The 257,654-nt window shown below is 40.6% G+C and overlaps 3 protein-coding genes and 1 long non-coding RNA gene across 5 annotated transcripts; 2 read left to right on the forward strand and 2 right to left on the reverse strand.

Annotated features, from left to right (window-relative positions):
* Positions 1–133,489: 133,489 nt before the first annotated feature.
* On the forward strand, positions 133,490–140,739 carry LOC308385749. Its single transcript, XR_013969624.1, has 3 exons — positions 133,490–133,550; positions 140,336–140,391; positions 140,636–140,739. It is a non-coding gene; the product is annotated as an uncharacterized lncRNA (long non-coding RNA).
* Positions 140,740–147,358: 6,619 nt separating this feature from the next.
* On the reverse strand, positions 147,359–243,559 carry LOC308385558 (uncharacterized protein). Its single transcript, XM_080864548.1, has 2 exons — positions 241,511–243,559; positions 147,359–147,617 (listed from the first exon to the last, which is right to left on the reverse strand). The coding sequence occupies exons 1-2, from the start codon at positions 243,419–243,421 to the stop codon at positions 147,570–147,572; spliced, it is 1,959 nt and encodes a 652-aa protein (XP_080720674.1). The 5' UTR covers positions 243,422–243,559; the 3' UTR covers positions 147,359–147,569.
* LOC308385862 (uncharacterized protein) lies at positions 159,403–167,081 on the forward strand. 2 transcript variants are annotated; one of them, XM_080865059.1, is made up of 5 exons: positions 159,403–159,551; positions 161,027–161,095; positions 161,198–161,246; positions 166,382–166,474; positions 166,746–167,081. In XM_080865059.1, the coding sequence occupies exons 1-5, from the start codon at positions 159,412–159,414 to the stop codon at positions 167,055–167,057; spliced, it is 663 nt and encodes a 220-aa protein (XP_080721185.1). In that variant the 5' UTR covers positions 159,403–159,411; the 3' UTR covers positions 167,058–167,081. The 2 variants fall into 2 exon arrangements, with proteins under 2 accessions (XP_080721185.1, XP_080721184.1); XM_080865058.1 differs by lacking the exons at positions 166,382–166,474; positions 166,746–167,081 and adding exons at positions 164,225–165,250; positions 165,410–165,589.
* LOC308386059 (G2/M phase-specific E3 ubiquitin-protein ligase-like) lies at positions 206,592–210,604 on the reverse strand. Its single transcript, XM_080865331.1, has 8 exons — positions 210,463–210,604; positions 209,992–210,127; positions 208,981–209,519; positions 208,126–208,442; positions 207,824–208,005; positions 207,544–207,716; positions 207,038–207,252; positions 206,592–206,903 (listed from the first exon to the last, which is right to left on the reverse strand). Exons 2-8 carry the CDS (start codon positions 210,112–210,114, stop codon positions 206,647–206,649), a joined length of 1,806 nt encoding a protein of 601 aa, XP_080721457.1. The 5' UTR covers positions 210,115–210,127; positions 210,463–210,604; the 3' UTR covers positions 206,592–206,646.
* Positions 243,560–257,654: the final 14,095 nt, after the last annotated feature.

A 257,654-nucleotide genomic window follows, 5' to 3' on the forward strand; every position in this document is an offset into this window, starting at 1 on the left:
CATTAACCAAATCACACAATTTTTGTTCTGTGCCTTTAAGTGATTTTTATAACAGTTACACTCACACAGTCACCTCTAATGGATGCACCTGGACTGCAGGAGGCAGTGACTGAACAGCCAATCCTTCCATTAGTAGATGACCTGCTAAACTTCCTGAACCAAATGAAATACAAGTTCTTTCTAGATATGGCGATCCATTTATTGGCCGCAGATTCGGGTCGTCCAGTGATTCTGCAATGTTTTGCTACTTTAGTATACTATTGTACACAGCAAAGTGCTGTTATATAAGTGCCACACAATTCATTCTCATAACATAGTGCACAATATGTTTTGTTCTTAGTTGTTAGACGGTTCCCTAAGAAGATTTATTTTACGTAAAATGTCACAGAAGAATATTTACTAATTTATTTCTTTATCAGTTGTTGGTGTTGTGTTGGATTTTTTTCTCCCATATAGTGATTCTGAAGTGAGTGTTTATACTGTTATAGTGAAAAGTTGAATTTAGAAAATCTAGTTGATTAAATTCTGTACTGTACATTTCATTTATGCACTGTATGTTTAGATGCCCTATGAAGATAATCAAGAACATTTATCATGGTTTCATAATTGTCATAAACGTTTTACCTAATATATATATATATATATATATATATATATATATATATATATATATATATATATATATATATATATATATACATATTCAATTCTATAATTTTTTTATTTTATTTTATATATACAACATTCGTTTGACTGGGAGGGTCCTTCATATTTTAAATTGCATTTTCAGAGTACCTCACCAAGAAAGTTAATTATTACAAGGTTATAGAACAACTATAAAAAAGATGAAAGCAGCAAAAATAAAGCAAATGATATAACACACAATAAAGATATTACCAAGTCCAGCTAAAGGCCAGAAACGATTTCCTTAGCTGCAGAACTTACATACAAAGCCAAAGAAGATCTTTTTAATAAATATCCTCAGATAATATCTACAATCACTGGAGATTAGTTGAGTTATCCCTCAGAAAAATGTTATGAAATCAGGTATTACTCATCCAGCTTTGTACGTTATTTTATCCTGTGCTGATTTTGATCATTGATACAATTATTCATTAATGTTAAATGTTTTTATAATTAGCAGTGATAAGAGATTGCTGATGTTTAAACTCAGTGCTGTTTTTAATGGATCATCTGTAAGAGGTCACAGGGCAAAATCCTTCACGGTAATTCACTGTAAAAAGCTTGGTACGTTTTTTAGACTTATTTTTTAGAGGTTTGTCTGACCACGTCATTCTGATGTGACAGCAGACCAAAACAAATAAACAGATACAGGTATGTTAAGTACAGCTCGCGGTTCAGTACCTTGTGGCACCGCCTTTACCAGCAGTAATTAATATTTGTTCTGTTTGACATTATCAGTCCGTCACATCTTTGTGGAGGTATTTTGGCTCATTCTTCTTAACAGTATTGCCTCAGTTTATTCAGGTTTGCAGGTAATCATTAGGTTGAGGTCTGGCCTTTGACTAGCCCATTTTCCTTTTATTCCCAGTCTCTTGTAGATTTGCTCCGGTGCTTTGGATCATTGTCCTGTTGCATGACCCAATTACAGCCAGCCTTTGGCTATTGGACAGATGGCCTCACATTTGGCTTTAGAAATCTTTGGTGTACAAAATAATTCACATTTAACTCAGTGACTGCAAGATGTCCAGGCTCTTTGGCTCCAAAACACACTCAAATCCTCACCTCTCCACCACTGTGCTTTGCAGTTGTTATGAGGTGTTTGTGCTATGCTGTGTTTGGTTTTTGCCAATACTAGCATTGTGTATCAGGGCCAGACATCTCCGTTTTGATCTTGTCTGAAAAAAGAACATTGTATTAGATCGCTCGTGGCTTGCTGGAACTTTGCAAATCTAAGGCATGCTCCCATGGTTTTCTTAGAGTGAAGAAGTTTTCTTCTGGCAACCTTTCCAAACATGCCATACTTTTTCACTCTTCGATCTCTGTAGAGCTGCTGTGTCTTTTAGTTTAGTTTCTCTAAACATCGCACAGTCTGCTCTTAAGTTGAATTTGCTGAAATGTCCAATCCTGGGAAGATTGTGGCTTTCTGTTAAGACAGACCTAAATGCTACAGATCTGCAAACTGGCCACACATCAGCTTTTATAAAGGTGGTTACGCTAGCTGCATTTGATTGCTTAGTTTTCACAGCATGCTCTGCAATCCTGTAAAAACTATGTCACATAATTGTATCTGTAAAATTAGACGTACTAACAGAATCATTTTATTCATCTAAGCTCAGATTCATCTGTAAAATTGAAAACACTCTGTTTCCAAGCTTTATTGTGGTTCTTCTAAATGTAGTGTAAAGATTCTGTTGGCAGTGTAGTATATGGGGAAGCCTGATTAGCCGCACATCAACATACAGGTTGTTTGTTGCTTTGGCTAAAATGTTTCTACTCCCATCTGCTTTGCTGGTGTGTTTACTCACTGTGTGCGAGACAATACATTAGTATACACCTGTTGAGACTGCATGCTACACAGATTATAATTCACATTTGTTTACTGTCAGAAAAAAAGCTCATAACAGGTGGTCTATTAAAGCAACACAGTGTGCTAACATCATCATTACAAAACTGAACTCACTGGATTTAACATGAATTCGAGGTCCCCCACTTTCAGACTCCATTAGTCTTTATCAAACCTCATCATGGAAACGTTGGTGTTTGGTGTGGACGTTAACTACACAGCTCCAACACCCTATGTGCTGATTAAGCACTCGAATATCTACTGTTACTCTTACATTAATTTGATTTTGTCTCATGTGAGGTCTGAAATGACACCAAAATAATGATGAAGAGCTACAGCTACTAACAGGGCTACTGTGTTTGGATATTAAATGTAAAAATAATAATAATTGAGGCAGGTATGTCGATTTTTCTAAAGGTTTGAGTGTCTTAAAGGAAAGTGTGAATGGAAAAGATTACAAGCAATTCTGTAACCATTTATTGTGTTAGAAACATAAAACATACAAACCATGCCTTTATTAATAAGGCACAAAACACTGTTATATATTAAACTGGTTTTTGATTTCAAATAGATAAACATTTTGTAATTTTGTTTTGTTTTTAATACATCCACCACCTAAGTATATTATTAGAGTGCAATTTGCAAAAAGGTTTGTAAAAAAAAATTCTGTTAAGTAGCCTCAATATACTGACGGCACTTTTATCACTGTGCGCTGTGATGTACAGCACCTCTTGATCTATGTTTTGCTGACTCAAAGGCTACTTAAATCAGTACAGAAGCAGAGTGAGGAAGAATTATGTGTAAGAATAGAAAATGTATACAAAGTACACAGTATCAACCTACTACACGCTAAGCTCTGATTTCTTAATGAAACAAAAATGTGCAAAAATCAATGACACTTATTTATTAAAAAAAAAATACATTAATGGTATAAAAATAATGATTTGTTTTGTGTGGGTTGTGTGGCGTTTTTGAGGAAATGAAGGTCCGGACATGAAATAAACATCTTGTGTCTGGGATGCATCGCCGGTTCTATTTCAAATAGTTTGAACCGTCAGAAAATTGCTTCTTTTTTTAAGTTGTGAGTGAGTATACAGCAGCAAAGTCAATGCAGTGGTCGGCTGTACTCCACCACTCTCCCCAGTGTGAAGCAACAACTAGTTACCACTCACGGATTCTGCTGTCTGTCATGCCAAAGTCATCTAAGCAGGGCAAGCACACAATGTTATCTGATTTCCAGCTATGGCTGAGAAGTTCGCTGTATCACCGAGTGAACAGAGAAGAAACTCGACATCTGCTTTTTGGGGGCAAAGTTTCTAATGCAGCTCACAGTTAGTTCACTTGATAAGAGTTTCAGAACAAAGTTCAAGTTTCAATACATTTGATGTTTAGTTTAATAAAAGCAACAAAGTAGAGTATAATGTGGAGTAAGCTCTGATAAATGATAGTGGGTTATAGTTTGCTGCTGTCTTTTTGGCTGCCTATTTTCTTGAGCTTTTTAAGTCATTGTTTAGGAAATTACTTAATTTAAATTTAATTAAAACAAGGGAAAAAAAGTTCCACTCATTCCATTTTCAGTTCATAGCGTGACAGTTCATTAACTGTGCTGTAAAACTCCTCCAGGAAAATCATTTGCAACCATGTAATAGAAAATATATTTCATAAAATAAGATCTAAGAAATTCTTTCCAGATAAAAATCTGGGAGCCCTGCTGTGAGAACAGGGAAGCCTCTTCCAAACGGTCATGTGGAAATCTGCATTTGTAACCCTCTGCTTTGATATAGAATATTTGATCAAATTTATTGTTGGGTTATGAGCAAACTAATCATAGCACCACACTAAATTCAAAGGGTTTAACACAAAGCACACGATCTTAGTAATCTCTTTCAGTCCTTGTGTTTCCCTTTACATGGTTTTGCATCAACCGCTTGCTGGTGTGTCTGTGGATATATACAGCGTGGGCCATTTATATGGATTCACCGTAATAACATGGGAATGGTTGGTGATATTAAAGTCCTGTTTGTGGCACATTAGTATATGTGAGGGGGCAAACTCCTCAAGATGGGTGGTGACCATGGTGGCCATTTAGAAGTCGGCCATCTTGGATACAACTTTTGTTTTTTCAATAGGAAGAGGACCATGTGACACATCAAACTTATTGGTAATGTCACAAGAAAAACAATGGTGGTCTTGCAATCTCAGTTGGGATACTATCAGTCCGATCTAAAGTAAAGTCCAGGTTCACGCTGAGGCCAGTGTCTATCAATTCCTGGGGACTGAAAGTGATCAGTGCATTGCAGGACGAGGGAGTGAAAAGGCATAAAAAAAACCCCCAACAACACAAAAATTTGCACAGTAGTTGGGAGCATTGTGCCCTTGCATATATTCGTAGGACTTTAAAAAGTCCTGCACGCAAGAATTGAAACAGAATAAAATACGCAGACACAATACCACAACAATTAAAGCAATAAATAAAGCATTTCACAGGCTGTAATTTTGTATCCTCTGGGTAGTAAAGGGGACTCGGATGAATGACCCTATTCTGCATAAAATCCACTGTACTTTATTATACTTTATTATCTGAAGGACTTTTTTCTTTCACTTTCAGCAGTGTAGACAGTATACCATTTTCTTGTGGCTTGACGTTGAACTGCTGTGTAGATATTCATCATTAACATGAAAAATCAACAACTTTAAAAAGAAGAGGTGTCACCTCTGCTATAGCAGTCCTCAGTGCATCTCCTCTGTCAAGAAACGCCATCTGCACTGCCAGTACAATAGCCATTAGGCAGTGAAACCACAGTTTAGCTGGTTCCCTGCCAGGATCCATTTTGCAGCCTGAGCACACTCCACAAGGCTCACTGAGTGCAACAGAGTGCATCAAAAAATAATTAAACACTTTTTCCAGGGTGATGATGCAAGCAGTAATTAATTGCCTTTGCATTCAGCAATGTTCATTAATGTGACTGCCACAATAATAATGCTGTCTACCAAACTGTCTCATCTCTCGTGATCTTGCCTCCCAAGGTTTCATGGTAATAATATCTGATTGTGGAGAACTGTGAGCATACCAATAAGACCCAAAAGCTCCCAGTAACCTTTTGACACCATGCATTGAGTGAAACAGCAGCAGAATTAGTTGTAAATCAAGACGCTACAACTGTGCTAATTTATGTCTCAGTCTGTGTGTAATCTGACTTGTTCGTTCTTGAAGCAGTCTCTAAATCTGTGTTAAGAATCAGTGTGTATGTGCTCATATATGGAGGGGGGGCTGTAAATTAGGTGGTAGAGCAAGTCACCTACTAAGAAGCCTAGTGGTTCAATTCCTGTCTGCTCCAGTCTGCATGCCAAATATCTTTGGTAAAAATACTAACCCCAAGTTCCTCTGCGATGCATCCATCAGAGTATGAATGTGTGTGAATGTTAGACAGAAAGCACCTTTCCCCCGACTAGACGCACACAACCTTTATTGTGAAGCCCTTATAATGCTCTTTAAACACCACACAGGTCAATGACAAAGACAACACCAGACGCCAGATGAGTTTGAATAGGACATGTCTCTTCCTAATGAGGTTTTAATCACTTTTACCTAATGTGGTACAATTTTTCTGATATTTGCAATGTAGTAAAATGCATAAAAAACAACGGTTCTTCATTTAAACATTAGGTTAGATAGAAAGTGTTTGTGTGAATGTATGCTTTAAGTGCTCAGACAGAGTACAAAAGCACTATATAACAACCATCCATTTGCTACATAAAAAATTGAATAAAGATTATGGTTTTGTCATTTTACAACCCAGCAGCTCACCATTCTGATGACGTCCACAATTTAACATTCAAACTAAAGCAGCTTCCTCCAGATAATCCATTATGAACTTGAACTTGCATGGACAACAGTCCCTTAATACAGTGCATTGGTGAAGTGACTATCCTCAACTGTATAGGCTCAGTCCCAACTCTTTCATGGCATGTATGGCAGTATTGTGGTCTAGACAACCCAAAATGTGACATCCCCATATGTGGACGCCAGGTCCTAGGAGGTTAAGGTCATGCTGGGTAATACATTAAGTGCATTTTGTCAATGATGGCCATTTGAAGTTTTACATTTATCCAGGGTAGGCTCACTCAATAAGTTAATAGCATGAAAGCATGAAAGAAGCACCTATGCACCATCACATTACACATTCATTTGTGATGGCCAGATCTGAAGCCTCAAGAAGAGCTTTTGCACAAGACCGAGTGGAAGATCTGACTCTGAAATCAAATAATTCTTCATGATTCTTCATGCTAGCCAGTTAGCAGGTCATTGTGATAACAAACTCATCTGTGGGTCAACCTGTGTAAATCAGTTATATGTTGTTTTCTTTCTACACACACATCAGCAGCGATGCAGCAGTTGCTAGCACTGCTGTGATGTCAACAGTTTTACTTTTGTATGTTTTCCAATAGTTTCTGACCTAACCACAAACTGTGGTCAAGAGTTTACATGATTCAAATTCCCCAGAGTGGCACTTTCTCTGCCAGCCTCCTTCTCTATGCCTCACTCTCATTGTGCAATTTAACATTTGTTGAGAAGCTTTTACTGCACTTACAGTGTCATCATATGTTATCGTCAACGCCATCAATATTCTTTGCTCCTCTCTAAATGCAAGCTGCATGTGTGAGGACATTCATGTTATGCTGAAAGCAGAGAATGAGGAACCTGGTGAATCCAGAGGACAGCGGTGTGCAGTCCAGAGTCTGACACTGAGGTGAAGTCAATTTGCTTTTTTTAAATCTACATAAGGTCCTATTGCCACTTATTATCATGGTCAGTGGGAGTGTCCGGGGTGTTTGCCATCTGTGGCTGTCGATATCCTGTCCACCCTTTTTGGGTGGAGCCTCCTACACCTCACCTGGGCCTTGTGTACATGGAATCAGCAGCAGGGCAGTCTGCCATGCCTTGCCAGTCCATTGTGTGCCATCTACCGGTTAACTAGGCCACTCTTTCATGTAACTAAACTAATTGCCTTTTCCTTGAGTAACCCTTTTCTCCCTGTGTGCAGAGGCTGAAGTTTCCATAAACGGAACCATCAGGAGTGAACTTAGTTTCCTCAGCCCTGGTGATCCTACCTGGTTGCCTGCCCTCCGGCCTGCCACTACACCTCACATTCGCTGGCTGTGAGCTGACTCCCACGGACCACCCTCCTCAGGACTCTCTAAAACTGGACCTGCAAGGTAAGGACAGCAAAACTCACCAGCAGACTCCCTTCAGTCAGCTCCTACCACGTGACAATAACAGTTTCTCCATCTCCTTGCAGACCCTCCCTTGTTCCTTCGTTCCTTGTCGCCACACTCCTCTCCTCAAATCCAGTGCCAGTCGCCGTCTTGTCACATCAGTTATTTCCTTCCCTAACCCTCCTTCCTTCCGTGTGTGTTTAGTTTCCCAGTTGAATAAAATCTCTGTAAATAGTTCACCGATGAGTTTGCGTTTGAGTCCATCCCTTGGGCAAAGCTGCCAGGTTTATGACACTTATTGTTTACTTAAATAAGTAAATGAATCAATTCAGTTAGTTTTTATTCTTGGATCTATGATACAACGATTAATTCAGACCTGGTCTTGCACCACACATAAAAGAATGATTCAAAATTGTTTCCTCACAGTGAAAGCATTGGTACCAGACTGGTACTTGATACCGTCTAAGTCCATTGGGGCGATTGTGGCTCAAGAGTTGGGAGTTCGTCTTGTAATCGGAAGGTTGCCGGTTCGAGCCCCAGCTCAGACAGTCTCGGTCGTTGTGTCCTTGGGCACGACACTTCACCCGTTGCCTACTGGTGGTGGTCAGAGGGCCCGGTGGCGCCAGTGTCCGGCACCTCTGTCAGTGCGCCCCAGGGTGGCTGTGGCTACAATGTAGCTGCCGTCACCAGTGTGTGAATGTGTGAATGACTGAATGTAGTGTAAAGCACTTTGGGGTCCATAGGGACTAAGTAAAGCGCTATACAAAGCGCTATACAAATACAGGTCATTTACCCTTGCTGTTGTATCCTAACTTTAAAAAACATTCTACCTAAAAGTTGAACTCGAGTGTTCAGGATGAAAGCCATACACATCTGTCTGCTGGTCAGATGTGGCAAAGGTACAGGCTTTCATTACTTAAACAGTAGTATTAAAATGAGAAAGAATAAAGTTGTTCTTTGTAAGAACATGTGTTACATTTGATGTAACCTAACTCTGACCAGTCACTGTGTTTTATTTCAGGTTTATCAAATGTCACTGATAATCTCTCTTCTCCCTCCTGTCCAGTCGTTCTAAAAGTGAAGTTATCTCTTTTGTCTCCTTGGGAAATAAAGCAGCAACACATTGTGTGATAAACTGCACTTGCCTAATAACTGTGTGTGTTTGCTGATATTTTTTAAGACATTTGACAGTTGCATTTTAAAATTACCTGACAATTAAAAAGTCAATTCTTTTCTTTTCTTTTTTTTCTGTTGAGGTAGCTAGATGCTGAAGTTCTCTGAGAACAACTGGAAATCTGCATCACAAATGCTGTACAGTTTGAAATAGTAGTAGTAATAGTAAGTATATTTGTGTGCATAAACAATATGTTTGGCCTTTTTCATCACTTTGTAAAGCCCAGTGATGGATACACAATAAGTACAATGATGAAGCATTTGTACTTTGTCAGTATGTTGAGTTCTAACACCTCGTGTTGATGATAGAATATGTTTCCCCAAACATATAACTAAAAAAGCAGTTTATCTTCTTTAGAATTTCATTTTTAGGACTCAGTGTATTAAGGTGGGAATATGTTTACCTTTGGTGCTTATTTTGTGCTTCATTATGCTAATCTTTTTTCAAGCGGGATCATTCTCACTCCTTATCATCATCAACCTTACACTTACAACCAAAGTGTAACATTCTTCCTGAAACAGCATGATGAGAGAGCAATGACGCAGCTTCAGTATTTAAGGGGTCTATGACAAGGTCAGAGTAAACAGCAAAAGCAATGTTACAGCCACCGAGGAACAAGGGATTTGACTTGTGATTGGCTTTAGTCATCGTGTGAAACCTTAAACTGTAAAACTGTAATTCCCCATGTTGTTTTCACACCTGCGTTTGCTGTTATTTTGTTGGCTGCTCGAGGCAGGGGGAAATCCGTTTGAGATGAAAATCCCTCATGGCAGCAGCGCCAGGTCACACCGTTCAATCAAACTGAAAACCACAAAACACCCTTTCAACATGTAATCAAAGCGTATGTTAACTTTTTCAGACAGAGAAGATGTATTTTCATGTACCATGAGTAAAAAGAATCACAAATTTAACACTTGTATGTGTTCATTAAACCTTTGCTTAACCAGGAAGTTAAAACTTGTTTTTCAAGGAACACTTGGTAGTTTCATACACCAGACTCTGCATAACTGTCATTAGTCTGGTACCAACATGTAGGTTAAAAGGATACCTTTCATATAGTATAATTAATTTTGATAGGTATTAATATCACATTAGTTCAATTTTTCAATTCAATTTTATTTATACAGCGCCAAATCACAACAACAGTCACCTCAAGGTGCTTTATATTGTACAGTAGATCGTACAATAATACATACAGAGAAAAACCCAACAATCATATGACCCCCTATGAGCAAGCACTTTGGCGACAGTGGGAAGGAAAAACTCCCTTTTAACAGGAAGAAACCTCCGGCAGAACCAGGCTCAGGGAGGGGCGGGGCCATCTGCTGCGACCGGTTGGGCGCCTGCTTAGTGGGCTGCCCACTGCTTCACTGAGTGAATGGGTCAAATGCAGAGAAAAACAAGTAATTTCCCCATGGGGATCAATAAAGTATCCATTATTATTATTATTATTATTATTATATGATTCAATGCAGAGAGGTCTGTTAATACATACTGAGTGAGAAAGGTGACTGGAAAGGAAAAACTCAATGCATCATGGGAATCCCCGGCAGCCTACGTCTATTGCAGCATAACTAAGGGAGGATTCAGGGTCACCTGGTCCAGCCCTAACTATATGCTTTAGCAAAAAGGAAAGTTTTAAGCCTAATCTTGAAAGTAGAGATAGTGTCTGTCTCCTGAATCCAAACTGGAAGCTGGTTCCACAGAAGAGGGGCCTGAAAACTGAAGGCTCTGCCTCCCATTCTACTTTTAAATACTCTAGGAACAACAAGTAGGCCTGCAGAGCGAGAGCGAAGTGCTCTAATAGGGTGATATGGTACTACAAGGTCATTAAGATAAGATGGGGCCTGATTATTTAAGACCTTGTATGTGAGGAGCAGGATTTTGAATTCAATTCTGGATTTAACAGGAAGCCAGTGAAGGGAAGCCAAAACAGGAGAAATGGTCATACGACCACTGAAATCCTATCTGAAATGTTTTTTTTCAAACCTTTTCAGTCTTAGTATGAGCAAATAATAATTTGATGGTTTGTTTGTATTTTACTCTAAATTACTGGCATGAAATCTGTGCAATTCTACAGTTGAAACTGGGATACTGCATCCCATGATGTAGTAAATAATTAGTTTTGACACACCCAAATGTCCTTGAATGTCAGCCATTTTCATCACACTGTAGTTTTTAGTTAAGTGTTGTGTTGTGCATATAATGGAATTAACAGTAACGCTGATATTGAAAGATGAAATACAAAAAAAATCTTTAAAACAAACATATGAATTGTAGGGTCTTCCTTACAATATAAAGCACTTTGAGATGTCTGCTGTTGTAATTTGGCGCTGTATAATTAAAATTGAATTGAATTGAATTAAGGGGCTCAGAATAGAGCCGCTGCTCCTCCACATCAAAAGGAGCCAGTTGAGGTTGCTCGGGCATCTGACTTGGATGCCTCCTGGGTGAGGCGTTCCAGGCATGTCCCACCGGGAGGAGGCCCCGGGGCAGACCCAGGACACGCTGGAGAGATTATATCTCTCAGCTGGCCTGGGAACGCCTTGGTATTCCCCCGGACAAGATGGAGGAGGAGGCTGGGGAGAGGGAGGTCTGGGCTTCTCTGCTTAGGCTGCTGCCCCCGTGATCCGGCCCCGGATAAGAGGAAGAAGATGGATGGAAGAATTTGAATTGAATTGAATATAAAAGTAAAGTTAGTTAGTTAGATTCACTCATTATTTAATTTATTCTCTCTTTGGTTTCATTCAAAATCATCAACAAGGGTCAACATCAGCTCATTTGAGCACTTTCTGGCTGATTTAGGTAAGGGGAATACTGATAACCATTTTTTTTTTATTTAGTTTTACGTTTGAGCCAGAAATTATTATTAAGATAATAATTATAGACAATAATTAAGCTTTGCTCTAAAGTCTATCAAAGCTTTCTCAACTTTAACTCAAACACTTTTTTGTTCTTTCTTTTTTTTTGTTAGAGACATAAAATAAGATGCCAGTCTTGGTAGCCTGGGATCAGTCCGCCAGGGCCTCCGCTCCTGGCCGCCACCCAGCACACAATGCACCTGACCCCTACCGTGCCTCCTGCGGGTGGTGGGCCTGCGGGAGGATGGGCCCATGTCCCCTTTTCGGGCTGTGCCAGACGCTCACCCTCGGACACCCTCCCCAAGCCTGGCTCCAGGGCGGGGCCCCGGTAACCCTATCCTGGGCAGGGTAAACTGTTCCCTCACTGAGAACCTTCACAGACATGTTCCCTCAATGTTTTCCTCATAAGGGTCTTCTGAATCGCTCTTTGTCTAGTCCCTCACCCAGGACCAATTTGCCATGGGAGACCCTACAGGGGGCTAAAGCTCCCGGTCAACATAGCCCCTGGGATCCCTGGGACACACAAACCCCTCCATCACGATAAGGTAGTGATTCTCGGAGAGGTATACCCTATACAACCATCGCAAGAGCTTGGTTCACATTGCCAGCAATAAGTCGGACTCGCTCTCGGTGGGTGATGGGCTCCGCCAGGGCTGCCCTTTGTCACCAATTCTGTTCATAATTTTTATGGACAGGATTTCTAGGCGCAGCCAAGTGGCGGAGGGCTTTCAATTCGGTGGCCTCAGAATCTTTTCTCTGCTTTTCGCGGATGATGTGGTTCTGTTGGCTTCATCGGGTGAGGGCCTCCAGCTTGCACTGGAACAGTTCGCAGCCGAGTGTGAAGCAGCGGGAATGAGGATTACCACCTCCAAATCTGAGGCCATGGTTCTCAGCCGGAAAAGGGTGGAGTGCCCACTCCGGGTCGGGGATGAGTTCCTGCCCCAAGTGGAGGAGTTCAAGTATCTCGGGGTCTTGTTCGCGAGTGATGGGAGAAGGGAGCCGGAGATTGATAGACAGACTGGTGCTGCGACTGGCCGCAGCACCAGTCCGTCGTGGTGAAGAGAGAGCTGAGTGTAAAAGCGAAGCTCTCAATTTACGTCCCTACCCTCACCTATGGCCACGAGCTGTGGGTAGTGACCGAAAGAACGAGATCGCGGATACAAGCGGCAGAAATTAGCTTCCTCCGAAGGGTGGCTGGCCTCTCCCTTAGAGATAGGGTGAGAAGTTCAGCTATCCAGGAGGGGCTCAGAGTAGAGCAGCTGCTGCTCCACATCAAAGGGAGCCAGTTGAGGTGGTTCGGGCATCTGACAAGGATGCCTCCTGGGCGCCTCCTGGGTGAGGTGTTCCGGGCATGTCCCACCGGGAGGAGGCCCCGGGGCAGACCCAGGACACGCTGGAGAGATTATATCTCTCGGCTGGCCTGGGAACGCCTTGGTATTCCTCCGGATAAGCTGGAGGAGGTGGCTGGGGAGAGGGAGGTTTGGGCTTCTCTGCTTAGGCTGCTGCCCCCGCGACCCGGCCCCAGATAAAGCGGATGAAGATTGATGGACATAAAAGTAATCTTATAAGATTACTGAGTGCACACAATATGCAGTTTTTAATTGATGATTTCATTTTCTAAAGGGAAAAAAAACATCCAAACCAACATTGTGAAAAAGTAATTACAAAAAGTCATAAGAAAGAAAGTGGGCAAAAATGGCATCCATGGGAATCCAAGGCAGAAAACCACTGTTGACCAAAAACAATACTCAGATGTGTGTCCTCTTGTATCCGGAGTAACATCGTTTTATAAAAAGAACATTTTACCAAGAGTCAAACATGGTGCTGGCATGGAGCTAAACAACTTATCTGTCTGTGAAGGTTCTCAGTCATCCAGGTCATCGTAGTCAAAGGAGCTTGCAAAGAAAAGCGTCTGGACTTCTTTAAGTTGCTTGAAGACCCACGCCCAGTTTCCCACCTTGGCTCAGGCGATTAGAGGATCATCAGGGGGTCCTTTTGTCCCTCTGTGGGGGGTCACTCCCACTAGGTTTATATCTGGGACTCTCCACCATTTGACCTTAGAACTGAAGAAGCTTCTCGGATGAGAGGTGAAACGTCTTCAAGCAACTTAAAGAAGTCCAGACGCTTTTCTTTGCAAGCTCCTTTGACTAAACAACTTATCATAACTGATGGAACGATGACAAACGAATCTCCCTCTGAATGACTAAAGAAATGAAATGATGAAAACTGGATTTTTTTATTTAACTCAGATATTGTTATCTAATATTAAATTAAAGGATGATGATGATGTGAAACATGTAATTGTGACAAATATGCAAAAATGTGAAGTGGGCAAATCCTATTTGACAAAACTGCAATACAAGCCTTTAGATTGGATATTTTCATTTTCCACTGGAAAAAAAAAATGCCTACGACTCATTTTTAATATAAATTACAGCAGCTTTATGTTGTCCTCCTTGTAGCTGCTTCATTTTGAACTGTGTTTCACAGATACCCAGACTACAATTTGACATTCAGGTTTTGATTTAAAGTCTTCCACTTTACCACCTTCACTGCTGGATTAGCGAACTCGTCTTTAACTGAGCAACTCCACACCTGTCATTCTACCCAGTAACACCACTGACTCACAGCAGTGAGTCGACTGAGACAGATTAAAAGTTCCAGGCATTAACATGTACTGTGAATGAATACTGTAGTGCCAGAACATGTTTGTGGAAAATTAAAAAAAACACATTTAAATTTTTATTTACATTTCTTGTACTAAAAATTGCTTTTGCTAGTGTGAGATAGCTTGGCCAAAGTGGCTAAAAAAGGGCAGGAGACGGATGCTGTCCAGTGTAGCAAGTGATGTATTTACCATCTTGTGACCAAAAATATTTACAAAAATAAAAAAAATACATAACTGAACTTAAACCAACAAAAATACTCAGGTACACTGACTCAGTCCTCTCCTCTTGAGTTCTTCTGCTTGAATACTCAAGCTATCCAAACAATATAGGAGGATATTATTATTATTTCATCCAGAGGAGATAAGATAAACATTACCACTCTCATAATCTTATGATGCTAATCTTTACTAGCAATAAAACACACTAAGGTGTAGCCAGTACATGTTGCATCAATAAATATCTCTTAAACAAATTCAATCCTAAAATTGTGACATCCAAACTAAACAAGAAGCTATAAATACAGGAAGTGAGCCAGCGCGTCCTCTTTTTGCTGCTGAAACACACTAAAGTCAGGTGAGTTTAAACCCAGTAAACTAGATAACCTCCCAGTTGGAATAAATAAAATTTTAACTTAACAAACTTGATTTAAACCAAGATGTTCTATTACGTAATCTGTAAAAGTGCAAAACATAAACTCGGGATAGTAAATGTTTGCAAACTGCAGAATAAAGATATGGTTAAATCAAAACAAGAATGTTAACTAATAATAGCAAGCTTCAACTCTGGGCAAATGGAGTTCTCACCCACTTTGTCACAGCTAGTCTCTGAAACATGAGGTTTGAGTTCATCGCTGATGATGAGTTAGAGCTCTCAGAGTTTAACATCCTTCTGCTCTGGATTTCACTCTTTTTTTGCTCAGATTACTTCTCCACATTCTGCAACCTCTGTTCAGTCCAGCTTTGTTTCTCCTGCTGCTCTGCTCTGTGTAAACAATCGTGTTGCTAGGCAGCCTCTTTCCCTTTAAATGGAATTTTTGCCTATTTTGAATACCCAAACTGAAATTGTATAAGACAAAAACTGGAAGGCAAAAATGCATGTGAGAGACATGATTTGTAAAAAGCGCCATCTTCTACTTTCTAAAAGCTTTCTTGTTTATCATGTGGCTAAATGGCAACATAATCATAGGACTACAAGAAGTGCCTCACTACCAAGGGTAGGGTAAGATGGCAGCCTTAACCCAATTTCCCTCGGGATGAATAAAGTATGATCAATCAATCAATCAATCAATCAATCAATCAATCAATCAATGTGCAATTGTAAATATAATTAGTAGAGCTGTCCATGTTTGTGACTGGCCATATCCAGAGTATTTTAAAGATACTTCATAGTAAAGACCCCAGTGCATATCCTATGAAAACATCTCTCACAGATTTCTGATAAATCTTCTGCCTTGACCTATCAGTACTAACAAAAACAGTTTTCATATATAAACTAACTGAATCCTTACTATGTGCTGTGCTTGTTTAACTTGACTAACTACTCCTGCTATCCTATCTGTCCCTGTCAGAAATAATTGTTTTCCTAGTTTTCATCATCATCATCTGTGCAGTGCAAAGGTGGGCTAATATTCTAACCAATAGAAGCAGACTGTTAGCCTCAAATTTAGCCTGTATGTGTTCATAACTGTTCTCACATTACATGCTGTCTAAGGAAAATGTCGAGATTCTCTTTTCCGTATTCTTCTTCAATGTGAAGCGCATCCTTAAATCTCATTTATGTGTTTGTTCATCTTTCAAGTCTTCCTTGTAAAAGAGTTTCTTTCGTATTTAGCTAAGAATGGCGGTTCTTGCATAAGTTACAGAAAAGAGTCTTTGTATTCTAGTTCAAGTGACAGTCGCAGACATTGCCATTAAAGGACTGCCTGTTTACAGCCCTATTTTTAAGCTATCTTTCCCTTTCTTCAAGTAATGCTGCTGAACAACTGCAGTCTGAAGTAACAGTGTATGGCCTCATGGAGTGAGGATGATCATGAAAAGGTTGGGCAATCAGCCAGAACTACAAGGGACGAGCTTTGCAGTGATCTGAAGGCAGTTGGGACCACAGTGACCAAGAACACCACTGGTAACACACTATGACACGATGATTGAAATCTTGCAGCATCCCAAAGGTCCCCTGCTCAAGAGAAGGGGGGCTATCAATAAGCCATTTATAAGAAAGAGAAAAGGACTGAAAAGGCCGAGCTCTGCCAAATTACACATTAACTGGACTGAAAGTCACTGGCAAGCAGTCTTATGGATTGAGCAGTCTACATTTGACATTTCTTTTCAAGCTTTCATCCATATCTACGATCAGAAGAAAGGTACAAGAGCGAGTTTTTACAACCATCTATAAACATGGTGTAGGCTCTGTCATGATTTCTGGCTGCATTTCTGACAGCTGTGTTGGGGATCTTCTGAAAACTGAAGCAAAAATACGACCAGCTTTTTATCCACCATGGAGTATCATCTGGAAAGCATCTGATTGGTAGTGGCTGGGCTTATTTTTTCACCATGACAGTGATCCTTTTCCTTCTTTGTTTTCTTTTATTCTTAGTAGACAAAATCATTAATGTGAGAAATAATATTTCTTCACCAGCACTGATCAGGAAAAGTGCTGGTTACTTTAGAAGCTTTTGCAGTTATTTATCTGAGAAGGCCAAATGTGTTAATTACATGAAAATTTAATGAGAGCCACCCTTTGCTCTCTCGACATTTACCCGCATCTCTGTTCAAACATGACTTTCAGTCTGTTGGTCGCTATAATAGACTCCTTAGTAGTCTCTGGTCAAGTCACTGCTTAGTTTAAGAATGCTGTCATCCACCCAAAGAAAAAAGCTTGACCCTTCTCTTCTTAGCAGCTATCTCCATCTCAGAATTATTGTTTTTTGCCAAAATTGTAGCAAAGATTGTGGCTAAACAGTTCCATGCTGTCTTGGACAAATACAGCGTTCTTCATAAATTTAAATCTGGCTTTCATAGAGCACAGGAAGCAGCTCTTCTCAGAGTCTCCAGCGACATTTTGATGCAAAGTGATGCAGAAGAATGTTTTGTTCTGCTGACCTTTGTTGAACCATACCTCTGTTTTTGACACTGTTGACCATCGCATTATGCTCAGTAGGCTGAAATGTTTGGTGGGTGTATCTGGGTCTGCTTTGAAGTGGTTCACATCATATTTATCTGAACAATCCTTTTCTGTGGCTGCTTCCAAGTGTAGGTCCTCTTCCGCTTCTCTTTTCATGGTGCTCCCTTTACAGCAACACTTTGAACCCACTTAAATACATTTGCTATCACTGCTATGCAAATGATTTTCAGTTAATGCTAATATCAAATCTCTGGTTTGCTCTTGTTTTTAATCACTTAAGAAAAACTGCCAAGTTCATTTTCATTGAGTCACAGCAAAGATTTCAGTTTTCCAAATAGTTGCATGTCACACTGTTACTGCGACCCAGCTGCAGTTACTCTTGATTGTAGTTCTGACTTTTAGAGCTCTTTGGGGACACGCACCAGCATACATCAGTCAACGTTTACATGCATGCATCCTGAGTTCAAGTCCCTGAGTTCATTTGGGCAGAGCCTGCTGGCTGTGCATCACACAAAGCTGAAAACTACAGGAGGCGGAGCTTTTGCAGACTGTGGAACTCGCTCCCTCTGCGCTAAAGATCTGTTGTAGCTGAAAACTCGTCTTTTTAGACTTACGTTTGGTTAACTATTGTTTTTATAATCAGTCATTTTGTTGTGAAGGACTTTAATGTTCATCTGGAAACGTACTACAGAAATAACATTTTACTTATTTTCTTTCATTGCAAATGTAGTCTCAGTTTAACAGACAAACTGTAATGGGAAAATCAGTATTGTTTTCAAATTGTGTGATGTGATGGTGTCAGATGGTGAAACCACCAACCACATTTGTTCAGCACACGCCACAAAAACTACTCTTGCTCTTACCATCACAGTTTGGCTCACTGTGTGGGGTGAGGAGGTGGACCCAAGTGCAGACACGCAAAGAGACAAAACTTGATGTAACAAAAACGAGGCATTTATCAAGGCTGGCAAAAATAAAACAAACACAGGGCAAGGGCAAAAGTTGAACCTAAACTCGGTGAACCAAGGTTAAACATTAAAAAAAAAAACATGGAACATGAACAAGAACATAGAACAAAGAACTCTGAGATGAAGTCATGGCATGGCGTGGAAACAAGGCAGGATAACAGACGTTTGGACTAGGAGTGAATGAAAACACACAGACTAAATACACACAGGAGGTGATCAGGGGAAGTGGAAACACATGGGGAAACAGCTGATTAGAATGAACATAATGACACCACAGGGGAAGTGAAATTGACCACAATGAACATGGGACACCAGACCTCTTCAAAATAAAACAAACATAACAGGACGCAGACATGGCAACGTGAGCCTGACACTTAGAACATGCAGACATGAAACACATGAAGAGTGAGGGAGATGTAACTTTCTAGGACCTGGCGTCCACATATGTGGACATCACATTTTGGGTGGTCTAGACCAAAATACAAAATTTTGTTCTACAAGGGCCTGATATCCACTTACGAGGATGTTATACTGCCACTGTTCTATCAAAATTTAAAATGAATGTCCTCATATGTGGCTCTCATTTTTCTCAAAAACAAAAATCAAGTAAAATAAAATAATCAGGTAATTCTTTGTTTTTACATTCATCAGGTCCCAATCAGCCCAGACAGAAAGATAAATTAAAAGTGCATGCCATGAAAGAGTCCAGGTCCTAGGAGGTTAAACACAGGGGGTGAAGACACAAGTGGACCAATGAACTATGACGGTAACTATGGGCAGAAATCTGTGCCATCAGAAACTGAATTTGAATAAGTTAAATTTGAATTTGAATTGCTCAATCTGAATTGTAACTTGAATAAATGCTTTTGAAAACCGAATTTGAATTAGTCTAATTTGAAATTGAATTTATGGTTTGAAAATGATCATCACTAAATTGAAATTGAATTTTATATTTTGAAAATGAATTGATTTGCTTTGAAACTGCATTTTATCCTTTAAAAATTCAGCTCTCGAATAATTTCAGTTTCACTTCTCACCATTCAGTTTCAGTTCTACAATTCAATTTCAGTTCCAAAATTCAGTTTTTTGGAACTTACATCCGGTTCCGGTTCAAGCGCAGATTAATAGAACTACGTTTTACTAGCGGACTGAAAGTGTTACCGACGGGAATCTACAGCGTCTTGAGCTGAATTAAGACTTCAGAAGTCATTCGTCATGTCGAATGACCAGCGGATAAACTCTCAGGTTGGTAATAAATGTACTACATGTATAAGAACAAGCGTCATGTTAACAAATGATAGCCGTACGGTAACTTTTATGCTTATTGTAGCTGCTAGCTAAAAACGCTAATTTAGCGTAGTTTGCCCTGAATTCAGCTTTGACAAACAAATATGATCGACTGTTTCTAGTAGAATTCCAAAGCTGTCATCTTGGACCCTCTCAGAGTACCCCCTCTGTATGCTTGCAGAGACCCCTACAGTAGGGAAACATGCAAAACGGTGTCCAAACCTTTGTGTTTTAGCTTTATTTATGTCTTACACAGCATCCCAACTCTTTAGCTAACTTAATAACTTTAGCTAAAGTGAATAGTTAGTCTAATTCATTAGTGCAGCATTACTGGATCACCTCTGTTTGAAGTGATATAATATGATATACAACTATCACTGAAACAGCAAACTTTGTAAATAAGCAAACAACACTTCTCATTCTCTAAACGTTTGGCCACAGCTGTAGATTACACTATCAGTGCTTGTTCACTCTTAACAATAATTACATTTCTAAATTTACTTTGTGCATTTACAGGTAAACAATATCTAATATTTTATCTAAATGACTGCTTTGTCTTTGAAAAGGGTGAAGAGCCTGAGGCCGGTGACAGTCCAGTTCTACTCTAAGTACATCCTTACAGTGGCTCACAGGACAAGGCCACATTCCTGTCCTGCCAGAAGAAAAGAGAAGCTTCAGAGTCTTCATGCAGTTCAACCACACCTGTCATATTCATGCATGCCTGCATGCGCTAGTACCTCTTGCCACAAGTTCACAGAATCCTTTGCGGTTTTACCCCTGAATGACGTCACATTTTTGGTGGGTCGGTCTCTAGTCAAAATGCCCGGGCCGATTTTTTGTCCCAGTCCAGCCCTGTCTACGTGTTTAATACAGGGACTTCCACAGCCTTTTCAACAGCGCTGCGGACCGCGGGGTGGGGGGCAGTGTTTTGAAAATGACAGTCTTCATTACAAAGCTTTCTTTGTTATGAATTAGCATACATGTTTTTATTGAACATTTGAAGAACCAGGAAAAAAAACAAACTCTTGTAGAGGACATAAAGTCAGAGATAGAAAAGACAAGGAGCAGGTGCATCTAGTACAGGTAGAGCTGCTGCAAAAACCCACAGAGCCCAGCAGCCAGCGTAACAAATTCTGGATCCTTTGCTTTTAGTTAGCAGTTAGCATTAGCAGCACGTCCTGCGTCCGATGTGAAAGGACTTTTATGCTGCGCACTGTGACTCACAGCAATGGTCCTGGGTCAGCCCTGACTTTGTGTTAAACTAATCCTAAAGTAATAACGGTATTTCTAACCACTGATATACCAAAACTTTTTCCTTTCAACAGCTACTGAAAGTTAGGGGACCTAGCTGCTATCGGATATTTATATAGCGATCCTCCAGCTTCAAACTGTATCACCCTTCAAGGACCTGCAGTTCAAAAAAGCACCCCTCCGACAGCCAAACCATCTGTTCTCTGATTGGATTGTTACATTTGTGATTGACATGACATTGACCAATCAGATGAAAGGAAGAAAAATAGGGTCAAAATCCGTACTTGTAACTTGCAGGGTTTTTTTTTTCTAAGTCCACACACAAATCTTTTTTACGCACACACAAATTCTTTTTATACATACAAATCTTTTTTACGCACACACAAATCTTTTTTACAAGTACAAAATATTTATGACCACATTTTGAGCCCATAAGAGTGCCCCACACTCTGTGGGGCCAGAGTGTCGATGGTGTCGTCCAGAGTGCCGATGGTGTCTGAGACGCAGCGGAGTGGAGGTGTAAGTACCTGGCTTAACACAGGACATATTAGCTGCATTTAACCTTCAGTTGCTCTTTATATAGTTAGGTAGGAGTCAGACCATGTTTCTTTTTAGCTGAAAAACATTACACCAGGTGTTTCAATATTTCTATCTTTCATCAGATGTTCGTGTGGTTTGGGTTTTTGCCTTTTGGTTAAAAGTACACTGAGAGAGGACTTTTTGTTAGCGATCTTAATAGAATTATTTTCATATTAATGTAATTTTTCATCTAATGGAATACAATCTATTTCTGTATGATTGTCAGTCCAAAGAGGGAGAGAGAAAGAGGAGAACGTGAGGAGAAAGTACAAGGTCAGGAAGAACCAGGTAAGCAAACAGACAGGGAGCAGTGACAGGCACAACAGAAACTGTTAAACTGACAAAGAGGAAAAACCTGATTTTACTCACAATCTGGAAGTTGTGTTCTCTCTATATTAAAGCTGCTAAACAGAATCTGCTAAACAAACTGGGTTGAAACATTTTGACCCTCTTTAACAACATCCCAACATAACATTATCATTGATTGGGGAGATTAAAATTCATGATATATTTTTCTGTGGTTCAGCCACAACTCTACTAAAACCTCAGCCGGTAATAGGTAGGCCAATTTTTGGACCGTCCAGTTGTCTGTATGACTGCTGCAGTACCTACATCACATTTGCGCACTATCAGAAAGAGCCAAACAGCCCTGGTGGAGTGAGGAGCTGTAAAGAGAAGCAGATGCTCTGTTTCTAAAAATGTTTTAAGCTTGTTTCAAAGATTCTGTACAGCAGCTTTAAATGTTTTCCAAAAGCACACAGACACTTCTCAGTGTTTCTCACACTTTTTTTTTTTTTAAATTAGTATCTGCATTAAAGATTTTTTCATACATTGTATACATTCTACCACAGGCAAAGGTGCCTCCATTTTTATAGTTTTTATTAATATTTTGTAATAATTTATTCTGTTTTGGGAGTATTTTTTATGTATCTGCATTATATTATACACACACATTAAAAGTGAATCTCTGTCCAAAAAATGCACTCAGTTTACTTCTTACTCACTATGAGCATCGTTCATTATTCTCACGCTGTAATTAAGGTTAGCATATGTATTTTTTTTATTCCAGCATTTTTTGCAGCATTTAAATAACCTTTATCAGATTTGATGGTTTTGTTACAGACAAAAGTGTTTTGCTTTTCTTTCACAAATGTGGGATTAAATTGTGTTAAAATGTACAAAACAGTGATGTCATGTTTTGTGACGAGGACCCAGGCACAGAGAGACGTGATGAATTTAAGAATCTTATGATTTAATAAAGAAATTTGCAGAGTTGCACAGAGATGGTAAAATTATGATGATAATGGAGACGAAGACAACAGACGATGAGGACAGGGAGGTACAGGGGTTTAAATGCACCAAAGTGACAGTCAGAGAGAACTCGGGACAACATTTAAGGATGCAGGGACTGACAGAGACAGGTTTATCTGGCCTGGCTGGGCAGCTCTCTGGGTGCTCAGCACCCGAAAAGCTCTGAGCCTAGAATCGCCCCTGATTAAAACTCAGAACAGTGACACTTACTGCTCCTGACTGGGAAACACCCCAAACCAATTTCTACATTGTCCCACGCTGGTCATCGGGTCCAGTACTCACCACCACTGTTCTTTTCCCTCTTCACTTTTCACTCCAGAAATAATACCTAATAATTGAATTTCAATGACATGAGATCATGAGAACACTGGTGTCAGATTTCTCTGTAATAACTTGCACGGTACGTTCTGCATCCACAATGTACCAACACCACTGGCCCTAAAACAGCCGCAGAACATAATGCTAACACCGTGCTTGACAGTTGGTACCTGTTCTTGTGTTTAAAGCCTCACCTTTACTCCTTAAAACATACACTTGTTATTGTTAACAGATGACTCAAACTTTGTGTAATTTAACCAGAATTTTTTCCTGCAGAAACATCTGGTTTTTACATGTGGGCAGCTGAGAATTTCAGTCAAATTATGCACCAAGTTCTTGAATTCTGAAGTCATTAAAGATGCATGCTGCAAAATCTTTTCATCTTGCAAAAGGAACAGTTCAAAGAAATCATTAAAAGTCCAAAATTATCAGGACATCCATGCCCATGATGAGTTTATGTAAACTTCTGAACACAAAGGTATCACTTCAGTAATTAGACAAGACTTTGAGTTTGTGTAACGTTCTTTTACACAAATCTCCAGTCCTGTCTAAGCTGGAACCCCCCTCACACACACACACACATCTAACATCTTTTTATTCTTCATCTTAGCTAATTCATTTATTTAGTCTTTGCAGTATACTGCATTTTACATTTATTTACCAGTCAGACTGTGGTTGTGTAAGCTTCTCCAAGTAGCAAAAGAGAGCAACTTAACCTGATGTTAGCCTTCTGTAAGCACAATAAAAGCTTCCTAAACAGTTAATTAGTTGGGCTGAACAGATGCTCATCAAAAACTCTTTATGGGTCTGATAGCAGGGAAGCCAGTGTATTTGGAAGAGTGGCTTGTGTATTAAATATAAAGGCTCTCTGTTCTGCCCGGAAGCAATTTCACTATCGTTGCTTGAAGCATGGCCCTGAAAGAGACAACGATGCTCTTTTTTATTTGTATTGAAATTTCTTCCTTTTTGTGGTACCCATAGCAAAGTTTTAACCAAAATTGACTTGTTTGAGACAAACCCCAGGACACAGTTGTTTTTAGAGTTGCACATTAATGACCGTGGAGGCTTGTTTAAATGAATGCAGGTTTGCAGAAAGCAACTGCTCGAGACATCTTTCACACCACTGACCTTTGACAAATGAGATATTTGTGTGAGCTCAGTACATTGTGAAAACTCTCTCTTCAAGTCGGTGATCTTATCAGATGTGATTGAAGCAAACACTATCAGCGATGAGGGGAACCTGTTAGCCTCTCTCTGGCAATAGTGCAGAGCCAGTCACACATCAATGAAAACATCTCATCAAACATTTATGCTATCAGCACCACAGCAAATCCATTTGAATGCGCTGAGCCCCAGGTATAATTACAACCCATGATGATAAATAATCTCCTCAGCAAAGTTAGAGGGACAAATTTAGGCATTATGTTTCTCCCAGCCAATGAAAATGATGAGATAATTAATAGCAGCATGAAAATTGTGACACAATTGCATAGTTAATACTAATTACCTGTCTCACTGTGGTAAATTTCAGCAAGCCCGCTATATTTTTTGTTAGTTTTGGGTTGTAAGCTCAAGGCTTTTGGCTTGGTGTGTGTTTAATGAAATAATATGAAACAGCATGTAGAAGAAAACAACAACATTTATTAGCCAAATGTTTTTTGGGGCCCACGGGGGAGAAAAACTGTCTTATTGGGCTTATCTGAAGAAGTTCAGTCTGAGATAGAACTAGTTACACTGAAAAATAAAACAAAATAGTACACTGGCAGTATTAAGCAAAATCAGCTTTTGTCTATATATTTTCTGCATTCAGTCATAGTCCATCCATCCACTGTATGATTAATCAGGCCAACACTGGTTAAGTAAATAAGAGGAATGAAATAAAATAATGAATCCAGACAAAAAAAGAAGAGGTTTCACCATATACGAGAAAGAACTTAGTGAATATTTCAAAAAGACAAAATTCATGAAGCCAAAAATGTAACCTTACCCTTTTCAATGTAAACTCTAAAAATGACCACAGCCGTTTGTTGACTTCTGTACATGCAGCATGTTCACAACGATTTTAACCTGTGACCTGATATAGGAGACAGATGCTTGCAGCAGAAGACGAGTCTCATGATTCAGTGCTACTATATTTATACATGTATGTATATCTGTACTGATCTAACTCTGACAAGTCCAACTGTTTAAATACCTCTAAAGGCAAAGGAAAAACTGCAGTCCAACTGGTGCTGCATTGCATTATAAAAAGCACAGAAAACAATCTTTCTGCCACATTTTCATGCGTCTGTTCCTGGGTTTTGAACTTGGCTTTTACCCAAACAAACGTTCCATCACATTTAACTCTACCAGTGTAAGAGAGGAGATCTTAATTCACCATTATACAGTTCAGCCTGACTTTTATTCCTCCCAGTTTTAGAAGCCATTAAGCACGTGTCCATGTTCCAGCACAGTGTTAACAAAGTTCCATTTCTCTTCTTTCTGGCCAGCACACTAATGGGGTAGAGAATAAAATTCTTGTGATAGACAGACAAATACAAGGCTGGACCTCTGTGAGTCCAGAGGGTGACAGGCAGTCCTCCTGAATCATTAACCCAGTTTGTTGTGAAGACCTGCTGCCACTGTGAGCTTGTGTTTTTGGCAAGCTGTGTTATCAGTAGTGATGGGGAGACTGATTGCAGCTACACAAGGGGGAGGAAATTTCCACAGCCCATCTATCACAGCTTCAGATAAACAGATGGAAGACTGTCGTTTGTACAGGATAAGCACACAGCCTCCCCTGCTGTCCATTAAAGACAAGGATTCAGCAGATGAGGCAAAAAGTTAAAGATGCACTCCAAGCAAGATTCGCTTTAATGTTAAAAAAATAATAACTTAATCATCCAAAATAAAAGAACTACACGACCTATAACAATCATCGCAATGTCATTGATTAATTTTCCATTCCAGTACAGACTTAATAAACAGTATTTTCATCGTCAGGGAGATTGGTGTCCATGGGGACAGACTAGGTAAAATAAGGGCTCCTCCATTAAGGTTTAAACTTACGTATGATAGCAGGACTCTCCTGTATCTTATTATATATTTAATCCACCTTCCCAACAAAAGAGAAAAAAAGGATAAAATGATGCAACCATGTATCAAGCAGTGGTAAGAAGTTCATTTTAGTGATGGCCCTTACCTCAACTTTGCAGCCTTTGATCTCTTGTCACTAATCTGACTAGAGCTGCACCAATTTTTGAATTCATTAATTCATTTTTAAAAAGAGAGGAATGGATTCATATCATTGCTCTGATCTAAGCCCAGCAACAGGGATCTACAGAGCAAGCAGCCAAGGTTGCTAGCTACGAACTAACACGAAAGGTTCAACACAGAAACACATTTTTGTTAAATATAAATAGCTCTCAGTCGATTTGTTAGCTAATGCCTGCGCTGACCAGCCAGCTCTGGTATCCACCACCATAACCTAACACAATTAACAAGTGTATTTAACAAGTACTGTATAATATTTAAATGTATTCAAAGATAACTAATTAGTTAATAACTAATAACTAAAAAGTTTTATTAGTTTATGGTCTTGGTTTTTTTAAGATATGCAGTATGAGTTGCTGAACAACCTTTGCCATAGGGATGCGCCTTTCAAGTTACTGACAAATTTAAAAAATTGCAGTCGCAGCAAACGAGAAACAAAAATAGACAATTTGGAAACAGAAGAAAAATATCTGCTAATTACCTCCAGTGAGAAGCAGTTTAATCACAAAAAGATTAAAGGTTAATAATTAAACTACTACAACTATGTTACATGTCAAGTCAACACAGGCCTTCTGCCTGACCATCTCCAGTTTGCATAAGAATTTTATGGTCAAAAGTTTGGACATGTTAAGAGCTGCTGTGAAATCCTGGCATTATTTTCAGATCATATTATTAACATCACAAAGAACTAATCTATTGCTAATTTAGTCCAGCTGTCATCATGTACAGTAATAAGCTCCTAATCAGGACTTAATAAGATAAAAGGTTTATTTTTTTAATTTTGAAGTTTTTAAGTTGGATGAGCTTAGTTTGAACTTTGAACTTTTTTTTTTCTTTTGGTGACCAGAGTGCCCATGAGCGTCTGCACAATCGCTGTGCTCAGTCATCGGTAAAATTGTTGTTTTACGGCTAAATCCCACAAGTGACACCCTATAATCATTTGTATGACTCTAACGTGTCTTTCACAAATTATTTCTACTCAGTTAGTTTCACTTTAGTGAAACAAGCTAGTGCACATCATTTTCATCCGTCCAGTGTAAGACTAAGAAAGAGATGACAAAACTAAACATCAGATGAAAGAAAAACTGTTCATGTTGTGATTACAGTGGAGCCCAGAGGCTTTACAGAGAACACACAGAGAATCCACACAGGCACTCAGAAAACATCCAAACTCAACAAGACCTGATGGTGGATATGAACACAGAACAATCTTGGTTCTATACTGACATGTTCTAGCGACGCCAGATCTGTGACGTGCTGCGTTATCCTGCTAGAAGCAGTGATCAGAAGATGGGTACACACACCAGTAACAATACTCAGGTAGGCTGTGTTGTTTAAATGATGCACAACTGATACAAAGCAGGCTGAGAAATATTCCTCACACAATTAAACCACCATCATCACCACTGGCCTCTGAACAATATATTTTCTGATTTTCTGACTTTTCTATGAAAATCCTAAAGATGGTTTTGTTGGATATTTCCAGTAAATCAGCAGTTTCTGAAGTACAGCACAGCCTGTCCGGCACCAGCAACCACGCCACTTTCAAAATCACCTTGAACTTAAGCAGGTCAGGTGTATGTCTTGAATATGAATCACATTTTGCTTATGATTATGGTCTGCTTGATATGAATTTTTATGATTAAAATCCAAGATGATGCAAACACAAACACTGTAGTGTCCTAAATTTCTATTCTTTTAAATGCCTATCAAAGGAAAATATCAACAACAGCCCTGGCCTGAAGAGTTCATGGGCTCCGTCGCTCATTTCACGTCATACAGAATTAAACATTCAGCCCATTTTATACATTTTGGTCCTTTTATGTGTCAGGAAGATTCCACAAAAATAATTAAATGTAATTTCCACACAATCTCACCACTGGTTATGCATTTATTAAATGAGGACATTCTGTTGACCTTCATCAGTTACCCACCAAAGGTAAATGTATTGGCGGTAAACAAGACAGCGTGCATGTTCAAGTGTGAACTGGGTGTCAGAAAGATGCTGCGTGCAGTTTCACTGTAAAAGCCAGGCCTCGCTCACCACGACCCAAGATGGCACAAACATGAATAACATGTTAACGCCTTTGTGGCTCTGTAACAAGTGATGTCCTCCGTTTGGTATGATAACAATTACTATGGTCACTTAAAAATAAATATGGTGTTTTCAGCCATCTGCTCAAGTGAATGATTATCTACACATGTCAATAAGAGGCTTCTTATTTCTTAATGCCAGATAAAATAAATCATTTAAAGTGAAAATTGCACCACAAAAGCATCGTTCTCTTCTTCAGTGTGATCACCACACACCCACACACACTGACACACTGCCTAACATATTCTCAGCAACTGTATCTGGAACTGATTGTTACAGTGGCTATGATAATTATGCCCTGCAAGACTAAAGATTGGGACCTTACTTTCTGATTGAATGCTGGCAAAACTAGAGGGAGGACAGCCTAACAAGATAGCACAATAATAAGCACAGTGCTGACTTTAAAACAACTGGCCCTGAAACTTCAACATGCAGTGCTGATGAGTGCATACTGTATGTGTGTGTGTGTGTGTTCTCTGTGTGGGCAAGCAGGGATGATTCATGACAACAGTCAGTGACTCACCTTACAGCTGAGGACAATGACAGAATGTTGCAGTGAAAAAATAACAACCTACCCAGCTGTAAATTACATATAGATATTTCAGTCTGTTAATTTCTTCACGCTACAATTACTGTAAGTGACTTTCTTGTCTGAATTATCTGTGGCCTTTCCGTCCCTTTGCCATGCTCCCTGTTTCATTAATGCTGAGGCTTTAACTTTGGAACTTGAAGATTTATTTTAAGAATTTGTTTCCACAAGAGAGAAAACGAATCAGCTATGAAAAGGCACCACTTAGCATTCTGGAAGGATCCAGCTTCATCCTGCAAGTCAATCTATCATTAAATCACCAGCAGCACCATCTCTGCTCCACGCAATGTGAGGACATCAATAAGCCATCTCAAGCAGCATTGGATCAGGCTGGAGAATTGATTATTGTTATCTTAATGGCAAAATGCCATTGCCATTAAAAGGCTGTATCTTATGGAATGGAAGTTGTTTTCAATTTAAGTAGGACAGGTGTATGTTTCCAGTATTGTACTATGTGTAAGCTATGTGCTAGGACGCCTTTATGTTTAGTCTGTTGTCTGATTGGACTACCTTTAAGTCCCCCCAAATTTCAGTCACAGGTGTCACCCTTTGGAACGGAGAAAAATTACTGGCACATTGAAAATCCTGCAAATGATTTTAGTGGTCAAACTGGAAGAGATGCAGGTCAAACAGACCCACCTTTCTCTCAGGTATCATTCCCAAAGAGCCTCAGAAAGAGTGTCTGAAAAAAAAACTGCACACATGCCATCATATCCCATCGCAAAATGCATTACAAAAAGAAAATCATATTTTGCCTGTCATACTTTGTTTTTGATGCGAATTTGTCATTATCTGCTAAATGAAATCCAAGTTGTTGCGTTGACACAGACACATTTCGGGATTTCCGGGAGCAGCCTAGAAATAGCACCTTTGAAGGGATTAGGGAAATTGAAAATGTAACTTTAGGATGGTAGCTTCTTTAGCTCTGTTTTTGGTCTCTACCAGCTTGTAAAAAATATCAGACTTCAACTGTTTAATATTCTACAAAGGGATTTTTGCTGCAGAGCAAGTAACATTTCTTGTGTATTTTGTGTATTTGTGTGTACAATACAAGAAAAACAGATACAAAGAACTGGTTATGTCTTTAATTCATTGCAAACTGTTCAAGTTTACTTTTCTTGTCAGGGCGAGGTGCTCAGTTCGAAATAGAAATCAATTTAAACCGCAGTAGAGCAAACAGTAGCTGAAGAGTTGTGCATCCCTGATCAGCCAATCATTGTGTGGAGAGCTTCTAAATACACCTGTAGCATTAAGACTGACCGTTAGTCTGCAGTCACACTGGCACTGCTGCCATCCCACACATTCAACTGCTTTTTCAGGTCTATCCTCATTTAAATTTCTTTTATATTAAAAGTATGCATGAAGAAAGACCATTTCTTCCTGTGATTCATGTAAATTTGTGGGGGTGTAAGGTGAAGAATAAAGCCTGAGGTTGAGCTGCCTGTCTTATTACACACCTTGGTTTTAACTGAGCTATATATTACAATCCTCAGCAATGAATAAAAGTGGTTCTGAATAGAGCTATACATCTCTCCAGGCTCTCAAATATCACTGCCTAATTTCAACAGAATAAGTCTGTCATATTTTAATTGGGCCAAAATAATTACGTTCCAATTTTATGCTGCTGTAACATTTGCAGATCTGGGCCCATTAAACCCTGCACTACTTCATTACTGCAAGGTGAAACCTTGAACAATTAATGGCTTTAGCCTGTGCCGAGGTGCAACCATAAAGCATTTTTTTCTGCTTAATGTAATCATAAAATGTGTCAAAAATCTGTTCTGTGCTTTATTAGGCCGTGAAGAGGGATTTCTGAGTACATTCAATTATGTTGGGACACACCACCAAATGTCATCTAGTGCTCCACAAAAACCACAGCTTCGTATTAATGCTTCACTGAGTCTCTTCCACCGATCGTGATAATACGGCGACGGATGACACAAGCGGTGAATTATGAGGACGTCGGAGTAGCAGGTGTGTGTGTGTCCATGCTGAGCAGCTACTCAGAGAATCTCTGTGTGTTTCACTCTGATGATCCCTAATGAGAAGTAAATGAAGCACTTGTAATGTTGCATGAAGGAGCGAACACCTTGTAAGTGCAGGTATGATTTAAACATGAACACAAAACAAAACATAATTATGTGAGGTGTGCACACAATGAATAAATGTTTAATCTTAAAAAATAAGCAACTGTTGCTTAAACTTGACCGTTTTCTCTGTTTTTTCTTTTTCTTACATATAAAAATATAATAATTGAGAGTGAAGAATGATTTTAATTAACACTATAATGCACTTAGGACAACATATTTCAACACACTGGAGTAAAAACAAAACCAAAAAACCCAAGTTTATGAGAAGATTGGCATGAAATGTACTAAATAAGGAAGAAAGGATAAAAAATGAGTGCAAGAACAAAGTTAATAACATGCAGTAGTGGTATACAAAAACATTAGGGAGTGGGGGAGAAGTGCTGTGTGCACTTGGAATAAAAATGCACTATAACAATAAAGTTTTACTTGTTTGTTTGCACCTGCTCTTTTTGTTTGTTTTTGTTTTTTTGCAGTGATGGCTGAGGGTAACTTTCCAAACTGGAAGGAAAGCCTTACGTGCAAATAAAAGTAAACTCTTGCTGTCATTAAGAAATAGCAATTCATTAATGAATGCTTTAACGAACCAATTGCTTTGGTTCAAAGCAAAATGAGGACAATATAACAGACAGTGGTAAAAACATAACAGCACTGCTTACAACATCTGGAAAATAAAAACTGTCAGTGTCGATTTTTGGAATGAAGGATTGTGGACAATACCATGACGTTTCCGCCCTGTTGGTTTGCTTAGATCCTGTGTTTGACTATACAAATGAATTGTACTCGGGATCTAGGATAATGTTTTACAGTGGGAGAACGATCTCTGTTCATTAGTGTGACTAAACCTTCCCTGTCTGGGCACAGCTGCTCACATAAAAGCACTAAATGTGTGTTGGTGGAGAAAGATGTTAAAAAAACATAATATGGTTCTTTTTCCGACTTTCTATCATTTACACCAATGATAAGGTAACTTTTTACGTTAAAGGTACGAGAATGATCATTCTTAACTTTGTGACTGTGCATAAAAAGGCATTAATTAGTTTATGTTCAACCCCATTAACTATCAGGATTGTAGATCAGGAAGATTTAATCATCATTAATAGTGAGTTATTAGTCATATTCATGTTGTTCATAGTCAATCTGCTGTTCATGAGACCATCATTTTTTATGCCGTTAAAGAGTATTTATTCCAGCTTTCTACAAATCCATCGTCAGGTCATTTATCCTGTCCTGATCTGTCAGCTGTTAACTAAATACTAATATTTAAGGATACAATTGACTTACTCAAGAGGCTTAAAAGTTCAAAAAAAGACAGTAATTTTAGAAAAAAGCAGTGGTACATTTCTTTATTTAATATGCACATTAAAGGATATATCTTGTTCAAAATGACTCCAAGATTCCTCACAGTGTTACTGGAGGCCAAGATCATCCCGTCTATAGTAAGTATCTGGTTAGACACCATGCTTGTAAGATTTCTGGGTACAATAACCTCCGTTTCATCTGAATGTTTCATCTGAATTTAGAAGTAGCTTAACTAATTGGTGTGTGTCATCTGGCTTCATTGATAGATAATACTGGGTATCATCTGTATAGCTCACTCAAGCTTTGTTGACATAATAGGAATGTTGGTCTGTAATTAGCTAAGATGGCTGGGCCAGCTGACAGTTTTTAACAGTGCTTAAATCCCACCATTTTAACAGCCTGTAGACCGTTTACAGCGGTAATGCAGTTTGAAGTAACCTATTTGTGAGGTGTTACTATACATGATTAGTTATACATGGTTTCAAGTTACCAATGTTGAGTAAAAACTATGTAAAAAGCTCCTTTTCCAGCCTGCCTGTCTTTCACTTATATGCACAAATGTCATTGCCCACTCGCATATTTTAGATTTAGTTATTGATGAAAGTCTGCCACAGCCTGAGAAATAATGCATACTGTCTCTGCAGGATGATCACATTTAATTCTACAAACCTTTTAGTATTCCTGCTTAATTGTGTGAATGAAAACAAAAAGCAATATGTGCGCTTGAAAATCATACATCCTTTTCCTCCTCACGTACTTTTTACAACCAAAGCTGGTCATTGAGGCCAATTACAATTATTCATGCTCTCATACTCCTCTCTTCAAGGCTGTGTTAGGTATTAGCGATGGTCCCAAATCCACGTCTGATGACCATAAAACAGAAATAATCTTATTTGTAAAACACATGTTTACTCCACATCAGCTCAGCATGACTGGGGCGCCTCGTGGCTGAATTCCATACTTTTGTTTCCTTCTGTTTCCTTGAAGACCACACCAGTGTTTTAGCTTTTCAAATCAGACTAATTTTAGAGTAGTGTTGTGTATTGTAGAATTTGTTATGAATTCAGTGTGTGGTATAGCTATGGTATTATTATCTAAAACTTTTACTTACTTAATAAAATTGGCTGCTTGGCAGCATTACCTCATCCTCACAAAGAACTCAGACTGAATAACGCACCCTAAGCTAAAAGCTTCCCCAATCATTAATGACTGGTGATATATTTAAAATTTATTATTAGAAAGAAAAACTAACACTTTAAAATAACTGTTTCCCACAGCTACACTGTTCCAAAAAATAGTAATGTCAAAGTATCTTACTGTATATTTTACAGTTTTGTACTGTCTTTCTAGAATATCATTAAATTTACATAAGTAGACTGTGATCCTACATGCCAAAGGTAAAATAACATAACATCACTGTAAATATAGTAAAACACAATTTACTTGTTTTTTAAATATATGTTTTTGTACATGTGCATATTTAGATTGTAAAAATACATCCAGAAATGTATCATCATTTCACAAATATTTGTCTGTTATGTGAGAGAATGATCTGTTAAATTCAAATGTAATACTATGGAAAAATATATAAAATGATTGAAAATTAATGAGAATAATCAATAATTAAAGGAGTATTTGAATTAGAATTTTGCTGAAAATTTCATGTCACCTAGGTCTGATTCAATAATTCAGAGGTAACAAGTGAAAATATAATTAATAGGAATAAAAACTAAAAAAAACAATATATTGTGGCATGTTGGGGGAACAGCTAGTTCTCTCCCATCATGCCTTGGGACACGTGCTGCTGTTTAGATGTTCTTGTTTTATTGTTTATGGTTACGTTACTTTTAACTGTTATCTTGAATGTTGTGTTTACGCCGTGGTGCAGAGTCAGTTGTTGTTTGGTAGAGAGAGTGCTGTACCATGAGTGACTGCTGTTGTGCTGTTGTTGAACATTGAGGCACATTATAGCACCAGAAAGTGTTTTAATAAAGAGCTCCCCCTACCAGCTTGGGGTTGAATAACAAGCTCAATCTCTGTCTGTGAGCTTCTTTGTTTAGATTTCTCTGCATGTCACAATGTAAAACATTGCACGGACACGCTCTGCTAATGTTATATGTTTTGAAAAAGAAATGTAGAGGTAGGAATTGCAAGTAATGTAAATAACATGACGCTAAGCATCGGCCAATGAATGTGAACTAACAACCACAAGGTCGCGGGTAACGCTGCGACTGTAGGAAAAACCCTAATATGAAGGTATTTTACTGCATTTTACAGTAATGTTCTGTTCTTCTAGAATATCATTAAAGTTACATAAATAGACTTTGACTTCACATTTTGAATGTAAATTAACGTTACATCACTGTAATGTAATACAACATAATTTTCATGATTATTAAATGTATCTGTCTGTACATATGCATATTTAGATTAAAATACATTCACAAATGTATCATGATTTCACAAATATCTGTCCGTTATTTGAAAGATTGAACTGTTGAATTCAAATGTAATGCTATGGAAAAATATATAACATGATTCCTATAAGCTTGTGTTACATCACATAAGTATTATTATCATTGCTAGTTAGGGCGATCGTGGCTCAAGAGTTGGCAGTTCGCCTTGTGATCAGAAGGTTGCCGGTTCGAGCCCCGGCTCGGACACTCTCGGTATTGTGTCCGTGGTCAAGACTCTTCACCTACTGGCGATAGCCAGAGGGGCCGATGGTGCGAAATGACAGCCTTGCTTCTGTCAGTCTGTCCCAGGGCATGCAATCCATTATTATTTAAACCAACTGTTAACTGTATATTGCTGTACATTTACGTATTATGATTCATATTCATATTGTTTGATCACGTTTAAATGTTCCTAATTTAATGTCTAAAAGCACTTGGAAAAGGCGAGATCCCATGTCAAATTAGCGCAACTAATTGTATTTTCATTACTGGAAATAACCGTATTTTTATGCGGGAGTTATTTTCTGTAATTATACGGTCATATTTTGGCGCCCCAGCTGCCGGAATATCACAGTTTTTTCAAGATGCTTTTTCTAACAGTGTACAACAGAACATGTTTCTTGTAAATAGATTTTTTGTCGTATATTTAGCAGCAAACAAACGAGACTTGGGATTATGTGTCACGGACCCGGTTCCGGGGACTTGGGGTCCGTGAGCAGTGTGGACCTTTAGTATTACTATTGCTGTTGTCATTAGTATTATTAGTACACTCAACAAAAATATAAACGCAACACCTTTGTTACTGCTCCCATTCCCCATGGGATGGACGTAGAGACCTAAAATTCATTCCAGATACACAATATAACCATCCCTCCCAAACAGTGGTCACAAATCAGTCCAAATGTGTGGTAGTGGGCACATCTGCCATATTGAGATAATCCATCCCACCTCACAGGTGTGCCACATCAGGATGCTGATCTGACATCATGAGTAGTGCACAGGTGTACCTCAGACTGCCCACAACAAAAGGCCACCCTGGAATGTGCAGTTTTTTGCGCTATTGGGGGTCTGGGGACCCAGAACCGGTCAGTATCTGGTGTGACCACCATTTGCCTCATGCAGTACAACACATCGTCGCATGGAGTCTATCAGATTGTCAATTGTGGCCTGTGGAATGTTGGTCCACTCCACTTCAATGGCTGTGCGAGGTTGTTGGATATTCGTGGGAACTGGTACACGCTGTCGTATACGCCGGTCAAGCACATCCCGAACATGCTCAATGGGTGACATGTCCGGTGAGTATGCTGGCCATGCAAGAACTGGGACATTCTCAGCTGCCATCTGCCCTGAACAATGTGAACCATGATTCATCCGTGAAGCGCACACCTCTCCAACGTGCCAGACGCCATCGAATGTGAGCATTTGCCCACACAAGTCTGTTACGGCGACGAGCTGGAGTCAGGTCAAGACCCCGATGAGGACGACGGGCATGCAGTTGAGCGTCCCTGAGACGGTTTCTGACAGTTTGTGCAGAAATTGTTTGGTTGTGCAAACCAATTGTTCCAGCAGCTGTCTGGGTGGCTGGTCTCAGACGATCTTGGAGGTGAACCTGCTGGATGTGGAGGTCCTGCTGGTGTGGTTACACGAGGTCTGCGGTTGTGAGGCCGGTTGGATGTGCTGCCATATTCTCTGAAACGCCTGTGGAGACGGCTTATGGTTGAGAAATGAACATTCAATGCACGGGCGACATTCCTGCTGTCAGCATGCCAATTGCACGCTCCCTCATTGCTTGTGGCATCTGTGGCATTTTGCTGTGGGACAAAACTGCACATTCCAGGGTGGCCTTTTGTTGTGGGCAGTCTGAGGTACACCTGTGCACTACTCATGATGTCAGATCAGCATCCTGATGTGGCACACCTGTGAGGTGGGATGGATTATCTCTATATAGCAGATGTGCCCACTACCACACATTTGGACTGATTTGTGACCACTGTTTGGGAGGGATGGTTATATTGTGTATCTGGAATGAATTTTAGGTCTCTACATCCATCCCATGGGGAATGGGAGCAGTAACAAAGGTGTTGCGTTTATATTTTTGTTGAGTGTATTATTGTTATTGTATGTTTGCTGCACTGTGCTCTTGTGTTCCATGTTGGTGTGTGTACGTGTGGGTGTCTGCGGGTGTGGCTGAAGGATGAAGGACAGCCACCTGCAGGCCTGATGGGCGTGGCCCTGCCGGCTGCCGGTCACGCCTAAGTTCTCACACACCTGCTTCTGATCGGGCTCGTCGGGGGAGCTACTTAACAGTGCGATGGAGCTTCCTCCGGCGCAGGATCGTTGAGTTAGACTCCATGTCAGTGTCGCAAGTACTGTTAAGTGTATGCCTGCTGGAGTTGGTGCCATAACGGCTGCGTCTGTTGTTTTTTCCTCAGGAGAGCGGAACACGGGACTGCATGACACATGGGGTGTGCGTGGGCACAGGAGCAGAGAGCACGGAATACCAGCACTTGGGAGAAGGCACAACACAGGAGCACTCTGGAGTGTACATTTACCCCCACTGTAAATAAATGCACTGTTCATTGCACTAAGTCCAGCGTTTGGGTCCTTTCTCCAACATCCCCCACGGCTTGCCCTGGCAAACCGTGACATTATGTCTTTTAAATTCTTGATCTTTGCGAGCTATCTCAGTTTCACAGTGAGCTGCAATTCTGGTATAGGAGGAGAAAGACACACAAACCATTTATCCGCAACACCAAACCTTCCATTTTGCTCATTTCCAGTTCCAGAATTCTTTTGTTTGATTCCACTGGGTTAGCTTTGCACGAGTCAGTTCAAAATAATCCGCCTTTTTCTCATACCCCAGTCCTCTGTCTAAAACCAGCTGTTTTAGCTTCTTTCTTTGTTCTTCTGATTGGCTGCCCCTGGAAATGGGGCTGTGTTTTTGGCATTCAGGAATTACTCACTCTGTGCAACCCATAAGACATATGCCCTCTGTAGTCTGAAGGTCACACTCAAACCTTTCCTTTTTGATAGGGTTGGGGTTTATAGTGAGGGCTGGCTCAGATGACCCGAGACCATCCCTTAGTTATGCTGCTGAGACACACTCACCTCTTTTCACTCTCCATGTGTTTATTGTCATTACATCGTCGCCTTCTCTCTCCTTTAGTTTGTGTTAAGTCCTGCTTTTTTTAGTTTCTATTTCCTCTCACCCCAACTGGTCATGGTATGTTGGGGGTTGTTCTGCTGGTGGTTTCTTCCTCTTTAAAGGGAGTTTTTTCTTCTTACCACTGCAAAATGTTTGCTCATTAATGGCTTGGTTGATTGAGAGGGCTTTCTATAGGATTTCACCTTACAATATAAAGTGAACTGAGGCAGCTCTTCTTCTAATTTTACACTATATCACTAAACCTGAATTTAATTGAATTGGATCTCATTTGAAACTTTGGTCAGCTGTGTAAATGACAGGCATGTTTTGGGCCCAGTTCCAGATCCAAATCTGGGTACTGAGTGTAATGTATTTCTAACAGAATAACTAGATATGAGTCTGAATTTCTGAAATGTCTCACAGAAACCATGTGGTGATTGGGGTGGATGTTGAAAGTACGCCAATGGACACTCAGTCAGAATCGTTATAAGCTGTTTCATCCCAAAAATGGAATTTCCCATTTCCTTTATATGTCCAAGTCATACAAAATATGCAGTGTGAAGAAAATACAAATTTTGAATTTGAATTAGTATTTGAACTGCTAATGTGCTTGGATTTTGATTCAGTGTCATTCGGAGTTTAAAGACTAAACTATGATGAGGTAAGGTTATTTGACTCGTATTAAAAACTGCTAAAATGGTGTAAACAAATTAAACTAACCAAACGAGTTAATGAGAATTGTATAGACTACAGGGGAATATTCAATTGGTGTTTCTAAATAATTTTATATTTTAATGTAGGAATATGCTGCACCTTTATATATTTGTGAAAGACTTTGGCTGAGAAAAGAAATTTTACATATAGGGAACATAAACTATAAGCATACAGTGTATTAATAATGTTTTGTAAAGCTTTGTGTGCTTGTGGACGTTTCCATTTTTGTCTATTCAAAAAAGGTTTCAAGAAAGTCAACAAAGTTTTGCCAGTCCTAGAAACAACCATAAACATTTAAAAGTAAATAAGTGATGTGGTTACTATTATATAATAGTAACCACTTCACTTTATAATAGACTAAACTCCTAAGACTAAACTCTTAGGAGGCAAGAAACACAGACTCAAAGATTTTTTACATGCACATGGGCGATGCCCCGACACGGTCCGATCTGTTCTTGCACTAACGTGTGCACAACAGATGTGACACAGAGAGAATCGCGCGGGGCTGTCCGTACATCCTTTATTTATGCTCAAACACTTTCACAACTGGTAGGTGTGGCATGTACAGAACTCAATAACAATTCCTTAAAAGGAGAGACCGTTAGCTTATCTGCTGAAACAGTAAAAAGGTGTTTAACATATTCTGCAGTTGTACAACTCATAAGCTCTTCTTCCTTTAAATGAAGCTACAAATAAACATAACACAAAACTCAAAATCTTCCAACACAAGCTCTATCGAGATGTCAAAAAAACGACTATTCTTACTTATTTTTATGAGCCTGATAGAAAGTAAACAGAGACAACACAGCCTGGAAGGACCACTTTGCTAACTGCATTAGGGTTCTACATATGGGACTACTAAGCCACCGGAGCATGCGTTCTGCATTTCTTTATTTCATTAGTCAGGTCAAGAAACTGCAAGAACACAATGAATTTATATGGTGAAGGTACCCACAGATTTACCTGTAGCTCAGTGTTATACAGTACTGTCCATTTATTCTGATGCTGGGCCACAGGTTATAATGAGCGCATAACTGGATGGATGGCTCAGAGCAGTGAGTGTGGTATCAAAGCTTTGGCTCTGCATATCGCTCTTCGTTACGTTTTGACCCTGAATATTGGGAACATATTTCTACAAATCCGCAACAATTATTTCCCCTCATTAATAAAATTCATTATTGGTATTTTGATGAAAAGGGCAAAATTAAACTGAGCATCAGACGAATAGAAAATGCGTCTTGCTTTCCAGGCAGCCAGGTTCTTCTTTACGCTGAGCTGCTGGATTTGAGTGTTTCTGGTTTTTCGTCACATTTCTGCACAGAGCTCAGTACGCAGTGAAAAGGTTATGTATCATTTGTTTTCTCAGCAGTGCTCTCACAGACACACTGATGGCTTTTTGTTTGTTTCTTATTCCCTGGTATCAGATCTGTTATGAACAAAACTGAAAAATTAGCATGTATTTCAGTAATTCATGTAATTCGTGTTAAATCTTGTAACATTGATTTTAATAAATACCTGCAGCCTCACACAGCCTGCTAAAATAGTAACAAAGAACAAGGCACTCATTTAACTCTGTGACATTAACGCATGGATAGGTCAGGATCAGGAAATGTTTGTCTTCTCCTACACATCATCGGCTGCACACAGATTTCAAGTTTATATGTTGGATAGTTTGTAGTAATGCAGCTCTCTGGTTTCTCCACCTGAGCTGTCAGATTTATTCACACCACACATTTACCCACACATTGTCCCTAGAACAGTTCTTCTTCATCTGCCTCTCTTTGGGCCTAATTCACACCAAATGCTTTTGTGCAAATATGTCTGGAAACATATAAAAGTTTAATGCTCAATTTTGTCATTCATATATATTTGATAGTACTCTACAAACAAATCTGGAACTGCCTCAGACCACCCTTATGAACACACGATGACGGCTAGGCTGTCCTAGAAAATTTAAACACTATTTTAAACTGACAGCTGAGACATGATGCACTTTAATTTATTATTGCTTGGATGCTTTTATTGAAATCATGTGTCTCACATTCAGTTTAAGTGCAAAGAATCCGTTCGGTGCCATTTTTCATTGGCTTCTGGCATAATACGTATTCTCCCCCAGTCTACAAAATCTCATGGTTTGTAATGTGGATGTAACAGAGAGAGGACCTGACCATTATCCTGTCCATGACATGTCTTTGCTGAAGCAGCTGGGTATATGTTGTCTGGTAATGAACATGTTTTTGATTGCTGTCACGTTGACCTTATGTGATGTTGCTAATTAAGACTTGAGAAAAACTTTTACCCTTGGAGCTCACCATTTGGCCTTGTTATTGAACTCCATCATACCAGCTACACCTGGTGCTGCAGCTCGTTTAGCTTCAAGAGTTTTGGTACCTGTGGAATTCCTTACATTTTTCATGGTCTTGCATCTCCTGATGGGTTTGTCACCTTCACTGTTTTTCCATATTTCACATCTGTCTATTCAGCAAAATCTGAATTAGTAATAAAATTAGTAATACAAAAGTAATACAAGACTCTAGTGCCCTCATCAGGATGAATCACATTTGACCTATCTTCAAATAAAAATTGAGAAAGTAGTTTACTATAGTCCAAACTGACTTCAAAAACCCCAGTGTGGAAGAGAGAAAAGGAACCAAACAACTGCTCATTCTGGCCTGATTGGCCCCCAGCCGACCACCTCACCCACCCACCCTTTCCCTGATCTCACCCATCACTCCCACTGCTGGACACTTTATAGCCAGCCATAAACAATAAGCAGAGAACCTGTCATTGTGCCCACCAATGCAGCAGCAGCCGTCTCAGGGGGTCATCTAATTAATGCAGAGGATTATTGCCGGGCCTCTGGGCCGAGGCTAGGCCCCGCTGTCTCTGAATAGGGTCATTATGGGAGGCAATGAACGGGGTGAGCAATGAGTTTTGGGCCGACTTGGCAAGGGGCTGTCTCAAATGTCAAAGCCACAATGTAATCATCACTTTGTTCGAGGCACTGGGGATGCACTTTATTTGTTTTTGCAGAACTAGTAGTGTGGAAACTGCAAAGATGGAGTCAAGAATTGACTCATCTGCAAGGATAAGGAAGGGTTAGTTACTGACTGTAGCAAAAGGTGTTACTGTTTAACAGCCTCCTGTTGATACAGTGGCTGTTATGGCTCAGGCAAAAGTTTGATCTTGAGATTCATACATAAACTACCTAAAGATATAGTGACTGAGAATTGCTACATCCAGCCAGGTCCCTGCTGGTGAGAGTTTCCCCTCCTCGTGAGCATGTGCACTTTCCACTATCAACATGCTCTTTCATTCAACTGAAATGTCACCAAGATGTGGCACAACAAGTTTGACACATAATTTCAAACTGTTTTGACAGTGTTTCACCCACATTTTTTTTATCTAATCCACACACACACACACACACACACACACACACACACACACACACACACACACACACACACACACACACATTAGAGAACATGTGTAATTTGTCTGATATGTCTCATACAGCAACAGATATAACCTTCATTTACTGTCTGCTGGGCTACTACTTGGTCAGACATCACTTTAATTTATGATTATGACCTATTTTTTCCATCAGACAGAGTTCAAGTGTAAAAATAGTTTATGTCAGAAGAATTGGTTCCAAGTATTTTATGAAGTTGGCCCTTCTAGCAACAATGTAGCACGCAATTTAAGATGCTTTTTCAGTACAGTTAATACTCATTGGTCTAAGGCAGGCTCCTGCCTGTACACGGGAGCCTGAACGCATGAAGCCAATTTACTTTGTGTAAATTTGCTGGACAATCAACAACATCATTCTCACATTGATGTAATCAGATCATTATACAAACTTAGTTCCAGGAAACTGGCATGCACATTGTGGATAGACTCTGTGGGTCTTTGAGGGTAAACTCTAGGGAGACCAGAGTGCGAGGCAACCTGCTGCTGCTCTGCTTTCACTGCTCTTAGATCAGTTACTAGCCGTACTTCATGTGGTCACACAGCTAGCATTAGCAGGTAAACAAGTTTCAATGATTGAGCACTGTAACATGAGTTTCCTCTTGCTAACCACCTTGGCCAACATGTGTGATGTAGAGTATGACAAACGTGTTAATAACTGCTAACATTAACAAAGAACACTATGACAACAATTAAGAAAGCATCTCTGACCATGTCCGTTTTACTGAAACATCAAGTTGAGTTAACCATGTCACACAAAATCATCAGATTTTTAAAATACAAATTTTCCTTTCAGAGATATGTGGCCCTCAGAGGACAGTCACAACAAACGTGATTTATAGAATGAGAACAGAAAACAAATATAAAGAAATAATATAAAAATAAATATTCAAATCTATTCATATTTACTGTTTTAACTACATTCATACACACACACACATGCACACCGATGTATATATATATCATACATGCCAACCCTCCTGATTTTTCCAGGAGAATCCTGAATTTCAGTGCCCCTCCCGAAAATCTCCCAGAGCCACCATTTTCCCGAATTTCTCCCAATTTTCCACCCAGACAGCAAAACTAAGTAGCGGCAGCTACTTGGTTTTAATATTACTCTTATTACTCTTCCTGGGTCGAAAAATAAACTTTTGACTTTTCAGGCGAGAATGTAGCTGTGTAAACTTCAAATATCTGAGCCGGCGTGAACAGCAAACTCCCAGCACATCGTGTTCAACTCCCGCGGTCTTTCGCTACTTAGATTAATATTTTAATTTCACTCCAACGAGAGAGCTTGTGACGTAGTTCTGAAGGCTGGACCGTCCAGTTTCACGGTCGCTCACTTCTGGCCTACCAGACTTTCTGAGGACCCGGCCCACACTGCGAAGGCCGGGTCCTCAGGTGGATGCAGCCTCTGAATTTGGTAAATGTAGGTGTTACGATTCGGTGTTGTCAGTGTTTTGTTTTAGGCGTGACTGTTATGTGTTTCCTGTTTTACTTTGAAGGTCTCTGTCTTATCTCAGTGTGTTCAGTTTACGCTTCCTTGTCTCGTCAGTTCTGATTTGCCCCAGCTGTGTTTCCCTCCTGTTGTCCATTCCCTGATTGCTCCCTCTATGTATTTAAGCCCTGTGTTTCAGTTTGTCAGTGTGGTGATCTTTCCCCCTGGTTGTAAATAGTTTGGTGCTTTGATGTAAATAGTTGTCGATACGGTCGTTTTGGGATTTTTGTGGAGACCCGTATTAGTCTTTTTTGTTGGTTCGCCCTCCTTAAGAGCAGTAAGCGTGGGGGCATTTTTTCCTTACTTTATGTTTCCTGTGTTGCACGCCGGTTGCCTAGGCCGGGGTGTAACATAGGTTTGCTATAACTGCTGTTAACTCTGCAAAAAAAAACCCTGAAGCAATCTCTTATAATTTAAATGAAAGAAAGTAAGTCCAGTTACACATGGACAAGTTTTGTGTATTTCTTATTGTACTGATAAAAAGAAATGTGATGTCAAGTATTCATATTCCTGAGTTTGTAGAAATTCCTGAGGAAGACAAGTTATTCAGCGTCTATTCTAAACAGTGCCATATGTGATACTTAACTAGAAGCACTAATGACGCTCAGTTTGAAATGTTTGTTATTAACGCATGACATGCCACCATATGTGCACAGCAAACAAACAAAAATTACGACTGCATCAGCGAATGTTATGAAACACCATGACTTCACATATGAATCAGCTGTTTAAAGGGCTGCAGAATGTCAAACATGGTTTGGTGAATCTTTCAGTCATACTGAATGCTTAGTTGACAGCAGTTGTGTTCCTCCTCTAAGCTCACTTGTTTTCAGGCACTGCCTTTGTCTGCTTAACCTTCCTCTTGTGCTAGCTTTCTGTTACTATCTCTTATGCTAATGTGTCGATTTGACCCGTGTCTTAAATCGGCCAAAAGAATACCATCAAAACAGTAATTCATCATTCAGTTTGATTGTAACCTATTGGTGAACTTGTTGGGCTTCCTGATCCATGAATTGTGGTTTTAATATTTTTCTTGTGGCCCACCGGGCCTTTCTCTTTACACTATACACCTCTCGTTTGCAGTCTAAATAAATGGTAAACTAAACCTCAAGAGAATTCTATAAAAAAAAAAATAAAAAGTAGTTTTGTTATTTCACTATTCTCACATCACTAAAATACATTTGTCTTATTCATTTTTATATTAATAATATTAACTATAGTAATGTCTGTGGTGTTACTGGTCAATTCGGACTAGGGGTGGGTTTGAAAAAACGATTTTCCGATCACCCGACAGCGCGTAAGCAGACAAGCTGAAAGCTGACACCTCACAGATTCTGAAACTGCAGGTTTCGTCACTCTCTGACCAAAATTCACTGAACCAGCAGCCAAAGGACATTTATTTATTTATTTGTTTGTTTGTTTTTTTAAATGACCTCACGCAAGAAAGCCGAATGTCTGCTGTTTAATAGCAAAGAAATGTAAACATTTTAAAATGATGCCAGATTTCAAAGTGTTCAGCTGTGTCTGTAATCAAACCTCTGTAACTCTGCTTCCCTTCAGCAGCATCAGGTAATGTTTATATGCTGATTCATTGTTTTCTTCTGTTTTTGTTCTACTGCAGAATATTTTTAAGGCGGTTATCTGCTATAAAAGCCAGGCCCAGAAAATCACGTTTTTCTGTGTTTTATCCTCACTTACTTTGACACAAAGACATCTGCTGTGATGCTCACACCTCTGATGAAGTCTCACAAGTGTCAGCTTTGTTTTTATACATGGATATAAAAATATGGAAATGTACTGATAAATCGTCAGAATTAATCATATTTCTGACTGAGTCAAAACTGAATCGAATCAAATCAGTTATAGAAATCAGGCCGGAACCCTAATTTTGATCCATTCACATTTACTTCAAGAAAAGGGTCAAAAAATAATTTTTCACAACATTTTGTTTTGGACAATATTAAAAAATCAGCGGTGGTGTTTTTAACAACAGATTTTGAAGAAAGTGGAGCCCTGTCCTTTACCTGCAAAGTTTAAGGGGGCAGCTCCGATTTTGAGAACGTGAACAGATTTGCCAAATGTCGCTCTAGAATCTCTAAAATCTGAGGATTCCCGAGTCCAGTTAAACTGCAGTTCATAGTGTCAGTATCAGGCATGTAAAAGTGAGCAGAACTGTAGAGATGAACATGTTTTCCACTGAGTGCTGTTAACTTTAAGTGCACCACCAAACTGAGTCATCCATTTTTAGCTTCCATCATATTATCACTGTTTTAATGAGCAGCACATGTTTTGTCAGGGGAAAAAACCTAGCATATTAGTCTGACAGTGTAGTAACAAGTGAAGGAATCAACATATTTGGACTCATAAGTAATTTTGGTCATGCAACGTTACATCCCTGTATACGTATTAAAAACAGCATTGCCAAAGTGAAGCCAAAATATTTTCTCCTTCTCAACATTTTCAAGATCAGACCAGCTGGGAGTTTGAATCCCTCATGCATGTCCTGGGTCAGCCCCGAAATCATCCAGTCATCCCTAAAATGCCTTCAAATGGAGACAGATGGGGCACATTTTATAGGACTCCTGACTGCTGCCAGACCAGTGTGAGAGAACAAAAGTCAGCTGAAGACCAGGATATTTATATATTCAGCCTGACTTTTAAAAAAAATATAAATCATCCTCTACCAGAGGACCCGAGCTTGAGGGTCCTGCACAATATCTTTGCTGTTCCTGTGTTCTTCTGGACGGAGATCTCAGATGTTGTTCCTGGAGCCACTTGCCTAGCTTGGGGGTCACTGCACCGAGAGAACCGATTACCACTGGGACAGATATTGCCTTCACCCTCCGCATCTTCTCGAGTTCTTTTCTCAGCCCTTGGTATTTCTTCTACATCTATCACGACCACTGCTTTCCTCCACTTGTCGCTACGACTGTATCCAGTTGGTTAGCCATCCCCAGTTTGTCTGTCTGCATCTTGAAGTCCCACAGGATTGTTAGAACCACTATACAGTATTTCCTTCCTTTCCTTACAATAAAAAAATGAAAAAAAAGACAAAAAAAAATAAAGATAACTTAGATTACTTGATACTGGTGGTGCAAAACATATTCTAAAAAACTTAAACTGGATTTAAGTGCTTATTTCTTAAATGTAGCTTTACTGATATAGTTAAATGTATGGCAGCACAGCTGCATGGTGTAAATTATGTTTTATGCATGTTGCATGTCCACTTTAAACACACCACACAGACAGCTCATGAGATTTCTTTCCATAATGTTATAATGTGGCACAGTTGTTTTTTCTGATTTTGTTTATTATTCGAGTTTTTGGATTTTGTGAATATTTAGAGCGTTTCTGTTTTATTTTCATGCTTTTAGTGTTTGAATTTCTGGCACATGTTTTTCAGTCTTCCCAAGTGTTTCCATTAGTGTGAAGTTGCTCTGTGTAGGTATGAGTCTAACCTTTGTATTTGTCAGTTACTTTCTGTGTTATTTCGGTAGTTATGCATGTCTGCATTAAGTTTCCCTAGCTGTGTTGCATTCCTTTATTTGCCCCGTGTGTAAAACTAGCTTCAGTTAAACATTCAATGACATTACAATCACTCGATCTACAGATACCAATAAGCAAAGCTGAAGTTAAAAGTATTATAAATAGTCAAATCCAAAGCATATGACGGGAGTGCTGTAATATCACCAACAGGAAGGCATTTATAAACCATTCAAAAGTATTTTGGTCACAGGAAAAAAGAGTGGATAGAAACTGGAAAGATGAAATGACAATCACTCACATTAGGTTATAGGACACAGAGGTTTTAATAAAACCCTAAAGTTAATAGGCAAATACCAACTGGACAGTGTGGACACTCCAATAAACTGGAACCTGTTCAGCATGAATTGTTCGAATGCTGGCCCAAAGTCTAGGAAAGCACGGCATTAATAACCATTTTTTAAGGAGCTGAAGATAAATTTTACATTACATTAAACTTGCTTTAAAAAATGTGCTGTCGTGGTCAACTGTTAAAATTTGTAAGTATGAAGTTAATAAAAAGAATCCTGCTCCACACTCCTGTGGGTGGCAGTAATACACCCTTAAGCTGGTTTGCCAAGTGCGATTAAATCAAGGGGAAGAAGAAGAGCTTCAGTTTTCCTTTTGTTCCTCGCCATTCCTTTGTGATTCTCTCTCGCAGAATGTGTTTTCACTTGCTTTTTGGTAAATGGACTGATTCTTATATGGCACTTTTCTATTCTCCCACAGCGCTCCAAGAGTTAACATGCCTTATACACTCATTCAGCACCCATTTCTAAGTGTTTTTAATCTAACATTCACCCACATAGATGGTTATTCATGACTCATTCAGTGTATATAAAGTTCTCTCTCTCTTTTTTGCACAGTCGAGGAGCGTATCCGGTCACATTTCACTGAGTGTTGTATAACTATGCATGTGGCAAATAAAGAATCTTGAATCTAGAACCTTGTGATGCTAAACTGCAGGTTTACATTCACTGCTGTGTTGTAGAGGGTGATTTGTTCCTCAGATATCCTCCAGATAAACTTCTGGTCTGCAGGGTCCCAAAAATAGAAATTTAAAATGTCATGATTTTGTAATTAATTGAAAAATACAAGTTAATTACTTTAAAGTGTAAAAAGAACTGTGTTCCTTATTCAGTTTGATTCCATTTATTTATTTCCCTTTTAAAATTGCATTTTCACATCCATTTTGAAAAATGAATTTAATTCTGAATTCACACACATTAAAATACCAGATGATTATTTAGAATTATTCTGTTTAGACATTAGATTAACTTGTAAATGAATTCATTAAAACATCATTTTATTATACAGTTAATTACTAATTCGTCAAATGTTTTACTACTTCTCATCCTGCTTCTGAGACCTTGCGGCTCCTCCATAGACGGCCTTCTGGAACCAGAAAAGTGAGTGAATCTCATGAAATGCAAATTGCCAGATTGGTGTTGACTATCTTAGGACTGACATGAGATGAATATTATGTAAATACTGTTCCCCTCTTTCACTCTGCCTGGTGTCATGGAGGACAGGCATGAGTAATGTAAACAGCGTTAGCAGATGCTAGGTGCTAGACGGCCAGCGAGATGGAGTGACACATTCAAGATTTCATATTTACCAGAGAAAAATGAGTTTCCATCCCCTCCAATGTTGGACCACATTGGCATTGTGTGTGGGTGGGTTTGTGTGTTTGGCAGGAATAGGGATTCACTGCTAGTCAAAACTGTGTTGCTTCCAATTTTTGTTATATTCATGCAATAAAATTGCATCAGAATCGAGTTCAGGTAGCGAGAGCTAGTGCGATGCACAATTACACCCAAATTCAGTACGATAGACATATAAATAAATGTTTAAATAAAAAGCAGTGGACAAGAAGGCCTTCAAGAGTGCAAACCTCTGCCAAGGCAGCTCACACTCTGAGCAATATTTACTGCTAAGGGAGTTTAGTTTATTTTCATATAAACATTATGCGGGAGTAGATAATGGATAATAGGTATTGATTTTTAATAACTGCTCATGCATAACTCAACCTTATATTATATTATAATAGAGTATATTTCTACGTAGCTCATTTTCTTCCTGTTGATAAAACAGAGAGTAAAGATAACACACGTGGGTGTCAGTATAAACGAAAGGCAGATGAGAGACACAGAGTGAGATCAAATGGTCAAGAAATCATACATATACAAACACGACAGTGTACATCACTGTCACAACAGTGTTTGTTTTCATTCAAAGGCTTTATGGCTTTTCCTATAATACCTGTTGGGCCGGTCTCTAGTCAGAATGCCCGGGCCGATTATTTGTCCCAGTCCTGGTTTCTGGAGATCCCTGGCAGACTTCTCACCCATCCACAATCAAGCTCCGTACTTTAACTCAGTCTACACTACTGCTCCTTGCTAGATTGTTAAACTACTCATATAGTAGTGTAGCTAAGGCCATTTTTATCCAGTTCATTAACCTGTTGTCTTAATGTAGCTCAAGCTTGCATTCATTTTCTCGTCTCTTCCTTTACCCAGAGAACCCTCCGAAATTCTGTCTGCCTATTCTAATCTACTTTTGCCCGCATTTAATCTGGTGACTGGAAGAGTCACCAGACCTTTATTCCCTCTGTTCAGTCATCATGCACCCTGATGAAAGGAGCAGAGACTGTCTACTTCCTGGCTTGTCCACATGTGAAAACCGGCTCAAAGCACTCTGGAGACCTTAATCCTGGACTCTCAGCTCACAGCTTTTAAGCCTAATCAGAAAACAGCTCGTCTGACTAAGTTCTAACTCTCTGACCAGTTTCTAATGAATACTCATTAGCTTTCAATACCTGCAGCAAATATACCACTCAGACGTATGTACAGTTTGCTTACCTCATGCTTGGCCTCTGGGTGTAAATATAAACTACCATCTGAACGTACAAAGCCAGTGCTTTCTCTTTACATCTTTCTAACATTTGCTCATTTAAACCACTGAACTAATCTATGTTTTCAGCATTTTAGTTAATTCAGATATTCCTGACCAGTGATGGCAATAACAGCGTTAAAAGTAACTTTTTTTAGTAATTACTAATCTAACGAATTACTATTTTAACGCGTTACCGTTACTAACAAAAAAAGCTTCTTTTTTTCTTTTCATGAGAGCATGAGGGTGGGAATGGATGTTTGTGTCTGTGTGTGCCTGTATGTCTGTGTCTATATGTCAGGTTGGGTGTCAGGCGCCACCTCTCTGGGGACATCTCAGGCCCTCCAAGGTTTGGAGGCCTATCTCCCCCCACCACCACTTCCCCTGCCAGTGGCGGACTCCCTCAGACATCGGTGCGTTGGTGGTTCTTTGTGTCCGGGGATGGGCGTCCAGGTACACACCGGCTCACTCCTTGGCGGCGGCTTATCGGGGCCTGGAGCCTGGGGCTCACTCGGGCCACTTCGGAGGTGGGGTGCCCCCGGCCTCTCGGCCTGGGGCTCGGTCACTCAGGCACGGCTGGCTGCCGGCGGAGCTCACGGGCGCGTCACTGCAACTCCCCCTGGCTTCTGCTCCGCGGCTGCTGAGTGAGCCCTCATCTGGGACTCTCCTCAGCTCTTTCTGGGACAGTGGCGCAGCTGCCCCTCTGTTGGTCTTCCTTGGTCTCTTGTGTTCTGGGGGCCTCTGGATGTCTGGAGTTTTGATCTCCTCCATACCTGCTTCATGCCCTGGAGGACGGGGCTGTGGCCCCCCCACACCCTCTAGCAGATCATTACATGAAGGAACCTTTTAAAAACAAGCGCATCCATGCTCACAGGTGTACACACGGGTGATCACACCCACAAACTACACCCTTTTTGGCTCCTACCTCAAAGCACACTGTGTTCTGTTGATCTTATGTGCTGCACAATAATGTTTAACATTTAGTATTTACTGTCATATTCCCATATATCATTGTGATGTTGTTTATTCTATTACTCTTGTTCTCTTCTGCTTGTTTTCTTTTTTCTTTCTCAGCAGGTGATCCAGGTGATTGATATATGCATTTTTTTTTCTCTGCCCGTTCTGTTGGTTTTTGTCTTTTGCCCTTCTCCCCCGTCCCTCTTCTCAGCTGTTTCTCTTTCCCTCTTTCTTTCTCCCCTTCTTTCCCCCAGTCAAGTCTGTCCCGTATTCAGTAAGTGAAAATAAAATAAACAATAAAAGGTGAATCAAATGGACCATTACGGCAAGGCTGGGATGGTCAATTTGGTAAAGTAAATCCGTTGGGCATCTTTCTTTGCCTTTAGACAACAATTCTGATGGCAAAAGAGCCAAACGGGACAGGCAAAAAAAAAAAAAAAAAAAAAACCTAAAAAAAATAGCAGACTGCAGTGTAACGTCTCGAGGTGGAAAACAGGACGAGGGATACACCTCCTGCTTTCAGACCTGCAGGTATCAGGGTAGTGATGTTCTCCTACTCTTATAGTGGACAAAAAATATTATATATTATATATTTTTTGAGTGGCACAAATAATTTGTGTGGCATCTTATTTGATGCAGAACAGCTGATTGTTCTGTAAATAGTTTGAAATGGTTCTAAAAAAATCCACTGTAGCTGCATTTTTAGGGAAATAGCTGGAAATAACTGACATTTTTTAAAACATATGCACAGGTTTTGCAAACACCAGTTTATATTTGCATTTCAAGTTATGAAAATGATTTGTTAAACATGTTTTGTGATTGTTACAGTAAAATATCTAACTTTTTTTCTACTCTCATGTTGTTTTTTCTGATTATAGATTTTGTGTTAATATAGGTCGTCAAAATGAAAAAATAAGGTCAATAGTTAAATGTAGAGGTAAAATCAATAGTAGTCAAAAACGGCCAATTATACCCAGCACCCCAGAGGGTTAAGCAATAGTAATTAGTTACTTTTATAGTATTGTAACTCAGTTACTAACTCAATTACTTTTTGAAGAAGTAACTAGTAACTATAACTAATTACTTTTTCAAGTGACTTGCCCAACGCTGTTCCTGACGCAGGCTATGCTGCCATGTTCATTAGGTTTTTTTACAGCTTAACCACTGCAAAACAATCACAATTTTTCCTTTTGATTTAGTGCTTAGTTTTCCAGCTTTCTAGGCTTTCTAGTGAACTATTTCCAACTCTTAGTTTTCCCTTTTTTTGTCCTAATCTTCTAATCATATGCTGTATTCCTGTAACATGTATAAATCATGTTTGAGTGAGCCGCTTAGTGAGATTTTGAGTGAACACCAGTCTTCCAAAATACTCTCGTATAAACAGGTATAATCTTCACAGGGGTATAAACCCTAATTCTTCTTTTCCTTGTCTGCATATACTTTAAAATGCTTAGATGTTGATTTCAGATGTGGCCAAAAAGTCAAATAATAAGGTACAAGTTCTGCATATGAGCCAAATATTTAGGCTTCAGACTTTTCTCAGTGCTCCAACACACCAACAAGTCGTTTTATTTCTCTTTTTTCTTTTTAAAGTTTCATGTCAAGTTGACATTAGCTCTGACATGGTTTTCTTTCAGCGTAGTACACCCATACCCGATAATTGAAACTACAAACTTGAAGCATCTAAAATGTATAAATGCAGGTTTTTAGACTGAACTGGTCAAGGACTTTCTTGCTCTTATAGACTCTTTTAACCTTACTCAGTGGGTCAGTAAACCAACCCATATTAAAGGCCACACGCTTGATTTGGTACTATCCTACGGTTTGGACATTTGCATTACGGACATTTATAATCCTGGGATATCGGACCATTTCCCGGTTTTGTTTAATGTCAATGTGTGCAATATGGAGCTGAAACGTGAGGGTCCTGTGCAAAATATACGCATGATTAACTCAGAGACTATTGCTCAGTTTTCTATGGCTCTGACCAACACTGCCTTCTGCGAAATTAACTGGGATACAGCTACACCGGTTAATGATCTCGCTAACTCCTTCATCGCCACCTGTATTTCTATTTTAGACACTGTAGCTCCCTTAAAGACCAAACGCCTTAAACCATTCCGTCAACCGTGGATGAATGACTATACTCGTACCCTCCGACGTGAATGCCGCCAAGCGGAGAGGAGATGGAAGAAAGACAAACTCCAGATCTCCTTTGACATTCTCCACAATTGTCTGAAGAAATATCAGAAGGCTGTTAAAACTGCAAAAGCCTCCTTCCTTTCGGAGATCATTGCGACTAATAGTCATAAGCCGCAGGTCCTTTTTGGCATTTTTAATTCGTTAATAAATCCACTCTCCACTCAGACCGAGACCTTTATGTGAAAAATTCTTAAACTATTTTTCAGATAAAACTATAGCACTAAGATCCACATATCTACCCATTGAGGACACATCTTTAACATCCGAACCCTCGTCGGTACTAGAACAGTTTGAATTTGTTTCCTTTCCGACCCTTAAGGAAATAATAGCTCAAACGAAAAATTCCAATTCCCGTCATGATGTGCTCCCTTCTCGCATTATCAAAAACGCCCTGAATATTGTAGGACCCTGGATTTTACTTATAATGAATTCATCACTACTATCAGGCTGCGTCCCTGCCGTGTTCAAACATGCAGTTATCCAACCTGTAATCAAGAAAAGTAATCTTGATCCTAATGTCCTCTCAAACTATAGGCCGGTATCGAAACTCCCTTTTATGGCTAAAGTCTTAGAGAAAATTGTTCTCAAGCAATTGCAATCTTTCTTAGAGGCAAATGGAATCAATGAAAAATTCCAATCTGGTTTTAAACCTCACCACAGTACCGAGACAGCTTTACTGAGAGTTTTTAACGATCTCCTCGTAACTGTTGATACAGGGCGCCCTGTGGTTTTAGTTCTTTTAGACTTGTCCTCTGCTTTTGATACGGTCGACCATGATATTCTCCTTTCAAGACTTGAACATGTAGTTGGCCTTAAAGGCAAAGTACTCTCATGGTTTAAATCATACCTATCCGAGCGGTTTTTCTCTGTCTCTATGGGAAATCACTCCTCTTCCCCCGCACCCCTTCGTTGCGGTGTTCCCCAGGGGTCTGTGTTAAGTCCCACGTTGTTCTCTCTCTATCTGTTACCCCTGGGAAAAATCTTTAGAAATCACAATATCTCTTTTCACTGCTATGCGGATGATATCCAAATCTATTTCCCTTTGGATTTGGATCTTCAATCCCCGCTATTGCCGTTGCTTAATTGCCTGTGCGACGTCAGAGACTGGCTACTGCATAATTTGCTCACCCTCAATGAAAACAAAACAGAAATTATCGTCTTTGGTAGCCACATGCCGTTGAAACAGCTTTCAGAGACTTTAGGTTCCTATGCCAGCCACTTATCGCCCACTGTCAGAAATCTCGGAGTAATGCTGGACAGCTCCCTCAAATTAGATAAGCAAGTGGCTGCAGTGGTAAAAACCAGCTTCTACCAACTACGCCAAATTTCGAAGGCAATGCCTTACCTACGACATAAAGATCTTGAAAGGCTCATTCATGCTTTTATAACCTCTAGACTGGACTACTGTAATTCTCTTTACTTAGGCCTCCAACTCTCTCTTATTCAACGCCTACAATTAGTCCAGAATGCCGCAGCACGCCTTTTAAGCGGCGCTAGAAGACAGGATCATATTACTCCCATTCTAGCTGACCTCCACTGGCTTCCTGTCAAATACCGTATTGTTTTTAAAATTCTTTTATATACTTTTAAAATCTTAAATAACTTGGCACCCAGTTATTTGATTGACCTTCTTAATCTATATATCCCTACAAGGGCACTCAGATCCTCTAATCAGGGGCTTCTAATGCAACCAATGTCTCGATTAAAGACGAAGGGGGATCGGGCCTTTGCTTTTGCTGCACCAAAACTCTGGAACAGCCTACCGGTTGATGTCCGTGTGTCGGAAACTATCCAATCTTTTAAATCTCGGTTAAAAACCCATCTATTTAAGCTCGCTTTTCAAACTACTTAGCTTAATTTTCCCTGATTCATGCCTGTTCTTATATTATTATTTTATAATTTTATTCTTTGTTAACTGTTTTCTCCTGTTGTAATTGCAAGTATGGTTCGTTTGTGAAGCACTTTGTTGTACTTGTGACTTTTAAATGTGCTATAGAAATAAAATTGAAATTGAAATTGAAATTGAACACTGACACACACTGGACAGAAGAAGCCGAGTTAGAAGGTTTATTGAAAATGAGCCTAAAGGGTGAATGGTAAAATCCCAGAGCCAATGAATGGCTGGAGGTTGCTACTGAAAACCTGATGGAGTCTAGGCTGGTAAATCCCTTGATGCAAAAGATGGCTTGAGCTTGCACTTAACAGGAATAGTTCTGAAAAACAATGAGAATCTGAAGTACAGGGAAGGTTATGTATGTTAGTGACCAGTAATTAAGCTTTTGCTTGTTGTCTCATTGTGAGGCAGAAGGAAAATAAGCATGCACTGTAGGGATTATGACAATTTAAGCCTAAACATTAACAAAAAACTCTTACAGCCATTTCAGGTAACCCAGCTTGGAAATAAGCAGTGTGTATTGACACACAGTTATTTGACAACTGGACTGGGAAAAGACGAAAAACAATAAATGTGACGTTATCTTTGCTTCTTGAAGTAAAGATTTCCCCATCTCACTTCAGAACATTTCATACATCTGTCAACAGGACCGGCAAAAGAAAAATATATATAAATATAATATAAAAAATTAAAATGATGTAGGTTTCGGTACATATGGAACATTTGTTGCTCCTGGTGAATGTGCTTTCTACACTCATATGCTAAATCAGAGGTTTAGTCTGGAGTTTGGAGTATATAGTTTATACAAAAATACAGACGTCAACAGAAACAATATGTTCTGACTTTAGTCTTCTAAGAAAGTTCCAAAATCGCACCTAAATTGTACCGGGATGAATATTTTCCATAGCTGTTTAAATAGATTCCACGGTATGTTTGGCGATTCCCCTTCAGTTCATGCAAATTTCTTCTGCAGTCAATGAAATCCAAAGTATTGATATGCTAACTGATGTCAAGAGTGACAATGTGTATACTAAACAGCTTGAATATTTCCCAGACAATATTGCTCCTGTCAACATAACCGCGTTTACACCTGCTGTTGAAATGAGCCAGTGTCTGGACAGCATAACTTGCATGTTAAATACAAACTCCAAGTTCACACAGGTTTTACGGACAGAGGAACAGAGGAATATACAGTATTCACTATATGGTTCTTGTTTTCAATATACACTTAACTGAGTTTATTTAAATACTGAAATTACCAGTATTTAGTTCACAGAGCTTGTTAGTATTGCACTTTAATGCACGGCAGAGCATTAAAGTGCAGTTAAAGGTTTGGAGAGAACTATTGGTAAGGTTATCACATCCCTTCTCCCGATCTGTGAATGTAAGGTCTTAAGTTTGATCAAAGTGGCCTTAAAAGGCTCTTAAAAAGTCTTAAATTTGGCTTCCTTAAACCTGCAGATACCCTACAACCAGCACTTTACATTTTCACTCTTGTGAACTGAGTTCTATTCTCTATGCAGGTAATAACTTTGGAAAGTGGGCCCAGAGTGGGCTGGCAGGTTTTGCAGGAAAGTCTTGCAGCAGGCTTCAAAGAGGATATCACCCCAATAGAGTACCTCACTCTTAGAGTGCTGGTTTACTTGTGGTTCCTTAAAAGTAGAATGGGAGACAGCACCTTCAGATTCCAGGTGCCTCTTCTCTGAAACTAGCTCCCAATTTGGATTCAGAAGACAAACACTATTTCTACTTTTAAGATTAGGCTTACAACAGTTAGGCCAGGATCAGATAACCCCGAATCCTCCCTTAGTCAAGATGCAATAGGTCCAAGCTGGTGGGGGCTTCCCATACTGCAGTGTTTTCACGTATATGTAAAAAAGTAGTTTTATTTAATTTTATTGTTTTTTGTAAAAACAAAATAATAGAAGTAAAGTTACAGAAAAGCAAACCTTACCTTTACACATCATGCTGACACTTACACAAAACGGGAAAGTGTGCTGCATCAGTTAGTTTTGGTGGGGGAAGAATGATCAATGATCGATGGTATAAATTCACACTATGAAGCATCAGCTCCAGATACATAAACGTTTCCTCTGTAAAAATGTCAAGTAAACATGTTACCATTGCAGGTCTAATGATATCTTCACTATATTTGCCAATGTAGGCCATTTGACTTGATTGTGAAAATGTCATCGGTGAAGGTAGATTCATCATTACTACACCAGGAAACATTATCTTTCTGGGAACAAGTTTTTCACTGAAATCGGGAAGCATGTTAACTCTCACTAAAAATGCAGTTTTTCCAGGAAGAAACCTTATCACAGGACCGAGAGCAGCATCATGGGAAGAAACTGGATGTGAACACTAACCAAAAACTGAATAAAGACGTCATGTTTCAGAAAGAACTCAGCAGACGATGAAGAAACATTCCTTAACTTTATTTGTATACAGCTGTGACCTGATTTGTGATGTAGGCTTGGTCTTTGCCTCAGTCCGTGTCTGAGGTTTTGGTTACACCGAAGCTGCGTGCCTTTCTGTTTTTGAGACTGTCAGAACTGTTCTTGACCTGAGTCAAAAAACACTTAAACTGTGTGACGAAGCAACACATTATGCTACTTTAACGAATCCCCTCATCCAGGGGTGCCAAAAGTGGGACATCCAGCTATTAAGTTTATTGCTGGAAACTGCATTTTCATATGCAGCCAGGTATGTTTGGATAGCTCTTCTTTCACCCTTAATTACTGAAATCACCATTAAAAAAACTGCAATTTCTATTTGTCTTTATCTAGTATTAAATTTGATTATTACAAATATGTATTGCTATGTTGTTCACTTTCAGTTTTCAGTATAGTTGTACCAAAGAAATTTGCCAACTATGTGGTAGTGAACTTCAGAGAAATATGAATGTAAACATGTGTCAACATCTGTGATGTAAACTCACTTCAGTTGTCGAAACCCCACCGAGTCATGTACCCAGGCTCCCCCAAACATCAACCACAACACAACTACGTCACAGGACTACGACTGCTTTCTTATATCACCCATCACATCTAAAGATGCATTTTTCCCCAAACACCCCCACTGTCACTCACACACACTGTGGGAGACCTGATTTGCCTTGATGCGGTGACGCCTCACTCAGTAGTAGAACACAAAGATTTCCATGAGCTATGTTTGTCCTCACTACAGGGTACATCTCATTTACATAATTCCTGCAAAAGTGTGGCAACGAAGGTCAGAGAGAGAAATGGGATAGCCTCAGTGTGCGCATCAGACATCATTACAAAGAGGTCTTGTTATTGGGAGTTACTGACCAATGGCAATAACCTGACAGCAATTTAGGCAAGGTGAAGTAAACCACAGACAATCTCTCTCAGCATGGAGGTGATTAATACTGAAACTCCTGCAGATTGTCTGGCAGATGTGTCCCCAGACAGATTACATATCAACATATTATATATTACACAGTACAATGGGGGGTTGAGGGAATAGCGTTCTTGAAAAGTAATTCCTGTCTGGCTCCATCAGTGCAGACAAACATCAAAACCCTGACACTGTGGCCCACGTTGTTCTGTTGACCCAGTGTTTCTGTGTTTCTGGACATTATTCTGTTTATTTTGAATACTCTATGTGATTCCTAGGTTCATGGTTATTTTTACATCATGTATAAAGAATGTTTCGGTGAGCCTTCAGAGTTTTTCCTCCCTCGATCTCTAGTCTTCTCCAGTGTTTAGTCCGCCTTTTCTTCATGTTGCTAATCTCTTGTTGTTGTATTTGGTGTCCCCATCTCCCCATATTTGTTTCCCCCGGTCCCTGTGTTAAGTCTGTGTGTTTATTATACTTCCTGTTTTATTTTGACAGTCTCTTGTTCTGTGTACAGAGTGTTCATTTAGTCTTTATCAGTTCCAGCTGCGTTTCATCTGTTGCCCCTTCTCTTGTTATCCTGCGTTTATGTCCTCAGTCTCCCTCTGCCTGTTGTTGAGTCGTCCCCAGTATGTGTGGCACTTTTGTGCCACATTTCCCTTGTAAATTCCAAGTTGTTATCTCCAACTAGCTTGTTTTTAGTTCCCAGTTCCTAGTTTTTGTAGGCTGTCTGTCTCCTTGTGTTGGTCCTATGATGGACTGGAGATCTATCCAGAGTGTCCTGTGATGTTAATGGTGACGTGGTTGAGAAAATAGACTTAGTAATGCAAAGTGATAGTCTACAAAGGGTTGAGTTGTATAAACAAGAATAGGAACAGCACTTTTCATCATATCACATTGAGACTATTTTCACTCCAGGAAATGGTGATTCGTATTGTACATTTGGAGCTCTTACCACTCACCCAAAGCCCTATTTTAGGATTAAAAGCTACTCTCACTATTTACTAAAGACACACAGTGTCAGTTTGTTGTGGACACAGGCATATTTGCAGCTGGTGTTTATATATATGTAGATTCTTCCTTTCGGAGTCAAACATTTTGGGAGGGGAGGGTATAATTGAATCAGACAAATATGATTTACTAAAGTTTGCAGCTTGCAATTTACTTCAAATTTGGTGGAATTTAAACAGAAAAACAGATCTTACTTTGCGCATGACAGAGTTCTGATGTTGCTACTAGGAGTGTTCATATAGCCCTTTGAAAGAAGATGGGGAGAAGTTGTCAGAATGAATGCATAATGGGCATGGGTGGATGCTCAGAGCTGTCAGCATGGTGCCTAAGCTTTGGCTCTGTCCTGTAACTCCACTGAGTCTTCATCCTGCATGTTTAGAGATGAGCTCCAGTTATTTCTGCTTCTCAATAATATTGGTATTTTGATGAAACAGAGCAGAACTTCACTGAATATGCACTGAACTCCCTCTCTCCGGAGCACCAGAGAGACGGAGAAGAACAGCAATCTAAGACGCTATTAAAACAAATTGAAATGTGTGTCAAAATGTAGCAATTAATGACACACAGATAGACCTGAAGTGTACTAGACCCATATCTGAATATTATAATATGTAATATTGACTCCAGCTTTCTCGACAAGTCCGCACACCACTCCCAGCACTTTCTAACAGAAGAGTTTGCTTATATACCAAAAACACTGGCTCTTCTTCAGCTTTCTCTCTGATCTGAATTCGAGAGAGAAGCACATCTGGAAATCACCGTCATCAGGTCAGCTTATTTTTAACGCTCTAATTTGCACCTCTTTTGGTAGAACTCTGGGCATTATTGAAATGAAGCGGTTTCTTTCTCTTACTGTATTGTCTGTTCAACTTTGACTCAGTGCACTTTTGCAATCATGATTTTATCCTCATTTGATCTGTTTAGTAAATCAAGCACTTAGGCCACAGAGCCTGTAACACCAGAAAGAAAATTAAGCTACTGGAGTTTTGTTTTGTTTTTTCATAGCCATACCATTTAACTTCAGATGGATGTTTGATAGCTCCCAGAACGTAAAGCAAAAATATACGATTGCAATTATTTGTTACAGTGCATTCACTGACCCACAGGAAACACAGCTAAGTAAGGTAGTTGCAGGACCTGGAGCTCTAATCCCAACCGTTTATGTTGGAGAAAAGCCAAAAAAACGTGTTTTTTATACATGTCAGTTAGAATGATTTATTTTTGTCCCCTCATTTCCAAGACTTTGGAGAAGAAAATAAATAAAGAAATACTCTGAAAGCATCGGGTGGAGGTCATTACCAGTGATGACTCCCATCCTGTTATCATTTTTTAATTGGTTTCATATAAAGTATTCATTAACAGCTTTTTGCACTTATGATTAAATTTTTATTTATTGATCATTTTGACATTTGACTTTTTTTTCTACGCTTTTAAAACTGTTTACAAACATGTGAATTTAATAACTTTATTAATAACTTTATTATACACTGTTCATCTTGCCTTGTTTGTAGTTTTAGGCTTAAGAAAAGAAGCCAGTGGGAATGTGTGTGTATTATATATTAGTTAAAAAAGCATCAGTATAGCTCAAACAGAGCTGATATGTTTGTCTTTTGCTTGAGGTAAACTAGCCTTCAGCTCACAGGAAGTGAATGCCATGATACCAGAGAACTAGTGCACTGATCTAATAGAGCAACAACCCAGCTTCACAAGACCCAGGAGGACTCCAATGTCCTTGCCATGTCTGGAAGCCAACACCAAGCAGACGTCAACACTCCTCATGCGTCATTGCAGAAACACTCACCGACTGCTTCGAGCCCACAGACTCAGGGGCTCAGTCACACACTTAGCTTCATGGTGAATGTCTCCTAAAGATACTGCAAATATTTTAGGATGAGAAATGTACTATGTCTGAGGATTTAGCTCTTCTATCCTATTTGATTCCTCCTGCAAGTCTCTTTGGAATAACCTGCAGGAGGATGAGCCATCAGGAGCTTCAGCGTAAATATATAAATTTACTGAAGCTTATGTTTAATGAAGCTTCCATGTGGACTTTGCTGATCCCTCTGGATGTTGGGGGGAAACCACAAGCTCCCCTCTCATTATCATCAGAAGCAGATTTGTTGACAGGAGTTTAATCATGTCAGCTTGCATCAACATCTTAAGGTTATTTAAAAAAGAAGCCTCATGCAAAAGAGGTGGTGGTCATTGTAACTCATTATACCATAAAGTAATGTACAGTATAATCTGTTTAAAGGTATTCAAACATGGTTTATGCCTTAGGTCTGTCAAGATGGAAATGCACTGAGGCAAGCTCAGAGATGCAATAGTAAGCCAAATCCAAAATTACACTGATTCACCCGAGGGGGGAAACTGCAATTACAGGTCAAAAAGGGGGCATGTCTCGGTTGAGTGCAACATGTTTACTGCTGCTGTGTTTGGAGAAAGCCTGTGGCATTTATAGGTTTTCTAGAGGGGTGTCATGTGAAGAGAAATTCAGGCCAGACACAATCAGATAAGAGAAACTTGGGTTTTTTTTCTCTATCAAACTGAGAAGGTGAAGCAGAAAAAGAGAAACTGAGTGGATCATATACTCCAAGTAATCAAATTTTTATGACAGCTGGTGATGACAACAGAAAGACTTGTGAGACCATTGATGGGGCTGAGTGGGTTTTCATTACAGCAAAGAAAAGAAGTGTTCCTTTTTTCTTGTGTTTTGTCTGTCTGGATTTTTTTATATACAAAACCATTGTGAAAATCATGATTTTTGTAAGATTCTGCAGAGCAAACAGTAACCAAAGTCATCCCATGGAAAACAACCTTAAAGAGGTCGGCTGGAAAAACCCTAGGAATGTGCATTTTGTACAATGTTCACATTTGCATGACTACATTCGTGATTGCTGTACAGATTGGTTTGTGTTTGGTGTTACTCTATGAAACTGCAGCACACAGTTTCTGTGTAGGAAAGAAATGAAATAGAATTAAATTACAATTTATGGCACAAGGGGGCATTATCTACTTAATGAGATCGCTCGTCGTGGTTAGCAACACAAAGTTCAAGTGCCAACTGCTGCAGTTCCTGTGGCCACTTGAGTTTGGCTCTAAATGCATGTCAGTCTCCACAGACTCCCATGTTGAAATGTCAAATCTAAAAGAATTAATGAGTCTATTTACAGCCTGCTTATAACTATGAAAGGGTGCGTTGCTCCACAGGTGTGGATGCTTCACCCCTTGATAACTGTTTTTGTTTTTTTCTTTCCTGCTCTTTCATTTGGATACTGTAATAGATACTAAAACTTAGCAGCATGGTTGCAACGGAAACAGCTTTATCTGCTAGGCCTCACCCTCGCTAATTTCCCATATGGAAAAGGAATAAGATAAGATGTGGCCTTCTTCATATAGTGAATCATATAAGGCTTATATGATTTACTCATGAAAGTGGCCCCTTTCCCATTACTTTCATATATTGTTTTAGGAAGTATCCAAAACATACAAGTTTCATTTATATTTTTTTCTTATCATTTTTCAAGGGATCTTATATCTGTTTTCACTCTCGAGTGCTTTTCGTACAAGTTTCACACAAGACAGATACAAACTTTATAAGTTTTATAAATATCTTTTCCATATGGGATGAGACACTAAAGTGGACATTTTTCACCATGTTTATGGTATTAGTGCCTTTCCAAAAAAGTTTAATGGAACTATTGGCCTGTATTGATGTACAATCCATCTAACTTGTGCTTAAATTTTGGCGACTGAAAATGCAGTAGGTAATTTTATTTGTTAATTAGCAATAATTAACAGGTATTGTATATGTGAGTCGCACCAGTACACCATTTGGTTGAAGCTCATAAATCAAGCTTGCTAAACTTATTTGATAACTTAATTCCATTTCTACGTCACAACACCCTGTGGTCTAAATATTTGCTTGTAGGTTAAAAAAAAAGAAATAAAAACATTTGACATTTAAGTTTTTTATTGATTTTGCAACATATACTTAAACCTGTATAAGAGGGAAAAAAGCAAAACAAAACAAAACAAAAACAAACAACGAAAAAAAACCCACCCACTTTTCTTTCTAAAAGAAAGAAAAGAGAAACTAACTAACAATGGGTTCCAAGAGAAGAAACACAGACATGGGCAAATAAAATTGACGGTTAAGTAACATTTGGAACAGTGGTCACAGTTAATAGTCCTTCAAATTACGATAATATGGTCATGATTTCCTGTTTGCTTCAAATAGCTCCAAAAGTAGTCCCAATGTTCATCTTTGACTTCTGTATCATGTTTACGTTTATTCAGCATGGACTCATAGGAAGCAGTCTCTGCCATTGCTCCGATCCAGTCTTTCAGTTCAGGACGTACTGTAGTCTTCCAGTGCCTAAGGATAATCCTCCATGCAGTTACCAGTCCAACCATAACAACCGTGAAAATATTATTATGAATTCTTGGAATATGAGAACGGTCTCCTAACAAGCACAATTCAGGAGTTAAGGGCACTTCTGATCCTGAACAACCTTTTAAGAATGTGATGACTTCCTTCCAAAAAGGAGCTATAAGGGAACATTCCCAAAAACGATGTAGGAAAGTCCCCGCCTCAATTTTACATTTCCAACAGAGATAGTCAGGCATAAGCTTCATACGGTGTAATCTTGTTGGAGTATGATAATATCTATGCAGAATTTTATATTGTATGCATTTGCTCCTCGCCTCCTTAACATAAATCCCATTTCCCGCCAAAATGCCCATCCATTTTTCGTTTGGAATTGGTGCATTTAAGTTTTAATGTTCAAACATTTGCCACTTCTATTATCATTTACCAACCTATAAAAACACGATGCTGTGTGTTGCTCCTGTGGCATATTTATAAAATTTAGAACTAGATTTTCATGTCCCCTTCTGAACTTCGACGTCACACAATGTCTAATTTGCAAATATCTCCAGAAATTTTCCTTCACTTCCAATTTGTATGTTTGAACAAGGTCTCTATAGGACATAAATTCCCCATCTTTAAATAAGTCGCTAATAACATTTATGCCATGAGACTGCCACAATATCCAAAACACAATTTTTTTCCCTATACGAATAGCTGGATTGTTCCAAAGAGATGAGTAAAACTGCACATGAGGTGATATTTTAAGAATTCTATGTATATTGAGCCAAACCCGTCTAGAATGAAACAAAATTGGGTTCGTTGAAGTGCAGCTTTGAGACAACATACCTTTTGGATCAAAAGGAGTATAAATCTCAGACTCTATACTTAGCCATTCCTGTCCGGCTTTATTTTTGCCCAGTAATTAATCAATTTTGCCATCTCGAATGAGACTGAATATAATCTTGGATCGGGTAAACTTAAACCACCCTTCTCTCTAGGAGCATATAATTTACTTAGCTTGATTCTTGCCCTTTTCCCATCCCACAGAAACTGCTTAATTAAGTCTTCATACTGTTTAAAGAAACCGGGAGGTATCGCAATTGGTAACATCATTTCTACATAGTTAAATTGGGGAGCTATAATCATTTTTACAATATTTATTTTGCCCCACAATGAGATTTTTAATTTGTCCCATTTTTCTATATCTGTTTTTATTTTTAGAAGGACTGGGTCAAAATTAAGTTGGGGTAGGTCCTCCATATCTTGGTTTAGCCTAATCCCAAGATACTTCATCCCTCTAGGTACCCATTTAAAATTGAATTTTTCTACCATGTACGGATAGCATAGTGGTGATAGTGGCATTACTTCAGACTTTCCCCAGTTAATAGTATAACCTGACACCTCAGAGAATGCCTTTATGGTGTCCATTAAATGCGGCACTGATAAAAGTGGGTCTGTTATAATGGCAAGAGTATCATCAGCATAGAGGAGGAGTTTGTGTTCCTGCTGCCCACCTATGACGCCTTTAATCTCCTTGTTTGATCTGATACTCACTGCCAATGTTTCTGTAAACATTAAGAACAAAAGGGGGCTTAAAGAAAGAGAAAAAGAAAGCTCTATTCAACTTTGTCAAAAGCCTTCTCCGCATCTAAGGAGAAAGCTGCTATTGGAGTATCTTTAGACTGGCTCAGCCACATCAAATGGAGTAGCTTTCGAATGTTGACTCTTCACCTTGGTTTAAATGCTTCTCCTGTAGAAATACTACGTCTGCTTGTGTTGTTTTTAAATAAGACCATATTTTACGTCTTTTAGCAGGACTACCACATCCATTTATATTCCATGTCATTATTCTAAGAAACTTTCCTGTCATTTTGCGAGAAAATTAGCAATAATTTGGAACCAGTGCTCCTGCATTTTAGAGTGATCATTCTCCCTTCCCAACTGACTAACCCCAGAAATTGCCACCAGCCAAAACCCCTGAACAGAGAAAACATTTTTATCAACTTGAAATGGGAAAAAACAAAACAAACAAAACAAAACAAAAAAACTTGCAGTTTGCTGCAACGCAGCGTAAAAAACAGACAACAAAAAACAAAACCTTTGAATATAAATAATCCCAGTTACAAAAGCGCAAACATTTAGGCTTCAGATGATTTTCATGTTGTTTGTTTGCTAATGTACACCTGAGAAACTTTTCCCATTATATGCTTGCAGAGAACATTTCGTATATACACACAGTAATTGTTTCAGGTTAATTGGTGCAATAATAATTCTGTCAGATTTGTCACTTTTCAGCACAATTCTCCACTATACTAATATTCCCTTAGCCTAATGCTAACCTAGAATAGTCTTCAATCAAATGAAAACATATGTGCAAATAGTATATGTATAGTATACTTAACAATGATTATCTGCTCTTTTCAAGAGGGAGAAACACTGAGTCTCAGCTCTAAGATGCATTTTATGTCCAGTTACATTTTTGAATTCAGTTTTATTTACATAGCGCCAAATCACAACAACAGACACTTCAAGGCACTTTAAACTGTAAGGTAATCACAATAATAAAGAGAAACCCCAACATTTAAACAATGCCCTATGAGGAAGCCCTTGGTAACAGTGGAAAGGAAAAACTCCCTTTTAACAAGAAGAAATAACTTGCAGAACCAGGCTCAGGGAGGGCGACCCATCAGCTGCAAGCGGTTGGGGGTGAGGGAAGGAAGACGAGACAAAAGACATACAGTGGAAGAGAGGCAAAGATTAATAATGGCTAACGATTACATTCAGAGTGGTGTGTAAGCACATAGTAAGTGAAAAATCATTTAAATGCTCTTGGTGAGCCCTTAAATGAAGTGTTCAGACCCAGTCTTTCTTGTCTCAAAGCAGTGCCAAGAAACACCCACAGGTATTAAAAGAAAAAGGAGACAGTCATAAATGCATGTAGGTACAACAGTTAAGGAAAAACTGATAGAAGAGCAGGGAAAGGAAAATGAATTTGCAAAGGGAGTCAATCAAGCAATGGGAAAACCAGACAAAAAGAGACAATTCTTACATCTCAGAAGTGTAATTTTCTCATTTTGGGCTTTGAAATGTAAGAGTTCAAATCCTGCTGCTAAACCAGTCTGTGCTCAATGCACAGACTGTGAGGCAAAGGTGTGTTTGCCATATTTAGATTTAAGACTTTCGTGCATCTTAAAAGTTCATTTGAGTTTATGAAGATCATTTTGTGTACATACTCAGAAATTAGAATAAGTTAATTACTGTGATGTTAACTTTGTTCTTAAATAATCTGAAAATGATTCTGATGAAAAAATAATCTTCTACATTTACAATTAAATTAAATTAAATTAATTATACATGTATAATTAAAATATAAATGTCTATTAATAAAGGTAGGAGTGTCAAACATAAGGCCCGAGGGGCAGAATCAGCCTAATAAAGACATAAATATTACCCGTTTCCTGTTTCGTCATTTCCCTGTTTAACTATTATGAAATATTATCGGTCAGCAGGGCTGATGCTTGTGGCATGACATCTGTTTACACTGAGGAATAGAAATCAATTAATAAGGACCACAGATTTCTGACAGTTAGAAATTTAACCCAGTAATATTTCTTTCCTAAAATGGTGAACAGTCTTTAAAAACTGATCCATGTATGTCTTCTATTTTCAGAATTTTCTGAACTTTATATTAACACAGAAATGTTCATAGGATTATGCAGCCAAACTTCATCATGTCCTTTGAAAGCTCACAATCACATTTAACCAGAAAATAACTACTACACCTTTTCTCTGTGGTAGATTTGATTTCTGTGAAAAAGCACACATTTATTTCAAGTGTTCGGCACAATCAAGCAGCAACTAATTCATTTCTATGTCGAAGCCAGAGTTGTCACACTCTCTCACTTTTTCAAAACACAGGCAAGGAGAAGTGCAATTTAATTAACTACAACTAAAAAGAGGAAGAAGGGAAAATAGACACTTTTACTTTCCTGCTCTTGGTTGAATGATAAATGCCTTTTATCATCACTGTCGTGTAAAACATGAGATGTAGGTCAGGCTTGGTGAAGGGTAAAGAAGGCCCAAGGACATTCTGAAGTTGGCACTGGGAACAAAATCAGACCCTCTTGAGAACTGTCAGAAACATTGAACCTCTTGTGTCACCACACACACACACACACACACAAACTCTAGAAGAAGGCATAACTGCAATCTGTCATGCTTTTAGCAGAAAATAAGACTCATGCAAAAGCTGACCTGAGGACTTTGGTTTCTAAAGAACCTTTTGAAAAGAGCAGATAACACCTGAGGGAGGTAGACGGAGAAAAGGAGAGACACTTTATTAATGTATATACAAGATGAGAAAAGAATGGTTTTATAGAATGTAGGTGCCAAGACAGGATAGGATGGGATGGTATGTTTGAAGGCAGAACCATTCAGATCCAGGGACTGCTGGCTTTGCAACATCCATCGACAAGGTCTTGATTCCTGGAGGTTGAACCTAAGATTAGACCAAGTTGGAGTTTTGCTTCAGAAAAAAAATTAAATTTTATATGAGTCGATTCCTTTGAAACATAGTCATAGAATTTCATTAAATTTATCCCTTAGAGGTCATTATCAGTTACGACCACAACCCAAGCATAACCAGAATGTGTAATTTTGGTCTTTTTAAAAAAATGTTCTCTCAACAGTACAAAAAAATGTCAGGGTCCACTGTGTGCCAGCCAGGAAACTCAAAAACAGCTTTTTTGCTGAGTACTTATGAGGAGCAAATATTTGAAAACTCAAGAGTCTTCTAGGAAAACACTACGAAGAAGGACACAACCTTGAGGGAGAAAATGACAAAGAGCAGAGGGAGATGCAGGAATAAAGATGATGAGGTGATGACAAAAACAACTACAACAAAAAAAGAGTCCATCTAATTGACACAAAATCAGCAAAATCTTTTTATTTCTACTTTAAAAAATGTACTTTTAACGTGTCTCCAAAACCAAACGGTGTCATGTAATGCTGATGCAGGCAGGATGCAGACCCAAATGTAGGACTCACAAGACACAGAGGGATGAACTTTATTATAATGAGACAAAACTCAAATACCAGAAATAAGAAAACTTAGCGTAAAACTGATAACTGGGAACCTACAAACTAACACCAAAATGCTGGGAACTAGACTAGAAGCTAAATGGGACAATGCAACAACACAGGGCTGAAATACACAAGGGAGAAACACGGGAAGTAGAAACAAATGGGGAACACAGCTGGGAGAGATCAAACATCAGGAGATGGGGAGGAAGCAAAACTGAACACATTAAACACTAGACAAGGGACTATCAAAATAAAACAGGAAGCATGAGATACAGACTAAGATGCGGACTTGCGAGGCCAGGAAACACAACTGACTAGGAAGACTAGACATGAAACGTATGGACGTACAAATGTGGGGAAAAGCACAGTAACAGAAACCTACCCATATGAAAAAGATATATATAAACCTTATAAAGTTTGTATCTGTCTTGCGTGAAACTTGTATGAAAAGCATACAAGAGTGAAAGCAGATATAAATGAAACTTGTATGTTTTGGATACTTACTAATATAATATATGAAAGTAATGAGAAAGTGGCCACTTTCATGAGTAAATCATATAAGCCTTCTATGATTCACTATATGAAGAAGGCCAGATTTTATGCAATTCTATATGCAAGTTTTTTCTATTTCTTTTCCACATGGGTAAAGACTAGAAACTAGAACTAGAATAACACTAAATCAAAGAATATAAATTAATCAAAAAATACAAAACACTGGGTCACACACCCAGGACCATGACAAATGTCTAGAATTAGGGTTTGGGCCTAGTGCTGGAGTCATCACCAATGACGATTTCAACCATAGATGGTTAACAGATAGAGATCAGTTTGTTGCAGTGTAACATTCTTTGAACAATGTCCTTATTCACACAGTTTAGCTATGCTACCCGAGAGTAACATAGTCGTGCAGGTGGTGCAGGTTTTGCCTCAGGTCTGCATTTGTGGTTTGTGTTTTCTGAGTAAAGTGGCTGGTAGTGTTAGCAAACAAGTCTGTGACTTTCATTCAAACTAAGACTACAGCAATATGCTAACACCCAAAATGATCATTTGGAGGTTTTTGCCAACATATTGGAAATACACACCTTTCCCTTGGGACAGGGGGTTTTCAGTGGGACGCTGGCTGGTTTGTAGGCTTGTGTGTCTGGGGCTTTAGAAATAATTTTCCCACCGACTGCCATCAACCTCCAACAACCACTCACAACCGTTTGGGGAAAACTCATTCTTCCCTCATGTCCAGCGGTTGCCCGATTACCCTGGAACTGTAGGACCTGGTCTCGTATTCACTTGACACGACATATCATCATGACTGTCATATTTTCAAAATCATGAACAAGTTAATGTCATGTGCTTAGTGATCATTGTGGTCTTGAGCCACTTGTAATTTAATATTTTTATTTGTGCTTTCCTAGGGAAACGGGAATAGCTAAATAGCTGTAGCAGTTTATTGAATCATGTAAACATAAAAATTGTTGTGCAAACTAAAGTTTGTAAAAGTCACTATTTGGTTGGTATTTGGTAAATGGCCTGTATTTGTATTGCGCTTTACTTAGTCCCTAAAGACCTCAAAGCGCTTTACACTACATACATACACCCATTCACACACTCATTCACACACTGGTATGAACACTTTTATTGTTTAATACAGCAGGAAGTCTCTTAGACCGTTTTTTTTTTTTTTTTTGTGATTTCTTTAAATAGCCTCTACAAAGAGTTCTCCGCCATTCTTGAAAGGAATTTTCAAAGCTCTTCCTTGGATGTTTTCTGTCGTTTGTTCATAAAAAAAGAAAAATAGTTGCTCCCTTAAATTGCTGCCATCTTTGTTTGGGTGCACAAGGAAATGCTTTACTTAAGCATGAGAGAATCTTTCTTGAAGAAGATGGCTTTAATAAGCAATTAGTACCTAAGTGCCTTACTGTGTTGCCAGTACCATTTAATTTAGAAGAAATCAGTGCTGAACTTCCAAAAGTAAAAAAGCAACCTGAGCAAGTCTAACATTAGAACAATGAAATGAAAGGCATCAAGTATCAGTGGCATAGTGACAGCCATGCTATATCGATTACCAAGAGTTTCCAGCTATACAAACTTCCTATAAAATATATCACATCAGAAAAGTTAAGATCAGCTGCTTTCACATCGTAGCACATTTGTCACTGGGTTTACTTGCTATAGATAAAGAGCATTTTAAATGCCCTGCACAGCATTCTGGATTGACAGCGCAGTTAATTAATCTGTTGCTGGTTGAAAGCCAGCTGTTTTGTTATGTGGACCAGTACCATAGCACTGCTGGAGCTTGTTAAAGTGCTTAAAAATTTATGAAATTGCTAACATGATGATTTAATGTGAAATGTATTTTCAAACTTTGTTAGAAATATCAGGGCGTTTACACCCTACCCAGGAGGCTGTAACACATAAAGAAGAGAGTAGAGTGAATATGAACTATTGTCTTTGAATGCAGAATTTAGAAAACCTTTTGTCAGTGTTTTGGCTGCAGTTATACTGAAACAGACGTGACCTTTGGACAAGGTTGTGTGTAAAGGATGAAAATGTTGTTTTCATAGTTCAATGTTGCCTTTCTTGAGTGAAGATACAGCATAATCACTGGTTGTCCACAGAAATAAAAATGTGAACCATCAATATTTCAGTGCAGTAATTAATTATCTATACCCACACAGCCTGTAAGTTAGCAGGACTCTGGTGCCTCTGTCAGCTGGAGGACACACTGTGAACAGGTGGTCAGTGTTTGACAAGGGTAATGCATATTAATAAGAAAGCCAGTCAATTTAGAGCAGTTAGCTCAACCGGGCTTCACAGGTTCAGAATTAAAAATGTACTTTGTATTTTATTTATGACTCTGCAAATAATGACAAACATCGGCACAATTTAAGAACTATTAAGAAAATTTAATAGTAGTAAAGTAGTTCTGATGAAACAAATACCATAAAATACCCTGTACATATTATTTTTTAATGACATTTTTAGATGCGTTATTGAAAAGTTTCTATAGTGGAGATTTGAAGCTTGTGTGTAACTTAACATGGATTGCATTTTTTTTTTCATTGTGAACAGCTTGTATGTATTTACAGCAAAGTCTCATTTTCCTTGGAAGGTACAAGCAACACCTATCACACTATGCAGGATGAAAAAGACAACAGCTTCCAGTAGAATGGAAGTTCAACAGAGGTCAGTTAAGAAGATGCTGCTTCAGTAATTGTAGACTTAAACTGTACACTGAAATTAGATTACTGAAATGGGACTGAATGACATCAGTTTGACGATTGCTCTTGCTATACAAGAGCTTAGAGCTCTCTGAATGAGGGCCAAATAAACCCAGGAGAAAGAATAGTTCAAATTCAGTTTTTTTAATGCATTTTTACACTGCTTCAAGTAGACGATAATACCTGAAAATAATTTTCAATCACAAATAATGTTATTGATTTTACTGTTACAAAAAAAAAAAGAAAAAAGAAAAAAACTTGTAAAAATGTGTCTTTTTCTTGTCATGTTTGAATGATCTCAGTGAATTTGACTCCTCGGCTGTAAAAGAGTTCTGGGTGATTATAGACACTCGGCAGAGTGACGGATGGGCGGGGATGAATGCGATAACTCCAGGGTCAACTCTGAAAATCTCATGAATATGATAACTCAAGAAGCAAGTCATCTAGGATTTTGAAAGCGATAACATAGATTCAGCTGCTGTGAAATCACACCAGTTTGAATCCCAGTGACGTAGAACTCAAGGTCAATGTCAGAGGTCAGGTTTCCTGCAGATGTTCGGAATGCGATAACTTGAGAACAAAGCGATGTAGGATTTTGAAATTGATACCGCAGGTGTACCCACTAGGAGGGTGGATACACGATAAGTAACACACTTTTGTGTAGCTTTACAAGGTAAAAAATTTAACAAATGCAATGTGAATTATGAATACTGGAATACCCAGTTCTTGAGTTTGGGCTCAGCTAAGCATGACTTCTAAATTTCCAAATCCATGCCATTACAAAGCCTGCATGAAATTATTCCTCAAGAAGCAGTCAGGAGTGCAGTGTAAATAGCAGAGAGAGGGCTAAGGACAGAAAGAGAGAGGGAGAGAGGCTGACACACAGTTTTCAAGGACATTCCTGAACAATTAACTTGCGGTTTTAGCTATCTACCCCATTAGTCTTGGGGGTTTGGAAACAGCCATTGATTTTGGATGTCAGCCACTCTCATTTTATGGAAATTGCACTAAATGGCAGGGAAACAAAAACAAATTGAATTTTCTGTGCTGTTACTTGTAATGTGAAATTAGATATGTGGCCATGTGTGACTGAACAAGCCAGCCACAGAGACAGCAAGAGCAATGGGACAGTATGCAGCAGGCTGCATGCCATATACATTTTGTTAAGTGCTACGGCAAAAGGGAAAGAGCTACCTTGCACATACACAGGTGCTGGTATGAAACAGTTATATTTCTTTATCGCTATTGGATCAAAGTTGATATAGTTGTTGTGCTGTAAGGATGACACTCTATACCCTTAGGATTCAAACATTTTAGGTTAAAAAGTTGTGTGTTCACTGTCTTACCTCAGAAAAAATTCATTAAGGGTATTATGACATCAAGCTTCTGAATTCTACCCAACATATCTACAGCTATCCAGGTGAAGAAGCTTTGGCGGTTAATCAGAGGTCTAAATCATCATGACGATCCTAACCATATCTCCAAACACTATCCCTGATTTTATCCTGGAGAAAAATAACAATGACTAATGGACTTTTTTGATGTGTGCCTGTTAAAGTGATTGTTTTGCATGTCTGCCGGTTGCCAAAACTTAAGAGAACATTTAAAAACGATTAATAAAGAGCAATTAGAGGCAGCAAGTTAAAAGTGAACATCCACCAGGTTGCCAGTGACCTGTACATGTTTAGATGTAGAGTAAGATTCACATCAACTATTTTATATACAGTTTTCATACAGTTGCCACACACATGGTACATCCTATTAGGATTTTTGTAACTGAAGGCCAACCATATCAAATTCAAATTCAAATTTTATTTGTCACACACACACACAACCATACACAGTATGACATGGGAGTGAAATGCTTGTAGCTGTACAATGCCCGACCATTAAATGACAGAAGAAAAGTTTTACAATATTTACAATTTACAGTTTACTACAAAATTTACAAATTAACTTAGGAATTTACAGTAAAGAATGTGCAAATAGCAGAAGAGATTATAAAGATAAGGATTATAAATTATAGGAATTATAGGATTGTGTGGTGGTGCGTGTGGTGACGTGTGTGAGAGTCCAGTCTTATAGTGACGTGTTTGGGAGAGTCCAGTCCTACACCTGGTTCAGGCCCCGAATAGCCTGGGGGAAGAAGCTCCTCCTCATTCTCTCTGTTTTGGCCTTAAGGGAGCGGAAGCGCTTCCCAGACCTCAACAGTGAGAAGAGTCCATTGTTGGGATGGGAGAGGTCCATCATAATCTTCCTAGCTTTGGTTTTGCACCGCTTGGTGTAGATGGACAGCAGGTCAGGGAGCTCTGATTGAATGATGCGTTCTGCCGAGCGCACCACCCTTTGCAGATCTCGTCTGTCCTGCTTGGTGCTGTTCCCAAACCAGGTGCAGATGTTTGCCGTCAGGACGCTCTCGATAGTGCAGGAGTAGAAGTTCTTGAGCACCTTCAGTGGCAGATGAAAGTCTCTAAGTCTTCTGAGGAAGAAGAGACGCTGACGGGCTTTCTTAACCAGGGTGTTGATGTGACAGGACCATGACAGGTCCTGAGCGATGTGGACACCCAGGTATCGGAAACTGTCCACTCTCTCCACTGGCGTGCCACTGATGATGAGGGGTTTGTAATTCCTCGCCTGCTTTGTAGTGAAGTCCACGATCAGCTCCTTAGTCTTGCTGATGTTTAGGAGGAGGTTATTCTCCTGGCACCAGGTCTCCAGGTTCCTAATCTCCTCCAGGTAGGCCGTCTCGATGTTGTCGGAGATCAGGCCCATATATATGAGAGTGCAAAAATGTGTTTGTTTAGCATGTGGCTAAAAGCAAATCTCAACCTTACCCTTCACTTAAGTAGTTAAGCTGAGCAATTTATATGGTATGAAAGGCATATGCAGTGGTAATCTTGTGCACTTCTAGCCATTAATGTGTCTGTATCATTAAGACTTTTGCTTTGCTTGAAAGTCATAAATGGAAGCTACTACACAGCAAAATCTCCAGTGTTAAATTAACACTGGAGAGTGTTATATGTTTAAAAGTAACCTAGTCAGTTTTGAAGATTAACAATGGCTAACACTGAGCAGTGCTGATTTTCTAACACTGGAATATTTCTAACATTTTGAGTTATTTTCCAGTATAGACAATCTCCAGTGTTAATTTAACACTGGAGATTTTGCTGTGTAGGTCTGACCAGGAAACACTGCCGTCATGCCTTCAAGCTGACACATTTATATCACACCATCAGTTTAAAGGGAAAATGCATTTCTAAAAATGCATAAACACTATCATAGGGTACAGCCGACCTCTGTAGTAGTCCCAGCGCACAACAGCAGGTGTTGCATTCTGCCACAGACACACAGAAAGGCACAGCCAGAGACTCACAACGTGAAAACATCGTTGTGGCTGTTAAATGCAGTCTTTAAAAAAATACACTGGTAATACAGTGTCTGAGGTTGATAAATTAAAGTTGTGGGAAATGTATATTTTAGATCTACATATTCAAGCACAAAGAAAATAAATGAACTTTGCCAAGAAGAGGAAGTTCTTTATGGTGGCTCTTGGTGATCAAACACACTGCAACCTGAGAAAACACCAGCAAATTGAAAAACACAATTACAGTTATTTTGGAGAAACAATAATATGACAGAACAGCTGTGGAAGCGACAGAAACCAAAACAGGTGAAGGACTGCACTGAGACATGCTTTTTCATTGATGGTGAGAGGGAGTGTGTTCTAATTACTTCATTCTTATAATATTGTAGATATGTTTGCCGCTGGTTGTTTGCCGCGGCTGTTTAGTCCTGTTATTGTCTCCACTAAATCACTTCTGTTGGGTTTTGTGTCCTTTTTGGTTTGTGCACTGTCTGTTATTCATCTCTCAACCATAAGTTAGGCCATAAAATAGTCGGATGAGGAAGATTTGTTACTATGTTACAAATAACAGAAAAATGTGAATGCAAATTTTATTGAGATCAGCAACTGATGTTTACATGTGGTTTATAAGACAAGGCACTTTCATCAAAGAACAAATGACACAAATTTGTTAGTGCTACGTGAAATGTGATTAGTTCTCATTTTTCATACACTAATAACATCTATCAGCTGTCAACCAATCTCTAACATGAGGAGTATTGCACTATAATTCTGAAAGCCATCTTTAAGTAAAAGATCCATGACCTTGAGGTATTTTACCAGATGTGGTAAAAGGCATCAGAGCTTTATAATTATATAAAAGAGGATTAAGAGGTCACTCTTCTTTTATTCTTTTTGGAAAATTCCTCTAGGAATTTTCTGTGCGGCCGTTTTTGTCTTTTGGTAAGGTACAAAGAGGGCAGATGATTGGAAATGACATTAGACCTGAGTATAGTTGTTAAGCCTACAGCCAGCTAACACCAAAAGTTATTGGTAATGATGATTATTTTTGTCTTCTCTGTGTTGGTATTGTTGCGGGAACTACTATGTGTGATGCATTACAAAGGAATCACATTCAAAAAAATTACATTATTGTAAATAACTGAAGTTATTTCTTTACTTGCACATGCTTTCATTCTCTGATTAATGGGAAGATAGAATACTTTCCATGCACAACAGTTATGTGAGCCTAATTTATGTAGGAAATACGACACCAATACCAGAAAGATGCAGAAATTCTGAGTGGAGATAAACACTGGCTTTGAATTTATTGTGCAAAAGGACAGTGACAATGAAGTTCAAACTCGACCCTTTCCTGAAACATCCCCTGTCCACTGAAACACAATTATCTATTGCTGTGAACATGACAAACTTTCAAAGCCTGATAAGGTAGTATGACATAAAGAGCTTCAAACTCAGGCATTTTCAAGACAGACTTTACCAAACAGCGAAAATTTGATTTTTAATAAACAGGTAGCAAAAGCAAAGCTCAACAGTACAGGGACTGAGAATTTATAGAATTGTTTCTTCAGGAAATTTTCTGTGAAGTGCATCTCGGCCTGTCCTCCTCTTTAGGTTGGGGATTTATACTGACGAGTTGTCATGTAGGCTTAGTGTTATGTTAACAATGTGTGTGTATCTGACATTATAAGTAGAGATGGACCAATCCGATATTACGTATGGTATCGGTTCGATAAGGACGTAAATTACTGGATCGGATATTGGAGAGAAATAAAAAATGTAATCCGATCCATTAAATATCAAAAAAGCACCTCACAAAACTTGCAACACGGCGTAACTCGGCTCATAACCGTAGCAGGTCGGAGCAGTTTGCTCACCTGATAGAGCGGCTGTGTGTATTTGTAGCCTCACTACCAAACCATCATTTCATCGCTGAAGTGATCCCAGAGAGAAGTAAAGCAAGTGTGTAAGTTCATCTCTGAATGTTTGTAAAGCATTCCCACGTTAAGTTTAACAACCGATATATGGAGCGCCTGCCTCTCCCTCCCTTCCTGCTGCTGCTTCAATCATGAAACTGATCAATGATCAGCTGATCGGCTTTTCTGTCGTGAGTCCGTCTCTCTTCTTTGTTTTTGTCTCACTTTGCACCAGAAAGAGGAAACCAGCGGCTGAACAACAGCAGCACGGTTAAGCTTGATCAGCTGTTGTTAGAATTTATTTATTATTACTTTCTACTCGAGGATCTTTTTCTACAGCTGACGGCTGTAACTGTGCAGGGGCGGATCTAGCAAAGTTTAGCCAGGGGGGCCGATAGGGCGATACTTTTCTTTCTTATTCTCATTTAAAATGTCTAGCTTTTAATAAATAATTATCTGAATCTTACACCCAAAGTTTTAATCTGGTGTAAAATATATAGAAGTTCATTACTGCATATAGTAACTGTTAAGTCTAATATACCCTAGTAAGCTATACTACTTTTTCCTTTGGGAAGATACCATCTGTGCAGTCTGCAGTTCTGTTGAAGAAAGATGTTGAATCTATTTTATTATTCTTGAAAAATTATTTATTTCTGTGCATTTTTTTTCCACACTGCATCAAATTAAAGTTGATTACGTCGATTAAGCATCATGAGGTGGAGGGTAGGGGGTGGTTCCCTATTTTTTTTTTTTGCTGGGAGTTTGCAACCCTATTAGTTAGGTTGCTTAATATTTCTGCTAAGTACTCTTTAAAATACCAGAATAGGGAGGATTGAGCAGGTTTAACTTTATTAGATTGATCAGTGTTGCTGAACTATGAAATATTTTGGGTGCAGTGTATTTTTTACATACAGTTATAACAGAATAGCTTTAGTGTTGTTGTTTATTTACACTTGAGTTTGAACTTATACAAAATGCAGCAATATATAAAAAAAACAGTTTTATTGATTAAAAAACACTATATCGGATTCATATCGGTATCGGCAGAAATCCAAATTTATGATATCGGTATCGGACATAAAAAAGTGGTATCGTGCCATCTCTAATTATAAGTAATGCATTACAATAAGAATGATATTTGACACATGTTATACATATGGGGCCATGAAATAATGTTGGGAAATGTGTGTTACTGTCACGGTCCGGGGCAGCGGCCGTGTGGAAAGTGGAAGGAGGACCCAAAACGCAGCACTTATTCAGATGTGAGGGTGATTTATTGTTAATAACAAACACAAAGTGGAGATGGCAAACAGAACTAAGGACGAAACTAAACTGGGATAAACTACACAGAGGAGTGGCAAACCTGAACATGAAGGGAGAACAGCAGGGAGAACACGCAGAGGATTACACCAGGTAGGAACACAGACGACGCGACGAGGAGCAGAGGAAAACACACACTATAAGTACACAGAGAGACACTGGGAAATCACACACAGGTGGGAGACACAGCTGGACCTGGTTAACCTGACGAGACAGGGGGACACTAACACCAGGGACCAATAGAGGGAGCACCAACCCAAAACCCAGTATCTAAAATCCCAAAACACAAACCATCCCAAAACAGCCATGAATAATAATGAAAGTAATAACAATAAAGAACACAAACACAAAGTCACCGAGTCATGGTCGCAGGACCATGACAGTTGACATGTTACATCATTATGGAGCAGTTTTGCTAAACAGGTTAACAACTCTATAGTCTATTAAATTTAATGTAGACCAGTGTTTTTCAACCACTGGGCATAGGTGGGCCGTGAGAAATGATCAGGTGTGCCATGGAAGATTATATGGTTCCATCTGATTAGTACGCTAAGTGATTGGTGTGAGTAACAGGCAGAACAATTACATTCTCTTCCACTAGATGCAACTGGCCTCCACTAATTAAATGGTTTGCCAACTGCCAGTAAAATAGAAGAAGACGAAGAAAAAATTACGTAATAGTCATGCCGTGAGACGACGCAGCATGTAATAGCAATAGATAAATATTTGAAAAGAGAGTCAGTCTGACCTGGGTCCTGGAGAAAATTCTCACCCAGATGAAGGCCCTAGCATGAGCAGTGGTCAGAAGAAAGCAAAAAATGTATACTGGGGACAAACTGAGCCAATTCCACTATACCTGATGCACAGGGATAAATTATTAACATGCTTTTTGTGACATTTTTCTTTGGTGGGGTGCCGTGTGATTTTTCTAATGTGAAATATGTGCTGTGGCTCCAAAAGGTTGGGAAACACTGAACTACAGAATAGTGACTCAATACACATGGTCACCTCTAGCCATGCTGCTGAGGCATTTTCTCAGCTCCTGAAGCCGTAACTGCAACTCACGAACACACTGCTTTGAGTGCTCAGATAGAGTGCAAAAGCAATATAAAAGAACTAGACCATTTACCATTTACCTCAAATAAACCAAGAGCAACTGGTTTATAGTAATAGTGCAAAAATCTATAGTTTCACAGAAGTTTATAATCATCTTACCTAAAGACATATTCAGTCCTCTGACACTGTTCTCAAAGTCAGTTGAAAGAAATGTTGCTGTTCTAGTGACAATGCACAAAGGTCAGCTACATCATCCTCTGCTGCTGCTGCAGTGTTGTACACCTGAGTGTGTTACAATGTAACAATATAACATAATCACTGTGTATCACATGCAGTGTTGGGCAGAGATGGGAAGTAACGCGTCACTTTAATCTGATTACTTTTTTCAAGTAATGAGTAAAGTAAGGGATTACTATTGCAAAACCGGTAATTAGATTACCGTTACTTTCCCGTAGGAACGCTGCGTTACTGCGTTACTAAATCCGTGATTTATTTGCGAAAATGTCTCATGACAGTGACGTAAGCGAGTGCGACGTTCGTGACAACAGCTGTGTGCAGATCAACAATGGATCACATATCGAGAGCGGGAGAGAGTATGAGCGTGCAGCGTTTAAAGCTGACCTTACTTTAAGTTTGATTCCATAAAAAGTAACAAAAACATTAGTGTCCGTTGTGCGTGGGAAGAAAACTTCTTTTTACAGCGAAAAAAAAACACTTAAACTTCCAAGCAAGCACCGAGTAGCTACCACGTGATGAGAAACTCACAGAGAAACTCGCGGATTCTTCCACTGACCGCTGCGGCACACCTGCACCAGGGTAAACCTCCGCCTGCCCCACTCCTGCTTTACTGGTGAAAATAGAGCAACAGGACCGCTAGTCTTTGACTTTATTTATTTTCTGCTGTGTTTTACTTGCATCTATTTGAAAGACTGAGTGTAAACACAAAAAATATTTTATTTTATGTGCTGGAATGTGCAGAAAATAGGTTTAAGTTTTAAACTAATTTCTTCCAGTCAGAGAATGTTGCATATAATTAAATTTTTGCTTGATGCATAAAGTTAAAAGATTAAAACTGATAAAACAAGTTTAAAAAAGCGACTTTTCCATTTGATTACATTTTGTATGATGGATTATGCAGAAAAAGTAGAATTGGGCTGAAAGATCTATCGCTTTATCACCTAGAGGAACTATCGAGAGCATCCTGAGCGGCTGCATCACTGTCTGGTTTGGGAACTGTGCCATATCAGACCGCAAGACCCTACAGTGGATAGTGGGAACAGCAGAGAAGATCATTGGGGTCTCTCTCCCCTCTGTTGAGGACAGCTACACCACACGATGCATTCGCAAAGCCACCAGCATTGTGGCTGATCGGACACACCCCTCTCACACACTCTTCACACTCCTGCCATCTGGAAAAAGGTACCGAAGCATTCGGGCACACACATCCAGACTGTGCAACAGCTTTTTTCCACAAGCAATCCGTCTCCTCAGCAAAAAGGAACTGACTGATAAACACGCACACACACACTAACATTATCACTCAGCTTAACTCAACTACCTCAAAACATTGAGACTGGACTGACTAATCAACACAAGCGCAAACACGCTGACCTACACCACCAAACCATCGTACACACCAACCTGTAAATGCTCTTTTGCACAATATTATTACTGGACTTTTTGCACTAACTTCTGCACTTCCTAATTTTTGCTGCTACACTAAGGAATGTTTACTGTTCCTCCACTACCTCAACTCATCATCACAAAGCCTTATTATTATGTTACATTGTGTTTTTTTTTTTTGTCACACTGTCACTTGCTGCTCTTGTTTGCACAATTGCATGTGCACTTTGTTGTCTGCTGTCTGATAACAAAAAAAGTCATCCTTAGATAGTTAGATAGTTTTTTGCTAATTTATGTTGTAATTTATGTTAGGTCAGTCTGTCTTGTCTCTGCTAGCCAGCTAACTAGGCCTCTTAGTTAGCTAGTTTAGAGTTTTTCTGTTAAATTATGTTGTAAATTTATGTTGCATGTAGCACCTTGGTTCCTGGAGGAACGTTGTTTCGCCTCACTGTGTACTGTTAAACTTTATATGGTTGAAGTGACAATAAAGCCAACTTGACTTGACTTGACTATTCAGGTTGTAAATCGTGTTTTTAAAAAGTAAATAAGTAATGAATTACTTTTGAAAATAAGTAATCAGTAACGTAACGGGATTACTTTTTGGGGGAAGTAATCAGTAATTAGTTACTGATTACTTTTTTCAAGTAACTAGACTCCGACGTGCTTTAGAAGATGAAACTGGTAAAAAAGTTGATATCCGCAAGGTGCAGAATTTTTTATCCGAGCAGGACGCCTATACTCTACACAAGCCGGCGCGAGTAAGATTTAAGAGAAATAGAGTGTTTGTGACCAAACCCCTGAAGCAGCTTCAGGCCGACCTGTGCGACATGAGACACCTGTCTGAATACAACGACGGATTCAATTATTTATTAACCGTCATAGACGTATTTTCAAAAAAGGCTTACGCCCGCCCCCTGAAAGAGAAGACGGGTTCGGAAGTGACTGAAGCTTTCGAATCTGTGTCGAGAGAGAGTGAAATACCGGAAAATTTACAGACCGATGCGGGAAAAGAGTTTTTCAACAAGAGTTTTCAAGCTCTGATGAAAAATCACAGCATCTCCCATTTTGCTACCGCCAGTGACCTAAAGGCCTCGGTGGTGGAGAGATTTAACCGCACCCTGAAAACGAGGATGTGGAGATATTTCACCGCGCACAATACCAGACGCTATCTGGAGGTGTTGCCCGACCTGTTAGAAGGATATAACCGCAGTTATCACAGCAGCATTAAAATGGCACCTGCCGAGGTGCGCCCCGAGAACGCGGATCAGGTGTTTCGCAACTTGTATGGAAAGACACCCGCCCGTCCTAAAATAAAGTTGAAATTTAAGAGGGGGGATCTGGTGAGAATATCCAAATTGAGAGGAGTATTTGATAAAAAATACGAACAGAGTTTCACGGACGAAATCTTTACTGTGATCCGGGTCCTTCACCGATCGCCACCCGTGTATAAGCTAGAAGATTATGACGGCGAGCCTATCGAAGGGTCGTTTTATGAGCCCGAGCTGCAGAAAGTGAAACTGACCGAGGACAAAGCGTTTCATGTGGAGAAGATTTTAAAGCGGCGCACAGTCAGAGGGGAAAAACAGGTTTTTGTCAAGTGGAAAAACTGGCCGGATAAATTCAACAGCTGGGTGAAAGCCTCGGAAGTGGTAGGCGTATAAAAAAAGAGACCCCTCGCATCATTCGGCTCATTTTTTAAAATTCATCATGGAGTCCGAAGGGTTTTACGTGACCCTGCCTTCCAACGCCAGCAAGGACTTATTTAAAGATAACACCAGCGGCTGCTACACGGTGGATCTGGCCAAACCCCTCGAGCTGACCGGAGAATGGAGCGTGGGCTTATGCGAATTCATTTATCCGCGCACATGGTACAATCTACCACCGGACGCCTCCTACTTGGAGCTGATGCGGACGACGGAGGAAGATCAGCCCCTGGTGATTTTAAAATTCGGCAGGGGAGGTCATTACGGATGCGTTAAAGATCTATTGGATCACCTGGTGCCGGCGATCCAAAAGTACGACCCCTCCTTCGAGGCCTCTTTCAACAACATCACCAAACGTCTGGATGTCAAAGGAGACGGGAGCCATAAAATAAAGGTCTTCCCTCCTCTGGCTTACATGCTGGGATTGAAAACGAACGAGTGGTGGACTCTGTCGAAGCGCTCTACTCCGTATCCGTGCGATATGAACGCGGGCGTATATAACCTGTTTCTCTACACCGACATCGTTCAGTACCAGCCGGTCGGTGACAGTTACTCACCGTTGCTCAGCGTCCTTAACGTGAAAGGCGATTACGGAGACGTGATCAGCATCAGACATAATACGGTCCATTACTTGCGCGTATCTAAAAAATACATTAAAACCATACGCGTAGAAATTAAAACGGACCGCGACAGATTCGTGGATTTTGTTTACGGGAAAACGATAGTCAAGCTGCACTTTAAACCGGCTTGAGAATGGCGGCGCGTCTCCCACAGGACCCCCACCGTTTTGTGAGGTATTATGAGGGGCAGGTGGGAGGTTCCCTTCCGGGTTTTTACGGAGCGCCCGTGATGTACGGCAGAGGGATAGGATCCATCTTCTCCAGACTGTTTCGTTTCGTGTCTCCTCTCTTCAAATCCGGGTTCGCCGTAGCTAAACCTCACCTGAAAACGGCCGCAACCAATATCGCTACAGACGCTGTGAAAAGAGTGATGGGTAAGCTGACCGAGCCTCGCCAGGAGGGGGCGGGGGGTATGATGGTCCTCTCCCGCAGGAAGAGGAAACGCCCTCTGGGCGAGTGGATTAAAAATAAAAGCGCCGGAGTAAAAAGTAAATCAGTCAAGACCAGCGACGGGAAGAGAAGGAAGCCCCAGAGGAGCTCGGACATATTTTAGAAGAAAATAAATAAATAAAAAATGTCTCTCTTACACAAGAAATCTGCCGAATGCACCCTTGCCGAACTGGATCTATTTTCGGCTCCCATGACCCAGCTATCCATAGAGGATAAAAAATATCAAGAATGTCAGCCCCTCTCTGCTTTGAACGACAACTCACCCATTGAATTTTTCATCCCCGGAGACGGGGAAAAGTATCTCGATCTGAACGACACCATGCTCCATCTGAGAGTGAAAATTACGGAAAAGGACGGGAGCAACATCCCACCCGATGCAGGGGTAGCCCTCATCAATTATCCTCTCAACACAATTTTCAGTCAGTGCGACGTTATTCTGGGGGATCGATTGATTTCGCAGTCCAGCGCCACCCATCCTTACAGAGCCATGATCGAGACGCTGCTCAACTTTTCAGAAGACACTCTAAAGAGTCAATTCAGCGCCGGTCTGTTTTACAAAGACACGGCCGGAGACATGGATTCTATAGTTATAAGCAACGGGCCGAACAAAGGGATAAAACAGAGAGCCGTTTTCACGGCCGAGTCGCGAGAAGTGGACCTGCTGGGTCCCCTCCACGCTGATATTTTCTTCTGCGAGAGGCTCCTGCTGAACTCTGTGGATTTGAGAATTAAATTGATACGCAACAGCGACGCCTTCAGTCTGATGGGAACTCGGGATTCGCAGTTTGCCCTGAAAATAACTTCGGCCTCTCTGTTTGTTAAAAAGGTCACGGTCTCGCCGGCCGTCAGGCTGGGGCACGCCGCGGCCCTGATGAAAGGAAACGCTCTCTATCCTCTTTCGCGCGTTTCTGTGAAAACCTACTCCATCCCTGAAAATTCCAGGATCTGCAACCAAGAGAATCTCTTTCTGGGAGCCATGCCCAAATACGTGGTCCTGGGCATGGTTCATCACGACGCCTTCACCGGGAGGAGGGATCTGTCGCCTTTCAACTTTAGACACAACGATGTGGAGTATCTGGCGTTGTGTCAGGACGGCAGGCAGGTGCCCGCCAAAGCTTTCCAGCCACAGTTTGACCGCGGAAATTCGGTCAGGGAGTTTTATCACATGTTTTCCGCCACGGGGAGACACCTCAAAGATTTACCTCTGAGCATCGACCGCTGGGAATTTAACGAGGGGTACGCCCTGTTTGCCTTTAATCTGGAACCCAGCGAGGATGCTGACGCCCTGTCTCCCGTCTCCAACGGGAATTTGAGGCTGGAGATGAGATTCAGAGTTCCTCTGCCTCAGACCACCACTCTCATAGTGTACGCCTGCTACGACTCCATTTTGGAGATTGACTCTAAAAGACAGGTGCTGGTGGATTATTACTAAAAAATATACATGGATAACCTTCAGCTGGAGCACATTCTACATCGCGCCTTGGGAGACGTTTTCTGCGGGGTTTGGGCCTCGGACCAGCTGGCCTTTTTGAGGCGCGACTTTAAACCCCCCGCCTACTTTATAGTAAACACTCACCCCTCGCACTTGAGGGGAGAACACTGGCTGGCTCTGACTCTGGAAAGGGACGGTTCCTCCACTTTTTTTGACTCTTACGGATCCCCTCCCGACTTTGCTCACTATCCCTCGGTCATCTCAGAGTTTCTGGAAGGCCGCTCTGACAAAATACTCTATCACGATCGTCAACTTCAGCACCCTATGTCTGTCGTTTGCGGGCAACATTGCATTTTTTATCTATGTCACAAGGCTCAGGGGTTATCCGTCGGTAAAATACTTTCTCTGTACTATAACGATGTGTTTAAAAATGATGACATGGTGTCTGACTTTCTGAAAGGACGCTGCCCCGCTCGCTCTCGCAGAGGTCATCACGGGGCGTGCTCCTTACAAAAGTTTAAAGATGCGTGTATCGAATAAAGAAACGTAAACAAAAAAAAAGTTTGTTGCAGCGTTTTTTATTTCATTTGTAAAAAACAAAAAACATTTGATTTTACATAGAGGTCCAGGTCGGGGAAAGCGTTATTTTGACCCGAGAAGGTTTTCTCCCCCTTCGCGCAGGTGTCTGTCCTCCCTCCTCCTCCTCCTCCACAGATTTAAGACGCGCATACTGGTCGCGAGCTCTACGGTTATGTATTGAGGATGAGGGAATGTTTGTTTCGACCAAAGTAGTTAAAAACGCGTTCCATCCTTTCGGTCGCGTTTGGTTTTTACTTTTAAAAGAGAGGGAGAGGTTTTTAAATAGATCGATCATGTGCGAACCCCGCACCGCATCCCCCTTGTAAACAAATTCACCCCTCTTTGTCCATCCTCCTCCACCCTCAGCTAATTTCTGCATAATGTAGCGGGCGTTTTTGCGATCTCGAGGGGGTAAGGATTTTAATACTTCTTCCATCATTTCATCATCCTCCTCTCTGGGCCGCTGCACCTGCACTTGTTGCTGCTGCACCTGCTGCTGCTGCGCCTCCTCGGGCGGGAGGTGGAAAGTCACCCTACTCTCCTCGTCCCGGCCCTGTTTAGAGAGTGTGAGATATCTCCGCAGCAGAGACTCGTATCTTTTGATTTTTTCATACGAATTTAGTCGCGGATCCTCCAGTATGGCTTTCATCTTTTCGTCCAAATCGTCTTTGGCAGTTTCTCTGACGGTAGGCTCGGTGGGTCGGGTCAGTTTTTTCAACTCGTGAGAGGGAACGAGAATCATTTTTTTAAACATCTCAGCGTTTTTGAAATATTCCTCCCAGCAGGTTCCCCAGAATGGGTACGGCTGCGGACAGCAGAGGGAAAAGAAACCCGCCCGTTTGTTTCTTTAAAACTCGTTTTCTTGTCTGCCAGCAGCCTGATGATCTTTTTCTGGCGTTTCAGTTTTTGGTATTGAGAAGCGGAAAGAGGTATGTTTCCCTTTAAAAGATTTAAAGCTATCTCGCACAGCGCCTGGAGGAAATCCGGGGAGCTGTGAGCGAGAATGTCTTTGCGTTTCTGCGGCGACGCGTGGTACAGAGCTTGCAGTAAGACTGCGTTTCTTTTTATACGCTGAGACATGGCTACTTGGGTTTAGGCAGGTAAATGACGGGGTACTGCCCCGGAAGCAGACCGGCGCGCACTCTGTAGCGTTCTGGGCACGAGGGAGTGAGATCGAGGATTAAATACCCGTGGGGCTCCTCGGTGGCGTCTTTGAAACTGTCGGAGAAAAATGTTTTTTGCGAAGGGAAAATCTGACGGGCCAAAATCTCAATCTGCAGCTTGTCTCTGGGGTTTTTAAACAACACCATATAATTGGAGTTTAAGCTGATGGTGCGGCTGTATTTACCCTGATGGAAAACATTCTGGGTCAGCATCATGACCGAGACGTTTTTATGGTGGCGGTATTGAGTGAAAATTTTAACCACTTCCTGGTGATCCGAGGCCTGAAAGATGACGTCATCCAGCACCACCAGAATGTCTCGGAAATCTTCGAAAGAATCAGGCAGCCCCTCGACAAATTTAATGTTTTTATTGGTCTTTGAAAGCTCCTCGTACATGGGTTGAAAAGAAGTATAAATCCACACAATATTCGCGGGCACAGTATCCATGACGCGTTCACAGTTTTCCAAAACACACTTTACAAAATGAGTTTTCCCACACCCGCTAGGACCCACAACGAGACAGGAAAAAGGCACTTTCAGTCTGTGATCAAAATCAATTTCCTCCATTTTTTTTTTTTTTTTTTTTTTAGAAGAAAACTAAAACAAAAACACTAGTACCCGAAAGGCAGAGTTGTGCCGTCTGGAAAGAGACGTCTCTTGTCGTAAACCACGCGAAACTTTTTCTGAAATGTTCTGTTTTTGAGCACAAAGCCTCTCTTATCCCTCTGAATCCCGTTCTGAGGGGTCTCGAGCTCCGCCTCTTTCATACCAGAAAGGTAACTTTCCACCAACCCGCTCATACTGTCGAAATTGACACGTTCGCAACATTCTCTCGTCTGCGTTATTCCTTTCATTTTTACCACCAGTTTCTTTTTGTTTCTGGTCCGGTAGGCGTAACTCTTTGGACCCGCGGAGACAAATTCCTGGATGGTGTCCCCGTCTAATTCGTCCGTGAGATCCCCTAGATAGTTGCCCAGCTCTAAAGGTTCCTCCCCCTCTTTCACTACGTAGATCAGAGAGTCGGTGTCGGTGTACAGAACGCTGCGCTGCAATTTTTCTAAATACTCGTAGAGTTTTAGACGGGCGTAGGCTGTGGTGAAAGCGGCGATGAAAACGTTATTGGTCGCGCCGGGAGGTATCACGCACCGCTCGTTATAGCTCCACTGAATTAAAGCCACTTCCTGTTTTTTGGTCTTTAAAAAAGAGACGTGTTTAAAGTCGTACTGTCCTGAAAAGACGTAGTTAAAAAACTGACTCGGCTTTCTGACCAGAGTGGTCTGAGTCAGGTTGGTTCTCTGAGCAAACTTTCCCCAGAAACTGTTGAGACACAATTTCGAAACTTGTCTTTTGGCCGGATTCACCTCTATTTTTGACGGGTCTAAACGTATGCCCTGATGCCTGTGGTACTCTTCCACGTATTTGTTCCTCTCATTCTCGTCGCGAGCTTCCGGAGGATAACCGGAGGCTTCCTGTTTGCCTTTGAGAAAAGTGTTAATATAACCGGCGAAAATATCGCTGCTGCGGCTATCAAAGTGCCAGACCTCTGTGATTTTAGCCACTCTGTAACCTAATTCTAAGGCTTTGTTAAACTCGACGGTGACCCAGACCCCGGTGAGAGCTCTGGCCTCGTCGTTGTGAAGGCACGGACCGCTTTGTTGATTAGTCTCGGCGCAGGTGCGACAGAGGGAGAATATTAATTTACCTCCGGGGGTTTTGTGCGGGTAAACGGTGGCTCTGATCAGCCCGAAATAACTGCGAGGGTCTGCAAAATTCTCTCTGATGATTTGGGGGTGATGCAGAGGGTAAGCGCGCTTGGCGTTGACGTAAGGGTACAGGGATGTGACGTCTACGTAATACACATTTTCTCCTGGCGAGGCGCTGTAACGCAGCCTCAAGGCCGAAGTGCGGCCTCCGTAAAGTCCCGAGCGAGGAGACAGAGGTTCCGGGGCTTCGTAGCTCCGCATAAAATTTTTAACCTCCTCGTTCGATTTTTTCATCTTGTTCCATTCGTGCTCCCACAGAGTGACCGTGCGGACTCTGTAAACGTTTCTCAGCTCCCGGAGCCTCGCCTCGGCAGAGGCGTGCAGGTCCCCGTAAGGAGCGCGGGTCAAAGGGAAGATTTCCTCAGGCCTGTAGCATTTTGGACAGCCGTGATAAAAGCATCCCAGAAATTCCCACACCCGCTTTTCCCCGTTAATCAGCGCGTATCCGTCGACAAAGTACGGGCCTATTTTTTTCTCCCCACCGGTTGTGAGAGCGTGTTGAACGGGAATTTTCTGAGAGCGAGCTACCCACTCCAGCCACTGAATGGACGCGTGCGAATAGGCTTTGAACCTGCGCCCGTAGTTGTCGGGCGAGGGAATGGCCAGACTGTTTTCGGGTAGGAAATTGGTGAGAAACACTTTCATGCAGGCTGAAGCTATAGTGACGCAGCTGAAAGGGTCTACTTTAGTTTCGCCTATAAACCCGTCTCTGACCTTTACGCACGCCTCCCTCAGGATATTAATGTTGTTTCGGCAGTAATACAGGGACTCTTTTTCAAAGTTAAACACTCCCCGGGAGGCCTCGCAGTGCCAACGCAAAAACTCCGCCCGTTCGGAGAGTGACATGCGCTCCACCCCGTAATCTGAAGGAGGAGGGTACGGACCCAAGTATTTTAATCGGTCCCGCGAGCTGAATTTGTGAGGAAAAAATCCCTTGGATTTGTCCTCGAAGCCTAAAGCTTTGGGCATAGCGCTGAGACGCATGGTGAGAAAAGAAAGCGAGTCTATGAATTTGAGAAGGAAATCGGATTCTGTGAAACATATAATTTTACTGCCTTGCATGATGAGAGAGGGCGTCATCCCCTCCCCCACCAGGTGATTTAGAATTAAATAGCTGTCAAACCCTTTCGCGTTGTGCGCAACGAACGTGGTCTCTCTATAGAGATACAGAAGATACAGAAGGAAAAGATATATCTTTTCCTTCTGTATCTTTGGAGAAACTTTTCAACACAGTCTACACCGTAAGCGTGCCACTCTTCTCCTTCTAGAGATTTTGTGCACACTAGGTAAGGGACGTGCGCCCCCTCCCTGTCTGGGAAGGTTTCAAAGTCATAAAAGATTATGGAAGCGTTATCAGAGTTTTCATGTTTCAAAGGTTGGATGTAACACAGGTGTTGATCGTTGTCGGGAGGAAGCTCCGCGCGACAGATTTTACATCTGGCGGCTGTGCACCTGTGCTTTTCGCGACGGGAGAGGAGTTTGCAGTCCGGACATTTATACAATTGTTGACAAACGCTGAGGCCTGAACCGGAGTGAATTCTAGGTTGTTTGTGCTTTAAATAACACGCGCGTGTGCGACATGATCTGTTACAATCCGTACAGATTACAGAGTCCAGAAAGTGAGAGGGGCATGCGGGGTCAAAACAGAGGTTGCAGCGGTTTTGACAAAAGTGTTCCTCTCTTTTATAATACCCGCGGTGACACTCCTCGCAAATGTACTGGATTCCTAAAAATGTTTTTAGATTTTTTATCCCGTAATAGTGATGCTGGAATAAGAATAAGTACAGCGGGTGAGGCGTGTTCGGGTAGTCTGTTTCGATTAATGAAAGAGTTCTGTCCTCGGGCGGGCGGTAAAACGCGACGATTTTACGATTTAGTATTTGTTCGAATTTACCTATGTCGGTGAGAGTTACCTGAGTGCGATCGCTCAACCCCGCTAAACGCTGCAGCTCTCTGCTGCGTTCCAGGGCCTGTTTATCTGTGAAATGAGGTTGAGTGAGGTGAATCAGGTTGATGGCAAAACACAGATTATCGTTTTTGTTTTTTACCACGTACAGACAGCGACGCTTTTTGACTAGAATTTCATCATCTAACGTTTTGCGAATCTTTTTACGCGGGTCATTACTGCCACCGCCTCTAGGATTTCTAATTACTTGCACGACAATTTCTAGGGGAGAGCCTGTGACGATCGCTCCGTTTGATTGTATCAGCCTGGCTAGCAGGTCCTCAAAAACCGGTACAATGTTTTCAACGCTTTCGTCGACGTTAAAAACAGAGTGATTTCGCGCGTGCTCGCTGATGATCTCCAGTTGAACCCGGTCGTTACGACTAACTTCCGGTCTGACCCTATCCGCTAGATCTACAAAATTATCCCTGACGTCGAGGTAAAATTGAGCGAGGTCGCTCGCTTCATCCGGAGAGGGAATGTTAAATACTCGCCTTATTTCGAAATTATTAAATTGTTCGCGGCGAGTCACCGCATCGTTCTGTACCCGAGATCCTCCTCCTTGTTGATGCTCCGCAGACCGGTCCTCCTCCCTGGGCTGCTGATGATGCTGCTCCACCTGCACCTGCTGCACCTGCTCCTCCCCCTGCTGCTGGTCGTAGAGCTGAAGAGCATTTTCTATCGGCTGCAGAGGGTCAAAGTTCAGTAGACCGGCAAGCCGTTCGTTTTCAATGTTTTGAAGGAGGACCTGCAATGCGTTTTCTAAAGGTTGTAGTGGATCGTTCGGTGGTGGGGCTATATTGTTTTCTATCGGTGGGGCTAAATGTTCATCGTTTCTGTTTAATTCTGCCACGGCTTCCAACAAAGCCTCAGGAATGCTGCGTTCTTCCGACATGATTTTCTTTATTTCTTAATTCACAGACTTTTACATGCGTATGCTTTTACTTTACAGGTCCTTGTGTCTGTATATCGATGCATATGTGCGAACTGTTATGGCGTACATGAAAGCGAGGTCTTCAAGGATTCTCTTCTTATGAAGCAGCCGTCGAGCTGTAAGAAAAGACGGACAGAATGTATTTTTAAACCTTACATTTTTTTTTTTTTTTTTTATAGAGCGGAGAAGTTTAATAGGATCGATTCATCCCCCCGTCAATTACCTCTCAGTCTCCTGAGAGGAGGAGCTCTCAGTCTCCTGAGAGGAGGAGCTCTGGACGGTTCCTCCTCCGCCTGATTTTCTTCCGCCTGATTTTCTGTATCGGTCTCTGTCGGGGAAATAAAACAGAAGAGATTTAAGAAAACAATCTCCTCCTTCCTATTTTTTGAGAATGAAAAAACTTTTTATTTACCTCGCTCCTCCGCCTGATTGTCTTCCGCCCGATTGTCTGTAGCGGGGGATTGGTTAGGTATATCCGCAATCTCGGCTGTCGAGAAATAAAACAGAAGAGATTTAAGAAAACAATCTCCTCCTTCCTATTTTTTTGAGAATGAAAAAACTTTTTATTTACCTCGCTCCTCCGCGCGATTGTCTGTAGCCGGGGTTTGTATAGGTATAGCCGCAGTCTCGGCTGTCGAGAAATAAAACAAAAAGAGAAAGATTTAATAAATAAATAAATAAAAACTTTCTAGCACGCTTTATACCACTCCAAGTCGGGAGGGGCGGTATAGCACACTCGGATTACTCCGTCACATCCTGTTATTTATCGAAATGACGGATATTGCATCATATTGTTTACCTTTTGGTTTAAAAGGTATTTTCCTGCAGTTCTCCGGGTATGCGTTGACGAAAATAACGTCGTCTTCTTCTTTTCGCTGCGGCGGCGGGGTCTGTATATTCTCGATTACCTCTGTCGAGAAATAAAGCAAAACTTTTTAAAAATCTGCTCCGGGTCGGGAGGGGCGGTATAGCACACTCGGATTACTCCGTCACATCCTGTTATTCAACAAAATGGCGGATAATGCATCATATTGTTTACCTTTGGTTTTAAAACTTTTTTCTCCGCGGTTCTCCCGGTATGCGGAGACGAAAATAGCGCCGTCTTCTCGTTCTTCTTTTCGACGCGGCGGCAGCGGAGGTTCTGCGGGGATTATGGCGTCTAATTCGCCGCGGAAAACGGCCGGATTTTTGCTGCTACTCTCTGCACTATCGATAGCCTCTGTAAGTAACAGAGTTTGGTTAAATCAAGTCTATCTAAACTTATTTAAAAAATGGTATATACTTATTTAATCGTACCGTAGTCCACTTGCGTGAAATCATTGATGTAGAAATCTAAAAGAAAGTAATCAAATTATTGACATCTCTGTTGATATATAATTTAAAGTCGTAAAGAAAAAAAACTTACCGGGGTGAGGTACGAACAGTTCTGGCGAGATGGCCCTGGCGCTCTGATCGGCGGCGTTGTTTGAACGGAATGCTGACATAATATTCACGGATTCTTCCTCGCGATTGGTAGAACTGTCACAGTAGGGGCTGAGCAGATATCGACTCCCCTCCCGTTTCTTCTCTCATTTTATCCTAGTCTAGCGAAGCATCTGTTTTTCGCATCTTTCTCTTGACAATACCGATAGTTAGAGAGGGTTGTTTTTTTTTTTTTGGTTTTTTTTTGATTGCCTTCTTGCGAACGCCGTCTGTTTTCCACATTCTGCAACGGTAAAATATGACTTTGAGACGGGTATTTGTTTTACCAAATGGGCAACAGTTGTCTGACCTTGTTCTTGCTGTTGACAAAACTCGCCTCATGGTTGACTCTTTCCCACAGAGGGGGGTGCTTTAATAAACTTATTCGAAAATGAGCTTTTTTTTCCGCTAAGGCTTATTTTAGGGGAGGAGATGTACGAAATTATTTACCGGGTTACAAGCAATGATAATATCGGCTGTTGACTCCTCAGCGGATCAGCATTTTCTATCTATTGAGAAAACCCATTGTAAAAGTAATGAAGGAAAAAAACTCTTCCGCCGTCTCACTCCTCCTTGACCCGCAGTGTGTGTGTGTGTGTGTGTGTGTGTGTGTGTGTGTGTGTGTGTGTGTGTGTGTGAAACAAGATCGCCTGTCGCGGCAATTATGGTTTGTTTTTCAGTCTCTCAAAAGGAAAAGTAGTATTCACTAAGGGATATTTATTCATTTTTTACACATATAGGGTAGGCAGCCTGTAGGTTACAAGCGGATAGAAAGTTCTTCTTTTCATCACAAGCTATGGTGTATCTTAAAGGTTTTTTACAGCGTCTGTATTATAGGAAAATAAAATACTATTGAAATCTCTACAGGAAGTCACTCTTTATTTCCATTACAAACGCCGGTGCAGCTTAAGAAAGTAAAATTACACCCGCTATTGTAAAAAAAACAGAGAAAATTGTCATAATATTGAAACAGAATTCAGACTATGAGTTTGCGGAAAACTAGCTGCCGCTCTGTCTCTCTATACAGCACAGAATCAGCTGCTGCATCACCGCTGTGCTTCAGGAACCATACCCCTCCCCTCATGTTTATGGAACATGACGCATCAGGTCTGAAAATGACTAGACACTTCCGGAGTATTTCCGGTAGGGTCATAAGGTCCGGATCGAGGCCTTCCTTAGTAAATATGTTGTATTTGAATATGTCATATTCAAAGCCTTCTTCTTTGGGAGAGCAGATCTCATCGGACACAGGAACGCTGCTGGGCTGCAGAATGAAAGGTTCCATCTTGTGTGTCTGTGACTTAGAAATTGTGACGGACTCCTCCTCTCTGCTTTTTATTCTCCTCCCCTGCTGCAGTCCCTCCCTCTAAAAACTTTTTTTTCCCAACAACAGATGGCGCGCTTCCGGAGGTTTCCCCCCTCCCTTCTCAGGATGCAATTCGACACGCTTAGCGACAGATGGCGCGCTTCTGGAGGTTTCCCCCTCCCTTCTCAGGATGCAATTCGACACGCTTAGCGACAGATGGCGCGCTTCCGGGGTTCACCCCCCCCTTCTCCGGATGCAATTCGTCACGCTCATTACACACTTCCGGGGGGGAGGGGGGAGGTCAAAAGGTCGTGATTAGGGCCATCAATCACTTCGGATTAAATTTTGTCATAAGCTGTATGGGAGTATCTCTCTTACCACCTTCAAGGCCCTTACCAAGTCTTTGTAAAGCACCCAGAGTTTTGATTAAAATCGAACTGCTGGAGTAGAAAAAGAACAAAAAACATGTTATGTCAGTATGAAATCTTTTTGCTCCAGTTTGTTTTCTTTAACAATGAGTAAGCACAGGTGATAGTTCAATCTAACACAACGTCACAGCAGTTAAAAGCTGCACTCAGACTTACAGTGTGGGTGTGGAAGCAGAAGATGCGTGGGCCTGGATGTAATATTTACATGAGGCTGTCTTGCCAGACAAAGAATCCAAGCTGGTGATGTCAGTACTTGCCCAAGGGCCTTCAGTCCCTCCTCAGACATCCAGGCCCTGACTGGCTGCGGGGAGCTCTGCTACTCGCTGGCCCAATTCTGTCTCTCCATCGTTCTTTTCTCCTCTCGCCTGCCAGAATCTGCTTTGTACAAATGAATATGCATCACTCCTAACAGGGTTACACACATACACACACACAGATATGCACACAGAACAATGCAGGCTTGAAATACAATAAAATACAGAAAAAGTAAAACCAATAAATCAATATCCAATACAAATTCAAGTAATAGTCACAGTTTAATTGCTGATAAGACTGCAAATGTGTCAATTTTGTAATGTAGGCTTTTTAAAAATTGTCGTATTTAAATATATTTATTTTTAAAAAATGACATAATAGAAAGTTGTTGTTTTCTTAAAGTGCTGATGCTGCAACAAATACTTTGTATAAAATGATGTCCATACATATACTGTCTACATGTAAACAAATACACCCTAGAACAGGCAGCTTATAGTAGATAAACTAAATGTAAAAATAAAGCTTACACAGATCATGTGCCAGATTAGAATGAAATATAGGTATCATCATTAAAACAAGAGAAAAGCTAGTTCACTTTAGCTTTGGATCAAGCTTCACTTTGATAAAGGGTGACAATCTGCTGTATAATCATGTGTGTTTGTATTCACTCATACAAATATTTACCTGATAAGTGTGAACAACTATTAATCTCTTGCACCATGCATTTAAGTACAACCAGCACCACATGGGGTTAAAAACAAGGATAAGCATTAAATTAGGTTAATATGAAAAATCATACATATAGACTCAAATATATATAATCCTACTAATATTTAGTCAAATGTTGCAGCAGATGAACCAGCTGCTTTTGACACTCATCAACAAATTTCTGATATAGTACTGGCTGGATATTTGAACAACTTTCTTTGCAGAATTGGTAGAGTACATTTGGCACTGACCTGGTATTTAAACATAGTCCACACATTTTGAACAGGGTTGAGTTTGGGGTTTGAGGAAGACCATTTCATAAGATTAATGCTAGCCTGCTTTATCCATTCCAAAACCAGTTCTGATGTACACTACCAGTCAAAAGTTTGGACATACCTTCTCATTCAATGTTTTTTGTTTTTGTTTTTGTTTTTGTTTTTTTTACAAGCAGGCGGTATTTGCATCTGTATTTGTATTTCTTGAGGGGGGAAGTATTTGTATTTGTATTCAAATAAAATTCTAAATAGGAGTAAAAATCCAGTTTTTTGCGTTACACTCCTAATTAATGTTATAGTGTAAGTATTCTTTAATTATATCCATTATAGTAAGTATGGATATGCAATTTTAGTTGATGTTTTTTCATAAATCCAGCAATGAACATGTAACAAGGAACGTCATTGAAAAGAAAATAACATAACAGCCATTGCCTCATACATGGTTAAACCAACAACTAATAAAATACCATTGGAAACATTATGAACCCCACCCTACCTTCTTGGAGGACGCTGAAAAGACAACGAAACTGACTTGCAGGGGCAGAACATGGTTGTGATGATAAATTGGTGCTGGTGGGGGGGAGTCGACAGACAGTACTAGGAGAGGATAGTTTAAGTGCATGTGATTATGCATAACAGATGTTGACAGATGTTTGATATATCTGCCTCTGCTGATTTGACATTCCATATCACTTTGGTTTCATCTGCAGCAATAACTGTAAAATGCTTGCACACAGAAATTGAGCAAGGTTTTTGGCTGGTGGAGGACCAAGAGGTGGCTCAGCAGCAGCAACACTCCTTTCCATTTGGTTGCCCAAATCCATGTGGGGAGTTTCAGTTAAGTTAATGAGTGACAGGAAGCTATGCTAAGGTTAACTAGCCTATAGTCTACATCTTGCTGTCTGCAAAAGACAAAGTAACTTAAATGTACCATATAACTCCCGCAAGTGCATACAATTCGACACAACTATGCAAGCATTGTTTTAACCTTTTAAACTGAACCTCAATGTTACTCTGTCAACAGCCTATTGTCTAAATTACCAAGCTAACAGAGCTGCGTAAAGAGAGCGAACATGAGAGCATGCGCATGCAGACATCAGTAATGTAGTGCAAATGAATAATCTCCCGATCTTCACGAAAGTTATAAACTGCCTCCAGAACCCAGTTAAGGTACAAAAAAATCTATTCAACAAAAATAGTGATGCAGTTCAGACTTTTTTCGCTCAGCCGAGCCTCTTTGTTGCTGTGTGAAACAGCAACAAAGAGGCTCGGTGGTGTCAGTAACCTCTTTCACATGTCACTCACTCATCCGGTCATGCACGGCGGTCTGATAAGGAAACTCAGCTTTTTGATATAAAGTTTTTCTTGTTCCAGAATACAAATATTTTTAAAGTATTTGCTCGAAATAGGTATTTGTAAAGAATACGTTATTTGTGCCTTTCCGAATACCATATTTGGGTTCGGCTCCACCCCTAGTAGATACAAACTGAAAACATCAAATATATGAAGTGAAATTATATATATATATATATATATATATATATATATATATATATATATATATATATATATATATATATATATATATATATATATATATATATATATTAGATTAGAGATTAGATTAGATAGAACTTTATTAATCCCTCGGGTGGGTTCCTCTGGGAAATTCGATTTCCAAAAAAGCACAGCACCGACAGAAGTTACAGAGTTACAGAATATTATATATATATACACACACACACACACACACACACACACACACATATATATAAATACAGAGACAATATAAATAAAATATACAAAGGGGATAAATAGAATAAATAGGAATAAAAATAAAAATACAAGTGAATTGCACATTTCAAGTATTGAGGTCTATTGCACTGTTGACTATTTACAAAAGTATTGCACAAAAGGTATTGTACAGTGAGGTGAAGAGGCACTACAGCTTAGTTGTTCCCCCCTCCTTTGTCCTCCTGTTTCCCCTCCCTCTCCCCTCCAGAGAGGAGTTAAACAGTCTGATGGCGTGTGGGACAAAGGAGTTTTTAAGTCTGTTAGTTCTTGTCTTTGGGAGAAGCAACCTGTCACTGAACAGACTCTTCTGGTTGTTAATGGCCGTGTGCAGAGGATGCCTGGCATTGTCCATAATGTCCATCAGTTTCTTTAATGTCCTTTTCTCTGCCACTGTCACCAGAGTGTCCAGCTTCATGCCGACCACAGAGCTAGCCCTCCTGATCAGTTTCTCCAGCCTGGATGAGTCCTTCTTTGCTGTGCTGCTCCCCCAGCACACCACAGCATAGAAAAGTACTCCAGCAACCACCGACTGGTAAAACATCCTCAGGAGCTTCCTGCAGATGTTAAAAGACCTCAGCCTCCTGAGGAAGTACAGTCGGCTTTGGGCTTTTTATACAGGTGCTCTGTGTTGCATGACCAGTCCATATATATATATATATATATATATATATATATATATATATATATATATATATAGATGGAATTATGTAGCAAAGAAAAAATTGATAAATACCTCAAAACATATCTTTTTAGATTCCTCAAAGCAGTCGCCCTTTGCTTTGTTGACAGTGCTGCAAACCCTTGATTTACTCTGAATGAGCTTCATGATGTAGTCACCTGAAATGGTTTTCACTTCACAGGTGTTCCTTGTCAGGGTTCATTTGTGGAATTCCTACCTTCTTAATGGGGTTGGGACCATCAGTTGTGTTGTGCAGAAGTCAGGTTGGTACACAGCTGACGGCCCTATTTGACAGCTGTTAGAATTCATATTATTGAAATCAAAATGGAAAAGAACCAAACAAAAGAGATTTGTCTGGGTCAAGAAACACAAGGAATGAACATTAGACCAGTGGAAATCTGTGTTTTTGGTCTGATGAGTCCAAATTTGAGATCTTTGGTTCCACCAAAGTAGCGGTTTTCTACTCAGCCGGATTACTCACAGTGCTCTAAACAACATGCCACATTCACCGCATCACACGCTTTCTCTAAACTGAGTGCTTCCTAACTACACTGTCTAAGGAGCTTGGAAAGAAAAGCGTCTGAACACATTAACGTTGTGGATAAAAACATCAAGTTCACCAGGGAAGACACAAAGGATAACTGTTTGCCTTTCCTGGACTGTGCTGTGCGCATTGAAGAGAATGGAAACCTCAACATTGAAGTTTACCGGAAGCCCACACACACGGACCAGTACCTCCTCTTTGACTCCCATCACCCTCTGGAACACAAACTTGGGGTAATCAGGACCCTACAACACCAGGCAGAGAATGTTTCCGAAGGGAAAAAGAAGGAACACACACATGTAAAGGAAGCTCTTAAAAATGCGGTTATCCTAATTGGGCTTTCATCGAGTTCAATTCAATTCAATTTTATTTATATAGTGCCAAATCACAACAACAGTCGCCTCAAGGCGCTTTATATTGTACAGTAGATCGTACAATAATAGATACAAAGAAAAACCCAACAATCATATGACCCCCTATGAGCAAGCACTTTGGCGACAGTGGGAAGGAAAAACTCCCTTTTAACAGGAAGAAACCTCTGGCAGAACCAGGCTAAGGGAAGGGCGGGGCCATCTGCTGCGACCGGTTGGGGTGAGAGAAGGAAGACAGGATAAAGACATGCTGTGGAAGAGAGACAGAGGTTAATAACAGATATGATTCAATGCAGAGAGGTCTATTAACACATAGTGAGTGAGAAAGGTGACTGGAAAGGAAAAACTCAATGCATCATGGGAATCCCCCGGCAGCCTACGTCTATTGCAGCATAACTAAGGGAGGATTCAGGGTCACCTGGTCCAGCCCTAACTATATGCTTTAGCAAAAAGGAAAGTTTTAAGCCTAATCTTGAAAGTAGAGATAGTGTCTGTCTCCTGAATCCAAACTGGAAGCTGGTTCCACAGAAGAGGGGCCTGAAAACTGAAGGCTCTCCCTCCCATTCTACTTTTAAATACTCTAGGAACAACAAGTAGGCCTGCAGAGCGAGAGCGAAGTGCTCTAATAGGGTGATATGGTACTACAAGGTCATTAAGATAAGATGGGGCCTGATTATTTAAGACCTTGTATGTGAGGAGCAAGATTTTGAATTCTGGATTTAACAGGAAGCCAATGAAGGGAAGCCAATACAGGAGAAATCTGCTCTCTCTTGCTAGTCCCTGTCAGGACTCTTGCTGCAGCATTTTGGATTAACTGAAGGCTTTTCGGGGAGTTTTTGGACATCCTGATAATAATGAACTGCAGTCGTCCAGCCTGGAAGTATTAAATGCATGAACTAGTTTTTCAGCGTCACTCTGAGACAGGATATTTCTAATTTCAGCCTGGCTACAGTGCTGAAGAGAAACCTGGGGTTGTTCTTATTTTCTTCAATCAGTGATGAATAGTAAGATGTTCTGGCTTTGCAGAGGGCTTTCTTATAAAGCAACAAACTATTTCTCCAGGCTAAATGATGATCTTCTAAATTTGTGGCACGCCATTTCCTCTCCAGGTTACGAGTCATCTGCTTTAGGCTACGTGTTTGAGAATTATACCACGGAGTCAGGTACTTCTGATTTGAGGCCTGAGTTTTCACCGGAGCTACAGTATCCAGAGTCGTACGTAGTGAGGAGGTGAAATTATTAACAAGATAATCGACCTCAGATAGCTGCTCTGCTCTGTGTTGGTACAGGGCATTGAAGATGATAACAGTGGGTGGGTTATATTCTTAAACTTAGTTACAGCGCTTTCAGAAAGACTTCTACTGTGATAAAGTCTACTCTCCACCGCTGTGTAATCAATTATTGTAAATGTAAATGTTATCAGGAAATAATCAGACAGGAGAGGGTTTTCAGGAAACACTGTTAAATGTTCAGTTTCTATGCCATATGTTAAAACAAGATCTAGAGTGTGATTAAAGTGGTGGGTGGGTTCTTTTACATTTCGAGAGAAGCCAATTGAGTCTAATAAGAGATTAAATGCCATGTTGAGGCTGTCGTTTTTAGCATCTACATGAATGTTAAAATCACCCACAATAATTATTTTATCTGAGCTGGGAACTAAATCAGATAAAATATCTGAGAAATCAGACAGAAACTCAGTGTAAGGCCCAGGTGGACTGTTTTCTGAGTTTCACAGCTGGGGTGGACAAGGCTAAGCATCAGGCTTTCAAATGAATTAAAAGTCTGTCTTGGTCTTTTGTTGATTAATAGGCTGGTGTGAAAAATTGCTGCCACACCGCCCCCTTGGCCTGTGCTTCGAAATTTCTGGTAGTTAGAATGACTCGGGGGTGTTGATTCATTTAAACTAACATAATCATCCTGTTGTAACCAGATTTCTGTAAGGCAGAGTAAATCAATTTGTTGATCAATTATTAAGTCATGTACTAACAGGGACTTGGAGGAGAGAGACCTAATACTGTATTTAATAATCCACATTTCACTGTTTTACTCTTTGGTTCAGATGTGAATACTGTATTGTTCTTTCTTTGTGATTTTTTATGTTTAAGTTGTTTATTGCTGGTTTTTATTTTGTTTTTTGTCTGTTTGGGAGCTGACACAGTCTCAATGGAAATGGGACTTTGGGGGGGGGTAGCAGGAGGAGAGAATCTGCAGAGCGGTGTGTAAGACTGCAACTCTGCTTCCTGGTCCCAACTCTGAATAGCTACATATCAAGTCAGCAAAGATGCACATAAAAGAGGATCAGACACCAGCTAGCGAGGGCTGCTATTGGGCTCCCAGGGAGCAGTGTATAGGGACGGTACGTTGCTCAGGGGAAGCAAACCCCTGACCTTCCGATCACGGGGCCAACACCTTACCTACTGAGCTATCCCTGAAAGACAAATGCAACAACATTGTCATTCCCTATGTAGCTGGTGTATCAGAGAATGTCTTCACCAAGCACGGCATCCCAGTTTACTTCAGACCCAGCAACAAACTCTGACAAAAACGAGTTCATCCCAAAGACAAAACTCCTAAACACAAACTTAACAATGTAGTGTATGCTGTACAGTGTAGCGAGGAATGCCCAGACCTCTACATTGGAGAGACCAAACAGCCACTTCACAAACGTATGGCACAACATAGAAGAGCCACCTCCACGGGACAAGGCTCACCAGTCCATCTGCATCTGAAGGACAAAAGTCAATCTTTTGAGGATGCCAATGTTCACATTTTGGACAGAGAAGACAGATGGTTTGAAAGAGGAGTGAAAGAAGCCATTTACGTCCACTGTGAGCGACCATCTTTGAACAGAGGCGGTCGTTTACGACATCTATAATCCAGTTTTGAGATCCCTTCCCAGACGGATTAATTTACATCCTGGACCATCTGACCTCAGGAAATCACATGATAGGGTGGGGCGAGGTTTCACTATGAGCTCACTCAAAACCTTGGCTGACTAGAAGGCTGATTGTGACCCACACCCATTTTCACACCTTGCCTCATGTGATTAGGTAGAGGATCATTGGGTGGTCCTTTTATCCCTCTCGGGGGGATACTCCCACAGGGCTTAAATCTGGGACCCTCTACCATTTGACCCTAGAACTGAAGAAGTTTCTCAGATGAGAGGTGAAACATCTTCAAGCAACTTAGAGATTGAATGAGAACCTTCACAGTCATATTCCTAACTAGGGATGGGTATCGTTTAGGTTTTATCCGATACCGGTGCCAAATCGGTACTTTTGAAACGGTGCCGGTGCTCAAACTGTGCTCAAACCGGTGCTTAAAGACTGGAGAACACAAAATTGGTCCAAAAACCTCTCATGTTCAGCTGGTTTTTTGTAAAAAGATAACAATGTTAGCCTTTTCTGCAGCTATGGGGCATATATGGTATCACTCTTGGCTGGAAGCAGTGCTTAATCAATGGGAAAAAACACAAACTTTGTCCAAAACCTCTCATGTGTAACTGTTTTCCACTTTTTCTTTGGTCATTTTAGCCTTTTTGGCCAGGGTGAAGGGAGTGTCTGCCATCAAACAAGAAGACAGCCGCATGTAACTATGATGATGTTTGCTAGTTCACCTTACATGCATTAATGTAATAACTAGAGATGGCACGATACCACTTTTTTATGTCCGATACCGATACCGATATCATAAATTTGGATATCTGCCGATACCGATATGAATCCGATATAGTGTTTTTTAATCAACAAAACTGTTTTTTAAATATCTTGCTGCATTTTGTATAAGTTCATACTCAAGTTTAAAACAACAACTACACTAAAGCTATTCTGTTATACCTGTATGCAAAAAAAATGTTTCATAGTTCAGCAATACTGATCAATCTAATAAACTTAAACCTACACCGTCCTCCCTATTCTGGTATTTTAAAGAGTACTTAGCAGAAATATTAAGCAACCTAACTAATAGGGTTCCAACTCCCAGCAACAACAAAAATAAATAAATAAAAAATAGGGAACCACCCCTCACGCTCCACCTCATGATGCTTAATCGACATAATCAACCTTAATTTGATGCAGTGTGAAAAAAATGCACAGAAATCAATTATTTTTCAAGAAATATTAAATAGATTCAACATCTTTCTTCAACAAAATTGCAGACTGCACAGATGGTACCTTCCCAAAGGAAAAAGTACTATAGCTTACTAGGGTATATATATTAGACTTAATAGTTACTATATACAGTAATGGACTTCTATTCATTTTGCATCAAATTAAAACTTTGGGTGTCAGATAATTATTTATTAAAAGCTTGACATTTTAAATGAGAATAAGAAAGAAAAGTATGTCTTTGTGCCCCCTTTTCCCTGTTCATGCCCTATCGGCCCCCCTGGCTACACTTTGCTATATCCGCCCCTGCACAGTTACAGCCGTCAGCTACGTAGAAAAAGATCCTGGTGTAGAAAGTAATATTAAATAAATTCTAACAACAGCTGATCAAGCTTAAACGTGCTGCTGTTGTTCAGCCGCTGGTTTCCTCTTTCTGGTGCAAAGTGGGCCAAAAACAAACTAGAGACACGGACTCACGACAGAAAAGCTGATCAGCTGATCGTTAAGCAGTTTCATGATTGAAGTAGCAGCAAGAAGAAGCAGTCGCTCCATATATCGTTTGTTAAGCTTAACGCAGGAATGCTTTACAAACATTCAGAGATGGACTTACACACTTGCTGTACTTCTCTCGGGGATAACTTTGTCGGAGATGAAATGCCGGGTTGCTAGCGAAGCTCCAAATGCTATCCAGAGCACCGACAGGTCCTGCATGCCACAGCTGCTCTATCACGTGATGCATACTGCTCCAACGTGCTAACGTTCTGAGGTGAGTTACGGCGTATTGCAAGTTTTGTGAGGTGCTTTCGTGATATTTAATGGATCGGATTACATTTTTTATTTTTCTCCGATATCCGATACAGTAATTTAGGTCAGTATCGGACCGATACCGATACGTAATATTGGATCGGTCCATCTCTAGTAATAACGTGGTTAGCCTACTAAACGTAAATTACACGCGAACAACATTAAGCTACTCACGCAGAGAAGAACGGCTGCTGCTGCCATCATCATCCGTCATCATTTCTGCTACACTGACAGGGCTAGGGGCCAGGACTCTCCTCTTCGTGTTTTTGGGGGATATTGCTAACTCCGGGTCCGATAACAGGCAACCCACGCACAGTAGATGTGCTCGGTGTGAGGTCTCGCAGCAAGCTATCAAATACGGCGCATTTCTGGGCTTTTAAAAAAAAACGCTATGCGTCGCCAGGTGTTTCATCGGATTTGAGGTGTTACCTCCTTTGACAGTATCACAGTATCAGCTTAAAGCACTTGTTGCAGGCTGCTGAGTTTGCATATTTTGCTGTGAAGTACAGCCAGACTTTTGACCGCTTCGCCTTGGGCATTTTTAATCTGTAGCTCTGCTCTAAAAGAACGCACGTACCTGGGCCCGCCTACTATCCTCGGAAACGTAAAATTATTGGCTAGAAGTGTATCACAGCTCAGGAAAAAAAAAGCACCGAAATAAAGCACCGAAATGTGCGCTGCTTTTCGGTCTGGTTACTACCGTTTATGTCAGAACCGGTGTCCGGTGTCCGGTGCCCATCCCTATTCCTAACTACATTCATACACATTCACACTCTTGACATGTAGACTGGAGGAGGCAGGGATCGATCCACTAATCGTCCGATCAGAAGATGATTTACCACCCAGTGGTAAACATGAGTAAACCGTTACTAGGTTTTGGATAAAAAAAAAAAAAGGGAACCACCCCCACCTCATGATGCTTAATCGATGTAATCAACTTTAATTTGATGCAGGGTGAAATAAAATGCACAGAAATAAAAAAATTTTCAAGAATAATTAAATAGATTCAACATCTTTCTTCAACAGAACTGCAGAATTCACAGATGGTACTTTCCCAAAGGAAAAAGTACTAGCTTACTAGGGTATATTAGACTTAACAGTTACTATATGCAGTAATGGACTTCCATATATTTTACATCAGATTAAAACTTTGGGTGTAAGATTCAGATAATTATTTATTAAAGCTCGACATTTTAAATGAGAATAAGAAAGAAAAGTATGTCTTTGTGCCCCCTTTTCCCTGTTCATGCCCCCCTGGCTAAACTTTGCTAGATCCGCCCCTGCACAGTTACCAGCCATCAGCTACGTAGAAAAAGATCCTGGTGTAGAAAGTAATATTAAATAAATTCTAACAACAGCTGATCAAGCTTAACCGTGCTGCTGTTGTTCAGCCGCTGGTTTCCTCTTTCTGGTGCAAAGTGAGACAAAAACAAAGAAGAGAGACGGACTCGCGACAGAAAACCCGATCAGCTGATCATTAAGCAGTTTCACGATTGAAGTAGAAGCAGGAAGGGAGGGAGGTAGGGGCAGTCGCTCCATATATCGGTTGTTAAGCTTAACATGGGAACACGTTACAAACATTCAGAGATTAACTTACACACTTGCTTTACTTTTCTCTGGGATAACTTTCTCGGAGATGAAATGCTGGTTTGGTAGCAAGGCTCCAAATACAAGCAGCCGCTCTATCACGTGGCGCATACACTATTGTTATGAGCCGAGTTACGCCATGTCGCAAGTTTTGTGAGGTGTTTTTTTTTATATTTAATGGATCGGATTACATTTTTTTATTTCTTGCCGATATCCGATCCAATAATTTAGGTCAGTATCGGACCAATACCGATACGTAATGTCGGATCGGTCCATCTCTAATTGTCACATCCCAATACTGGTACAATGGTACAGCATATGTGAGTGAAATTCTTGTGTGCAAGCTTCACAAGCAACAGTGGTGTGCAAAATACAAGAAACATGCAAAATATAAGAATAAAGAAATATGAGAAATATAAGAATAAGTATAAGAATAAGTATATCTACAAATATAAGAATATATATAAAGTGTCAAAGTTTTGATAAGTGACAGTGAAGTGTCTGTGAAATGTTAGTGTCAGTGGTCAGTGTTCAAAATGCTGTCCCCCAGTCTGCTGGTTCACGCCAGATACTGCAGTACCTCCTGCCTCAGTTTGAACAGTTTGTGACTGGGGTGACTATTCTGAAGAATCTAAAATATAAAACATGTTTTTTGAGTTATTTCACACTTTTTGTTTACAATATAATTCCATATGTGTTCATTCATAGTTTTCATGCCTTCAGTGAGATTTTAAAATGTAAATTGTCATGAAAATAAAGAAAAAACAATAAATGAGAAGATGTGTCCAAACCTTTGACTGGTAGTGTATGGTTGGGATGATTGTCCCGTTGGAACACCCAATTGTGTCCAAGATTCAACCATTTAGCTGCTGATTGAGATAAGGTTGAATAATTTGAATGGTCTTCCAAAGATCTTCTCATGCAACTTGAACACATCATCAGTGATGTAACCTGGAGTCTACCAACCGGTGTTTAGGGTCTACCAACATCAGACCCATCCAGGGGTAATCAGACCCTGGCTTGTGTCCAAGTAGCAGTTATCTTCCATGGATGACTCTGCGTGAGCCATAGCCACTTTAACGCCTTTTCTGCTGTATCTGTGTTGTTTTTGGTGGCTCTACTGTTTTGGAGCCAAGACACTTTAGTGCCTGGTAGAGGGACTAGCCTGCAAACCCTCTGCAGTCAACCTTGATGGGATAAAACTGGGTCTTCCACCTCTCACTTCAGCATTCAGCCACCAGCCCCTCATACCATGCCCTCTTACACTCAAAGGCCTCCTCCATACAGTCTTCTCAGGGGACAGTCAAATAACCTCCTCTTCTTTCAACTGCATTCTCCAGCTCACTCTATCCCCAGTTTTCTTCTGTCACATCAACCATCTGCATGCCTCTCTTCCCTGCATCTATGAGCCTCCTTTGTGGTCTTCCGCTTCTCACCTTGCTTGGCAGCTCCATATGTATAACCACTATCCCTCTGCTGCACAAACTACCTCAGCCTTGCCTCTCTGAATTTTCTGTTTCCAAACCTGAGCTGTCCTTGATATATATTTATTTCTAAATGCTGGTCAGTCCTGGTGAAAATCTTCATTGTTCACTGTCTTCAACTCTGCCAGCTTTTGTCTTTTTGTCATTGATTCTGTCTCCAAACAATATATCATAGCAGGTCTTACTCTTGACATTGTCTCCACTCTGCCATGTCTGCTCACTTTCCCTCATGTCTGCGGTCCATTGTTTTACCTGTTAAGCACAGGTATTTAAAAACCTTAAAATGAAATGAAAACAACTCTTTTTAGACTGCAAGTTCTGCCATGGCACCAGTCCTCCCTTGGAAATGATTAACAGGGTACTTAAGACAGTAGTCATCTATTCTTAGCCCAGGGCATGGAAAAAAAAAATTCAACTTCAGATAAATAACATGTAAATAATTGTTATAGCCACTCCTATCTTAATCTGTTGCTCTCTTTTTTGTCCACCCAGTAAGGTCTAATTCATTATCTGTGATAACCGTAACCCTGTATTATGTTTTATACACTATTTAAAGACTCTTCAAATGGTTGCTCCATGCCTGAGTTTTATTCAGCTTCTGCACCTCTAAATAGGCCATTGCTGCTACTCTTCACTCTCACCAAACTATTTTTTGGCCCATTGCCAGTGTCTATTTCAGTCCCAAAACTATCCCTTGGCATTCACCTTACAATGTTGGCTGTGAGCCCCTGACCAGCTGTGACACATGTCTTCACTGCAAGGACATGTTATTACCTTTTTGCTCTGGCCAACATCACAACTACTCTTCATTGCTCTACTTGAATAGAAAATTTACTCAGCAGGAATATGAAGCCTACAGCTATTAGTATGGATTTGATCCTTCTGCAGTTTGGGCCAAGTAAGGCAGTAGAATATTCTTTTTTTTCTTCTCCTATGGGTAATATAAAATAGTAATAGGAGAGGTGCACTTAACTCAAAATCTACTCAACTGTTATCTGCTCCATGTCAATGTCAGACTGCTTTAGGGACTTTCATTAAAACTACAAAGCTCTGCTCAACGAGTCATTTTAAGTTAATGATATTATTACTCCATACAATCTGGATTTTATACTTTTAACTGGCACATGGTTAGATAACAGCAGCAGAGCAAAAATATTCAGTACACTTCTCTGATAGCTCCCAGCAAGTTCAATTTAACAGATCAACGTTTCAATCTAACAAAGCTCTTCATTGGGCATCTTTTTCTAAATACAAAGCAGAACAAGCAATGTGTAGGCACAAACATCACTCTGTGATGTGGCTGTGCTCTGCATGTATGAGAGTCAATCTACTGTCAGGCAGGACCAATCAGGGCAGAGGTAGATAGCGCTGATACATAGGAGACAAAACATATTTGAAAGAAAGGGGTGAAAACAGACTACTAAGCATGTAATATTCAACCTATATGGAAACATACATATAATGGTTCTAAAATAACTCAAAATGTCAAAAGGTTTTAAACAACAACAACAACAAAAAAACAACTCTTTACATCCACTAGTTCACTGGTGACACATTTAAGGGTCAGTTTAGAGTTCAGGAGAGGGGCAGCTGCTCAAGCCCCTTCCCCCCCTCTGCACATGCTTGATGTGGTTGAAGTACCACTCACTCGATTCTGAGCGGCAACATAACCTGTATCAGAGTGGCTGGATGCTGACAAGGATTGGTGCACTAGTGTCTCTATAAATGGGAGCCTCTGCTAATAGTGACAACCAGAGCTCAACCTGTGACAGCTGTCTCCCATGAATAGCTCAGAGATGCACTGAATCTCAAGTACGGCAGGCCAAGCACCAACTACTTATAAGACTCATTACTTTTGATGCAGAGGAATAATCACCACTGTAGTTCACAGTTTTTGTGGATCCAGCTCTTAATGATAATGTGTTCAATTTAAAGATGAGTTTTGTTGTTTTCTTCTATAAGGCACGATATGCACTTTGAGCTATCTTACTCGGTCACAGTTACCGCACTTTCTTATTCTACTTCTCCTAGCTATTTGGCATGTAGCAATCGTGGCAAATTGCACCCTCTCACAGTAGGGGCTCGGCTCAATAATACTGTTATATGCACATTATAATCCTTGAAATTCCTTTCCATACTCACATCAATGGCTGCCATGCATGCCATTATGGGCATTATGGACCATCCCACCATACTTAGTCCCATGGGAATGGAGTTGAGAGGATGTGTATGAAAGAACAGAAATATACCAAGCAACTACAACCACAGTGATCCTGGGGATGTTGGGAGCTGTAGTTACAGCCATCAGTTTGCTTTAGAAGAAAAAAGCAGGTCAGGGTTTATATGTAGTCGAAAATTAAGATTGCAGACAAAACAATTCTGCAAAAAGTGGAAGTTTTAAAATGTTAATGATGGTTACTATGTATCCTGTAGAAAAAATATGTTCCAGAGATCCCCCTTTGGAAAAGTACTGAAAAGTAAGTACATAAAATACAATCTATAAAGATTATAAGATGCTAGATTATGATAAGTAAGATGAAAATCCAGCTTAACATTTGTGCACTAAGTTCATCAAATGCCTGTCTTAAGCAAATGCTGTTTGTTTTGTAGGAAAAATACAGAAAAGGGTTCAGGTCAGTCCCTTAAAATGTGACAATATCAGGCTTGACTCAAACATTGCAATCAAACCTTGTAAAATTAAAGGTGCATTCAAAAATATACACTTCCTCAATTGATACTTATTGGTAAAAAATAATATGACAATAGAAAAAGAATGCATTTACCAAATGTATTTAGATTAGGACAATATGTGATTCAAATATTGATTTAGTGCCTATTTTTGACACCTTGAGATTAAAACATATGGAGACAAATGAAATTTGCAGTAATTAGATTATTTTATTGTGGCGATGATATAGCCTAATCTTAACAATGTATCATCATATTATGCAAATGTTAATATCTGTTGGTATTCCTATATTAGCCATCACCAGTTTGGTTGTCTGTATCTGTGTCTGAAAGTCCTACAGGATCTTAACCTGGTCACTGTCAACCTGCCCCAGGGGGCTTATTCCACTTTGACCTTGGTACTCCCATGCCATACTGATGTTCCTGTATAGGGCTGGGTATCATCACTGATTTCTGTAACTGATTCAATTCGATTGATTCAACTCAATTTGACTCAGACAATCAGAAATTAGGGTATAATTCTGATCATTTATCAGTACATATCCATATTTTTATATCCATGTATAAAAACAAAGCCGACACTGTGAGTAAGACTTCATCAGATTTCAGCATCCTGGTAGGTGTGCGTACTGTTGGGTGAACAATCCACACTTTGTATTTACATCTTTTTGAGGAATGTGTTTACCTGCTCTCATTTGCTGTTTCAGCTGTTTGGTTGTCGTTGAAATAGTTCCGTGTGCTTGAACCTGAGATTCTGGCGTTTCAGGTTTGAATGAATCGATATCGTATCATTCAAACTAAAATCTATTTGAATCGGGAAAATCGATTTTTTAACCCACCCATTATTTTAACCCACCCCTATGCCTGTATACCATACCAGCCACTTAGTCATGGCATTCCACATATACCCTGCCTGCTAGCATCTTGCACCCCTGCTGTTATGAGTTGGATTGTCTCAGGGGCATCTCTGCAAAGCCTGCACCTAGGGTTTTGCTTGCTCCTGTGCTGCCATCATTAGTGCTTCTGTGCTATTTTTCAGTCAAGCTTTCTCCAGCCATTGGTAGGATTGTTCAATATCACCAACGTTTTTTATGTGCCGGTGGTATTGCTCTGCCTCAGACTGAGTATTCAAAGCACCTAGCCAGAGTAACTGCCCTTTACGAGCATCAATGTTTGTCTTGTCCTTTCGTTCAGATTATATTTGCCAGCTGTGGATAACACGACAGCTCTCGTAACACCTCCAACACACACCTGTGAGCTAAGAAAGCAGACTTACCTGAAGCTCATTTCCAGATACTCATCCAAAAAGTCTGTCATATCGCGAATGTGGGTATGGATTACTGATTCATGATTCATGTGTGCTCCAGTTGCTGACTGATATATAATGTTATATTCTTGGACAATGTAATACATGAGTCTGTTTTCTACTGTAGGCAACAGAAGATGGCCAAGCTCAGAAGATCGGTGGTTTGACCTCTCATTCCCTTGACAATATGCTGAACCACAAAACAGCCTAATTTGTAAAGTCCGTGTTTTAAATGTTGCCAATAAAGTACTGTGTTGCATGGAGTTACCCCTGATTTCTTTTTATTTTGTTTCAAAGGATCCAGGCTTTCTTGTATTTTTTTTGACATGGTCTTGAGCAATTGTTCTCCAGGCTATTGCACTTTTCAAATCTAAGCTGTGCTGCCTTGTTCTTTTTAGAAAGAAGGTGCTTTCTCCTGGCAACCTTTCCAAACAGACTGTACTTGTTCAGTCTTTTTCTAATTGTACTGTCATCAACTTTAACATTTAACTTGCTAACTGAGGCCTGTATATTCTGACATGTTGCTCTAGGGTTTTTGCAATTTCTCTGAGCACTGTGTGGTTTAGTTTGGCATGGATTTGCAGGGATGTGCACTCCTGGGAAGATTGTTATGTTTACATCTACCTTTACAATTTTTACCTTTTTGGCCACCCAAATAGAAATCTTCTACCAGAACTATCAGGACAAAATGCATGCCACATACCTTATTTAAAAGCTGTCATCTTCTAGCTTTTAATATTCCATTTGCTTTTATTCTCACCTCCTTCTCTTCTCTTCTTCTGAAGTTACACTGCAGCCATGGATTAGAATAAATAAATAAATAAAAATAAAATCAGATTTGTTTGCAAAATAATAAAATCTCTCCCATTAATATATCTATAGTACTCTGTTATTACACAAAGAAGAATTTTAGAGAAATTAGAAAGCAAGAAATTTAGAAAGCATTACATACTATGCAAATGATATGCAAGATTTCTAGACCAATTTTATAGTGTGATTAGTCTTTCTTAACTGAAGTTTCTGAACACTTTGAGAGCTTTCTCAAAGTGATGAATTTTGTCTGTTACATTTAAACAGTCTTGGCAAGTGTCTGAAATACATGTGCAGTGTGTAGCAAGCAGCAGTAACTAGACATTAACTCAGTTATAGCAGTTGTGACAGCAAGGAAACATTACATATCAAATATTTAATCAGAAGCAGGTACTCTTTAAAAGATCCTATCACCCACTGGCGATATGTTCCACTAAACCTGTACTATCGACAATCAAGTTCCCAATTAAAACAACACTCTGAGTAACTGATGCAGGTCACATTTAAATTAGACATCAACTGAAATAGTTGTAACTTTTGTAATTGAATGCTAATTAAAAGTGTCAGTTTTTTATTTCAGTTTGACCTCAAGCAACGAATGAGGAACTGAGCATTACTTGACATTTATCTCTAAATTGATTTATACACAGACCAGCTGTACAGCTCTAAAGAAGGCAATGATTGTCATCCATCTATTGACCCAGTAATCTGGTTTATTGGGAAATATGTTCCAGGGATGGATTACACAAACTGTGGTAAAAGGCATTCATTGTACAGAGAGGATAAATTCTATAATGACTTTACAGATCCACCATAAGTTGGTCCAATTACAAGAATAACAAATAATTACTTGGTAGCAGTGTCATGTGAAGGCATAGAATTATGAGTTAGAAAAAAATGTTTTTCATAACTCAAGTAAAAGTAAATTATCACCTCTTTGTCCACACTCGATGCACCAAAGTCTGGTGACAGATGCAGAGTCACCAAATATCATCATAATACTAAATAAACCTTTTAGTTTAAGCTATCCATAAATGCCCAGGCACATGGAAACCAAGGCAGTTAGTGTGGACCAACTGGAACGAACCATGTCATATATGTATAAGGACCTATATCCAATGGGTCAGAATGCCAAAATTCTGAAAAGTTAGAATATTGAGGGTACTGATCAAAACATTACATGATTTTAATTTGGCCAGTCTCTCATTAAGACCACCTTCTTTTGCACCACTGCAATGGAACGATAAAAAAAAAGTACAAAGTATATGATTACATTACAATTATCTACACCATTTAAATGGCAGTTTAGCTAAAGCAGTAGAGCACATGTGTCAAAGTCAAGGCCCGCGGGCCACATCCGGCCCGGTGTAGATTTATATCCGGCCCGCGAGATCATTTTATATAGATGTATTATTATTGTTATGCATGGCCCGGCGATATGAGGCGCTAATAACACACAAACTACAGATCCCATAATGCAGCGCTGCAGCCTCCTTGCTGAACGCTAGGCTAACTGGGAATATTCCCGCGTCAATCAAGTCAAACTTCTGTTATTTCGAAGCTAGCTGCTCACAGTGGTGGAGAGAAAAGTTGATTCTGAAAGCAGAGCCTTTCAGCGCCAGTGGGTGACTGAATATATGTTTACAGACATTGCTGGTAAACCCGTGTGTCTTATTAGTGAAGCTAATGTGGCTGTAATTAAGGAATTTAATTTAAGACGGCACTATGAGACAAAACGTCAGGATAAGCTGAAAAACCTAAATGCAGAAAGTAGAAGAGCTAAAGAAGAATCTGACATTTCAGCAGATGTTTTTCACCAGAGCAAAATCACAAAGTTGTGTGAAAGAAGCAAAAACTTTATTGCATACTCTCTTGCTGTGGATGAAAGTACAGACATGATGGACATTGCACGGCTGGCCATCTTCATCCGTGGAGAGGAAATATTGAACATTAAATCGATGCATGGGACAACGACAGGAAAAGACATTTTTAAAAACGTATGTCAAAGTGTAACCGACATGAAACTGCCCTGGGACAAACTTGTTGGACTTACAACAGATGGAGCGCCGGTGCTGTGCGGTGAAAAAAGCGGACTAGTAAGTAAAGTAAGTAAAATTTTATCACAAAGTGCTTTACAGATATAACAGATTAAAAGACAAAAAACAAACAAAGTTAACAAAAAGCAATTTTAAAAAGATAAGTTTTTAGCTTTTTTTTTTAAAAGTAATCAATGAATCAACGGATCGTAGGTCCTGAGGAAGGGAGTTCCAAAGTCGAGCGGCCACAGTAGCAAAAGCTCTATCACCCCTAGTTTTCAGTCTCGTATACTGAATGACAAGTAGGCCCTGACTACTCGACCTCAGAGACCTACTAGGGGCATAGGGCTGCAAAAGTTCAATAATATATGGTGGTGCTTGTTGTCGAAGAGCCTTAAAAGTTAAAACCAAAATCTTAAAATGGACTCTAGATTCGACAGGAAGCCAATGTAACTGCTTAAGCAACGGTGTTATATGTGAATATTTAAAAACTTTCGTCAAAAGTCTTGCTGCAGCATTCTGAACGATCTGCAGACGCTCCAAGGAACCTTTGTTTAAACAAGTAAACAGGGAATTGCAATAGTCCAATCGTGATGAAATAAAAGCATGAATAACAATCTCGAGTTCGGTATAGGATATTATAGAGCTCAATTTAGAGATATTTCTTAAATGATAAAAGCAGGACTGAACAAGAGATTTAACATGACTATCTAACGTAAGAGCAGGATCAAGGATAATCCCTAAGTTCCTGACAGATGGTTTTACAAACGCTGAAAGAGGACCAAGAGCATTTATTATACTGGGTCTATGTCTATCTGGGGCACATAAGAGGACTTCGGTTTTGTTATCATTTAGTTGGAGGAAGTTTTCAGCCATCCAGCCTTTAATGGTTTCCAAGCACACATTTAAAAGCCGCAGCTTAGAAACCTCCTCCGGCTTAAAAGATATATAGAGTTGGATATCGTCCGCATAACAATGGTAACAAATATCCTCAAAAGGGCTCAGAATGTGCTGGAGAGGGAGTAAATAAACTAAAAACAGTAAAGGCCCCAGCACAGAGCCTTGTGGCACACCAAAAGACAGAGACGCAGAAGATGATCTATACTTAGAAACTGCCACAGAGGAAAATCGGTCAGTGAGATACGAGGAGAACCATTTCAATGCAGTCCCAGAGACACCGACCCAGTATTTCAACCTGTTAAGTAAAATAAAATGGTCAACAGTATCAAAAGCCGCCGTAAGATCCAACATTAAGAGAACAGAACAATTACCTGCATCACTTTGTAACAGAATATCATTAGAAACTCTAAGAAGGGCTGTTTCGGTGGAATGGACTTTACGAAAGCCCGATTGAAATTTGTCGAAAATACTATAATTATCTAAGACTGCTGTAAGCTGCTTAGCCACGATCTTCTCTAAAATCTTAGCGATTACCGGAATTTTTGAAATTGGTCTATAATTGCTAGGGAGAGATGGGTCCAGCATAGGCTTTTTTAACAAAGGATGAATAACAGCAGTTTTAAAATAGGCAGGGACTATGCCTGAAGCCAAAGAGGTGTTAATTATAGTAAGAATGCAAGGACCAGTAGAGTAAAAAACATTTTTGAATAATGATGCAGGTAACACATCAAGAGAGCAAGCGGATAATTTTGTTGCACTGACTATTTTTTCCAACTCTGGTAGTGAAACAGGTGAAAAACCTTCTAAAACAACAGGCCGAGCTGGCGTGGGAGCAGACAGCGCAGACGCTGAAAAAGACAAGTTTTTCCTTATGTTACTGATTTTTTCTAAAAAGAAATCAAAAAAAGTTTCACAATCTTCAACAGAGGAGATAATGGCGGCAGGTGGAGCAGGAGTAATAATATTAGTAATAGTATCAAATAAAACTTTAGGATTATCTCTGCTCTTTGTAACCAACTGAGAAAAGTAAGCAGCCCTCGCAACTCTAATAGCACTGTTAAAGGAGGCTAAAAGATCCTTTAAATAGAGGAGATGAACATTTAAGTGCGTTTTCCTCCATAACCACTCGGCTTTATGACAATTTCGTTTTATAAGACGAATGTTGTCATTTAACCAGGGTACAGACTTAGAAACAAGCACAGGTCTCATTTTAATCGGACAGATTTCATCTAAGATCGAAAGACAATGATAATTGAATAGATCTATAGAAAAATCAACATCGTTTTGTGGGGATAATGTTAATTTAAAATCAGAGAACTTCTGTGCTGTGGAGGGGTACGGGAAATGACTGTCCGATGAACAGGAGACATAGGCTTGCAAAAAGACATATTAAAAAAGACACAATAATGGTTAGAAATAAAAATGTCCTTAGAACAAATAAAATCAATATTCAGACCCAAAGAAAAGACAAGGTCCAGTGTATGGCCTTTGTTGTGTGTGGGGCCAGATACATGTTGGATAAAATGAAAAGAGTCCATAATGCTGGTAAAACCCCTAGCAAAGGGGTCGGACTCATCATCGATATGTATATTAAAATCTCCCACAAGAAGCAATTTAGACAACCTCATAGTAGAGGACAGAAAATCACTAAACTCAGCTAAGAACGAACTGTTTGGGCCAGGAGGGCGATAAACCAGTGCACAGTGAAAAGGATCCTTCTTTCCGATTTTGATGAGCTGCAGCTCAAAAGACAGAAAGTGTCCAACTTTCACTGGACGGCAGTCTAAACGGCTCCGATATGCCACCGCGAGGCCTCCTCCACGACCAGATCCTCGAGGCTGGCTAATGACAGAGAAGCCGTTTGGGCACATTTCAATAGTAGACGAATAATCCGAACCCCGTTGCCAGGTCTCAGTCAAAAACAGGAAGTCCAGATTTTTAGAAACAATAAAATCGTTAAGCACAAACGATTTATTCGCCAAAGATCGGGCATTAAAGAGCGCCATAGACAGCGGGGTGAAAACATTGTTTTTGGTAGAAGCTCGAGTTTCTCGAGCTAAAGGGCGTAAATTCCCGAGATCAGAGCCTTCATGTTCATATATTCCACTCACCGAGGGGATAAAAAACCAGTCAGCAGAAGAGTCTGGATGAACCCTTCTGAGATAACACGACCTCGGAGAGCCAGGCCCCCTGTATCCAAGTGGGGCCTTGGGAGACGGGTTCCTCTCCATATAGCTGTCATGTGCGTAGGCAACAGAAAACGCCCGACATCGCTTTCTAATCAGCCCCCGCCGCCAAAGGAGCCTAAACTTCACCTGGATGCCTGATCTCTTTCCTCTTCTTCTCCGTAGTCTACGGGGAACGCTGAAAGCGCTGGCCGAAGATTCAGTCACAGGCAGAGGGTGGAAGGTACCAGAGGAATGCGGGAAAAAGTGTGGAGAATGGAAAGTCCCACAAAAGGAAGAGGAAAAAACATCTTTGGCCGTCATTGACGAACGGATGGATAATAGCGTCAGACGGTCGTAGACCAAGGCAGCCAGAACATCATTAAAACAGTTAAAAAACAGCAGAGTAGATAGAAAAAACACAACAATAGAGCGAAAACAGCTACACCCGACAGCGGCGCCATCATGCCGGAGGTCCGCAGGATGCGAGTAAAGATGCAGGATAACTGTACCGGTGAGTTAACAGCATATCACTGCATCACACACCAGGAAAGGCTGTGTGGTAAAGTCCTAAAATTGGAGCATGTAATGATCACCGTAACGCAGACCGTAAATTTTATCCGAGCTAAAAGTTTAAATCACCGTCAATTTCAGTCTTTTATGTGGGAAATAGATTCAGAGTTTGTGCATCATCATACAGAGGTCCGTTGGCTGAGTTGGGGAAAAGTTCTCAATAGGGTTTTTGAGCTCAGCAAGGAAATCTGTCAGTTCATGGACATGTATGATGCAGTGAAGGCGTTTCAAGTGAAGCTGTCACAAATGCACCAGTGCAACCTGCCTTACTTTCCCTGTTGCTAAGTAATGTTGAACCAAGTCAACGGACTTTGCTGAACTGCACCTGTGCAGATTCAGATGGAGCTGCAGTGTAATGATGCACTCAAGGGAAAGTATGACCCTAAACGGCCCGCACAGTTTATTAGTTCCATTCCTGAAGCAATGCCCAGCTCTGTCTACATGCGGCTCCAACCTTGTGTGTGCTTTCATTTATTTTTTCTGGGGTTTTGGCAGCATGTTCATATTTCTAACTTGCATAATTTTGACAGGATATATTTTTATGAAGAGCAAAATATTTAAAATTAAGTTTATTTAATCTGGAATAATATTCCTGTCTGTTTTTATTCATATTTATGTCTAAAAAACATTGTTTTAGAGTGTTCAATAAATGTTTATCTTGTTTGGCCCGCGACCTAAAGTGTGCCTTGAGTTTTGGCCCCCTGTGCAATTGAGTTTGACACCCCTGCAGTAGAGCTTCTTTTTTCAACTGTTTTTTAATGCGCACATAAAGAGAAGAAGTTGACTTTGACTTCAGTCAAAAACACTGAGTTTAGTTTTTTTTTTTTACTTCAAAAGGAACAGAGAAGTGTGAAAAGATCAATTTATGCTACCAAAGTTAACTATTGCAAAATCACTTTTTTCCTCATGCATCACATTCAGAGTTCATAATGTGTGTAAATAGCTTCAGGCTGTTCTTCCATCCATTTGATAGTCTTTGCCCTGCTACATCAAATCTGGCTTCTTATGGCTTCATTTATAGATGATGAGGCGTCAAGTGGAGGTTCTGCCAAGGGCAGATGAGAGATAATTCTTCCATGAAGGCTACATACATTTCTGTCTACTGTATAAGTAAGAGTCACTGTTTGTATTTGAATGCATGTTGTATACTGTTGAAACAAAAGCTGGAACAAAGGCCAACGTGCGAATAAAGCAAAGAGGCCAATTGGTCAAAAAGAAAACAAAGCAGCCACGTTAGTCCCTGCACCACTGCAATGGTGATGCTTAAGCTACTGAATCACTTCACATCACAAGAATAGATCCTATACTTGTGGATGCCTTTTTTAGACAGCTTTCCTTCATTCTAGTGATGGGATTTCCGGCTCTTTTTAGAGAACCGGCTCTTTCGGCTCGGAACCAGATCTTCAGGTTGTTGTGTTGGTAAATTAATTTATTATTAACATTAATATAAAATTATGCACAAAAGGAATTACTAATGTAAAAAAAAAAAGTTGTATTTATATATTTTTTATATATAAATATATCGGTGGCCCCTAGAGACAAAGCACATGCAAACTCCAAAGCACATTTCTAGTGTGGCACACCCAAAATGCATGGCCACTTTTGTGTTAATCATTTAATTTAATTTATTTAATTTGTTTATCAGTTATTTTCTGTGGCAATTAATATTCAAAATGACTTTGGTAACATGACCAATTTAACCAGTATATTATTTTGTCGCATGAACTGTACAGAAGGTACAAAAAATGGAGCAACACCTCAGGTGGAACTATTATTTCAAGGCAGGTGCAACCCAGTTGCTTTAGGGGGATGGACTTCCGCCCACTATTCAGATGCAATCTGAGAGGCAAACCGAGTGCACTGTCTTCATTGCTCCTGAACTTTACCTGTATTTGCAGGTTAGTACCTGGTAAAAAATACTACCACTGTTTGTTACATAGCAATGTTTCATCTCCATGCTAAGTTGTAAAGAAGTAAGACAGTACCTGTAACACTTATGGGCACAGCCGCACGTTTGACCCACATCAGTCTGAGACAGCGGGGTCAGGCTGCGCAGGCCGCTAGCAGAAACGTCGCGGTAATGTTTTGTATTGTGGGTCGTGGCGCCCAGAGTATTGTCTTGTAGGAATCAGAATCAGAATCAGAATACTTTATTGATCCCTGGGGGAAATTATTTTTTGTTACAGTGCTCCATTTTAAACCAACATTAAGACAAGACAGACAATACGCTAACTAAGAATAGTACAATATATACATATATATATACATACATACATACATAAGTCACTTATAAATAAATATTTGGAAAAGAAACATGTGTAGTTGTAGCAGCAAACAGTGTGTTAAGTGGATGCGTTGTACAGGGAGATGGCCACAGGCAGGAATGATTTCCTGTGTCGTTCAGTGGTGCTTTTCGGTAATCTCAGTCTCTCACTGAACGTGCTCCTGTGACTGACCAACATGTCATGGAGTGGGTGGGAGGTGTTATCCAACATTGTCTTTATCTTGGACAGCATCCGCCTCTCCGACACCACCTTGAGGGAGTCCAGCTCCATCCCCACAACATTGCTGGCCTTACGGATCAGTTTATTAAGTCTGTTGGCATCTGCGACCCTCAGCCTGCTCCCCCAGCATGCAACAGCATAGAGGATCGCACTGGCCACCACAGACTCATAGAAAATCCTCAGCATTTTCTGGCAGATGTTGAAGGACCTCAGTCAGGAAAGTCATTCATATAGATTTATTTTCTTTTCATTATGAAGGTTGGTACTCCCGCACACTACTATTTTATATAAAGTTTATGATACAAAGATGTTTGATTGTTAAAGTGTCATTGAGGTTGGGAAAAGTATAAAGCTGTTTAATATGTGAGTGTTAATGACATAAGATAAGATAAGATCTTATCTTATCTTATCTTAATATGTGAGTGTTAATGACATGTGAAATAGAAAGAAGTTGCCCATGTTATGCAAAAGTGAGTTTCATCTTCAGTGTGCTGTAAATGATGTGTGTTTATTTTTGCTCAATTTCAGTATTCAGAACCGGTACAGTTGTCCACTTTAATTTCAACCAGATAAGAGTGTGGTTTGCTTTAAATACAGTTGTATATTGCTGTAAATTCATTGTAGAGTACAGTGGCTTTCAATTGCTTAAGCAAGAGCAGGTGTGTACTTTTGTTTTGCTTTGACTGAGCGATCACATGAAGCACATGTAAAATAGTGGAAAGTGTAGAGTGTGAATCCATTTATTTTTCTACTTGTGACTTTGGAAAAATGGACAGATATGGACACTGTGACTGGAAGAGTCATGCACACATGGATATTGTTAATGCTGTTCATGTTTATTGAAACTTGAATAAGAGATGCAATCTGAGAGGCAAACCGAGTGCACTGCTTCATTGCTCCTGAACTTTACCTGTATTTGCAGGGATTTCTTCTTTGTTATTGTGGCACCATTCCTGGGGCCCATAACACTAGCGTTAACTGAACTTCAAACCAGAGCTACCTAGATCACTTAAATTACACAATTGAAAGCATATGTGTATTGTTTGTGTATTTATACACAAGCGCTCATATATATTCAAATGATTTAAAAAATTATTCATTTACCTGTTACTACCACACACCAAATCCGGTCATTGGTACTTCCTGAGTTGTGTAGCCACCAGGTAACAAAAGCTCAACACTGCGCCCTAGCATCCTGGAGCACTTCTGTTGTGTTTTTACGTGTTTACGTGCTTCGGGGTTTGTACGTGCTTTGTCTCTAGGGACCACCGTAAATATACTGTAACGATGGTTAAATGTTATTTTACAGTGACATGTTGGTTTTCTCTGCACACTGTTGTTATTTCTTTAAGATACATGTTTGGTTGTGCTGCAGGAAAAAGGGAGTTAATGTGTGCAGGAAGGGGAGGGGGGTCCTTTTTGTTGTGTGACTGTGCGGGGCTGAAGTGAGGTGTTGTACGAGAGCACTCTCCCGGAGTTAACGGCCCATTTGCCTGTGTTGCCGAATAAACGGACAAACTGAGATCCAACCATCTGGTTCTTGTGAACGTTACACTGGTGTCAGAAGTGAAGAAAGAAAAAAAAACACCGAAAACGCCCGACACCCTGTTGCTGGCGACGCTGACCGTCACGAGACACGAGGATGTTGCCGGACAAGATTAAGAAGGAGACGGAGGAGAGGGAGGTTCGCCCGTGCTCGCCTGCCCATAGAGTGAGGGAAACGGCGCTGCGGCTGTCTGCTGAGGCTGTCTGCTGAGGCTGGATTTTCTCCAGGTTTGACTAGGCTCGGGAACTTTTCGCACAGTGGCCGCGATTCCGGTGGGAGGGAGTCGACCTTGCTTGGCGCGCCGTCACGTGATGTAAACAAACATGGCGGTGCCCAGCAAGTTGCGGCGAATATAAAAACGCCTAAGTTCAGCGGCAAGACGCCACGGGAAGTGTTTATTGCACAGTTTGAGCTATTAGCCTTTGCAGCTGGCTGGTCTGAGGAACATAAAGCTCTCCAATTGGCTTTGTGCCTGTGTGAGGATGGAGCTGCATGCCTGCTGCTGCTGACCGAGGAGCAAAGGAGAGATTATAATGATCTGGTTGGGGCACTTCAGAGGCGCTTTGGGTAGTATAACCAACCACTGCTGCTGAGGTCGGAGTTCCACAACAGACGCAGATTGCCAGGAGAGCCCCTTCGGATTTTGGCCCATGAAGTCGAGTGTCTTTGCCGGAGGGCGTATGACAGCATGCCACCATCAGTGAAGGCGGAGTTAGCTCGGGACCAGTTCCTGCAGGCCCTGAGCCCTAAAGAGCTCCGTATGCAAACTCAGCTTGCTCGACCGACAACACTCAGTGCAGCCCTGGAGCTAGCGTTGGAGAGGGTGATGCTTGCAGGATCCTCTGGGGGTGCTGATGACACACATGTGGTGAGGGCTATGTCAGCACCTGTGGAGCAGATGGAGATGCCAGCGGGCCTGTGCAGTTTGGTTCAGACGGCTTCTCTGCAGTCACCTTCCCCTCGGGCCGGCCCACGCCGCCGACCACAGAGCTGCTGGGGATGTGGACAAGTCGGACACCTCATCAGGCAGAGCCCCAAGCTTGCAGCGGTTCAGGGAAACGCCCAAGGGCCCGTGTAGGTGGGAGTACACGGGCCAGGGAGAACGACATCCCCACACCACCGCCATTTCCACCCGGTGCGGTCATCGCTGTGGGCTGGACCCAGGTTGGCGACTTTTGCCATGTTCCAGTGATGATTGCGGGGGTGTCCTGTACGGCCCTTCTGGACACGGGGTCCAATGCAACGCTGGTCCGACCCGATGTCGTCCCAACCGGAGATGCTGTGCAACCAACTAATGTGCGACTTAAGACTGTGACCGGTGATCTGGCCCCAATTAGAGGGAGGGGAGTGTTCCAGTTTAATGTGGGGGACCTCGGTGTGCCTTATGCTGCCTGGGTGGCTGATGTGCCGGACGCCTGCATCCTTGGGCTGGATTTTTTGCGAGCCATTGGTGGTGTACTGGACTTAGGCAAAGGCTTCCTCATACTCCCTGATGGGAAGAAGGTGCAGCTTATTCCTCCCCCAGTCTGCCCAGCATCTTCCGCGGCGTCCACCTCCACCTCGGAGACCCCCGCAAACCCGCCAGCAGAACAGCAAGCGTGGGAGGAGGAGAGGCTCTCCGCAGTGAGGAGCATCTGGTCAAAGAACTGTGAGGGGCTGACTCCACAGCAGCAAGAGAGTCTATGGCAGGTACTAAGAGAGTTTAGTGACATTTTTGCCCTGAAAGAAAGTGATGTTGGCTTGACACACTTGGTAGAGCACGTCATTGAGACCGGGGATGCCCAGCCTATTAAAGTGCGCCCCCGCCGCCTGCCCCTGGCTCATCAGGAGGCTACTGACAGAGAGTTGTGTGAAATGATGAAGGCGGGCATCATAGAGCCATCTGATAGCCCGTGGGCCTCCGCTGTGGTGATGGTGCCTAAGAAAAAAAGCCCAAGGATGCGTTTCTGTGTGGACTACAGACCACTCAACAAAGTGACGAAAAATGACTCTTACCCCCTTCCCAGGATTGATGAGTCTCTCGATTTAGTAGCCGGATCCTCCTGGTTCTCCACCCTGGATCTGCGGAGTGGCTACTGGCAGGTGCCACTATCCCCTGAATCCAGACCGAAGACAGCCTTCTGCACTAACAGGGGACTATGGCAGTTCAAAGTCCTGAGCTTTGGTCTTTGCAACGCTCCTGCTACCTTCGAGAGGCTTATGGACAGTGTGCTGGCTGGCGTCCCACGGCAACGGTGTCTGGTTTACCTGGATGATCTTCTAGTACACGGGAGCTCCTTTGATGCTGCCCTGGATGCCCTGAGACAAGTGTTGGGAAGGGTGGCGGCTGCAGGCCTGAAGCTGCACCCTGACAAGTGCCACTTCATGAGGAGGGAGGTGGAGTTTTTGGGCCACAAGCTGGGTCATGAGGACATCAGCACTTTGGAGGAAAAAATTGACACCATTACTGAGTCGCCCACACCAGCGGACCAGAAACAGCTCAAAAGCTTCCTAGGCCTGGCATCTTATTACAGGAGGTTTGTGAAGGGCTTTCCCTCTATAGCCGCACCACTCTTCCGCCTGCTGCAGAAGGACTGTGACTTCATCTGGACCCAGGACTGTCAGCAGGCATTCAACACCCTCCGCAGATCACTGACAGAGTCCCCAGTCCTCGCCCCCCGGACCCCACCCTGCCTTTTGTTCTGGACACTGACGCAAGTAATGTGGGGCTGGGAGCTGTGTTGTCGCAGGTTGGGCCGGAAGGTGAGAAGGGGCTGGGTCCTGAACAGGAGTGAGCGGCACTACTGTGTCACACGACAAGAGCTGCTGGCCGTGGTGGCAGGGGTGAGACACTTTAAGTGCTACCTGTGTGGCACATCATTTGTTATCAGAACTGATCATGCTGCCCTCCAGTGGCTGATGTCTTTCAGGGAGCCAGAGGGACAGGTGGCTCGCTGGCTGGAAGAGCTCCAAGCCTTCAATTTCACTGTGGAGCACAGAGCAGGGACGCACCTCTCTCGCCGCCCATGTGCTGCAGCTGGCTGCTGTTACTGTGAGAAGCGAGAGGAGATAGAGCGGGAACTCACAACAATAGACGGAGCAACACAGCTCGCCTGCAGGGCTCTTCTGGTGGTGGATGCAGCGGAGTGGAGGGCACGGCAGGAACAAGACACTGACCTGCTGCCAGTCCTGCAGTGGCTGGAGAGGGAGGAGCAACCCCTTTGGGATGAGGTCACTGGGTTTCCATCTGTACCAGGGGGCTGTGGGCCAAGTTTGCAGCTCTCAGGCTGAAGGAGGGGGTGTTGGAGCGTGCCTGGAAGGATCCTGCCACAGGGGAGGAGAGGTGGCAGATTGTAGTGCCAAGGTCGCTGAGGTCAGCTGTGCTGGAAGCCTGCCATGGGAGCACTGGCTCCGGCCACTTTGGGGTCTCCAAAACCCTCCGCCGCCTCCTCCAGGGCTACTACTGGGGTCAGCAGTGGAGGGATGTGGAGGACTTTTGCCGCAGCTGGTGATGCATGTTCCTCGCACAAAGGGCCACAGGACCAGTCCCGGGCTCAGCTTCAGCAGCAACCAGCAGGAGCTCCAATGGAGCGAGTAGCTGTGGACGTCATGGGCCCATTTCCTCGTACAGACAGAGGAAACCGCTATGTCCTTGTGGCCATGGACTATTTTACCAAGTGGCCGGAAGCATATGCCATCCCAGATCAGGAGGCTGAGACTGTCGCTGATGTATTAGTGGAGGGGATGTTCAGCCGCTTTGGAACAGCAGAGACCCTCCACAGTGACCAGGGGTGTAACTTTGAGTCCAAGGTATTTGCTGCCATGTGTGAACGCTTTGGGATTAAGAAGACCCGCACCACCCCACTTCACCCCCAAAGCGATAGACTGGTGGAAAGGTTTAACAGGACGCTGGCCCAACAGCTAGCCATCCTTACCTCAGAACACCAACGGGACTGGGACTACCATCTTCCCCTTATCCTCATGGCCTACAGGTCGGCAGTGCAAGACTCCACCCAATGTACGCCTGCCCTGCTCATGTTAGGGAGAGAGCTGAGAACTCCTGCAGAGTTGGCTTTTGGGAAGCCCCCGGACGCGCCAGAGGCGCCACCAGGCCGGAACTACGCAAGGAAGCTGCAGGACCGGCTGGATTCTGCACATTCCTACGCCCGGGAGCAGCTGGCGAAGGCAGGCCTGCGCCAAAAGAGGAATTATGACATCACCACTAAGGGGAGGCACTTCCGTGCTGGGGAGCTGGTGTGGGTCTACAGCCCAAAGAGAAAGAAAGGACGGTGTCCTAAACTGGATAGCAGCTGGGTGGGGCCCTGCAGCGTCCTGGAGCGAGTGGGGGAAGTTGTTTACAGGGTGCAGTTGCCTCCTAGAGGGAGGAAAGTGGCGCTGCACAGAGACCGGATGGCCCCCTACAGAGGGCAATCCCTCCCCTCCTTCCCTGAGGGATATGTACAGAGCTCCCATGACCCTGCACAGAGGGACCCCCGGCCGGAGCTGCGTTCCCCTCCCTCGGACTCTTCACCTCAAAGCCCCGAAGCTCCGTGTACACCCCAGAGGCTCAGGAGGTCAAGGAGGGAACGTAGGCGACCACCCTGCCTCAGAGACTGTGTTGTTCCCTCGGGGACGAGGAACTTATTGCTGGGGGGGCCGTGTAACGATGGTTAAATGTTATTTTACAGTGACATGTTGGTTATCTCTGCACACTGTTGTTATTTCTTTAAGATACATGTTTGGTTGTGCTGCAGGAAAAAGGGAGTTAATGTGTGCAGGAAGGGGAGGGGGATCCTTGTTGTTGTGTGACTGTGCGGGGCTGAAGTGAGGTGTTGTACGAGAGCACTCTCCCCGGAGTTAACGGCCCGTTTGCCTGTGTTGCCGAATAAACAGACAAACTGAGATCCAACCGCCTAGTTCTTGTGAACGTTACAATACTTTTATTTATTCACTCCACATAAAATGTAATAAATAAATCATATAGAGCTGGGCGATATAAGATTTTTTCATATCACGATATGTTTTTTTCATTTCAGGCGATAACGATATCTATCACGATATAAGCCAAATAACTATATTTGTAAGATTTAAATGTGCCGTTGCTCACAAGTAAAATGTGAAATAATCAGCAGCTTGTTTTTATTTAAATATTTATTTCCCATAATAAGTTCAACAGGGTAGATGTACTTAAGGAACATGAGACTTTTTCAGATAAATAAAGGCAAATATTGCAAACTACACAAAAGGCAGCCGCTAAAGCGTTTAAGTTTCAAAATAGAACAAACGAAACAGACTAAATTGTCAATTCCACTTAGAAACAAAATATTAATTCTAAAAATAAATCTTAGTTTGTTTTACAGAAGAACAGACAAAACTGACTAACTTGTCAATATCAAATAAACTGAGAACTAAAAGGAAATTCTCAATCTCTCCTTGTTGTATAGCTTAGCTTTTCAAACAGTTTTAACAGTTACTTTAGTCTGACAAAAGCCGAATGACGAATTAGCGCTTCCAGTCAGAGACTGAGGCTACGTCCACACGTACACGGGTATTTTTGAAAACGGAGATTTTCCGTTTTTGTTTTAAAAAATAATCCCGTCCACACATAAAGGCAGAAATGAAGGAAAACGCTGCTATGAACATGCCAAAGCAGCAGGTGGCGCTAGATTCCTAACCGTGCAGAAATGTTGGCCAATCAGAAGTCTAGAAGCCTCGGTGGGAAAAAGTAAACAAAGCTGGGGCATAGAAGCAGAACCGAGTCGTATGTGTGGACGGACAGTAACTGTGTGTATATGTAAGCATTTAAACACTGCAGAGAGTAGAATTAACAGTAACAGTATTGTAGAAATTCATTTCACCGAAACAATAACGTGGCGCACATTGTGACGCATGCACCAGTTTATTGTATTTCCAGACTTGCTTTCGGCACAATTTACAGTGCACGCTACTCTGTTTTTTGTCAGACTTGAAATAGCCGAAATACCTTCACACTACGGAGCTTCTATGGCTCTTCCGTTCGACAATCTCTCCGGCATTGGAACCATCATCTGTTTTCTCTTCGGTCACGCTCGGTTGATTTTTCTAGTCGGCACACTCATTTCCTCCATTACGCGTTGGCTCCATTACCCGCTGGCTGCTTCCCAAACAAACACACGTGCGGCTTGGCACTTGTGCTGTACGTAACAAGTCACGCGACGTGACGCTGCGGCTGTGATTTGTTCGGCTCTGCGCTACTTAATTTGGATTGGCTGACCTTTTTTTTTTTTTTTTTTTTTTTTTTTTTTAAGAGGACAAGAGCGGCGAGGTCTATCGCGATAGCTTAATTTCTCTATCGAGTAAAAGTTATATCGCGATACATATCGTTATCGTTCTATCGCCCAGCTCTAAAATCATATAACACAAAAAACAACTATTCACATTTCAACTTTTAACTATTTAAATTTTCAGCTTTTTCCTTTTAGACATACAGTATTTAAAGTGTAACAACACAAAACACTGCAAACCACAACACAATTAAATATAAACTAAAATATGAAAACAAAAAGAAGATGAACATCCTCTGTCATACAGGGAGTGCAGAATTATTAGGCAAGTTGTATTTTTGAGGAATAATTTTATTATTGAACAACAACCATGTTCTCAATGAACCCAAAAAACTCATTAACATTAAAGCTAAATGTTTTTGGAAGTAGTTTTTAGTTTGTTTTTAGTTTTAGCTATTTTAGGGGGATATCTGTGTGTGCAGGTGACTATTACTGTGCATAATTATTAGGCAACTTAACAAAAAACAAATATATACCCATTTCAATTATTTATTTTTACCAGTGAAACCAATATAACATCTCCACATTCACAAATATACATTTCTGACATTCAAAAACAAAACAAAAACAAATCAGCGACCAATATAGCCACCTTTCTTTGCAAGGACACTCAAAAGTCTACCATCCATGGATTCTGTCAGTGTTTTGATCTGTTCACCATCAACCTTGCGTGCAGCAGCAACCACAGCCTCCCAGACACTGTTCAGAGAGGTGTACTGTTTTCCCTCCTTGTAAATCTCACATTTGATGATGGACCACAGGTTCTCAATGGGGTTCAGATCAGGTGAACAAGGTGGCCATGTCATTAGTTTTTCTTCTTTTATACCCTTTCTTGCCAGCCACGCTGTGGAGTACTTGGACGCGTGTGATGGAGCATTGCCCTGCATGAAAATCATGTTTTTCTTGAAGGATGCAGACTTCTTCCTGTACCACTGCTTGAAGAAGGTGTGTTAAGATATGCATTGTGTGTACTCATGTTGTACAGTGTTTAACTGCATTATGGTTACTGCGGTTTAACAGAGACAGTATTTTAGTTGCCACCACAAGGAGGCACTGTTTCATTGTAAGAGCACGGATGCTGCGTCATCATGCCCCTAAGAAGAAGAAAAAAAAAAAGTATACCACAACGAAAATGGCACCGATGAGAAAAGTTTTGCCGCGTGTTGATGAGGAATAAAGTTCCCAAAATATTAAGGATATTTTTGCCTCCGTCGTCATTTTCCTTCGAGTTGATCGCTGTCGATGCTGCAATACTCAACAAGGTGTCTTCCAGAAACTGGCAGTAGGACTGGGAGTTGAGCTTGACTCCATCCTCAACCCGAAAAGGCCCCACAAGCTCATCTTTGATGATACCAGCCCAAACCAGTACTCCACCTCCACCTTGCTGGCGTCTGAGTCGGACTGGAGCTCTCTGCACTTTACCAATCCAGCCACAGGCCCATCCATCTGGCCCATCATGACTCACTCTCATTTCATCAGTCCATAAAACCTTAGAAAAATCAGTCTTGAGATATTTCTTGGCCCAGTCTTGACGTATCAGCTTGTGTGTCTTGTTCAGTGGTGGTTGTCTTTCAGCCTTTCTTACCTTGGCCATGTCTCTGAGTATTGCACACCTTGTGCTTTTGGGCACTCCAGTGATGTTGCAGCTCTGAAATATGGCCAAAATGGAAAAGTCAAGCAAAACGTCAAGTCCTTCTTTTGGGCTCGATGGGCCCAAAAGAAGGACTTGACGTTTTGCTTGACTTTTCCATTTTGCCAAAGGAAAGGACGTTGCCTAATAATTATGCACACCTGATATAGGGTGTTGATGTCATTAGACCACACCCCTTCTCATTACAGAGATGCACATCACCTAATATGCTTAATTGGTAGTAGGCTTTCGAGCCTATCCGGTTGTTCAGTGATGACGCGACGAATCCTACTTCCGGGTCTAAAGTAGTCTGCGTTTAATATGGCTTTTGTGTTGTTAACATGTTTAATGTTATGTATTTTCTTCTATTTGATCTCAAAAAGCTCCTAAAACAGTCAGTGATCACTGTTGACCTCCCTCGGCTTTTATTACCGCTAATCATTTATTTAAGCTCAGTTTTTAAAACCTTAGGATGTAACTACAGCCCAGCCCATGCAGCAGTATATGAATGACTAACCTCGTATTGTGGATGGATTATCTCAGTTGTTCTCCTGACTGAAGTTTGGTCCTTTTACAGCATCCTGCCATGCGATTACATTTGTTTCTGACCACCGAGAACACTCACGTTAACTTTTATCGAGTGGAAAAAAAGTTAGCTTGTTTATATTATGCTAACATAGCTGTGTCGCTAGCGGTCACGTAGCACATCATTATATACCAGCTAGCCCAACTTCAGTAACCCTACAAACGTCACTGCTGTTTAGTTTTCTGTCTTCATTTATGCTGGAAGTGATAGCAGAGCTGTACGTTTTCATTTGTTTCCAAAACCACGCAGTCAGGACATGCTATATTGTATTTAGATAGAAGCTAGCGAGCTAACATCCCGCTAACTTCTAACTCCGTTAAATGTCATAAATTCCGTTTTCATGGATGCCTGGATGTTAAACTCAATTGTTACACCTGGTAGAGCAGAACGCTGATCATTTTATTAAAGATGAAAGACTTTAGACAGTTTTTCAACTCTCAGTAATGCCATAGTGATCGTTTGATATATGGACCCGCAGCGGAGTTTAGACCCAGACACTGCTAGTGACGTCAGACTGAACAACCGGATACAGCTTGGAGTAAGACAACATGCATGAAGAGGATGATGTGGACAAAATACTCATTTACCTAATAATTCTGCACTCCCTGTTTAGGCCTGCATGAATAAACTTTCTGAATCCTTTATTATCTGCAACTGAAAATAGTTGTGGATGATTACTATACCTTTCTAATGTGACGTTGTTGTCCCTGGCTCTTTTTCTCTGTCTCTCTCTCCCGCTCTGTTCCTGTGTTACTGAGTGTAACTACCGCCCCTCCCCCTTCTTCCCAGCACAAAGCACAAGGCTCAGTACTGAGTGAAGCGGAAAAAAAAGTGGAAGAGAGATTGTGAGAGAAAGAAAAAAAAAAAACCCACGGCTCGCAATAAGGAGCCGGCTCGCGTCGTTCACATCAAAGATCTGGCTCTAAGAGCCATTCCCTTCACGACCGACACATCACTACTATAATTCATTCTTGTAAGGTTTCTGGATTCTCCTTTCACAGTACTTAAACTGTGTGATGCCTTTCACACATCAACTCAACAGCCTACTGATGGGTTTTGACATGCAGGTAGAGACGCTTTCAGTTAGTACACAAACAAAATGTCAGAATGCAAAGAGAAATCAGAAAAATGACAGCAGGGGACTGAGGTTCCAGCTAGATTTTTCTTCAGTGAATAAAAACTTTTTTATAAATAACAAAAAAGCTGTCTGTGCTGACATTTTAATTACATATTCAGCAACCAAGGAGACCTTTTGTTGAAGTAGTTGGTTTATTTCTTTATACAAGGTCTGTTTTGATTGCCTCTTCATTCTGTTTTATTCTTCTATGAACAGTCTTCAGTATCTAAAGCCTATCTAAGACCCACTTTACATAACTACTTCATGCATCCTACACAGATCAGACAACTCTGAAATTCTAAAAAAAAGTGTGAAGTAATTCAAGAGGACCCTGACTGTTCAAATCAACTTGGAAAGTGGTTTAAGGTGCAGTTGTGTAACCTCTTAACGTCCTCCAAGTCACTGGCAACCCATCTAGGGTCAGGTTTATGATTAGGTTCAGAATTTGGATTCTTTTTTTTTTATCACTTTTTATACATTTTTCATCTGTTTGGAACAGACAGAAAAATAACCTCTAGTAGTTTCTTCATTATTTCTGTTCAGCATGTTGCTTAAAAACTTGACCTGTTGGTTGCTGAACTGTGTAAATCTTCTCTCTGTTACATAGCACATATTCTCAGTATTCGCAAGTGTAACTATGTCAGTGTTCTGTAGAAACACTGACAGCACTTCAGTCTTGAGTCGTTACAGATCATCTCCTGCACCGCTCATTTATTCATCATGCACAGCAGTTGCTTACATCGATTACCTGCTTTGCTTTGACTCACTCTGTCAGGTTGTTCAGGAGGAGATGAACAGACGTCATCAATGGCTTTGGTAACTAAGAAGACCTGCCCGCGGAACAGTTCATAGCAGCAACCATGCTGCTTAGCTTTCTAGTTCTATGTGGGGTCTTTCAGAGCATATAAGACGCTGCTTTCAGCTTTGTCCCGAACAGGGCCAGTTTTTGAGAGAACGCTGAGAGGACCGCCCGGGTCAGCAGATTACCTCATCCAGGGCCGGTCCAAAGTACTATGGGGCCTTAAGTAAATTTAGACTCGGGGCCCTACTTCCTTTCAGATCCCAGAAAATAATGAAAAAAAAAGCTTTGGTCCTTTGGGTCAAGCCAAAAGTACCATCATTTCCAGTATAGTTACTCCCAATTTACATAAATAAATGTTTATTTCAATCCAAGCTAAAATTTCTTATAAGAGATTGATGTTATGGCAGATTACTCAGTGACATGTTTTGTAATGATAAAGTTTTGATTTGTATTTTTTCAGCACCATCTTCACCACCAGGAGAAAAAAATCTGCATCAACTACAAAGTAAAGCAGGTAATTTTACTCAGAGGACTTGATGTGTTAAATTTTGGAATGATATGATATTGTTTTATACAAGCTGAGTAGTGGATGGTGATACCACCTAAATATTTATACTGGTTTTGTGGTGGGTTATTTTAGTCATACAAATGCCAAATCTAAATTTTGAGAATTTTTCCGTTCGGTAAATATATTGATGAGTTCATGGTCTGTCATCTAGTGTCACCATACTATCTTTTTATTTATACAGCATGGTGATGTGATTCAGATTATTTCAATGTGGTTAAGTATTGTACTTTGTTCCATGTTGACTTATTTGTAAGTTGTATCCTCCACCTGAATTGGTAGTGAGTATTGGTTATTCAATCAGTTAATCATACAAAAACTGCGTAAATATGGTTATACACCATTCTGTCATCTTCATACTGTGAGACATATTTTCTCACAATTTTTTAGGTCACAGGTGATGAGATGGCAGTGTAAACTCTGCAAACATGAGGAGTCATCAAAAGTGTCACTACTCAAACATTATCGAGTGAAACATGGTACATTTGGTCATGGCTATTCCATACCCTGTCTTCATTTGAATTGTCCTTGCTCTTTTAAGACATGGGGTGCCTTACGCTCACACTTGTCTAGGTCTCACAGTTCGCATGAAACGGAAGAGTGTGAGGTCCTTCCAACTATTAGATGTAAAATCTGTGACTCTTTTTACCCAAACACAAAAGACTATTTTCAACATATAAATTCCCATTTGAAAAGCCATGAAACCATAGAGTGTGTTTTTGATGGTTGTGAGTTTAAGACAAACATTTGTGGGACTTATGCGACTCACAGAAGTCGAAAGCACAGATTTTGTTCATGGAAGCTCTTTAAAACTAACTTGATTTCAAAGCAAACTGTCAGTACATCTAATGAAATCGTCTTACCAGCACTGGAATTAGAAGATCACGAGGACTTGGATGTCACCACTGAACTTGGTTGTGAAAGGGAAACAACAAATGAAATTTTGAAAAATATTGGTGTGCTCTTGTTAAAACTGGAAAGCATCTATAATGTTTCTGGTAAATGTGTGGATGACTTGGTGGAACAGCTCAGTTATATCTGCACATTATCACTTCAGTATATTTCAAAGTCAATAAGTGATATTCTTATTAAGAATAACTGTAATATTGATCAGTCTTTTGTCAGTGAATTGGCTGAAAAAATATGTCACTGTAGTCCTTTATGTTCAGCCCTTAGTCCCGATGGTCCCTTTGCTTCAAGATATAAGAGACAGAAATATTTCAAGGAAAACTTCTGTGTTATTGAACCAGTAGAATACTGTTTGGATCCAGAAAAGAATTCCACTTTTCAGTATGTGCCTATTCTTCAGTCCTTGCAGCTGTTACTGAGTAAAGAAGATGTTAACAGTATATTAACTAGACATTTGAACACTTCACAGTTATCCTCTTTCCACGATGGACAATATTTCAAGCAAAACCAACTTTGTGCTATTGAAGACTTAAGTATTTCCCTTGTTCTCTATGTGGATGACTTTGAAATTTGTAATCCACTTGGGACTTCAAGAAAAAAACACAAAGTCACAGCTGTGTACTGGGTACTTGCTGATATACCAACTGAACTGAGATCACAGCTAACATCAATTCAATTGGCTCTCCTGTGTAAGGCAAGTGATGTTAAAACTTTTGGCTATGAAACTGTTCTCGAGCCACTTTTAAAGGATCTCGTAACATTAGAGCAGGGGTGCTCAATACGTCGATCGCGATCGACCAGTCGATCGCAAAGGTAGTATTGGTAGATCGCATGGCATTAAAAAAATAGATGCCAGCCTATCATCCATCCCGTCACTTGATTGATACAGGGAAGCCAGTCAGATGACATCAGATTTTTTCTGACGCTTAGGTCGCTGCGCATGCGCAAACAGCGGCGCGAAGTGTAGTAAAACTGACAAGCTAGTCAGCGAGTTAACTCCAATTTTTAGCTCTCGGTTTTTTCTCTTAAACCTGGCCGTCAGCAGCTACTGTCCGGACTATGCATCCCAGGCTGATTCAATTCAGTGCAAGTCATCAGAGTAAACTCAGGTAATGACAAAAAATTTACATAGTTAATTGTGTTGTGAAATATTGGATATTGCGGTTATGCATGTATATACATTGTAGATATAAAGAATCCTCAATATATTTATAAATAAGTATATGTTTTGGATTTTTGTAGTGGGTAGATCATTTTGACTTGGTCATTTTATAAGTAGCTCACATGCGGAAAAAGTGTGAGCACCCCTGCATTAGAGAGAGACGGGATTTTTTGTTCACAGCTTGGTAGATATATCAGGGGCACTGTTTTTTGTGTTTGTGCTGACAATCTTGGCGCTCATTCTCTTAGTGGACTCGTGGAAAGCTTTTCTGGACATTACATCTGTAGATTTTGCCTTGGAGACCATTCAGACTTTCAGCAAAAAGAAGTTCGTTCAGGAGCTTTTCCACCAAGAACAAAAGAGAACTATGATCTACATGTCCAAACCATAAAGGAAAATTCCTCCTCGGTTCATTTTTGTGGTGTGAAGAAAGGTTGTCCATTAACAGGGAAATTAAAATATTTCCATTTTGTCACAGGGTATCCTCCAGATCTTTTGCACGACCTTTTTGAAGGCATAATTCCACTAGAATTAGCATTATGCCTTCATGTGTTTATCCGTAAACGTTACTTTTCCTTAACTGAACTCAATAACTTCATAACAGAATTTCCTTACAAATGGACCGATAAAACAGATCGCCCCCAAATCATCCCCCTAAATTTTTCCACTCGCAAAAGCATTGGTGGCAACGCACATGAAAATTGGACGTTATTGAGACTATTACCTTTTATTATTGGGGAAAAGATTCCCAAAAATGATGAAGCATGGCAAGTTCTTATGACTCTAAAAGATATAACTGAACTTGTGTCCCCTATTCACAGAGAGGAAAGTATTTGCTACTTGGACACACTTATATCTGAACATCGCAACAGGCTATTGGAGGTTTTCCCAGAGCAAAAACTAACTCCAAAACACCATTTTTTGGAGCATTATCCTGACTTGATCAGAGGATTTGGTCCATTAGTATGCCTCTGGACTATGCGCTTTGAGGGTAAACATAGTTTCTTTAAGAAGGTTGTTAAACACACAAACAGCTTCAGAAATGTACTATTGTCACTTGCCTCAAAGCACCAGATGATGATGGCATACTATTCAGATGGTAATGCATTGAAGCCATCAGTGTGTGTCACTAAAGTATCATCTCTTCCATTGGAACTGCTTGATGTAGAAATACAGCAGTGTCTCAAGGAACTTTATCCAACACAAGCCTATGTGAATTTGACCAACTCTCTGACTCATCATGGAACTAAATATGCCTCAGGAATGGTTTTGCCTCATGGATCTACTTGTGGCTTACCTGACTTTGTGGAGATTTTACAGATTGTTGTCTTAAGCAATGAATTTCTTTTCATTGTTTAGTTGCTCAACAGCTGGTATGATGAACATTTTAGGGCATTTATTCTGGATCCTTCTGGGAAAATGACCTTAATACATCCCAGAGTACTTGGTGACACTTACCCCTTAACACCATATCGTGTTGAAGGCAAGCAAATGGTGTCAATAAAACGTCACATTGTTTGTTAGTGTAAGGGGAAAGACTCAGATACCCCCTTTCTTTTTCTTTTTTCTTGTGGTTTTTATTCTGCAGATGGACTCCGTTGCCTTGAAAGTAATTTTTGGACAACAGAGTGAGAAGCTTGTGCTCTCTTCAGGAATACCCAGGACTGTTGAGGAGTGTCATGAGACAGTGAGAGAGACATTTGGGCTAGTTGAGGATTTCATATTGCACTATTATGATGACTCATTTGGAGATTTCTTTACACTTCATTCTCCCAACCAAATCAAAGATAGGGGTACAGTCAAAGCTGTGGTCATTCCATCAGTAGTGCTTACATTGATTCCTCAGAGTGAAAATCCCTCAGATGTAAGTTCACTGAATGAAAGTTCAAGCTCTTCAACCTATAAAACCACAGAGGACCAAACAGATGGATCATCTCTGTCTTCAGACAACACTGTCATACTCTCCCCTCTTCAAAGTCCTCTAAAGACTACATGGCCAGATGAAATTGTCATTCCACTTTTCTCTGTGGCAACAGAGAGTGTACTGAAAAATGCCAATGAAGTCTTTGTTCAAAATGGCACTGTGCTGAACAATACTTCAGTCAAGTCAGATATAATGGAAAAATTAGCTGATTATATGTACAGTTACACAGCCTACCCTACTGGCCTTCAGATTGGAGAAGTGGCAGAGGCTCTGGTCAAAAAGCACCCATGTCTGACAGAGCCAGGCAGTCGTAATGGCTGGATGGGATGGATGTATAGTCTTAAATACAAGATGGGAAATTACAGGTCAAAGTTACGAAGTCTTGGAGTTCCAGAGGTTACTTGCAACTCACTGAAGAACAAGCACCCTGATGACAAGGCTCCAGCGAAGAACATAAAGAAGGCGCGGAAAGGAGAAGTGCTGTTTCTGCCACACTATCCAGGACAAGATGGTAAAGAACAGCAAGAGCTGGAGCGACAACAACTGATTGATGAGTGTAAGAAGAAAAACAGCACAGCCATCAAGGATTTAATGTGCAAAACCTTTGCACATAGAAGACATGATATTATCAGCCAACAGCTGAGTGTCAACGACATCAAGGACAGATGGCCGGCGTTGTTTGACGTCTCCCAAGTAAGTGTACATTTAAAGGGATATCCACTTGTAAATAAAATTTGGTCTGTTAGATCCCCCATCATAAGATAAGTGAGGAAAAACATGTTGCTACCATCCTAGTGATTTTGATGATCTTGCAGCAGCCAGGTTGCTTTAATTTGTCATAAGACTCTAGAATCGCTAGGAATTTGAATCAAAATGAGGAATCTGAATCAAAACCAGAATGGTTCTAATTGAAACCATTCCCAAGCCTATGGAACAATAAATAATTTCCGTTCACTTAACTTGTTTTAGGCTAAGCTAATGTAACCTGACTGAAGAATGATTGGGCTGATTGCAAAGTGCCTTTGTCTCACTTATCTAACTCTGGAGCACATAACGACAGACTAGATTTTACTGAAGAGTAAAGAGTGAAGAGTAATTTAATATTTTTATGAAACGTTGGTTACGTATTGTAACCCCAGATTCTATGAGTATAGGCGCAGCCCTTTAAGTGGGTATTCCCCTTGTGCGCGCAGCACTGAAGTATTTTAGTCCACGCCCACCTGCTGTGTGGGCCTCACCCTGGTCTAGTATAAGTTACGGTGAGACCAGGAAATCGACTCTGCCGTTTTTCTTCAGCCAGCCAGAAGATGTCCAGCGAGACCATCCGTCTGTGTCCATCCTGCCAGACCGGCTACATCATGTCGTATGACCGACATGCCGTCTGCGTGGGCTGCCTCGGTCCTCACCATGCAGACCTCGCCCTCACACCTTAATCCTATTGCCGCTCCTGTTAGCTCCTCCCGCCAGAGGAAAAGCAGCGGAGGTCAGCCTTTTTCAAGGCTGATGCTGAGGAGGCGTTCCCGCTAAGAGAGAGGTACTTGCTGGAAGAAGCCATCGAGTTCTTCGATGGTGGGCCGGAATTGGATGATTCCACCCACCGTGAGGAAAACGGCAGTGGTAGCAGCTCCACTGCCTCCCAGCTGGGCAGCCTGGCGACAGAAGGGAGGCGGATGAGCGGACGCTCATCCACCCCTGGCCTTCACATGTCGGCGAGGACGCCGCTCCCAGTTGTTGGTGCGCTGCTCCTGGATCTGCCTGGCATCATCCAGGAGGCAGCTGGTGAGAAGGGACTTTCCGTCCCTCAGCCTGCTCCACCCCCCATTGGATGATCTGGCGGGAAGGTATGGCTCCGCTCACTCTCGTTGCCCAGATCCCATCTGGCCCCAGTTCCCGGCGGTGATGACCTACCTCTCTGAGGCAGCAGCAGAGCCAGCGAAGATTAGAGCGCCGGTCTCTACCTAGGGCTACACAGAGGGCTTCACAGACCGGAGTTTTCCGCCTGTTCCCCCTCTAGAGCCGAGCCTCGCTTCAGTTTTCGGCACCAAAATGACCAAGGTCGTTGGACAGCAACCGGCCCATCCCGCCAAACTTGACCAGCTGATAGCAAGGCTCACTGATCGCGCACATCAATGCACTGTTCAGTCAGCTGCAGTGACTAACAACACTGCCTTGCTAGCGTTTGTCATCTCCAGGAAGGTGGAGGAAGCAGAGCTGCCAGAGGAGCTGAAAGGCTTTCTCTGTAAAGCCGCTGACACGATTCTGAATATTTGCGCCACTTCAGTGGAGGTGTGTTCCTCTTGCATCGCTGCCTGGCAGACGATGGTTCAGAGGGCAACCTGGCTCCGCCTCTTCCCTCCAAGATTATACAATCTCACAGGGAAATAGTGCAAGCAATTCATAACATAAAATTTAGAAGCTTAGTGGAAGATAATACTTTATGTTAAGGCTTTAGTCTGCATACTGAACAACTCCACTTATATGGATTTATGTCTGGATGAGTAAATTAATCTTTTGCATGTTAGAAAATAAGGTCCAGGTTGCAAAAAATGGTAGTTCCACTTAAAGATTTTTTTTTTGATTGAATCAGAATTTTGGCCTTCAGATTTTTTGTCCTTGGTTTTTTGTCCTCTCCCATCCAGGCCAGTGCAGAGTTTCATAGGATCACGACCCTGAACCTTGAACCAAAGTTCATGTCATCGTTGGACTTGTATTCATCCAAACTCCTGTCCTTGTTTCAAGCCAAGAAAGGTGCTGCTGGACAACGCCACAGGGCACAGTTAAACCTTCTGCTTCAGGTAAGGAAGATTGCATTTTCTAACCACAAAAACGTTCCAACACAGCATTGAAGAGGCCCTTCCACTAAAAATGGCTTTTCTTAGGTTTCTGTTCAATATTTTAGCTCCACAGGTGTTCTTACCTTGATGGTGGGTGTGAAAACAGGTCAACAACAGAAAAAAAATAGTTATGTTTAAGCTAGAAATGGTAAGTCATGTTTTAAATGTGCAAATTTTGCCTCAGTTGAGACTTCCTGTTTTACAGAGTGGAAATTCCATCGAGAAAAAACAAGAAGTCATCATCAAATGTCTCATTGACCATCTGGGAGAGGATCCAAGTTCCTTAATCAAAACCTTTGAGGTTGGTGCAATAAATCTGTTTTAGGAATATTAGTAGTTTATTTTAGCTTGTGAGATCATAGAAAAGTTTTAAGATACTGTTCTAAAGGAAAAAAAAACACTTCAAAGCATACAAAAGAATAGCATTTGCTCAAAGACTTTGGAGCACAGTGTCCACATATTATGAGTACCGGTGATGGCATACAAATGAAACTTTTTGTTTCAATGTTTGGAAATATGTGAGCTGAAAACAGTTCTTTCTCTTTTTAAAGGACGGTGCTGTTGCTGTCTTTGTTGAAGAGGCTTTGGCTGAGGAGGTGATGAAGATTTACCTGCTACAGAATCAAGACAGGTCAGGCGAATCTACTGATGTGGGTATTGTTATTGAAGGCGTTACTGTTCTGGGCAAACTTGGGAATCTGAGCAAAGCCTGTTGCTATCTTTTGGGACTGTGCTATGCTCTGGATCTGAAATACCCCAAGAATTTCAAATGCACATTCGAAGCATTTCAAAAAGTGTTCATGGAGCTGGATCCAGGAAACCTTTCTGTCAAGGTTCAAAGACTGAAAAATGACCTCTGTTCATTGTAGACAAAATTTCACAGGGCTGTTCTTAAAGTGTTAGACTTGTTAAGTGACATGTAATGCTCATCAAAAGGTTCAGTTGCGGCATTACATTGTGTTGACATTCCTGTTCATAAATAATGTTTGTACCATAAACTGTTTTTGTATTAACTTTTCAGATTCACATTAAGGTGTAAATGGGAGAGTATCTTCTGTATGGTTTTTTTTTGTTTTGTTTTTTTTGTTTTTTTTTAGCGCAATCCTTTTTGAAACCTTTTTATTTAAATTATGGATGTTTTTTGGTCACTCTTTAGTTATAATCTTCCCAATTTTTTGGAATCAAAATAAGATGTTCAAAAACTATGTCACAGTGCAAAAGGTTTTTTTTTTTTCAGGATTTATATTTTTTTGGGATCTTAATTTTATTTTTGTCATTTGACCTTTTCTGAAAAGGTAAAGCACTGCGTTCACTTGAGCCACTTTTATTCTTTGTATGGCAGGTACATTTTTCTTGTTGTTAGCATCAATATGCCAGTTTTACAGAGTTTTGTCAAGCATGCCAATTTGGATGCAATTTTATTATATAAGGCTGTTGTGACTGAAATTTTATCCAAGTTCTATCCACTGAATGTAGAACAGATTTCAGCTCACTGTGTTCAGAGAAGGAATCTGCTAAATGTGTGATTCACAAAAAAGCTGTTTAAAATAAATCATTGTGAACAATGATGAACTGACGTGGTTCTTTTTTCCTGTGTGTGTGTGTGTGTGTATATATATATATATATATATATATATATATATATATATATATATATATATATATATATAAAAACACTTAATTGTAATTAACGTTTTTGCTTAAGTTAACTTAAAAATATTAAGTAAATTGAACCATTATTTAAAAACAAATAATTGTAATGGTGTTGGTTAAATGTGCCAAGCATTTCAGCATTTCCTAATTAATATTTTATGTATTTTGAACTTTTGGTTACTGTTGTTTTAACTTACATTTTCAATTGTATTTACTCAATTTTGTATGTTACTGTAACATCTTTAATTGTTCATAACAACTTATTCCATTTTAGTTGGATTTACTCAATTAATAAGGTGTATTTAAGAGATGTGATTGTTTTTGCATTTACTCATTATTTTTGAGTGTAAAAGTGTTGCACCAAAATATTTAAGTAATTATCAGTTTTAGTTCTTAGAGTGTACAAACCCCAAGTATGAATGTGTGTGAATGCTAGATAGAAGCACTAAGACAGAAAAAAGTTCTTGTGCAAATGGATGAATGAGGCAAGCTGTGTAAACCCCTTTGAGCGCTCAGAGTAGAAAAGTGCTATAGAAGAGCCAGGCTATTTACCATTACCATTTACCTATAGTTATGACCTTTGGTTGGTGGCCAAAATGAGACTGCGGAAACAAGCGGTCTAAATGAGCTCCTTCCCAGGAATGACTTCGTTGTCCCTTAGCGATAGTACTTTGCTTTCTTTAAAATCCTTTTCTGTAATTCTGAATACTTTGTGGCTTATGGTGTTTTGGAAAACTGTAACTTATGACAGACAGCAATAATAACACATTTACATCCTTCATATGGTCTTCGGGTCAAATTAACCCGCATACACAGAGACACACAAAAACATGCCCACACACACATACACAAACATACAAACAAATAATGTTGATAATTATAATTATTATAATCAAAGCAGAGCAAAGCTTTTTGCTCTTACTTTCCCACACTCTTTACTTTAATTATCTTTAATTATTCTGGATATAAGGGGGGATGTATTTTCAGTGACCATTAAAAGAATGTGGACATCACGGACCTGTATGCCTATTTTGCAATGCTCATCCTTGCTGGTGTCTACAGGTCAAGAGGGGCATTGACTGAATGTCTGTGGGATTCTGCGACATAAAGAGAATTTTTAGAGCTATGATGTTTCTGAAGAGCTTTCATGTATTCTCAAGGATTATCAGATTTGATTACCGGGAATCAAGAGCTATTAGAGGGCAGGAGCAGTCTGCACTGTGTGGGACCAGTGGGTGGACAAGCTTCCCCATCTTTATGACACTGGGCACTGTGTAACTATAGAAAAATGGTTTGTGGGGTTCAGAAGCCGCTGCACTTACAGGCAGTATACGGCCGCATGTACATTTTTACAGTGAAGGAGAAGCTGCTGAAAGAAACCAGGGGACACAGGTAGTGCTAGATCAGCATCGCACTTGTGTTGTTACCAGTGTTGGGCAAGTTACTTTGAAAAAGTAATTAATTATAGTTACTAGTTACTTCTTCAAAAAAGTAACGGAGTTAGTAACTGAGTTACAAGAGTCTAAATTTTATTAATTACATGAAAAGTAACTATTGTATTTTAACCCTCTGGGGTCCAGGTCATAATTGGCCATTTTTGACCTCTTTTGATGTTTCCTCTACATTTCACCTTTAAAAACGTTTTACTTTGCCTTGCATCATCCTTTTCAGCACAACCTCACGTGTCTGAATTTACAGTTATGTTTTCATTTTGACATACTGTATTAACACAATTGATCTAAAATCAGACAAAAAACATAAAATCCGAGTAGAAAAAGTTCTATTTTTTACTGTAACAACCACAAACATGTTTATTGAATCATATTTCACAACTTTAAATGCAAATATAAATTGTCAATTTTAAAAATCCTATGCACAAGTTTTGCAAACAAGTAAAGTAAAGTAAAGTAAAATTTTATTTATATAGCACCTATTAATTGTCAATTTTAAAATCATATGCACAACTTTTGCAAACAACAAAGTTATTTGCAGCCATTTACCTTTTACCCTCTTTTAATAACCATTTCAAACTGTTTACATAACAATCAGGTGTTTTGCATTCAATAAGATGCCACACAAATTATTTGTGCCACTCCAAAATAATAATTTCTGTGCACAGTAAAGGAGAACATCACAGCCTGATACCTGCAGGTCTGACAGCAGCCGGTGTATCACTGCTCCTGTTTTTTACCTGGAGACAGCAACTGCCTCATTGTTCTAACACACAACACAAAAATATCCACAACAATACACACTAACTACACACTCCAAACATGCTAAACACAGATCACAGATCTCTCACATCTCAAAACTCGCTGTCTCTCTTTTTTTGCTGTCTTTCTTTCTCTGTCTCGCTCTCTCTCTCTCTCTCGTGGTCACTCCTAAAACTTCCCCTCTTCCTAAACATCCAAATTTCATGTTGCCATATGATTTTTGATTGGTCGACATGGTGCATTTTTCCACCAACACGAACGGGCTGTTTTTTTTTAAATTTTTTGGTCATAAGCAGAGAGCCCTCGCTGCGCTGTCCTTAGACAGTAAACGTGACAAAACTGTTGAGGAAAAAAAACGCCGCGTATATATTGTTTATCATGACTCTGGTTTTACGTGGCCTACCAACACAATTTCAAAAACTGGTATATATCACCTTGTTGCTTTGTCATCTTGAAGTGGTCATGTGATTGGCTTACCATGACTACTTTATTCTTCCTCAGTCAAACAGCAGCACTCATGCGATTGTTTTGCTCCCTTAGCTCCAGGTGTTGTGCCAAAAAGTGATCGTCAGGCAGAAAGTGACTGCCGTCCGCAGGAGCGCCCGCAGCTGCTTAAAGCTGTAGCGTCCAGATTACTTACAGCTACGTCCGTGCAGCTTACTTGTAACGCCGTTATTCCCATCACTGGTTGTTGCTTGTGTTCTGGTAGAGACTGAACACAATCATTAAACATATAAGTTTTCTCTACTGTTTGAAACTGACATAAATACAATACGTGTTGAGAGCTTATGAACTAAAATTTTAGTTCGGACTTGTTTTAAAACCCCAAATATGTCCCAGGTCAATATGACCCAAATCTTTACATGAGCCAAGGTGTTTGTATGTGACGATTTTCTCCTGCCTCCTCCAAAAGTCCACAGGCATGAATGCACAGAAGAACATGTAAACAGTTTTTACATTTCTGACCTGACACATCTGTAGGGTATGCAGGTTGTCATAATATTCCAACTCTAATAAATATAGGCTGTAGCAATGGACTGAGCAGTCTTCGGTTTGTTTGTTTGTTTTTTATGTGCTAATGTCTTTTTTAAAATTCTGTTACAGTCTGCCTATAGTCCCCTGGCTGCACTTTAAGAACACTAGCTGTAAAGCTATTAGCTTATTAGCTGACCCAAACAATCCCAGCAAAATGTCCAAAACATCCTTGTCCAAAGACATTAAATACTGGCATTTCAATGAACAAAAAGCAAAAGGCTTCCAATTAATTCCACAAGACTCCTTTTCTTATTGTCTTGTCTGCTGCTCTTGCTTGCTTGGTGACCTGTGGAGCCTCTGACAAGCAACTACAAAATCTACCTTGATACGATCAGTTCTATTCAGACAACACCCTGTCTGATGGCCTCAGCTGACTCCCACTTCTGCAATATTTATCTCAGTGGAACCTATTTGCCATTCATTTTGATCTTGAAAGACATAGTAATAAATAAATATATGCAGTGGAACAGTGCGTAATGCAAAAAGAGCGGGTGGCATGGAGCCTGAACCCCACTCAAAGGGTACTTGAAGCAGATGAGATAATAGAGTGAGCAGAGACTGCATGCATGCGCACGCGCACACACACACACACACACACACACATTAATGCAGAGTTTTGGTGGCCTGTAGCATCTTTAGTGGCTTATGCAGCACAGGATCGACCACATGCTGTGTGTTAGAGCCCTTTTAATGGAGGAAGATCAAAGACACAAACCCACAGATACACACACACAAACACACACACACAGAGAAATCTGCTTCACATTCTCCTAACTAAGCTCCACATGAGAGAAATTAAGAAAAAGTTAATTTTCCATGCCATTTAACATGCATTGTATTTGAAGCTGCATGATCTTAAGGTCACAGACTATTTGGAGTAAGTACTTGAATAGGATTTTATATCACGATCTTTACATTTCTGCGTACTTTAAATGTCTATTCCAGCAGTTATTTACTGTGTGAGATTGCTACATGATTAATGCTCACTTTTTTCTGTCACAGCCATAGAGAGGTCTTTATCCAGTCACAGCTTTGTAACCCAAAATACTGGGGTTCATGTTTTCACCTCACGTTTATGCAGGACTTAAAGTTCTGTAATTCTGACCTGTGGCTCTTTTATTTTTGACCTTACTTAATAATATTGTAAATAATGATCCCACGGCTAGACTATAGGTGTATGATAATCAATTACACATTCAAGCTATGTACACATCCAAGAAGGCTATTTTTTTAATAAGGGAGAAAAAACTAAACTAAAAACCAAAACAAAATATTTGAAAACAATAAGCAAGCCTGGCTTTAGGGCTGGGCGATATATCGAGTTTTTAAAAAATATCGATATATTTTCATACGAGATATAAGATGTGACAATATCGTTTATATCGATATAGTCTATGTTATGTTATAATTATACTTGTGGAGCCGCAGGTTTGCCTCTCTTTCGTCCACTTTTGTCTCTACGCAATGTTACTCTGCCTCGCCTCTCATTCACTGAACACAACTCCGCCTCCCTCATAGCTTCACCTGCAGGCAATGACAAGATGAAAGCGGAAAATCTCCGTTAGCGAGTTACCGTGCGTGGGGCTGGACGGCGTCAACGTGTTAGCGAGCTAACCGCGCTAGCGAGCTAAGCGCGCTAACGACATGCAGCCCGGAGGGGCTGCACGGCCTAAAATCCTTTCATTTTCTCAAAAATCGTCAGTGCGCCTTATGTATGAATTCTGGTTGTGCTTACTGACCGCGAACCGATTTTATGTGGTACACAGCGCTCAGCAATCTGTCAAAAAATGTTTTAATATGACTTTGCTAAGCTACGGAGCTGCACCGCTTCATGGATTGTCGGAGGATTACGGCTACCGGGGAGGAGCCTCGCGGAGTGATACGTACTGTGTGTGTATAAGGACCACAAATGGCACCTGTTCAGAGACGTGGTGCAGCTGTGAAATCTGTCTCTTTGTTATTATGCTCAGCGTCTATTAGTTTACATTTTGACTGCACAATTGTGAGCTTTTTGCTATGCACAAAAACAACATTGTTTTCTTTTATTTATGGACCATGATTATTTAATAAATGCTGATAATTTATTTTTGAGTAATTTCTTCATGTACATCTACGCTGTATGTAAATAAAAGTGCCCGTGTGACATCTGGGACACAGTGTGACTAAGAACTCTCTTTTTGTTCTCAACTTATGGCTTTAAAAAAAATATCGAGATATATATCTTATATCGCCATCCAGCTAAAAAATATCGAGATATGAATTTTGGGTCATATCGCCCAGCCCTACCTGGCTTCATTTTTATCTCTGTTTTGTATTTTTCTTGACACAAATAAAGACTGTGCAATGTTAAATTTCCTACCTAATATTACACAAATACTTTAACTTGATTGATCGTTGTTGTGGGAATTTCTGAATGAAGACATGAGCAACATTAATATAGAAGTGACCAATATCTAAATGACAGAATGCATCCATCCATCCATTCTCTCACACTTATGCTTTTCAGAGTGGCTGGGGGAGGGCTCTGGAGCCTAATCTAGCTACCACAGTGTGATAGGCGGGGTGACCCTGGACAGGTCACCAGCCTGTCACTGTCTGAATGCAACTACTTTAAAACAGGGGCCACATTTGTTAGGGAGGATTTATTTACTGTTGAGTGCAATGTTTAAATAAGTTCTTTAAAAAGCAAAATATTATATATTTAATATGAAGGCAAAATGAGCAGACAGTAAAAACATGTTGGCTGTGTTAGTTCAGTGAGAGAGTTATTTGTAATATATATATATATATATATATATACTGCCTCCGCTATGGTTGGGCAGTCAGCCAAACTCCTTCCCCACATCAAGACTCGAACGACACGATTCCCGGTTCACAGGTTTATTGACACAGGGAAAGGTGAAACTGTAACAAACAGTACAAGGCATAATCACTGTACTTATTCACCATGTACATATATAACGATGAAAATATATTAACCCAGTTTTTTAATATGTCAACATGCAATGTTCATATGAATTACTTCCCTTTTTAAGTCAAATACAAACATCAAATTATGATTTTAACAAGTCTTACTATAATGAATGCCTCCAATTCGTTTGTCATTCCCCTTTAACTAGCTCCATAAGCGATTGCTAGCTTAAACTGCATAAGATTGTTTTCATCATTAAACTTACAGAAAAATGAACTTACTTGAAAGAAAGTGGTCTATACATGCACATAAAATATAAAACAAGTCTATACATACCCACAATGCTACCAAAGGCATAGGATGTATGTGGATGCCACTGGATTTATCTGGCTAAGGCCACCATGCTGCACATGCCTTCTCCTTAATTCACAGACTTACTTCCTGTTTACCAACGACATCATGTCCTATTACAGACTACAGGTTTTAAGGTGGCACCAGAGAGTTACAATTGCATATTTAAACATTTACCAAATCCATGAAAACAGTCTACCTTAAAAACTTTTGATATCAGAACAAAATATATATATATATATATATATATATATATATATATATATATATATATATATATATATATCACTAGTAGTTTAGAACTAACATGTACACTTATATCTGCACTTATATCTGCCCTGGGGGCAGGGATAGCTCAGTAGGTAAAGTGGTCGCCCCATGATCGGAAGGTCGGCGGTTCGAATCCACTTAACGGCTACCCTGAGGTACCCCTGAGCAAGGTACCGTCCCTACACACTGCTCCCCGGGCGCCTGCTTAGTGGGCTGCCCACTGCTTCACTGAGTGAATGGGTCAAATGCAGAGAAAAACAAGTAATTTCCCCATGGGGATCAATAAAGTATCCATTATTATTATTATTATTTATTTTGTTAAATATGAACAAAATGGTAGCAGTAGTGTGGCCACAAAGAGCAGACCAGTTTGTTTATCTGGTAGTTCAATGAAAGGCTTCAGTTAGTTAAGAGTGAGAAAAAAAAACTGTGTTCACATTTACAGTTTTGTCTTGTTAGGCAATATTTGAAATTTTTAAAAACAAAACATTTTCAGAAATATTTGAGGGTGTTTTCTTGCTTGTTTTTTTGGACTACTTGAACACTAAAGTGGTCCTCACAGAGATGACAGTGCCAGCAGTGACCCACAGCTCAATTAAGTTTGAGACCCCTGCTTTAAAATGTATTATTATCAATGTCTGAAATGGGCTTATACCTTTTAATATCTACCAGCTCACCAGCGACCCACTTTGGGTAAGGTGTTTACCTCTTTATATAATTGGTGCCTATGTATGGAAAAGCTTTTAACACAGAAACAGCATAATGCAACAAAGAAAGTATATGAAATGCAAAATGGTGTAGTTTTGGAAAACCCCTGGAAATCTTGCCCCTACTTCTAACCTCACATGGATCACCACCAACACAGTGGATGTTAATAGGTTTCTGCCTTCATTTCTGATTCTGCCAGAAGAAGCAGGGGAAGAAACATGGTTCCCATGTTCTCCTTCAAAGAGACTTTAAAGAAGGTGATCAACGGGACTCAACAGAGCTTCTCTCCTTGGCTGCTACCTGACAGGTACTATTAGGCTTAGTCTGGCTGCATGCTTCCTTCTGTTATCCACCCATGTTGTCATCTGAAAGTGTTGAATACACACTCCAATTAGCTGCAAACCTTAAACTCTGTACCGAGTGGCTCTTTTTGGTAAAATGATGGAGTTTAATGCCCGCTCTGTTGCTAACAAGTCATTCTTTTTAATGTTCTGCCGTAGGAAATGTGATTCTCTGTTTATCTCTAAGACGTGGCAGTATGAGAAGGAAGTCTCACATTTTTTAGAATCATATCGCTGTTCATTTTTTCTCTGCACCATGGATTTCTGGCCAAGGAGGTGGGACTGCCTTTATTTCCAAGTCATTTTTATGCCAGATGATCTCTTCAGGGTCTTATAGCTCCTTTGAGATGACTATGACCAAAATTGCAAGAGCTCACCCCTTGTATTATATTTTAATATACTGCCAGCCTGGCTCTGCTGCATCTCTTCTCTCTGACTTTGTAGCCTTTTTATCTTCTATTATTAAGCTAATCAGGATTATCATAGTTAGGGTCTTAAACATTCATGCTGATGACTCATCAGACAGTACTACTGAGGAGTGCATGAGCATTATGGACTCTTTTAACTTTGTTCAACGTGTATCTGGCCCTACTCATATGGCAGGACGTGCCAGGGCTACCAATAAATGACCCTGGCATGTTTTGGTAACGGTAACTATGATTATGTATACGATGTAGTAACAGGACATGTGTGCACGTTGTATGATATCAAAAATAAAATAAATTAAAATAAAGCACAGCAGCCTACCAGCGTTGACCACAATAAGTCAGCCATTTCCATTTTCAGGTCATGTCGTTCGTTCTAGTGAATGACAGGGTTTGTGAAATCCAGCTGTGGGTGAAACCTAAAGAGCCCCTGCCTCTTTGTGGAATGAGGGCTAAAATAGTCTAGAAATATGTGATCTCCCTGTGACTCCTCCACTCCTATTTTAACAGAAAAAGAGAGAGAGAGACTCTGGACTGTTAATTTCACCAGTGTTATTTCTCTGGTTACCAATCAATGATAAATCATCCACTTCAGCAACGTTTTACTAATGATAATTAGATGATAATAATAACTGTGGGCTGTACCACCTGCAACTGTAACTTCATGTCAAGCTAAGGTTGGACCCCAAATCTACTCAAAGCATTATTTACAGTGGGGCAAAAAAGTATTTAGTCAGCCACCGATTGTGCAAGTTCCCCCACTTAAAATGATGACAGAGGTCAGTAATTTGCACCAGAGGTACACTTCAACTGTGAGAGACAGAATGTGAAAAAAAAAATCCATGAATCCACATGGTAGGATTTGTAAAGAATTTATTCGTAAATCAGGGTGGAAAATAAGTATTTGGTCACCTCAAACAAGGAAAATCTCTGGCTCTCACAGACCTGTAACGCCTTCGGTAAGAAGCTTTTCTGTCCCCCACTCGTTACCTGTATGAATGGCACCTGTTTGAACTCATCATCTGTATAAAAGACACCTGTCCACAGCCTCAAACAGTCAGACTCCGCCATGGCCAAGACCAAAGAGCTTTCGAAGGACACCAGGAAAAGTATTGTAGACCTGCACCAGACTGGGAAGAGTGAATCTACAATAGGCAAGCAGCTTGGTGTGAAAAAATCAACTGTGGGAGCAATCATCAGAAAATGGAAGACATACAAGACCACTGATAATCTCCCTCGATCTGGGGCTCCACGCAAGATCTCATCCCGTGGGGTCAAAATGATCATGAGAACGGTGAGCAAAGATCCCAGAACCACACGGGGGGACCTGGTGAATGACCTGCAGAGAGCTGGGACCAAAGTAACAAAGGTCACCATCAGTAACACACTACAACGGCAGGGAATCAAATCCCGCAGTGCCAGACGTGTTCCGCTGCTGAAGCCAGTGCATGTCCAGGCCCGTCTGAAGTTTGCCAGAGAGCACATGGATGATACAGCAGAGGATTGGGAGAATGTCATGAGGTCAGATGAAACCAAAGTAGAACTTTTTGGTATAAACTCAACTCGTTGTGTTTGGAGGAAGAAGAATACTGAGTTGCATCCCAAGAACACCATACCTACTGTGAAGCATGGGGGTGGAAACATCATGCTATGGGGCTGTTTTTCTGCCAAGGGGACAGGACGACTGATCCGTGTTAAGGACAGAATGAATGGGGCCATGTATCGTGAGATTTTGAGCCAAAACCTCCTTCCATCAGTGAGAACTTTGAAGATGAAACGAGGCTGGGTCTTCCAACATGACAATGATCCAAAACACACCGCCCGGGCAACAAAGGAGTGGCTCCGTAAGAAGCATTTGAAAGTCCTGGAGTGGCCTAGCCAGTCTCCAGACCTCAACCCCATAGAAAATCTGTGGCGGGAGTTGAAAGTCCGTGTTGCTCGGCGACAGCCCCAAAACATCACTGCTCTCGAGAAGATCTGCATGGAGGAATGGGCCAAAATACCAGCTACTGTGTGTGCAAACCTGGTAAAGACCTATAGTAAACGTTTGACCTCTGTTATTGCCAACAAAGGTTATGTTACAAAGTATTGAGTTGTATTTTTGTTATTGACCAAATACTTATTTTCCACCCTGGTTTACGGATAAATTCTTTACAAATCCTACCATGTGGATTCATGGATTTTTTTTTCACATTCTGTCTCTCACAGTTGAAGTGTACCTCTGGTGCAAATTACTGACCTCTGTCATCATTTTAGGTGGGGGAACTTGCACAATCGGTGGCTGACTAAATACTTTTTTGCCCCACTGTAAAAATGAATCTACTAATAAAGGCAGTTCTCTCTCAAACACACAGTTTGTGCACAAGACTGTAGTTTTGCACACAAATGACACATAACTATATTTGTAGTATTGTGCATGTCTTAAGTCTGACTGAATAAAATAACTCTTGCAATAATTTCCTGTGTTGAGTGTTTGCACATTTTGGGCCCAGATACTGATTAATGAATAATGAATATTAATGAATACTGAATACTGAATAAAAATACAAGTGAATTGCACATAGACTCAATACTTGAAATGTGCAATTCACTTGTATTTTTATTTTTATTCCTATTTATTCTATTTATCCCCTTCGTATATTTTATTTATATTGTCTCTGTATTTATATATATGTGTGTGTGTATAACTCTGTAACTTCTGTCGGTGCTGTGCTTTTTTGGAAATCGAATTTCCCAGAGGAACCCACCCGAGGGATTAATAAAGTTCTATCTTATCTTCTCTGATTAATCATTTCGTATCATTTTAAAATTGAACAAATTCTAACTTTTTTTTTTACATTTTCAGTTTTAACTCACAATTATTATTATTATTATTATTATTATTATTATTATTATTATTATTATTATTATTATTATTATTATTATTATCATAATTATAATTATTATTGATAAACACATCCCAAAACATTTTCATTGTTAACTCTCTGTGCACGCTTACATGTGGGCACCATCATTCATAATTTTTTATTTGCTTCTGATGCAAGGAAATCATTTTTATTCGTATTATCTTACAGTTCAATTCAATTCAACTTTATTTGTATAGCTCCAAATAACAACAACAGTTGCCTCAAGGTGTTTTATATTGTAAGATAAAGACCTCACAATAATACAATACAATAATACAATGGAGTACAGGATTATCGGAGAACACAGGAGTCCAGCCTTTGGTACTGTTGCCCATAATCTTTCACTTAATAGGTTTAAGGTTTTGGCTGGTATCTCCGGCTCATTGTTGGAATGGTTTTCTTCCAATTTATCTGATTGAACATTTTCTGTTTGGCAACCAAGCTCTCCTGTAACACTGTTTCTCCAACCTGTGGGTTTCTGCAAGATTCAGTCCTTCCACACCTGGACTATTTCCTTTTTATGTTCTTCCATTAGTATATATCTTTCAGTTTTTTTAATTACATTTAATGACATGCTGATAACATCCAGCTTTCTTTTAAACCTCACTTACTTTACTGGCTATCAAAAATAGGTGAGTGACTCTATTGTACATCTGAGTGATTGCTCCTTTTTGCTCAGTTGCTAAATCCAGCATGTGTTATGTTGGTGTAATACTCCACTCTGGACTTTTACTCACATGTAAAATTAATGTCATATTGCTATTTCTTTCATTTAACAGGCATTACTCAACTACAAGCTAAAAGTTCTACAGTTTAACTGAAAAAAATAAGTCAAGCATGCAAGTCATGCCTTTGTCTCTCTGTGCTCAGACTATTGTAATGCCTTGTTTAAATGTGTATAGAGCACTAAATGGACAAGCACCATTCTATTCTTATCTTATCCTTAAACACACTGTGATTTGCTCTTTCTAATCGCAGGGAGAAAATTTGTTAGTTTCTCCTCACTTGAGATTAAAAACAAGGACATTCACTAGGTTTACAGATGAGGTCCTGTAGGAGTCTCTTTTCACTATAATGACTTAGAATAATTACTGACCCCTAAAAGGAAAAGCTGGAAGAAGAAGAAGAAGATTAAAGCTTTTTTAAAATGTTAAACTTTTACTTGATAGGGGCTTGCGCGATGGTGCAGTAGTTGGCACCATTACCACACAAGAAGGTGGCCTTAGTGACATGCAGATGCCAGGCCCTCTGTGAAGTGTTTGCATGTTCTCCTGTGTCTGGGTGGGCTCTTTCTGGGTGCACTGGTTTCCTCCCACAGTCCAAAGACATGCAGTTGGTGTTAACTGGTGAGTATGAAAGTGAATTGTTGTCTGTCTCTCTGTGTTGGCTTTGCAAATGAAGAAAATGGATGGATTAACTAAAGCTAACCAGTAATTGTCTTTTTATGTTTTTCCTTGAAAATGATCTTTGATGTTAGAAATTTAACAGTTTATCTCTTATACAGTGTAAAAACTAAGAGCTAAGCATGCCTCCTTTGTGTGTTTGTGCACATTTTAATAAAGCATGAATAATAATAATAAAGTAGCATTATTAGTATTTATATACAGTCCCGATCAAAAGACCACTTGAAAAATGGCAAAAAATCATATTTTGCTTTTTCGCATCTTAACAAGGTTCCAAGTAGAACTTCAACATGCAACAAGAAGAAATTTGAAAAATATTTTGAGCACGCAATGTATTGAAAACAACGCCTAAACTGAAACAGGCTGTTTTTAAAGAATATACACTATGTCAACAACTGGATATTTTACTTTTTCAATAGTTTTTTTTCTGGCAAAAAAGGAACTTTTTAGAAGAATGAAATTACTTCACTAATGTGTCTTTGTGCTCACACTCTGCTAGCAGCTTGTTACGTTCATTAGGTACCTTGGAGCAATTTCTTCTTTTTTGTCTGTGTAATTTTGACAAGTACAGGTCATGAGGTCATTTTCACAATCTAAGGATGAAAATTATCTGTCTAAAAAGAAGTTGAAATAAAATAACTCTGACGGTTTTGGTTTCTAGGCTCTACGTTCGTTCAGTGAATGGCAATGGTTTCTTGTGATGTAATCAGTGTTTATTTATTTATTAACAGCCCAGAACCTAAGGCAACACAATTTGAAATACCACATATGGAATTATGGAGTAAATAAGTGTGAAACACAAATATTTTACATTTAGACTCTTTGTGTTATGCACATTTTAGATAGATCTGCAAACTCACTTTAAATTAGTATCCAGGAATCCTTATAAGAGGCTCTACATATGCTTGCAACCTAATTTCCATTTGTACTTCATCTCAAATCATCCCATGCCAAATCAGCAGGGTAATTATGGAGCCCAGGTCTCCAGCACTCCAACATGCTGCTTCTTTGTGAACAAAACTCACAGATGCTCATGGTCCTGGCATGCTGAGGAAGCGACGAACCTCTAAGTTCAGCCCAGACATGTCAGAAGACATTGCGGTACCTCATGCTGTTATAAATGGTACGCACTGAAACTCTTTGATAGAGCACTGAATTCTGAGAAAACACACACAAGACATTATAAAAGACCAGGTGCACTTACATCCCTAAAGTTATTATTTGTAGACATCCTTGCTGCACACTGAACACATTGTTCTCTGTGTCTTTCACATACAAACATGCACAGTTGCATATTCTGGCTGACATGGTGTATCACCGCTTCTTTGTTTGCCTGTGATTATCAAACCCACTCATGTTCTATTTCTGCCATGCATTAACCTTTAGAAATCATAGCGTGTCCCTCAGACACGCACAGCTTTCACTGACATCAGTGAGTAATGCAGACGACATAGGTGCCTCCTGCAAAAATATGGGAGAAATTGGTGTGTCACACATTGAGCTTCTCAAGAGCATGCTGACATGTTTTGTGGCTATTCTAGTGGTACTCACATTGACTCTTGTTACAGTGCATACACACATCTGTGTGCAAATTGTGCATATGAACATTTCATGCCCGGACGCCATGTCAATGGTTTAAAATCATTATTCTATATTTTGGGGGGTTAAATTAGTTTTTCCTTTAAAAACAAACATTATTATTAATATTATTATTATTATTATTTACAAAATGACATAAGTCACAAAAGTGCTCATAATCATAATTACATTAAAAATAAAATAAAAACAATAATTTACATATTTAAAAAAGTATTGTTACATCTTATGTATGTAAGAATAAAATATGGTAAACAATACTTTTAGACTGAAATGAAGATTTATGGGGCAGACGGAGGAATAATAAAAGCAAGAACATAAAACCACACAGTGCAAGAGAAGGCAGTGTTTCCTAGAGGCTGTGACATTAACTACACCACAAATAAACAGTGATTATGCAACCTACCATCACAGTTTGCCTTACAGATGATAAGATGGCTTTTGTGAAAAAGTGATATTCAGTCCTTTAGTTAGCAGCACATGAGAAACACTGATTTATTATCCAGTAATGGATGGTTTCATCATTAGAAGTACATTTGTGTGCTTTCTAAATAGTGTAGGCCATTAGAATTCTCTGCCTTTAGAATATTTACACGGAAGCTTCTGTTTGGCTCATAAATATACAAAATCCATTTGCATGTTGGTCCTTGTGTCCACAGCAATAGTATTTAAAAGTATTCCAGTATGCTTTAAAATGTGATCATATATTTGCATTAGCAAACCCATTCAGTTGCAAAACTACTACAGTCCACAGATGCTGCACTGACAGAGACAGAAGCAACGGCAAGAATAAATAGTGACATGCTGACAGTGTGACAAGGGGACGTCACGATGTAATGTGATGTTATTTTTTATTATTTAGGCAACAAAAGCAGAGACCTTCTAAGAAACATCGTCAGACAAGTTTGTTAAGCCTTTAAAACATTGGTTGTTTTTGCTGACATTCATATGAGACCATATATTTATATCACTTTGCTTGTGACCTTGTAAAAGTGCAACATTATTGCATGGATTTTGTGGCTACATATATGACCAGATGAGTGTTTTCCAATTCTTTTGTGTTTTTTTTTGAGTCTTTCAAGCCAACTTATTTCAAGTTTTTAGAGCATCCATCAGTTAATAACATGCAGTGGTACATCCTTCTTTGCTCTAGCTGTTGTTTGAAATTTGTCATGGGAAACTCACAACATTTCTAACAGTACAAGCTCATCTCATCATCGGTAACCTTGGCTACTTGTTCATTTGCAGAGCTGCTTTTATCCTAATCCAAATAAAACAGGTTTTTCATTATTGTGCAAGTATTTATTGATTGGTTTTAAGAACCAGAAAAATAGTGCCCAATTCATAGACACCTTTCTATCTCATAGTGACCATTGGTTTCCCAGTTACCTAAGTCACCAATGCCCATGTCCTCAAAATCATAGGTGTAGATTATAGTCTGCTGTAGACACTGGCATGGATAGCTGGAGACACAACAACTGAGTAATCATTCCTTTTACACTTTAAGGTTGGCTTGGAATTTGCTGTATGAGGCTCATGTGTAATCTGTGCAACGTAACATAAACTCTCTTTAAGTATGACAGAGGTTTTTGTGCTGGGTCATTTTAATACTGGAAAGAATTCTGACATCCTTCGTCTTATATGTGTCCCAGTACACAGTCTCTCAGCCTTAAGAGGTTACCATCAACTGGAAGACCACCAGTATAGTAGATGCATTTCAAGGACAACTGATAGAAGTAGGTTACACAGCAGCTCAAAGTGTAATGGTAATGGTTGTACCAATATCTTACAGTTAAAAGCATTTTCAACTACATTCACATTTATATAGCGGTTTATTCTTATTATTTAAACCAAATTATCAACCTCAAACTGGTGTGTGCGAGTGTGTGGTAAAGTATCTTGCCCAAGGACATTTGATTATCAGACTGGATGAGCCAAGGATTGAACCACTGACCTTCTGACAACAGTTCTCAATACTTTACTTTACTACTTTAGTGTGAAACGTAAAGGTATAAGTCTGAATATACTGACTGAACTGCAAATATATAGAATAAACCTTCAATATACTGAATGAAAATATCTTGTGTTTTAGAAGTGTACTATTATAGCATGTTATGTCGCCAGCAGCATTCCTATGAGGAATAAAGACATTATTCCATGGAAATGTTTAGACTGTATAAACCAGTCACAGTATTCATTGTTGTACTACAAATGACAAAATTTGGGTAGTACTTCAACATACAAGTACACACTATTTAGTGACCTTTAGCAGTGCTAAAGGAGGAATATGTGGAATGAAATTTGCATTTCCTTTCCTGTCAGTCTGTGGGACCAAGACCCCAATACAGCAAGTCTAGATCAGGTTATGTTTAACAAGTCCAGACTTTAATCCTGTGAGTCTTATCCAGTAAGTTTAGATGGAGCTTATGGGTGAGGGGACTCGCCCAGTTCTAACTGTCTCCTCTAATAAAAGCCTTGCAGGCCTGGTACTCATCAGCTACACCCGTCACGAGCAGCTCCCCTCAAGATCAGTGCTCTTGGAATATGACTGGGTTTAGTTTAGTGGTTTGGTAAACTAAGCCACAGGGGTTAGAAATGATGGGGAGAGAGGGCAAGAGTACAGTTAGTGTGTAGTGTTGTGTAGTTAGTGTGTAGGCTAGTATTTATTTATTTATTTTTTGCTTTATGTGTTAAAACAATGAGGTAACTATTGAATGTCAGAAATGCTAGCCCTCGGCCCTCGTCTCGTGTGTGTTTTTAGTTTGTTTGCCCTTCCTGACCTGCTTATCTTTGTATATTAATTAGAACTTCCTATAAAGCTGTTTAAAGTTTTACTTACCTGCTGGTGATGTTACTGCTGACAGAATTCCAATAGAGCAGCCACACTGATAGTAATACAAATACTTTTTAGAAGAAGAATAAAAACTCTATGGAGCAGCAAACATCCCAAACAAACGACCTTAAAATAGGTTTCCTTTATGTTGTGGCAGCAAAAAAGCTTGTACTACACTCAAAAAAATCAACTAGGGCATGTGTTTGATTAACAAAGTAGTAATATGTTTACATCACATGAAGAAATCATTTTTATGCTCATTAAATGATTCATTCTTTTTTGTTGAATATAAATCAAAGAAAACTTTGATGAGTTAAATTCGTTCATGGCAATCCAATGAGAATGAGGTCCATCAAACCAAAGGCTCTGATAGCGTCATGTATTGCGCATGCTCCACGCCCACCGGATGCGGAAAGGTCCGTTGAGAAGTTAACGAGCGCACGTGGAGTTACTTCTTTGGCATACCTGATAGTGAGGTAAGTAATATTTCTTGATATATTTATTTAGGTTAGTGGAGTGAGAGATAAATACTATTAGTTAAAATTTTTTACCTGTGTAGTGTGGAGATTTATATATAGCAGGGAGGTTGTAGACCCAAACATTTTTCAAATGTAAGTCGGTGAATTTAATGTTTTTTTTTAAAACTTAACCGGAGTCGCTAATTGTTGCAACAGAGCAAAAACTGATGAGGTTATTTTGGTAAGTTCGTTTTTTTGTTTTTGTTTCTGTCGACTTTGAATGAGGTGTGTTTCATGGTTATCTGCGTTGGTAGGACTGTTTTTCTTCTCTGGAGTTAGCTAACTTTGAAGAGCGGGAAAGCCGCGTAGAGCCGTAACGTCTTCGCATATAGCTCCATGAATGAAGGGTTACTTTCTGCTTAACCGGAGTTGGTGATTGTTGGTAGTAGTGGTAAGACTGACTGACATGGTTTTGGTGATTTTATGAGTGTTTTATGATGCTCTATCTAAAATTCCTGTTTTTGTCAGTGGAGTTTAGTCGCGGGCAACCGCATTAACTGGATTGATGAAAGGTTTAATTCAACTAAACCAGCGTTTAGGGGAGTTAATAACAAGGAGTAAGATAAAATCTGTCACAATAATTGCATGTGCATTTTCTTTTTTTGTAATATATTCACTTAATTTTTGAATTCAGAATGATTTAGGTGGATAATTGTTTGGGTTATAGTTTCTCTGGTGCTCTGCATTAGGCTGACTAACGGTGCGTTCACACCGAACGCGATAGATGTCCCTAGCTGATCTCGTGCACATTTGCACCTCGAAGCGCGTCCAGCATGAACTGGTCGAGGTTTATATGCAATTTTCACGCGTATGAAGAAGAGATCTGGGAGGAAGTAGTGGCAGACGGTATGTTATTAAAATGGCAGCTGTCAATCTAGCGTTTGAAGAAAGAGTCTCCCTTTTCTATTTGCTGTGGAGAGCAGAGCAGTGCCTAAAGGACGTCCTCACTGTACCTGGGTCCATCAGGTCTTCCACAAGCGTGAGCAGTTTGGTGAGTTTCACCACTTGCTCCAGAAGCTCCGTCTGGATGACGGCCGCTTTCAGCTGTACCACCTCCTGTCCCTTGCCGAGTTTGAGAAGCTGCTGTCCCGCAGATTTTACCAACTCGAGCGGTAGACGTGATAAGCGCGAATGCACAAAATGCACCACACAAACTGCAGCGCGTATTTTACTTCGCGCTTCAAAGGCGTCAGTCGTGTGAAGTAGGCAGAAAAGCGTTTTCTCAATGCAAATCTGCTTCCGAAGTTTAGCTGGACCCCCAGTCGCGCTTCATCGTGCTCCTCCATTGACTTTACATGTAAACCTGAAGCTCTGGTCGCGTCTATCGCGTTCGGTGTGTACGCACCGTAACAGTCTTCACATTTCACAGTATGTAGATATTAACACAAATTTGTCAGAGTAATAACTTTGTTTTAATTAATTTCTCTCCCCAGAAATACATCACAAAATAAAGCCACATTCCCATGCTCTGAGATTCTTATGCACCTCCTCAACAATACATGGTAAGTTCATGTTTGCCTTATTATTATTATGTTATTTATTTATTTTTTTTGGATGATGCAATCTCCTTGACGTTTTCTAATGCATATTTCATTTTTTATCAGTGACGTGTATGTGGCAGTGCAAGCATTGTGTTACCAGAGAGAGCAGCAGGTACAAATTACTTCAACATTATAAACTACATCATCATTACGGAATAGGTCAACATTATCTGTGCATATATGTTAATTGTCCGTGCACATTTAAGACTTGGAGTGGACTGAACACTCATGTCTATAAAGCTCATTCATCTCAGTTTACACAGACAGCTTCAAGTTCAGTAACTTTTAAATGTGAGTTATGTGACTGCAGTGACGTCTTCTCTGAGAGAGATTTTTTTGTCCATATTGGAACACATCTGCGAAGTAACGAGACAGTTAGTTGTGTGTTTCTTGGTTGCCCTTTCAAGACAAATATTTACAATACATTTTATACACACAAAAAGAGGAAGCATCATCCACACACACTTAAAGATTTTAAAGCCAGTGTAGTTACACGTGTGGACCCAGTTCAAGTGATAGAGTCCTCTGATAATGTAAGGGCTAGCTGTTCTGAAGATGTATCCTATGGTGAATTTGAAAGTGAGTCAGTGACAGAATGTGATAATAGTGCTGTTGAAAATCAGCCCGAACTAATTGAACGGAAATTAGCAGTAATATTGTTGAAATTGGAACACATATTTCATGTTCCAGCAAAAGGATTAGATGAGTTCTTAGAGGAGTTAGTTTTTCTGTTGAGTTCAGCTAGTGTACCTCTGACAAAACGTACAATTACAGAAATTTTTAAGAGCCATAACCTCCATATTAGTCAGGCTGTTATTGAAGAGCTTGCAAATTCTGTATGTGTTTCTAACCCTGTGGCTAAAATATTGGGAAAGTGTGGCCCTCTTGCCACTCCTTATAAAAGAAAACTATACTACATACAAAATTTTAGGGTTGTAGAGCCTGTTGAGTATTTTTTATCGATAGACCAAAGGAAGTCATTTCAGTACATCCCTTTATTACAGTTATTGCAGGAAATATTGAGTCACAATAAATTGCTGGATAGAGTGATTGAAGAACAAATAGCTCAAGAAGATAGAGAGAATCTGAATGGTGATCAGAGGGTTTACAGATCTTTTCGAGATGGGGAGCATTATAAAAGAAATAGCTTTCTAGATGGTGAGAAGTTGAGAATTTCTATTAACCTTTATATTGATGATTTTGAGGTTTGTAATCCTCTTGGGACCTCACGGAAAAAGCACAAGCTTTGTGGTGTATATTGGGTCTTGGGCAATTTACCACCTGGTTCTCATTCAGCCCTTTCATCCATTTATTTGGCAATCCTTTGCAAGAGTGAAGATTTGAGGACATTTGGGTTTGAAAAAGTCTTTGATCCACTTTTGAGAGATCTGGTAACTTTGGAGCAACATGGTGTGTTCATCAGTCAGTTGAACGAGTGTATTAAAGGAACTGTGAGCTGCGTCATAGCTGACAACCTAGGAGCCCATGGGCTGGCAGGTTTTGTGGAAAGTTTTTCTGCTGAATACATATGCAGATTCTGTACAGCTAAAAAATCTGAAATAAAGTCAGTGACTGCTGGTGATTTTGAGCATAGAACACCGGAACTTCATGAATTCCATTTGAAGCGTGCACAAGAAACAGCAAGTGCTTGTTGTGGAGTTAAGCGAGATTGTATTTTGAGTAAGAATCTGAGCCATTTTCATGTCACTGCAGGCTACCCTCCAGATGTAGCACATGATCTGCTAGAGGGCATAATACCAGTGGAGCTTGCGCATTGTTTTTCTTTTTTAATCTCTAAAAAGTATTTCACCTTAGAAAAACTTAACAACTTGATCCAAAATTTTGAGTATAAATGGGCAGATAAAACCAACCGGCCTCATGCAATTCCCCAGACTTTCTCATTAAAAAAAAATATTGGTGGAAATGCACATGAAAATTGGTCTCTGCTTCGTTTGTTGCCTCTAATTATTGGTCCACTTGTTCCAGAGGATGAACCTGCATGGCATATTGTTTTGGATCTGAAGGACATTGTGGAGCTTGTTGTAGCCCCTGTCCAGTCTGATGAGTCGATTTCCTACCTTGAGTGTAAAATCAGTGAACATCGCCAGAGATACCAAGAACTTTTTCCAAACAACAGTCTTCTCCCTAAACATCATTATTTGGAGCACTACCCTGCTCTGATTCGGCATTTTGGGCCTCTTGTCCACAAATGGACAATGAGATTTGAGGCGAAACATAGTTTTTTTAAACAAATTGCTCGCCATACAAACTGTTTTAAGAACATACCTGTTACACTTGCCAAAAAACATCAGCTCGTGATTGCCTCTGACTTGCACTCTTCTGACCATAAGACACCTTTAATGGTAAATGTTGGCTCATCAGTACCAATTGATGTTCTGAAAAGTGATATCGCAGTAGCTATAAAGCAAAGATTACCAGATGAAACTGATGTCCATATTACAAAAAGCGTGTCATACAATGGCATGAACTACAGCACAGGAATGATAGTTGTTCATGGGCAAATATTTGGTTTGCCAGAGTTTGCAGAAATTCTGCAGATTTTTATTTTGCATGGCAGAATATACTTTTTTGTAAAAAAGTTCTCTGCTTGGTATCGAGAGCACTTCAGAGCTTTTGAGCTTGACATGTCACATGCGAGAGAGGTGTCTCTGATTCAGCATGGGGAACTACTCGATGACTACCCGTTAGCTGCCTATTCAGTGGGAGGCCTGCGTCTGGTTACTCTGAAGAGACACACTAACTTGCAGGGTAAACAGGAGTGATGTTTGTAAGTATTTTCCCCCTATATCACCTGGCACAGTAAATAATACATCATACTTTGCAGACCAATTGCTACTTAATTTATTGAGAGTAGATTTCTTTTAAGCATCTTATGCAAGAATTGTCATTAATTAGAAGAATGCAAGACAAATCTGGAAAATGCACTATTCACTTCTCCAGTAAAAAAATTCCTCGAGGCCAAGGTGACATCATCAAATTATCGTTGACATTAGAATTTGTTACACACACTCGCACAATAGTCAATGAGTACATCTTTATTTATTTTTTAAATATTTGATATTTGTCCAGGTCAGCATGATGCCCCAGCCCATAAGACTGAGGATCATTCTCGGAGAAGATGATGCCAGGAAACTAATTTTACCAGCTGGGATATCAGACTCCATTGAGGAATTGTGTCAGGAAATAAAGACAAATTTTGGAGTGCAACAGGATTTTCGTCTTCAATATCAAGATCCTGATTTCGGAAATGATTTTGTAAATCTGACTGCGATCTCTGAAATTAATGATAAAGCAACTTTAAAGGTTGTATACTTGGATAGTGTGCAGTTGCAAAGTTTTACAGAAGATGGAGTGACATGTCAACCAGTGCGAAGTCCAACACATTCCTTTTCAAGCTCTTCAGACACAGACAATACAAGGCCCGTTTCATCGTCAGGTTCATCACCGTCTACAAGACTGTCAGTGTGGCCAAGTGTCTTCACAGTCCCTCGTTTCAGCTATGAGGCTGAACTGCAACTTGAAAAGGCCAATGCTGAGTTCATTGCTGGTGGAACTCATTTGACCCCCTCACCAAAACTGAAATCCCACCTTTTAGAAAGGCTGGCTGAAGAAATAATAAAATTTAAAGTCTATCCAACTGACAATGACCTGAATGAAGTTGCAGAAGCCCTTGTCAAACAGCATCCTTGTCTGAGGGAGCAGGGATCCTTTAATGGCTGTTATGGTTGGAAAATTAGCCTCAAGTATAAAATGGCCAATGTCCGGACCAAACTGAGAGGCCTGGGCTGTGCTGAGGTGTTGGTAAATTCACTAAAGAACAAGGCCCAAGACAAAAGTAAGGCAGCATTGAATGTGAAAAAGCCTAGAAGAGCAGAAGTCAATTACTGTCCGCAGTATCCAAAAGGAGAAACCACTGACAGCCTGGAAAAAGAGAGAATTGCACTGCTTTCAGAGGTTCAGAAGAGAAACAATGACAATATAGTGACAATGAAAATGCAGAAGACTTTTTCGTACAGAAGGCAAGAAGTTATTCAAGGACAGCCCTTTATTGCAGATTTTAAAAGCAGATGGCCAGCTCTGTTCACCGAGAAAGAGGTGCATGTCCTATATGTCTAACTTTTAGAGTGTGTTTATGGTTGACCAGTTATTTCTTGCTTCACTAATATTGACATAACATAGTGATAAAACAGCTAATAATTCCTGGTATGTCCTTCCTCTGGTGCATATTATAAGTGCATTGTTCATGTTTTTCAGATTGACAAGGAATTCCTGCGCATATCGACAGTACCGCTGCTATCTAGATTCTTTTATGAGCTAGACTTGTACACTCCACGCATGATGGAGCTCTTTCGAGGCAAAGGTGGGGTGGCTGGCAGAAAAATGAGACACATCATGGTGGCCATCTCTAAGGTGGGTTAGATCTGTGCTTAAGAAGTTTTTATGCCCATAATCTGGCAATTTTATGAGCAAAGATATCTATACATATGGTAGGCAAAAGTCCTAAGAGGTTTTCATATTTTATACAAATTATATAAGCATCAGTCTTATATTAATAAGTAATTGATAAAATCGTATGGTTAATTTTGATCAAAATGGGGAAAACCCCCCCAAAAAAAACATTAGTGTTGCCTCATTTTGTGTCTGATTTGGTTTAGACAGATGTTTTGAGGTGGCTGTAGCTCAGGTGGTAGAGCAGGTCAGCTACTAATCAGAAGCTTGGCGGGTTGGTCCCAAGCTCCTCCAGTGTGCATGCCAAATATCCTTGGGTAAGATACTAACCCCAAGTTGCTCACCGATGCATTCATCGGAGTGTGAATGTGTATGAATGTTAGACAGTAAGCACTAAACCCGGTGGCGCCAGTGTTCGACAGCCTCGACCTCTGTCAGTGCGCCCCAGGGTGGCTGTGGCTACAATGTAGCTTACCATCACCAGTGTGTGAATGTGTGTGTGAATGGGTGGATGACTGGATATGTAAAGCGCTTTGGGGTCCTTAGGGACTAGTAAAGTGCTATATAAATACAGGCCATTTAAACAGTTTAGAAAAAGTGATTGGGTGAATGAATTGTTGTATAAAGGCAGCTTTGAGTGCTCTGAGTAGAAAAACGCTATATAAGAACCAGTCTATTTACCATGTGGCCTTTTGGACTCTTCCAAACTAAGTATTCCTTTTTCAAACTGCTGCCTAAAAGTTAAATATTGTCATTATGGATTCCCTTTTTTCTTAGGATGACACAATACATACAAGACGAGCATGCATCCTGAAGTCCTTGTGTGTCTACCTGAATGAAGACCATGAGAAACTTGTGAAGGAATATACGGTCAGTTATATTCACAAGTTGTTCTGTGTTATGTAATTTGCTCCAGGAGTTATGGGTAATTTCGATATATGAAATGGTAAAATGTGACACCACGTGTGAATAAAAGATATTGCAATTGGTCCTTGTTTTGTTTCATGTCAAATTTCTGAGGTGTGAAACCAGAGACATAGAATTTAGTAAATATATCAGCATATTCACGCTGATTGCTGAATTCCTTTTTTTTTTTCATATGTAGACTCAAACAAATGTATTATTATATTTTACGTCACAGAACACTGAGGCCAACACTGAAGCCATGGAACAAACTGTGATGGGAGTGTATGTCATACATCAGGAGGGTGCGGAGCCTGGAGATGACCCAGAGAACATCGGTGTCCTGATTGAAGGCGTGGAGGTTCTCACTGGTTTGAGGAGCATTGCTATTGCTTGTGCTCTGTTATTTGGACTGATATACTGTCTGAACCTAAGCTACCCACCGGAGCTCAAATGCACTTTTGAAGTCTTGCAAAAGATTATCATGAAGCTGGATGGACAGAGGTTGTCATCCAAGGCACAGTTCCTAAAAAACAAGCTAATGGGGTGAATGAGCTTGAAACGGACTCATGCAAGCCAGATTTTTTTTTTCAAGGTTTCTGCAATGCAAATATGTGTTTACTGTTTTAAAGTTTAAAATTGTAAGTTATAAAATGTTCATATAAACTATGTGGTTTGCTCTGTGGCTATTACACAAAGATTGTTCGTCCATAACTTAAAGTCTTATACACTTGAAGTGTAAACACAGATTTTTGCCAGATGGCAATTGTTACAAAGGCAAATGGACACTGGTTTTCACAAATTGTTTGAGTGGAGCAGTTATGCTCAAAATTGAATGTTTTCTCCACACGTTAAATAGCATAAAGTCACTATTAATGGATACAGCCTGATTAAATGGAGGACTAATGTATGCAAGCAACATAGTAATGTTGTAATATTATAGTAATGTTGAATGTTATGTCTGAGCTTTAAATTGTGTTAAAATTCATATTGTTGTTTGCAATGCATATTTTACTACATTTTACGAAAGTTGCTTTGGGGATAATATTTTTTGTCTGCAAACTATTCAACAGACTTATTTCATTTTTATTATTAGGGTTAGGGTTATTTTATTGTATTTTTTCTTTCAGTCAGCATGTCTTGATCTGGAAGTTCTGTGGTCTTGGTATGAGATCGTTAAAGGGGAGAAAGCTAGGCTGAACTGGGATCCTGCCAACTGTTTTAAGAATGTTCAAGCAAAATAAAAGATGGTTTTGCAAGTTATCATTTATGTATGTTTCATTAATTTAATTAAAAGTAATGTTTACATAAGCAATACAAACACTAACTGAAACATGATTGGTGTAAGTACTACAGACATAAATTACATTTGTTCATTCAACAAGATTAACATTGGTGTAACAAACAAATATTTTACTAGTTCATGTAACAAGACTGACTTTTGATGTGCCAAAGTGTTTAAACAATATAACATGAATTTAAATTAATTTAATTAGACTAACTTGGTACAAACATGTTAACTGAATAAAAATCAAATTAACTGAATGTTAATGTTTAAATTATGTTACACTTACAAACATATTTAGTGTTGAAACAACACAATCAAGATGGATTGATTTAACATGATTTGTTTAGATGGAATATAGGTGGCAAGATGAAATTAAGTTCATCCAATGAATTATTTTTTTGAGTGTAGCCAGTTTTATTCCCACATTATATTAACTTGTGTAATTGTTCCACCACTTACTGCAGATATTGATGGAAGTTTGTAATGGTCTGTTAATTTAGGTTTAAAAATATGCAAATAATCTTAACTCATATTACATTGGATTATTATTAATTTCATTATTAAATCATTTGTTGTCAGTTAACATTAGCTAGTTGGAGCCTTACATGTGTCTTTCATGTTGCTCGATAACCAGTCCACATACCAGTAAAAAATCTTTACCCTTTTTTGTTTTTTAAAGAAAAAATATTGTGATGCCAATTCTTTCTAGCCTATAGCACGTTTAAACAACAGAAGTCCTTTAAAAACAGGCACATTTACATCCCAGGTCTCTATAACCTGTGTTAACTAATTAATGTAGGTAGTTAAAATCACAACAGTGGAAAATGCATGAAGATTCATGACTCATTGCTTTCCCTACATAAGCTCACTTTATAGGTTACAAGTATTAGTATCAGCAATGTTGCTCTTAATTTACTTGAGATTGATGCCAAAATTTGCACACCACTCATTTCCAAATGAGACATGAAATGTTGGACGGCGCAGCCATTTCTTCCTTCAGGGCTTCCAGAGAAAACATGACTACCTTGTTTCATTTGAACATAATTGATTGTAATGGACTGAACATCATTAAACAATATATAGAAAAATGTAAGACCAATTGAGAAAGTTAAGCTGGTTATGTTGGATATATGAGGTCCTTATTTACAACTTTAACAACCGACCTGCTTTTTTTCTTTAGTGTGCTGCTACTGCATTTTCTGATTTGATCTGCCCAGTGTAGAAAATCACACATTGAAAGTGCAGCTGACTCTCACTGACTTGAAATGACTGTCTCTGCAGTACAGAATGGATGGGTGGGCTCTGCAAACAAAGATGACAAGCTTCTTTTAACACTCAAACATCAGGATGGGAAAAAAGCCCGAAATGAACATTTACTCTTCTGAGGTTTGATGACAACAAAAAACTGTAATCTGTGATATGGGCTGGAGGACTGAATTATGAGAATCTAGGGGGTAGCTATCACAATGCTGATGTTCCCATTGTCATCGTAAAATATAGCAAACACTGAGAGGAAATAGAGTGCATAGGAAAATAAAAAGAGAGCAATTTCACTTGTGATCAGGCACTTGTATTAGCGCACATCCTTCGTCCTTATGTATGGCAGCTGAAATAACCTTCACTCAAAGCTGTGTCTTTCTACTGGCTCAATTTTCCTGAAACAGTAACTGAAAATCATTAACTAAAAAGGCAGTATTGTGCAGAAGTCATTTATAGCTGCATTTTGTTGAGTAAATGCACCATAGCGATAGAATGGCTTACTCCATCTGCACAGCAGGTTAAAAGCAACCACTGAAAATATACTGCATTTAATTTAGCTTGGTGCTATGAGTGATATATTTTGAAAGTCCCATTAAAAGAGGGGAAAAAGCCTTTTTTCCTAAAGTGTAGAGGTTACAGGCAATTTTTTTGCATTAGTCCAATTCAAGTGTGGACAAAAGGAGATTAATTTGAGTGTTGTAATGAAACTACAGCCTACTGATAGACACATTTATTTGGAGCTTTTGAACAGCTTTTGAGAAAGATAGATTGTTTACTATGTGTGAAATAATTGCCTGTATCATTAAAGTTCATTAACTTAAAGCACTCTGTGTTTCTAACCATCACACTTGGCCCTTAGTTGTTGCTCCTTCAAACGCTGGTAATTTCGGTGACAGATATCCAGAACAGAACAAAAACTAATCTCAGGTAATCATAGCCTAGCACTGTATCTATATAATTAAAACTACAATGTAAAACCAACAATATGGTTACAAAATGCTGCTGCAAAGGCTGAATGTTTACAGCAGTACCCTTAAACAGTGAGTAACAATAAGTGAGACTCATCATGTGCAATCAGAATTCAAAGGCAAAAAGAAAAATTGTACAGTTTCAGTTTCAGCATGATAGAGTGAACGTTGGTGACGTCTTTAAGGACTTTGGGTGTTCAACCTGTTGCTTGCAGATCATCAGCTCATTCTTGCTTCATTAGCATCTGTCTAAGAAGGTTCTCAGTCATCCAGGTCATCATAGTCGAAAGAGCTTGGAAAGAAAAGTGTCTGGACTTCTTTAAATTTCCTTGAAGACATTTGGCACCATGGCATGTGACTAGGTAGAGGATCAACAAGGGGTTCATGACCCCCTTGGGGGACACTCCCATAGGGCTTAAAATCTATCTGGGACTCTCCATCAATTGCTCTTAGAACTGAAGAAGCTTCTTGGATGAGAGGTGAAACGTCTCCAAGGAAACTTGAAAAAGTCCAGATGCTTTTTTTCCAAGCTCCTTAAATCCCATTACCATCATTATTTCAACCTATGCTGCTATCAAAGAATGTGCAAAAACACATTGTGCTTTGTGGACACAACAACAGTTGCCTTGTGTCAGTTAAATTATTTGAATTTGTGCAGTAATGCAATAAAGAATGTTTTCCGGATAGTATCATTAAAATCTCGATCACTTCTCTAACAAAGTAACAAAGTTCGTGAATATATTCAGTAAAGACAAATCCACAGCTTTGGCCATTCTAATGCAGTTTTGGATATTTTGGCAGCAAAAACATTTAAGGACATATTCAGAGGCTTGCAAATATATATTAATGAACAGTATTTTCTAGTGTAGCTGTATATCAGTACATACAATTTGAAAGAACTTTCTTTTATAAACAAATCACACAATTAATGTGCTCTTACAAACAGAGAATAAGTCAAGGCTTAGAGTCCCAAGAAAGATTAAAGGTCTTTCAGTGTGAAAGAGAAGGACAACAGTGGCTTTTGACTAAAAAGCTTTGGCACTTGGTTAAAACACAGCATGAAAATTAAAATGGTATTGTGAACATCTATCAGGCTAATCAGACAATTTAACAGAAGAATACGATGATGATATAATACCAAAGCAAATCAATTTTCACATAAAAAATCAATTTGGTCAAACCCGTATGGGTCACCTCTTCAACACCTGAAAGCAACCTTTCTTCCCCAGGCATGAACTCCAAATGACCTCACTTTTAAGTGCTTTGGGAGTGTCATGGTTATTGCCATGTGCAGTTACTCTATATTACATCTACTGAATGATGTCCTATTGACAGCTTTTAAAGAATATGTATAGCTGCAATTTTCCCTCAAAGTGCTGCTTGTGTGATAAGGTTTGATTTATGATCTTGATCCTAAAATCTGAACAGATTGGAAGTAATAATCACAGTGTTGGACGCATATACCTCCTATTCTCCAAAAGATGGCTTGCACTATTGCTCACAGTTCAGACTTATTTTTTCATAGCAAAATGTAAATTAGGTAACCCTCTAGCAGTCCTAACCTGTATTTGAACTGGTCCTATTTTGGCATTGAAAGCTATTCTCTCAGTGTTTTTCCCCACAACAATAATCAGTCACTGCCTCTGTGCGATCAAAATGCAATGATTTTGAAACACGTTGACTTGAAAAATGAATAATGTCTCAACTTCAAGTTGTTTGATCAAGAGCATGTGAACAAGGATGATGTTTCATGGCCATAAGCAACATTTGCAAGTACCAGAACATGATTACATTATTAATTGTTTTGACACAGGCAGAATGAAGGCTAAAAAATGAACTCAGGATCAAAATTTATACAAAAAGGAGAACTTGTTTTTAACTATAGTTAAATCAGGAATAGGGTTGCTTCTCATCGATGATAATTTAGACCTCACATTTTACCTGTAGACACCTTAAACATAGCTTTTACAGTAAGTGTAGACACTAAGCTGACACATTTCATGCAAGTAAGAAGAATGTAATTTTCCATTAACTGTGCTTAAATTCTTTCTGAATTCTCTCAGTGATATAAAATTGGTCTTTAAGACATTTCAAACAGCTGATCATCTTACTATTTACGACTGAAAAGTGGGGAGAAAAAAAAATAAGAGCCTGAATTGGGCAATATGTCGCCCAAAGAACTAAAGTAAAGTTTAAGTTTAATACCCCCAGGATAGAGCTTGGGCTTTGCAGTAGAGGCAATTTTGTGAGCCTTTTTGTCACGTCAGCTTCCACAGTCCTGAATGAAATTAAGATTTTGAGAAGGCACTCATGGCCTGCAAGATGCTGCTACTGAAGCCATGCAGTAACCCCTTAACAAAGAGAATAAATCTCTCATGTGCATTAAGTGTCTGCATGAAGAATGGCAGTGATCTGAGGCTGGGGAATCTTCTGCCCTCCACCCATTCCACCATCACCCACATTGCTACAACAGGAAAATAGGGAGGAATTCATGTGTTCCCAAAACCTAATAAGTTCAAATGTGGTGGTATATGATAATATTTCACTGAATATATACACCATGTTATAATACAACCCATGGTGAGTATTATTTCCATCTCCTGTGGCTGCGTGTTTCAAATAGCTGTACAGCACTTTGTTTGAAAGCGCTTTATAAATAAAGTTATTATTATTATTATTATTATTATTATTATTATTATTATTATTATTATTATTATTATTATCCGATTGTTAAGTGATGACGTGACGAATCCTACTTCCGGGTCTAAAGTAGTCTGTGTTTAATATGGCTTTTGTGTTGTTAACATGTTTAATGTTTTGCATTTTCTTCTATTTAATCTCAAAAAGCTCCTAAAACAGTCAGTGATCCCTGTTGACCTCCCTCAGCTTTTATTACCACTAATCATTTATTTAAGCTCAGTTTTTAAACCCTTAGGATGTAACTACAGCCCAGCCCATGCAGCAGTATATGAATGACTAACCTCGTATTGTGGAGGGATTATCTCAGTTGTTCTCCTGGCTGAAGTTTGGTCCTTTTACAGCATCCTGCCATGCGATTACATTTGTTCCTGACCACCGAGAACACTCACGTTAACTTTTATCGAGTGGAAAAAAAGTTAGCTTGTTTATATTATGCTAACATAGCTGTGTCGCTAGCGGTCACGTAGCACATCGTTATATACCAGCTAGCCCAACTTCAGTAACCCTACAAACGTCACTGCTTTTTAGTTTTCTGTCTTCATTTATGCTGGAAGTGATAACAGAGCTGTACGTTTTAATTTGTTTCCAAAACCCCGCAGTCAGGACATGCTATATTGCTTGGGGGAGCTCGCGACGAGGCTGCCATACTCGGCGCCATCTTGAATCCAAATCCCTGGTCAGGGACTTCATCCGCTCTGCACTACCCGACTCACTGGACCCTCTACAGTTCGCTTTCCTCCCTCCAAGACATCTACAGGAAGCGCTGCCCGAGGAAAGCGGGGAGGATCATCAAGGACTCCAGTCACCCCAGCCAGAAACTGTTCAGACTACTTCCATCAGGAAGGAGGTTCTGCAGCATCCGGTCCCGAACCAGCAGACTGAGAGACAGCTTTTTCCATCAGGCCATCAGACTGCTGAACACGTCATAGACACCTCAGCTTCACTACTGGAACTTTAACATTATGCACTCCATACTGTACAGTAATGCCACTGTTCTGCACATGTCTCAACTCTGTATATTTTTATATATTTTATTTATTGTTGATTCTATTTAATTTGTAAAATATGTGTATATATACACACACACACACACACACACACACATAGAAAAACATTTAGTATACACATCCAGAAATTTTTTTTTGCATATACTATTATATATTGTACTTACTTTTCCCTCGAACAGTCTCTCACTGTCGTTCTCTAAAACCTAAAAGAGAATTATGGATTTGATCAACTGGTCTCTGAATGCTATTGACACCCTTTTCTCAACGAGAAGCCTGGGCTCGGGAGAGCCTGAGTGCCCTGGAGGGACTTTCCCTGCCGGATACACGATGGACGGGTGGCAGACCTGGAGGATCTTGTGCCTGGCGAGACTGTCTATCGAGGACGCTGAAGATATCTACCTATTCGGAACCATGATAACAGGGTTCTTGCTGATCGGAGCTGGCTTGGCCCTGACTTATCGGAGAAATAAGAGAGCGGAACCAGCTGTTCAAACCCCCCCAAAGCTGACCGCTGGAATTGAAGCGATGGGTCGAGGCGCGACCTCTCACACCGAACGCAGTATGGTTAACACCTTGGAGACGCTTACAGCTGCCGTGAAGGCTCAAACTAACACCACTGAGCGTATGATGGGATACATCAGAGAGGGGCCTGCTCATAATGACACCCTTGAGCGAAAGTTGGATCACATCGCAGAACGGCTCACTGCAGTTGTGGGGTCTCAGAATCAAAAGACTGACAACACCACGGAACAGAAGTTTGATACCATCATGGGGAGGCTCGCGGCTCTCCAACGGGAGATCGAGAGACCAGTGTCAGAGTGCTAAATTCGGAGCTGCTCGCATAAAGGAGAAATCAACAATATTCAACATTTGGACACCACGGCGCCAGCTGCTAGGCCCAAGGCTGGAGCCCACCAAAACAACTCCCTGATAACGACTGTGTAATGACTATTCTTCCCATCCCATGCAAGGACACCTGGATTGGCTGGAGGACTGTTTACTTAGCCTGATAGGCCGAAGGACACTGTCTCAGCTGAACTATGGACACGCACACACATACACTTACACTGATAGGCACTCACTCATCCCCCCTCCCTTTCCAACGCCTTCGATGCTTGTTTCCTGCGAGGGAACACGGCGGGTCTGTGTGCCGCGCTGGAATGGTAGCGCTGTGCAGGGGGGCTGCTGTGTTCGCTTCGGATTACTCCTCACCCCCCACCCACCCCTGTAGCTTGTCATGTCTTCATAATGTTGTGCTGTGGACATTTATGTGCTCTTTGTGCAGAGGAGTTTTTTTGTTTCCTGTTCTCATGCTGTCCTACCATGGAAGCACAGCATGAGTAGGGGTCTCTTTTTTTCCTCTTGTACTTTCCCCATTGTAGTGTACATTTCAATGTTTTTTTCTCTGATTCTACCAATCTCCGACCTGTATCCCCATGTAATGTTTGTGCTATATGTGTAAGGTCGGGGGGTCCCATTTCACTGCAGGGCAACCTGCATGTGACGAATAAAGCTTTGATTGATTGATTTGATTGATTGATATATTTATTAGTTTCAGATTTAGCCATTCGTATATTTGCCTGTTTATGTTATTGTATTTTGCACAACTCTGTTGCTTGTGAAGCTCGCACACAAGAATTTCACTCACATGTACTGTACCAATGTACCTGCACATGTGATGTGACAATAAAAGTGATTTGATTTGATTTGATTTGATATTGTATTTAGATAGAAGCTAGTGAGCTAACTCCCTGCTAACTTCTAACTCTGTTAAATGTCATAAATTCCGTTTTCATGGATGCCTGGATGTTAAACTCAATTGTTACACCTGGTAGAGCAGAACGCTGATCATTTTATTAAAGATGAAAGACTAGACAGTTTTTCAACTCTCAGTAATGCCATAGTGATCGTTTGATATATGGACCTGCAGCGGAGTTTAGGTCCAGACACGGCTAGTGATGTCAGACTTAACGCCCGGATAGCAAAATGTGTTTGAAGAGACATCTAGTGATTCAGGGACCTATTGTGTGTTCCCTTGCAAATGTGGCATGTGGTCCAGCCAGTGAGCAAAGATTTTCCTTTTTTTTTTCATGTGCTCTGAGACAGCACAAGATGGTAAAGTGACATGCACCACCGTTCAGATTGTTTGCTTTGGACAGTCTCCCTCAGATGCCTTGTTACATTTGAACGCTACACTGATAGTATCATCTTGGAGGTGAATTCATGGTTTACATTTTAATGAATGCTAAAAAAATTTCAACTGGTCTCATTGCCCACCTAATATACCACCTCTTATTACCAGTGATACTCATTACCAGCATACAGCATTCAGGTCAGTTTGAAATAGAATTTGATGTTGGCTATCTCCACAAGTTTGTAGTCCCCAGGGAAATCACAGAGCACACAGTGCAAGATTGCAAGATTTAAATCTTGTTTCTTTCTGATCACACTGTGTATATCTGAGTGTGCTGGAGTTTTCCTTCTTTGCATCTCAAGATCTTCTGAAGTGGGAATAACAGTTGTGGTGAGTACTTTGGCAACTTATTTGATACCTTTGGACATTCTAGTGCCATGAAGTTGACAAAATCTATATGTCATCATGGCAAAACAATACTATCTGGTCTGTAAGTCTGATGTCATTAGCCGTTTCTGGGCCCAAACTCCGCTTCAGGTCCCAAAGTCAAACGAACACTGCAGCATCACTGAGAGTTGAAAAACTGATCATCTTTAATAAAATGATCAGTGTTGCTGCTTTACCAGGTGTAACAATTAAGTTTAATACCCAGGCATCCATGAAAACAGAATTTATGAAATTTAACGGAGTTAGAAGTTAGCAGGAGGTTAGCTCACTAGCTTCCACCTAAATATGATATAGCATGTTCTGACTGAGATTTCTGAAACAATTCAAGTGTACAGCTCTGTTATCACTTCCAGCATAAATGAAGACAGAAAACTAAACAGCAGTGACGTTTGTAGGGTTTCTGAAGTTTGGCTAGCTGGTATATAATGATGTGCTACGTGATCGCTAGCGACACAGCTATGTTAGCATAATATAAACAGTGAAGCTGGAGGATGAACGCTAATGCTTTTTTTCCATTTGATAAGTTAATGTGAGGGTTCCTAATGGTTAGTAGGGTTGCCAACCGTCCCTTAAAATACGGAATCGTCCCGTATTTCGAAACAAAAGTACACGTCCCGTATTGAGCTAATAAGCGACGCACTTTGTCCCATAATACAGTGAGAATCAAAAGTAGTCTATAAATGTTAATGGAATTAACGCTTTGTTTGAAAACATAATTCCCAGCCCCTCTCCTGCTTTGTGACCAATGAGCTGACAGCACACTTATGACAATTCGAGTATGACAATTCAGATTATCTCATTGGTCAAGGAAAGGTCGTTTACAGAGAAAATACCGGAAGACAACAGATGACCACAACAAGAAGCATGGCCAACAGGGAAACAAACGCCGACACTTCGGTGCAAGTCTCGGATGACAGTACACCTAAAGCTGGGCAGACACTGTGTGATTTTCAAACTGCACGATTGACTCGCAGGGGTTAGAAGTTGGTAGGTCACGATGCAGGGTCTCACACTATACCGCCCGATGCTCTGATGCGACCTGAGAGCTCACACTGTGCGTCCATAAAATGAAGGTTATAACAGAAAATCTGTCGCTCGCTCTCTCTGTCTTTCACTCACACAGACACACCACCACCATCAACTTTGCTAAATTGCTAATGAAAATCATTGATCAGGCAGCTGTGATTAAGCAGCAGTGTAAATCCAACTGTTTTCACGGTTGTTGTGGTCGTGATAATTTTGTGATGCCACATCGAAAAGGCTCGGATGAGCTTTCCAAAGTTCTACAAGTTGTGCCTCCATGGCTTGTGTCCAGATCACATGCTGCACAGCTGTGCTGCTCCGTCTTTTTCACCGACGTTTACGTGTTTGCGCGTGAGCAGTGTGAGCGGCTGCGGTGACACCCTCACGAGCGATTGATGATCGGGAGCTGGTCGTGAGGTGTTAATCGCTTCTCGTTACCCCACGTATACTACACGATGCACGATGAAGGCCAAAATCGGTCTGATCACCAAATCGGTCGCACGACTCAGAAATCGTCTCAAAATGGGCCAAAAATCGCACAGTGTGAGCCCAGCATTAGAGCAGCAATGTTTGTTCGCTCAGAGAAAGAAAAATAGGCTGCAAAAGTACAGGGAGGGATGGGAAAAGGAAAACACCTGGCTGGAAAAAGTTAATATGGGCATGTGCAGTGAATATCAGCGGTATGTGGCCAGAAGTGTGATAATATAACTTATTTTGTGTAATAAACAACTGCAAGGATAGATGATTACAACAAATAGATGACTAATAAATAAAAGTAATACATAGATGAATAATGATGATGAGTTAAGATGCGTAATCATGGGAACAAGCGGGTTTACAAACAGGAGCAGCTGATTAGCATTAGAAAAGCTGAAATAATACCTCAACTGAAGCCAATTGTACTAAATGCACTATATGTGCACTGTTACAAGAATATTTTTCTTTCTATTGTTTTCTATTAATTTATATAATTTTAAGTTAAGCAGGACAGAGTTCTTTTAAAGAAAGATTTACTTATATTCTCAAAAGTTAAGCATGACAGGCTTCTGTTTAAGAAAGAGACCTGTTTTACTGTGTTAATGTTGTCATTTTGAGCTAAAAATAAATGGTTAAATGATCATTTGTTTCCCATGTGTTCATATCACAAAGAATATGCATCTGCTTAAATCAACTTCAAGTCAAATGGTTAAAAAAATAATTTCACACACAAAAAAAAGAGCTACCACACTGGGAAGGGTGAAGACAACTGGGTTGCCCGGCCCTGGCCACGAGGTGTCCCTTATTTATTTTTCAGGGAGTTGGCAACCCTAATGGTTAGGGACAAATGCAATCACATGGCAGGATGAACTTCATTCACAAGAACAACTGAGATAATCCATCCACAATACAAGGTTAGTCATTAATATACTGCTGCATGGGCTGGGCTGTAGTTTCATCATAAGGGTTTAAAAATTGAGCTTTAAAATGATTAGCGGTGATAAAAAACGAGACAGTGATCACTGACTGTTTTTGGGGGCTTGTTGAGATTAAATAGAACAAGATACAAAGCATTAAAACATGTTAAAAACACAACAGCCTTAATAAACGCAGAGTAGTTTGGGCCTGGAAGCAGGATTCATTACGTCATCACTTAAAGACCGGATAACAGAAACTACCACAAAGACTATCCTGATTACTTTGAAAGATACAGTTACAGAATGTCGCAAATCCATCTTTAAGCTTGAAATGAAAATAAAACAAACAAAAGAAAAACAAAAAATAAATAGTAAACGCATAGTCAAACACTTAGCTCTGTTACAGCTGTGTTATCCCATACAGCATAGTCTCCTCTAAACTGACAATTTGTTTAATAAAATTAAAGTATTTTTTAATTTAATTTTAATTTTACTTCCTCAGATCTTCTGTATGATACAGCAATATCTTAGAGAGAACACAGGTAAACACAGAAAAAATTGGATGCATTAACAGAGATGACAACCTCCAGGAGAGGATGACCTGCAGGATGAAAAACAGCCAAATGGAAACCGCTTTACTAAACATCAGTTATTGTTCGCTTCATTGCTGTAGGTTGATTTAGGTCTTGCTTACAGATGAAGGCAAAAAGAGAGGGTGGAGACAAAACATCAACATTTTAAATGCATTTTCAAAACCAAGCCTTCAATCTCACCTCTAGCCCACGGGGACATGAAACAAAGTCTCATCTCCATATCTGGCGGCTGCTTTGCTCAGCTTTGCCTCGTTTACCTGCACAAATTGCAGCAACCCAGGATGGCATCTCATAAAATTGTGAGATGGAAAAGAAAGGTCAAATGCTAGACATACTCTGGGCGCCAAATCGTAAAATGTTTTCTACAATTGTTCTCAGAAAGAGAAATAGATATGGTATTACCAACCGCCATTCTCACGAAACTTAAATTGTATGCCTTTGGGAATTTGTATTCATAGCCTTCCTGCCAAGCACACACATGAAACAGTGCACATAATGGAATATTTTTGGTATCTACCTTTCAAACCGATGGAATAAAACACTGAGAAAAGGCGCTAAGATGGTTGAATTCAATACTGGGATTTTAATCTCTGAGAGAAAAATACCAAACCTGAAACGTTACCAGAGTTGACAGTCTGTGTAATAAAAATGTATTTAATATGCCACTTAAAACGAGCCTTATTATGATTTATCATTATTATCATTAACTGACTTTATATGGAAAACACCAACAGCCTCCTTAAAATGAATTAAAGAATGTGGTGATAATGTTACACAGCGAAGGAAGACATGTTCATCCATATGTACTTTGAGGTTTATTACTCTGAAGCACATAAAAATAGCAGTTCTGACAACTTCCATTGCCATGACTGGCCTGCATTACTTTTGTAAAAGATTACTTGTAATGGACCCTTTTAGCAATCAGCCGTTAATAAACAGAGTAACTCTCATGGTTCTGAGTCATTTGACCCAGCTCTCTGAGTTTATTGTACATTTGTGATTCCTGAGTTGTTATAATTGAGTTTTTTATAATTTAGTATTGAGTTTAGTCCTTCCATGCCACTGAGTTTACTGGTAATATCTGGTTTATGTTCTCTTGTTTGTTATGTCCCTTTTGTGAAAGAATACAGCTGGCAAAATTTTGGTACAGGATATGCATTGAGGAGCAGTTCAACAACAGCCATGGAACATGTGGAGAGGACTCAGGACCATGGCAGACTGCAGGAGCACCAGCCAGCAGGCATCTCTCACTTACTGATACCTTGAACAGTTTCTTCTCCAGATTTTACACCACTAGTGGCAGCATAACCGTTTCTCCCCTCCAACTAGAGGAACAGTATCAGCCCCTGATCCTGCAGCTCCAAGTGACTTCTTCTCTCAAGAGGATTAACAGTAACAAAGCCGCAGGACCGGACAAGGTGTTGGGGAGGACTCTGAGGACATGTGCTGAATGGCAGGGGTCTTTTTGGACATTTTCAATCTGTCCATGCAACTTTCCACTGTCCTCGTCTGCCTTAAGTCCTCCATCATTGTGCCAAAACAATCAGCTGTGACCTGACTGAGTGCTTTGAGAGGATCCTCCTAAGACACATCAAGAACAGACCTTCCTGCTGGTGTGGACCGGCATCAGTTTGCCTACAGGGGGAACTGGTCCACAGCAGACGCTGTCTCCATTGCACTGCACATAGCCCTGACACACCTGTATCATCCTGACTCTTATGTTAGGGTGCTATTTTTGGACTTCAGTTAAGCATTTGCTACCATCATCCCAGACAAGCTGATAGTGAAGCTCCATGACCTGGGACTTTCAACACCAATGTGCCTATGGATCAGAGACTTTCTCACCAACCAGTCTCAGGTGGTGAGAATAGAAGACAGAACATCATCCTGAATACAGGCACACCGCAGGGCGTTGGGCTCAGTCCAGCTCTTTTATACTTTTCACCTATAACTACACAGCTATCTACTCCTCAAACATGGTGGTGAAGTGAAGACAACAACACCATAGTGGGTCTTATAACAAACAATGATGAGACCAGGGGCAATTTTAGCCGAAGCACCCCCAAGATGAATCAAAGCACCCCCAAAGATTTCTTATTTTTTGACAATATTTGCTGTTTTTGTGACACACTACTAAAAATATAAAAAGCATACAGTACTTGGTTGAGACGTAACATTTCTACAGCAAAAGTATAGATACCCCCCCCCTCCCAAAATGGTTTGTTCCAGCTCGCCTCTCTCCTACTCTGAGACACAGCAGAGCGGAGGTGGAAGTGCCTGGCTGGAAACAGGACATGTTAGCTGCATTTAACCTTCAGTTACTCTTTCTATAGTTAGGTAGGAGTCAGACCATGTTTCTTTTTAGCTGAAAAACATTACACCAGGTAACCTGCAGTGTTGAAAACGTGTTTTCCGACGATGTTTGCTACCCTACAATCCGTCCTGCTCTGTAGTAAAATCAGCGACATTTGACCGTCCTGTTGCACCCATTGAAATGTATACAGCCTATTTAAAATCTAAAACTTATAATTGTCCATAGCCTGTTGTTACCACTGTCCTGTTTGAAACGGATACTAACTGACTGAATGTCCATTAACCTTATAATTCCTGTTGTGTGTGTGTGTTTTTGTGTACAGAGAGACAGCCAGGTTCATAATGGATATAAGGAAGTTTTTTCAAAAAAAGGAGCCACATTCAGGTAAAAGTGTAAGATCAAATGATCCGTCAATCAAGAATAATGTTGGATCAGTGTTTCAATGTTTATATCTTTTATTAGATGTTCGTCTGGTTTGGTTATTTGCCTTTTGGTTGGAAGTAGACTGAGAGAGGACTTTTTGTTAGTGATCTTAATAGTATTTTTTTATATTAATGTAATTTTTCATCTAATTGGATACAATCTATTTGTGTATGATTGTCAGTCCAAAGAGGGAGAGAGGAAAGAGGAGAACGTGAGGAGAAAGTACAAGGTCTGTCATGGTCTCCGTGCCTGCCCGGCCGGCCCCACAAGGCTACATTTGCTGTTTCGGTTCTCTCCCTCTCTGCCTGGGTGGAGCTCACTGTGGGCTCCCGCCCTTGGCCCACACACCTGACAACAATCACCTGTCATCACCGGGAGCACTATTTGAGGCTGGAACACAGATCCTCTCGTCGCTGGATGATTGTACTACTGAAGTTTATTGTTCTCACAGCTCCTGTGGACTTGTGCTTCGTGATTTGTGATTAGTTTGTGACTTCCCTTCTCTTCTGCTTCAGACCTTCCCCCCCAGACCTGCGACCTCCCTGCCGTGTGAACGTGTGTGAGTGTGGGCAAGAAGACGTGAGCGAGTGTGAGAGAGCTACCCTGTGATTCCCTGGAGTTTTGGATTCCCTTCACTGTATATATATTGTGCACTGGAACTGTAAATAAACTGCATTTTGGAGACATCTAACCGCTCTGCGTTTGAGTCCCTATAACCAGATCGTGACAAGGTCAGGAAGAACCAGGTAAGAAAACAGACAGGGAACAGTGACAGGCAAAACAGAAACTGTTAAACTGACAAAGAGGAAAAACCTGATTTTACTCACAATCTGGAAGTTGTGTTCTCTCTATATTAAAGCTGCTGTACAGAATCTGCTAAACAAACTGGGTTGAAACATTTTGACCCTCTTTAACAACATTCCAACATAACATTATCATTGATCGGGGAGACTGAAATTCATGATATATTTTTCTGTGGTTCAGCCACAACTCTACTAAAACCTCAGCCGGTAATAGGTAGGCCAACTTTTGGACCGTCCAGTTGTCTGTATGACTGCTGCAGTACCTACATCACATTTGCTCACTATCAGAAAGAGCCAAACAGCCCTGGTGGAGTGAGGAGCTGCAAAGAGAAGCAGATGCTCTGTTTCTAAAAATGTTTTAAGCTTGTTTCAAAGATTCTGTACAGCAGCTTTAAATGTTTTCCAAAAGCACACAGACACTTCTCAGTGTTTCTCACACTTTTTACAGTGTGGACCACCTGATAACAATGTCAAGCTCTCCCAAGGACCACTATGAAAGCATGAAACTCATAAATCTTACAACACAAAATTATTATTATTAAATTAGTAAAATTAGTATCTGCAGTAAAGATTTTTTCATACATTGTATACATTCTACCACAGGCAAAGTTGCCTCCATTTTTATAGTTTTTATTAATATTTTGTAATAATTTATTCTGTTTTGGGAGTATTTTTTATGTATCTGCATTATATTATACATACACATTAAAAGTGAATCTCTGTCCAAAAAATGCACTCAGTTTACTTCTTACTCACTATGAGCATCACTCATTATTCTCCCCCAGTAATTAAGGTTAGGATATGTATTTTTTTTTTTATTCCAATCCATTCTTCTTTTGCAGCATTTAAATAACCTTTATCAGATTTGATGGTTTTGTTACAGACTTTTCAAAATTTGGGGATTAAATTGTGTTAAAATGTACAAAACAGTGATGTCATGTTTTGGACCCAGGCACAGAGAGACGTGATGAATTTAAGAATCTTATGATTTGATAATACTATGATTTAATAAAGAAATTTGCAGACTTGCACAGAGATGGTAAAATTCTGATGACTGATAACGGAGACAAAGACAACAGATGATGAGGGCAGGGAGGAACGGGGGTTTAAATGCACCAAGGAGACAGTCATAGACAACTTGGGACAACTGGAGACATTTAAGGATGCAGGGACTGACAGAGACAGGGAAGAAGTCTCATCGAGATTTATTTTGCCTGGCTGGGCAGCTCTCTGGGTGCTCAGCATCCCCAAAGCTCTTATCCTAGAATCGCCCCTGGATGAGACCCTCTACAGAGAGGAGAACCAGCATCTGTCCAAGTGGTGTTTATTGAACAATTTGGTGCTTAACACCAGCAAAACCAAGGAGGTCATTGTAGATGACAGAAGGCCCAGGAGGACTTTGCAAGCACCCACCTCTCCTCGTCCAAGGGGAGATGGTGGAGTGTGTGACCAGCATCACATTCCTGGGACTCCACAACACCTCAGATCTGACTTAGTCACTGAACACCTCCTTTCTGGTGAGGAAAACGAAGACTCCAGTATGGCACAGTCCAGGACAAAAAAGACTTGGCCCGGGTGCTGAAAACTGCCCAGCAGATTGTAGGGGAACAGCTAACAGACCTCAATTCAGTTTACGCTGGCAGACTGCAGAGGAAGGCCAGTCTTGCTGCCCCCAGTCACCGGGGATACAAACTGTTCATACTGCTGCCATCTAGGAAACAGTATAGACACATAAAGACAGCACCACCCGGCTGAGGGACAGCTTTTTTCCAAGAGCTGTGAAAGCTTTCCACCCACCTGCCCTTTGGCTCTGCTCCCCTGCAGACACAGTCACATAGACTCATGGACCCACATACTCACATTCAGTCACTGTACTCTAAAGACTGCTAAAGACTTTTGCATTTATCTTTTAAATCGTATTTATTTATCTTTTTGTATTTTCTTTATCACTGAGCGCAGCACTATGTTTTTAATTATGTTCTAGCAACATAATTAAGCTATGGTGAGCTCTTGTGAATAAGGGCACAAGGAGCTTCCTACACATGGCTAGCTTCATGTTTAGTTTAATATTTTTGTGAGGGTTTTGTGAGTGACCTAGCTCAGTGAATCTTGCACTGAATTACATGACATTTTCTATTCACATTCACATTAATAGACCAAATAATCTTTTTCATCACTCCTAAGAAACTGTATTTCTTTTTTTCCTCTCAGACAAAGTCACCCTGACCTCCTTTTGACCTCAGCTCAGCAAAACAAAGAGAAGCGCAACACTTGAAATAACGGCAGCATTTCACACGTCTGATTAAAAATTTAGACTGATCAAATCAGCCTTATTTATTCACAGCACCAGAGGCTACGCATGATTGGCTGAAATCTAGCATCAAGCTGTACTTGATTAGTGATGTCTGATGAGCTTCTTTCCGCTTGTGGGGTACGGGTGAGCTGGGGGTGGGGGGTGCTGTTGATTTGGGCTGATGAGACTTAATCATACTAATCAATGAGCTCAAGGGAAGTGGGGGTTGGAGACAAGGAGTTGAAAGAGGAATTTAAAAAAACATCAGCGGATGGATGACTGTGGGAATGTGCTCCATTCAAATTATATAAATTACGTAATGTGTTGATACTGCAAGTTTTGGGTACACTTAGATTAATATTAATACACTTACAGTAATATTGCTTATTTAATTCTAATCAGGAGTACTTAATCAATTGTTGCAGATGATTTGAGGAACATTCAGCAGTTTTCTATTGGATTTTCTCATGAGCTGCTAAAGCTTCACTGAAGGTCACACTGAATGCTGACTGCCGTCTTTCACCCAGTATTGTCCTCAGTTGCATCCTTTTTAGAGTTGGCACAGAGGATATATACCATAATTGTCGGGCTAAAAGCCGCTACTTTTTGCACAAGCTTTGAACCCTGCTGGTTTTAGTCAGGTGCGGCTTTTCTATGGATTGTCCATGATTTTTGTGATCTCGTGATATCGTAAGACGATTTGTTTTGTTTGTTCCACTGTTGTACGGCACTACGTTGCCTGGCGGAAGGATCGGGGTTCAAGAGTGGTATGTTGGTCACATGTCCGTCTGCCAGGCAACGTAGTGCTGTACGAAGTAGCGCGAAAAACAAACTTCAAAGTAGCGCTACGCGTTCAGCGGGAGGCGTGGATGATGAGCGGCGATAAACTTGCGAAAAGCAAGGTATGCCCAACTCCACCAGTGGATTCTGACAGCGTGGAAAAGTGTGAAAACATCCACGATCACCAACGGATTTCGAAGGGCTGGACTGCTGCATGATGGAGAGGAGGACACCGCCACGGCCCTTCTGAGGGTGTTCGACTCTGACACTGACAACGAGGATTTGTTTGGTTTTGAAAGTGACAACGAAGGAGAGAAGCTGAGAGTGGATGACGAAGCCATCCTGAGCCTGTTTGTATCCGACACTGGAGGAGAGGACTTTGGTGGTTTTAGTGCGCAGGAAGAAGAGAAAGATGGTGAATGACTGACTTTTCTTCTTGTTAAAGCCGTGTCGCTGCACCTGAGCCTAAAAGGTAGGCCGAATCTATTTTTCTGGTGTGCTGCAGGTTACTGTTATGTACTACATTTGTTACTCATTTATGAAGCACAGTACATGTTTTGTACTTGTAATTACCGGTACTTGTACATATACCTAAAAAGTTATGCAAATATGTACCCATAACTTGTTTTTCAAAATATTAATAAAAGGGGTGTGTCTCCAAACAGCCATCTCTTTCCTGACAATTCCCTTTGTGCATATTCTCTTACATATGATAAGTCAACATTGAAACACCTGCGGCTTTTAGTCAGGTGCTGCTAATGTATGTACAAAACAGGATTTTCCCCTGATTTTAGCTTGTGCGGCTAATAATCGGGTGCGCTTTGTAGTCCGGGAAATACGGTACTTAAGATCTGTTCCATGCACTAGGAGGAACTTCGTTCTATAAAGGTCAGTGACTAGACCAGAAATGTCTTGGATAGGCATGCATGCTTGGATGACTGCATATAAGAGATAGAAGTAGCCACTGTCCTATCACCGGTTGCAGAACCTCAAGCTGAGCTGTTGCAAGTAGCTCCTCGTGGCTCTGAATGAGAAGTATTTGAAAGGACATTTCATGTTGAGGTAGTGTTCACCCATGTTATTAATATTATCATCATGCAAATTACTGTGTGCATTTGATGTGTAAGGGATGTTGATGAAACAACTTGCAACACTGTTGTAGTTTGCTTATTTGCATAACTGAGTTGTTATATGTGAGCTGTGAAAACACCTTCCTTTGTATACTTCAAAGCATTTCTTCTATCATGTCAACTGTGGATGGTATAGGATCCTCAGCATGTCCCATGGAGCTCTCTACCTGAAACAGAATATTGAGGACTGTTATAATGAGGGGAGGTATCCTTCATGTGCCAGTCAAAGGGGAAGGGAAGAGAAAAAATGCTTGAATGAAGAGGTGAAGCTGTTCAGGAATCTGATCGTTTTAAGCTTTTTTGTTTATTGCTTCTTTTTAAAAAAAAAAAATCTGTGTTTGTATGTGTGGTGTTAGCAGAAATATTCAGCAGGTATTTTTACGTTATCTAATGATGTATCATGGCCAGAAAGACCAACTGACTGCTTTAAGTGAATCATCGGCTCTTACATAATTCTACAAATAAGGATGAAATTCAGTGAGAGCTGCTGAAGTTTGATTACTAATTCAGAAGATCAAGGTGGAGCAGCGAGAACACTCAGTGTCTTTGCTGTTCTGGCAGATGAATGCCAAAATCAATCCTGAAGTGAACTCTGAAATATTTCCTTCATGGTGGCATGATTAAAGAAACTCTGTGCTGCTCTGTGGTCTGCATAAGTAGTGTTAGGGAAAATACCTGTCTTACTGCTGATTGCTGATCTATTGCTTCATAAGGCTTTGTTTTTCACCATGCTTCTGTAATGAGGAAAAAGGTTTGTGCATATTGTTATAAAATAACCCGTGCATGATCAGATGTGATGTTATTCATGGTAGTTAGCGGAAACACAACGGACCTACCAAGACAAACTATTGTTTGCTTTTGAATAAGCACCGTGAACACAGGAACTTTCTGTTTTACAAACAAAAATAGCTTATTTTATGACTAGGGAAAAGGAGCATTCCCAATCAGTAATGTGCACAATGGTACACATGTACAACAAGGGCGTAGATTTGGCATGGACGGAAGGGACATGTCCCCACCAATTTTTGATCTCTACGAGTAAAGAAAAACAAACCCGATAGAAAGAAAAAAAATGATCTGTCAACATCTCATTCACCTAGCAGTGCAGAAAGAGTTAAATTACATTCTCTACTGGAGTCCTACCTCATGTGACAAATATGGCCAATATGATTGGCTGTGCCTTTCAGGGAGCTCTGTTTAGTTTTTGTAGCGGCGAGCCTGCGCTGCGAGGACCTGCAAGGAGGAGAGGAGGATGGCAGCAAAAAGGAAGACCATGGATAAAAGAAAGTATTTTTCAAAGAAACCTGTAAGTCACTTAAAGTCAAGTTAACTCATAAAATGTGTCCGTCATAATACAGTGGGGCAAAAAAGTATTTAGTCAGCCACCGATTGTGCAAGTTCCCCCACTTAAAATGATGACAGAGGTCAGTAATTTGCACCAGAGGTACACTTCAACTGTGAGAGACAGAATGTGAAAAAAAAAATCCATGAATTCACATGGTAGGATTTGTAAAGAATTTATTCGTAAATCAGGGTGGAAAATAAGTATTTGGTCACCTCAAACATGGAAAATCTCTGGCTCTCACAGACCTGTAACGTCTTCTGTAAGAAGCTTTTCTGTCCCCCACTCGTTACCTGTATGAATGGCACCTGTTTGAACTCATCATCTGTATAAAAGACACCTGTCCACAGCCTCAAACAGTCAGACTCCAAACTCCGCCATGGCCAAGACCAAAGAGCTTTCGAAGGACACCAGGAAAAGTATTGTAGACCTGCACCAGACTGGGAAGAGTGAATCTACAATAGGCAAGCAGCTTGGTGTGAAAAAATCAACTGTGGGAGCAATCATCAGAAAATGGAAGACATACAAGACCACTGATAATCTCCCTCGATCTGGGGCTCCACGCAAGATCTCATCCCGTGGGGTCAAAATGATCATGAGAACGGTGAGCAAAGATCCCAGAACCACACGGGGGGACCTGGTGAATGACCTGCAGAGAGCTGGGACCAAAGTAACAAAGGTCACCATCAGTAACACACTACAACGGCAGGGAATCAAATCCCGCAGTGCCAGACGTGTTCCGCTGCTGAAGCCAGTGCATGTCCAGGCCCGTCTGAAGTTTGCCAGAGAGCACATGGATGATACAGCAGAGGATTGGGAGAATGTCATGTGGTCAGATGAAACCAAAGTAGAACTTTTTGGTATAAACTCAACTCGTCGTGTTTGGAGGAAGAAGAATACTGAGTTGCATCCCAAGAACACCATACCTACTGTAAAGCATGGGGGTGGAAACATCATGCTATGGGGCTGTTTTTCTGCCAAGGGGACAGGACGACTGATCCGTGTTAAGGACAGAATGAATGGGGCCATGTATCGTGAGATTTTGAGCCAAAACCTCCTTCCATCAGTGAGAACTTTGAAGATGAAACGAGGCTGGGTCTTCCAACATGACAATGATCCAAAACACACCGCCCGGGCAACAAAGGAGTGGCTCCGTAAGAAGCATTTGAAAGTCCTGGAGTGGCCTAGCCAGTCTCCAGACCTCAACCCCATAGAAAATCTGTGGCGGGAGTTGAAAGTCCGTGTTGCTCGGCGACAGCCCCAAAACATCACTGCTCTCGAGAAGATCTGCATGGAGGAATGGGCCAAAATACCAGTTACTGTGTGTGCAAACCTGGTAAAGACCTATAGTAAACGTTTGACCTCTGTTATTGCCAACAAAGGTTATGTTACAAAGTATTGAGTTGTATTTTTGTTATTGACCAAATACTTATTTTCCACCCTGATTTACGAATAAATTCTTTACAAATCCTACCATGTGGATTCATGGATTTTTTTTTTCACATTCTGTGTCTCACAGTTGAAGTGTACCTCTGGTGCAAATTACTGACCTCTGTCATCATTTTAGGTGGGGGAACTTGCACAATCGGTGGCTGACTAAATACTTTTTTGCCCCACTGTAACGTTACAGGCTATGCTAGGCTTTGGCCCACATCAGTCTAAAATTGTATGCAACCATGAATAACGTGTTTTGGAAACTAACTGCACAACATGCAGCACTATTAGTTCTCTCAGTCTCAGAGCAGCATTTCTAATTTTGATTATTACTGTTATTTATCAGGTGACAGAGGCAGCTCTGCCATGTTGTAGCTCAGACAGAGGTGAAGAGGCGAGGTCACAGGTGACTGACTGATGATTTGGTGCTATAGATTAGCAAGAGGAGCAGGCTCCTTCACATAGTGGATGTTGAGTTGTTGTGTGGGACACCAGTACTCCATGTCTGTTGCTGTAACAGTAGTTCATGTTTAAAATAAAAAAAAATCCCAGCTCACTGAGTTGATCGGGGCAATAGTGCCTAAAATCTTGCATAATTTTGCTGAGAGATCTTTTACTCTGTGGTAATCTTAGATGAGTAGTTTTATGGACAAAACCCACCAGGTCATTCAGTGTTCCCTTAGTGCTAACGTATAACAGATTTTGGTGTACTATAACTGAGGTAATGTTGTTAAGTCCTTAAAGTCTTATTTTTGTATTGTCATGACTGTATTTGAAGCTATTTTTATTTTTGTATGATACCTGATTTATATGGAATATGGCTGAAGTAAACTAAAGTCTAAAATACTTAGTCAGTTATTTGTTTAATAGTAATTTAGCATTATATAATTCACATATAAAATTATGAATTATAATTTTAAATGGTTTAAAAGCAGGTAGAATAGCATATGTAAGCAAGTATGTTTCTCCTCTTTTTATTAAGAAGCAAAAACAAAAGGGAAAAAAAAACAGGGCAGGGTTCGGTGGTTGAATCATCCGTCCCCACCAATGCCAAAACCAAATCTACGCCTTTGAGGCACACACATCTGCAAGTATACCAAAGTCAAGATCAGCAGCATTTTCTTGCTATTACACCAATGAGTTAAACTGCAGGAATGTCTTAAAGACATAAAGACCTGGATGGCCGCTAACTTTCTGCTTCTTAATTCAGATAAAACTGAGGTTATTGTACTCGGCCCTGAAAAGCCTAGAAATATGGTATCTAACCAGATTCTTACTCTGGATGGCATTACCTTGGCCTCCAGTAATGCTGTGAGGAACCTTGGAGTCATTTTTGACCAGGATATGTCCTTCAACGCACATATTAAACAAATATGTAAGACTTTGTTTTTCCATTTGTGCAACATCTCTAAAGTTAGAAATATCCTGTCTCAGAGTGACGCTGAAAAACTAGTTCACGCATTTATTACTTCCAGGCTGGACGACTGTAATTCATTATTATCAGGATGTCCAAAAAACTCACTGAAAAGCCTTCAGCTAATCCAAAATGCTGCAGCAAGAGTCCTGACAGGGACTAGAAAGAGAGAGCATATTTCTCCTGTTTTGGCTTCCCTTCATTGGCTTCCTGTTAAATCCAGAATTCAAAATCCTGCTCCTCACATACAAGGTCTTAAATAATCAGGCCCCATCTTATCTTAATGACCTTGTAGTACCATATCACCCTATTAGAGCACTTCGCTCTCGCTCTGCAGGCCTACTTGTTGTTCCTAGAGTATTTAAAAGTAGAATGGGAGGGAGAGCCTTCAGTTTTCAGGCCCCTCTTCTGTGGAACCAGCTTCCAGTTTGGATTCAGGAGACAGACACTATCTCTACTTTCAAGATTAGGCTTAAAACTTTCCTTTTTGCTAAAGCATATAGTTAGGGCTGGACCAGGTGACCCTGAATCCTCCCTTAGTTATGCTGCAATAGACGTAGGCTGCCGGGGGATTCCCATGATGCACTGAGTTTTTCCTTTCCAGTCACCTTTCTCGCTCACTATGTATTAACAGACCTCTCTGCATTGAATCATATCTGTTATTAACCTCTGTCTCTCTTCCACAGCATGTCTTTATCCTGTCTTCCTTCTCTCACCCCAACTGGTCGCAGCAGATGGCCCCGCCCCTCCCTGAGCCTGGTTCTGCCGGAGGTTTCTTCGTGTTAAAAGGGAGTTTTTCCTTCCCACTGTCGCCAAAGTGCTTGCTCATAGGGGGTCATATGATTGTTGGGTTTTTCTCTGTATCTACGAAGCGCCTTGAGGCGACTTTTGTTGTGATTTGGCGCTATATAAATAAAAAATTGAATTGAATTATTATACCACACTGTCTTTACTCCAGCTTGGCCCTAAAGCTCTTTGAGCAGTGACATTGCATATTATTACCAGAAGCGTCAGCTATCGATTAAGCTATTAAACCAACTCTTCCCTCTCATGATTTTAAGAGGAGATGATTGCTAACAAATAACTAAAGTGATGGTGGTTGTTTAAACCTTTTAAGCTATTGGCACACAATAGTTAGCATTCACTCCACATGCTTTAGGCAGATGTATCTATTCAAATGACCCGTACAGTCACATGGATTTGTTTTTCTTTCTCTCAGCAGATTTGTTATATGATTTATTGATGTCAAGGGATATTTTGAAAAGGTGAGTTTGCACCATATGCATGTTAAAGATGTGCATGTCCTGGCAGTGATGTTTTTGAGAAAATCCTATCTATTGCATTAGGCATGTTACATATTGGGTTGCAAATCTAATGACAACAGTGATAATGCTTTCAAGTGTGTTGTTTATCCACTAACTTTTATCTTCTGTGTCACAATCGAAGATTTTGCAGTGACCCTTTATAGAGTAAATTACAAAGTTAATGTAGTTGTGATTATAGTGTTTTTCCCTCACTGTGGTCTTTAAGTGTTATTCTTTTTTTTTAAATTCTTGTCTCTGTGTCTCCCTGTTTCAAATGACCATGCCGTTCTTCTTTTATTTTGGCAGCCATTTGTCTCCTGTTTCTTGTGTCTAACTTTGCTTCCTTTGTATCATCCTCTTCATTATTTTTAGCTGTGTCTTGTTCTTCATGTATGTCCACTTTATTAATTCTTTTATTTCCTTTGTTTGACCATTTATTGTTAACCTTCACTTGTGTGCTCTTGTCTCTGAAGACATGAGTCTCTGTGGACTTAGGTTTTACATTATCATAGACTTTGATCAAATCAAATCAAATCACTTTTATTGTCACATCACATGTGCAGGTACACTGGTACAGTACATGTGTGTGAAATTCTTGTGTGCGAGCTTCACAAGCAACAGAGGTGTGCAAAAGTACAATATAGAGCAATGATAGAGTACAATGATAGAGCCCAATCAAAGGCTGACCTACTGGTTAATATTTCGATGGCTCTTATTCCACACTTTGTGACAGAACATAAATACTAATACCAAAGCTATTATACAAAAATACACAATAACTACACGGTTTATAATTTGTAATATTAAAGTATACCTTGTTGGAAATACACACTGCTCAGGTACAGGAATAACATGCTGACTCCTACCACAAACGTGCTCTTTGCAAATTCCCAGTAATTGCATGCCTCATTGGTAATATTTATAAAACATATTGTTCTAACTCACCAGATGCCTCTTGAAGATAAATCCCAGCAAAAGATGAAAAAGGGGGCTGGTGGACTTTTCTTATTTTCTTTTATATAGGTAGATATATCTTATATATACACACACATATGTGCGTGTATATAATATACATATATATATATATATATATACACATGTGTATATATATATATACACATGTATATACACTCAACAAAAATATAAACGCAACACCTTTGTTACTGCTCCCATTCCCCATGGGATGGACGTAGAGACCTAAAATTCATTCCAGATACACAATATAACCATCCCTCCCAAACAGTGGTCACAAATCAGTCCAAATGTGTGGTAGTGGGCACATCTGCCATATTGAGATAATCCATCCCACCTCACAGGTGTGCCACATCAGGATGCTGATCTGACATCATGAGTAGTGCACAGGTGTACCTCAGACTGCCCACAACAAAAGGCCAGCCTGGAATGTGCAGTTTTGTCTCACAGCAAAATGCCACAGATGCCACAAGCAATGAGGGAGCGTGCAATTGGCATGCTGACAGCAGGAATGTCAACCAGATCTGTCGCCCGTGCATTGAATGTTCATTTCTCAACCATAAGCCGTCTCCACAGGCGTTTCAGAGAATATGGCAGCACATCCAACCGGCCTCACAACCGCAGACCTCGTGTAACCACACCAGCCCAGGACCTCCACATCCAGCAGGTTCACCTCCAAGATCGTCTGAGACCAGCCACCCAGACAGCTGCTGGAACAATTGGTTTGCACAACCAAACAATTTCTGCACAAACTGTCAGAAACCGTCTCAGGGACGCTCAACTGCATGCCCGTCGTCCTCATCGGGGTCTTGACCTGACTCCAGCTCGTCGCCGTAACAGACTTGTGTGGGCAAATGCTCACATTTGATGGCGTCTGGCACGTTGGAGAGGTGTGCGCTTCACGGATGAATCATGGTTCACATTGTTCAGGGCAGATGGCAGCTGAGAATGTCCCAGTTCTTGCATGGCCAGCACACTCACCGGACATGTCACCCATTGAGCATGTTCGGGATGTGCTTGACCGGCGTATACGACAGCGTGTACCAGTTCCCACGAATATCCAACAACCTCGCACAGCCATTGAAGTGGAGTGGACCAACATTCCACAGGCCACAATTGACAATCTGATAGACTCCATGCGACGATGTGTTGTACTGCATGAGGCAAATGGTGGTCACACCAGATACTGACCGGTTCTGGGTCCCCAGACCCCCAATAGCGCAAAAAACTGCACATTCCAGGGTGGCCTTTTGTTGTGGGCAGTCTGAGGTACACCTGTGCACTACTCATGATGTCAGATCAGCATCCTGATGTGGCACACCTGTGAGGTGGGATGGATTATCTCAATATGGCAGATGTGCCCACTACCACACATTTGGACTGATTTGTGACCACTGTTTGGGAGGGATGGTTATATTGTGTATCTGGACTGAATTTTAGGTCTCTACGTCCATCCCATGGGGAATGGGAGCAGTAACAATGGTGTTGCGTTTATATTTTTGTTGAGTGTATATATATACATATATATATATACATATACATATATACATATACATGTATACATATATACATATATATATATACATACATATATATATACATACATATATATACATATATATATACATATATACATATATACATATACACATATACATATATACATATATACATATACACATATATACACATATATATATATATATATACATACATATATATATACAAAAAAAAAAACACCCAGCACGCCCCTGCGGGCGGTTTATCCTTCAAGCTCGGGTCCTCTACCAGAGGCCTGGGAGCTTGAGGGTCCTGCGCAGTATCTTAGCTGTTCCCAGGACTGCGCTCTTCTGGACAGAGATCTCCGATGTTGTTCCTGGGATCTGCTGGAGCCACTCGCCTAGCTTGGGAGTCACCGCACCTAGTGCTCCGATTACCACGGGGACCACCGTTACCTTCACCCTCCACATCCTCTCGAGCTCTTCTCTGAGCCCTTGGTATTTCTCCAGCTTCTCGTGTTCCTTCTTCCTGATATTGCTGTCATTCGGAACCGCTACATCAATCACTACGGCCGTCTTCTTCTGTTTATCTACCACCACTATGTCCGGTTGGTTAACCACCACCATTTTGTCCGTCTGTATCTGGAAGTCCCACAGGATCTTAGCTCGGTCATTCTCCACCACCCTTGGGGGCATCTTCCATTTTGACCTCGGGACTTCCAGGTTATACTCGGCACAGATGTTCCTGTACACTATGCCGGCCACTTGGTTATGGCGTTCCATGTATGCCTTGCCTGCTAGCATCTTGCACCCTGCTGTTATGTGCTGGATTGTCTCTGGGGCATCTTTACACAGCCTGCACCTGGGGTCTTGCCTGGTGTGATAGACCCCAGCCTCTATGGATCTTGTGCTCAGAGCTTGTTCTTGTGCTGCCATGATTAGTGCCTCTGTGCTGTCTTTCAGTCCAGCTTTGTCCAGCCACTGGTAGGATTTCTGGATATCAGCCACCTCCTCTATCTGCCGGTGGTACATACCGTGCAGGGGCCTGTCCTTCCATGATGGTTCCTCGTCTCCCTCCTCTTTCTTGGGTTTCTGCTGCCTGAGGTATTCACTGAGCACTCGGTCAGTTGGGGCCATCTTCCCAATGTATTCTTGGATGTTCGAAACTGCCAAGCAAAGACTCACAGCCTTGGCCAGCCGCTTGAGGAGGTACACCAGAGATACATATATATATACATATATATATATATACATATATATATATATACATATATACATATATACATATATATATATATATATATATACATATATACATATATATACATATATATATATACATATATATATACTAGTGCTGTCAAAATTATCGCGTTAATTGTTAAGATCAACGCGAAATGTTTAATGCATTAAAAAAATTTATATATATATATATATATATATATATATATATATATATATATATATATATATACGTGTATATATATATATATATATATATATATATATATATATATATATATATATATATATATATATATATATATATATATCAGCCACCTCCTGTACATGGATGACATCAAGCAGTATGCCAAGAGTGAACGAGACATCGATTCACTGATCCACACCACCAGGCTATACAGCAATGACATCGGAATGTCATTCGGGCTGGAGAAGTGTAGTCGGATGGTAACAAAGAGAGGGAAGGTAGTGAGAACGGAGGGGATCAAACTACCAGAAGGCAACATTGCAGACATAGAGGACAGTTACAAGTACCTGGGGATCCCGCAGGCGAATGGAAACCATGAAAAGGCCGCTAGAAAAGCTGCAACCACCAAGTACCTGCAGAGGGTCAGGCAAGTCCTGAGGAGTCAGCTGAACGGTAAGAACAAGATCCGGGCCATCAACACGTACGCCCTGCCCGTGATCAGGTACCTTGCTGGGGTAATAGGCTGGCCAAAGGAGGAGATAGAAGCCACTGACATCAAGACAAGAAAGCTCCTTACCATGCATGGAGGGTTTCACCCCAAGTCCAGCACCCTGAGGCTGTACGCTAAGCGGAAGGAGGGGGGGCGGGGACTGGTGAGTGTCAGCACCACAGTCCAGGATGAGACAACGAACATCCAAGAATACATCATGAAGATGGCCCCAACTGACCGAGTGCTCAGTGAATACCTCAGGCAGCAGAAACCCAAGAAAGTGGGGGAAGGGGAGGAACCATCATGGAAGGACAGGCCCCTGCACGGTATGTACCACCGGCAGATAGAGGAGGTGGCTGATATCCAGAAATCCTACTAGTGGCTGGACAAAGCTGGACTGAAAGACAGCACAGAGGCACTAATCATGGCAGCACAAGAACAAGCTCTGAGCACAAGATCCATAGATGCTGGGGTCTATCACACCAGGCAAGACCCCAGGTGCAGGCTGTGTAAAGATGCCCCAGAGACAATCCAGCACATAACAGCAGGGTGCAAGATGCTAGCAGGCAGGGCATACATGGAACGCCATAACCAAGTGGCCGGCATAGTGTACAGGAACATCTGTGCTGAATATGGCCTGGAAGTCCTGAGGTCAAAATGGGAGATGCCCCCAAGGGTGGTGGAGAATGACCGAGCTAAGATCCTGTGGGACTTCCAGATACAGACGGACAAAATTTTGGTGGCTAACCAACCGGACATAGTGGTGGTAGATAAACAGAAGAAGACGGCCGTAGTGATCGATGTAGCGGTTCCGAATGACAGCAATATCAGGAAGAAGGAACACGAGAAGCTGGAGAAATACCAAGGGCTCAGAGAAGAGCTCGAGAGGATGTGGAGGGTGAAGGTAACGGTGGTCCCCGTGGTAATCGGAGCACTAGGTGCGGTGACTCCCAAGCTAGGCGAGTGGCTCCAGCAGATCCTGGGAACAAGATCAGAGATCTCTGTCCAGAAGAGCGCAGTCCTGGGAACAGCTAAGATACTGCGCAGGACCCTCAAGCTCCCAGGCCTCTGGTAGAGGACCCGAGCTTGAAGGATTGACCGCCCACAGGGGCGAGTGGGGAATTTTATATATATATATATATATATATATATATATATATATATATCATCTCTTTGCTCTTGAATGCTTTGCTTCTTATATTGATTTTTATTGATTTTTACGCTGATTTTTTCCCTTTTTTCCGTGTGAGCTTACCTGCGATAACTTCTGGACACTTGTAGATCATTAGGACTAGAGTGTTCTTAACAGAAACAGCAACATTTTATGGTTACCTTATCCTCAGCGCTCCGTGTGTCTGTGGCCTAGACACAGCTGAAGCCTGATTACAGCGTCTGGGCACCGAGCAGCCTCAATAGCCTGGAAAGGTGCTAACCGCTAGGCTAACTAGCAACAAGATGCCTTCCCTCTCCACAGATGACTACCACAGCCTCCTGCAGAAGATTGCAGTACTGGAGACAAAAATTCATCGCTTAGAAGTAAACGTGGAGGTAAATGGACTGTGTGGAAATGAAACAACCTTGCCTTTGATTCAAAACAATGGCGATGAGCAAGCTAGTACACAGCTAAGGAGCACAGATAACATGACCAAGAAAGTAGACTCTGTGCATTATTATAAATCCTCAAGTGATAATCCCCCCTTAGACTGTCTTGGTGCAAAACCAAGACATAAATCATGTCTCCTGGAAGGGGGAGGACGTATCACAGGCAGGGCACAGCGAGCTGAAATCTCTGAAACCGACTGGCCTTCACTTCCTACGAGACAGAGAAGCTCTTCTACCCCTGTATACGGGAGGAAACAGGACTGGACAACCGTGAATAGGAAGGTTAACAACAAACCTCCAAAACAACTGAATGTGAAACTGCAGAATAGATTTGCTCCACTATCAAAGGAACCTGGATCTATATCGGACAACCATCAATCTAAAAGCAGCGAAATAAGGTCTGAAAATCTGTTGAAAAGTGAAAGGCCACAGGGAAAGCTAAAGGCTAGGCCTGAAACTCTGATTGTGGGTGACTCTGCCGTAAAGGATGTACAAAGGATGTGCGGTAAGAACACTAAAGTCCTCTGCTTTCCTAACGATATGGTCAACAACCTGAAGGAGAGAATTCTTCAAATTGCAGATGAATATCCAACTGTGACAAACATTGTTCTGCATACAGGGTCAAACGATGTGTCCAAACAACAGTCGGAGGTTCTGAAACGGGACTTTACTGGATTATTAAATACTGTAAACTCTCTGAATGCAGCTGTATTCATCAGTGGACCTGTACCGCCGGTCAGAGGAGGAGACGAGAGATTCAGCAGGTTGTTTACACTGAATAAATGGCTTATATCAGCATGTGCTGACCACTCAGTGCACTTTATCGACAACTTTAATATTTTTTGGGAACGCAGGCATCTGTTCAAAGCAAATGGATTTAATTTTAACAAGTCAGGGGTGAAACTGTTCACCTCCAACTTGTTTTATTCCATACGTCATCCATCCGTGCTTGGTGCCAAGGCTGAGATAAACGAGGAGTTATCTCATAAAGAGGAACAAACAGTACACCAAGAACAGACAAAGCCCAGCAGAAACCTTGAGGAGGAGCTCCATTTGCCCCCACCCGGGAAGAGCCTCAGAAAGGAGAGACATCCATGGCATCTGAGGAAGAGCCTCAGAAAGGAGAGACATCTAAGGCAAGAAGAGGGGTCCCTATTTGCCTCCAACTCTCTCAACAACACCAACGACCAGGACAAGGGACCACGACCTTCCCCAGTCCCCCAAACCCCTGACAGGCCATCACCCTCCTCCCCCTCGCTTTCTCCCTCCTCCCCACACCTGAAATTCACTGAGGAGATGATGGAGCGGGTCAATGCTGGGCTCAGATCTACCCCCCGTCCCAATCCCTTTTTGTCCCCCATAAACCCCCCACCAGAGCGGCCAAAGGTTCGCCATCGAGCCCCACCCTCAACAGAGCAATCGAAGTCACATTGCCCAGCCTCGCCCCCCTTAGTTCCTCTTCATGCCCTGTCTCCGCAGTCTGATGCGTGATGTGTGAAGGGTCCGGGCTGTGAGGATTATGGCAGTGATGACTTTTCCCAGGAGAAGCTGGGACCCTGTTTACTAGAAGGTTTTAAAATTTCTGTACTTTTAGGTGACAGGAGACATGTGGCCTGGTCAAAACACAGAGAGCTGCACTCTAAAAGATCTTTAAACATAGTAAACATACCTTGTGTGCCACAGACTGCTCCCAAACACGAGGGGACAAGTAATACCTCTAAAACACTTAAGTTGGCTTTATTAAACATTAGATCTCTAGCTGGGAAAACATTTTTAATTAATGATTTAATCACTGAGCACAGCCTTGATTTTATGTTTCTAACTGAAACTTGGTTGGACCAAAGTAACAGTGGAGCTGTTCTCATCGAGACGACCCCTCCTAACTACAGTTTTATCAGTGAGGCCAGGGTGAGCAGGAGAGGAGGGGGGGTTGCTGTCTTATTTAATGAATCATTTCAATGTAAACAGCTATCTCCTGGAAGTTTTCAGTCTTTTGAATATGTGGCTTTACAGCTGAAGGCCCCATCCAAAGTTGTGTTTCTTAATGTTTACAGGCCTCCCAAATACTGCACAGACTTTTTTAATGACCTCAGTGAACTGCTGTCTGTGATCTGTGTTGATTTCGACTGTGTAATTATTGTTGGGGATTTTAACATTCATGTGGACAACCCTCAGGACAAAGGGACTAAAGACCTGAGTAACACTCTGGGCAACTTTGGGCTGACTCAGCATGTAACAGAGGCCACACATAATAGAGGACACACTCTTGACCTACTGATCTCCAAAGGCCTGAGCATTTCAAAGGTTACTGTGTCTGATGTGGGCCTGTCTGATCATTACTGTGTTTTCTTTGAAAGTAAAATCTCAGCCCACACAAATATATCAACAACAGTGATCACAAAACGGTGTATAACTGAACACAGTAGTGCAATTTTAAACCAGGTCTTCCCATTAACACCTGACCTGCCCAGAGGGTCAGTCAATGAGCTCGTCAATAGCTTCAATGCTAACATGTTAAATGTAATGGACACTATTGCTCCCATTAAGGTGAAGGTTATCTCTGGAAGGAAAAAGTCTCCATGGAGAAACTCCACACTGGTGAAAAATGAAAAAAGAGAGTGTAGGAAAGCTGAGCGCAGATGGAGAAAAACAAACCTCCAGGTTCATTATGACATTTATAAAGAGAAACTTCACAATTATAATTTACAACTGAGGAGTGCAAGGAGGTCCTACTTCTCTGACATCATCACTAAAAACAGCCATAATGCTCGGGTCTTATTTTCTACAGTTGACAGGCTAACAAACCCTCCTGTGCCAGTGGCAGCTGAACTTCATTCGACCATGGCCTGCAATGACTTTGCCAAATTCTTCACTGAAAAAATCCAAAAAATTAGACAAGCAATTGGTACATCAACAGCAGATCCAGGATATGTACTGTGTCCACCAAAAAACTGTTTAAACACCATGAAACAGTTTCAACCTATTAACAGCAAAGACCTGGAGGACATCTTAGGTCAACTGAACTCCTCCTCTTGCTGTTTAGATGTCCTGCCAACAAGTTTTTTGAAAAAGGTCTCAAAGACTTTAGAGTCAGACCTGTTACAGATCGTCAACTTTTCTTTAATGTCAGGTGTGTTTCCAGAACCACTAAAAACTGCTGTAATCAAACCTATACTGAAAAAGGACAATCTTGACAAGACACAAATGAACAACTACAGGCCGATCTCAAATCTCCTGTTTTTAAGTAAGATCATTGAAAAAGCAGTTTCTCAACAGCTCAGTTACTTCTTAAAACAGAATAATTGCTACGATGCCTTCCAGTCAGGTTTTAGACAGAACCACAGCACTGAAACCGCTCTGACCAAAGTGTTTAATGACATATGTCTGAATACAGACAGTGGAAAAATGTCAGTCCTAGTTTTACTGGATCTCAGTGCAGCATTTGATACAGTTGACCACAACATATTACTCAAACGACTGGAGAACTGGACAGGTCTTTCAGGAACTGTACTAAACTGGTTCAAAACATACGTAGAAAACAGGAAATACTTTGTATCAATAGGTAACTTCACATCTGAGCAGACAAGTATCACATGTGGAGTTCCCCAAGGTTCCATCTTGGGACCCCTTCTGTTTAACATCTACATGCTCCCACTGGCACAGATTATAAACAACAACAAAATAAACTATCACAGCTATGCAGATGACACACAAATATATATCACAATGTCACCAGGAGACCGAGGCCCTGTACAGGCTCTTGGTAAATGCATTGAGGAAATCAATGACTGGTTGTGCCACAATTTTCTCCAGCTAAACAAAAACAAAACTGAGGTAATAGTCTTTGGCGCCAAAGAAAAACGATTACAGGTCACCAGAGAACTTCAATCTATACATCTAAAAACCACAAACCAGGCGAGAAATTTGGGTGTAGTGATGGATGCAGACCTAAACTTAGAAAAACACATTAAGACAATAACAAAGTCAGCTTACTATCACCTCAAGAATATATCAAGGATAAAAGATCTGATGTCTCAACAGGACCTGGAAAAACTAGTCCATGCATTCATCTTTAGTAGGCTTGATTACTGTAACAGCATCTTTACAGGTCTACCTAAAAAATCAGTCAGACAACTACAGCTCATTCAGAACTCTGCTGCTCGAGTCCTCACTAAGACCAAAAAAGTGGACCACATCAGTCCAGCTCTGAGGTCCTTACACTGGCTGCCTGTCCGTCAGAGGATAGACTTTAAAGTTCTGATGCTGGTCTATAAAGCTCTGAATGGTTTAGGACCAAAATACATCAATGACCTCCTGACCCAGTATGAACCATCCAGATCCCTCAGGTCATCTGGATCCGGTCTTTTATCAGTTCCCAGAGTCAGAACCAGACACGGAGAAGCTGCATTCAGCTTTTATGCTCCTTATATCTGGAACAAACTCCCAGAAAGCCTCAGATCAGCTGAAACACTCAGTTTATTTAAATCCAGGTTGAAGACTCACCTGTTCTCAGCTGCATTTGAATAAAGCACCAAATCCACACTTTAAGCTTAAATTTCAAAACTTACATTTAACTACTGATTTTATCTACTGTTCTGATTTTATCTGTTTTGATTTTATATACTGTTGTTTGTTTGTTTGTTTGTTTGTTAATTAGTTAGTTAGTTTATTTGCTTGTTTTATTCAATTTTAAATCATGCTTTTTATTTGTTCTTGTTTCTAATGTCTCTGTAAAGCACTTTGAATCACCTTGTTGTTGAATTGTGCTATACAAATAAACTTGCCTTGCCTTGCCTTGCCTATATACATATATATATATATATATATATACGTATATATATATATACGTATATATGAGGGGCCGTACAAGCCAAAATTCATACTTTGACTCTCACATACATATATTCTTCTTTCACACACATATATTTTCACTCTCACATACATATATTCTTCTTTCATGCACATATACTTTCACTCTCACATACATATATTCTTCTTTCACACACATATACTTTCACTCTCACATACATATATTCTTCTTTCATGCACATGTATTGTCACTCTCACATACATACATATATTTTCACTCTCACATACATATATTGTCATCTCGCACACCTTTATTCTTAATTCATATCCATGTATATTCACTCTCACATAAATCCATTAATCTTCCTTTCACACACATGTATTCTATTTTTCTTAATGCTACATATTTTTATGTTGACATATATTTATTCTCCTTGCAGGTGCAGCCCTTTCTAGTCATACATATATATACATACCCTTTACCTTTCAACACATATATATTTGTACTCCTATACTCATATACACATACAATCCCAGTGTTTATCCTTTACCCTTGCATACATACACTCTGACATTCACATCTGCATTTCCTAACACAGGAAGTTAATCCTTTAAGCAGGAAGTTATTCTTAAACCAGGAAATGTAATACACTTGGAGAACTTACTTGACATACCCAGACCTAAACCAGAAGAACCAAGCAATGAAGCTGTTCAAAGTTGTCCTGCTTTCTTTGCTAGTATTGCAGTTAATTTGTCGAGTAAGTAGTAATGAAAATGACATTAGAACTTTTTTAAATAATGTATTAGAATGTTTGGAACAAATTCAAAGAGAAGCTACAGATTCTTTTGTTCGTCAGAGGCTCCATAGAGAACTTGGTGATCACATTCAAACCTTATCTGGAATTTTGTCCATCTCAAGATTTGTTGACGATGCAAGAAATAGAGAAGCAGTGAATACATTACAGTCCTTAAATGGATGGCTAATTTTTTTACTGACTGCTTATGAAACCAGACAAGGAACTACATCTGAGAACAGACTTGTCTTGCTACCTCCACCTCTCATGACTTGCTCTCAAGGTCGACCGCGATACAGCATTTCAAGAGAGCAAATATCTCATTTAGTATCTCTTGGAATGAACTGGCAAAGCATTGCAACATGCTTAGGGGTTAGCTCCCGTACTCTGTACAGGCACAGAGAGGACCTTGGCATTGAGCCACTGACTTATGCAACATTATCCGATGAAAACCTGAACAGGGTTGTTAGGGAAATCCTTCAGTATACCACAAATGCAGGTGAACGATATGTGCATGGCAGCTTGAGATCACGTGGGTTATGAATCCAAAGGTGGCGTGTAAGACAAAGTCTACAAGAAATTGACCCCTTTGGACGTTCCCTCAGAAGATGCAATGCAATACGTCGACGACTGTACAGTGTTCCTTTCCCCAATCAGTTATGGTGAGAAAATTCTAACAGAAAAACAGTCCTGATTCTAAGTCTATAGCGAAATGGATTATCTAAAGCAAAATAACTCATTGTTTTATTTACTCAAACGTGTGCATATCCTTGACCATGTCATAGTTTCCCCATACATAACTTCTACTTATTTCATTTTTCTATAGGCATATAGATGGAAACCACAAACTTGTGAGATGGAGGATGGTGTTCCATGGCTGTGTGGATGGTTTCAGTAGAACCATCATCTACCTTGCGTGTTTAGATAACAACAGGGCATCAAGTGTTTTGTCACTGTTCATGGTTGGTGTTCAGAACTTTGGAATGCCATCCAGCGTGAGATGTGATCATGGACTAGAAAACACTGGTGTTGCCCGTTTCATGCTTTACAGGCAAGGACTGAACAGGCATAGTGTTATCACTGGCAGGTCTGTGCATAATCAAAGAATTGAGCGATTATGGGCAGAATTAAATCGAGTGGTCTCATATCATTTTGTTAATCTTTTCAATTTTATGGAGGAGCATGGTGTATTAGATTCACTTAATGAGGTCCATTTATTTTGTCTTCATTATATATATTTGCCACGTATTCAAAGAGCTGCCACAGAATTTCAGAACCAGTGGAATAACCATGGACTTTCAACACAAGGAGGGCAAACCCCTCTTCAGCTGTGGCAAAGGGGCATTATCAACAATGCAGGAATACATAACCCAAATATGAATGGTATTTGTGAAAATGACTTTGGTATTGATGAATGCAGACCACTGCCAGAGCTGGAGACAAACAATAATGTCGTTGTTCCATCAATTAACATTTCCATCAGTGACACCATGATGGTTACACTTCAACAGACCTTTGATCCATTTGAAGATGATGGCAATAACGGTATAGATTTATTTTGCAACCTTGTTCGTTTTCTTGAGAGACAATCCTAAAATATCAACAAGGCCTCTGGAGAAATTTCATTTACTGTAATTGTGGTTGTGCAGCTTAAAAAGAATACAGTGCCAAGACTGTTGTTAGTTCAGTATTATTAGAAGTTTAGTCACAGCTTTAAATTTCAAGAATGCTACTATCAACCTTTACATGCATGTTTACGGTTTGTATACAATTTTAAAGAATTTATGAGTTGTATTATGTGAGTGTGTTGAGATTTTACAACCATGTTTTGTTTTAAAACACCTTGTTAAAAGAAAAAATAAATTTGTGCAACCACATTTTATTGAGGTTTTTGGTCATCACAATCACCAGATGTATTGTCTTGGAACAAGATGACTCAAACTGATAACATTAACATTAATACAGTCATACAGTCAATACATCAAACATGGATCACTGATCAAATAGAATAGAAGTGTCAGATAAACAATATTGAAGAACACCAGAGAATAAAAGCAACAAACAAGTACAAAGCTAGAAAACAAAAATAATCACAATGCACATAAATTAATGCAATGAAAAAATTATTATTGAATTATGTTAGTATATATAACTATTGTATACTTGTAGAATGGTACCCTGACAAGCAAAAAGACTTGAAGCAAATGAACATTTGTTAAAAGGTCAATGCAAAAACAGAGCCTCCAATCACAAAATAGGTGGGTGACATATGAAATATGGCAACATAAAGTAAATTCAGCTTGGTCTCAAGCGTGTTAATTGGTGTTTTAGGTGGAACATTTTGAACATTTGTTTGATTTCTGGGAAAGAAAATGCAATGATATTCAAAACACCCCCCCCCCCCCCCCCCCCCTCTTAGAATTACTTAATGGTTGACACTCATTAATTTAACTGAGTGCAAAACTCAGATTAGCATACTAACCTGACCAGGAATTAAGCTATTCCAAAACCATGTGTATTACCTAATGCAAAGTCCATATTCTCCTGAAAGTCTTTGTAAGAGGTATGAAGTGGTAACTTTAAACAATTGATGCACGTGTTTGCAATGGGTAGTTTAGACATGGTTTGTGCATCTGGCTCTTGGTGAAGAAATTCAATGGACGGTTGTGGAGAGAAGCCAATTGGTGGAACAGTGTTGGCTCCAGTGGCGAAGGCAAGAATTGTCCCCAGCTTCTGTGTTCCGTCTTGATCTAAAGGAAAAGCAATACTGTCAAAAATGGCATTAAAGACAAAAAACACAGCAAGCATTTCTACTTTTAACTGATTCAATGAAAAGATGCACTGCATTATAAATTGAACACAATGCTTAAAACGCTAAATTTACCTTCTGCATCTGTTAGGTAGTCTCTCCAGAAACTAATGACAACTGCTTCAGCCTGCCTTTTATTGCTCCCAGCTGGAGAAAGGCGGATGGTAAAGAGGCTGTCAAGAAGGTCAGCTGTAAGCACTGAAGGTGACCAGCATAGAAAGGTGCGAAAACTCTCTGGGTGATCTTGGATTTTGTCCAGCACCTCAAGTGTCCGTAGTCCATCCTGAAATCTAAATGATAATCAGAATTACCTTTAAAATCACAAATCACATCAAAAATGAATGGATCCAAGAAGTATAATCTAAAACATATGAATTTATATATACAATAATTTTTACTTCAGATTATTCACATCATCAAAAGTATATATCCCAAATCTGCATTTTTCATGTGATGCTGTCACCTTTGGAGGCATGGTGTACCTACACATAAAGAAATGTCACACAAAATTCCCAGAATACAAGGCAATCAGCATGGGTTTGAGTTACTTATTGGACAACAATAAATACATACATACATACCTTTCAAATGGACCACGGACTCTGTGTATTACTTGGAACATGATAATGTCATGTATAAGCAGATCCTTGTCTTCCAGCCTCCGTAGCGGCCTCAGGCAGCCAGTATTGGCTAAGTATTCCTGAAGTGGCTCAGTTGCTACTATCAGATCTTCAAAGGATTTACACTCTTTAACCTTCAAATAAAAAAATAAAAAATTAATGGGCCCCAATTAATACATGGAGTAGAACGAAATGCACACAATACTAAAACATTATCCAACAACTGACAAATCAGTTTTACCCTTTTAATTTTTTCACGCAGGTCACTATCGGCAACATCTTCTAAAACTGGTTTAGCCAAATCTGGGCCATCAACAAGGCAAGAGAAGAGTGTTGGGGACAGAAAGCCTGCTGGTGGACCACCATGTACAAGGCTTACTGCAATGGCTCTGCCTGCAATGAAGTACCTGTCCTCTCTCATGGCTAGAAATAATGAAAAACATTACATGTCAATAGATGCATGAAAGCGCTTGACAAGAACTTCATAAAAATGATTTTTTTATTGCATTACTCCAGGGATATCAGCCTAAAATCAATACATACCAGCACTATCAAGCGCCAAGTTCATTTTGCCTTCTTCACCCTCAAACATTGGAGACAGGGGCAAAGCTTCGATCAGAAGTCTTAGAAATTCTCTTCTTGGTCCACCCAAGTCAACAGCCTCTTCAGGTACTCCCATATCGTCAGAAAACCTGACAGAAATTGTGTGGCATGGATCATATGTCGCTCGTTTAAAACCTCTAATTGCTCCATCCAGGACTGTTGATCTATTAATGTTGAACTTGCATTTCTTCTGTTGGTTTACTTTTGCAGAAAGTTCCTCCAAAATATCTTTTGCTGATACCAAACAACTTGAAGTCCTGTAGGATTAGAAAAAAGAAAAGAAAAAAAAAGAAAAAAATATTGAAAAGAACATCAGTAAAAACATTCACATACAAGGGCTACAAGGACATACAAAGTTTTGTCAAAATCAGAATCAGCATACTTTATTAATCACCAAAGGAAATTATCATAATCATAAGCAAAATGTACAAAGGAGTATATTGCTCAGTGGCTTTTTATATTGTTTATATGTTTTGGAGAACTAGAAAGCACTAGAGCAAAGAAAAATAGTTTCAATGCACAATAAGTAAATTTCATTTCATTGTCAGATAGGCTGTTAAAAATTCGCTGCCTATTTCAAATAAAATAAAATTTGCCAGCATTACAGCATTATCATTTGACTCTGTAGACATTATTCAAAAAACTGTTTTGTTAACAGCAAATATAAATATCATATATGCATATAAATATCTGAGGATGGATTACACTCCTTCACAACACTGGTTACAGTATTGGATTGCAACAAATATGGTGTGTTTAATTGGCTACTGTAAAACATTTGTATTTGAAACTAACCTTTCGCTCTGCAGGCTTGCTAGTATAGCCTGGTTAAGTTCCTCATCATCAGAAGACATGTCAGATAGTGGAGTCATGATTGAAAGGTAGTTATCGTAGTTTACAGATTGACTGTGTGTTGATGTAGAGGGTAATGCTGAACAATGATTCTCTGGATTCCTGGTCTGGTAGGGTGAGCTTGAGGTATTTCGGCACGTCAGGACCAGAACTGGATCACTTAAAGATGCAGATGATGAGGTAGAAGGCTGACTAGTGGAAGGGTAGATTTCCAATGAAGACACTGGTAACTGGCTGAAGGAAATGTTTGTTGAAGCGCTGCTGTACTTGTGTGAGATACTACTTTCATGGGTCAAGGCAGGAGTTTCCGTTAATAATGTTCCATTACAAACTGATGAGGCAGGAGATTGCGTCGGAGCAGAGATTGGTTGGAAGGCAGCTGTTGAACTGGCAAAACTGTCTGAAGATGATGAGCGCAGCTGCCTTGATGAAACAGGGTTTTCTTCACAGTTTTCCTCACTGCTGTAGCTTGTAATATCATCCTTAGAAATAAAATAATAATTATAATAATTCACATATATTGAATTTGAACATTAAATACCATATATCCAACCTCTTCTGCTTATTCTTATCAGAGGTGGGGTGGTTGGAGCCTATCCCAGCTACCATAGGGTGAGAAATTTCAAGAGTTAATAGATCTTTCTCACAATTACTTTTACATACTAGGCAGACAAAATTGTAACACATCTCCTGAACAGCAGTAGTCTTACGTTCTATAATTCACAAACAGTCCAACAGAGCAGCTGTAAATTTAGTCAATACCAGAGCTTAGGATTAACATTTTAAAAAAGGAACATTAACTTGGTACTATTCTATCCAACTACAAAAGGTGAAAGGCAAGTTTAAAAAGAACAGACATGAGAAAGTTCAAAGGTTGTTTATGCACCAATTTCTGGTCTTCATATTATTACTGTACAGTGCTATGTAGATTCATTCAAAAGTCAAATAACGTACCAAAATTGGTTTTGATGGTCTGATGTATAGGGCTTTCGATTTATAAATTTTATGTATGAGATTTGCATCCAGCTCCTGTCCTGCTCGCAGTTTGGGCGCAATCAGTCTGTTGCCACAAGCCATCAGAAACTCCAGGCTGGAAAACAGTTACAGTAAGTTGTAAAATGTTTAAAATCCAAAACAGCAAAAATGTTCCAATAACTTTTTTAGAGCTAATCTTGTTTTCCTCTTTGAATCAGACTGAAACCAGTAGTAACAGAAGTAAACTTTATACAAATGTCAAAAAAGTATGCCAAAAATGGAGTGTTCAAGAAAGGATAACTGATTTGGTTCTTTTATTTTAGTTTACTGATTCATGTCTACCTGTTCTCTGACTTAAATCGTTATGTAAAGCTTTGAAATGCCTAGATATCGAAAAGACTACTGACAAAAGCTGTGTCGCATTAGGTTTCGACTGCTAGCACAACCTACCTTACATCAATAGAAAGTTTATCTCCAAAGGCGTCCCTTATTTGTTCAGAGACAGTTTTCTGGTCCCAGGATTTTTGGAATTCAAATCCATTCAATATATGCCCTTGTTCATGTAAATGTTGTTTTGTGCGATGCTTGACAACAACACTGCTTGATGGCCATGGAAGAAGGATGACATCTTTGTTGAAAGTATCATGATAATGTGTCTTGGCCCTATAAAACAAAACAGAAACTATATTCAGATTTATGTATCTTTTGTTTTATTTACCTATACTTAGACACTATCAGTTCCTTAAGAAAGTTGCTTATGTCACTTGGTAGTGACCAGCTTACACGTTAAACTGTTGCTAAGCTTTTATGAATAAAATAAAATGTTACACAGTTTATATTAAAAAAAAACAGTATCGCAGCTAGCCATTTAGCCCACTTGAATATGTTTAAAGTTGCTTGTGCATGTAAGAGTTGAGTATAATAGCAAACACAAATAACAGAAACATAATTTGAAAGAAAAAAAAATGCATAAAGTAATAGCATGCCTATAAATTGCCTTTGAAAAAAAATGGAAACTGTACGTAAAATAGAAAATGTTTTGGGGTTTGACCATTTTAATTCACTGACGCTTGAATTAAATAAATAAATAAATAAATATATAGTACAATGCATAAGGATTTTTTTTACTGCTCTACAGAGAGGCATACAAAGAAACATTTGCTATTACTTTTTACTTTGACTAAAGAACAAAAAAGACACCGATCATATTTCTTTTTTTCTTATTTCATACACTGTAGAAACTGGACTGAAGGCATGACTTGGCATCCATGTTTATCTACCTCTACAGTGGTACAGATATTGATCCACTCACAACACAGAGTTGGATTGATGTCTTCTAGCAAGATTAAAATTCTACCCCAATAAATAAATAAATAAATAAATACAAAACTAAACAAAAACAACAAGAAAATTAACCCAACCTTTTATTTAGCAGGCTAATGTAGCTACCACCTCCCACATTAATAAAGAAGATTTAATAAAGTAATCTTAAAGTAAGCATCAACTTACACTTGGGTCACAAGTACAAACAGCCACTAATATTGAAATAAATGCCACGGTCTTTACTGTTTTTAATGTGGATGCTGCTGAATAAATTAGCTAGGGCTAAAAATTTATAAGGGTAAAAAAGTGCGTTGCTAAATCAGCAAAGCACATTTCGTATTTTGTATTTCGCAGTTGTATAGTTAAGTGGCAAACTGTTTTGTTCTTACCTTTTCCTTGATCTGCAGTTCCAGTTGCCAAAGTGTTTTTGGGTCTGATATCGCAAAGACTGCCCCACTCCAGTCAAACTCTGTGTAGCTACTTGACTCGTTGAAGATACCCAAAAAGTTCCCTCATCTCACTTTCCACCATGCTGTGGATAACACTGGGTGCAGTTGAGCCCGTCCCATCTCGATCAAGTGACGAGGACAACGATGTGACCGTTTCAGGAGATGATAAAATATTTCTTAACAACCCGACAGCTTGCTGAAGAACTCGAGTTTCTTCTCCCCCCTCCATGCTGTCAGACACTTGAAAGTGACCCGCGCGTGCTTCTCAGCCAATCACAGCGGTACAGACACCCAGCCTTCCGTTTCCATTAAACTCCTTCCGTTTCCACTATACTCTTTCATTCACATACATTATTCTCTTGCATACATATATTTTCTTCAGATATGTATGCATTCTCTTCTTACATACATATATTATTTGTAAGATTAAATGCATTTTGAATGCATGTAAATGAGAGCAAAATGTAGGAATGCATAAATGAAAATGCATGTATGTTAGAGTGCAAATGTGTAAATATGTAGATTAAAATACATGTATAAGAGAGCATAATATTGCAATGTGTGTGTTAAATATGTGTAAACATGAGAATAAAAATATCTAAATATAAAAATTAAAATAAAACTACGTGAGAGTGAAAGTATATGTATGTGAAAGAAGAATATATGTGTGTGAGAGTGAAAATATATGTGTGTGAAAGAAGAATGTATGTGTGTGAGAATGAAAATATATGTATGTGAAAGAAGAATATATGTGTGTGAGAGTGAAAATATATGTATGTGAGAGTGAAAATATATGTGTGTGAGAGTGAAAATATATGTGTGTGGAAGAAGAATGTATGTGTGTGAGAGTGAAAGAATAAATTTTGGCTTGTACGGCCCCTCATACATATATAAAAAAAAAAACACCCAGCACGCCCCTGCGGGCGGTTTATCCTTCAAGCTCGGGTCCTCTACCAGAGGCCTGGGAGCTTGAGGGTCCTGCGCAGTATCTTAGCTGTTCCCAGGACTGCGCTCTTCTGGACAGAGATCTCCGATGTTGTTCCCGGGATCTGCTGGAGCCACTCGCCTAGCTTGGGAGTCACCGCACCTAGTGCTCCGATTACCACGGGGACCACCGTTACCTTCACCCTCCACATCCTCTCGAGCTCTTCTCTGAGCCCTTGGTATTTCTCCAGCTTCTCGTGTTCCTTCTTCCTGATATTGCTGTCATTCGGAACCGCTACATCGATCACTACGGCCGTCTTCTTCTGTTTATCTACCACCACTATGTCCGGTTGGTTAGCCACCACCATTTTGTCCGTCTGTATCTGGAAGTCCCACAGGATCTTAGCTCGGTCATTCTCCACCACCCTTGGTTGCATCTCCCATTTTGACCTCGGGACTTCCAGGTTATACTCGGCACAGATGTTCCTGTACACTATGCCGGCCACTTGGTTATGGCGTTCCATGTATGCCTTGCCTGCTAGCATCTTGCACCCTGCTGTTATGTGCTGGATTGTCTCTGGGGCATCTTTACACAGCCTGCACCTGGGGTCTTGCCTGGTGTGATAGACCCCAGCCTCTATGGATCTTGTGCTCAGAGCTTGTTCTTGTGCTGCCATGATTAGTGCCTCTGTGCTGTCTTTCAGTCCAGCTTTGTCCAGCCACTGGTAGGATTTCTGGATATCAGCCACCTCCTCTATCTGCCGGTGGTACATACCGTGCAGGGGCCTGTCCTTCCATGATGGTTCCTCGTCTCCCTCCTCTTTCTTGGGTTTCTGCTGCCTGAGGTATTCACTGAGCACTCGGTCAGTTGGGGCCATCTTCCCAATGTATTCTTGGATGTTCGTTGTCTCATCCTGGACTGTGGTGCTGACACTCACCAGTCCCCGGCCCCCTTCCTTCCGCTTAGCGTACAGCCTCAGGGTGCTGGACTTGGGGTGAAACCCTCCATGCATGGTAAGGAGCTTTCTTGTCTTTATGTCAGTGGCTTCTATCTCCTCCTTTGGCCAGCCTATTACCCCAGCAGGGTACCTGATCACGGGCAGGGCATAGGTGTTGATGGCCCGGATCTTGTTCTTACCATTCAGCTGACTCCTCAGGACTTGCCTGACCCTCTGCAGGTACTTGGTGGTTGCAGCTTTTCTAGCGGCCTCTTCATGGTTCCCATTCGCCTGCGGGATCCCCAGGTACTTGTAACTGTCCTCTATGTCTGCAATGTTGCCTTCTGGTAGTTCAATCCCCTCAGTTCTGACTACCTTCCCTCTCTTTGTTACCATCCGACTACACTTCTCCAGTCCGAACGACAATATATACATATATATATATATATATACACATATATATATATACATATATATATATATACACATATATATATATACACATATATATATACATATATATATACATATATATATACATATATACACACATATATATATATATACACATATATATATATATATATACACACATATATATATATATATACATATATATATACATATATACACACATATATATATATATATACATATATATATACATATATACACACATATATATATATATACACACATATATATATACACACACATATATATATATATACACACATATATATATATATATATATATATATATACATATATATATATATTTATATTGGAGCTGGCCTGGGAACTCCTTGGTGTTCCCCCGGACAAGCTGTAGGAGTTGGCTGGGGAGAGGGAGGTCTGGGCTTCTCTGCTTGGGCTGCTGCCCCTGCGATCCGACCCCGGATAAGCGGAAGAAAATGCACGGATGGATGGATGGATGGATGGGTTAGAGCATGTTAGGTAATTTCATATAGAAATTTGTTAAAATAAAACATTCAATGTTATTTTACAGCGACGACAAATTATTTTAGCAACTTTAATATGGAAAATTTCTGTATTTTTACATGATGGTGAATTTACATTATTTTACCATATTTTTCTGGTTTCCCATATGGCAGATTTTTTTGTGTATGTATATAAAGAGGTAATTACAAAATGTCAGAACAAGAGCACACTCGCATACCGACATCGAGCTGAAAACTCCTTTGATAGCAAGAATAAATTAATAAAGTTCTTGAATCTAAGGAACCCTACATCCAGATTTATTTGTGATATTTTCTTAATTATGTCTTTTTAATGTTATATTTTTGCTTTTAATGTTTTTCATCTTAAGCCTTAAATTTACTCTTAAGTTAGAGATGTTATTTCTGTCTTCTCTTCTATGTTCTTGTCATTTAGAGTGTTGTATTTTGTCTGTATTTCTTTTTTTTTTTCAAAAATGTTATTCTCAGTTTTGGTTTTCTTTTCCTTGGTAATTATATTCATAATTTGCAGTTCTCTTGAGTTTCTGTTCTCCTGTACTCCTTGGCTACTTATATCTTTTGAATATGGATTTCTGGGTTAGATGTTCCTGTGTTTGGTTACTTCCTGTTTGATTATGATATCTCTCATTTAGTTTGTGCTATGCTTACTCTTGCTTACCTTGTTTCTCCCTACATGTTTCAGTTTCCCATCTCCCCGATTACCCCGAAACCATCAGTTTGCTTGTATTCTTCGTCAGGTTGTACTGTTTGTGCTCTGTTGTTCTGCTCTCGTATGTCCCCCGGTTTGTTGGATTTTGGCTGCCATTAGATTTCCTGTTTATCTAAATTAAAGTTTGTTTTTTTGTTGTAAAAGACCACATTTGGGTCTGCATCCACATTCCTTCTGAAAAAAAAAACCCTGCAATTTTATTCTATTTATTAATGTTTGGTGACCAGTATGAATTACAAGGTGATGGCTCAAATTTATGGATCAAATTCTCTGGCTGACTGGGTTCTTTCTGTGTTACGCTTGCATGTTCTCGCTGTGCTTATATGGGCTCTCTCTGGATACTCTAGCTTCCTTTGACAGTACAAAGATATCTGTGTTGGGGTAATTAGCGTGTCTAAATTGGCCATAACTGTAAAAGTGAGAGTGAATAATCGTCTGCCTCTCTGTGTTAGCCGTGTGACAGACTAACGACCTTATTGATTTTACCACTAAACCGTTCATTTGCAACTAGAGCTGATTCTGAAGGAAAGACAGTCTTGTTCAAGTCAACTTTGGCATTTTAATGTACAAGATATGTTTCAGTTATCTTGAATGTAGACTCTCTAATTTGTGACTTAAATGGAACAAGATGAGAACTCCATATTACAAAAACAACAGAAGAACCTCCCTGGTGAACAGGAAGTCAAGACCAAGGCACATGTTCCACTGGAAAATATTGTGAATAAGAGCTGCTTGTTTGTTTGGTTTGTCTGGAGAACGCACACAGACACACACATTGACACACACAGATACACAAACATACACCAAAGAAAATATTAAAAACATTTTTTAAAAAAGGAAAAAAACTCAAAGAGGAAGAACAACGAATGCTTTTAAACTGCATGGATCGCTTGAACCCATGTAGACATTTCAATGGGAGATTCACTAAAGTCCCCCAGACTTCTGATACTACAATAAATAAAAATATATTTAGCTTCAGTATTTTGATATATTTTGATCCGTAATACATTCATTAAACAAACACAATAAATCTCTTAAAAACACAAAACTGAAGAGGTTTAGTTCATATTGTACATTATAGTACACTTCTAGTGAATAATTTGTTTAGGTCAATCCCACTTTTAATAGCTATGCATCAATAAATGCCATTATGGTCAAAAACACCTCACAACATGGATACTGGACTACCTCACTGACCGACCACAGTATGTGAGAACTCAGGGCTGTGTGTCAGACAGGGTCGTCTGCAGCACGGGGGCCCCACAGGGAACAGTTCTGCCTCCGTTCCTCTTCACCACCAATTGCAGACTTCTCCCAAAACTCCACCCAGTGCTTCCTGCAGAAGTTCTCTGCTGACTCTGCAATAGTCAGAGGGCCCACTCCTGAAGACCTGCAATGACTCTGTGGTGGCCTCAGCCATCTGTTATGGTGTGGTCTGCTGGGGCAGCAGCATCTCTATCGGGGACAGGAAGAGACTGAACAGGCTGATCAGAAGGGCCAGCTCTGTTCTAGGATGCCCTCTGGACCCAGTGGAGGTGGTGAATGACAGGAGATGTCATCCCTGTTGGACAACATCTCCCATCCCATGCAGAAGACTCTGACAGCACTGAGCAGCTGCTTCAGTGGCTGCGGCACCCACGATGTGGGGCAGAGAGATTTTGCAGGTCTTTCCTTCCAACTGCTATCAGACTCTACAACAAAGACTTCACAGCTGACCAAACACACACATCCACATGTGTAATAACACTAATTGTAATTATTTTTTGACAATGTAGTATTTTATTCTATTGTATATAGTATGTTTTTCTTTTTTATCTTAGCCTATTCCATTGTTTTTGCTGCTGTAACTTTGCACTGTCCACTTTCTGCTGTGGCACAACAAATTTCCTAATTTGTAGGACTAATAAAGGTTTATCCTATCGTATCTTATTTTAAAAAGGAGGCCTTCATTGTTTGAACTACAGCTGATTGATGTTGGGAATAAGAATCCCTGTTATTTGCTCGTTGATCCAATCAAAGACAGCAGGATGTCTCCCAGTGTTTCTGTATGTATGTGTGTATCAACCAGGTGCCTGAGCTCTGGGGGAAAAAAATATATAGCAGTCTTCAATTGCTGATTTCCTGGATTAAACACCTGGACAACATTTTTCAACATCACTGATTTGAATTTAATTTTAGGTAAACACCTGGGACTTCCCCCAGGTGATTTGTGTCATGGTTCTTCAGGACAATGTTACTTTTCCATTATACACACCTCAAAGCATTTAAAGCATCATATCATTAAAGCATAAATAATAAGACATAAGAATAATCTGAGCTAAATCCTGAACCTGATTTCAATCCAAGGCTTAACACTAGTGCTGATTTTAAATCTAGATGTTGGTCTTGATTTTGTTTACTTGAATGTATGTAGCTTATGTTCCAAGATGGATATGCTTTTTGTGTGGGCACATTCTTCTGATGCAGATGTTATTAAACTAAAAAGGGTAGGGGTATTACGATACTTCTCAAAAGCAAGCTCCATTCACATGTGCTGCTCTCTGAGTCAGTGAGTAAGCAATTTGAGTTTATGGCGCTCGGCACAGATGCTGGCTGCTATAGACTGGCTGCTAGAATACACTCAGCTGTCAGCGATGGGTTAACCTCTTTAATGAATCTTTTATCTAATTTGAATTTAATATAGTGAACTTTAAGTGGAATTGGCTAGATCCAGTATGCGATGAATTTAAAGCTTACTCTAATGCTATAAATCTCTTTCTGATTGTTGACAATCCCACCACACCTAAATCAAAATGTCTAGGAAATTTTTTTTTATTGATCTAATCATCAAAAATGTTCCACATAAACACACAGCTGCTTCAGTGTTTGCAAATGGAATTATTGACCACTGTTGTACACAACAGTCAGAAATACCGGCATTCTCAAAACCAAGCCAAAGATCATTCACAAATAGAGAGCAGAGCAGCTGCCTCTTCACTACGTACTGCTCTAGATACCGTTGCTCCTGTAAAAAAGAAAGCCTCATATCAGAAGTATTTGACTCCCTGGTATGACTTTCAAATATATAGTTAAAGCAGATAACTAATAAGCTGGAGAGGAAATGGCGTGTCACAAATTTAGAAGATCATCATTTAGCCTGGAGAAATAGTTTGTTGCTTTATAAGAAAGCCCTCCGCAAAGCCAGAACATCTTACTATCCGTCACTGATTGAAGAAAATCAGAACAACCCCAGGTTTCTCTTCAGCTCTGTAGCCAGGCTGACAAACAGTCAGAGCACTGTTGAGCCAACCATCCCTTTAACATTAACTAGTAATGACTTCATGAACTTCTTCACAAATAAAATTTTTATCATTAGAGAAAAAATGACCAACAATCATCCCACAGATGTAACATTATGTCACGCTAATTTCAGTACCATTGATATTCATTTAGACTCTTTTTCTCCAATCGATACTTTTGAGTTAAATGGTAAATGGCCTGCATTTGTATAGCGCTTTTCTAGTCCCTAAGGACCCCAAAGCGCTTCACACTACATTCAGTCACACACACATTCACACACTGGTGATGGCAAGCTACATTGTAGCCACAGCCACCCTGGGGCGCAGTGACAGAGGTGAGGCTGCCGGACACTGGCGCCACCTGTAGGCAAACATGGGGTTAGTATCTTGCCCAAGAATATTTGGCATGCAGCCAGGAGGCAGCCTGGGATCGAACCACCGACCTTCTGATTAGTGGCTGACCTGCTCTGCCACCTGAGCTACAGCCACCCACTTCAATAATTACTTCCTCCAAACCATCAACATGTCTTTTAGACCCCATTCCTACAAAACTGCTCAAAGAAGTCCTGCCATTAATTAATTCTTCGATCTTAAATATGATCAACCTATCTCTAATAATCGGCTATGTACCACAGGCCTTCAAGCTGGCTGTAGTTAAACCTGTACTTAAAAAGCATCTCTAGACCCAGCAGTCTTAGCTAATTATAGGCCAATCTCCAACCTTCCTTTCATATCAAACATCCTTGAAAGAGTAGTTGTCAAACAGCTAACAGATCATCTGCAGAGGAATGACTTATTTGAAGAGTTTCAGTCAGGTTTCAGAGCTCAGCACAGCACAGAAACAGCTTTAGTGAAGATTACAAATGATCTTCTTATGGCCTCTGACAGTGGACTCATCTCTGTGCTTGTCCTGCTAGACCTCAGTGCAGCGTTCGATACTGTTGACCATAATATCCTATTAGAGCGATTAGAACATGCTGTAGGTATTACAGGTACTGCACTGCAGTGGTTTGTATCATATCTATCTAATAGACTCCAGTTTGTGCATGTAAATGGAGAGTCCTCTTCACACACTGAGGTTAATTATGGAGTTCCACAGGGTTCAGTGCTAGGACCAATTCTGTTTACATCATACATGCTTCCCTTAGGCAGCATCATTAGAAGACATAGCATGCATTTTCACTGCTATGCAGATGACACCCAACTCTATCTGTCCATGAAGCCAGATAACACACACCAATTAGTTAAACTGCAGGAATGTCTTCAAGACATAAAGACCTGGATGGCCGCTAACTTTAACTAACCTCTAAAACCCTGAGAATTATGGTATCTAACCAGATTCTTACTCTGAATTGCATTAGCTTGGTCTCCAGTAATACTGTGAGGACTCTTTGAGTCATTTTTGGACCAGGACATGTCCTTCAATGGACATATTTAACAAATAGATAAGACTGCTTTTTTCCATTTGCACAATATCTCTCAAATTCCAAATATAACCCCATTAGAGCACTTCACTCTTGGACTGCAGGCTTACTTTTGGTTTCTAGAGTAACTTTTTCGGTAGACAGACACTATATCTACTTTTAAAATTAGGCTTACAGCTTTCCTTTTTGCTAAACTCTATAGTCAGGGTTGGTGACCCTGAATCCTCCCTTAGTCATCATGTAATAGGTGTAGACTGCTGGGAGATTCCCATGGTGCATTTAGTATTTCTTCTTCAGTCACCTTTCTCACACACTATGTGTCAATAGACTTCTCCGGTTTCAATCATTACTTGTTATTAATCTCTGGCTCTCTTCTACAGCATGCCTTTTGTCCTGTCTTCCTCCCCTCACCCCTCCCTGAGCCTGGTTCTGCTGGTTTCTTCCTGTTAAAAGGGAGTTTTTCCTTCCCAGTGTCACCAAAGTTCTTGTACATATGGGATATTATATGATTGTTGGTTTTTTTCTCTGTATATATTATTGTAGGGGTCTTGGAGGGTCTGCCTTAAAATATAAAGCACCTTGATTTGACTGTTTTGATTTGGGACTGCATACATCACGTTAAATTGAAATGGAATTGACAGCCATCTTCCTCTGCTTGTCCACCACTACTATGTTCAGCTGGTTAGCCATCACCAGTTTGATTGTCTGTACCTGGAAGCCCCTACATTGGCTCTTAGCTTGTCACTTTCAATCACCCAAAGGGGGCGTGTCCCATTTTGACCTTGAGACTTCCAGGCTATACTCAGCACAAACGTTTCTGTATACTATGCCGGCACCTTGGTTATGGCCCCCCATGTCTGCTCTGCCTGCTAGCATCTTGCACCCTGCTGTTATGTGCTGGATTGTCTCTGGGGCATCTTTGTATAGCCTGCACCTGGAATCTTGCCTGGTGTGGTAGACCCCAGCCTCTATGGATCTTATGCTCAAAGCTTGTTCCTGTACTGCCATGATTAGTGCCTGTGTGCTGTTTTTCAGTCCCGCTTTGTCTATCCTGGATGCCAGCCACTTCTTCTATCTGCTGGTGGTACATGCCATGCAGGAGCCTGTATTTCCATGACGGATCTTTCCCTTGCTACTTTTTTGGGTTTCTGCTGCTATTCACTAAGCACGTGATCCATTGTGTCGATCTTCCTGATGCGGCCGTGCACAGGTTAATAAGCCTGGTCTTGTAGTCTCAGGGCGACTGCTTTGTCTACTTCTGTGCCCTGCTCATATATTGAGGCACATTCCTGTTCATCTTAGCTGCTGTGATGTCTCACAGAAGCTTTCATGTGGTAGGTTAGAAGCTTATTAGCCAGTAGTTGGATGGGACCCTTCTGGGAATCACTGGGGAACAAGACTGTCCAGCCTTCAGTTAGCCAATTCGGGTATCTTTCATCCAGCTGGTATAGTTGTGCTGCCAAACGCTCATGGAGTACAGTCAGCTTCTTAAGCCAGTAGGCGTGAATCATGTCATCTGGGAGGGGTTCAAAATAGAGTTGTACTCCTCCACATCAGAAGGAGACAGCTGAGGCTGTCACCTGGCCTGGGAAAGGTTAAACGTTTCTCTGGGTAAGCTGAGGAGCTGGAGAGAGGGAGGACTGGGCTTCCCTGTTGCTGTCCCCGGAACCCTATTTTAGATCAGCAGAAGAAAAGCTGGATGATATATTGTTTTGTTATTTTAGATTTGAACTTTTTGAACAGTGTCCATCATTCATAATCAGGCGTGCACATAAGTGGTCCGGAGGTGCGCATTCCCTGTCAAAATAAAAGACGCCCACCAGATAAGAAGTTGCAATGCATATTTGCGTACACATAAAAGGCACTGTTTTTTTCCCATAGAGTGGGATTTTCATGGCATATTCTGACCACATCTCTGTGCGTTCATCATTTGTTTGAATCCAGCTCACCTCCTGCAACCACTTTTCCGAGAATAAATGCTTCTTTTGCAGTTCGGGCTCCTTCTGACATTTCTTTAGAGGTGGAGGAACACCAAAATAATTGCTTAAAGGAGCTTGCTTCTTTGACATCTTTAAATGTCTGTCCTCCTCCAGAAAATCTTATAAACGCGCACACGTGTTTTGGAACTTCTTATCTGGTGTGCATCTTTTATTTTGACAGCGAATACGCACCTGCGGACTACTTATGTGCACCCCTGTTCATAATGTATAGCACAATGTGACACACTTTTCTGTTGCTATTTATCAGTTTTTCAGATGCTAAGTTGTCATATTTTAGTAATATGTGAACATCTCATTTTTTGTAGTAACTTGTTTTTATATCATTTTTATGTCATATTTAACATCGGCTCGTTTTTTCTTCTTCATTGTGTGGAGTATAATGTGTAATGTTGATAAGGAGAGATGCAAAGTGCCACACTGTTAAGTGAGATGATTCATAATGTATTGTTATTAGCTTCTGTCATTTTCCATGAAACAGTTCTCAAATGTATCTTAATATTTAAGTTTTTCTTAGTTCTAGTTCTTTTACGCTATAAGATACTCCATGGGGCACAGTGTGGTATGAGGCAACCTAACGTAATCTCCACACTGACTGGCTGTTTTTCAGGCAGCTGCACAATGCATGCACAGCTGCCATTTTATAATGGAGCAGCCCCCATGCATTGTCAAAGACTCACATTACATTTGAATATTTGATAATGGAGCCTAGCCATGTAGATAAGATAAGATAAAACTTCATTAATCCCTCGGGTGGGTTCCTCCGGGAAATTCGGTAATCCTGTACCGGGTAGGGTACACTGGACTCTTGATCTGTTACACATAGGGTTTGTCTGACTGGCATTTTGTCTAACCCCTCACCCCTTTTAATGCTTATGATTCTAATCCCTTTGTTTTAACTGACAGCATTTAGTAAAGCATATTAGTATGCGGATTCTAAATATGACATTATTGTTTGCATCCAAATATGTTACATTTTTCTATTTCACATGTTGACTTTCTTTCAAGGTGATCCCAAAAATGCATCACATTTTTGAAGAAAGTTTTGTCAATAGTTAGAAATATAGTGTAGTATCCTATTCAGTAATAAGAACAAAGCTGTTCATGTCTATTTATTTACAAATAAATACCTATTATCCATTACCTGCTACTACTACTACATAATGTTTGTGTGATCAAAGTAAAACTATAATGCTACACTTATCTGATTTCTGTATGATGATTTTCTGTGGCTCCTAAGTTCAGGTCTTCTTCGGATTCCCATGCCTATAGTGTGCCACAAGATTACATTTTGGCATCTTTAATGTTTCCTTGTTATATCTACTTCCTCTTCAGCATATTTTGGCCCTTTTTTAATCTCTTATTACTGCCACGCAAATGGCATTCAGCTATATATTTCTAAATATACTTTTTAAACCCAAAGATGTTTTAAGCTACAAGTCTTCCATAGTTGCTTAGATAGCTAAGCAAACTATGGAAGACTTGAATGGCTGAACGTAATGAAGAGAGCGGGGGCGGTGTTTGATGACAAGGAAAGGTTGAAGATTTTAGTGAAGACTCCGGTCAGTTCGTCAGCACATGCTCTGAGAACCTTTCCATGTATTCCATCAGGACCTGCCGCCTTCCTGGGATTCACTGACCTTAGAACACACCTCACTTGGTGCTCCCTAAGTGTTAGTGTGCCAGTGCTGGGGACAGGTGGAAGTGGTGAGGCAGCTGAGGGCCTGGTCGTCTCAAAGCGGGCGAAGAAACGGTTTAGATCCTCAGCCAGTGAGGCATCAGTCCTAGATGTTGCCTGGTTATTGCTTCTGTAGTTGGTAATGTGATTGATCCCCTGCCACATTTTTCTGGGGTCGTTGTCAGCAAAGTGATCTTCAATCCTCCTCCTATAGGCAGCCTTAGCTTTCCTGATGCCTCTACTCAGGTCTGCCCTGGCCGCCCTATACGCAGCCCTGTCCCCTGACTTGAAGGCAGTGTTGCGGCTTTTTAGGAGGGATTGCACTTCGCTATTCATCCAGGGTTTTTGATTTGGAAACACCCTGACCCTTTTGTTGACGGTGACATTGTCAACACAGTTCCTGATGTACGAGAGTACAGTGTCCGTGTACTCCTGGAGGTTGTGGCTGGAGAATAAATCCCATACAGTTGTTGAGAAGCAGTCCTGCAGTTGAGAAAGGTCTCCTTCAGGCCAGGTTTTTATTGTCCTTGTCTGGGGCTTTGTTTTTCTCAGCAGGGGGGTGTAGGTGGGGGTGAGGGACATGCAGAGGTGGTCAGATCCAGCCAGGTGGGGGAGGGGTGTCGCTCTGAAAGCATGCCTGATGTTTGAATAGACATGGTCCAAAGTGTGTTCTCCTCTCGTAGCAAAGTCCACAAACTGGACAAATTTAGGAAGCACAGTCTTTAGGCAAGCTTTGTTAAAGTCGCGGGCGACAATAAAAACCCCATCGGGGTGGGCAAGCTGTTGTTTGTTTATGGTGTTGAGCAAGAGGCTGAGAGCCGTGCTAACGTTAGCATCCGGCGGTATATAAACAGCTATCACAATAACTACTGTAAACTCCCTCGGGATGTAAAAAGGTCTGCACGAGACTGCCAGAACCTCCAAATCAGGAGAACAGTGTGTGTGTGAATGATCCTGCTGTTACAACACCACTCGTTATGCACGTAAACACATAGCCCCCCTCCTCTGCTTTTACCTGAGACTGGGACAGAGTCCAACCTCCCTCCAAGAGAATTGTTCCAGAGCCCAACCTGGAACAAGGTCCCAGGTTGGGCTCTGGAGGTGATCCCAACAATATCTAGCCAGTACCTTTCAATCTCACGCACAAATACAGGCTCCTTCCCCACCAGAGAGGTGACATTCCATGTCCCAGTCATCAGCCTTGACAGTGGTGACTTGATAGGCTTTTTGGGCTTCACCCAGCTAGGCCCTGTGTACTAAGGCCTGACCACCAGGCACTCTCTCTTTGACACCCTCCCCAGGCCTGGGTTCCAGGGCAGGGCCCCAGTAACCTAGGGTGAACCATTCTCTTGTTCTTGTACTGATGAGGGTGTTTTTGAATTGCCCCTCACCCAGGACCAATTTGCCATGGGAGATTCTACCAGGGGGCAAAAGCCTCACAACAGCATAGCCCCTGGGATCCCCGGAACACAGAAACCCCTCCACCTAAGATAGAGATTTATGGATTAGTTGAACCAAAATCCTTTTTTTAATGTGTGCAGAGGCAAAATGTTATGCATCAACAAGACCCCGCCAAACTGAGGAAAAAAGAAGGAAAAATACTCATATTGTTCTTTTTTTAATCAGCACTGACAAATAATTGCAAATTCTTCCTATGTTTCAGTCTGATAAATACTTTTTAACCCTTCCCATCACGTGCATGTACTGCCTTACCTTCTTTTGTATCACCCCTCTTGTCTTTGAAGACTATAGGCTTCCAGCAATGTATGCCAAAATATGTCTTTGGATTCAGCTCACGTTAGGTTATTATGAAAATAGATCACGAAATATAATTTCTATCGAGCCAAGGGGTCCATTAATTTGAGCTTAAAAGTGAATCCATTTGCAGCGACTGCCACTACAGCTCTTCCCTGTTTCAAATCACTTGCAGTCATTTGTAATTGCTTTGTGCCTTGAGTGGAAGGGACACATGCTTATGATTGAATGCACAGTAGGCATTGATCAGAGAGGGAGATATCTGGGGTTCTATCTGCAGAAATAATACTTCACTGATGCCAACTGGGATAATTCCCAAAACTAAATGGTCAACAATTTAGATTACAGCTTTCAGCATTGACTTCCTGGTGTGAAACTGTTGGCAACAAGCTGCTTCATTTTCCTAGGGGAAAAATTCATTACAGTGCCAAATATTTGGTGTATAACCTTAGTTTTAGCCAGTATTTAATTTCCATGCAGATACTTCCTGCTTGCTAAATTTAATCCACAATGGTCATAAACAGATCTGTCAAGGTACTGTATAGTGTGTTTTATAAAATCAAGCACATGGTTGTCTGCTGATATCTGTTCCAAATCTGGTGTGGAAAGCTCCAGGGTGTAAATATAACACAAGCAGAATCATCTCTGCTGGGATTTGAATATAACAAGGTTTGGCTTGTAGCTTAAAATACATCTTAAATAAATTTAAGGATAGCTAAATTAACCCACTGCTGGTGTTTTTTAGTCTGGATTACTGAGAACACTGATTTTCCACTGTTTTAGTTGATTAAGTTCAGTAGAGCTGATAAAAATTTGGATGTTCCAATAGAGTCATGTTTAAAGGCATGCATTTTAAAGGTTCTCTGCAAAACATCAGAAAACAGTTATTCAGACATACACAGCTTGTGCTTGTACACTATGTATTAGTTTGTGTTGGCCAAAATGACCACATATACACAACTGTCCTGTATTATTATGCATACAGCTTTTTTGTGGCCTTTTGATGATAAGTTGAATAATGTCGGATTATGAAAACAAAGTTGATTTGCTTGAGATAAGGCAAACAGTGTTGCATAGCTAGCTGCCAAACCACTTCCCTTGTTGGTGGTTACTGTAGAAGGCAAATGTCTGTTACACAATTTACTGATGCTAAAGGTTGCTCCATAGTTTAGCAGTTTATACATTTACCTTATAGGAAAGTTTGAGACCATGAGGAAGCACAAATCCTTGGAAGGGTTGTTGTAAATTTCGTATTTGACATTATACAGTTGGCACACTGTAGGTAAGCAAGCCAATTAGTATTCGATTTTTTTCTATTTGGTTAGGTTAAAAATTAAATTATTCAACTCTGATAGTAAAATTTAAAAGTACACAGTAGAATTACCAGTTAGCACAAGGAATTTAGATGAATTGCCTGACTATAGACTGCATTTCATTATGCAAGATAACTTGAGATTCATCTATGTTAGCAAGTACAACTTAGCTGGCTCAAAGATAAACGTAGCAGACTGAATAAATTTGTTTCGAGGGTAATCTCTGTGATAAAATGCACTAAATCAACTTGTAAAACTTATTGTATCATTATTACTCAAAGCAATAGCTCTCCAAGGCAGAAACGTTTTAGAAGGCATCTGTGGAGAGAGTGGACAGCTTCAAATACCTCGGAGTTCACATCACGCAGGACCTGTCATGGTCCTGTCACATCAACACCGTGGTGAAAAAGGCCCGTCAGCGTCTCTACCACCTCAGACGCTTGAGAGACTTCCAACTGCCCTCCAAGGTGCTCAGGAACTTTTACTCCTGCACCATAGAGAGCATCCTGACGGGAAACATCTTAACCTGGTTCGGGAACAGCACCATGCAGGACAGACGAGCTCTACAGAGGGTTGTGCGGTCAGCTGAGCGCACCATCCGCTCTGAGCTCCCTGACCTGCACTCAATCTACAGCAGGCGGTGCTGGACCAAGGCCAGGAAGATGGTGAAGGACCTCAGCCATCCCAACAACAGACTGTTCTCTCTGTTGAGGTCAGGAAAGCGATTCCGCTCCCTGAAGACCAACACAGAGAGACTGAGGAGGAGCTTCTTCCCGCAGGCGATACGGTCTCTCAATCACACCACCACACAGTACTGACCCACACATACAGTTCTTACACACACTGGACATTCTGGACATTGTTTCACTTCATTACTTAAATCACGCTGCTGTTATTGTGTATATGCTGCTGTTATTGTGTATATATTTATTTATATTTCTTCATACATTCTTATATAGTTCTATATTGTGTATTTTGTTGTACAGTTATTTTATTTTCAACTTTAATTTATATATTTTATCTTATTCTCCCAGTTAAATTTACCCTTCATTCTAATTTGTGTTGTACAGTTATTTCATTTTTAACCTTAATTTATATTTTATTCCTTCCTAGTTAAATTTACCCTTTTTAATTTTTCATATTTATTTCCTATCTTATTCATAGCCTTTTCCTTTTTTGTTTTCTTTAGGTCACAAGCAGTTGTCCAAGCATTTCACTACAAATCGTACTGTGTATGACTGTGTACATGACAAATAAAATTTGAATTAGAAAATTTGAATTTGAATTTGATCTGATCAGATGAACAACATGTCGTGCAGCCCAACAGACACCTAGCTTCCCGTTTCAACCACCAACAGGAACATAAAAATCCCCACCAAAATAAAAGCTTGTGACCAGTAGAACATGCTAAAGAGCAAGAACATGTCATAATGTAAGTTATAAGGAAATCTACATTGTACAAACCTTTCACAAGAGGGAAGGTGTTTATGTGATCATATTTTGAACTTGCTAAACTTTGGCTAAATTCAAGTTGAAATTTTGACAGTAATACAGTAAGATTAAATGCAAGGACAAGTTTCCAACTCGTTTAGTAGCCTTTGGTTATTGTACCTATAACTGATCAACAGATCTATTCATCCTGAACATTCTGTATACCTATGCTCTTGTCTGCCCTAGTGGCATTTACTTTGATTTTAAGTGGTTACAGAAAGTGCCAAGTTTGTATTAACAATGTAAAATATTGACTTCAACAGGGCAGCCATGTAAGATGAGAGTTTGCACCAAAATATGAATAAATTATCCCGATCAGGAAGAATCCTAATTATGACCTGTTTCAAATCTAGGTTTCACTTTCTGCAACTGAGGCAAAAAGCCTTGCTTACTGTTTATGAAAGTCTATACTGTGTATTGTGAAGTAGGTTCTTGCATTTAGCGAGGTGACTTTGGGTTTAACCTGTATATGTTCTATATAACAATGCATGCAACAGTGTTACGTTGCTTTCATTTGGTTTCATTTCTCTTGCTGATGCTCTCTTGTTTGAGTGTGTTTGATTTTGCTAGCAACATGGAACGCTACTTTTCAGCCACATGGCACATGGATGACTTCACCCACTGAACTAAACTGGGACCCCAATTTGCTAAAATTTTCATGAAAATGTTTGCACTTACCCCAACTGTTTCTTCCTCCACATATGCAGCATCTGCAGAGAGGCGGATCCAAATTCATTTTGTTCTTGCATTCCATGCCTTGTGTTTAGAAGAGGAACCAACTTCCAGAAACGTTTTTAAAAAATCATCCTTCCACCCCTGTCAAAGTGCGTGATTTTACCAATGAACTGGCTCATCACGCCGCTCGTGTGTTTGTGGATCATTTAATATTTAATCAACAGGCTTTCATGTTGGTGTTCTTTCCCATTTAAATGGGTCATATGTGCGTAAAAGCCCTCAGTTGGCAATTAAAGAGCCAGATTTGGTGTCTTAGCTCCTGAGAAAAGAGTGTGAAAAAGGTTATCTCATAGGTACTTTCACAACTTCTCTTTTCCATTTATTCTGCATGAGCCTAATTGGCATTACAAATACTTGGATACAAAAAGATGAATAGTTGACTTATCTGCCCGCATTCAGGTCCAGTCTCCAGAATCAACAGCATGATTCCTATCTAGCCTTTTTCACTCTACTATGTTTAGACTGATCAAGTTTACTGGTCCTGGAGCTTATCTCTCGAAAGCTGTCATCACTGATACATTAAAGATTATACCCATTCATCTGTCACAGTGGCTTCTTTCCTGCATCAAGTGGGATTTAAAAAAATTCTTTGCAGTTAGTCTAACACTTGGGTGTAAAAGCAGTCCAGCCATTTTCAACTTAATCTCCAAAGCGTTCTGGTGGCTATGTTAAGCTCCGTGCATTCCATCTGTTGGATAATTTTCTTCACTCATTAATGCTGGTGTGTCCCTTTCCAAATTGAAATCCTCTTTTTGTCACTTGGGAATTCCCCTTTCTGATGAAAAAAACTATTGAAATAAAACTAGCCTGGAGTTTTTACCATAACTCTCAGTAGCTGCAATTAACACTTCAACCAGAAAATCACAGATTTGGTTCTTTCTCTTGCTTCTATATGTAAATGCCAGCTGCTTTCTATGCTCCACCACTGGAATTTTGCCATGCCAAAATACACTACTAGATTTTCAAAAACTCAGTTTTTGCATTTACGTGTGGACAAGGAATACAGAATTCATCACGCAACGTCAAAGGTATGTGCCTTTTTTCCTGTCACGCTGTGCGCCACGTTATTGTTTACATGAGATGAATTTCTACAATCGTGGCTGGAGACAAAACACTGTTACTGTTAATCTGACTATCTGCAGTTTTTACACGTTTACGTATACACACACAGTTACTGTTGGTCCATTTAGAAAGGCAGAGGCGTCACGGTGTAATTATTTTATGTGTAGTTGTTTTTTTTCCTTTGTAATAATATTCAATTATATTGATTATAATTATCCCTCTACTGCATAGCGTTGCTCTGAGGCAACAAACCACATTTTGATGCCTCACACTGGCCCTTCAAAAAAAAAAACTAATTTTTTTTTTTTTCAAATAATGCTACCAGGCACATCTCTGTCCAATAAAATGATGAGTTGAAGGTGGTGTGACTTTCATTTGGGTGGACGGACCCCTTTCTGCAAGTTGCACTACATGAGAGGTATCTCCATTAGGAGGTAAGATAAAGATCACTATTTTACATGTTTATAGCGAAATAAATGTATATGAAAAATACTTGCATGTGCATGAACATGTTAAGAAGCGTATTTGATTGTTCGTTCTACTTTATAAAATTTATTTATACAGTAAAACTGTTCATTTTCATTCGTTGCCTCAAGGTAATACTGTGCAGTTAGCGTATTTTTTTTCAGCGAATGTAATGCATTAGTATATGTGTGTAGAGATGTGTTTGTGTGCATTTATATAATCATAATCAATGTTTTTTTTACTTCAAAATCTACTGATAATTACAGCACATAGACGTAAGAACCTTTTATGGAAGGAAACCAAGGGAATGTGCAGTTAGGGACATTCCCTCAGAAAGTGAGTACAGTGAGTTATCAGGAAGTGACAGTGAAGTGGAGGAGTGGATCCCTGAATCAGGTTTGAGGGACACTTAGGAGCTCAGGGGTCAGTTGGTAAAGTAATTGTGTGTGTGTGTGTGTGTGTGTGTGTGTGTGTGTGCGCGCGCGCGCGCGCGCGTGCATGTGCACCTTCCTGTTGCATTTATTTCTTTCTAATACGTTTTTCTTCTTTCTTCTTTCTTTTTCTTCTTTTCAGAAGAACACAAGCCACAAGTGACTCTGAGGAAGAGGGGGATTCAGATGAAGAGGACGGTGAAGTGTCTCACCTCCCAAGATGGAGAAAAGCACACACATCCATCGATGCTTACCCAGACTGGCAGGGCCAGCTGCCAAAAGCTGATGACATCCCCCCTCCAATACTTCAGAAAGTTCTTCTCTGAAGACATTCTTGAAGTTATTGTAGAGGAATCCAATTTGTATGCAATTCAGTGGGACCCCAACAAGCCCCTAAACCTTACCACCAACGAGTTAGAGCAGTTCCTCGGCACTGTGGTCTACATGTCCCTCTTTGGCCTGCCAGCAACTTCAATGTTTTGGAACAAAGCCACCCGAGTGTCCAAAGTAGCAGACACAATGACCCTCAGCAGATGGGAAGCCATCAAGAAGTTCCTCCACATCAACAACAATGAGGGACAGGAACAAGATGATCCCCTCTACAAAATACATCCTCTAGTCACTCACCTAACAACCAAATTGTCTCCATCCCAATGAGTGAGAAGCTCACCATAGATGAGCAGATGGTGCCATTCAAGCGGAGAAACAGATTGAAACAGTACCTACCATCAAAACCTAAGAAGTGGGGCTATAAAATTCTCATCTTGACAGGATCTGATGGCATACCATACAACCTTGAGGTCTACACTGGGAGAGTCAACCAACCTCATGAGCTGCCAGATGTTGGAGCTAGTGGAAATGTCATCCTTCGACTGGCCCAGCCAATCCCCAAGGAAGAGAACTACAAGTTCTTCTTTGACAATTGGTTCATTACAATTGGTTCATTAGTGTCCCTCTTGTTGTCACATTGAATGAGCAGGGAATTGGGTGCACTGGCACTGTTCGTGGTAACAGATTACCTGGGGTCAACCTGAAGAGCGATGCTGATCTGAAGAGAGCAGGACGTGGGGCATTCGAAGAGAAGATAGCCATGGTGAGAGAAACCACCTTGCATGTTGTCAAGTGGTATGACAACCGCTCTGTGACCCTTCTGAGTGACCACATTGGAGCCAACCCTGTGACCGAAGTTGAAAGGCGATATCAATTTATATTATCTTATAATATCATCTTCTTCTGCTAAATAGATTATCTGTTACTATGTTTTAAAATGTTAAGCAATAAATAAATAAATAAATAAATAAATAAATACATAATCTATTATTATCATTACAGGTGGGATCGCAAACAGAAGAAACACATCACTGTCCAGTGCCCTGCTGTGGTGCAAGAATATAACAAGAACATGGGTGGGGTGGACCTGCTTGACTCACTGATTGCACTATACCGCAACAAAGTTAGATCCAAGAAATGGTACCACCGGCTGGTGTTCCACTTCCTGGACATGATCACTGTAACCACCTGGCTGCTCTACAGAAGAGACTGTGAAGGCACTGGTATGGAGAAGATAGACCAAAAGAGGCTCTATACCTTCAAATCTTACATTGCAGAGGGCCTCTGCAATGTAAGATAAAAAAACTTGGAGAAGAAGAGAGGTCGTCCCAGCCAGTCCATTGCTGGCACATATGAGGAGAAGAGGAAGAAAGGACGGACAGCTCCCATTCCAATCAAAGATGTCCACCTGGATCAAACAGCCCACTGGCTGATCATGACTGGGGACAAGGGACGATGCAGGGTGCCAGGGTGCAATGGTACACCAAAAGCAATGTGCCGCAAATGCAATGTGCACCTCTGCTTCACCCCCGACCACAACTACTTCCTGAGGTTCCACACGGAATGAACAAGACAGATCCCACAGAGATCCCTGATGAAATATTGGATGTATTTTGGAGTTTTATTGTTCTGTGAAATGTTTACATTGTTTATTTGTTATTTGTTTATTTGTTCATCCTTGTTGGACTAATAAAACTCTTATAGAATAACTTGGTGTTTGACTACCCTTATCGCACAATGTTGTCTTGAAACAACAAACCAATATCTGTTGGGGAGGGGGGGGGGTCAAATTTTATGATTGATATATTATTTGTATCCCACTGTAATTTTACTGTATAAAGAGCTAACATCTCCAAACTGTCAGGGGTAGTTAGTCATTGTAAGAAGTGTTTGTGAACTAAAAATCAAGAATGTGGGATACTGTTTGCCCGTGATTTGGAGAGCCCAGCGCTGCTCCTGACGCAGGGGAAAACAATTCTGCAGGAGAGACCTACCTCGGCACTTGTGTAGGTGAAGCCAAAGGCAAGATATGCTTCTTCATATTTTCTAGTCTTGGCTTGTAAGGAAGTTGGTTTTGAAATATATTCAGCGATGCTTCATCTCCTGCTTTGCGTTTGTGTGGGAGCCCCGTCAAAAACCTGTCCATTATGCTAGCAGTGTCCAAGCGTTGTTTTTTTTTTTTTTAATTCATACCGTGCCCCCCTGCAATGGCCCCCCACTTTGGGAACCTCTGCCCAAGGTAATGCCTTCAAGTCTCACTAATTTGACCTAGCTTCCTCAGTACCAAAGCTGCTATGTTCAGTCTCAGTAGATGAGTGTTGTTAGAATAGAATAGAATAGAATAGAATAGAATAGAATTCAACTTTATTGTCATTGCACATGCACAGGTACAGGGCAACGAAATGCAGTTTGCATCCATCCAGAAGTGCTTTAGTGATATAGATATATTACAATATATATTAGCAATAATATAGATATGTGAGTATATTACAGAAATGGGTCTATTATGGTATGTTATAATGTACACGGTATGAAGTATGTTGTGAATATTCTATAACTATAAGTATGTACAGGCTGTAGTGAGTACAAGCTATGTACAGGATATGAACAGGATATAAATATGAAAAACTATACAGAATATGAAATAAATAACTTTACAGAATCTGGGATATACAGCTATACAGAAATGGGAACTATGCAAGTTGTAAACAGTTGTAGGATTAAAGATTATCAAATGTACAGAATGATTATTTACACAGAGCTATACAGTAGTGCAGTTAAGATAAGTGAGGGTGTAGATAGTTTCTACAGAGGCTATATAAAGTGCTAGTGGTTGTGAGTGGTGGTTCAGTCCATGTTATTATTGTGTTTGAGGGTACAGTTGTCCATTGTGGGTGTGTGTATGTTCAGTCCATGAGTTTAACGTGGGTCAGATGTCAGGAGGCAGAGTTCAGGAGTCTGACAGCTGTGGGGAAGAAGCTGTTCCGGTACCTGGTGGTCTTAGTCCGGAGGCTCCTGTGGCGCCTCCCAGAGGGCAGGAGGGTGAAGAGTCCATGTGATGGGTGACTGGGGTCTTTGATGATTTTCCCAGCCCTTTTCAGACACCGCTTCCTGTAGATGTCTTTTATGGCAGGAAGTGGTGCTCCGGCGATGCGCTGGGCAGTTTTCACGACCCTCTGCAACGCCTTCCGGTCCGAGGCAGAGCAGTTCCCGTACCAGACTGTTATACAGTTGGTCAGGATGCTCTCGATGGTGCAGCGATAGAAGTTCACCAGGATGTCTGAGGACAGGTGGTTCTTCCTCAGAGTCCTCAAGAAGAAGAGGCGCTGGTGAGCCTTCTTGACCAGCTTGGAGCAGTTGGTCGTCCAGGTGAGATCCTCGGAGATGTGGACTCCCAGGAACTTGAAGCTGCTCACACGCTCCACAGCCGTCCCCTTAATGTGGATGGGTGGATGTGGGTCAGCATTCCTCCTGTAGTCCACGATGAGCTCCTTGGTCTTCTCGGTGTTAAGCAGCAGGTTGTTTCTGTCGCACCACTCAGCCAGACGATCCACCTCCTCCCTGTAGGCGGCCTCATCGTTGTCACTGATGAGGCCAATCACCGTGGTGTCATCTGCAAACTTAATGATGGTGTTGGAACCATCAGCAGGTCTGCAGTCGTGGGTGAAGAGGGAGTAGAGGAAAGGGCTCATCACACAGCCTTGTGGTACACCGATGTTCATCGTGATTGTAGATGAACAGTGGTTATCCAGCCGGACATGTTGGGGGCGGTTGGTCAGGAAGTCCAGTAACCATTTGCAGATGAGGGAACTGATACCCAGGTCTGTCAGTTTCCTGATGAGTTGTGAGGGGTGGATTGTATTGAATGCTGAACTGAAGTCTATAAACAGCATTCTGGCGTAGGTGTTGTTGTTGTCCAGGTGTGAGAGGACAGAGTGCATTGCGATGGAGACTGCATCCTCTGTGCTCCTGTTCCGGCGGTATGCGAATTGGTGGGGGTCCAGGGTGGGGGGGAGACAGGATTTGAAGTGTGCTAGGACCAGTCGCTCTAAGCACTTAGTGATGATGGGGGTGAGTGCTACTGGGCGGTAATCATTGAGGCAAGATGGGTTGGAGTTTTTGGGTATCGGGACGATGGAGGTGGATTTGAAGCAGGCCGGTACCACAGCGTGGGCCAAGGACAGATTGAATATGTCTGTGAGCACTCCTGCAAGCTCCCCAGAACACGCTCTGAGAACACGCCCGGGGATGCCATCAGGGCCTGCAGCCTTGTGGACATTGATCCTGCTCAGCACCGCTCCTACATCGGTGGGGGAGAGAGTCATAGGTTGGTGGTCTGGCGTCATGTCTGCTTTGGTTGTGGTTGTGGGGTTCCCTCGCTCAAAACGAGCATAAAAGTTGTTGAGCTCGTTGAGGAAGGAGACATCAGAGGATGCGGGGGAGGGTTTGGTGGTCCTGTAGTCTGTGATGGTCTGGAGTCCTTGCCACATGCGTCGGGGGTTGGAGTTGGAGAAGTGTTCTTCTACCTTCTTTTTGTAATGGTGTTTGGCTTTTTTGATGCCCTTCTTTAGATTAGCCCTGGCTGTACTGTAGGCGTGTGCATCTCCTGACCTAAAGGCAGTGTTGCGGGCCTTCAGGAGGAGACGATCATCCCGGTTCATCCAAGGCTTCTGGTTGGGGTACATGGTGATCCGTTTCTGGGTGGTGACACTGTCTGTGGTTTTGGAGATGTAATCCAGTACAGATGAGGCGTACTGGTCCAGGTCTGTGTGGGTGAACATATTCCAGTCTGTGTTTTTAAATCTGTCCTGGAGCACTGCGTCTTGTCCCCTCTGGCCACACTTTAATTGTCCTCACAGCAGGTTTCACACGTTGGATGAGTGGTGAATACCGAGGTGTGAGGAACAGGAAGAGCTGGTCCGATTGTCCAATGTGGGGGAGGGGTGTGGCTTTGTAGGCTCCAGCCAGGTTGGAATACACATGGTCTAAAGTCTTGTCTCCTCTGGTGTGGCAGGAGACATGTTGGTGGAATCTGGGGAGGACTGTCTTTAAGTTGGTGTGGTTGAAGTCGCCAGCAACAATAAAAGCAGCCTCGGGGTGTTTATTCTGGTGTTTGTTAATGGCTGCAGAAAGTTCTTTCATGGCCAACCTAGCATTAGCGTCGGGGGGTATATACACGGCAGTGAATATGATCGAAGTGAATTCTCTGGGGAGATAATAAGGTCTGCATTTGACCATTAAAAACTCCGCATTAGGTGAGCAGTGACTCTCAGTAGTAGTGGAGTTCATGCTTGTTGCTCACGTTTATGGTTTTCATCCACCCTACTGGATAGTTGGAATGGTGTTTATTTATTTATTTATTTTATGATGACGCTGTTTCTTCTGACTCTCCCCAGTTCTTCACAGATGTAGCACCCTATAAGTTTTTTTTTTTTTTTTGTTTTTTTTTTTGGGGGGGGGGGGGGGTATTATCAGGACAACTGGTCAGAATTGACAGCATAAACACATCTCTGTGCTATCTGACAGTGAAGCTGCTGCCAGCATCATTATTGAAGACCACTCTGTCTTGCTTGTCATATGGATTTCATGAGATGCCTTTCTGACAGTTCACAGGAATGCCATTATCAGTTCATTGTCTCGTTTGAACTTTCAGGCTTTCAAGAACCTGTGTTCAGACACCAGTCCAACTCCTTAACTGATTCCACCCTTTTCAGCTACAGTCCCATCCTAACTAATTCTCCCCTGTTCAGTTTTCTTCAGTCTGATAGTCATTATATGAGAAAGGGTTTAACTCCTTCCACTTTACATTCCTATTATTTTACTTGGAGAGCTCCTGCCTTCTTCTGTCTCACAGTAAGCACACCACTTTGTCCCATATTTATAGTTACTGTCTATGCATTTATCTGCCACTGTAAAGATGTAAAAAATGTAAACCTTCCATATATTTGAAGTCTAATAGCTGGAATACAGTTGAATGATAGAAGTCACAATACAATGTTTGTAAGTTTGTTTCCCATCATTCTACTAAACTCCTGCTTAAAGGTGTAGTAAAGGTCACTTCTTAACTTTCGACTTTGAGCTAAAATTACTTTGCAATTTTTATCTCTCTTCTTAATGTTCAAACTTAGAAACAATTTTACTCATAAAAAGTCCAGACTCGTTCCCTTCAGCCTTGATGTTCCTAAAATCAGTTTTTCATCGACAGTCTGTAATTAAGTCAACAGGGAGGTAGGCAATAGTCAGGCAAAGGCAGGCAAAGTCTCATTACCAGCCAGCTTGGAAACAAAACTTGCTCCAGTGGATTGGCGGTACATGGAATGACTATAGACTCTTTAGCATATGTCAACATAGTCTTAGTCTCAGCTCCCTTGGTTTCCTAGAGAGCTGGTTTCAAGAAACTGCTTACTCACCACTGCAGTTAGGTCTGGAGTCTTGGTGTCAGCTCCATTGAACAAAAGTGCAGGTTCCGGCGGCGGTGAGGCATGCCGACAGTGTGGATGTGCTTCTTCCACGCCAAGGGTGCGGAGGGAGCTGCAGAAAGGTTAGAAAGGTGGCTCAAAATCCTGGTAAGTCAGCTTATAGGTAGTGGTGGCTTTCCATTGGTTGCAATCCTGCGCTGTCTTTTCCAACCAAGCCTTTAATACAAGCTCTCTGTCTTCTCTCTTGTGACCTTTGCGAACTCTCTGACTTACTGCATGCTCTACTTTCCCCAGTTTCAGTTGTCAGGGCCCATGTTAGGGAGTAGAAAAAAAGTTCTCTAACTCCACAGAGGTGAGTTTTGTCAATATAAAAATAGTAAAGGTAACGGCTTACTTGGGAAATGGGAACAATGATTCATAGGGAGAGGCTGCCAGGCAAGCATCCTACGGAGTGGAAATGTTTGGAAAGAATCTGTCCAGTTTAATCCTTTCCAGGAGGTGAATGAGTCCAGGGGGGCAGGCAGGAAGTTTTTTAACATGGAAGTTATGTTCAGCCACAGGAATCGAAACAACCCGTGTTGAGAAACTAGGTGATTGAAACAGGTAAGATGAGAATTCTGAGCCCAGTCCAAGGTAAACCGTTGACAACGCAGGAAAGTCAAAGCACAGCAATAACAACATGGAGAGCAGATTTACCATTGACATGTAGCATATAATCTGAAATTGTCTAATTGTTGTCACCACTCCCACGATCCAAAATCCAGGAATTATCTGTGATTGAGATTAGAGTTCAATCACTAAATTTCCTGTCTGACCTCGGTATAGAAATAAATCATGTTCAGTTAAAAAATCTGTCCCTACTGAAATGCATGAAGTTAGTTTATGTACAAGTTCAATAAAGAAGATCAAACATATCTCTTCCTCCTGGGTTTTTGGTGGCTTATCTATGGTGGTTTTCATCACTTCCAGTTTCCCATGCTGTCAAGCACATTGTTGACATCGCTGGTCTAGTCCAATCGTCTTTCTGACCACCTTGTTCAAGACAATCAGCCTCCACTCCATGTACTTTAAATCTCACTTCTCATCTGTCATTCTCACTTGCAGACTCCTTCCTGCAGTCCGCCTTGTCCCCATCTCCACCTCTCCCACGTTACTCAGAGCTCCAGCCAAGCCTTCATCACGTCAAACAGCATCTCTTCCTGGGGTTCCTGCCTAATTCTCCACGCGGAATCCGATCAATTGTTTTTTGTCTAACATTTTATTTTGTAGTTTTTCCAAGTTTATAGAACATACAAACAAAAGAGAAGAAAAAAGGGAGGGAACACAAAAGCAACAGAATTTGTGGGGCAAAAAATAAAAAAAAATGAAAAATGAAAAAAAAGTCAGATTAGACATTATATTCAGATATCACACAGAATTCCCTTATCCCATTCTCAGAGATGCAAAACAACACATATGTAAACATAACTGTCCCGGCCACTGTCAGGTCTGGGGCAACCCAGCAGCTGTCCAAATACTCACACACAATTAACATTAAAGCAGCAGAGAGAACACACAATACTGACAAACAAAATCACACCCCCAAGAATTCCCAAAAGTCAGAATCTGTTAAATTTTGGTGGGACATTAGAGTTCAATCACCAAAAAGCTTGACTGAATTCTGTTTATCATTAAATCTTGTTCAATTCATCCTCAAGATTCATAGTCTGTTGTGTAATTAGAATGCTTTTGATTTTCTGAATCTTTTTAAGTCAAAAGTTTGTGGACACCTTCTCATTTAATGTTTTTTTCTGTATTTTCAGAACTATTTAAATTGTATATTCTCACTGAAGGCATTATAAATAACTCAAAACATGTTTTATATTTTAGCCACCCTTTGGTTTGCACACTCTTGGCATTCTCTCGATGAGCTTCATGAGGTCGTCACCTGAAATGGTTTTCCAACGGTTTTGAAGGAGTTCCCAGAGATGCTGAGCACTTGTTGGCCTTTTTGTCTTCACTCTGTGGTCCATCTCATCCCAAACCATCTCGACTGTTTTAAGGTCAGATGACTGTGGAGGCTTCTTGGTCAAATAGCCCTTACATAGCCTGGAGGTGTGTTTGGGGTCAGTGTTGTGTTGAAAATGATGGTCCAACTAAACACAAACCGGATGGGATGGCATGCCACCAGCAAAGCACCTCCACACCATCTCCTCCGACTTCACAGTGGGAACCATGCACTTAGAGACCATCCATTCACCATTTCTGCATCACACAAAGACACAGCAGGTGGAACCAAAGATCTCAGACTTGGACTCATTAGACCAAAGCACAGATTTCCACTGGTCTAATGTCCATTCCTTGTGTTTCTTGGCCCCAAAACAATCTCTTCTGCTTGGTGCTTTTCCTTAGTCATGGTTTCTCTGTAGCTATTTAACTATAAAGGACTGACTCACACAGTCTCCTCTGAACATTTGATGTAGAGATGTGTCTGTTACTGGAACTCTGTGTGGCATTTATCTGGACTCTATCTGAGGTGCTGTCAACTTGCAATCTCTGAGGCTGGCTATCCTCATCAGCAGAGGTGAGTCTTGGTTTTCGTTCCTGGTGCAGTCCTCATGTAAGCCAATTTTCTCTTTGCGCTTGATGGTTTTTGTGGCTGCACTTGGAGATACAGTCAAAGCTTTTGTAACTATCCAGACTGACTGACCTTCAGTTCTTAAAGTAATGATCAAATCAAATCAAATCAAATCACTTTTATTGTCACATCACATGTGCAGGCACACTGGCACAGCACATGCGAGTGAAATTCTTGTGTGCGAGCCCCACAAGCAACAGAGATGTGCAAACACAACAACACAAACGAGCAAAATACAAGAATGGCCAACCTGAAACTAATAAATATATGTACAATATATAATAGTTTATGCATTTCTGGATGTGTATACTAAATATTTTCCTACGTGTGTGTGTGTGTGTGTGTGTGTGTGTGTGTGTGTATACACATTTTTACAAATTAAATAGTAAAAAAAATAAATAAATAATAATAATAAAATATATAAAATATACAGAGTTGAATATGTGCAAAACAGTGGCATTACTGTACAGTATGGAGTGCATAATGTTGAAGTTCCAGTAGTGAACCTGAGGTGTCTATGACGTGTTCAGCAGTCTGATGGCCTGGTGGAAGAAGCTGTCTCTCAGTCTGCTGGTACGGGACCGGATGCTGCAGAACCTCCTTCCTGATGGAAGTAGTCTGAACAGTTTATGGCTGGGGTGACTGGAGTCCTTGATGATCCTCCCCGCTTTCCTCAGGCAGCGCTTCCTGTAGATGTCTTGGAGGGAGGGAAGCTCACCTCCAATTATCCGTTCAGAGCACCGCACTACTCGCTGGAGAGCTTTGCAGTTGTAGGCGGTGCTGTTGCCATACCAGGTGGTGATGCATCCAGTGAGGATGCTCTCAATGGCACAGTGATAGAAGGTCCTGAGGATGCGGGGGGGCTCATGCCGAATCTTTTCAGTCTCCTGAGAAAGAAGAGGCGCTGCTGCGCCTTCTTCACTGTTTTGTTTGTGTGTACTGACCACGTAAGATCCTCAGCCAGATGTACTCCAAGGAACCGGAAGCTGCTCACTCTCTCCACAGCAGCGCCGTTGATGGTGATGGGGGTGTGTACTTCTCTGCACCTCCGGAAGTCCACTATCAACTCCTTTGTCTTTGCGACGTTGAGGGTGAGATGGTTGTCTTGACACCAGTGGGTCAGGGCGCTGACCTCCTCCCTGTAAGCCGTCTCATCACCGTTGGTGATAAGACCCACCACTGTAGTGTCATCCGCAAACTTCACAATGATGTTGGAGCTGTTAGTGGCTGTGCAGTCGTAGGTGTAGAGTGAGTACAGGAGAGGGCTCAGTACACACCCCTGTGGAGCACCAGTGTTCAGTGTGATGGGGGATGAGGTGATGCTGCCCAGTCTGACCACCTGGCGTCTGTCAGACAGGAAGCTAAGGATCCAGCTGCAGAGGGAGCTGCTCAGTCCTAGATCCTGCAGTTTCCTGTCCAGCTTCGAGGGAACGATGGTATTGAATGCTGAGCTGTAATCTACAAACAGCATCCTCACATACGTGTCTCTCTTCTCCAGGTGTGACAGGGCAGTGTGTAGTGTCAGGGCTATGGCATCATCAGTGGACCTGTTGTGGCGGTATGCAAACTGTAGAGGGTCCAGTGAGTCGGGTAGTGCAGAGCAGATGAAGTCCCTGACCAGCTTCTCGAAGCATTTGCTTACGATGGGGGTCAGGGCTACAGGTCGCCAGTCGTTCAATGAGGAGATGGTGGAGGATTTGGGTACAGGGACGATGGTGGCCATTTTGAAGCAGGCTGGGACTACAGACAGAGAGAGGGAAAGGTTGAAGATGTGCGTGAACACTCCAGCCAGCTGAGCCGCGCATGACCTGAGGATGCGGCCGGGAATCCCGTCCGGACCAGTAGCTTTGCGTGCGTTCACCTTCCTGAAGCACTTCCGCACATCCTCCTCAGACACAGTGTGCGCACTGACGTCATCCGCGGTGCGCACACTGTCCGGTCTCATGGTGTTCGCTGTGTCGAATCTAGCGTAGAATACGTTTAGATCCTCACATAGAGAGGCCGTGGTCTGCGGTGTGCTGGTTTTCCCTCTAAAGTCTGTGATCGTGTTTAGTCCCTGCCACATACTCCGAGGGTTGTCAAACTGTTGCTCCACCCTGTCCCTGTACTCACGTTTGGCTGCTTTGATCGTCTTCCGGAGTTGGTAATGTGCGTGTTTGTAGTCCGATGTGTTCACGGAGGCAAAGGCGGTGTTCCGTGCCGCGCGAACATCTCCGTTAATCCAGGGTTTTTGATTTGGGAAGGATTTGACTGTTCTGGATGGGACGACATCTTCCACGCATTTCCTGATAAATCCACAGACTGAGTCTGTGTATTCATCAATGTCTCTGGCGGCCACGTGAAACATTTCCCAGTCCGCGTGATCAAAACAGTCCCGCAGCGCAGACTCCGATTGGTCCGTCCAACAGTGCACCGCCCTCCGGGTTGGAGCTTCCTGTTTCAGCTTCTGCCTGTAGGCGGGCAGGAGCAGGATGGAGCAGTGATCTGATTGGCCGAATGGGGCGCGGGGGAGGGCTTTGTACGCATCCCAGAAAGAGGTGTAACAGTGGTCGAGTAGCCGGTTTCCACATGTGTTGAAAAGGATGTGTTGATGGAGTTTTGGTGAGACTTTCTTCAGGTTTCCCTTATTAAAGTCTCCGGCTGTGATAAACGCTGCCTCTGGGTGTGCGGTTTCCTCGCTGCTGATCGCGCTGTACAGTTCCCTGAGTGCACGGTCAGTGTCGGCTTGTGGGGGAATGTAAACGGCCGTAATAATCACTGCTGTAAATTCCCTCGGTAGCCAGAATGGCCGGCACTTAATCATCAGGTACTCCAGGTCCGGTGAGCAGAAGGATTTGACCGGGTGCACGTTCGCATAATCACACCAGCTGTTGTTGATCATGAAACACACACCACCGCCTCTGCTTTTCCCAGTAAGATCCTGTGACCTGTCCGCGCGGTGCACAGAGAACCCCGGCAGTTGTATTGCGGAGTCCGGTACTTTGTCCGATAGCCAGGTTTCTGTGAGGCAGATCACGCAGCAGTCCCGCATCTCTCGCTGGAATGAGATCCGTGCCCGAAGCTCGCACAGCTTGTTCTCCAGAGACTGCATATTAGCCAGTAATAAACTGGGTAACGGTGGTCTGTAAGTGCGCCGTCTCAGTCGAACCAGAACGCCAGATCTTCTCCCTCTGCGTCGGCGTTTGCGGCCTCCAGGGCCAGAGAACAAAGGCGTCTCAGGTGAGATGAATGGGGGGGTCTGCAAACGGAGCGTCCGTGTTGCAAAACTTGAACTCCGGAAAGTTAAAAGAAAGACCGTCTTTTATGTCCAGTAAGGACATAAAAGTAATGACTGATGAAGTAATGACTGTCATTCCTCTTTACTTAGCTGATTGGTTCTTGCCATAATATGCATTCTAACAGTTGTCAAATAGGGCTGTCAGCTGTGCACCAAACAACATGTTCTCACTCCCAAAGCGTAACATTTTACGCTAGGTGACAAATCGTCAACATATTACGTTTTCGGCTACCCACCACGTTCCTAAATGACGACCTCGGAAAAAAGAGGAAATATGAGAACCGTCTGGACTCCATCTACACATGTTCGCTCTTTTTCTTCAAATCGCTTAGAAACACGCTATTTAACATCATTATAGTCCTGGCTAAGATCAGGAATAAGGTTATGGTTAGGGCTAGGGATAAGGTTAGGTTTAAGGCTGGAATACAGGGCTGGAACGTCTATTACCGCGGGAGCATCATTGCACTGGATTCCAGCCATAACCCGCCGCGTACCATAAGAACGCCGAAGGTCTCCTTTCGCGTTCCTCAGGAACGCCGCGGGACGTGACAAAACGTTGACATGTTACGCCTCGGGAGTGAGAACGGGCTGCACCAACCTGACTCCTGCACAACACAACTGATGGTCACAACCCCATTAAAAAGGCACGAATTCCACAAATGAACCATGACAGGCACACCTGTGAGGTGAAAACCATTTCCCGTGACTACATCATGAAGCTCATTGAGAGAAGGGTTTGCACCACTGTCAACAAAGGAAAGGGAGGCTACATTAAGGAATCTAAAGACATATTCTGAGTTATTTATCAGTTCTTTCTTTGCTACATTGTTCCATATATCTCGCTTCATATATTTGATGTCTTCATTATGTATCTACAATGTAAAAGTAGTAGAAATAAAGAAAAACAGTTAAATGAGAAGTTGTCCCCAAACCTTTGACTGGTAGTATATATAAATATATAGAGGGAGATATGCATACATACATATTTATACTATATTCATACATATGGTCTGGATTCCAGTTTTTAATCATTTTGGTCACTGTGGCCTCTACAGAAGCATAATCTCAATGTATGATTGGAGAATTCTCAGCTGTAATTAAATGATAAGGTGTTTATGCAAATATATCTGATTTATGTTGGTGGCAAGGCAACAGCAGTTTGAATGAGAAGGTTGAGATAGTACAGATCATTGATTAAATAGAGAGTCTGTTAGTGTCATCCCATTTGCTTTCTGTCTATAAGACACTCACTTCCTCATGTTATCAGTTTGGCAGATTAGCTGTGAAAGTAATACCAATGCCATGAATGCCATCAGATATCTTTTAATAGGAACAGTGGCAGCTTGAAATTTAAAGTCAACATGCAAGCAGAAATAGGAAGCGTACCCAGTGCTTTTGAATAACTCTCATCAGTCAAATTATCTGCTTGCTCCAGCAGCAGTAAAAACATCTGAACATTCATGCCATTAAAGCAGCAGAGAGAACAGTGCCATGAAATGAAATGGCTCAATGCTCATGTAATTACAAATGTAGGTCATCTGAATCACCAGACGACGTTCAGCAAGCACAGGTTTTCTCTCTTTTTTGAGTTTAACATAATTGCTTTAACATTTCCTGCCTCAAAGTGACTGTAATAATGTGACTCCAATCATGGCAGAAGCTTTTAATTGAATTCATCAAAGTGTGGTCCTTTCCTTGAGGTTTCAAGAGGCTCATTGTGTGAATGTTCATTGGCTTGAAACCAGCTATGGTAAGCTGGACTGCTTCAAGTTAGCGAATGGTATAATTTCATCTGTTTCTGAAGAGCCAGTAGGAGTGGTGTTGGTGCGAAACTTATCCTGCTGCACAACAGCAAAGGCATTATTAAATCCTCTGGAACTTATATAATATTTGATAGTAGTTAAAACAGCTACAGCCTTTGAAAATGAAATCCATACTGGAGGAAGCTTTCTGTTTTTTCCTTAGAGGGGCCTCACTATTCTGCTTTGTCAGCTTGTGTTTTTATTTTCAGTACCTACTAGGATAGATTTCCATTAGTCATAGTTCAAAATTATATTTCCTAATTTTATAATGGCCCACAGTTATCCTCTACAAACCTGAACAAGCAGCAAGGCTGAAAGGATCAAGCTTTGGTTATAAAGCGTGTTCCTTTGTTATTTCTGGAACAATTTCTGTAATCCAGCAAACTGTATGCTGAGTAGAACACCGGCATGGCTGTGGGTCAAGAGGTTGATCAGGTTCTTCTAATGGGCAAGCTGATGGTTTGGTCCCTGTGTTCCAACAGTCTTGTTGTAGTGCCCTTGGGCAAGATTCTGGACCCAAATTGCTCTCGATGCTTCTGTGTGTGAAGTTAAAACTACATCTCTGTAAGAAGTAGTAGTAGAAAAGGTGCAGACTCCAGGTTATTTTCCCCAAGTGCTCACTTAGAAAAGATAAGATAAGATAAGATAAGATAGAACTTTATTAATCCCTCGGGTGGGTTCCTCTGGGAAATTCGACTTCCAAAAAGCACAGCAACGACCGAAGTTACAGTTACAGAATTGTTATATATATATGTGTGTGTGTGTGTGTATATATATATATACACACACACACACACACATATATAAATACAGAGACAAATATAAATAAAATATACAAAGGGGATAAATAGAATAAATAGGAATAAAAAATAAAAATACAAGTGAATTGCACATTTCAAGTATTGAGTCTATTGCACTGTTGACTATTTACAAAAAGTATTGCACAAGGTATTGCACAGTGAGGTGAAGAGGCACTACAGCTTAGTTGTTCCCCCCTCCTTTGTCCTCCTGTTTCCCCTCCCTCTCCCCTCCAGAGAGGAGTTAAACAGTTTGATGGCGTGTGGGACAAAGGAGTTTTTAAGTCTGTTAGTTCTTGTCTTGGGGAGAAGCAACCTGTCACTGAACAGACTCTTCTGATTGTTTATGGCCGTGTGCAGAGGATGCCCAGCATTGTTCATAAAAATGTATCCAAAAATGTAAAAAAATGTATCCAAGAATCAGTCCATTTACCAACATCTGCATTGAATCAAAGTAACAAAGAATATTAATTACGAGTCCTGCACAGTCTCAGTGCATCTATAAAATGTCTGAAGAAAAACTAAAAAAGCCACCATAACCCTGTACTTGGAATCTCCTCTACTTTACAAAAGCTGGGAGTCAAAACAAGTCAGCCGCTCGCTCGACGTCTCGACTGAGTCATTGTCTTTAAAAAAAAAAAGTTAGGCTAGCTTTAATGATGCATTTTATGACATATTTCAAAGCAAAACAAATGCAAGTCTACATTTCATTTCTCATCCGAAAGGTTTAGCATTGTGATGGCCAAACCCGTGGCCACACTCTAAAGTCGGTAACTTTTGTATTTTCTTCATTTTGAACATAGTAATACATTTTAGTTGCCAATAACTTCATTGATTGGTTTGGATACATTTGTTCTATTTGTAAGCGCGCACATTTAGTTTACTTATGTATTCATACTACTTCATTTCTTTGCTTTCTGACTAACCTTTGTCTTTTTATTTCTTACCTGCCATCATCCCTGGGAGTTGCTGGACAAAAGATGGTAGCCAGGGTTTGAAACCATTAAATACAAAGGAAGATAATTGGACCACACCACCACTTCCTGCTGAAGGGGGGAATGTGTGTTTTCTTTATTTTAAAAACAAAGTATTTGTATTTAATTAAATATTTGAGTTTAGGGTTTAATGGGGTTTTTGATTTTCTTCTTTAGTGTTTAGTTTATTAACAAACTAGATTGTACTGCATCGTTTGTGATTTATGATTGTGTTTGTTTGTTACCCCTCATGTGTCACAATGGTCTGATCAGCCATTATATATACCCTTGTATGTCATTTCATGTTTAGGTCAATTATGTATGTTTGAGCAGTCATTTGGTTTGTTAAGTTTGCAGTTGTTGCCTGAGTTCAGTTTTGTTTCTTTGACCTCTTTTATGAGCTCAACATTTATTAGTCTTGTAAATCTAATTTTTGGGGGTTAAATAGATGGAAACTATATTTTTCTAATAATTCCTGGGCTCCTCCTGTTTTTCAACTCGGTCCATCACATGTGGTGTCAGGAGTGGGATCCTTCAGTTGAGGAGACAGGATTTTTTTTTGCATTTTTCTGCCCTTTTTTCTCCCCTGACAAACTTTTTGAGCCATGCAGAATGCTGTGTGCCCAAAGAGAGGAAATAAAATGGAGGCCAAAGAGGCCTTGCCAGAGAGGGAGAAGGAGATGGAAGAAGGAATTTCAGTTGTGGCTGGAGACACTGAAGGAGAGGATACCAGGGAGCCAACTCTGCTTGATATTGCTGGGATTCTTCAGGCTTTCATGGGACAACAGGAAGTTCAAGATAAAAAGCGGAGAGAGGATGCTATACTGCAAGAACAGCGTTTTAAGAGTTTGCAACACCAGTTTCGGCTTTTGCAAATGGAAGTGCAGGCCAGAACCACCCCAATTCCAGAGCCCACATCAACTGATCCAGAGCCTGTTGAAACTTCAGCTGATTATCAGACACAAGCAGCATCTCAGCATGAGTGTTCTGGCTCAGCCTCCATATTAACAGGTCAGTCTGTGCATATTCATCATCCTAAACTGGAGAAACTAGCTGTTGAAGATGATGTTGAACATTTTCTGACCACTTTTGAGAGAATTGCAGCTGCTTGTTGCTGGCCAGAGTCAGACTGGATTTTTCACCTCATTCCTCTTCTCACTGGTAAGGCTCGAAGTGCCTATGTTAATATGGATGTGGATGACTCACTGCAATATGATAAGGTAAAAGCTGCCATTTTGCAAAAATATGATATAAACCCAGAAACATACAGGCAAAGATTTCGCTGTCTTGAAGTTTTTGATGAGAGTCCCAAGGAACTGTATGCAAGACTGAAAGAACTTTATGAAAAATGGATTCAGCCGAAAAACAGAACTGTAAAAGAAGTTGGTGAAATTATTATCTTGGAGCAGTTTTTAAGAATGCTGTGTCCTGAGCTTCAGGTCTGGATTAAGGAGCATAATCCAAAGTCTGCTGCAGAGGCCGCCATCCTGGCTGATGTGTTTGTAGCTGCCCGAAGTAAGAGTCAGCCATGGAGCAACAGTGCATGGAAGGCTGCCAGAGATTCACGTCGGTCGCAACCCCCTCAGCATCCTCAGAGGTCAGCGATGGGTGTGGGCAAGCCCTTTACAAGGGAAAAGCAGCCTCTGAATACCTCGAAGCCAGGTAAAAGGCCGCCAGTGTGCTACCTTTGTGGACAGGAAGGTCACACTAAGCCCATGTGTCCTAATAATCAAAGCAAATTATCTCAGATGTGTTTTGTGCCTCACCAGAATGTGGATATTAAATCTGAGAGAAAGCAGTCAAATAAAATCACCACAGTTAGGATTAATGGACAAGAAATTAATGCTTTAATAGACACTGGCAGCACACAGACTCTGGTACACAGGAAATATGTGTCAAAAGACTACACATGCCCCTCTGAAACCATATCAGTTTGCTGTATACATGGTGATGAAAGACCATACCCTACTGCTGATCTGTTTATTGAAGTGCAGGGGACACCCTATCTGTTAAAGGTTGGTGTAGCTGATAATCTGCCCTATCCTGTAGTTCTTGGGGAGGATCTGCCAGTCATCTATGATTTGTTGAGAGAAGTGCAAGAGTGCAATGTTGCTATAACAAGGGCTCAAACTAAAAATCAGGATGAGCATTATGCAACCCTCAGTGCTTTACCCTTCTTTGAGGCTGAACTAGAGACAGATCCCGGGACGTCTCGGAAGCCACGCAGTCAAAGAAGACGTGAAAAATTTCAACACACTGTTGGAAAGACATCAGTTCAGGCTGCTCCAGATATGCCTTTAGGTTTTTCAGTACCCACGAACATCAGACAAATGCAGCAGGCTGATCCAACTTTGTCTGCCATGTTGCTGAGGGCTAAGGAAAAGGACTCTGTTGAATCTGACACAAATAAAGAGCTGTACATTTTGCAAGATGGCATTTTATACCACCAGCACGGCCAGGTTAAACAGTTAGTGGTCCCCAAAGTAGCCCATGAAACAGTGCTTACTTTGGGGCACTCCATTCCCTGGGCTGGCCACCTGGGGAAGCATAAAACCACCGCTCGCATCAAGCGATACTTTTTCTGGCCTGGCTTGCGCTTAGATGTTGCTATGTTTTGCAGGAGTTGTCCTCAATGTCAGAAGACTTCAATTAGAGTCCCCACCAAAGCACCACTCCAACCTCTCCCAATCATTGGTATACCATTTCAGCGTCTTGGCATGGACGTAGTTGGTCCTGTAGAAAAAAGCAAATCTGGAAATCGCTTTATGCTAGTCATTACAGACTATGCTAGTGTCATGATCCTGGGTCCTTTTGACCCAGCGTTTTGTGTTTTCTCTTCGCGATTTTGGTTCTGTTCTCTAATTGGTGTTTACCCTGTCCCCCCCCCGTGTGTTCCTGTTTTATTGTGAAGGTCTGCGTCTTATGTGAGTGTTTTCAGTTTGCCTCCCTGGTCTCGTCATGTTAATCACTCCCAGCTGTGTCTCCCACCTGTGTGTAATCTCCCTGTGTTCTCTGAGTGTATTTAAGTTGTATTTTCTGTCTTGGTAATCGCTGGTTCGTCTGTGTTGTTTCCCCTCGGTCTCCCTGTATGTATTTCTCCGGACCTCCCTGCATCCTCATTCTGGTTTGTCTTATTAGTTTACCCAGTTTAGGTTTCCGGTTTCATGTTTTGTCGCCACCGCTGTTTGTACTCACACCCCTGTAAATAAACACTCATCTGCACCAGAGCTGCCGCATTTTGGGTCCTATTTCATATTCCACACGGCTTGCCCCGGCAAACCGTGACAGCTACGAGGTATCCTGAAGTCTTTCCATTAAAAAACTGTTAAAGCAAAAACTGTAGCTTCCTCATTGATTCAACTGTTCTCAAGGGTTGGATTCCCACAGGAGATTTTAACTGACCAGGGCACTAATTTTATGTCCACACTGTTGAAAGAGGTCTATAAGCTGTTAGGCATCAGGAGTGTGCGGACAACCCCTTATCACCCGCAGACAGATGGACTGACGGAGCGCTTCAACCAAACTCTCAAACAAATGCTCCGAAAGTTTGTCAATGATACGGGGTCTGATTGGGACCAGTGGCTGCCATACCTCCTTTTTGCCTACAGGGAAGTTCCTCAAGCCTCCACTGGCTTCCCCATTTGAGCTTCTTTATGGCCATGAGGTGAGAGGCCCATTGACCCTGCTAAAGGACTCATGGGAGGGAGAGCAAGGTAAAGAGGAATCGGTCAATGTTATTTCATATGTCATTCATATGAGAGAAAAGCTTCAGCAGATGAGTGAACTGGCTCAGTCATATGGCAGCTGCTCAGAGGCAACAAAAGACTTTGTTTGATAAAAAAGCTCGCCACAGGAGTTTTGTCCCTGGCCAGAAGGTTTTGGTAATGTTGCCAACTTCTGACAGCAAGTTGCTGGCAAAGTGGCAGGGACCCTTTGAAGTACAGAAGTACTTGGACCTACTACCTACAAAGTTTCTACACCAGGTCTCCAGCGAGGGAGTAGAGTGCTCCATGTTAACCTTCTTAAGGAATGGGTTCCACGCACTAAGAATAAAACAGAGGGTTTGCTTATTCACAGCGTGGATGAGGAGGAAGAAGTTAATGACTACTTGCCTTCAGTAACAGTCTCTGTCCTGGACCTGAGCCATCTCACCAGTGAGCAACAGTCTCAGGTAACACCTCTGATTAATTCAGACATATTTCAAAAGTACCCAGGTCGTACAAGTCTGGTGGAGCATGACATTGTTTTAAAACCTGATGCAGCTGTGAAGCGTATGAGTTACAGGATACCGGAACGCTTCCTGGTGGAGTTAAAGGAGGAGGTGGACCTCATGCTGTCTCTTGGAATCATCCAACCTTCAACAAGTGAGTGGTGCAACCCTGTTGTGTTGGCTCCGAAAAAGGATAGCACGATACGTTTCTGCATCGACTTCAGGTACCTCAATTCCATATCAAAATTTGACTCTTACCCGATGCCACGCATTGACGATCTCATTGAGCAGTTGGGGAAGGCAAAATATCTAACGACCGTTGATCTCTCAAAGGGATACTGGCAAGTACCTCTCACTAAGCAGTCTCAAGAGTTGAGAGCATTCCGTACTCCGTGGGGATTGTTCGAGTTCAGTCTTGCCATTTGGTCTGCATGGGGCCCCAGCAACATTTCAAAGGCTAATGGATAAGGTACTCTGTGGGCTCTCAGCATTCACCTGTGCATACCTTGATGATGTTGTTGTTTTCAGTGGAACTTGGGAAGAGCATGTGGATCACCTAAGAATCGTGCTGGATCGACTGTGTTCCGCAGGGCTTACCATCAATCCAGCAAAGTGTGCTCTTGCTAGGACTGAAGTCCAGTACCTCGGGTTTACTGTTGGAGGTGGGACAATTAAACCACAGGTTGACAAAATTAATGCAATTGCATCATGTCCTCTTCCACAAACCAGGAAACAGCTGCGATCCTTCCTCGGCATGGCTGCGTTCTACAACAGATTAATTCCCAACTTCTCAGCTAGAGCAGCCCCACTGACGGACAGGATTGGCTCAAGATGTCCCAATAAGATTCGGTGGACAGCTGAAGCCGTTGCAGCTTTCAAAGACCTTCGCCAGTCCCTGAGTAAGGACCCCGTTCTGCACTCACCAGATTTCACAAAAGACTTTACATTGCAGACTGATGCTTCTGAAAGAGGTTTGGGAGCAGTGCTTCTGCAGGGACCACCAGAGGATCGACATCCTGTCGCCTACATCAGCCGTAAGCTGCTACCAAGGGAGAGCCGCTACGCAACGGTTGAGAAGGAAGCCTTGGCCATTAAATGGGCACTTGACTCTTTCAAGTATTATTTGCTGGGAAGAGAATTCATCCTTCAAACTGACCACAAAGCCCTGCAGTGGCTGGAGAGAATGAAAGACATTAATGGGAGAATCACCAGGTGGTATCTGGCTATGCAGCCATACCGGTTTAAGGTTCACTATATCCCTGGTAAAGACAACACCATTGCTGATTACCTCTCTCGCTGCCTGATGGAAGATCCAGAAGTGGGGGGGGTGTGATGGCCAAACCCGTGGCCACACTCTAAAGTCGGTAACTTTTGTATTTTCTTCATTTTGAACATAGTAATACATTTTAGTTGCCAATAACTTCATTGATTGGTTTGGATACATTTGTTCTATTTGTAAGCGCGCACATTTAGTTTACTTATGTATTCATACTACTTCATTTCTTTGCTTTCTGACTAACCTTTGTCTTTTTATTTCTTACCTGCCATCATCACTGGGAGTTGCTGGACAAAAGATGGTAGCCAGGGTTTGAAACCATTAAATACAAAGGAAGATAATTGGACCACACCACCACTTCCTGCTGAAGGGGGGAATGTGTGTTTTCTTTATTTTAAAAACAAAGTATTTGTATTTAATTAAATATTTGAGTTTAGGGTTTAATGGGGTTTTTGATTTTCTTCTTTAGTGTTTAGTTTATTAACAAACTAGATTGTACTGCATCGTTTGTGATTTATGATTGTGTTTGTTTGTTACCCCTCATGTGTCACAATGGTCTGATCAGCCATTATATATACCCTTGTATGTCATTTCATGTTTAGGTCAATTATGTATGTTTGAGCAGTCATTTGGTTTGTTAAGTTTGCAGTCGTTGCCTGAGTTCAGTTTTGTTTCTTTGACCTCTTTTATGAGCTCAACATTTATTAGTCTTGTAAATCTAATTTTTGGGGGTTAAATAAATGGAAACTATATTTTTCTAATAATTCCTGGGCTCCTCCTGTTTTTCAACTCGGTCCATCACAAGCATACTGAGTCCTGGTCATCAGAAGGTTTGAATAGTTGTTATTCTGTCTCCACTGTCTCTGGAGATTTTTTCTGCTTTCTCATCTCTCTTTACTCTTTTAGCAAAGAAAGATGGGAAAGCAGCTGGGACATCAAGGGATACTAAAGATTCCAGAGAGGTTTTAGCTTGATTCATTTAGCGCTCCTGAAAGACACCTTTTGAAAGAGAAGGTATTATACCCCTCTGCAACCCCTAAATGCCTTGCAGTGGCACAGAGAGTTTTGGGTTGTTTCCTGGCCTTAACTGCTGTTCTGTGCACCTGCCCAGGTGAAAGCATGCCTGAAGTTGACTTTGGAGGGACACCATCTCATGCTAGTCATTGTCATGCTCTTCTGGCCATTATTTTCAGCTGTGAATATTTAATAGTTTGAAATAAAACTGTGCGGTATACAATAAAGCCCAAGTTTGTAACAGTTGCATTAAAGATTAGTTATAATTCCCAGCCTTTCCTCTTTCTCCTTAATAAGCACTGATAAAATATAAACTGAATAGAATTTATTCTATGATATAGAATAATAAGGCCAGTATTATAATACAGTAAATCAAAAGAATGAGAAAACATTTAAATATTGTGCATTGGGATGACAATTGTGGCCCATTTTGTGGTGGGTGTGCTGCAGATATAGACCTCAGGCACGTTTTGAAAGGTGTCTTTGAATCAATGAACTCATGCACTGCTGAGATACCTGCAGTATTCTCACCAGATGACCTCAAGCTGTCCTAGGCAGGCCTCACTACAATAACCAGATGAAAAGCAAATGGTAGTTGCACAGGCAGAAAAAGCCAGTCTGAAGGAAAAGGAATGACTGAGGTCTGGGCAATATAACACCATTTTTGTGCCAGCTTGCTTAAGGCAAGAAGAAGAGAAAGCTTAAAGGCAAAGTGGAGTAACACATCCAGAGTGATGCCAGGGCCCGAGAAGCTAGGCATCAACTTTTTTTTTAAGTTTGTGAGAAGGATGGGGATAACAAATACAAGAATAAAACTGGGTTTAACACAGTGATTCAAAAATATTTATAGTTTAGCATTTTTCCAACAAACACAGATGCAGACTTCCCCCTTAGAACAATGTCTGAGTGAAGAAGTCCTCATATGGCTCAGATTTAATTTGCTAAAGACTACTGCGGCCATTAAAAGATGTGGAAGCGGCCTGGTGACAAAGTATTTTCAGTGGGTGTTTGATTCTCTCTTCCTGTCTAGAGAAATGTGTCCATTTTGGGAACCGCAGACTTACATTCCTGCTTTTGACGTGGTTACGTTGGCTTAACACAACCTTCGGCGTGTGGTTTGCAGCTCATATTTGCAGTCTTGTGCCAAGAGATGGTAGATTGCTGTCTCTGGGTTGGGGTAGTGATAGTATTCCAAATGAAGGAGTTGAAGTATTCTCAGGAGTGATAGGAAGGTGGATCATGATGTTCAGCTGTGGACTGGAACAGCTGTAATGCAGGTATTGTACTGGACTGTTGTGGTGAAGTGAGAGCTAACCTGAAGGATTTTTACCAGTTAATCTACATTTAACTCTCATCCATTGTCAGGGGCTTTAAAGAATGAAGAAGAAGATGAGTTTCCTACTTCATAAACCGAGGAGGTTATATTCTTTGTAACGTTTACATGCATCTGTGTCATTCAAACTTGAGATTGAAAGGTTTAGAATGAATCCTGAAAACGCTTTTAGGGGTGTAGCATGGGGTTATATTAACAATAAAAATTCAAATTTGGATTACACCCACAAAGGTCTTCGATGTCAGCTGAATGAATTATAACTTTACGTATATTATAACTAATTATAACTAACTTCATAATGAAGAAACTATAATTCCTTTAAGCGTGGTGTATATTTTGAACATATAGAAGGCAACACAAATATTTAAAATATCAGGTCAAATCTGACCTTCAACTCAATCTACTGACCTTGAAGGAGAGGTCAGAGTGACAATAATGCTATAGACTGTAGGTTTTCTGACTGACAAGAACACTTTGGCATGAGGTTGTTTTTTAGTATAGTTGATTCATTTTATCTGAAGAGGTTGTAACAATTTGAATACATGCACAGTGTTTTTTGTGTTATTCTTTTTGGAAAACACAATAAATTTGTCATCAAAAACATTTTTCACCTGATACTAGGCAGCATGGCGGTTGCTCTATTAATGGTGGGACAGTGATTAGTACTGTTGCCTCACAGCAAGAAGGTGCTGGGTTCAAATCAACCATCTGGCCACGTTCTCCCCATGTCATGCAGTTAGTCGGGTTAGGTAAATTAGTGATTCTAAATTGCCCATAGATCTGAGTGTGAGTGCTTGTCTGTCTGTCTGTGTTACCCCTGCGACAGACTGACGACTTGTCCAGGGTGTAGGTGGGATAGGCTCCACCCCCAGGCTCCCCCTTCCTTCAACCCTGAGTTGAATAAGTGGATAAGAACAGATGGATAGACATCAAAATGGGTTTCAACAGGGCAAATAACAAAATCCTGCACTTTGGACTTGTTTTTACTCCACTACAAACTTCTTAAAGTACATTTAAAACAAACAAAGTTAATATATACAAAAATATAATAGCCTTAAAAGTAAATATTACTCAGAAAGTGCGCTGCCTTGGCAGAGTGTTGTACTTTCAAAATGCTCCTTGTTATTGTTCCCTTATGGTCATTATTTACAGTTGTCACTTACAGTCTAATTTCTTAGCACTATTCCACAGAGGCTGGAGAATCTTTTTTCTTTTTTTCATTGCACTGAGTTTCTCATTTTGGCCTGATGGATCACCTAATTTCTTCTTTTTCTTTAGTCTGTTATTCTTTTCTTGTTTTTCGTGTCAGCTTTGATGTCCAAACTTGTTTGGGGTTTTTTACAGTATTGTGAAGTTCCATTATTTCAGCCAAACGCTTACATTTATATATATATATATATATATATATATATATATATATATATATATATATATATATATATATATATATATACATATATATATATACATATATATATATATATATATATATATGTATATATATATGTATATATATATAATGTATATATATAATGTATATATATGTATATATATATATGTATGTATATATATGTATATATATATATGTATATATATGTATGTATATGTATGTATATATATGTATATATATATATGTATATATATGTATATATATATATGTATATATATATATGTATATATATATATATATATATATATATATATATATGTATATATATATATATGTATATATATGTATATATATATATATATATATATGTATATATATATATATATATGTATATATATATATATGTATATATGTATATATATATACGTATATATATATACGTATATATATATATATATATACGTATATATATATGTATATATATGTGTATATATATATATATATATATACGTATATATATATATATATGTGTATATATATAAAAAAAAAAAAAAACACCCAGCACGCCCCTGCGGGCGGTTTATCCTTCAAGCTCGGGTCCTCTACCAGAGGCCTGGGAGCTTGAGGGTCCTGCGCAGTATCTTAGCTGTTCCCAGGACTGCGCTCTTCTGGACAGAGATCTCCGATGTTATTCCCGGGATCTGCTGGAGCCACTCGCCTAGCTTGGGAGTCACCGCACCTAGTGCTCCGATTACCACGGGGACCACCGTTACCTTCACCCTCCACATCCTCTCGAGCTCTTCTCTGAGCCCTTGGTATTTCTCCAGCTTCTCGTGTTCCTTCTTCCTGATATTGCTGTCATTCGGAACCGCTACATCGATCACTACGGCCGTCTTCTTCTGTTTGTCTACCACCACTATGTCCGGTTGGTTAGCCACCACCATTTTGTCCGTCTGTATCTGGAAGTCCCACAGGATCTTAGCTCGGTCATTCTCCACCACCCTTGGGGGCATCTCCCATTTTGACCTCGGGACTTCTAGGTTATACTCGGCACAGATGTTCCTGTACACTATGCCGGCCACTTGGTTATGGCGTTCCATGTATGCCTTGCCTGCTAGCATCTTGCACCCTGCTGTTATGTGCTGGATTGTCTCTGGGGCATCTTTACACAGCCTGCACCTGGGGTCTTGCCTGGTGTGATAGACCCCAGCCTCTATGGATCTTGTACTCAGAGCTTGTTCTTGTGCTGCC

The sequence above is a fragment of the Rhamphochromis sp. 'chilingali' genome, assembly GCF_963969265.1.
Source record: "Rhamphochromis sp. 'chilingali' genome assembly, chromosome: 18".
NCBI lineage: Eukaryota > Metazoa > Chordata > Actinopteri > Cichliformes > Cichlidae > Rhamphochromis > Rhamphochromis sp. 'chilingali'.

Coding starts and splice junctions, on each gene's coding strand:
- LOC308386059 (XM_080865331.1), bottom strand. CDS start 210,114: ATGGCTTGTGGCAACAGACTGATTGCGCCCAAACTGCGAGCAGGACAG. Junction 207,253..207,543: donor GTCCGTGGTCCATTTGAAAG/GTATGTATGTAT, acceptor ATTATCATTTAG/ATTTCAGGATGGACTACGGA. Junction 206,904..207,037: donor CTACCTAACAGATGCAGAAG/GTAAATTTAGCG, acceptor CTTTTCCTTTAG/ATCAAGACGGAACACAGAAG.
- LOC308385558 (XM_080864548.1), bottom strand. CDS start 243,421: ATGCAGTCTCTGGAGAACAAGCTGTGCGAGCTTCGGGCACGGATCTCA. Junction 147,618..241,510: donor AGTTTGCGGATGACACTACA/GTGGTGGGTCTT, acceptor AAATGAAGCCAG/GTAGGGCTGGGCGATATGAC.
- LOC308385862 (XM_080865058.1), top strand. CDS start 159,412: ATGAGAATGAGGTCCATCAAACCAAAGGCTCTGATAGCGTCATGTATT. Junction 159,552..161,026: donor TTGGCATACCTGATAGTGAG/GTAAGTAATATT, acceptor TTCTCTCCCCAG/AAATACATCACAAAATAAAG. Junction 161,096..161,197: donor CACCTCCTCAACAATACATG/GTAAGTTCATGT, acceptor ATTTTTTATCAG/TGACGTGTATGTGGCAGTGC.